Source organism: Prionailurus viverrinus, chromosome B2 (genome assembly GCF_022837055.1).
Source record: "Prionailurus viverrinus isolate Anna chromosome B2, UM_Priviv_1.0, whole genome shotgun sequence".
Classification (NCBI taxonomy): Eukaryota; Metazoa; Chordata; class Mammalia; order Carnivora; family Felidae; genus Prionailurus; species Prionailurus viverrinus.
The window spans coordinates 109,546,086-109,834,443 of record NC_062565.1 but is presented as its reverse complement, the minus strand read 5'-3'; the positions used below and the strand labels follow the sequence as shown (position 1 = coordinate 109,834,443).

General features: G+C 35.5%; 2 protein-coding genes across 4 annotated transcripts in view; one reads left to right on the top strand and one right to left on the bottom strand.

Annotated features, from left to right (window-relative positions):
* GJA1 (gap junction protein alpha 1) overlaps positions 1-10,284 on the bottom strand; it is a 13,183-nt gene extending 2,899 nt beyond the window's left edge. Inside the window, exons 1-2 of the mRNA XM_047860614.1 lie at positions 10,074-10,284; positions 1-25 (exon numbers count right to left, since the gene is read on the bottom strand). The exon at positions 1-25 is cut by the window's left edge and continues 2,899 nt beyond it. Coding sequence (XP_047716570.1) covers positions 1-9 — 9 coding nt within the window. The 5' untranslated portion in view covers positions 10-25; positions 10,074-10,284. The remainder of the gene's footprint in view (positions 26-10,073) is intronic.
* A 66,512-nt stretch (positions 10,285-76,796) lies between these two features.
* TBC1D32 (TBC1 domain family member 32) lies at positions 76,797-279,258 on the top strand. Of its 3 annotated transcripts, none has more exons than XM_047859833.1 (34): positions 76,797-77,070; positions 77,252-77,409; positions 86,802-86,963; positions 96,224-96,401; positions 110,296-110,364; positions 112,575-112,700; positions 115,510-115,588; positions 115,714-115,817; positions 115,910-115,971; positions 116,553-116,697; positions 120,028-120,087; positions 127,431-127,521; positions 130,974-131,114; positions 133,772-133,864; positions 136,030-136,172; positions 140,245-140,372; positions 144,831-145,032; positions 145,614-145,696; positions 149,801-149,939; positions 153,051-153,138; positions 155,058-155,176; positions 165,139-165,255; positions 178,244-178,332; positions 201,950-202,072; positions 203,371-203,479; positions 204,178-204,271; positions 225,720-225,845; positions 231,414-231,497; positions 248,125-248,194; positions 250,348-250,463; positions 251,212-251,366; positions 255,352-255,492; positions 266,037-266,225; positions 277,169-279,258. In XM_047859833.1, the coding sequence occupies exons 2-34, from the start codon at positions 77,255-77,257 to the stop codon at positions 277,286-277,288; spliced, it is 3,900 nt and encodes a 1,299-aa protein (XP_047715789.1). In that variant the 5' UTR covers positions 76,797-77,070; positions 77,252-77,254; the 3' UTR covers positions 277,289-279,258. The 3 variants fall into 3 exon arrangements, with proteins under 3 accessions (XP_047715789.1, XP_047715790.1, XP_047715791.1); XM_047859834.1 differs by having other exon boundaries at positions 76,797-77,075; XM_047859835.1 differs by lacking the exon at positions 112,575-112,700.
* Positions 279,259-288,358: the final 9,100 nt, after the last annotated feature.

Genomic DNA, 288,358 nt, shown 5'->3' with positions numbered 1-288,358 from the left:
GTCACCCATGTTGCCAGAGCACCACCTGAAAAGAAGCAGAAAGACAACTAAATGATCATAGACTGCAAATTATTAGTTAAAATGTATAACTGTTTTCAGTCAATAGTCAACATATTATTAAAGTTCTCATATCTTTCTAGCACACCCCTCCCGCCCCTGCCCCGCCAAAAAAGTGCAAACTCTTCCTGTCCCATTTTCCGCCTGCAAAGATGTCTCACAATTTTCTTGAAGTAAGGTAAGTCTTAGAAGCAACAGAGCCGATGTGCCTGGTAAACTGCAATCTTAACTGGCAAAGATGTTACTTGCTCAACCACTGCCCTACCATGTGACTTGAGAAACTGTCTATGCTAAGTGCCTCTGCTTATTTTATCCATCTGGTAAGTGACAATAGTTTTCGCCAGATAGGCTTGTATCTGGATGCATGCCTTAGCAAAATGCTGATGGATGGTATTCGAAAAGTATGGGTATTTAAGAACTGAAGTAAGAACACCCATGAACACATTTATACACAAGCTATTCCCAAACCTTAATGCTATTATACAGCATTTTATTCCTAACTACTCTGAAATGTTTCACCTTGCTATTTCAAGTGTAATTTGTGTATATTCTATATTACGGTCATTTATACTTCTGTTTCTTCTTAAGCAGTGATTTATGTGGTCCAAAAGTCTGTCTTCTTCCCAGAGAAAAGTATAGTGTACTAAAATACACCATTTTGACACACTGTCATTATATGCAGGGCACTTCTTTCAAAAAAGCAAAGAGTAAATAAATGCACATTACATTTCAAGTAAAAGTTCAATTTGTCTCACTCCTATTAGACCACTTTAAAGTGTTATCTCTAGCAAAAATGATTGGTTTTCATCTTTTGATTGCTGTAGACTTTCAAGTTCACTTACCAGGCTTTGGGTCCTCAGCCGATATACTAGATTTAACTTCCTATCAATAGCTAGGTATCTTAAGCCTAGCACTTCCCCATTGCTGGGGATGAGAAATAGATCCAACTCTGTAGAGATCTCAACATGGATCCCAAAAGTTATTTATATAATTCGATTGATACCTCTGTCAATAGCTCCTTCATTTAATTGATGGAAGTTGAGCTCTTAGGGGTATAGGAAATATTTAACTATTACTAGAGCCACAAGACGACTTATGATCCCAAGGCCAAGGATTTCTAGGGCACCACACTAGTTTTAAAATTATAATAAAGCTGGATTAAGGCTAGAAATGTTCTCATGCTTTCATACAGTTAAGACTGCAAGGGCTGAAAGCTGGGAAGAAATGAGTAACATTACACGTGGCAGGCATAGAGAATACAGTCTAATTTTCACCAGAGTAGTAACTGGAGAGTTACAAAAGTAAGAAGTGCTCAAAGATTATTTAATAATCAAAAACAAGCTAAGCAAAGTCTTTCCAGGAGCTTCATAATAAATTTTAAACAGTGTAACTGAAAGTAGGATTATATAGGCTTCTTAGAAATAGAAATATGTTCATTATCTGAATATAAAAGCTTCTCATTGGGGCGCCTGGGTGGCGCAGTCGGTTAAGCGGCCGACTTCAGCCAGGTCACGATCTTGTGGTCCGTGAGTTTGAGCCCCGCGTCAGGCTCTGGGCCGATGGCTCGGAGCCTGGAGCCTGTTTCCGATTCTGTGTCTCCCTCTCTCTCTGCCCCTCCCCCGTTCATGCTCTGTCTCTCTCTGTCCCAAAAATAAATAAACATTGAAAAAAATAAATAAATAAATAAATAAATAAAAAATAAAAGCTTCTCATCTGGAATTGAACTATGAGCCACTTTCTCCTTGTAGGAAGTTAATGAAATCCAAGGGAGTCGTCTTCCCCACCATGCAACATTACAGTGCCATTTAATGCCTATCCCTCCAAGGGAAGTGAAGAAATGAAATGGAAATCTGGCTTGGGATTTCCCAGATGGAACAGAGAAGAGATGGCAGATCTGTAAAATGAAACTATGTGCCAGCTATCTAAATCAGCAGTCGATGGGTATCTTTGATGGCAACCCAAAGAATGCTGAAGGAAGACGGGGAAGTGGGTAGGCAGATCACAGAAGTAATGCTTTTCCAAGGGTCATTAAAAAGGGGGCTTCCCTTCCACTTTTGGGAAGGGCCATTTTAGATTCTGAAGTGACACGTTAGACAGTGAAGCTGATGTATGGAAAGAGCAGTCAAAAAAGAACAAAAGGAAAACAAAAACAAAAAAACAAAGACTTATAAGGTTACAAAAAGAGTTAGAGTCCAGGGGAGGCTCAAAGTGATAGGAGTAATTTAGCTTTGATGGACAGTTTAATGGTGAGAGAACATAGAAAAAAAACCCTACAATTTAGCAGAAAATAGTACACTGGGAATGAAGAAGTACAGTCCATGAGGGTCAAACAAACAAAACAGAATTTTTGGAGCTATATCAGTAGATAGTTTCTATGTGATGATGTGTAAATTGGCCTTAATTCTGTTTGCAGAGAATTACAATATTTTGCCAGTGTCATCTGCTTTTGCTCAATACTCCAATTGCCGGGGGAAAAGGGGACCACAAAAACAATCAACTATAAAATGATAAACTGTCTGCAAACATCTCATCATACTCACCCAATGATGGAGCTCAAGACAAACTTAACATGTTTAGATATTACCAGGCACACTGAAAAGTTGTCATTTTGGTCAGTGCTTCATCATTATTCAAAGTAAAATATGATTATGTAGATGCTTGTGGAAATTAAGTACTAAGTTCCAGTACATATTATGGAAAATAAAATTCAACTTTCATGTAATTCTGAGATTCCCAAAAACAACCCCATAGTGCAACAGTATGTGAATTGGGTCACTGGGCAGTTCACTAGGTAATAGTTCTTTATTAATACACCAGCAACGTAACTGCAAAGTTGTCTTTTCTTTAAGCACCCACGCAGTTGTCATTTGCATTAATGAGTTTACTCTTTCATCTGAATAAGATGAATTATCCAATTGGACACCCAGTATCCTGTATCCTGTCATTACCACTCTCACAGAGACCATCAGGTAATGTTTAATGCGATGGCTTATAAGCTTGTGATTTTCAAGGAGAGGTAACAAAAATAGTTACTTTTTCCGGTAGTTGTTCACTTTGTTTTGAGTCAAAAGTTCTATCAACTAGTTGACCCTCCCCCATTAGTATTTTCATTTTTCCAAATCTTAGTTAAAAAATTAATATTTTTTTAATAAAGAATGGGCATAATTATGTTTACTGAATCCCTGGCATTGATTTACAGACTGTATACCTCATTCATATTTACCATCATAAGACAGGTATATTCCTTATGTGATATAGGAGAAAAACACAGGAGCTGAGTGTACTTCATGTATATTCATGCCTTCACCTCTAGGTTCCCAAGCTGGGACTTTATATGTAGAATAAGGTCTAGGTTAAGGAGTTAATGCAAAATTTTCATTAGAAGCAAATGCTTGACAGCAGCTGAATCATCCTTGTCTTCTGTGTACCATGTCAGGTCAGGTCACATTTTTTCCCGTTGCTCTTTATGGCCCTCTAGACTAGAGGCCAAAAGCCATGGGCATCCAAGCATGACCTCTCCAAGGACCCCCTGGACCCTCTGCAGTGGTTCCTGAACCACAATCATTTGGTAACATTTGTTGAAAATATACATTCCTGGCACTCACCAGCCTGACTTAATCTGATTGGGGGGTGAGGGGCAGGAGGGGAATGCAGGGAAATTAGTTTTTGGTTTTGGTTTTTGGTTGGGTTTTTTCGGTGTTTATTTTCTTTTTTAAAACATATGCACCAGGTGATTCTGAAGTTTCAGGCCAGGAGGCAAACAATGGTTCCTTGACATTTTTGCTGCTTATTCAAAATATTTAGGATTGGAGAAATGTTAGAAGAGCAGAAAGGAAAAGAAAATCTAAAAAGGCCAAAGGGGTGGTCCAGGATGAGGAGCAGAGGCTCTCTGGGCATCTGGGAACTGAGCTCCCCCTTCACTGAACCACCCTGCGTCACTCTACTTCCATCAGATGCTCCCCAAGAGCATAAAGATCCAAACACTTGATTCAAAATGAAAAGAAAGCTTCAATTTTAAATTACTTTTGAGTGTCCCTTTTGCCAGGCCCTTAAAAACAAATCACCATGCCAAAGCTGTAGTCAAGTCACTCCATGTCATTAATGCCCTAGTAATTGTTAGGAAAATTAGAAAATATTTTCATTTTGATTTTAGAGAATTTCACAAGTGACGGCTGTAATGAGTTTAGAGTAAGGACTTAAGTAAAGTTAAATAGGATTAAGAACTAAAGTGAGACTTGATATCGATCACCTTTCAGTGATTGAAAGTAAGCACTTAAAGGAAAAATAAAATCACACGGGCTAAAAATGTGTAAGAAAATGACTATCGAAGTGCCTGATAAAAATCATTTCATAGATTTATCTGGGGGAAAGGGTAATGCAGTGTGTGTGTTTAATATACTAAGACCAAAAAATTTTAAGCCGCTCAAGCTAAAATGTAAACGCTCCTGAGGTTTTAAACTTTTGTAAGAACCCCTGTCCCTTGCAGTAAACGTCCTTGACTGAGCTCAGTTGCGACCATTCCTCTACAGTCACAACAGCCAGATGTTCTTTGGTAATATTCATATCCACACATAATTAACATAACTCACATTCATACTGTCAGCAAATACTATAGGCTTTATCTTCCCCCAAAACCCAGACTGATGGAGTCTCCCCACCACTTAGCCTGATCTCAGCCATCATCACCTCCTCAGGTTTCAGGTCACTAGCCTAGTCACCCTGCTTGCCAAACTATTCTCCTCCAACAGCCAGCCAATCTTGAAAGAAAAACTAACAAGTTGATCTGCCTTGATCAGCTCTGCTCTGTCTATGCGGTTCACCTTGTCACATCTGTAGGTCTCAGTTCTGGTCTCACTTCATCAGCCAGCCCTCCAGTCCTGTCACTTCCTATTTCCCTTTGTCCTGTTTTTGTTTCTTTAATGGTCTTTAGCTCTACTTGACAGGTTTTATATGTATTTACCTGTCTGTTGTTTGTCTCTCTCCAGGACAAGGACTTATTACCGTCTGCTTTCTTCAATCAGAATGCAAGCTCCACAAGGGGGTTTGTTCACTGTGGTCTCCACAGTACCCAAAAAGGCACCAGGTTCCATTCACCAGTCTTGTTGTTTATTACCTCTTTGGGATTCTCTTACATATATCCCAAACTTCTGAAGTTTCAAACTAATTTTTTCTTTACATTAGTTGCATAGTATTTAAAAAAAAAAAAGTACTGTCAGCATCTCATATGCAGACATTAAATTTTCAAGTGATAATTGCTAAAACAGAAAACTGTCTGTTGAAACAATATGCTTCAAATGACTCCTGAGCAAGCAGTAAGGACTGATATAAGTAAAAATGTTCCTTAACAAAGAGCTTCTTGAATTTATTACACAGCACAGTAATTTGGGATTCTTGCAGAACTGCGTCAGGTATCAGAGATGTTTATTCAGTCTATTATGTTGTTACAGGTTAAGATATTAAACAACAAACTTGTGTTGTCATCCCCCTTCTGCTGTATTCTCACTCTGCACACTATGTGGTGAGAATAAATAACACCACAGTGCCGAGAATAAATAACACCATAGTGTCTTGCCCGTTTAAACTTGTTTTTACTTTAAGAATGACAAATCTTGAGGTAGGGCTGGGGCTCTGAAGGGGAAGAGCAGCAGCTGATATTAACCCTGGTTCACATAACACCTCTAAGTAGCTTGAGTCTATGCAGGCATTGAATGATTTGAATCCAGTACCATGGTAAATATTCCCAGTTCATTAAATAATACACAACCTTTGCTTCCTCCTATCTGCAGGATTAGCCTAACTCTGTAGTGTATCAAACCTATTCCATTTAAATACCTATTCTATTTAAAAAGAAGCATACCATTATATTTCCTCAGCTTTCATGTGAGCAGAGAACTGTGTAGTTTTGGGGGGACAGGGGCTACAAGACTTTCTTTCCTTGGTTCCCTCTTCACCACATAGTCAACCTACATCAGCCTCCATAGAACAATGAGATGAGATAGGGGTTGAGGGACTCCAAAGATAGTATGATACCTATCACATAGAGATACCCTCTCCCCCCCCCCCCCAGTTCAATGGCTACCACTCAACTCCCCCACTAACAGGAGTGCCTCATGGTCACTTTAGGGATGCCAGAAGAAAAACCTTAACCAAGTCAGAAGCTGCAAGCTGAAAGCCATGTTCTTCTACTGTGAGGTGACAGACAAAACAAAACACAACTTCTATAAGTTCTTGGTGTTCTCCTCCACTTACCTCCAAATTGACTATTTTTATTGAATAGCCTGGTTATTTTGTCATCACATAAATACACCATTAGGGTACTCACAAGTGTATTGATTAAGAACAGTCTGTTTTCTTCAGTAAGCACTGAATAAGATAACTCTTGCACTTGAAAGCTCATAGTAAGAGCTAATAAAGTTTAGCTAGTATTCTTTAAAAGATCTTTAGATATAGATATAGCTCATTTATTTTATCTTGGAGTATTTTTTTAGCAAAATAGCAGCTAGGAAATGATTAACATTTTCCTAATGGTAAACAATTAGTTTTTAAGATGCTCTTGTAATGATTACAATATTGCTATTTTAGCAATTCCCTACAGATCTAGAAGGAAGAATTTACCCTTTATCAGCTGTTAGGGAAAAAAAGAAAAAAATCATGAAGAACATCTCCTGTCTTTGTTTCTATTTGAGGGCATCTTCCTCAAATAATTAAAAGAGCCATATTCTATAGAATGTATCTAGCTCACAGAAGTTGCTTTAGAAAAACAAAACAAACAAAAAACCCCCATTCCATTTCTATATTACTCTGAATTTTAAACATTCCATAAAATCTGTATTTTCTAGAAATTACTTAGAAAGCTAGGGAAATTCGAATATGGACATTATGGAAAATTTTAAGGCTAAAGCCATTGATATACATATCTCACCATGGTTTGTGTTTTCATTTTGGCAAAAAATAATATGTACACACATAAATGGTGAATTTAGACAGGCAAAGTGAAAAATTTAGGTAGTTATCACAAGGATCCAAAAAACAAAACAAAACAAAACAAAACAAAACCCCACACAACCACCACCACAGAATTCACACAATTAACCTCCCATGAAGGAAAAAAACTCTGGGGATTTTTTTTAAACTGGACTTACCTATATTGAATATTGACCTTAATCATAAACACTAGATAACTACTTTTCCCTTCAGAGCTGAACTGGTATCTGTGGATAAGCTCCAACAATCTATTCAAACAACCTAGAATCTTGGAGGGAAGTCAGAACAGGAAAGGTGGAGTACGAGGTATTAATCACTGGTGACTTTCCTATCATTCTCTTCCCTCGGGTATCATATATAAAAGGCTCTGAGACTTCATACCAAGCTACACCTCTGGATATTATAAAAGGAAGGAATGCACTGTATCATGAGTTTCCATCCTTCTCTATGCAGGAATTGGAAACATCTAAGTAAGAAAACAACTTTCAATATCTGAAAACGCACCCGTTAAAAAGATGCTTGCTAGAGAGTATCTTTGGAACCTTGTTTCCCGGAGTCAGCAATGAAGGAATCACACGGGAAAGGCTGAGAAATCCAGTGGATGGGGCAGCTGTGGTGATAAATTCTAAAAGGCATTAGAAAAATGTGGAATCTGTTTAAAATGTGAAGAAAGTAGGAGCACAGCAGTACCACTGCATTTTCCACGCAAAGGACAGGTGACAGCTATACCCCTGACTTTGGGAAGTACAAAGCATCACATACATTGCCAGGACAGAATGTACTCCTGTTACTGGTATAATTTCCAGTCAATTCGGCCTACCTAGAAAAATTACACTTCCGAGTTATTTTCTAACCAGTTTATTTCATTATGTGAAATGGAATTAATGAGACTTCTGCATTAATACAGGCTTTTATTTTCAACAATCTTTGTACAGAAAGTAAAAATCAGGCTTCCTTAAGAAATATCTATTCTTCAAATTGCAACGGGGCACTTGGTGATCAAGTGTGCCCAATTTTCCGGGGGGGGGGGGAGATTAAGCATGTTTTTACTACTAACTTGGTTCGTGAAGCAAAAGAAATTAAACTCATTTCCAAATAAAACCAAATATATTTTACCAACAATTTATAGGTCTCCTCTTCCCACCCCCACTTAGCACTTGTAAAGAGAGATACACACTTGCCCCAGGGTGAGGGTTAGTGTGAGGCTGGTCAAGGGGAGATTATGATAAACTTTATCAGAAACGCTCAGTAAACATTTGGATGCCTAGGTGGATTTATGGGCAATCCGCTGCTCGGAACTCAAGGTTTGAGTTTCCGAATCCTGTACTGATTCGCCTCTGGACACGTCATTAGCTCTTTCCTCATTTCATTATCCTCCCCCCGCGCCCCCCCTTCCCATTCTTGGGAAGTTTCGAGAACTTGCAAGAGTTACAAGTGCAATATGAGCACGGTAATTCCCGAGGTACTCAGACTGCTTTACCAACGTTTACACAGTAGGACTCAGAAAAAAAGGGGAGGGGGGGAGAGGGAAGGGAAATTGGATTGACACGTTTAATTGAATTAATCGTTTGCTCTTCTTTTACCATTTGGCACGCAGTCCATCTGCCCCCGCTCTGCTCCCCCTCCCCTTCCTTTTCAGTGGCGGAACGAGGACCTGCGCTCGGTTTGGCTGGTAAGGATTTCAGGGAAATGTCTTAGCAAACCTCTCCAAACCCCGGAGCTCGGGCAGCGCAGGAGCCCGGAGCGAGCCCGACAGATGCTAAGATGGCAGAGGCGCCCCGCGCCACCCCCCCCCCCACCCCGCCCCTGGCCTCCGCAGAAGCTTTCATTTTTATTTGCTTTTCAGCATTCGCCGGTGCAAATACTTCAAACTGTAGGGTCGCACTAAGAATTTAAACTAATTACTTTGGCCTGTGAAGTGTGAACAAAATCCTTAGCAAGCACCAAAATGCATGGTTGCATTTCTGGATAACAGAATGTGTTACCAATAGAGCATTTAAGGAACTGAACCCTTCAAAATAACAAATCAACATAATCACTGCCTACTGGCAGCACCCAAGCTGCTCCAACCCAAAGTCGCTCCAGAGCTCTTAAGTCTGTTACAGGTTCGGACGGACGTAAGAGGGGCATGAGTCGGGGGGGGGGTGGGGGGGAGGGGGGAGAGGGCGGCTAGCTCCCTTAAGGCGATGTTTAAGAAATTTTATTTTATTTCATATTCTTTCTAGGAGTTTCAGTGTTAGGAGACGGTTTTGAAAATGCACCCTGGCATTCACTTTTTTCTAAAAGTTTCTTCCCTTCAAATGCTTTGTGAGTAACCACCCATTCAAGGGATTTCATCTGCTGAGTTGCCAACGTGGTCGAGTAAAAAAGGTGCTTCTCCTAGGGTCTCAAATCTTTCCAAAGTGGTTGCTAACATAAAGTAACTGTTTTAAAAACCTCAATATTACAACTCTGATTTTTATATCTTTTTGTTTACTGAGGAAAATTCTAGGAAGGGACCACGTGGAAGTCAAGTAACCGCAAGGTCTTAACAAAGCACTTTGTTAAGAAGTTTGCTTTGCAGGGCTATAGAACATCAATCAAGATTTACATATGAAAAAGCACATAGTGTAGAATTCTATAGCAAGCACGCTAAGCAAATTTGCACTTTGATTTTTGTGATGTTGTCAGTCAAATCCCCAACCCAGGCCAACCCCCCCCCCCCAAGTTACAAAGCACCTAGACTATTATCGACTCCAGAAAAAAGAAAAATTATACTCTAAAATGAAGAACCAAATATCCAGTAAACTAGTGCTTCATTCCAATTGGAAAAGTTTGAATCTTATTTTACCTGTTGCATTGTTAGGAACTTTTCAACAGTCAAGAAAATAAATACTGAACGCTCAGTTTTAAATTTAAAACTACAGACACATTTTCAAGTTCACCATTCCATTTACAGTACCATATCAAAGCTCCATTTAATAAATTTTCAAACTTTAGAAAACTTTTACTTAGAAAAAGAAACGAACAGGTAAAGTATTTTTTTAACTTACTCTTTCTCTTAAAAGAAGTAGGCACGCCAAGTGATTGAACTCCTTGGAGGATGAAGTAAAATGAAAAAGCAAGTTCAGGCACTCAGACCTGTCTATTTAAAGTTTAAAAGTCTGCTGCTGCTTGGTACTTTCTTCACTCCTTCCCCCTAATGAAAGAAAAGTGCTGATACCTCGTAAAAGCTTTTTTCTAATTGGAGCACAGAGCTTTTAAAAGTTTCAAGCCACTGACTCAACGAGGAGGAGGGGCTGAAGAAGGGGAGGGGCAGAGGAAAGGCGGGGAGGAGAGTGGAGGGGAGGCCGGTGAACGTGGAAGGGTTGGGGAGAAAAGGCACTGAGGAATAGCCAGGTTGAGATCAAGTTGTAGTTTAAATTTGCTGACGAGAAAAATGGAAGAGCATTAGAGGCGTGAATGTCACTACTTGTAGTTACTCTTTATAGATAGCAATTACTGGTTTTAGTTAGTGCTTGTTTCACCAAAAGTCCAGGGATAATAAAAAGTTCTCTATTTTATAATATTACAGTCTTTTCTCAAATTATATATATTGCATATTTTGTGTTGCAGTAAATAAAAATGGTGGAACAGAGTATAGCCAGTGCAGACTTGTTTCATATTGGCCAAGGTGTGTGAAGTTAAAGGTGGGTGTGAGTTATTTGATGATCTAATTCCTTTCCTCTTAAGTGGGGACAATTAACAAAGGAAATGGTGGGATGGGAGACAGACATTGCAAAAATGAATATACATGGTGGTATGCTCATCCTAAATCTACCTTCCAACCCCCCTCCCCCAACTGCTTTGAATTTTTTACTCTTTCCTTCAGTGTAGCAAACACTATATTTATAACTGTATTATATATAAAATATTTTAATTTTGAAATTGTGGTATCTTACCTGTATCAGATCTTTGAGGAACTGAAAATTTATAGTATCTCAGTCCCATTCATGGCAACACATTAAAAAATCAATATCTTCTGTAGTGAGATGTCAGGATTTTTTTTAATGAAGTATTCATATGATAAGTTGGCATTAAGTGGGTCCCCAAATTATTGACCCTCCTGGTGACCATCTCCCTCTCCTAAACGCACTGTAGAGTTTTCTGCCCAATGACAGTAAAGCTGTGCATATAATTTTTGTGTATGTGCACAGAACTTTTATGTGATTTTCCTCCACTTCCATGGCCTTCCCTCTTTGGCGCTCTGCATTAATGTTTATAATAACCTGAGTCATGTTGCCTCATTCTTAGAGTGGGTAGCTCTTTTGAGGACTCCCCAGATGCCATACCAGAGGGCTGCGGTAGGACAATTCCCCATAAACAGGCTTCAGTGATGCTCCTGAAGTTGGGCAGGGAAATCTCTTGGCCATTATTTTCTGGAAACAAAGCAAACTCATCCAGCCTTGATATTCCTTACTGTTTTCTCAGTAATACAAATACCAAGAAAAAGGAGATGAGAAATATTTCTTGACAGATACATTTCCCTAAATATACTTTCATTAAAATGATTAGAAAACACCTTTTGAAATATTGTAGTTTTAAGACACAATTTTACTCTCGTTTGTTGGGCTATACTATTTCCAAGTGTACATTTTCTTTAAGTTAAAGAAGGGAAATAAAGAAATTGAAATCTAACTTTCTTGTCTCCAAGGTCAGCAGCCCATGAATATGTTTTGGTTTTGTATTTATATTGTCCTTTCCTTTAAATGAGCCTAAGGTGTTGTCCTAACTAAAAATTATTTTATTCAATTCAGAACACATTCTGAATTCTATTATAAGAAAATCTGTTTTTCCTCTTGAAAAAAAGAAACCTATGCTTCATTTAGTTTACATAACTATGTGTTTTACCTTAGTGAAATTGTTTATCAAGTACAATTATTACTGAATTTGTCCATTTTATTTAAAAAATTTATTAAAATGCTAATTCAGAATTAGTTTCATGACAGAACAATTATGATTATTTTATAACAGGGTTTTTTAAATGAAAAATTGTGATCTTTTTCAATTATGTTTTGTTAGGCATATGAAAGAATATTGATGTCTAAGTATTCTGCTACCTTTTCTTCTTAGTCTATGCCTCTATGACCAACTTGAAATAAGACTAAAGAACTTCTTTATACAAAATTAAGTTATTCACGGATATCACTTGAACCATTTTCTAAGCCAAAAAGATTAGCTAAAGCATGAGCCAGTAATTAAATATTCTTTTAACATATGGAATATACTATATCTCTTATCTCTAAAATTATTTTCATGTGATCCTTCATAAAAGACACGCTATGTGATTTTCTCTTCTTTTGGAATAATTCTACCAAAATGTGATCCAATAAGTAATAATACTCAAAGGGCAATGTGTTACTATGGATGGCTTCCCTGTTAGAACACCAACAACGCAGTTTTCTCTCATGAACACCTACCAGCATCTCCAAATGCCTGGTAGTAACTCCTATTATACTTCGTACTCTAGCAGTGCTGATGAGTTACATTTTGAACCATAATGTACTTTTATACAGAATCTCACTTATCTGATCTTAGAATCTTGTCTCAATTGAAATGTTTTGTAAAAAATTGTGGGACAGGTTTTTTTAAAATATGTTTTTCTCAAATTCTCAGAAATATTAATGCCATTTCATTAATATAAACACTGACTTCCCAGCACCACATCTTCTGAGATTGCCAGGTCTTGTCTCTGCAGAAGAAATGGATGCAGTCTGATTTGCTAGTCAGGCAATACTGCTCTTAAGGGATGAGGGACAGTCATTTACAGTTCCTGTCATCTGCATGGCTTCTTTAGGCCCCACCATGGGCCAGGGCTTAGAGCCTACTTTATCCATGTTGCCCTGTGTGTTGAAAAATGCACATTATTGGCACAGTGGCAAGCAGACTCTTATTCAGAACTGTGAAAAGGATTTCTTAATACGGGAGCCAAATGTATTTTTGGATATTTACCTTTGTTCCTAAATACCAGTTTCTGAAATTTTAAGAGATGAATGGATTAGTTTTTAAGCACTTTCAATGCCTATCTCACATAAACTGTGGTGGATTACTCACTTCAATGAGTAGCATAAACATTCAAAAGTAATTGATGGCTGTAGATTGGAGACTAGTAAAGAGAATATGGTAATGGTAGGTGAGTGAGCTATAAGAAGTTGAACTAGGGTTCTAGGAGTAAGAAAGATAAAGGGAAATCAAATTATCAGAGCTTAATGACAGATTGAATGAGGAGAACAAGGGAAAGAAGGTATGGAAGCAGAGACTGGAGTTTTGATTGGGAAAATGTTGGTAACAAAAAGAAGTCTGGAGAAGGAACTGATTTGCTGAAAGAGATGTAATGATTTTGGCTTGGAATATTTTAGCATGAAGAAGTGAAACATCTAAGTAAAGATATCTCACTGGCAATTTAAAACATGGGCTAGGAGTTCAGGTTAAAATTGTTGTAAGATTTGGTTTTATACTCATAGAATTGATGTTTGAAACAACAGGTATACATGAGATTACCAAGAGATATGATTATTTGGGCTAAGTGCCAAAAAGCACACACACAGCCTGAGTGGATTTCCAAATAAATAGCTTAAAAAAAGAGGCAATGTAGAATCTGGGAAAGAGAAGGGTATTTAAAATGACCACAGGGGGTTATTTGTAAGGAAAATATCACTTGAGTACTGGGGAGGGTCTCAACTTTGAACAAAGGACAGTTATTCCTTTAAACCAACAGTGAATGCAGAACACGGAGGGAAAAAATATACACATTTTGAGGTGAAGAGTATGAGCATTAGGAAGCTGGGGGTTGAAGATAATTTTTCAAGGTGGTGAGGTTATCAGCTGACTCCAAATGAAGAGCAAATTGAGCAGAGTTGAAGTTTGCCATACCTCTGGGGGATTCTGAAGACAGCTGTAGATGAATAAAAAGATTATCTAAGACTGGGAGGGTCTAGGATGATTATGTATTGGAGTAAGATGGCATTGTTTTATCGCTTTCCTTTCTTTAGCATCAGAATAATCCCTTCTATGCACCAAATTTCCATTTTATCTAACATTTATTGGACAGTAAGGAAGTAGAAAAAGTTAATTTGAACCTCAATAGTATGCAAGTTCTACCTAAATTGGTAAAACCAGCCTTAAAATGTGCTTTTAATGTGACTGTTGATCAATCATGTTTCCTTTAGAGTAACGAAAATTTCCCAACATATTTGCTGACTTGAGCTAGAATCCGTTTTCAATAGTTAGAGTTCTGGGGTCTGACAATTGGCTTCATAACTCCAGAGAATTCACTTAGCCTAGACTTGCTTCCTATTTATTTAGCATTCTGTCATCCTTGAGAGAGATTTAAGGATCAAAGTTGGTCTCAACTTGGGTAAAATCTGAACTTATTCTGTCAGATAGCCCACACCTATCTTCAAGTGAATCTTACTGTGAGGCTACACACACAAAAAGATTTGTCAAGGGAAGAATTATTTTGTTTTGTTTTGTTGTTTAATGGGAAAGAGCCCCAGCCAGTAGATAAATATGTCTTTGGCTCCACCTTCTGTACAAAGTGAAAACGAACATCATCAGGAGTAACGTAAATTATTTAATACTTCCACTTAAAAAAAAAAATCACCTTTTTAAAAATTAAGCTTAATTTTATGATCATTTGTGAATGTTTATATTCCTTCAGCAAATATTTCCTATGTCTGAGGAACTATGCTAGTAAGGATGTTTTAGTTATGCATTGAAAACAAAAACAGTATTAGGTTGAATTCATTCAGCTTTATGGTTTGAGTTTTCTTTAACTGAATTTTGAAAAAAGAAGCAAATAATGCTTGGGTAAAAAATATTTATATTTTAAGGAACGTGTTCTGTTCCTCTACGTTCTACAGGGAGTTGCTATTTTTAAGCATCCTATTAATGGCACACCCACTTAAAAAAATTAATTACCAGGAGCAAAGCTAGAGGTTTTGTATCTGAAACTACTGATTTAGCACATATGCTACTTTACGTTAAGGAGACACAATAAAGCATTTGAACAGACTGACAATTGACTGCTCTAACAAACTTAAATCAGCTAAATATCATCTAACAAATGAGAAAATATATTTTAGGGCAAAGAAAATGAACATTATTTCATTAATTAAAAATCATTCATCAAAGTAGTTATCTCATCAACATAATCATTCACCATCGTTTTATATTTGGCATTGTACTAAATGCAATGGAATTTTGGAGAACAGAGAGAATATTTTATAAGTGCAGGTGATTCCTTTATATGAAAAATGTTTGCAAACAATCAAGAGCATAAACAAACACATAGTTATAATAACAATTAATGCCCAAAATTATTTGTATGTGTGTTGAGTTGATGCCAAAGGAAAGGAAAAGACTTAGCATTGCTTCAGAAGTCAGCTGAGATAAAAATTCCCAAATGAAAAATTTATATGCTTGGTTATAGCACCACTTACCAAAATCATTAAAATATCTTTCTGTTGTATGTTTAAGTGCACAGGGAAAGGTACCTATGGGCAGCTTTAGATAGTACATGTCCTTTATGGACACCACCAAATTTAATAGAGTCTTCATTTAGGATAGTATGAAACAACACAATTATCTATAAGAAATTATGCATGATAGTAACTATAAATTCTATATGTAGTAAAAATATTACAGCCCACAAAGCTCTAAGGATACAAAATTAAACAAAAGACCTTAAGACAGCCTCCAGTTTTCTTATTAATTAATTATTTGCTACTGGAAATGAATTGTACTTTAGTGTCAGATGGTTACTAACATAAAAACAAGGTCCAAAACTATTGTAGCAAATTTAATAAGTTTGCAAGGCTTAGGTGACTTTTTAAATTCTTGAAGATTCATGTAGTCACCTACAACAAAACACTAGAGGTCAGAGCCAGCCCAATATAAAGTCAGAATATTACCACCCAGTGAAGTATAGCTTAAAGACCTTCAAAACTCTTTCAGACCAAAATCATCTTCTCTACCCATTCACTCTGAAGGCTAGATTTTCCACCATTAAAGTTCTACCTGTGGATTAAGACATTAGAGTCCTTAAATAGGTGGCAAGGTACCTATGGGCAATTTAACAAAAATTAACTTACCATTGTGATATATGAAGAGAGCTTTAAATATCTGGGAATATAAATTTTTATGGAAATAAGCAGTCAAGAGATCTACAAACTGACCTAAACCAGTTTGGTTGTGCACAACTTCTGTGCTCTTTTTGGCATATGATTAGTGGCCATCACAAAAGATTGAGGTGTATTAAGGCTACTCTCCTGTGACATTAGTGCCAGATGAAAATAAAACAAGCTTTTAGACCAAGTTCAGCCTCAGGTTTACGTACTTATTTAATAAGCACTTATTAGTAAGCAGGCACTAAGCATTTTGTATAACTTGTTTAGTATTCTCCAGGAAGTCCCAACTCTCTTCTTTGTAGGTGCTGAGCCCACTACTTCACATGAAAAGAAGTGATGATATTTCAGAAACAGCATACATATTGTAATACAAAGACTTGGTAACCAGATATCTTCCAAACCAATGAATGGACACAGAACAAAGGGTCAAGTTACTGGTTTCTTAAATCCTGTTCATGCTAAATTACAGCCAATGTACAGATGTTGGATACCACTAATTTCCCCAAGGGGAGCCTATGTTTAGCATTCATTTGCGGATTAATAAACCACTAATTTCACTAGTGAAAATCTGTATCTGACATTTGGGATGCTAATTAACAAATGTCTCACGTATTTTAAGAACATGGATACAGCAGCACTTGTAGTTCTCTCTGAGGTCGGCTTTCTGATGTGTATTTGCCACCAAGACCCCTAGAACATGAATTCTTGATAATAAAATTCTTTCTTTCTTTCTTTCTTTCTTTCTTTCTTTCTTTCTTTCTTTCTTTTCACACATTTTTTTAAAGTCTATTTATTTTTGAGAGAGAGAAACACAAGCAGGGAGGGGCAGAGAGAAAGGGAGACACAGAATCCGAAGCAGGCTCTAGGCTCTGAGCTGTCAGCACAGAGCCCAATGCAGGGCTCGAACCCACAAACCGTGAGATCATGACCTGAGTCAAAGTGGGATGCTTATCCGACCGAGCCACCCAAGCACCCATGCTGATGTTTTAAAAAGTGAATTATAGACATCATAAAACAGGGAAACTATGCTTGCTTAGTTTATTATTTAGTATACTAGATTTAATATACTAGAATTTAGTATACTAGAAGATGGAGTTACCTTTTGGATGCCTGGTGGTAAGAGGGGAAGAGAAAGCCAGGAGTTCGAAGGAGATACCAGAAGAATTGGGGGGTATTAAGAACACATAGGGATATTTTAAAAATTTTACCCTTGAATGGTCCCATCTCAAGAAGTTACGAATTTACTCCTAAAAAAAGGCATGGATATTTTAAATACTTTTAGTTTAAAGTGTAATACTTCATAATACTTTATATTTCCTTCATAAGTAACTTGAATCTTATATCATGTAAAGTTCAGATTTATACATATTCAGTGGACTTTCATTCATGTTTCACACTGACCTTCTCCACTCCATACCCCTGCCATTTTCTTGACCCTGAATCACTCTTGTTGAAATACTTGTAGGCAGGTTGTTATCACCTGACTTCTGATCTTGAAAGCAGCAGAGGCAGCTGGTATTTTGATATTCTCTTGACAATCTTGTTTTATAAAATTTCCAGTCAAAATAGCAGATTTGATATGTTTGGAAGGTTCACATGACTTTTTAATCTATTAGAAATTCATGCGGTATTGGGTGGAATTCATTTCAGTAGACAATTTCCCTTCCATAATTTTAGTAGTTCTTTTATTTTCAATCTTGAATGAAACACTAATGGTTTTTAAATACTGAAATTCAAAATATTAAAATGTGGAGAATTAAAGAAATCAAGTTATGATTAATATAGGTAATAGAGTATTTTTTTTATTCTAAAGCATTAATAAAGACAATGGAGGTACTTCAGGAATATAAGTCTTGTTTCATGGATTTGTATATAAAGATTTCAGTAATTTCCTTGGCTTCTTTGAAATAGTTTAGCCAGTGGGGAAAATACTGCATAGTTTTGAATCAGACCTTTTGATTATACTCATCCATTAAAAGACAGCATATTATGTGTTTAGACTAAATTCTAAAATATAGCCAGCCTGAACAGACATTTTTAATGAATTGACCACTAAACCAGATAGGACATAAAATCAATCTTTATTTTAGATCTTAATTAGGTAATGAAAACTGCAATTTTGTATTCAGATTTAAGAAACAGTTATAGAAAGCCTATTATGTCTTTAGTATTTCTGTGTTTTTATCTACAGGCAATCCTGATAAGTCAGATTCATTTGGAGGGGCTTCCAATATCCTTAAATATGAAGATACGCTACAGCCAGATTATAAAATTCTTGGTACACTTTAATATTTAAATTAACTAGTTAATAATTTTAATATAAAACCTCATAAAGCTATACAACTTTACTATTCATATCACAAATTATAGGGTTTATTTAAAACAATATAAAGTTGCCTAATGGTCCACAATGTTTAAAGGTTTCAAATGTCAGTTTATCTAACCATATGTATAATCTTATTTAGAAATGATATCAAAATTCCACATTTGAGGCCCAGACCTAATAGCCCTTTTGATAATGGCCTTTATGTTTAGCTCCTACTCTATCCCCTGGGCTCTTAGTAAAAGGATCTGGATTCTAAGCTAGAAGTTGGAGCTCCTCCTTTGCCATTGACTTACTAGTCACTTTTGCCTTGGATAATTCCTTCTCTTTTCTATCAACTTTTTGATGTGTAACATATTTGCAGAAGAGGGAACTATCTTAAATGTGTCATCTAAAGGATTTTTGCATATCAGATGCATCTGTTTAACCTGCAATCCTACCAAGAAATGGAGAATTACATCAATATCATCCCCATAGCTTTCCTTGAAGTCCTTTTCTTTCATTACTTCTCCCATATGGGTAATACAATCAATATCAGTCTTTCTTATTTTTCCTCTTCTCTTTAATTAAATGGAATCTTAAGGAAATTGCTTTTTTGTTATCTGACTTCTTTTGGGTTCATCTATATTGTTGTAGACAGTTACAGATCATTCATTATTATTGGTCAGTAATATACTCTTGTATGAAATACCAAAATTTATTTTTTCTACCTTTAATGGATTTTTGGGCAATTTCCAATTTTTGGATTTTACAAATAAAAATCCTCTTAACATTCTAGTACATGTATTTTGAGTTTTATATCATTTTTTAGTGATTTGTAGGATCTCTTTATTGTATGAGTCCTTTGTCAATGAGTGTATTGTGAAAAACTTTTCTTCCTCTGTGTTGCCTGTTTACTCTGATTTTTTTTTGATAAAGAAAAATTTCTAGATTTAATATACTCTAAACCGTCAATTTTTTTCTTTACAATTTGGACCATTTGCATTCTTTTAAAGAAATATTTGCCTACTCCAACTAAAATCAAGAAAATATTCTCCCATGTTTCCTTCTAAATTTTATTGTTTAACTTTTCACCTTTAGATCTACAATACCTGTAAATTGACTTTGTGTATGGTATAAGGTAGGGCATCAAATTGCATTTTTGTTGATATACATATTAATTTATGTAGCATCATTTATTAAAAAGACCATCCTTTGGGGCACCTGGGTGGCTCAGATGGTTAAGTATCTGATTCTTGATTTCGGCTCATGTCATGATCTCATGGTTCATGACTTCAAGCCACACATTGAGCTCTGTGCTGACACCATGGAGCCTGCTTGGGTTTCTTTCTCTCTGCCCCTTCCCTGGGCATGCACTCTCTGTCCCTCTCTTAAAATAAATACATAAACATGAAAAAAAAAAGGCCATCTTTTTTCCTATTGTAGCAGTGTTCTGTCAGTTGTAAATCAGCTGACTGTATATGTCTGGATCTATTTCTGAAACTCTTCATTCTGTGCCATTGGTCAGTTTGTCTTTGTACCAATAACATGTTCTCTTAGTTACTATATTTTCATGAAAGGTCTTGATATATTGATAGAATAAGTACTGCAGCTTTGTTTTACTTTTTCAGATGGTGTTGGCTGTACTTGGCCCTGCATTTTCATGTTTTTAAAAAATTCATCTCAGTTTTCACATACGTGCAAAAATAAAAGATAAATAAGAACAAAAAACTTGGGATTTTTATTGGGTGGCATAGGGATGATTCTGTAGATTTTTATTTTTTATTTTGCCTTCATTTTCAAGGATATTTTTACTGGATAGAGAGTGTGGGGTTGACAGTTTTTTTCTTTAAGCACTATCATGCATTATGTTCCACTCTTTTCTAGCTACCTAGTATCTGAGAAGTGAGCTGTTACCTGGATTATTATTCATGTATATGTAAAGTGTCTTTTTTTTTTTTTTTGGCTGCTCACAGATTTGCTCTTTATCCTTGGTTTTCAATTGTGCAACTATTATAACTGAAAATTTCTGTCTTTCATCAAATTTGGGAGTTTGGAGCCATTACATCTTCAATTTATTTTATCATTTAAGAAAATGTTTATTTATTAGTTTTGAGAGAGAGAGCACAAGGAGGGGAGGGGCAGAGAGAGAGGGAGAGAGAAAATCCCAAGCAGGCTTTGTGCTGTCAGCACAGAGCCTGACGTGGAGCTGAAACTCATGAACCATGAGATCATGACCTGAACTGAAATCAAGGATCAGATGCTTAACTGATAGAGCTACCCAGGCATACCTTCAATTTAAAAAGGTGTTTTTTCTGCTACATTCTCATTCTCATGTCTGTTTTGGACCATGATGTATATAGAACTACATACTATCATCTAACAGGTCCTGAGGCTTTGTTCATGTTTTTTTCTTCCTATTTTCATACTGGATAATTTCTTTTGATCTATCTTCAAGTTCATTTGCTTTTTCTTTTGTCATCTCCATTCTGCTGAGTCCCCCCATTGATTATATATTATATATTATATATTATATATTATATATTATATATATATTTATATATATTTTTGCTTAAAATTTCCATTTGTTTTTTCTTTTATCATTTTTCTTTCTCTGCTGAGATTTTGTATCTTCTTATTCAATTGCAAATATATTTTGTTTTACTTCATTGAGGTTAGTTAAAATAGCCACTTTAAAACTTTTAATTTCTAGTACCAACACTTGGGACATCTCAGGGCTTCTCTTAGTTGATTTTTTTTCTATTGGCAGTGCATTCCATTTGTCTGGTTTTTCATGTCAGGTGATTTTAAATTATACCCTAGAAATGATAAATGTTAAGTTGTCGAGGTTCTGGATTCTGTTATTTTTCCCTGATGTCTGCTATTTCTTTTGTTTTAGCCAGCAATTATATTATTGGATATTTTTATAGGATAAAATTATTTTAGAGCTGAACTAGGACAGCTTTATGTTTATCTTCAGGACATCTGGAAGTCTGTCACCTAATCTTGGCCAAGAAAAGGTCAGTCGGCTAGCTAATGATTTATAATATGCTGTTTTAAGTTCAAAACTCCCCTGGAGGCACCCAAGATTGGCTTGTTTATTGATGAATTATACCTAGGATGACCAGTTAAACTTTTGGGCTTGGCTTTTATACCTAGAAGAACATAAAAGGGCCCACTGAAAATTTTTGGGCAAGTCTCCTAAAACCAAGACTTATCAGAGAAATCTTGGCCAATTCAATCCCAAGGTGAAACACATATTCATGTGACAGAGCGCTTGGAGGTTTCACACACCCTTAGTGCTTTTTTTTTTTTTTATGCTTTTTCTCCCCTCTTTTTCTTGTTGTACCATATCCTTTGCCTTCAATAACTGTTTTACATGAGTATGCTCTGTTGACTCTTGCAAATCCTTTCAATTATCTAACCTACTGTAATCCATGCAAAATTGAACTGCTAACTCTCTTTCTTGGGTGGCAGTATTTAATTACTATTGGCCAGGATGTTTCCACACAGGTGTGATTAAGGCATCAGTCAAAGATATGGGAAGGAAGAATTTGAGCAACCCCTTTCTGATTCTTTTCCTTCCAAAACCTACCTACTCTCTTCAATGGTCACAGTTTTCTGAGCTTCAGTTTTATGGTTTGCACACTATTTTCCTTCACAGTCCCAGTGCTTCCAGCACCATCTGCCCTTGGCTTCCTGCTGAAAGTCTGCAAAAAATGGAAACTCACTTCATGGGACTCCATTTTTCTTTCTTTTTTCTTTTTAATTTTTTTAATGTTTATTTATTTTTGACAGAGAGAGAGACAGAGCATGAGCGGGGGAGGAGCAGAGAGAGAGGGAGACACAGAATCTGAAGCAGGCTCCAGGCTCCGAGCTGTCAGCACAGAGCCCAACACAGGGTTCGAACTCACAGACCGCGAGATCATGACCAGAGCCGAAGTCGGACGCTCAACCGACTGAGCCACCCAGGCGCCCCCATTTTTCTAAACAAGTACATAGTTGATCTTACTCTGTTTACTCTCCAGTGCTTTAAGTGGCCGCTATTTGTATTAGGTCTAGATTTTATGATTGTTTTCTATAGAGGATTCAGGCTGACTTGATCTTACTCTGTCATTATTGGAAGCTGAACAACTCTCATGAGATTTTTTTAAACTATTGCTTTTTTTCCAAAAAATAAAAAAAAGTTGTTTTAAAATGAAAAAAAAAAACCACTATATTTTAGTTTGTTTGGTATACAAAATCTATTGCCAACCCTGTGAGCTAATAGAATGTTTAGAAACAGATTATTTATTCATCTTGAGAGAGAGAGAATCCCAAGCAGGATCCATGCTGGCAGTGCAGAGCCCAACACAGGGCGCAATCTCATGAGCCATGAGATCATGACCTGAGCTGAAATCAAGAGTCAGATGCCTAACCGACTGAGCCACCCAGGCACCCTAGAATAGGATGATTTAAAGGAGAGATTGTCTTATCCTGAGAATAATTATGAATCCATTTGGTCAGAAAAAATATTTTTACCAAAAAATAAAAGCTTCATCAATTGTCTGCTAATTGTTTTATGATTCACTATAGTCCTAGCATTATTGGTTAGTGACAAATAGATGTCAATGACATCTAGGAAAAAAAGGTTACTATACCTAATACATGGATATTATCCATCTTCCTTTTCACTATGTTAATATACTATCTCATTTAATCCAATGGGGTAGGTATTCCCTGTTTAACAGATGATCACACAGACATTCTGGGAAGTTAAGTAACCTGCCCAAAATCACTGTACTAAATGACAAGGCCTGGCCTATTCTAAGTCTGAGCTTTTAGTTACATATAATACATGACTAATTACTGTGAGTTAATTGGTATTTATAAGGATGTGTGTATGTATGTGTGTGTGTAAGTATGCTTTAAGTATATTTTTGGTAAGTGGTATTTCTGGCAGAGGGAAAAGAGCATTGCTGAAGGAAAGTACATTGGCAAATGCTAACTCTGTGAGTTTTTTGTGTATAATGGTATTAAGTTTATCAGGAAATTAGTAGGTATTTTATGAGAAATATAAACAAGTTTATATTAAACCATAATTATTCAATTTTCTTTTAGTATATTTAAAATAATTATCTCCTATCATTAGTACTTCTGTAAGCATAAATATATTTCATTGTATTGTAGGAAGACCTATAAAGCAGATTGGCAAACTATAAGCTACAGGCCAGATCCTGCCTACCATCTATTTTTGTAAGTAAAATTCTATCTTATGTTATTTAATTGGAATACAGCCATGATTATCTGTGTATTTATTGTCTATGGCTGCTTTTGAGCTATAACAGCAGAGGTGAGTAGTTGTAGCCAATACTGTATGACCCCAACCCTAAAATATTCATTCTCTGAGTCTAAATACAGACAATTTGCCAATCCCTACTCTTAAAGTATTCTTGAGATTTTATTTTTCTTTCTCTCCACCCTCCACCTTTCCATTTTATTAATAAGGTACTTGCAGTCCATAGAGGCCTAGTAAATAAATTAATTGCATATCTAGGACTAGAACCCAAATCTCCTATTTCTCAATTTGGCACTTTGAATTAAGCCTTTCTTTCTCTCTTTCTTCTTTCTTTCTTTCTTTCTTTCTTTCTTTCTTTCTTTCTTTCTTCCTTTTCATGTTTATCTTTTCATGTTCATCTTTTCTTTTTCTTCTCATGTTTATAGAAAGACATGGTTCTCTGATCTCAAGTGGATTTTATTCTGGTCTTTCTCTAAATCATTTCCTTCATGATGAATTAGGTTTATAAGCTAGGAAAGTATTTCCTTCAAGTTCACAAACACAGAATCAAATCACAGAACAACCTATTTTAAAAGGCTACATTTTTACACAAACGGTACATGATTTGGCAGGCTGATATTTAATCAATGTCAGTGGATAGAAACAGTTTGTTCACTTGCTACCTGCTTTTCTTAAGTTACCTAACCTTCATGTTTGTTGAAATTTTCAGATGTGTAATTGACCCCTGTAAAGGTGGTTGCAGCTTATCGTGCTTTCTGAAGCTCTAAGATTGATAGTAAAACATTTCATAAAGTTAACAGGCATGTACTTAAGAAGAAAGATACTGCTATAACAGGTGTCATTCTAATGTAGTATGTGCATGAATTTGTCCCTTATATTTCTGAAGTGTAAGGTTTTATTATTATTTTTTTTAATATTTTTATTATATTTTTAAAAATTTAAACCCAAGTTAGTTCTTTGTCCATTAGTCAGTCCATTTCCAAGTGCTGCTATAAACATTGGGGTTCATGTGCCCTTTCAAATCAACACTCCTGTATCCTTTGGTACACACCTAGGATAAATACCTAGTAGTGCAATTGCTGGGTCGTAAGGTGTTCTAGTTTTAATTTTTGAGGAACCTCCGTACTGTTTTCCAGAGTGGCTGCACCAGTTTGCATTCCCACCAACAGTGCAAAAGGGTTCCTCTTTCTCCACACCCTCGCCAACATGTTGCCTGAATTGTTAATTTTAGCCATTCAGACAGGTGTGAGGTACTATCTCCTTGTGGTTTTGATTTGTATTTCCCTGATGATGAGTGATGTTGAGCATCTTTTCATGTAGCTGTTGGCCGTCTTGATGTCTTCTTTGGAAAAGTGTCTATTCATGTCTTTTGCCCATTTCTTCACTGGGTTATTTGATTTTTGGGTGTTGAGTTTGATAAGTCCTATAGATTTTGGATACTAACGCTTTACCTGATATGTCATTTGCAAATATCTTTTCCCATTCTGTTTTAGTTTTGCTGATTGTTTCCTTCGCTGTGCAGAAACTTTTTATCTTAATGAGGTCCCAATGGTTCATTTTTGTTTTGTTTCTCTTGCCGCTGGAGACATGTCAAATAAGAAATTGCTGTGGCCGAGGTTGAAGAGGTTGTTGCCTGATTTCTCCTATAGGATTTTGATGGCTTCCTGTCTTACAATTAGGTCTTCCATCCATTTGAGTTTATTTTTGTGTATGATGTGATAAAGTGGTCCAGGTTCATTCTTATACATGTCGGCATCCAGTTTTCCCAACACCATTTGCTAAAGAGACTCTCTTTTTTCCATTGGATATTCTTTCCTGCTTTGTCAAAGATTAGTTGGCCATATATTTGTGAGTCCATTGCTATGTTCTCTATTCTGTTGTTATGCTAATACCATACTGTCTTGATGATTACAGCTTTGTAATACAGCTTGAAGTCTGGAATTGTGTTGCTTCCAGTTTTGTTCTTCTTTTTCAGCATTGCTTTGGCTATTTGGGGTTTGTTTTTTTTTTTTGGTTCCATACAAATTTTAGGATTGTTAGTTCTTTTTTTTTTTTAGTTTTTTTTTTTAACGTTTATTTATTTTTGAGACAGAGACAGACAGAGCATGAATGGGGGAAGGTCAGAGAGAGAGGGAGACACAGAATCCAAAACAGGCTCCAGGCTCTGAGCTGTCAGCACAGAGCCCGACATGGGGCTCAAACTCACGGGCCGCGAGATCATGACCTGAGCCGAAGTCGGACGCTCAACCGACTGAGCCACCCAGGCACCCCTAGGATTGTTAGTTCTAACTCTGTGAATAATGCTGGTATTATTTTGATAGAGATTGCATAAGGTTTTATTCTTAACATTGATTCCTTCTGAAAACCAAGTGAAGATTTGGAGAGGAGACTTTAAGCCTACAGTTTTATTTGTGAATATACGCTACTTCCCTCTTTAGGCACAGATCATGATAATGGGACAGCAGATGCTGCTGCACAATGAAAAGCATTTTACCGTTAAAATCTTTTCTAAGTATTATTCACAATGGCTTTTACCTATATCATTGGGACCCCTTTAACTTTAAACTCTAGAATAGTGGTGCCACATTTGCAGAATATGGTTTTAATTGGTGAACTTATTTTAAATGCAGATGATTGGGATCCACCAGAGGTATAATGAGTCTGAATCGCTGGGTGCTGGTAGTTGAACATATATATATGGTTTAAAATGTTTTTAATATATATATGTTTTTTTAACTTTTTATTTATCTATTTTGAGAGAGAGAGCAAGCATGTTGGGGAGAGGTAGAGAGAGAGAGGGAGAGAGAGAGAAAGGGATGTATATTTTTAAAAAGATCTGCAGGTTACTCTGGAGCACAGCAAAGACCCTCTGGTAATGAGAAAACTGTTTTCATCTGATGGTCTGGAAAACTGGGTTGTAATTTTTAAAAAAATCTTTAGTTTTGAGAGAGAGAGAGAGACAGAGTGCAAGCAGGGGAGGAACAGAGAGAGAAAGAAACACAGAATCCAGAGCAGGCTCCAGGCTCTAAGCTCTGAGCTGTCAGCACAGAGCCCGATGTGGGGCTTGAACTCATGAGCTGTGAGATCATGAGCTGAACCAAAGTCAGATGCTTAACCAACTGAGCCACCCAGGTGCCCTGCAGATAAAATGTTTAATATAGTGTCTGGTACATAAAACTCAGTAAAAGTTAATTCATTAGACGTATTATTATTATAATCATTATTACTACCGATACCAAAATGACTTAAAACTATAATTGAGTATAATAGACATACTATTTGCCCCTATGAAACCAAGAAAGAACTGACCTTGTTCATTTACTCATTTATTCATCCATTCATTACAATAAATAATCACTGCCGCCTGCCAAGATCCAGACACTGCACTGCCTTGCCCTGATAATACAATGTTGAATACTATGGGGTCTCTGACCTCAAGAGACATATATACCAGTGGAAGGTAAAGACCAAAAAATCAACTCAATAGTCCTATAGTTTTTCCTCTGAAGTACAATCACTTCAATAAGAAAACAAACTGACAATACTATGGGGCATCTCTAGGATCCTTTTCTTCCCTAGTGAAACACACAGTATATTGCTCATGCTCAAATACTCAACAAGGGAAAGAAATAATGGCTCTTTTCAACAATTTGCAGTGTCAAAATTTATATCCACCTTGTCAAAAGACTTAGTAGTCAAGCAATAAGCTGCTGCTTTTATTAAAAAAAAAAGGCCTAAGTACTTGGTAAAAAGCCATTTCATTCACTTCTACAAGGATGATAATTTCCACTAGATAGTTTTATCTCTCTTCTTGAGTAATATGGTATGTACATGTTAAAAAAGTTTGCATTTTTGTAGAACTTGTTGCTCTAAGAGTAGTTTAAATAAAAATGAACTAAGAGCATTCAGTTAAGCTCCCCTCTCTGATGGACTCACTGTCTTTGACATCTAGAGGAGGTTTTATAATCCTTGTTTTAAAGACTTAATAAAATTGGTGTTAATAGTCTTTTCATCATTTAAACTGTCTTCCCTTGAGAATTCCATTATTGCTCCTGATAAATTCCTTATAAGAGTATGGGGAATTAGAAAGGAGGATAGGAAATGTTTAGATGATCATGAATATACACAATATCAAAGTTTACTTTATTAGAGATAACACTAAGAATATTAAGAAAGAGGCATCTCTTGACATGCTAATTGTTCTATAAATTAAAACTTATGTTTTCTACTAGGTAAATTGAGAATACTGAGTGAACATGCTTGCTTTTCCTATCAGATCTCTCTTCTTCAAGTTCGAATTGGAGAAATTTCCTGGAAAATACATAGATCCTACATGCCTAAAAGTGAAGCAATAGATTAAAAAAATACTTGTAACATACATAGAAAATAAAAGTTAGAAAAACATAGCAAAAGACTAATTCAGATTACATAAAACAATATCAATAGCACTGATACATAAATAGGCAAAGTATATTAACAAACGAATCAAAATGGTGAATACATTAAAAAAAACTACCACCACTAGTAATAAGAAATATAGATTAAAACAAAATAGCATTTTCTCTATAAAATTGGCAGAGATTATAAAATAGCAATAGGAAACACTGATAACAGGGTGTGATGACACCACTATTCAATGCTACAATGTGTATAAATTACAATTTTTTGAAAGTAACTTAGCAATAAAGCATCAGTATTAAACATGTTATACTTTTTATTAGTCTGGTCTCTCAGGGTTGTAAGCTACCAAAACCCCCCACGCTACACCTGCTTAGGTCAAAAGGGAAATTATATCCTAGTTTCAGGATGGAGTCTGCTACTGAAGTGATGTTACTAGGAATCTCTAATCTCTTAAAATGAACCTCTGGCTTCTATCTTTCTTCCTTGTTAGCTTCATACCAAGGCAAGCTCTTTCCAATGGTCACTTGTATCACCCTGTTAGCAATCCCTAACTTCCACAGTAGTTCTTGGAAGAACACAAGACTGAGTCTCATCCGAGTTGGGTCTCACATTTGGTCCTGAGCCAGTGACTGCAGCCAGGAGAGTAAATGTCTTAATTCCCAGGTGTGGGTCCTGCACACACCTTACAGCTAGGGGTGGAGTTGGCTTTAACCCAAACTCCTGGGATATAGGGTGATTCTCCAAAGTAAGGTACTGTCACCAAAATGAAGGGAAATGAAGGCTGGTCAGAAAAATAGTTATTGTAGTACAGTTTCACCCTTTAATAACACTCCTGTGAATTAATGTTAAGAAATAATAGATGCAGATTTACATTTATTACAGCTTTAGTCATAAAGTTTCAACAAAAAAATAGAAAACAAGACAAAAAAAAAGCAATCCTATTGCCCAACAATAGGGGAATTGTAAATTAAGAAATACAAAATGTTTTAGGGAGTCATTAAAATTATATTTTCAAATGGTTTATTGTGCTTATGGGGAAAGGACATTTTATAATATAAAGCCATAAGGGCAGAATATAAGATAATGCATACAGTATGACCTCACTTTATAAAAAGCCCACAGGAAAAAAAAAACTTAGGAAAATCTATTAAAATACTAATTAGCTCTAAAAACTGTTGGAATTCACATATTCATAAAACAAATATTTTTGAAATGCTTATTTTATGTCAGGAATTTTATTCTGAATATTATTGTCTCTATAATTTTCATATTTTTACATATGTTACAATAAGCAACTGAGAGGCGCACTGCATTTAAATTGAAATTCTAATGACCTTACTTAAATCCTTATGATGTTCCAAATATTGTTCTATGGTGCTTCCAGGTACCCTGTCTCATTCAGTGTGTCTCTGATGAAATTGGTTGTCAGTTTTATTTGCTCCATGTGAGTATTGTTCTTCTGCCTAAGCCATAAATAAAATTTGTTGATTGACAAGAGTGATTCATTTGTTCATTCATCCAACCACCTGTGAATTGGTGGGATTAAAAAATAACCTCTAAAGGAATTTCCTAAAATTGAGAAGGTAAGAAAGCTTTTAAATTAGCATGGGTCAGTGAACAGGTTTTTTCAATGATTAGAATATGTTAATTATACTTTGCTTTATGTAAATGAAGAGCTAAATGAATGCCAGCAATTCTGTCCAAGCCATTGTGTGTGAAGAGGTTATGCTCATACACAGCAGAGTTCAACTTCCATCACAAAAATCGCTTACATAAATGGTCTTTCTGTACAATTTTGGAATTACTGAATCTTATTATTAATGTTTAAATATATTATTGGTGTTAAATACACTATAGATACGTTAACTATGTTCAGAGTTCATTTATTTTCTAGTCATTCATTTATGAATAACTTTTATTCATTCTGTTGGCTCAGGTGGGACCCTTCCGGAGAAAGGGTCTTCTGGCAAGAATTTGTGGCTGCCACCACCTGAAACTTCAGCTCACAGAAAAACATTATTGGGGGACGTAATGCCTCTAAGCCTCAGAGGAGACTGCTGTGGCCAACTTTCATGAGAAAAAAAAATGAAAAATGTAGGCAGAGGTTTCCAGAGCAAATTCTGCTAGGAAAGAATGCACAATGGCCTTTAAGGCCAGTGGAGGCAGTAATCTTGACTATATAAGGCTGACTAGGTCAGTTGTGAGGGTGCTGGCTAATAGTAAAGAGATCCAACAGAGACACATGAGAAATTTTTCTCGTTTTTATTGTAACTCCCTCCTTTTTTATTAGTATTTACTATTTTATTTATTATTAACTTGGAATGTTTATTTTATATCTGCTGGAATACTTCTTTTGGAATTAGATATATATTTTTATCATATATCACTCCTGGGCATGTACACAAAGGAAATATAAATAAAATATGATAATTAAAATATTCCTAAAACTTTTTCACATTCAGTGTCCAACTCTTTTGAGAGATTCAGAGTTACTGATAGAAAAGAATATTTAACATATCTGTACAGTTCAACAAATAATTAGATAATGACTCCCTATGTTAAGAGAATGTTATGAGCACCGAAGAAGCCCTGTGTACTCTCTCTTCCTTATTATAATCACTACAGTCTGTTTTAATGATAATCATTTCCTTGCTTTTCTTTATAGTTTTACCAACTGTATTTGCATCTGCAGCCCCCACCCCCCCCCCCCACCCTTCTGGTATCACCAAGGTCTCTGAATTAGACCTCAAGTACCTGGGACCCCATCCCTGTGAGTGATAAAGGGAGGGGGGCAATAACTGGTAGATGGTGTTGAATTAGGTCCCAGTGAGGTCAAAGCCATCCAGAGTTGCTGGGGGATTTATAGTACCTCTTAGGTCATTTATTTATGCAATAGGCTCTTCCTAGACTTGAGATCAAGAACTAGTCAGTCCATTCAATCTCCTGGTTAGGAGTCAGAACTGAATAGTGGAGTAGGCCACTGACCTGGCCTCTGATTGGGTTGCCATTGAAACCCCTGGAAGACTGTCTATAAAGGGTCACAAAACAAGCAGCTTTGTGCTGCGAAGGCCTGGAGTAGTGTTTGAGCAGGCTGGAGGAGAGGCACTGCACACTTCTTACTTTGGCCACCTAATGCAAAACAAGAAGGTGACAGATGGCTGCCTGTCTGTACCCAGAGCTTAGTGTGCCCAGATAACTTAATAATCATTATATCTGCCATTTATTGAATGTGAAACACCATTCTTAGTGATTTACACACAATAGTTCACTCCTCACTAAACCCTATAGGATAGGTACTATTAAACAGATGAAGGAACTTTTTTTTTTTTAAACAAATGAAGGAACTAAGGCTTTGAAAATTTACTTGTGGGGCGCCTGGGTGGCGCAGTCGGTTAAGCCTCCGACATCAGCCAGGTCACGATCTCGCGGTCTGTGCGTTCGAGCCCCATGTCAGGCTCTGGGCTGATGGCTCGGAGCCTGGAGCCTGTTTCTGATTCTGTGTCTCCCTCTCTCTCTGAGCCTCCCCCGTTCATGCTCTGTCTCTCTCTGTCCCAAAAATAAATAAGAAACGTTGAAAAAAAATTTTTTTTTTTTAAAAAGAGAAAATTTACTTGTGCAAGATCGCACAGCAAATGAGCTCAAATTCATTCTTAGGATCTCAAGGGTGGTTTCTAAAATGCTGAAGGAACACAGATGAATTACACTTGATAGTGGTAGGTTTTCATTTCTATCTTCATGAAAAGTGTGTAATTTTTACTCTGTATCTGAACAAATAAAATATCTTTCAAGATGACCTCCTGTATTTTCTGAAAGGCCCATGATGTTTCCAAAATATGTTTGTTTTTGGAGATTGAGGGGATGGGATAGACAGTCTGTTGAATACTGTACTTGGATTTCCACTACCACCCTCCTATTGGGGAATGGAGAATTCTATCCTTGCAGCTGCAGCATTTGCAATATTTACCACTAGAGGGAGGGATCAGACCATGGAGAGCAGCCACCAGTCTGCTAAGGACCTCCTTGGCCATTTCAGGCTCTTCACTGGCAGCTGGAAGTAGAATGAGCATGAAATTGGAGAGCCATTTGTTGATAAAAACAGATATCTCCTTGTTATCTGGAAGAGATGATTTCACAAACCCAGTAGAGAGAAGAGTCAACTTGTGGAGCCCTGAAGTGAAAAGGGCTAACATGCTTAGTATCTTAGATTTGAGGATCCCCAGTAGCACTCTAGATACCAGTAGCACTCTTCCCCCAAACTGTGACAATCAAAAGTGTTTCCAGAAATTTCCAAATGCCCCCAGGGACAAAATTGCCCCTGAATGAGAGAACCACTATCTTAGAAACTCAAAATGTCCTGAAGACTTGAGTTCTCAAAGATAGTAAAAGATCTGCCCTTCCTGGTGAGTGGAGAATCTGGGGCTCTTCTTGGTCTGGGGTTTCACAATTCAAGGCTATGAACAGAAAGGATAAGGCTAGTCCCAGTTCATAAAAGAAGTATGGACAAAGGAGAACATATCACAACACTAGGCAAAGTGGCTAAGGAAGCAAGAAATAGCTTGAAACTTTACAATTATAGGGACAAAAGAGTAAGAACTGAATCTAAAGGAATGAACTAAAGGTGATGTTAGCCCAGAAGGAATTATCACACTCAAGAAACAAAGCCTTCCCAATCAAAAAGAATGAAATCTTGCCATTTGCAACTACGTGGATGGAACTGGAGGGTATTATGCTAAGTGAAATTAGTCAGAGAAAGACAAAAATCATATGACTTCACTCATATGAGGACTTTAAGAGACAAAACAGATGAACATAAGGGAAGGAAAACAAAAATAATATAAAAACGGAGGGGAACAAAATAGAAGAGACTCATATATATGGAGAACAAACTGAGGGTTATGGGGGGGGTGGGGCTAAATGGGTAAGGGGCACTAAGGAATCTACTCCTGAAATCATTGTTGCACTATATGCTAACTAATTTGGATATAAATTAAAAAAAAAATAAAAAATAAAACAAGTTAACAAAAAAACCCAAAAAACGAAGCCTTCTACAAGAGGAGACCTTGCGTGAGATACCTGCGTGAGATACCTGCCTGGATAGGAAAGAGCTGTTAAGTTCTTGGACCCAGTTCATATGCTTGTCTCTCGAACCTCCTCTTGAAATATTTTCTGTCTCACTTGCTTGCTGGTATTCTTACCCCTTATTCAATCATGCCAGATACCTTGGAGTCATTCTTTGATTTAAATATTAATTTTCCTATCTATTAGAGACATCCGTGACCATAAGACCTAGGTCACATTGAGGGCTGTAGTAAACACTCTGCATATTCTAGCAGGCTGGCAGCAACTTCCTTACTTGCAAGAATGCTGACCACAAACAACCCCACAGAAATTGAATCAAGAGGAAAGAACCAAACTCATAATACACAACTTAGAGAGCACGTGAATTCAAGGCCCCATGTATTCTGGAATGCCAGATAGAGGCCCTGATACTGCCAAGAACTCTTTTTTGGCAAAAGTAATATCCATGGCTCCTGGGTCTTGACACCAAAAGGTCACTGGATCTTGGTTCTGGTAGGCTCAGGTCTATACTCTGGTGCACATAGTTCACCACCTAAGCTATCTGTTCACTTCTTCAGAGGTCTTTTGCAGAAAAGATGGTATATGGATCTATCCCACCAAGTAATGAACTCTTTTGTTAAAAGGTATAGTTTCTTATACTAAACCAATAAAACCATTAAGGGGTGTCTGGCTGGCTCAGTTGGTTAAGTGTCCCACTTCGGCTCTGGTCATGATCTCATTGTGAATTCCAGCCCCTGAAGCCTGCTTCAGATTCTGTATCTTCCTCTCTCTCTGCCCCTCTATTGCTTTTGTTCTCTCTCTTTCAAAAATAAATGAGCATTTAAAAATAAAAAAATAAAAACCACTAGACTGTTATATTCAAGAACACCTGACTCAAACACAGTTGCATTGTTTGCTGGAGTGGGCCATAGTAAACAGGACTCACTAAATGTTTAATAGTTGCACATATGAAGAAGTGAATGAATAAATGCATGGCTACACTCACAACTTAGAATATTCTAGTATTTAAATATTTCTGCAACAGTGAAAATAACATTTTTAGTACTTCTGCTCTGGGAAGCAAAGGGATTTTAATCAGAAAATGGTGTTGGTACCTGCCTAGATTCCTTTTCTCAGCTGAAACACCCCTCTTACAGGCACTCTGAGTATTAACTACTAACAACTCAAAGCTTTCCCTTTCTCTTTCCAGAGAATTGCCCCTAGGTGAAGTGGTAGCCAGGAACCAACAACCCTATCTTGGAGGCCAAGCCCTCCCAACCTTGGCCAATGACAAAGGAGTCCAAAGGTCAGCCCCTTTGCTTCAAGATGAGTCAAATATGCGGTGTAATTCATCTTCCAGAGCTTCTTTATGGGATCAGACTGAAACTGTTATTCCACATCCCTGCTGAGCTTTATTTTTCCCTGCCTTATTCCTCTGCCTTCACTTTACTTCTCCTGAGGACACTTCCCCAATAAGTCATATGAACAGGAATCTTCATCTCTGGCTCTTCTTCTATGGAACCTGAGCTAAGGCATTCATTGGTGGCATACCAAGACCGCATGCCAACACTGGTGCTTTCCCAAACTTTTCAGAAAAAAAAGGGATGGCACAGCATCCTAATCACATATAACTCTTCATTTGTTTCAGAGTCACTACCCTCATCTTACTTTAAACTTTCCTTTAAACTCAGTGTTATCAGTGTCAGTCCTTGGGTGAAAGTTGTATAATGGTAAGATGTCAGGATTGGTATTTGTAGAACGGTAGATTATTACAGCTGAAAATAAATTTGCTAGCTTGACTAGCTTCAGTTCTTTTACAAATGAGTTGATTGTGGCCCCAAGACATGATTTTCTTAAGGCGATACAGTTAGTGAGTAGCAAAGCGGGGACACAATCAGATTTCCAATCTCCCATTTTAGTACTTTCTCTAAAGCCCTCTTTTACATTTTTTAAAAATTGTTTTTAATGTTTGTTTATTTTTGAAAGAGAGACAGAGTGCAAATATGGGAAGGGCAGAGAGAAAGAGGGAGACACAGAATCCAAAGCAGGTTCCAGGCTCTGAGCTGTCAGCACAGAGCCCGACATGGAGCTCGAACTCATGAACCGCGAGATCATGACCTTAGTTAAAGTTGGATACTTAACCAACTGAGCCACCTACGTGCCCCCAACCCCCTCTACTTCTTGTTAGTCACTGTGCTCGCATGAGGGAATCTTATAAATTGGGTGCTATGCAGGCAGGTTGGAAGAAATGCCTTATGCTCTCAACATCCATGAAATATTATTTTAAATGGATGTTAACAATGTGACTGTAGGGTGACTACTATATAGGTCTTTATAGTTTTAATCTTCTATAAAAAATTTACTGAATTTTCTTGTTAGGGCTAAATAGTAAGGCAAGATTTCATCTTCAAGAAGTTTTGTGGGGGAGACTGTAGTAGTGCTACAAGCAAGCTGTGGAGCCAGAGGGAGGGACAGTGATTAATCTCATCTGGCAGAAGAAGGGAAAGTCTCCCATAGCAGATAACATCTGAGATGGTTTGTGAATTTTGATAGGCAAAGAGAAAAGGACACTACAGATAAAAACAATAGAATGTGCAGTAGCACAGGTAGGAAAGTTTGGACATGGAAAGCCTGCCGTTGTGGCTGAAGTAAGTTCTTCTTGGGAGGAGAGGCTAAGAGCTTAACCGTTCGGGATTACTGTGATGGCTCTGGGACGCCGTATGTTTTCTCTCCTAATTATAATGCCTCTCCACTCCTTCCCTCAGTTTTCACCTCCATAAATTATTTTATTTGTCTTCAGTTCTCATGGGGTATGGCACCATGATGAATGCTTCGTGGTATGTGCTTACATTAAATTAGAGAAGGGAGAGAGGAGTAGAAGCCTGCAGCTTTCATCTTTACCTCATTTCTTGGGCATTAATGAAGAGAAATAAGATACAAAATTGGGAGATAAAACAGTAGCTGCAATAAAAAGATTAAACTGTCAATCCCTTAACTAATCAAGAAAAGAAACGAACATTGAGCATCTATGATGACTGCTAAATTTGTTAAGCATTTTAGAATTGCCTAATTTAATTCCGACAAATTACTGCATCAGATCTATAGCTGTAATTATGTCAAGTATAACGATAAGAAACCTCAGGCATAGGAATTCAGTTACATGGCCAAGGTCACAAACTACCTTTACATGGAACGATTTGTCAGGATAGTTTCATCTGTGCTACAGGCTTCCCAGGAAGCAGCCAGAAGTACAGCACCTGAGAGCCAGGCACTGAAATCCTAGGGATTCCTTTTGTAAAAGAAATAATTGAGAAAATAAAAGAGAAAGAGAGGAAGGCAAGACAGAAAGAGTAATAGAGATAGGAAAGGGAGAAAAAAAAAGGGACAGTAAAGATAAATGCTTTAAAAACACAGAGTTGATTATAAATTATTATTCTCTCCATCAAGATACTTAAATATACAAACATCACATCTCTTGATATATAATGGGGAAAAAAATCCCAGGAATGATCACAACATTTAGTAATAATGAAAATCTCTTTTAAGGATTCACCATCTAATATGCTTTAAAACTATTCCCAATAAAATATCATTTACATTTCAAATCCATTAAAAAAACTTTTATTTTTCTTAAAAGAATATATTGAATTATTTTGAAATACTCTCATCCATATGTATAATAATGGTAAATAATTTATTTCTTAAAACATTAGTGTTTTCCCTGTGGATTAGCATTGCTAAATTAGACTTGGCTCTGGAATGCAATAGGAAATATTAGATTTCAGGAACTCAGAGGAAATTTTCTGCCCATGCATGGTGGATAAACACACATTATACTATTTACATATATTGTATTTCTTCTCTCTCCCACTTAAGAAAACAAAGCCTATAAATTGTATTTATACTGTTAGCAATGGAGTCTTTGTTTAGTGAACCTTATAGAGCATCAGGTGTTTTTCTCCTCGGGTCCTTAAACTGCAACTTAATTGTCCTGTGTCACATCTGTTCACATCAATCACATTACATTATTTTCTTTACAATGTGTTCTTCGAGGTGATATGATTGATGTGACTAAATGTGACAAATCAAAAAGGTCTGTTAGGCACTACAAAAAATTTCAAAATCTCAAGCCTGAAGGCCAAGGAATCTCAGTCTATGCATAATTTGGTATAGAGTTAAATTTGGAAGGGCAATACAGTTCATCGGATTAAGAGTTTTTGACAGTGATTCTTGACAAACTACTTTTTGATGATAAGGAAAAGTATGAATAATTTGCTAGGGCAGAGTCAAGGGTAAGGAGTCATTGCCTTGTTGTAAATCACATAAATCCAGGAATGAATCCATGTGGAAAAGGTTTTGCAGTTCGAAGACTCTGTTTTGAATCCCAGCTCCTCACGTTCCAGTTACGTGACCTTGGAGAAATCACTTTAATTCTCTGAACCACAGTTTCTCATCTGTATCATCTATCATAGAGAGTATCATGAGAATAACAGGAAAGAATGTATCTAACAGAAGGCTATAAATTACCAAGTATTATCTCAAGACTGCACAGTTTTGTTGAAGGTCTGCACTGAGTAGGAATCAAATTACTTCAAAACACAGAAAGAGTAACAGTTAAAAGTGGTTAGGTCTTTGATGCCCAGGAGCAACTTCTCATTGTAAAATGAAGGGAAGTGGTAGAGAGGGAGGGGGATGCCTTATGTTCAGAATCCTCATATACCATAATAACTACTTTTCTGTTTTGGCCATCCATACATTGAAGCAGTTGTCAACAGTCTGAGCAATCATTCTTGTTGAAAATATTCTCTTGTCAACCGATATATTCTTCACTTATATTTTCACCAGAGTTGTATTGTCATTATTAAACTTAAGCTGTGAAGGTAGTGTCACTATTAATACAACTCTCCAAGTGGGACTGTGGTTTGGATTTTTCTCCTTCCTACATTCCATTCTTGCCAAAAAACATCTGATCAGAACCTGTCATGACTTTGGGGTCCTCTTTGACTTGTTTTCATAGGTGGCCTGCTATAAAAACATAAAAATTTTTAAAGTTATCTGTAACTGAAATTTTTTAAAGGAAACTGTATCTGTAATTAACATCAAACACATGGTCCTGAGCAGGACCATGAGAAGAATAAAGAGCTGCATATTAACTAGAAGTTGGGGATGGGGAATGAAAGGTAGTGACAGTCAATGTAGGAATAAGAGCACTTGCTGAGAAATCAAGATACTTGTATTTGTCAAAGAGGGCCAGTTTGGGTTTTTTTTTTGTTGTTGTTGTTGTTGTTGTTTTACTAAGGTCAAGTATAGTTAAAATTGCCCTTCTTTGGGGGCACCTAAGTGGCTCAGTTGGTTAAGCGTCTGACTTTGGCTCTGGTGATGATCTTGTGGTGAGTTTGGTTTATGAGTTCGAGCTCTGTGTTGGGCTGTGCTGACAGCTCAGAGCCTGGAGGCTGCTTTGGATTGTGTGTGTGTGTGTGTGTATGTGTGTGTGTGTGTGTGTGTGTGTGTGTGTGTGTCTCTCTCTCTCTCTCTCTCTCTCTCTCTCTCTGCTCTATCCTGCTCATGCTCTGTCTCTCCTTCTCTCAAAAATAAACAAAAAAATTGTCCTTCTTTTTTTCAGCTTTAGCTTTGGCAAGGACATTTAAACTGTGTGTGCTTCATTCAGTCTTCTCGTGAATGACATCTTCACGTCTGCAGCTAAACTTCTGTATTGTGAGGTGGCAAATTGACTCCACTACAACTCAGATGTGCAAAGCAAAAGAGCTTTACGTCTCCTAGGTAGTGAGAAAAAAAAAACTATATAAACTAATTTTAACCCACATCAACTTGAAGCAGTAGGGTCCTATAATTTAATTTTCCTCTTCAAGTAATAGCCCAGTTCATCTTGCATTATTCAGGTTTTTTCAGGATTCCGCTTCTTGTTTAGGTTCCTTCCAAATAGCAGCTTTCTGGAGGGAAAAGGTGTTGTTGGACTTAGGACATTCAAAGAATTGAGGGAAACAGGCTCTCTTTGGCTTCAGCCTGGTCCTTAGGAGTGCACTGGCTGGTTTGTTTCACTTCTGGGCTGTGCCCACTGCTTAAATCCAGTGCTGACAATTATGGCAATGAGCTTATTTTCTCTTGATCCTTAACTTAGTGAGGACCTGGTGTTCTCTCCACATTGACTTTGTCCCAGCTTGGCACTCCTTAGTGCTGTCTAAACTTCTAAACTCCAGTCAGAGTGTTCTGTTCTTCAATCTCCAGCTCTGAGAGCCCTCATCCTTACACAGCAGCCACTCCTGACAAGCTCCCAGCTAGAATTCAGAGTTGCGGCCAAGTTTACTTGGCATGGTCTGCTTCTGGTTCTGAGAGGTGGGTCTCCTTTCAGAGTTCCAAAGATAGAGAAGAAACAGGTCTCCTGCATTTGAAATTTACCCAAGTTACTTGGCTTCTCTGGAAAAGAGATTAGAGAAGGTAGATAGATCAGGATGCACGTGTTTTGCTTCCCACATTTCCTCCCTCCCTCTTCTTTCTTTTCTACACCCCCCCCCACCCCCATACTGAAGGGGAAGGGCTTCCCTTTTACTTCTTCCATATCATATTCTCCTTCTACAACAAGACTGCAAGACATCCTAGCCATTATAGGTAGGAGAAAAAATTTTTCCTCTATGTGGGAGAAATCCTATGATCTGATCTATCAGATTGGAGGGTTTGGGTTATTAAATGTGCACCTAATATTTTTTCGATCAACATTCATTATTTGCATTATTTAGACCTTTAAATAAAGATGAGCTGAGTCATATAGTAAAATAAGAGCACCTTCCCTTTCCACAGAACTTGTTTTCTCTGCTAACAATTATTTTGCTTTATTGTTTTTCTTAGAGTTCTAGGTACTTCTTTGTAATTCAGCCATTTATCAGTCTAAGTTTCATCAGGAAAAAAAGAAACCACATTCGGTACAATAAAGGGAGTGGAATGCATGGGATTGGAATGCAGGCAGAAGCTGAGAAGCTAAAAGAGGGCAGTGAAGTAACTAAAAAAATTAGCAACAGCAGTAAGTTACTAGCACCTCTAGGCTAGAAAGAAAAAAAAAAGGTGGTATTGCTGTACCACAGGGTCTAAAGCCATGGCTTCCATGTCCAAGGAGATCTGGAACCAAAAAGGAAACATCAATATTGCTAAAGAAGCTGCCCAAAATAGAGAAGGAAGAAAATAAGTCATCTGATTTTTCTTTCTTTCCTTTCCTTTAAACTGTCACCAGTGGCTTCAGTCATAAGCTTGTTGCTATGGTCTGAATGTTCTTGTCCCTATACCATTCATATGTTAAAATCCTAGTTCTCTATGTGATGATATTAGCAGAGGGGGGTGCTTTGGAAAGTGGGTATGCCATGGGGCTGGAGACCTCATGAATGAAATTAATACCCTTATAAAAGAAGTCCAAGAGAGTTTCATTGTCTCTTCCGCCATGCGAAGATAGAGAAGTCTATGCCCCCGCCAAAGGGCCCTCATTGAACGATGCTATCACCCTGCTCTTGAAGTTCTAGCCCGCAGAACTGTGAGAAATAAATGTCTTCTGTTTATAAACCACGCAGTCTGTGTTATCTTGCTATTGCAGCCTGAATAGACTAAGACACATGGTAACATAGAGGCCTGGGAAAGAGAATCTTCAGGGGTCATCCCTCTTGAAATATGGAGTAAAGCAGGGGAATGGCACAGAATTCCTCAGAGAGCAAGCAGGACCAGGAGGGGCACAAACCAGTTTTCTAAAATTCCTCTCAGGATTTTCCGATGCACTGGAGGCTCTAGCCCCTTTGGGAAGCAATCTGTCTTGGAGGTTTCTGAAGTCTCTGACCAGCTCTAATTGGATTGGATATTGACTAGGCTTGGATCCCAGGTGATCCTGGGATCACCCTTCACCTGAGGATTCCCTTTGTCTCTCTCCTGAGCTGGATTTTCTATTTTACATAACCTCATCTTTGTCTTTCTAGGTTCATCTGTTCAATTGTTGAAATATATTTTCTAGTAGGTTCCTGAGAAATGGTACCCAGGAAGTAAATTTTGAGATCTTTTATGCTAGAAAATACCTAAATATCTTTATTTTATTCTCATTCTTGATAGTTTGACTATGTATGGTATTCTAGGTAACAATTCCATACGTAACACAATACGTACGTTCTAAGTGAAAATTAGAATTGGAATTAGAATTTTAGAATTAGAATTTTGAAGGCATTATTCCCTTGCCTTTTATCCTCCACTGGCTATTGAGAAGGCTGAAGCCATTATTTTTCTTGTGTGTGTGTGTGTGTGTGTGGTGTATGCTATTTTGATTCTTGAAACAAGTAATATGTGCATGGTCCAAAATTCAGAAGCAACAAAATGCTAACCAAGAAAATGAAAGAAGTCTTCAGCTACCCCTATGTTCACCTTAGTCTATGCTTTCTAACTGATTAAGTTCTTCTTTCCAGATTATTTCTTAACTCAGGCAGAAAACCCAGCAGGCAAAGCAATCCCTAATGAAACCAAAACTACTCCCTCAAGCAATAGGGACTGCCCTGAGACAGGAAGATCCCACATGATTGACCCCAAGACAATGATGGACTTGACCTTTACTGCCCAGTTGAATGAAACAGTAGACCTTTGTCCCACATTTTCCTCACACAAGTCTAGAAGTACTTGTGGCACTTCGGAGACAGACTTTGAGACGTTAGTCCTCTATCTTCCTGGTGTTGGCCCCACTGAAATAAATTCCTCTTTTGTTTCACTACCACTCATATTCTCTGCCTTTGGATTTTTGTCAGTGTCAAGTGGCCCAACCTAGTCTGTTTGGGACCCCTGGAGCTCCTGCACTCCTGTGACCTGGTTACAAAAAGTCTTTCTCACATTCCTTTCTCCCAGTCAACTGATTTTCCACCCTCAGAGTTGCAAGCACTATTACCAGCTTCTTATGATTTCCAACTTTTGAAGATATTCTATGTACATCTATATTTGGGCATCAATTCATCAACAGTAATTCATCATCATTCATCTTCATTTGCACAGATTGTGTGTGTATGTGTTTTAGACATTGCACTCTGCAGGAATCAGACATCTTTTGCTCTAATATAATGATTCATGTTAACCTAGGTCATTTATTCACTGACAGATCATTCAGTCTCTGTCATACATTATCAGCATTCTAGATCTTATCAACAAAAGCAATGGTTCCATTATTTTCAAAATGTTATCTGTTCACTGTGGAGAGAAGAGTTGATGCACAGACCTTCACATATTCTTGGTTTCATTCTTTTGAACATACTGTATGCCTTCTCTTTCTGGTACATCTTTACTCCCTTTCAGTATTACCTAGGAATTCTCTTCACTTTTCTTATTTGTTCTGTCTCATGTATTTTTATTGGTTTAATTCCTCTCATGATTTGAAATATATACAGTAAAACCTTGTTTTGTGAGCATAATTCATTCCAGAAACATGCTTGTAATCCAAAGCACTTGTCTATCAAAGAGAATTTCCTCATAAGAAATAATAGAAACTCAAAATAGTTTGTTCCACAACCCAAAAATAGTCATATAAAAATGATCACAATACTGTAATATAATACAAAATAATAAAGAAAATGCAAAATATAAAGAAAAATGAACAAATTAACTTGCACTTACCTTTGGAAACCTTCAGGGCTGGTGTGAGGGAGACAAGAGAGAGGAGGGTTATTGTGTAGGATGACTTTGACCATCATTAACGGAATCACTGCTATCTATTGGCTTAATGGAGTCTTTTTCTTTTTTTTTTTTTAATAAATATTTTTATTTATTTTTGAAGGAGAGAGAAACAGAGCATGAGTGGGGGAAGACCAGAGAGAGAGGGAGACACAGAATTGAAGCAAGCTCTAGGCTCTGAGCTGTCAGCACCGAGCCCTATGCGGGGCTCTAACTCATGAACTGTGAGATCATGACCTAAGCCAAAGTCAGGGGTAGCTTAACTTCCTGAGCCACCCAGGTGCCCCAGGTCTTTTTCTTTTCATGCAACTTTAACAAGGTACCTATCCAATGACCTAGAATGAAGCAAAACATTCCTAAGCTTACTTTCCTGTATGGAAAAGCAAAGGACTGTCCATAGGTGCTTTGAAGTGACAAAAACTACACTAGTGCCAGTTGTGGGCACCTTCCAGTGTTCTGAAAAATAACTGATTTCTGCCAAACACCTTTGCCTGAGATGGAGCATCTGAACATGGGAGACAATCACCCACAATCCCGCAGAGAGAGAGAGAGAGAGAGAGAGAGAGAGAACCATTGGCTCAATTGTGATCATGTGATGTTCAGTGTCATGTACTACTCGTATTGCAAAACATTGCACATTTATCAAGTTAAAACTTACTGGAGGGGCACCTGGGTGGCTCAGTCGTTTAACCTACCCCTGACTTCGGCTCAGGTCATGATCTCACAGTTCATGGTTCGAGCCCCGCACCGGGCTCTGTGCTGACAGCTCAGAGCCTGGAGCCTACTTCAGATTCTGTGTGTCTCTCTCTCTCTGCCCCTCACCTGCTCATGCTCTGTCTCTCTCTGTCTCAAAAATAAATAAAAACAGGGGCGCCTGGGTGGCTCAGTCGGTTGAGCGGCTGACTTAGGCTCAGGTCATGATCTCGAGGTCCGTGAGTTCGAGCCCCGCGTCAGGCTCTGTGCTGACAGCTCAGAGCCTGGAGCCTGTTTCCGATTCTGTGTCTCCCTCTCTCTCTGACCCTCCCCCGTTCGTGCTCTGTCTCTCTCTATCTCAAAAATAAATAAACATTAAAAAAAAATTAAAAAAAAATAAAAACATTTTAAAAAATTAAAAAAAAAACTTATTGGAAATGTTTGCTCATCTTGCAGAACACTTGCAGAGCAAGTTACTTGCAATCCCAGGTTTTACTGTATTCATATTCCTGTTTCTAGTACAGATCTTCTAAAACCCTTGGAATTTCCTGGGAAGAGAGCCATCAAGGTGTCCTTTGTTATGTTAATGAGATAATGTTTGGAAAGCTCTAAGGTGGCCCTGGTCGCCACTGGAGCCAACCATGTGATAAGAGAGCTGGAACTTTCAGCACCCCCTCCCCTGAACCTCCATCCCCACAAGGGGAGAGGATCTGAAGGTTGAATCAATCATCAATGGCCAATGATTTTGTCAATCATGCCTAGATAGTGAAGCCACTTAAAACTCCAAAGGACAGGGTTCAGAGAGCTTCTGGGTTGGTGAAGACATGTCAATGCAGGGAGAGTGGCATGCCCAGAAAGATCATGGAAGGTCCTTGCCCTTTCCCCATACCTCCTCCTATGCATCTCCACCTGGCTGTTCCAGAATTATGTCCTTTAAAAAAAAAGACAAAAACTGGTAATCTAGTAAGAAAAAATATTTCTCTGAGTTCTCTGAGCTGCTCTAGCAAATTAATCACACTCAAAGAGGGAGTCTTTGGAACCTCCATTCTATAGCCAGTTGGTCAGAAGCACAGGTGTAATTAGGACTTGTGATTGCAATGAAGTGAGGGTGAAAGGGCCTGCAGGAGGGTGACCTCACCTGAAGTGGGGCTTGTGCTCACCCAGTGTGGGACTTCAATTCGTGAACTCACATGAACTGTAAGATCGTGACCTGAGCTGAAGTCAGATGCTTAACAGACTGAGCCACCCATGCATCCCAATCTTTATCAATTTATTCTTTGTTTTACCTTCTAAGGATGGCTTCAATATTATTTTTTCAGTTCTTCTGATGAGTTTTTTAAAATAAATTTTACTGTCATATTTCTAATTCCCTGTCTGAATAGTTGTTTATAATATAGTCCTGTTCTGTGTCTGCAATATTATCTCTCTTCTCTCAAAGGAGATTTATAATAGTATTTTGGGAAAGGAGGGTTTTTTTTTTTTTTACCTCTGTTTGCTATAATTTTTTTTTTCCTGTTTGTTTTAAGTCTTTCCTATTAGAAGCCTTCCTATTAGAGGTTTTTTCCAGATCCTTGGTCAGGTAAATAAGAGCAGAGGATTGCAAAGCTGACTGGAAACTGAGCACATGTCTGGGGCTTATGAACTCTTAAGTCACTAAATGTTCAGAGATTTGTTGTAGGGACTGGACCTAAATAATTGTGGGAGGAGCTATAGTAGTGGACTATAAGGGGGTCCTGGAAATGAAGGACTGGTGGATCAGGGAAGTCACTAGCATGTTCTTCTTCAGGCACTGAGAAAAACAGAGAAGTTGGGATTTGTAGGGGAATCTAGGAAACCACACACATCCAGCCATCAGAGCGAGCCTACGACCAGGAACTCAAAAAAAGGTCTGTGGGAAACTATTACCTCTGGACTGTTTCTGTAGGTTTGCTGCCAGGTGTCTGGTAGTAAGCCTAGGAATGCTATTTGTTACCAGGGCCTACAGTTGAGAAGTGCTGGACATGGAGTTAAGGAAAGGAGAGACAAGCTGGAATTTATAGAGGATGGTTTTAGGCAACATGCTTGAGCAATAGAAACTTGAACAAGGCAAAAGGGCCCACAGAGACCAATGAGCTGCAAACAGGCTCATCAGCAACCCACCTTAAAACAGCCTTAGGTCCTACTGGCCAATTACAACCAGGCACAGTTCCTAAGATTACCAAAAAATGGAAAATTCCATATGTCTCCATACTCCTTCATTCTGTCCTCTGTGGTCCCTCACCACTGCCTCCTCATAGACAATCTCTCCTTTGCTGTTCTGCCAGCTGTTCCCTTGTGGTATATTCAGTAAACTTCTATATCTTTTGTTCTGCCTTGGATGAATTCTTACACAGCTCGTGCTGCTGGCTCCCACCAATTGGGATGCCCCACATTTGGTGGCCCCCTAGAGACCCGAGCACCTCACAGAACTGATCAGGAACTTTGTACTTTCTGGCATGATATTTAGCTGTGATTTTTCAGAGAGTAATGACCACTGCTTAACTTTCATCCTCAAATTTCATCCAAGTTTTTCTCCTGGCCAGTTCTAACTCAGAACCACACAGGGAAGGGGAAATGTAGTTTCCCAACTTAGCTAACCTGGCAATAGAACAACATAGCATAAGGACTGTGAGTTTAATTGTAGGATCTGTCTGAGAAGTTTGTTCTCTCTTTTGGGGCTGGTCCAGTTCTGAGAGAAGACTATTCATTTCTGGCAAAAAGGGTGACTTTCTAGGTGTCTGTGTCTGGTTGCTAAGGGGGTAGGAAGCTAAAGGAATGGCCTTAGCCTTGAGTGTGAAAGTATTTATGTAATATCTTTGTTTTGAGTATGCTTTTTCCTTCCTCAACACTGGTTTCCAAGTCTAGGGTCCTCTGTTTATTTCTTCAGAGAATATATCCCTAAGTTGTAGCTGGGATCATTTCTAGTGGTATCTGTGATTGCTGATCTGTGAGCTTTGAGGCAATTCTGTGACTTAAACCAGGTTCTTCTCTTGGCTCTTAGTTTCCCACACTGCTAGTTTAAGATTAATTTTTCTGAGGTCTGCTGAGTCATTTCCTACTTATCTATTTGCTTGCTATAACTTATAAAGTAATATAGCTATTAGCTTCGCATCTATTCTCCCTTTTGTGAGTTTATGCTTTTAAAAATTCTTTATTATCAGTTTAGTGTGGCTTAAAAAGGGAACAGAAATAGAATCATGTGTTCAGTGTGTCACTGACTAGGAGTTCACACAAATTTATTTTATCTATTCGGAATTAAAAGTGATTGGTTAAAAAAACTCATATTGTTCGTGGTGGGAGTATTCAGATAGAGAGAGAAAGTAGCTTGAGCACATATTCTGGATTTTGTTTCTCATTACCTACTCTACCTATGGAATAATAAAACAATCAGATCTGTGAGTTTACCAAGTCAAGAAGATGCATTGGAGGTCACTGTGTGTGTATGTGTGTGTGTGTGTGTGTGTGTGTGTGTGTTTTAAGTTATAGCAAAGCAGATTTTATTTTATCTTTTATTTTTTTTAATGTTTATTTATTTATTTTTTGAGAGAGAGAGAGAGAGAGAGAGAGAGAGAGCAAGCGGGGAGGGGCAGAGAGAGAGGTGAGAGAAATTTCAAGCAGACTCCACGCTTTCACCACAGAGCTTGATGTGGTGCTCAAACTCACAAACTGTGAGATCATGATCTGAACTGAAACCAAGAGTCAGACGCTTAACCAGCTGAACCACCCAGGCACCCCTCAGGCCACTGTTTGTATGAGAATCTCATTTATTTCCTTATTCAACATGTATGTTTTGAGCAACTATACTATTTTAGGCATTGTTTTAGGTGATGAGAATACAGCAATAACAAATAGGAAAAACTTTGCTCTTACCGAGTTTATATTCTAGTAGACAGAGATAGATAATAAGAAAAATAAGGTGACTGCTACAAAGAAAAATAAAATAGGTTAAGAGGACAGAGGAATGAGTTTTTGCTATTTTACATAGAGTGAACAGGGAAGGCCCCTCTGGGAAGTCACATTTGATCAGAAAGCTGAAGAAAGTAAGATAAGTGGGGAAAGAGACTTCCAGGCAGGTAGATCAGGGCTGTAGGACACCCGGATGTCAGATATTGGTCCAGAGTCTCTCAGATAAATTACATTGGCAAGGTTGTGATTGTTGGTGGGTTTGAGGGGAGAGGTTTCTTTTTTTTTTTAAATTTTTTTTTCTAACGTTTATTTATTTTTGAGACAGAGAGAGAGACAGAGCATGAATCGGGGAGGGTCAGAGAGAGAGGGAGACACAGAATGTGAAACAGGCTCCAGGCTCTGAGCTGTCAGCACAGAGCCCGACGCGGGGCTCAAACTCATGGACCGCGAGATCATGACATGAGCCAAAGTCGGATGCTTAACCTACTGAGCCACTCAGGCGCCCCAAGGGGAGAGGTTTCTTAATGGCATCACTTGTCAGTTCCTTCTTCAGTCACACCTATGCTTCAGAGGTGCAGGACTGTCCAGAGAGTTTAGGTGAGGAATTCATTCTTCTTAGTGTTAGGCAAGAGCTGAGGAAGGCAGCTCTTCAATGGCAGAAGAGATGGCCCATATCTCTTCAAGGCTTGGTGTAAAGTCCAGTATTTCAAGCAAAGTTGTGAATTCTCTTGAGGAAGGCTATGTTTCCAATGGCCTATGGGCCTGGAAGGAAATAAGCTGAACCCAGTAATCTTGGAAACAAGCACTGGGCTGATTTGTTCACCGTCCCTGTGTTTGAAAGAGACAAGACAGCAAAGGTGCCCTTTCTTCTGCCTCAGAAGAGAGCTAGCATTAAAACAAACAAAAAACCTGGCTTGTCAGAAAAGATGAAGAAACCAACAAACTGCTGTACCTTTTATTAATTGCTAGGTGTTGTTTTTTGTTTTTTGTTTTTTTTTTTTTTCTGTTTGAAGGAGCCTAACAGATGGCTGAACAGCTGAGGAGGATCAAATAAAGGGGAAGCAAAGGGGAAGTGCTAATTGTTAAGTAGATTCAGTGATCACAAAGGTGAAGACCAAGATAAAACCTGATGGCTCTCATTGGACTAAAAGTAATGGAAGAGGCAGAATGAACCTTTAAAAAGAAAGCAAATAAGGACAAAATGATAGGACACACACACAAAACTTTCTAGAGTTGTGAATCATATTTAAAAAAAAGTCTCACTAGGGGCGCCTGGGTGGCGCAGTCGGTTAAGCGTCCGACTTCAGCCAGGTCACGATCTCGCAGTCCTTGAGTTCGAGCCCCGCGTCAGGCTCTGGGCTAATGGCTCGGAGCCTGGAGCCTGTTTCGGATTCTGTGTCTCCCTCTCTCTCTGCCCCTCCCCCGTTCATGCTCTGTCTCTCTCTGTCCCAAAAAAAAAAAAAAAAAAAAAAAAAAAAAAGTTGAAAAAAAAAAGTCTCACTAGACTAACTGAAAACAAAAGAATGGTTCCTGCTGATAAATAAATTAGTAGTGGGTGGGGTGCCTGGGTGGGGTGGCTCAGTCAGTTAAGTGTCCGACTTCAGCTTAGGTCATGATCTCATGGCTCCCGGGTTTGAGCCCTGAGTCGGGCTCTGTGCTGACAGCTCAGAGCCTGGAGGTGCTCGGGCGTGCTCTCTCTCTCTCCAAATATAAATAAACATTAAAAAATTAGTAGTTTGAGAGATTAAGTAAAAAAAAAAAATAACACACACACAAAAAAAACCCCAAAAAACAAAAACACATAGAGAGATGGAAATCATGAGGATAAGAGAAAAGGCTTAGGGGACAGTTTCAAGAGTCAGAACAAAATAAAATTGGAGTTCCAGAGAGAGAGAAAGGAATAAGTGGAGAAGTAATAAACAGAAAATTAAATAAAAATTTTGTTTTTACTGATGAAAGACTACACTAGGCTGTGTTAAAAAGAGCATGGCATGATGATATTCTGCATTACAAGAACAAAGGAAGATCTTTCTAGAAAGAAAAAAGAGATTAACAACTAATATCAGGCTTCTGATGTGTAATATTAGAAACTAGCACACAGCACAGTAATGACAACAGTCTATTGAAAGGAAAAAAGTGCCATTGAAGAAGTCATTCTCCATTGCACCCGTGGCAACAAATGAAGGGCATTTTGAGCTGGTAAGGATTCAGAAAGCATACAGTTATATACCCTGTCTAACAAAAATACTTTAGGAAGTATTCTAACAAATGATAAATCACAAGAGAGCTTTCAAAATAGGAAAAGACAAAGAAAAAAATAAGGGGGGGAGTGATGAATCTTATATAGAGTTACAAATCTTAAGAAATTAGTAATATCGCTTAGGAATTTGTAATAAAATCATGAAGTAAGAACTTTTGAAACGTAAGAGACAAATGGTGAGAGAAACTCCAGTTATAGCCTGCAACCCAGAAGGCTAAATTAGAGAAAAATAAAATTGTGACTGGGGTAGGCTGGGTGGAAGAGTAAAATATGCTAAAGGTTTTATTCAGGGCAATGGCTAAACTGAGTGAATATAAATTAATTTAAAAGTTTTCATCTTGTTATGGAGGAAGTAGCCATGTAAGGTGAAAGAGATAACTGATATTTTATTTTAATGTAATAATAGAGAAACATAGTTTAATTATGCCTGTTAGGAATGGGAAGGTCAAAAACAGAACTGGTAAGTATAATAGACCTTATTAGTGAAGAAAGAAGAAAAAAGAGAATGAAAAGATAACTGCTCATGTCAGTGAAAGGAAAAGAAATTAGGGGGAAAATAAAGAGTAAACATGCCACAAAATAAGGCAAAGCAATAAAAAATGACCTGTGAAACTACTGACTTTCACGATTAAAAACCAGGGAATTGTCAGCTTGGGTGGAAAAAAAAAATCTAGCAAAACTTATTTCAAACAAAGAGAAGGGAAATTGTTTAAAACAAGGCCCCAGGCAAAATTATACCAGGCAAATAAAAACCAAAAGAAAGCAAATGTGGCAAAATTAAAACAAGAAAACAAGATCAAGTGAAAATTCTAGGCAAATGCATTAAAGTATGTAATGATAAAGCAAACAAAAACATATGCAATAAATAATATTATCAATGAAATATACAAAACAGAAACTAGAAATGACAAAAATATAATTTTTTGAATGAATTATTTGACAGAACTGGGTGCACATAAACTAATATAAATAAGAAGCTTTAGATTTATAGGTAGAAACTTATGCTCAACAGACTACACATTCTCATATCTACAATTGTAGATATTAATCATATACTTCATCAAAACAGAAAATGATGTATTTTTTAGGGGTGCCTGGGTGGTTTATTTGGTTAGGTGTCTGACTTCAGCTCAGGTCACAATCTTGGGGTTCGTTAGTTTGAGCCCCGCGTCAGGCTCTGTTCTGACAGCTCAGAGCATGAAGCCTGCTTTGGATTCTAGGTCTCTTTCTCTACCCCTCTCCTGCTCACGCTCTGTCTCTCTCAAAAATAAATAAACACTTAAAAAAAAAAACCCCAAAAAACACGTTAAATCAGAGAAGGCTGCCAGTGCTTGCAAAAGGACCATAAATTAAACTAGACACACACAGTGAGATGTGTACTTTTTTTCCTAATAAACTTCATTTTTTTTTTTTAGGAGAGTTTTAGATTTACAGGAAAATTGCAAAGTTAGTACAGACAATTGCCATGTACTTTTCACCCAGTTTTCCCTAATATCAACATCTTAAATTAGTATGGTACATTTATTATAATTAATGAACCAATATTGATACATTACCATTCACCAAAGTCTATACAAATACATAAAGTCTTCATTCAGATTTTCTGAGTTTTTACCAAATGTCCTTTAACTGTTTCAGGGTCTCATTCAGAATACCACATTGCATTTAGTTGTGAAGAGTATCGGTTAGGTATTTTGTAGGATGTCTCTCATTTTTTTTTTTTTTCCCTGATATTTTCTTACTAGTTAGACTAGCATTGTGGGCTTTGAGAGGAAGACTACAGGGGTAAAGTGCTGTTTTCATTGCCTCATATCAAGGGTATGTACTGTCAACATGACTTAAACTATTGATGTTAACGTTGATTGCCTGGCTGAGGTATTGTTTTTTAGGTTTCTTCACTGCAAAGTTAGTCTTTTTCTTCTTCCTTCCCATATTGTAATTTGTGGAAAGAAGTCACTGTCTATACATAACCCACACTTAAGGAGTAGGAGTTATGCTGTGTTTCCTCAAAAGTAGAGTATCTACATAAATTATTTATAATTCTTCCGTATGAGAGGTTTGTCTCTTCTCCATTTATTTATTCAATCATTAGTTTCTATTAGTATGGACTCATAGGCATTTATTTTATACGGACTTTTAATCCAATGCTGCTGTATATTGTTGCTTGTATTGTACCAGTTTTGTTCACTGGGAGCTCCTTCAGTTTGCTTCCATGTCTCTTTGACATATCCCCATCATTGTGAGTTGTTGCTTTATTTTGAGCACTTCCTTACTTTCTAACACTGCAAGATGATCTAGTTCATGTTGTGTATTTCCTGCACCAATCCCAGGGACAGCTCTTTATCCAAAGATCCCTCTTTTTTTCTTTTCTTTTTTTAACTGGAGAATGATCCCAGAAACCAGATCTACCTGCTAGATGTGCTCTCTGCTTTTGAAGCATTATTGCTTCTAGACCCCCTGAACTGATAGAGCAAGGAAATACATATGTATATACTAACCTGTGTATATACATACATATATCTATAAATATTTCTATATGTAACCATCTGAATCCATATTTAATTAAACCTGAATTCATACTGATGTCTCCAGCTTTAATCCTTTACCACATGGATCCTTCTAACCGCCTCTACTTGTTTATCTGTAAACCTCACTCCAATGGTGAGATACCTGGATCCCACTATCTGCCATCTTAGTTTTTCAATTCTAACACACATGGATAGCAGTATTAGAATTGCTAACCTACACTGCCGTGGAGAAAAAAAAATTATCAACTAAGTATTGTCCTTATGTACAGATTCTTTTGCCTTTAGTCTGATAGACTCCAGATAGTTCTAGAGTTATTAGGTCAGCACATTTTTGCCTGATCCTCTACACTTGCTTTTCAGTTTGTTAATTTTTGTTTATTTGTTTGTTTATCATATCTCAGATCTATACTATTTTTAAGTTATTTATTTATTTTGAGAGAGAGAGAGAGAGAGAGAGAGAGAGAGAGAGAGAGAATGGAAGGGGCAGAGAGAGAGGGAGAAAGAGAATCCCAAGCAGGCTCCATGCTCAGCACAGAGCCCAACAGGGCTCAAACTCATGAACCATGAGATCATGACCTGAGCTGACATCAAGAGTCATATGCTTAACCGACTGAGCCACCCAGGCGCCCCAGATCTATATTTGCATGGGGTCAACATTTGGAGAATTTTAGTCACCTGGTTTCTGTACAGTTCTAGGGCTTGTCAAAAATAGAGACACACCCATTTGGGGTTGGTCTGCTTGTTCAAACAGTTATATCACAAAGAGAAAAATAATAAAAAAGTCCTCAAAATACAGGCATCAGCCAAAAACTTTCATTGTTCCTTTATTCTATCTCAAACACAGTGATAAGCATATCGAGATATTGTTTGCACTGTTCCTGCCCTCTGCTTAAAGGTGGGATTCTTTGTTGTTGTTGTTGTTGTTTATTTATTTTGAGAGAGACAGAGAGCATGCACATACATGGGGGAGGGGCAGAGAGAGGGAGAGAGATGATTCCAAGCAGGCTCCCTGCTGTCAGTATAGAGCCCAACGTGGGGCTCAAAATCATGAACTGTGAGGTCATGAATTGAGCGGAAATTAAGAGTCAGACACTCAACTAACTGAGCCACCCAGGTGCCCCAGAGGTGGGATTCTTTAATTTTTCATGGTTTGGAGTTTTCAGAGATGGGAGTGAATAACAAATGGCTTGCTCAACACCTAGAGCAGAGCCTCTACCAGCAGGACTGGTTTAATGTCAGAAGGGGTAAAGGTGTTCTAATCCCTTTTATTACCTTCTCCAGGGAAGAAAACATATGCCTATGGTGAGACCTACTCATAATCCTCAGGCCTCATATGGGGCACTGAAGCCAAGCTCCTCCTTATCCTTCATAGAAACAGAAAAAACTGGACTGATGCCTCAATAAAGGTGCTTTGAGCTTAGGATTTACACATTGCCAGAAACTCTCTTCCCCAGCAGAGTTAGTGCCTTATTTACTAGGGAGGGGCCATGGAACTTGAGAGTTCTTTGAGTAAGAACAACAGAAAAAAGTCATAGTCCATTAATCTCACCTACTTCTCATGTGGAAGGAAAAAAATCATTACATGGTGGTGGCAGATATTTTGAGTTCCCCAAATGAGATTTTTTTGAAGGTGTCCCATAAGGCATTCATCTCTCCACTCTAAAAAGATCACTTACCAAAAAAATCCCACAAAATATTGTCAGAATCACAAACAGCTTTGTGGATGAACTCATACAAATGTTGAAAGTTCCTGGGTTTTAAATTCAACATTTGAGGAGTCCTCTGGAAGTGCTCAATAGGATAGTTGGGAAATCAGCCTAGTCTATCTAGGTGATTCTGGGAAGATTCTTTTAAAATGGTTACTAATGCTCTCACTAGTCTCAAAATAGTCCTGTAAATACCATATTTTGAAGTGAGTTAGATTGTTCCATGAGAAAGTAATTTTCTAGGCAATTCCCTATAGAAGTAGTAATTTTATTTCAACACCTACAGAGATAATCCTGGTAATGCCTCCGTACAAGACATCCCCAGGAGAATTATCATTTCAGATAATGAAGGAAAGATTACTCCATGTGTGACCTGTCAGGGTTGTTACCATGGTGATCATTGGATATATTTGTCCATATACTGACCCTATTAGTGCCCTCCTGGGACCATTTCCACGTTTCCGTGACACGCATTTCTCTTTAAGATGACAGTGAATTTTAACTGATTATCTGCACCTCTAAGGTTTACATCTATCAACCCTATTATGTCCCTAGAGCAACAATGAAGAAGTATAATATAACTTTTCTCAGGAAGCAACCCAGATTCAACAATAGGATTTGTGTTTATCAGTTTTGCCAAATATATATGGTGTGTGTTAAATAAATTACAATATATAATACATAGTTTATCTATCACCTTTCTTTGCAGACAGCTTCTATCCTTCTGTACCATACATGAGCAGACTCTAGTGTTCCTAGAAGTCCTCAGTCATATTTTCCCTTATAAATATGAAACAACCTGACACACTACTTTTTCTCTCACTTAAGAAAAACATGCAAAAAAAAAAAGTGACTTTGCTTTTCTTTTTCTTAAGTAAGTCACACCAAGATTTATGTGTGCATTAGTCAGTAGTGGTAACAATGGCAGTTCTATCCAGAAAGCCAGGTAGATGCGTGGATTAGGGTAGAACATAAGCAAAATACAGTACAAAGCACATAATTTATATTATTGAGAATAAGATTGTTTTGAAATTCATAGTGTGAAACTGATTTCCTTATGTATCCTTTGTTATTGATTATGAAAAGCCTTTATATTCCATTTTTTCCAATCTGAGTGATTACCAGTAATATGTTTTACAGTTTATAGATGAAATATAAACCTTGATTAAAGAGATAGTATAATACAGAGGTTAAGAAGGCAGGCTCTGGGAGTGCTTGGGTGGTTCAGTCAGTTGAGCGTCCGACTTCTGTTCAGGTCATGATCTCACAGTTCATGAGTTCAAGCCCCGCATTGGGCTCTGTGCTGACAGCTCAGGGCCTGGGGCCTGCTTCGGTTCTGTGTCTCCCTCTCTCTCTGCTCTCCCCTGCTCACACTCTGTCTCTCTCTCAAAAATAAATAAAGATTTTTAAAAATTAAAAAAAAAAGAAGGCAGGCTCTGGAACTAGAATGTGTTGTTGTTGTTTTAATTTTAGAGAAAGAGAAGCACAAGCAGGGGAGAGGGGCAGAGGGGGAGAGAGAGAGAGACAGAGAGAGAGAGAGAGAGAGAAAGAGAGAGAGAATCTTTTAAAAAAAATTTTTTTTTTCAACGTTTATTTATTTTTGGGACAGAGAGAGACAGAGCATGAACGGGGGAGGGGCAGAAAGAGAGGGAGACACAGAATCGGAAACAGGCTCCAGGCTCCGACCATCAGCCCAGAGCCCGACGCGGGGCTCGAACTCACGGACCGCGAGATCGTGACCTGGCTGAAGTCGGACGCTTAACCGACTACACCACCCAGGCGCCCCGAGAGAGAGAATCTTAATCAGGCTCCACGCTCAGTGCTCAGTGCAGAGCTTGATGCAGGGCTCAATCCCATGATCCAGGGATCATGACTTGAGTTGACATCAAGAATCGGACACTCAACCAACAGAACACTCAAATACCCAAAGATTGGTTTTGAATCCAGCCTTACTAACTACCAAATGGTGTTGTGTGACTCTAAGCATATTATTTATCTTTTCCTCTTTGGAAAAATAGGAATAGGAATAGGAATAGGAATAGGAATAGGAATAGGAATAGGAATAGGAATAGGAATAGGAATGGGAATAGGAATAGGAAATAGGAATAGGAAAACCTACTTCTACATCATAGAGTTGTAGTGAACATTTCAAATTAATTAATGATGTAAGCTGCTTGGAACAAAGCCTGGAACAGAGTAATCATTTAATAAATGTTAGTAATGCATTATTACAGATATATCATGCCATAATCAGTTTTAACTTGTGTGGTTTTAAAAATTACTCATGAACTATTTGGTACTTATAACTAAATAGGAGCTACAGAATATATAGGCTTCCTAATCATCTGGTTTAATGTGTTACAGCTCATAGCAAAACTTGGAAGAAATTGAAAAATAAGACTAATTTTCTTTGAAATTACAGATTGAGTATCTACCACTAGTGGAGCAGTAATGCATAATCTAAATTATAATCCATGTAAAGCTGGATCTGATAGCTCTCACTATGAAATCATCCTGAACATGGTATATATAGAAAACAAACATAGAAATAAAAATCATATTATGACATCCCTAAATATTTGGAAAGCAATTTAATTTACCAATGTCTTCTCCAAAGACATAAAAAAAAAACCTTTCAGTAATAATACACAACAGAATTTCTTTAAATCCTTTTTTTCCACTTATCTTTCTAGAGTCCTGCACCACATGTTAGAGCAGATTGCCCTAAATTGTAATCTTCAGAACTCCTCCAAATATCCCCTTAGAGTGATCGTTAACTTTCTTGCCCTCCTTTTCTTTATTTCTCCCTTTTCCATATTTTTCTTCTGTAATCAACTCTGTCATTTCCAACTGAAGCAATTTAACTAGCCCAAACTCCTTTCAATTCTTCCCTCACCTGGTACCCTGATCTGCACAAAAAAAACCCAAGAATTTAAGAGGCAAAGAGAATTATTCATAGTGGGCAAGGAAAGAAAGAGGATATGAAAGTATTTTAATATTTTTTTCTGCAAAAAATGGAGTTGTAAAACAGGAAAAAATTAGAAGTTATGATAATTAATATGGACATATATTTATGTAAATTTTTAGAAGTTATTTTCAACCATTGCTTGTGTTTACATTCACCTGGCAAGATAACCATGGAAAAGTAGCTATCAGCGCAAATCATTCTTCTTTAGACATATGGGAAGCTTTGTAAGACTGAAGTCTATTTTTAGAAAAAATAAAGATCAATTAATTTTAATTAAAAAGTAATAATTCATTACACCTTAAAGTAGTTACATATTAGTGGTGGTATAATTAGGCATGTGTTTTGGATAGTATCCTTTCTTTCCAAAAGTTAAAAATAATCATAAAATTCTGTTGCATCAGAATATTTAGCAGAGTTATCCTTTTTGAATCTTTGAATCACTTTTTGAATCTCTGGTCATTTTATTTATTTATTTTTATCATTATTTATTAAAAAAAGTTTACTTATTTTGACAGAGAGTGCACAAGCAGGGGAGAGGAGCAGAGGGAGAGAGAGAGAATCTTAAGCAGGCTCCACATAGTGCAGAGCCTGAGGCTGGGCTCAATCCCATGACCCTGGGATCATGACCTGAGCCAAAATTAAGAGTCAGATGGTCAACTAGCTGAGCGACCTGGGCACCCCAACCTCTGATCATTTTATATCTTATTTTGTTGAAACAAAAATGAGAGAATGGGGAACTTAAAGCATTGTCAAATGATTCTTTAAATTCAGTAAGGAAGAATTTCTGCTAATTTGAAACATTCTATCGAACAAGAAAGAAAAAAGGATGGTCAGAACAGCAACACTGAATAGTACTCAGTTCAATAAATCTTATTTATTTTCCAGTGTCTCTGATATAGCTTACTGCTGATATGTTCTTTCATCACGAGAAAGTAGAATCAGGAGTGGATAATTCGACAGAAGATGAAGTTATTACCAAGGGATAAAATGTTTGATTGCTTTATACTACTTACTGCCTAAATACGCCCCCAAATCAGCTTTTAGGTTAGAATAATTTTTCAAATATGTTACAGATGGTATAATAATTTGAAAAATAGTTTGAGGTTCAAATGAAGATAAACCAATAGTTGAAAATATGTTTCATGTAACAAGTCTAGGTATTTCATCCTAGGGATGAACTGATACTTAGTTTGGTTCATATTTACAAACAGCTTATTGAAGAATCAAGTACAGTCTCTCAGAGCATTGATTGGCTTGGATATTTAGAAGAAAGTTCTGATCTATGTTGTTATTCACAGGGAGGCATTTTCCTGAAATACATTGATCTTCTGAAATAAAACAGTACACAATCGCCAACAGACATATGAAAAGATGATTATCATCACTTATCAGGGAAATACAAATCAAAACTACGATGAGATATCACCTTAAACCTGTCAGAATGGCTAAAATCAACTGTACAAGAAACCATAGGTGTTGGCAAGGATGTGGAGAAAAAGTAAACCTCATGCACTGTTGGTGAGTATGCAAACTGGTACAGCCACTGTGGAAAACAGTATGGAGGTTCCTCAAAAAGTTAAAAAAAGAATTACTTTATGATCTACCAGTCATACTACTAGGTATTTACTGAAAGAATACAAGAGCACTAATTCAGAGGGATACATGCACCTATATGATTATAACAGCATTATTTACAATAGCCAAGATATGGAAGCAGCCAAGTGTCCATTTGACTGATGAATGGATAATGATAGCTATATATATGATGAAATATTACTCAACCATAAAAAAGAATGAAATCTTGCCATTTGCAATTATATGGATGGAGTTAGTATAATGCTAAGAGAAGTAAGTCAGAGAAACACAAATACCATATGATTTCACTCAAATGTGGGATTTGAGAAACAAAGAGGCAAAGGGAAAAAAATTAGAGAGAGACAACTCAAGAAACAGACTCAATTATAGAGAACAAACTGATGGTTACCAGAGGGGCGGAGTGTGGGTTAAATAGGTAATGAAGACAAAGGAATGCACTTGTCGTGATGAGCACTGGGTTAATTATGAAATTTTTGAATCACCATCTTGTACAGCTAATACAATATTAGCTGTACCTGAAGCTAATCTAGCACTGTATGTTTAACTAGAATTAAAATAAAAACTTAAAAATAATAAAGAATTACAAAATTAATAGTGACACTCTTTTGAACATTAACCTCATATCTGACTTTTGCTGCACATTATCACACTTTATTCAAAGCCTTAACAGCTAGGTATCAAAAAATATACATTTATCTTGCCTTTTTTTTGCTGTAGAAAATAGTTTAAAGTAGATCTAAGTGTTAGACCGTTGGGGAAAAATTAATCATTTAATTTTTCACTGCATAAACTTCTGTTTCCATCACAACTACATTTTAACAATTTTGCATAGTGAGTATAAGTAGTGCTTTAACTGTGAGAGGTTGGCCCAGAAAAAAATTAACGTTGTTGAGTGGGAAGACAAATTCTCGTTTAAGCACTATTATAAAATCCAAGTGATTTAGAGAAAATTCTGATCCCCTTAGCCTGGTTTTTTTTTTTTTTTTTCAACGTTTATTTATTTTTGGGACAGAGAGAGACAGAGCATGAATGAGGGAGGGGCAGAGAGAGAGGGAGACACAGAATCGGAAACAGGCTCCAGGCTCCGAGCCATCAGCCCAGAGCCCGACGTGGGGCTCGAACTCACAGACCGTGAGATCGTGACCTGGCTGAAGTCGGACGCTTAACCGACTGCGCCACCCAGGCGCCCCATGATCCCCTTAGCCTGGTTTTAAGATAATGTTAAGACTCATTCTGCAGGGTTATCCTTAATTCCTGTTACTGACATTTAGCAACTTCTGAAGACATGTGCAGAATATACTTTGTGCCACATTATGGCCCTTACCATAAAAGTGTACACAGGATACAAGTAAAAAATTTTCTATTGGCTGTTTTTTGTACCCATGTGAAATTATTCTTCAGTAATATTTAAGGCCAAGAGAAACAAAGAATTCAACATAAGGTAGAGAGAAGCAATTGCAAGTTCTCAATTGCCAAGATAAATTATGTGTTTTGTTTTTGCAGAAAATTAAATGGCAAGATATGGAGTAATGGGGGCAGGATGCTGGTCACCATTTACTGTTTACTCACAGGTTCCTGAGAGTGTCTGCCCTGTTTTGAACTATGCCATGAAGTAGTTGATGGCAGAGTACTTTCTTCACTGGGATTCTAATCCTCCTTTAGGTCTATCTAATGTGGTTGAAAAAGAAATAACAAACGTTAAAATTTTTACCATGAATAAGCACTACCTTGATATCAAAAAGTAGGACCAGACTTTTGGTAGACATAGGTTAACTAACAAGCAACAGAAGAACACATAAAATATGTTTTTCTTTTCCATTGGTTTACTAACTTGGAAGGTGAAATATTTCCATATGACTGGTTATTGGACAAAGTAGATAATTTTAAAGACTCTATCAAAGATATTATGAATTATTAACATTCTTCCCCAGCCTGTCTAGTTGAGAAAAACTAATGAAGTATTGGTTGAATAATTATGCAACATTAGGTAGAATCATTTGAGGGAACAAATTTTATTTCACTTTATGCTTGCTTTCTTTCTTAAAAAAAAACATTTAAAACTAGTGAGTTCAGGTATTTTTCTTTTAGTATTTTTTGGGGGGGTCTTGATTTTTCCGTAAGTGAATAACATTGTATTTTGTCTCTTAAAAGCTCCCTTTTCCATCCACATGCCATGTGTTTTAGATTTCTTGAATGCAAGAACTTACAATACCATGCAATCATTCTTTCTTTTATGTCTACTGCAGTCAATTGCAGTTATGGTGGGAATCAATGAACATCATTGTTGTGTCTATGTTTTGACATTTGAAATAAAGTGTAAACACACTTCAGAGAAAACTACACAGGAAGCCAGTACGACTTATTAAAGGTACTAAGATTTTGGATTCTATAACTATCTTTGTGGTATGTAAAATTTAAAAATGCTAGGTTTGTCACAGTTTTACTCAAACCACTTCCATGCACTTCCTACCACCTCTTCTCGGAGTTAAAAAAAAAAAAAGTTGAGGAAAAAAGACTCAGTGATGACATTTCATATTTTACTGCTAATTAAAATCTTTAGGGTTTATATATGTTTCTTTGCACAAGTGAAAATATTACTTTAGGCTTTTTATTAAATATATTTTGTTTGGATAAGCAAATCCATAAATATTATTGACTCAAGGAAGGTTAGTTAAAGTTGGCTGACTACCAAGAAACCTTGTAAGACAGCCCAGCCTTGGACAATTTACTGCAGTCTGACTTTCGGGTCTGACACAGTGTTTCAGGCTTTAAAATTTTTAATTTTTTTTTTTGTCAATGAGCCCAGTTGAAAAACTAGAAATTCATTCAAAGTGGATCAAGTAAAAATGTCATATATCTACAGGCTACAGGAGAATCTCCTGGAAAGAAATTCATGATGAAGCACCAAACCTGAAGAATGGCAAGTCAAGTATTTTTCTTTTCTTTCTTTTTTTCTTTTTTTTTTTTTGAGACAGAGAGAGACAGAGCATGAACGGGGGAGGGTCAGAGAGAGGGAGACATAGAATCTGAAATGCGCTCCAGGCTCTGAGCTGTCAGCACAGAGCCCGACGCGGGGCTTGAACTCACAGACCGTGAGATCATGACCTGAGCCGAAGTCGGACGCTCAACCAACTGAGCCACCCAGGTGCCCCAAGTATTTTTCTAGTTCTCTTTCTTTATCCGTACTTCCAGGTGTATATTTAAAAATTTTTCCTCTTTGTAGACATACCCTATCTATCTTCTCTCCTTCTCTCCTTGCTTATATTGTTGAAGTCAACTTATTAATTCTCAAAGAGAAATATAAGTCCCAAAGTCCAGTGCCTTGGTTTCTCCAGTAGGTAAACTTCAAGGTATAAAATAATTGGCAGATAGTTTGGTAAGCATGGAATCAGATTGGGTGACTAGGTATGTCTATATAACTTTCCAATAGTGGCCCCTTCTTTGAAATTGTATCCATCTCAGGGCTGTTGTTGAAGTGATGGACTTGGGTGGTCATATTTATATCATGTGATCCCATCATGGGTAGACAATCTGAATCTAGACCTAATCATTCAGTCTCAATGTTTAGAATTTGAACCAAGGGACACAGACCAAACATTGTTTTTGAAAATGTGCCTACTGGATTCTTCTTGTGAAGTCAGTGCCAGAACTGGCTCTTTGGAGAATCTGAGCAAACAGCAAGCAGAAGTCATAAGGGAAGAAGAGGAGAAATTAAGAACAATCTGCAAGGAGGAAAATGGAGCAAATACATAAATCTAAGTAGAGAGAAGGATCTTTGTGGTCCTACAGAGTAAAAAACTTATGCAGTAATGACCAGACTTTGAAAGCTGGCTTTGGGTCCTAAATTTGTTTGCTTGAAATTTCCCTGTTGCCTTTGTGTGTTTTCACTGGATCTACTTTTGGTGAATTTCTGTACTTGTAGCAAATATGTCATCCACATACACATATTTTTTATGTTTCAAAGTGAAACACATACATAATTTAAAAGCCAAATAGTAACACAGGGCTTCTAATGAAAAGTAGCAAGTAGACCACTGCTTCATTTCCTCCTCACTCCCAAACAACTTCTCTCCTGAATAAACCACTTTCAACTGTCAGCTTCTTTTAGAATTTACTTCTATATTCCTAAAACTTTTGTTCAAATTCCTATTTCTCATTCTATAAATTTTAGCATTATAAATGGATTTCCTACTGTGAAAGCAGGGGATTTAACTGCCTTTTACCAACTGCCATCCATTCATCTACCATATTTACATCATAATTTCTGGTGAAATCAACTTTCAGTTTTCACATTATTATGACTCTAGTTATGTATTATTACTGTGCACATATGGCTCACTTCTGAGACATTAATTGTGCAATAGTTACACTTCCTTTTGGAGTTAATAACTGCCTCATTTTGGGGAGGTTTGGACTTTTATATAACTGTCATTAATTTTTCCCCAAACTCTACAACAAAAATCCAAAAAAAGCTAAAAGAAACTTTTGACATAGTTTAAAAAATTAGGAAATCTGTCAGTTTCCTTCAGATCTCAGGAAAAGTCACTCTAAGTTTTCCCAACACCATTTTTTGGAGAGACTATTTTTTTCTCCATTGAGTATTCTTGGCTCCTTTGCCAAATATTAGTTGACTGTATCATAAGGGTTTATTTCCAGGCTCTTGATTCTGTTCCTCGGGTCTATATTGTCTATTTTTATGCTAGTACCATATTGTTTTGATTACTGTATGTCTGTAATATAATTTGAAATCAGGAAGTGTTATGCCTTCAGCTTTATTCATTCTTTTGTGACTGCTTTGGCTATTCTTTTGATCCACGAACATGGAGTATCTTTCCATTTGCTTGTGTCTTCAATTTTTTTTTCATCCAAGTCTTACAGTTTTCAGTGTACAGATTTTTTACTTGTTTGCTTAAACTTATCCCTAATTAATTGTTTTTGATGGTATTGTGAATGGGATTTTTTTCTTTATTGCTTTTTCAGATGTTTTATTGTTAGTGTATAAGAACACAACTAACTTCTATATATTGATTTTATAGCTTGCAACTTTACCGAATTTCTTCATTAGTTCTAACAGTCTACCAAAAGTGGAATCTTTAGAATTTTCTAGATATAAAAGATCATATCATCAGCAAACAAAGACAATTTTAATGCCTTTCCATTTTGAATGCCTTCAATTTCTTTTTCTTGTTTGATTGCTCCAGTTAGAACTTCCAGTAGTATGTTGAAGTAGAGTGGTGAGAGTAGGCATTGAAGTACAGTAGTGCAGGCTGGTGACAGAAGACAGGGCCTGATCTGGGCCCACAAGCAGTTGTCGGGACCCTGGCTATTGGAGTGCTCTCCCATGTCCATATAGTCTCCCTTGGGCATGTGCACTGCAGTGCTGTGTGCACTGTGTGCTAATGACAGGTATCAGGTTGGCAATGAACAAGTACACAGCTGGATGGACTAACCCCCAAAGCACATAAGGTGGTAGAAGTCAGCTGCAGGGGTCTAGGCCATCATCTTGTGGTAGGGCAGCTACAGAGGCCTGGGTTAGATGTCAGTGTGGTTTCCAGGCTCCAGTGGGGGGCTGGCATTAGTGAGTACAAATGCCTGTGGGACAAAAGCTAATGAAAACTGCAAAGGGTCCTCCATGGCAGCAGTGCTATTAGTTTCTTCAGTAGTGAAATCTGCTGTCTTAGTCTGCAGAGCAGGTCACTGCGAACCAGTGTCTTCCACTGTGTGGCTACTACTGGTAGCCCCTGCTTTTCTTTCTTGTGCCAGGCTGTGTCTATAGTTTCTATATGTCTCAGATTTTTGTGGGCCTGGGAGAGGGGAAGCCTAAACAGGACCTTCATGTGGTGCTCCCAGAGGCTAGGGAGGCTAGATGCTCACCCTCCTTTTCCTTTCCTGGTAAGGGGAACTCCTACTAGCTGGGAAATTTCCTCTTAGCCCTAAGCAATGCTAGCTTGGAGGATGGGATGACACTGGCAAAATGAGGCTGTCTTCTTTTTCTTCTAGGGTAGTTATTCCCAGTTTTTCTTTGTTTCACTATGTTGTTAAAGTGGACATCAGAACTTCCCCACAGCTGTTTTTGTTTATGGATATCTGTCTAATTGATCTCTTGGAAGATGGAGACTGGGGTCTCACTCCAGACTATCGGTCAGTTCTGCTATTCTGATATTTCTCTTTACTATTATCCAAATTATTTCCTCACTTCTCTTCTATGTTTATCAGTTCATTCATTCATTCATTGAACAAATATTCCAGAAAGCTATGTGCCAGGCTGTATTATGGGTACTGGAGACTTACATCAAGTCTCTTCTTCTATAGAGCTAAAGTTCTAGTGAGAGAAGCGTAACATAAGAAAAATGGAGTTGGATGTTAAACCGGACATTTCTATACAGGCACCAATGTAAAAGAGCTATGACATTCCAAGGAGGAGTACAAAAATCAATATTAAAGTTTTTAGAGGAGAGAATTGAAAAGTTTTTGCATGATCATTCACTGCTCAGGAAATAACCAGATTTTGTAAAAAGTGGAGAGAAATTTGTGAAAATGACTGTGAAAGAGTATTAAATTTATTATTTTAATATAAGGTAGCCAGTAAAAGATCTTTCTTTACTGATATCTATCTGTTTTATTGATATTTGGGCAGAGAGCTAAAAGGAAGTGAAAGAATCAGTTACATGAGTATTTGAAAGGAAGTGTATTCTAGCCAGGGGGAACCAAAACATAATGGCCTTAGATAAGAGACTGCTTAATGTATTTTAAGAATAGCACGAAAGAGGGGCGCCTGGGTGGCTCAGTCGGTTAAGCATCCGACTTCAGCTCAGGTCATGATCTCTCGGTCCGTGAGTTCGAGCCCTGTGTCGGGCTCTGTGCTGATGGCTTGGAGCCTGGAGCCTGGAGCCTGCTTCGGATTCTGTGTCTCCCTCCCTCTCTGACCCTCCCCCGTTCATTCTCTGTCTCTCTCTGTCTCAAAAATAAACGTTAAAAAAAATTAAAAAAAAAAAAAGAATAGCATGAAAGCCTGTAGGTATCAGAGTGACTAGGGGAGGATGGAGGCGAACAAGATGGAGATGAAATCAGAGAGGGAATTGATGATGTCGTGGCTTGGGATGGTGTCACTGGACGTGGTAAGAAGTGGACAGATTGTGGACTTGCTTGATAGTGGAGTTGGCAGCATTTCCTGATATCCTAACTATGGTACGTAACCAAATAAAGGAGTCAAGGATGATTTCAAAATTTTAGGCTGAGCAACTGAAAATGAGGGTGGGTCATTTACTCAGATGGGGGAGAGACTCAGGAAGTAAGAGAGGCAGAGCATCTTCAAATGTTGGATTTGGAAACGTTAAATTGTGAGAGTACACTTATCTACCTGGATGGAAATGTTCAATGGGCAGTTGTATATAAGAATCCATAGTTCAAGTGAAATGTCAGGGCTGGAGATAAAAGCTAGAGAGTCATCATAGTATACTTGGTATTTTAAAGTCATGGATCATTAAGTCTCTGTAGGTACAGATGCCTGAGTGTGGTGAGCTCTATCTTCTGACTCATTTCACTCTTCTTCTTCTTCTTCTTCTTTTTTTATTTTGCAATTTTTTTTTTTTTTTGAGAGAAAGAGAGACAGAGAGAGAGCGAGCATGAGTGGGGAAGGTGCAGAGGGAGGGAGACAAAGAATACGAAGCAGGCTCCAGGCTCTGTCAGCACACAGTCCAAAGCAGGGCTTGAACCCACAAACTGTGAGATCATGACCTGAGCCAAAGTTGGATGCTTAACCGGCTGAGCCACCCAGGTATCCCTAAAAGCTTTTATTTTTAAGTAATCTCTAGATCCAACATGGGGCTTGAACTCACAACCCCAAGATCAAGAGTCACACGCTCTACCGATTGAGCCAGCCAGGTGCCCCCTTCAATTAAACTTTTAATTAAGTTGATATTTTATCCCTAGCTATTTGACCCCTATGTGTACCTCTCAGTTCTGGTCTTGGATGGGAAAGGGGATTGCTATATATTGGGGTCCAAGTACCACTGACTTTTAAAAGGGCATTCTGTTTATAAAATGAAAGTATAAATATACATTAATAAAAATCAAATAGTATAGCGGGACTTATAACCAAAAGCAAGCCCTTCCGCCTCATTGCTGTGCCAAGTCCATTCCAGTTTCAACTTCTCAGAGGCAACCATATTCAAATGTTTGTTTTTAATTGTCCTGATAATTTTCTCATTGATTCAGTATAACACAACCATGCCATTATTTTACCAACTTATCAATGTTAGAGATAATACATTGGCTTCTTTCTTCTATTGTGCATCAGGATTTAGTGTACTTCTACTATTCCTGTACTAAAGTTTTGTTAGGTCTAGCATTATATATACTAATATCACAATAATGGTAGAGGAGATTTTCACTCATAATTGTCAAATAAGTGTGTATGTATTGCCTAGGACATAATATGCATTGCACATTTTAGACAATAAATATTGAGTGAATATATATATTTTAGGTTCAAACTTTTCCACTTAAAATGTCATCATTTCCCCTGTTATTAAACATTCACAGGACACTTTTTTTATTTTATTTTTTTAATGTTTTATTTATTTTTGAGAGAGAGACAGAGACACAGTGTGAGTGGGGGAGGAGCAGAGAGAGAGGGAGACACAGAATCCGAAGCAGGCTCCAGGCTCTGAGCTGTCAGCACAGAGCCCGATGCGGGGCTCGAACTCATGAACCACAAGATCGTGACCTGACCCGAAGTCCAACACTCAACTGACTGAGCCACCAAGGGGCCCCAGGACACATTTTTTTAAAATGGCTGACATTAATAACATATGGCTGCACCATAATTTATTTAACCTTCAGCATATTATGAAATATTTAGGGGTTTTTCCTATTTCTTAAGAACACAAATAACTTGTCTGTAAACATCCTTATAATAAAACCATCAACTACATCTCTGATTCTTGGAGTAGATTCCTAGAAATGGAATTACTGACTCAAAAGTTCTTGCTACTGGGTGCCTGGATAGCTCAGTCAGTTAAGCATCTGACTCTTGATTTGGCTCAGGTCATGATGTTACAGTCTTGAGATTGAGCCCTGTGTCCAGCTCCACACTGAGCATGGAGCCTGCTTGGGATTCTCTCTCTCCCTCTCACTCTGCCCCTCCCCTGCATGCATGCACATGCACACACATACACTCTCGTTATCTCTCTTTCTCAAAATAAATAAGTAAACATTTAAAAAAGGTTCTTAGTACATATTGCCAGTTTCGTTTCCAAGAAGATTTTGCCTTTTTATACTAATAAAAGAGATTACTGTAAAAGATTACCATAAAAGAGTAATCATCTCATTGCATATTACTAAATGCTAAATATGTGTAAGCTCTAAAACTATGCTAATTTTATAGATTTAAGATGGTTACCTTGTTTTAGCTCACAATTAAAAAAATTTTTTTAAGGTTTATATATTTTTGAGAGAGGGAAAGAGAGAGAGAGAGTGCTAGCAGAGGAAGGGCAGAGAGAGAGGGAGACACAGAATCTAAAGCAGTCTCCAGGCTCTGAGATGTCAGCACAGAGTCCCATGTGGGGCTCGAACTCACAAACTGTGAGATCATGACCTGAACCAAAGTCAGACACTTAGCCTACTGAGCCACCCAGCTTCCCCAAGCTCGCAGTTATTTTGATTGCCAGTGTTGCTGTAGATTTTTTTCTTATGTCCTATTACTCATTATTACATAGCATTTTAATTTCTTCAGTTTAATATTTTATTATATCACTAATTTGAATTTTTTAATATTCAGAGAAGTACTTTATAAATTACTTCTTGGTTGTAACATTATTGGCTATTCTTTACACTTTAAAAAATCTCAAAGGAAAGCAATATTAAGGATTAGCAATCTTATTAAAAGTTTACAGTAATGTAAAATTTAGCTGCATGGCTAGTTAATATTTATTTTGCATTTCATTATATACTGTGGGTCTTGGAATTTCAATAAAATTTTTTGTTATTAAAATTTGTGTAGGGGCGCCTGGGTGGCGCAGTCGGTTAAGCGTCCGACTTCAGCCAGGTCACGATCTTGCGGTCCGTGAGTTCGAGCCCCGCGTCGGGCTCTGGGCTGATGGCTCAGAGCCTGGAGCCTGTTTCTGATTCTGTTGTCTCCCTCTCTCTCTGCCCCTCCCCCGTTCATGCTCTGTCTCTCTCTGTCCCAAAAATAAATAAACGTTGAAAAAAAAAATTAAAAAAAAAAATTTGTGTAATAGTCATTGCATATTACTGCCATCTTGAGGTGAGATGGTTTTTATAAGTTAGAAACTGACAATGGTTATTGTACTAATGTATTTGATGCTTTATGATCAATGTTTTAGTCTTGATCTTTCTTTCCCATGGTTTCCCACTTACTTTTTGTCATTTGAAATATCATTTGTGATATGTGCATTTTGCGTAATTAAAAAAAAATCCCTGTAGCAACCTATGATTAGGAGAGGTAGGCAGAGAAGATAGCAAACTTTTCCATTGTATCTTTTTAATATTTATTTATTTATTTTGAGAGAGACAGAGTGAGCAGGAGAGGGGCAGAGAGTGAGCAGGAAAGGTGCAGAGAGAAAGGGGGAGAGAGAATCCCAAGCAAGCCCTGTGCTGACAGTGCAGAGCCTGACACAGGGCTCCATCTGAGGAACGGTGAGATCATGACCTGAGCCAAAATCAAGAGTCAGGCGCTTAACTGCTTAACTGACTGAGCCACCCAGGTGATCCTCCATGTATTACCAACAAAATACACATTTTAGCACTGATTGGTTCAGGCTGTGTCACCTGCTTATGTCTGTTTGGGGTTGAGAAAGGGAGCATCTTCCTCATGTGGCTTCAGGAATGAGAGACACATAAAGTGAATACAATGTTATACGTCAATAATATATCAACTTTAAAAAAGGATTAAAAAAATTTTTTTAATGTTTATTTATTTTTGAGAGAGAAAGCACAAGCGGGGTAGGGGCAGAGAGAGAGGGAGACACAGAATCTGAAGCAGGCTCCAGGCTCTGAGCTGTCAGCACAGAGCCCGACGTGGGGCTCGAACTCACAAACTGTGAGATCATGACCTGAGCCAAAGTCGGATGCTTAACCGACTGAGCCACCCAGGTGCCCCTGGATTTTGTTTTTTTTTTTTTAATGAGAGGCACAATCGGCTACTTCCTCCAAATTTGTGACAGGGTATAGGATTTTAGACAGTAAAAAAACAAAATGTATCAATTATATTATCTTTGCTAAAAAAATTTCAATGGAGCCATTATCTGTAGGATAAAGTTTTATTCTTGTGATATTCCATACAATCTTGGTCTCTAATAATCTAGATGACTGTATATTTTTGAGAATTAATTATACAAAGATTCCTCAAACTTGTTTCCCAAATAAGCACTGGTATACTTGGACTAATCAGAGAATGCATGAACCTTGAAATTAATTACTAGTTCAAGTTGGGTATCAAGTAATATCATTTTATAACTATTTGGGTTTGAGCTTTCAGTTATACTATACAAACACACCAATTAAGGATTGTTTGAATTGTTTAAAATAGTGTTTGGTATAACAAAAAGAACCTTAGAAATATGTAATAGCTTTCATTCTTATATAAAACTATAAATAGTACTATGTAGTAATAAGTTACATTTCATTTGGTTTTTAGTATTCTTTCTTTTAGGATTATACATTTATTTGAAAGAAATGCTTTTATTGACAGAACAGTATCAGTCAGAACTGACTGACCTTATTTTCATTATATTAGCTTAATATTTCTTGGTTTTAAACATGTCTATGAACATGAAATTATATGCTGAGCTCTAAAAACCAATAAAATCAAAGAATTATGAATACTCTATGAATGATATAATTCATTATTTGTTTAGCATACTCTAAAATAATTTTTATTTATTTATTTATTTATTTATTTATTTATTTATTTATTTATTTATTGAGACAGAGGGAGAAAGAACATAAGCAGGGGAGGGGCAGAGAGAGGGAGACACAAAATCCGAAGCAGGCTTCAGGCTCTGAGCTGTCAGCACAGAGCCTGACGCGGACTCGAACTCACAAACCGCAAGATCATGACCTGAGCCCAAGTCGGACACTTAACTGACTGAGCCGCGCAGGTGCCCCTAAAATAATTTTTAAAAGTAGGTAGTTACAGGTATGTAAGAAGATGAGACATCAATGTCAAAGGTGAAAGTTTATGACTTATAGGCAGAATCTGACTAGTTGAATAAGTACAAAAAATATTCAAGCAGTCAGTCAGTTGTGGAAGTTTAAACTGGGTTCTTGATCAGCAGTGTCCATGGCTGATCAACTTCTTTTCCAGAATATATGGTGTTATTTGCCACAATAGTGGGTACTGTAGATTGGCTTGATCATCTTCAAACCCACATTCCTACTGTGCCTTTCTATTCTATAAAAGCTGTTGCACTATTGATGACATTTTTAGACTCCTTTGCACCTTGTGTTCTGGATATGCATTAGGTTCGGCAATTAAGTGCACTTGCACCAATTGGAAGGTAAATGTTTTATGTCTTGTCTCGGTTATACATATGGTGGTAAACATGGTCTTAGAAATGTGAAATTTTCTGTAGTAGTATTTCATGATCTTATCTCCAGCTTCCTATGTGTTTGAAACAACTTCATTGGAGATGGTGGTCATATTTCAGTGCCCAGTAAATGGCTCTGGGATTAGATGGATATTTCTGCTGATTGCAGAGGCTTCCAGACTTACGTCTCCCATCCCTGAATTTGGCTGTCACTTTGTGTTCACAAATTCAATAGTTCCATGGTAGCTCAGAAGTAATATTTCTATTGCAGGCTCAGTTTTGTAGTGCTCTAAGAATTTCTGGAGTCTCAGATTAAAGTCTTCTCTTGCCTTTCTAGTATTTTTGTAAACTCCTAAATACCTGTGTTTCTTAAAATACCTAGAGTGGTTTTCTGTTTCCTGACCTGAATCATGACTGATTTATCCCTTTACTAAAAATGTATACAACTTGGAAAGTCAGGACAGTATTACCATAGCAATATGTGGCAGAGACTGCTAGCTATCGACCAACACCCATTCTCCTTTCTTCTCTTTGTAACTGAAGATCCTAGTTTTTCTTATCCAGGCCAAGACTTCATTTCTTAGCTTTGCCGCAGCTACCAGTGTTCATGTAACTGAATCTTGGCTAATGAGATGTAAATAGAAGTGATTTATGATACTTTCTGGTGATGCCCTTGCCCGTTTCTCTTCTCTACTGGCTGAGAAACAGGTGTGGTCATGAAGGTAGAGAGGCCACCTTGGGTCCAAAGATGAAAAATTCTTGCTGATGATGTCAAAGCTGCTCTACTAGCCTGGGAACTACTATATTTAGATAGCAACGTAAGAGGTAAATAAGCCTTTCTTTCTTCTTTCCTTCCTTCCTTCTTTCTTTCTTTCTTTCTTTCTTTCTTTCTTTCTTTCTTTCACTACTATATTTTTGCTCCCCCCCATTTCTTTACAGTGGCTTATATTGTAACCTAAATACAAGACATACGTGGACTTTGAAGTTTGAGGCCAAGTCTGAAAATGACTGCATGTTACTCTATTAACAGGTATGATTCCTATAAACATATGCCATATATTTATAGGAATGACTTAGAGTAATTCATCTACCAGTTTTTTTTTAAATTTTTATGTTTATTTTTGAGAGAAAGGGAGAGACAGAGTGTGAGCAGGGGAGGGGAAGAGAGAGAGGGAGACACAGAATCCGAAGCAGGCTCCAGGCTCTGAGCTGTCAGCACAGAACTCGACGCAGGGCTCAAACTCACGAACCGTGAGATCATGACCTGAGCCAAAGTCGGACACTTTACCGACTGAGCCACCCAAGTGCCCCACTCATCTACCATTCTTATATAAAAAGACTGCTGGCTGTGGGCTGGTAATATGCTCTTAAAACACAGAGTTGAGTAAAGTACTTAAAAGCTGTATTAAATCAAATCTTCAAAAGCAAAATTCAGTTATACTTGAGAGTGAATGTATTGTAACCTTGCTTTCAGAAGAGTGAGCTTCTTGTCTTGCTCACATACTGTTAAAAGAAGAATTGATAGACAGGATAGGGCCATAGCTCAGGAGCCAAATCAGAATATTCTTTAGGCCAAGTTAGGTGGGATCAGTACATGAACTTTGTATAAAGGGAAAAATAGATACCTTTACTAATTCAAATTCTTTATCCAGACATTGGAGAATATCCTCATTCTAAAACACTTACATTTTGGGTAAATGGCCAAATGCCATGTGAGACTTTTGGAAGAATTTTTCATCAGTAAGACTTTGGTTTTCATATCAAATGACAATATCCCTCTGGGGAAAAGCAAAGTCCACTCAGAAATGGGAAATCCCAGATATAGAGAAGGCTTTAATAATGATGTTAGAAGTTTACATTCTCATTTCACTCTGATTTATTGTCTGGAGGAAAAAAGAACCAATTTCAAGACTTAGAAAATTTGAAATGCTTTACTTTCTTATTAGACTATATAAGTTGAATATGACCAAGTTCTATGAAAATATTCAATTCAGAGCTGTGGAAATGGGCAACAATGATATTAATACTCTGTACTTCCCGAACACTGTCCTCAAATTGCAGGCCTCAGTTAGTCTTTTATCTTTTTGCAAGTCCATGAGTTCTAAGCACTTTCTATGCCCACAGTCTAGTTAAAGCACCTTCTATGCCCATAGTCTAGTTAAAGCAAACATATAAAAACCATGTTTTAGGTAATTAACATTGCTACTGTGGCCATGTATGTTTGGAACAACATCAGTGCCTTGGCAAAATTCCACAGGTACAAGGAAGACCAGCAGTTTATGCCATCATCAGAAACTCATTCTATTAGGAACAATATGTATTGGATAATGGGATAATATCTAATTGATCAAGTTAGGTTCTGTAGTAGATAGCATTCCTTTGGAAACAGACTCCAAGAATCTGAGATTTTTATGTAGTAGATTTATTAGTGTGTATTCTTGGAGACAATATCTGGTAGAAGTTTAGGAGGCAAAATTAGAAATAAGTTCAACTGTAATGCCCTCAGAACAGAGGCTTCAGAATCATCAGGAGTTTTGAGACTGGGATGCTTCAGAGTTGTTCCAATTGAGACAAAAAGGATGGCCCATTAGATACCACAGTGACCAGTCATCATACATGAGCCTTCCTCAGGTAGAGAGCATAACTTTGAGCATGACCACTTCCTTCTTCCAGGGCAATGCCTGAAGAGGGACTCAGATGTAAAATATTAGCAGTCAATGCTCCAAGGATATGAAGGAATAAATGCTTTGTCTTAAAGGGCTGTGCATCAAGGCATCCTGTAGAGTCTTAGGGAATTTTAATGCAGGTGGCTTTAAGAAAGATGGTCAGAAGCAATAGAAGCAGAGATGATAAAGAAAGAGACAAACTGAGTCATAAAAATGATAGGGTTATTATAGTATGGACAACAAGGTAATTAGTTTGCTACAACCGTTTTTTGATATCTTGAGAGGTTTTTGCATCTTTAACAATAACAAATGATATTTCAGTTCTTCATACATGCAAACTTTGCGGAAGCAATTGTGTTTTCTTTGTTCCTTAACAATCTGCAAAACCAAACCTAAAAAATAGATCTTAGGTATTCAATTTTGAAGTGCTTCCTATTCAAGGATATTTTATAAGGACACGTGCAGAAACCTCTGGAAAATATTAAAGGCTCTTGGAGAGATTAAGAATTTTGCTTAAAGTTCAAAATTTTATCTTCCATTGAACTAAATAATGTTTGTGAAGTGGCATGCTATGTCCCTAACATCTTTTTCTTAAGTTGTATTTTTGCTGACACAAATATAGCTTCAACAGCTTTCTTTTAGATAATATTCATCTGGTTTATATTTCCCCACCTTTTTGGTTCTAACTTTTCTGTTTTTAGGGTTTTGATAAATAGCATATAGTTGGTTATTTTAAAATCCAGTCTGACAGTTCCTATAAGAGAAGGGCTAAGTTTATTTAAATGTATCAGTATTTTGGACTTTTTCTATCATTTTTCTTTGTACATTTTAATTTTTCCTATTTTTCTTATGCTTCTGTTTACTTTCTTGACTTTTTTAAGTGATTGAGGCTTCTGCTTTTCTCTACTTATTTCATTTTTTCCTTCCATTTTTTGAATTTAAATTCTCTATTTCTAATTTTTTAATGGTTACATTTGAAATTTTACCATGCCCATATGACCAAGTTCAATATCTTAAACTCCATTTAGAAGAATATAAGGGCACCTGGGTGGCTCAGGTGGTTAAGTTTCCTTGGCTCAGGTCATGATCTCTTGGTTCATGAGTTTGAGCCGCATATCGGAGTCTCTGCTCTCAGCACGGAGCTTGCTTCAGATCCTCTGTCCCCTTTTTCTCTGCCCCTCCCTTGCTCTCTCTCTCTCTCTCTCTCTCTCTCTCTCTCTCAAAAATAAGTAAACATTAAAAGAAAGAAAAATATAAGAATTTCAGAATACTTCAACCTATCATTACACTTCCTACTTATACATGGTTGTTTACAGTATTTTAGGGCTATGAATTGATACATTCACAAATTAGAATATTATAGATTATTATTATTTTACACAGACAATATTTATTGAGATTTGCTTAAGTACATTACTATGCTCACTTGCTGTTTGGCTATCTTTCCTTCTTGCATCTCAGGTATTCTATTAAGGTTGTTTTTCTTTCTCCTAAGTTATATCCTTTGGAACAGTGGTTCTCAATCTGTGGTTCAAATCATCCCTGTTTCCCAAGAAGGCATTTTATAAATATGTGGAGACATTTTGTTATCACATGGTTAGATGGTACTTACTGGCATTTGTAGTGTGAGCCATGGATGTTGAACATCTGGAATTACACACAGGACAATCTCCCACACAAAAGAATTGCTCTGGTTCCTTATGACTTTCAATGATCCTGCTGGACATGCAAAGTAGATGAAAAAACTCTTGATATGTATTTGAGTGTAGGAACTAATTCCATTTATATAAAAATATTTGGCACAGTTTTAACACACTGAATTTTCTAGGAATGCAACAACTAAATAAAATAAAGCTATTATTTTTTTGCTCTGAATTTTAACAGTAATAGCTTACATTTCAGAAAAATCCCACCACTAATAGCTATGTTAATCTTGATGTTTGAGGTGCCACTACAACTCATCTGTGTTAATCTGAACATGGAGCTGGTTGCATTGCTGGTGATTCTACGAATGTGCGCACACATACACATGCACATATAATACTAGATAGCTTCACTGACAAATAGTTTGTTTACTCTGCTAGTATGTTTCTTTCCTAATGTAGTAGTGAGACAATCAAGATTAAGCATTCATTTTACTAAGAAACATGCTGTCAGAGTTGGCAAGGATATATCATACTTCTACTCTTGGAAGTAACAGCATAGACATCAAAGGAATCACTGATCCTGGCTAACATGTGAAGAATATTGGATGTTACCAGGAGAGTAAAATTTAAGCCAGATAAGGTAGAATTTATCTACATTAAACCACCCATCAATGGCTTGGGAATGACTATTCCATAGACACCAGGATCTGACTCTAAACTTTGCTGGGTTGGCTCCTTAGCTTGGACATGACCATGGTCTGAGGATTTATCTGGATTGGAAACTGGATGAAGGTCTATTATTATACACTGCATCTTCCCGCACAGTGATCCTCATATACACATCTCATGGTGTCACTATGGAATCCAACTGTGTCCTGCTACTTCCAAGATTAATCTCTCTCCTGTAAACGTGCCAAACATGACCCTTTCAATTGTGGCCGATTTGCTTCTGTAGCCTCTTCACCTCCTCTTTCCAGCCTACCAACTCGAGCACCTGAATGTTAATGCCTCTTTCTTCGCTTCTTTCCTTGCCTCTTCTATTGGGTAAAAAGGGGATTGGTTTCCACAACACCTACCTGGAGCATTTCTCTAACGTAACACTTAATCACACTTAACGGTGTAAACGTTGATTTTTTGGGGTGTGTCTGTCTGATTATGAGGGCATCTTCTCACAGTTCCTAGCAAGGTGCTTGGTTAAGGAGTAGGAGTCAACAGATGTTGGCTGTTAGAGAAAAACAACAGTGTAACATTTCAATACCATTCACGTAGTTAAAAACTTTTCAAGCTACTTTCAGTTTCACTTTTACTGAATTCTGACTCTTCGTTCTCCATTCCCTCCCTTCTACAAACACGTGGCGAGGGACAGCGAGCACACCTGAAACTTCCCATAGGTGCCGGGCACGTCTCCAAGGGGCACTCCCTCCCACTCAGGAAGTCACGTCAACGTGATGACGTCACACGTACCGCAGACGTCCCGCCGTCAGGCCCACCCATCAAAATCTTCCGGGCTGTCTTTTTTGCGGTTAGCGGTGACAACTTGAACTCTGTTCGTACGGAAGGCCGGCAACGACAAGTACATAAGGCGGGTCCTTGAGGACCCGTGCTTCCCCAAAGTAAGGTGACTTGTTTCCCGGAAAGACGCGCAGGCAGCCGAGGACCCACCCCCAAGCGCTTGCCGCGGTCTCCCGGGGAACGGCGTAGCGCACTGGCCTGGGTGGGCTGGGAGCGCGCGTGCGCAGTGTGCGGCATTGGCACCGACCTGGAGTAATGGGCGTGGGTGTTTGATTCTTGCAGAGGATGGCCCATTTCTCTGGCGAGGACGAGGTGGTGATGCAGACGATGCTGAGGCAGTTGTTCCAGAGCGTAAAAGAGAAGATCACGGGTGCCCCCTCTCTGGAGTGCGCCGAGGAAATCCTCTTACATCTGGAGGAAACTGATGAAAATTTTCACAAGTAAAATAGCTTTTGATGTCTTAAGCAAACAAACCAGCTGATCCAGAAAGGGTCAGTGTAGTTAAAGAATGTTCATTTGATTATTGTTGTTAACATAGCGCCCAAGTTTGAGGTTCATTTTTTTTTTTCGTTTATTTACACAAATATCGAATTTATGTATTCTTTATTCTTTACTTTCCAAAGCTTCTGTCTCCTTTGGGTTTCTGCTGCTGGCACAACCAACATATCCTAATTCTTCGTTTTTCCTCATGGGCAACACAGTAACAATAATTGAAAATTGTTCATGTTTTTCTAAGAGGAATTCTGTTATTTCAAAGGATTCTTGTCACTGTGCCTGTCACATTGGCTTAAAGCAATGAGTTCCCAAGATCTCTGTTCCTTGGCTGATCTGGTATTTCAGTGGCTGCCCCGATTCCCCATTCTGAGCACTGTAGGAATACTGACGTTAGATTGTTAACTTCCTATCGAATAGTTTAGGTTCCTATGAAGGGATAAGGCACATACTCAAATGTCTGTGATACATGTCAAAAATATAAGTGCTGTAGAAGAGCTACAGAGTACTCTGGGTTTGCGAGCAGTAGAAATAGTTTAATGAGAGAGGTACCACTTGAGATCAATCTTGAAGGTTACGTTTCTTTAGAGACCTTTTTTTTTGTTTTGTTTTGGTTCATTTAATTTAAATTAATCCTCTCCATTGAAACGTTTTCTTGCAGGAACCCAATTAATTATTATTGGTAGCAATATTTTAAATTCAGTGGTTGTATTTCATTTTGATCTCACAGAGATGTTTTAAAAAATTTTTTTTATGTTACCTTTACTGACTCTGAAATTCTATTTATCTGGAACTCGTACTCATTTCCTTTATGTGCATAATTGGGTTTTTGAGCCCTTTAATGTAAAAGTTTGTTTTTACTTGCAGTTTTATAGGGGGAGTATTTATAGTTTTCACCAGATTCTCAAGGGAGTTTTCAAAAGTAAGGAATTCTTGTTAATATAGTTACTGATTTCATTGGTATTTATGGTTATACATAAAGTTTCTTCGTATTTCCATGATTTTCTTGTTTATTTCTTAATTGAATCCACTACAAATAGCTGTTATTTGTGATCATATTTATTTTGGGAGACATTACAGAACAGCTTTTATTGGTTAACTATTGATTTATTGCTTAAACAATAGACTATGGAATAATTGCAATTTTCTCAAATTAAGGTTTAATTAATAATGTTTTATAAACTCATGTAATACAAGTTCACCTCACACAAATCCACATGAAGCATTAAGTTTGGGGTTTCATTTCTGGTTTTTATTTCACATACAAGCAGTTGTTTAAATACTTTGTAAATTATTATGTCAATTTTTGCTAGGATCATATTCTCGGCATTTGTGCATTTTGTCTAGATTTTCAAATTTATTGGGAAAAGTTTTTCATTAAAATCCTGTAGTTTTTAAATATTTTTAATATCTATAGCTATATATCCCCCTTTTTATTCTTCTCTTTGATTTGTGCCTTCCCTCTTCTGTTCTTCTAGGGGTTTCTTTTAGTCTTTTAAAAGAACCAGCTATTGGCTTTGTTCCTCCTTTGTATTATGTATATGTTTTATGGTTTTAAAGTTTCTGCTGTTTATTTCTTTTCTTGGAAAAATTTTTAAAACTTTTGTGATGAATGGTTAGCTCATTAGTATGCAGCTTTTTTTCTTTTTTTCTTTTTTCTTCAATGTAAATGTTTACCTGTATTGCTTTAGCTGCTTCAATTTTAGAATGCTTTTCAAGTTTAAGTTAGGTCATTGTTGTTCCTCTTAGTTTAATGACTGTTGTAATAAAGTAATTTGCTTTTCAGCAGTGCATTAGATTAAATGCCTGCTGATTACCATTCATACTTAATGTTCACTGTTTACTAAAGAGATTTACTTTTGGCCTACCTAAAAAAATCCAGACACTCTCAAATTATAACTAGTTTGTAGTTTTAAAAGTAAGATTTATAATCCTCAAAGTATTTTTTTTTTTTTTTTGCATCTATTTATTTATTTATTTATTTGAATTTACATCTAAGTTAGCGTATAGTGCAACAATGATTTCAGGAGTAGATTCCTTAATGCCCCTTACCCATTTAGCCCATCCCGCCTCTCACAAACCCTTTAGCAACCCTCTGTTTGTTCTCCATATAATCCTAAAAGTATTTTAAGTAGCTTGTAGTCTTAAAAGCATAGATGCTAAAAGTCACGTGTTAGCTGCATTAACCTGAGATCTGTGCCTTAGGAGGAAGGAACTCTTTATGTAGGAGAGAAAAAGAGGAGGACTTGCTTGTCTTTGGTATTTTCATAGACTCTTACAATTCAGTCGGATATTAAAGGTCAGTTAGTACAGTTATACTTGGTCTTTGTTTTCACTGACCTAACTCTCCTTGACATTGTACATTAAGTCACTTAGGTATGTATTGCTTCCAAAAGTGTTTCCTACTTGAGAATTATCTACCTTCCCTTCTCCACTATCAGAACATTGGTTTCTTAAATCCACCCAATGTTGTCCTGGTATTGACAAGGACAATTTTGTTAAAGAGACTTATGGGGGAACTGGTGTCTTTAGGCTATTGTATTTTTGTATGAAGATATTTAAGACAGTTGAGTCCATACATGATGGAATTTTAGGTACTATAAAAAATTAAAGTGGGAGAAATTGCAGTCACTTGGGGAAAACCATCATGTAGACAGTATAGCCCTATCTGGGGGTTTGCCCCAATGGTCAGCTTCCCTAAACTACTATCTCTGCTTTCTATAGCATCTTCTATTTTTCTACCTTAAACTATACAAATTCTTTAAAATATCCAAACTTTCCCTCTCTGTCTTTGAAAGTGGCAGCAAGGATTTGAGGGCTGTGGGAGGGGAGGAGAGGTAGGGATGAGGATATTGCCTTCATTATGTGTGCATGTGTTGTGTAGATTCCCAGAAACCAAACTGGCCCTGGTTTTCACTCTTGGCTACGCTAGAATCAGGTGGACCCCATGTAAAAAAATACTGATGCTTGGGCCTCATCATGAATGAATCAAAATTTCCTGAGCAGCTTGGCAGAGGGGGAGTGGTAGAGTCTGGGCTGTAGTGATTTTCAAAAAGCTCTCTAGGGTTGAGAATGTGCAGAATTGTAACGTGCAGCCAGGGTTGAGAACCACAGAGTTAGAGCATATTTACTTGCATTTACACAAGAATTGTGGTGTGTGTGTGTGTGTGTGTATGTGTATTTATTTTAGTAATTATCAACTGTGATGATTATAAGAGTCTCTAATGCAAATGCTCAGTTTTGTAACCCTCACATCCAGTATATTTTTGGTTTGATACAGAGGGAACACAGTAATAATTTGTTGATTTAGGTTTATTTTTTGTTTTATAGAAGAATGTACCACTGATTTTTTAAATCTGTGAAATCCATTTAAATGGTACCTTCAAGAAAACCTCTATTGTGTAAAGTGATATCCATGTATAGAGAAATGACTAAGAATTACATGCATGCTTCCATAATTAATGAATGCATTTCTAGTAATTGTTTATCATGACTCAGAAGCCTATTCTTTGACCTAAAAGTTTGTACGTGATGTAAAGCTTGTTCGTTCTATTGCATAGCCTTTAAAAAATTTTTTTTTAACATTTATTTATTTTTGAGAGACAGAGCACAAGCAGGGGAGGGGGCAGAGAGAGAGGGAGACACAGAATCCGAAGCAGGCTCCAGGCTCCGAGCTGTCAGCACAGAGCCCGACGTGGGGCTTGAACTCAAACTGTGAGATCATGACCTGAGCTGAAGTCAGACACTTAACCGACTGAGCCACCCAGGCGCCCCTCTATTACATAATCTTTTATATACTAATATGATATATAAAGTTAGGTTGGTTCTATAATAAATCTTTTGATTCTGAAATAAGAATTCCAAATATCAGCGTTATAATTCATAACTTACTCTAATAAAGTCTCTTTTTAAAACATACCAATACTGATAATTTTTTCTGTATATGGTTGAAAACTTTCTTGCTTATTTAAATAACTAAGAGAATGATGTCTTGAAACAAACTTGTACTAGTTTTTTTATGTTCTTATGTTGTAATAGTAATCTGTGTATCAGTGCATATTTTGGTATAGACATTTTGAACATGTCAGAAATTCATCATGAAAGAAATAATTAAGTTTTCTTGGAAAAATCTAGGTAATAAAGCTGGAGAACAAAATGGAAAAAAGTGAATGTTCTTTTACTCAACTGTAAATTTTCTGACATAAATGTAAAAAATTTCATATTTGCCAGTAGTAAAGCAAAGTGATGAGGTTCATTGCTGTCTATTTTACTTGAGCTGCTTCTGAAATGTAGTGAGGTGAACATATTTTTCCTTAGTAGCAAATGCCTGACTCAGGTTTTTAATGTCCTTCTTTGAGGAATATTTGGAAAAAGATACTTTGCATTCACTTGGTGATAGCGTCTTTGAAACCAAATGTTTATTTTTTCTCATTAAATTACTTTTATGGTAACATATAAGGTTAGTCAAACGTGTATAGTACATTTGGTTTGAAAAGTGTCAAAGTATAGCTATGTGTAATAGACAACAGTTTTTGCATTGGTATTATCATTATTGTTATATAGTGGGAACTGACATTTAGCAAGGTCATGTGTTTTGTCTAAGGTTACAAGATTGACCAGTGTAAGATTTAGAACTTAAGCCTGAAACAAAGGGATTTGTAGAGTTCTAAAGATAAAATTATTTATTAATTGTATAGATTATGTCTTTTAAAAAAGAAGAAACTTTGTTATTAGAAAATTTAAATTTTTTTAAATGTTTATTTATTTTTGAGAGAGAGCACACACAGGCTGGAGAGGGGGAGACAAAGGGGGACAGGGGACTTGAAGCAGGCTCTGTGCTGACAGCAGAGAGCCTGATGTGGGACTTGAACTCCTGAACTGAGATCATTACCTGAGCTAAAGTTGGACGCTTAATTGAGCCATCCAGGCACTCCCTAGAATATTTTAAAATGACCAAGAAAGAAATATTAATAGACTTCAGTTAAAATACGAATGAATGGAAGTTGTATTTATTGTAGTCCATGGCAAAGAGGTATTATTTCCATAATATTGTAGTCTTGGTCTTTCCTGTGCAATTAGAGTATATTAATCTGAAAATGTTAAAGGAGTTTGCTAAAACTAATTCTGAGAGGAAAGGACTTAAATTGTAGCAGAATTGCTTTAATTAAGCCTAGTAAGGATCTTCTAACGTAAGTTATTAAGTATGTAAATTTTTTTTTTGAGGGAAGTTTTACATTTCTTAAATAGAAATTTTAAACATAGAGATGATTCACCAGTATCTTTAGTGGTAAGGATTTTATGTTGTTTATAATACTTGTATGAATGGATGGTGAAAGGTCAAACTGGCATTCTGCAGGCCATATTGGGTCTATGGATGTGTTTCTTTGGCTTGGTTTTAAAAAATAGTAACATTTAAAAATTGGGAGATAGCACATAAGGTAGTTTTCTGGCTTCTATTAAAACATTGAAAAATCCACATCAGGCTGTAATAGTCCTAAATGGCAGTAAGTGGCTAAAGCCATGTGGAAGCTCTTCCTTTTAGCTGAGACACATCCTTTTATTTCACCACCACCTCTTCCTTTTCTCTCTTACACGTGGCTGGCTTTAGTTTACCTGTCTACCCCCAGTGACACTGAGTTTGTAATCCCTGTTATAAGTATGGGACCTTTCGAAAGTCTCTTGTGCATCCAGGGCTTTTGCTTTTATACAAAATATGAATATAGCTACACCAGAATAATTTCTAAAAATGATGCAATGGGTTGATTTAAAAAGCTGTGGTTATCATCAATCTTTTAGATTAGATGAAGACTTCATAAGAGCAACTGGATGGCACCAATACTATGAGATTACAGTGAAAACAACATAGTACTTAATTTTATGATTAAGTACATAATAATTAAATATATTAAGTGTTATAGTATCTCCCAGCCCATAGCAATAATAATTCTCTATCCTGGGCACTACTACAGAAGACTAGTATTCCTTGTAGGATTTTATGGGGTATTGCCATGAATTCAGATAGTAAAAGAACCAACACAAAATGAATTGTCACATGAGAATTTGAAGACTTGGATTTTTCTTACCCAGAGTAGAAAGGTCTACTTGCAGAAATGACTCTATTTACTAATTTAAGATTGGAAGTTTGAGAGTTTTCCAATAATCTTTGAGTTAGTAGAGCATCCAAAGGGCTATAGGCAGCCTGGTAGTGCTCCCATGATAGAAGGCCTTATCTTCCCTGGAGATTTTTTTTTTTTCTTCTTAAAAGAGCAATAACCCATTAGGTGATATTTAATTTGGGGGTTCTTGGGTTCATTTAATTTGGAAGATGAACCAAAACCTTGAAATATTTTGAATGGAGTCTTCTGGGAGATACTACTGTGGCCACAGATAAAAGTGATGTCGTTTAAAAAAAGTATGTGGTTATTCAAGTTCCCAAAGAGGAGGTTTAAACTTTTTCTCAGCATATTTGCTATATCATATAGATGGTGATAAATAGTGGGGAGGTTTTGTTTTGTTTTTGTTTTTGTTTTTGTTTTTGATGTGTCTTTTATTTTAGAGTGGTATTCTATTAACTTTCTTGAATACATTGTATTAATGGGCTTTCCTTGTATTTCCTCACTGCCTTAGTTATGAAAATATCATAACCTACTTGCTTACAGTTTGGGCTTTAAACAAAGCAAGCACAAAATTTATATTAGTTAAATATTCATTTCTCCTAATTGCTTGATTTGTGGCAGAGAAACGGGACTGATAAAACTAAGGAATAATTCATTTTTCTGTAGTAAATGTTGATGGTGAGATGTAGAATTCATCTTCAGAGAGGCCCTTCCTTTAGTTTCAGAGAATTAACTCCAGCTTGCCCCATGTTTTGTTTCCCACTGAGTGTCTTAGAGATGTGAAGTAAAACTGGTGTGTCTGATTAGCCTAGGGCAGGATTATGAGGAGGATCAAGATTGTTTTTAGGGACTGTTTATCTTTTTGCACCTTGTTCCACATTCAATTTTCTCTGGCTGGCTGTGAGCTCAGACTGATTGGGCTCAAGAGATTATTTATTCCTGGATACTTTTTCATTTACAAGGACATTTTATTTTTTTATTACTCTATTACTTTATTACTTTATACTCTATTTTTATTACTTTATACTCTATTTTTTTTTATTATTTATATACTCTATAGAGATTATAGAGTAATCTCTATACTCAATGTGGGGCTCAAACTAAAAATCCTGAGATCAAGAGTTGCATGGTCCACTGACTGAGACAGCCAGGCACCCCTACAAGGACATTTTCAAGACAGCAATGATACATTTATGGTATTGGAATTTCAGATATTCTGATTCTTTAGAGGGTTTGTGGTGGTGGAATAGTTGTGGTGGAGAACACATGTATTTTTTGCTTTTCAGATCACATCATGCACATCTGTCAACTTTAGTCTCAGAGCTAGTTGTGGAGGCAGTTTAGGGACTGTCAAATGTTAAAAAAATTAAGAATATCTTTAAAAGATTCTCTTGAAACCTTAATCTTTGAATTCTTGCTTATATAAGTCTTTACCATTTTGTATAGAATATGCAAATATTTGGCTTATAATTACAAATATACAAGCCAAAAAATAAGTTAGCATTTAAAATGGATGGGAAGTTATGCTTGTATACGGGAAGGTCTTCAAGTGATGTAAGGCAATGATGACTCCCCAGAAGAGGCAAAAACTTCAAAATTGCATGAATAATTATTAGAGGCTATTTTCTAGGACACGTGATTTAGTAAGTTTTGGATTTTGTTTTTCTTGGAGTATTTCTGAAACTTTGTGTTTGTCATTTTGCTCTAACACTGCAGGTCATTATGTTTACAAAATCACTTTGTTTATCTCTTCTGTTCTTAATAGCTATTTTCCTAAAGCTTAGAAGTTACTAGCTAAGGGCACTTGGGTGGCTCACTCGGTTAAGCATCTGATCTTGATTTTGGCTCAGGTCAAGATTTCACTGTTTGTGAGTTCAAGCCCCACATCTGGCTCTGCACTGGCAGTGCAGAGCCTGCGTGGGATTCTCTCTCTCTCTCTCTCTCTCTCTCTCTCTGCCCCTCCCACACTCTGCACTATCTCTCTCTCTCTCTCTCTCTCTGCCCCTCCCACACTCTGCACTCTCTCTCTCTCTCTCTCCCTCCTCTCTCAAAATAAGTAAATAAACTTAAGAAAAAGAAAAGTTACTAGCTAAACGTTGAATATAAATATTAAACATTTAAAAGTAATTTCAATGAATAACTTAAACTTTTAAGTAAATTTTATTTTTAAGTTTAATATGCCAATTATTATTTTGAGAAAATAAAATGTAATAGATTTACCTCTCTAAAGGGAAGAAATGTAAATAATACAAAAATTAGTAAAAATATGAGTATTACATTTATTTATTTTCCTTTCCAGTTTCAGTTGAACACTATAGAACCTCTTATTTTATTTCTTAAATAGTTTTGGAATTTTTGCATCTTTGGGAGAGTGTGGGGTTGTGGGAATGATACTGGTTTTGGAGTAAGGTTGACCTGAATTACTAGTTGGTGAATTTGATAAGGCTTTTTAACTTTTCAGTCTGTGTCCTCATCTATTTACCTATCTCATGTGGTAAATAAAGCAATATTAATAAAGTGCTTAGCGCAGTGTCTAACACATGGTAGTCACTTAAAAGTCCCTCCTTGCTTATATGCAAATCAACATGTTTGATGGTTTGTGGAGAAAACTGAGTGTGGCCTCATGTAAGTGGAGATGCAGTAATTAAGGGGCTTGATTAATTAGGTATTTAAATGCCAAGCCAAGGAAGTTGTATTTGGAAAATAGCCAATAATTAGTCTTAAATACAAGAAATATTTATTGGGTATGAGTGAAATGACTCTAACTCAGAAATAATGAAATCCATGACTTTTGAGGACCAAGATGACTACAGTGTTCAGGATAAATATGAGAGGGAAGAGGGTGAAAGAAGACAAGCAAGAAGACTGCTGTAGTAATGTCTGCGTGAGGTGATGTGCTTTTGCACTGATCAATAGAAATGGAAAGAAAAAAAAAAAGAGGAAGTGATGAAGCCAAGGGATGTGTAGGAAATGTTAACAAGTGTCTATGAGTAGGTGGATTGATAGAGTGAGTGGGCATGGCGTGTGGAAAATGCCAATGTCCCAGAAAAAAACCACATAATTCTAGATTGGCTTGATGATTTGGGATGAAAAATTTAATCCTGGTTCAAGGTAAGAAATCTGAGTATTTCATGAATCTTTCTCTGCTAACATTTTCTTCTGGATATGCTTAATAAGAGAGTTCATGATATTGACTGCATTTGTTTTTAAAAATTTTTTTTTAGCTATGAATTTGTGAAATATCTTAGACAGCACATATATAACACTTTGGGGTCCATGATTGAAGAAGAAATGGAAAAATGGATGTCTAATCAGAATCAGGATGAAGAATCTGGCTATGACACAGTTGTACAGCATGTTACTAAAAGAACTCAGGAATCTAAAGAGTGAGTATGTTCACAATAATACTTGAAAGCAATTTTCTCTCAGCAGGGCATTTTGAAAGCACCCCTAACCCATGTCCTTCATAGCAGCTAGGATGATGCTTTAAAACAATCAGTCAGATCCTGCCACTTGAGTCCACTCAGCATTCTGTGAAGGCTTCTCATCTCATTCAAAGTAAAATTCAGAGTGTAGCCCAGAAGCCCCAAACATGAGCCTTCTGTTCCCTCTCCTTCCTCATTTCTTACCATATTCCCTCTCACACTGCTCCAGCCACCCTGGTCTTGTTCTTTCTCAAATAGCTAAGCAAAGCCCTCCCTTAGGGGGATGGTTTACATTAGGGCTTAGTCTTAGTGTTGTACATTCTGTGGAATTGTACAATTTATAACAACATGTATCCACAATTATAGGATTACGCACAGTAATTTCACCGCCCTACAATCCTCTATGCTCTGCCTATTCATTCTTCCCCCTCCAAATCCCTGGCAACCACTGATCGTTTTATTGTCTGCACAGTTTTGCCTTTTCCAGAATATAATATAGTTGGAAACATATATTATTTAGCCTTTCAGATTGGCTTCTTTTGCTTAATAATATGCATTTAAGTTTCCTCCATGTCTTTTCATGGCTTGATAGCTTATTCATATCTAGCACTAAGTAATACTCCCATTGTCTGGATGTATCAGACACCTTGGTTGCTTCCAGATTTTGGCAATTATGAATACAGCTACAGTAAACATTGTGTGCAGGTTTTTGTGTGGGCATATGTTTTCAACTCCTTTGGTAAATACCAAGGAACATGATTGCTGGTCATGTGGTAAGTATGTATAGTTTTGTAAGAAACTATAAAATTGTCTTCCAAAGTGGTTGTACCCTTTTGTATTCCCCCAACGTTGTATGAGGTTTCTTGTTGCTTTACTTACCAGCATTTGATATCCATGTTCCAGATTTTGGGTGTTATAATAGTAGTTATCTAATAGTAGTGTAGTAATATCTCATTGTTTTAGTTTGTGTTTCCCTGATGACATAAGATGTGGAGTATCTTTTCATATACTTATTTTGTCATCTATATATCTTCTTTGGTGAAATGTCTGTTAAGATCTTTGGCCCATTTTTTAATCAGATTGTTATCTTATTGTTGAGTTTTAAGAGGTGTGTGTGTGTGTGTGTGTGTGTGTGTGTGTGTGTGTACTTTAGATAATAGTCCTTTATCAGTAAGTTGTTTGCAAGTATTTCCTCCAAGTCTGTAGCTTGTCTTTGCATTATCTTGACAGTGTCTTTTGCAGAGCAGATATTAATTTTCATTTTAATTAAGTATAGCTTATCAGTTACCTATTTCATGGATCATGCCTTTGGTGTCATGTCTAAAATGCCATCACCAAACCTAGGGTCATTGAGACTTCCTTCTATGTTATCTTCTAAGAACTTCATAGTTTTGTGTTTTACATTTAAGTCTGTGATCCATTATGAGTTAATTTTTATGAAGGGTGTAAGGCACATATCTAGATTGATTTTTTGGTGTGTGGGTGTCCAGTTGTTCCGGCACCATTTGTTAAAAAGACTATTTTTGTTTTATTTTATTGCTTTTGCTCCTTTGTCAAAGATCAGTTGATTATATTTAAGGGTACTTCTGGGCTCTTACTCTGTTCCACATATTTACTTTTCTTTTGTGAATACTGCACTATATGATTACTTAGGTTTATAGTTTCAAAGTCAAGTCTTGAAGTTGAGTAGTGTTAGTTCTCCATCTTCATTCTTCTCCTTCAGTATTGTGCTAGCTGTTCTGTTTTTTCTTTTTTTTGCCTCTTTGTATAAGCTTTAGAATCAGTTTGTTTATATTCACTAAATAACTTCCTGGGATTTTGATTGGGATTGCATTGGATTTATAGATGAAGTTGAGAAGAATTTACATCCTGACAATATTGTATTGTCTTAATCTATGAACATGGACTATTTCTCAGTTTATTTAGTTCTTCTTTGATTTCTTTCAATTGAAACTTATAGGTTTATTTATACTGATCTTATATATATTTTGTTGGGTTTATACCGAAGTGTTTCATTTTTGGGGTACTAATGTAAATAGTATGTTTTAAATTCCCAATTCTACTTGTTCATTGATGGTATACAGAGAAGTGATTGATTTTTGCATATTAAATTTGTACGCTGCAACTTTGTTATAATTGTTTATTGATTCTAGGAATTTTATTGTCAGTTTTTCCAGGTTTTCTGCATAGATGATCATGGCATCTACAAACACTGTTTTATTTCTTCCTTTCCAATCTTGCTTCCTTTTTACTTTTCTTGTCTTATTTCATTAGCTAGGACTTCCCATAGGATGTTGAAAAGCAGTGGTGGGAGGGAATATCCTTGGCTTGTTTCTAATTCTCCTTTACTTTTTAGGTCTCAGTTCCATGTCTCCTTACCAGAGAGGCCTTCCCTGATCTCTCTATATAAAACAATGGTCTTTCCCTTTTACTTTTTCTCTTTCTTACCTTGCTTTTTTTTTCTTCTTAACTTTTTGTCACTGATTAATATGGGATAATATATGTATTTGCTTATTTTATGCTCATTTTCATTGTCTCCCCACTAGAATGTAAACTCTCAAAAAGTAGATACTTTTATTTTTTCTATTTCTGTGTCCATAATGCCTTGAAAATGCCCAGCAAATGTTAGGTATATAATAGGTATTTGTTGGATGAATTAATGATATTGTTTCTTGCCATTATAATCAATTTTATGTTATTGATGTTTGACATAATTCTGACTTTAGCAGTAAATTATTTTTTCTTTTCCCTTATTATATATCACATGCATTTAATAAGTAACTACTGTATGTTAGGTTTTAAATCTTGGGGCTATACTGTTAAATAAGATGCCTCCTACCCCCAAATAATCCATAGTGTTTTTAGGAGTCTAACATTAGACTGACAAATAAATTTGAAATAGGTAATTTCAATACAGGATGGTAAGTGCCATGATATATGCAAAAGATCACATGGAAATATGGAGGAAGAGGATGTTAGTTAGAATATACTAAACAGTTATCACAAATAGACACCAAAATGCAGTGGCTCAAAGAAAGCAATTTTTTTTCCCTCTTATATAACAGTTCAGAAGTACATGAATGCAGCAAAGGTAGGTGGATTTTCTGAATGACTTTATCCAGGGACCCCAGGTTCTTTCTGTTCTATTGTTCCATCATATCTGGGATAGGAGCTAGTCAACTTTTTCTGTAAAAGGCTGTATAATAAATATTTTAGGCTTTGCAAGCTGTTGTAGTAATAATACAACCATAGACACTATGTAAATAAGAGTGTGTGTATGTTCTAATAAAACTTTACAAAAACAAGTGGTAGGTTAGTTTAGGTCCAGAATATGTATTTTACCAATCTCTGTTCTTGAATATTGCCTTCATCTGCATAGTTGGAGCAGCCACACTAACTCCACAACAGGATTTCAGCCTGGACAAGAGAAGGGAGGGTAGAAAGCAAGATTCTTTATTTACTCACTTTCTACTGGCTAAAACATGGTCATGTGCCCAACTTACCTATAACAGAGACTGGGAAGTTTAATACCTAACTGATAACCATGTGCCCACAGTGAAAACTTGAGAGAGGAGTTTTAAACTAATACTACGTGGAAGAGGGGGAGGACAGATACTAGAGACAAACCCTTGAATAAAGGGTCATGCAGCATGGCTGGACAGTAGTCATGGAAAAACTAAAAAAAAGTACGTTAGTCACTTATGAGCTCAGTTTTTGTTAAATCAATTTTAACTCCATAAAACTTTAAGATATCAGTGCTAGAAAATACCTTGGGAATTATTTGTTCTAAGGTCCTTAACTTACAGGCCCAGAGAGGCAAATTCAGTGATTTGCTTAGAGAGGTACAGTTGTTTGATATTGGAGGCCAGTGTAGAACCTGTCTTTCTCTCACTTCCTTTTTAGGACCACTTTTTGGTATATGTTGCCCTGTAAGAATTCATATATATTTTTTTCTAGTTTTTTTTGTTTTTTTTTTTTTTTCGGTTACTTGTGTTATTGACTCCCTGCTAATCTATTATAGGTTCCTTAGGGTAGGATTTGTGTGGTATATACATGTCTGACCTTCAGCCCTAATGGTCTCCATGTGTATTGTTCCTTGCTTGCCTGCCTTTCTGGTCTGACAGAGAATGAGAACCATATAGTTTCTGTTCGATTTGGTGTTTTAAAAACCATGCCTTTTCGGGTGCCTGGGTGGCTCACTTGGTTAAGAGCCCAACTCTTGATTTCAGCTCAGGTCATGATCTCGTGGTTTGTGAGTTCGAGTCCTGATTCAGCCATAGAGCTGAGAGTAAAGAGCCTGCTTGGGATTCTGTCTCTCTCTCACTCTGCTCCACTCCCATTCCCGAACATGCTCGCTGTCTCTCTCTCTCTCTTTCTCTTTCTCTGTCTCAAAATAAATAAACTTTAAAAAACAAAACCAAAAACAACCCCTCCCCCTCCCCCACCCCAAAGAAATGGCTTTTTGACTAAAAAGGTCGTGAGGCTCAACGTTGGCCAGGTGAATGGAAACCTTAAATGGAAGCCAAATGGATACCAAAGACATTAAGGAGGCACTCTGGGTTCTTGAGAAGGGGGCAGCATGACAAAATGTCTAACTCTCAAAGTACAATTTAATATAGAGTAGTAACTGGGATGATATAAAGGCATTAGGGAGGCACTCTGGGTTCTTGAGTAGTGGGTAGCATGACAAAATGCCTAACTCTTACTCAAAGTGCAATTTAATACAGAGCAGTCACTGAGATGAAAGATGGTTTAGGGTTTCCTTCTCATGTGTAAGCTCAGCTACTTGGATATTCCACATTTTAGTATTTCAATCCTTGGCATATGATTGACAATTTGAAGGTCTGTTTTTTTTCTTTACCCCTAGCATGAAATGTGACACAACAGAAGACTTTAGGGCTATGAAGGGCAGCACAGACAAATAGTTTTCTGGTTTTCCTTTAAAAAAATTTTTTTTAAAGTTTTATTTATTTAAGTAATCTCTACACCAATGTGGGGCCCATCCCCAAGATTAAGAGTTGGATGCTCTTCTGACTGGGCCAGCCAGGTACCCCTTCTAGTTTCTCTGTAATTCATACTTGTTGTAGCTCTGTTCTTTAGCTTTTAATTCTTAGGGTAACTAGTGTATTAGGTAATATTAAAAATTGCCTTCTGAAGCTAGATGGCAATGATTTTTTTTATTGTAATAAAAATTGTATGGAATTTTTATACATAGTAAAATCTTTTAAATTTGGATCCCACAAATTTATTTTTGGTAACGCTTTGGACATATGACATTTGCTTTGTTAATTGTTGTCTCTGGGCTTGGTTGTATGTGATGTGTCTAGGAGCTGTTGGCAATCTGGTTTCTCTCCATGCTGGGCCTTACTTCCTATTGCAGTTTGAAGGCAGATATGGAAGCTTAGAATGTGGCTCATCTTTACAGTATTACAAAAACTGTATTACGTACTTGAGCTTATGTTACCTATTGTATTTTAAAGCATTAAATACGATTTATTTTTAAATAGTTAAACTCTTTATGACATTGGACAGGACCTCTTTCTCTTTGTGACAACTGATTATATTATCTAAACAAATCTGTTATTGAACAAAGCAACAGTGTATGTCTATCAATAAATTAATAAAGTTCAAAGCACTAAGATATATTAAGTAAAAGCCATTCAGATCAAGGTTTCCTAATTCTTGATTTGCAGAAAAACAAACACTAGAGTCATCTTCATTTTTGAATAATATAATTTCTAATAATCTATTTCTGTTAGTGCTATAAAACTTATTCTAAAAGGAGTATTAAAATATTTTATTAGAGAATGAAAGAATTTTCATATTAAAAGCAAAGTTTTATATGGGACTATTAGGAAATTATTTTTTTATCTCTGGGTAAGTCATTTAATTTTCTTGTGTTTTAGTTCATCCATGTGTAAAAATTAAAACAATAATCATTACCTCATAAAGATGTTAAATATCTTAATGAATGTTTGTCTTCTGCTTTGTGAACCATAGATGAAAGATTTTCAGTTGTGCAGAGTATTTCTTTCTTTCTTTCTTTCTTTCTTTCTTTCCTCCTTTTTTTCCTTCCTTCCTTCCTTCCTTCCTTCTTCTCTTTTCTTTTCTTTCTTGTGTATTTGTGTGTGTGTGTGAGAGATTCTTCAGAAATTACCTAGGACTAATGATTAGTCAACAATACTTTTATTAACAGCATTTTTACTGTAATAATTACAGATTATTTTCTTAAACATTTTGATATTTATTTATTTTTATTTGAGAGAGAGCACAAACGGGAGAGGGTGGGGGGGAGAGAGAATATTAAGCAGGCTCCATGCTTAGTGCAGAGCCCTACGCAGGGCTCAGTCCTACGACCCTGGGATCATGATCTGAGCTGAAAACCAAGAGTCAGACAGTCAACCAACTGAGCCACCCAGGTTCCTTGATATTTATTTTTTATTTATTTATTTTTTTAAATTTTTTTTTTTCAACGTTTATTTATTTTTGGGACAGAGAGAGACAGAGCATGAACGGGGGAGGGGCAGAGAGAGAGGGAGACACAGAATCGGAAACAGGCTCCAGGCTCTGAGCCGTCAGCCCAGAGCCCGACGCGGGGCTCGAACTCACGAACCGCGAGATCGTGACCTGGCTGAAGTCGGACGCTTAACCGACTGCGCCACCCAGGCGCCCGATATTTACTTTTTAAATAGAGTTTTACAGAATAAAGAATTCATTTGTAGGGTCTATCATCGGTTCCTCATATATGTAAGAACTACTCACCATGTAAAATTTGCAGGGTTAATTGATGTGGTTTTTATTCATTACCTCTTAGAACTTTTTCTTATTTTGACTTCTTGGAGTATTGAATGAGGCTTCTTAATAGTGTTCATAGTCCATCCTGTGTTTGTTTTTCTTTGGCTTTTTCAAAACGGCAGTGGCTACTATTTAAGTATATAGTTCATTTGATATTTAGGGTCTGGCTCCCTAGCTTTTTTGTTTGTTTTTGATGTTTAAATTTTAAGAATTATTATTCTTGGGGTGCCTGGCTGGCTCAGTTGGTAGAGCATGTGATTCTAGTTCTTGGTTGTGAGTTCGAGCCCCATGTTGGTGGAGAGATTACTTAAAATTTTTAAAAAGAATAAAAAGAATTATTCTTATATTTTTCTCTGGACAGTTTGCTGATACTTCTTGCAGAAGAATTCATGTTGGTATTTTCAAACAGGTCTGGAGGAAACATGTCTAAAATGAAACTGAAAGATTTTCTGTGGATTTTACTTACTTACCCTTAATCTTACCTTATACATCATTGAGATTTTACTTTTATATGTCTTCATTAAATTACCATATTGTAATTTTTAAGGGGACAGGACTTCTCTTGTTTACATGGCTATACCTAACTGCAAAGGAGTCTGGGGACTGTAGTTTAGACTTGTGTCCAGCTATAATCCACTTACTGTGGAAGAAGAGAGCAGCTTTTGATGGATAGGTCTTGATTGCTCCCAGGGCATTGTTATGTTTCTCTATTTCTTGCTGCTGAGAATGTGTAGAGGAGAAAGCTGGAGCCTCTTCTCTGTTATCCTATAGCTACTTTGCCAATTAGTCTAATGAGTGTCTTAGGATTCTTTCTTGCTCTTTGTATCCTCTTACCTCAAACTTGGATCTTCTCTGGACTCTTTCTTACCTCTGTAACAGTTCTCTTCTGTACATGTTTTCTTCCTATATTGTTTCTAATTATTACCATCTAATTTAATATTTTTGTGTTTTCTCACAGTTTCTGGTGCTTTGAAAATCTATACATCTATAACTATGTATTATATTAAATTTGCTTCTAGTTATATATTACATAAATTATGTTGCTAAATCATTAAATGTATGAAAATATATTTTAAGTTATGTATAGAATTATGTATGTTTAATAATATGTAATTTGTATCATATAATTAGATCGTAAAACTCCTTTAAACTTTAAAATCTTAGTCTTCTATACAAATCCCCCAGCATGGTTTTATCCTTTAATATGAGAATAACTCACCTATTCTTCCTTTGATTTGTGGAGTTACAATGACCCATATACCAGAAATATAAAGAAAGAGGAAGTTTCTGTGCCTATTTTCCTCAAGTATTTTCATTATTAAATGATAAATGATAAACATATGTATCATACTTTGTATTTACAAAGAACTTTCAGATACATACTCTTATGTTTTGTTACAGCTAAGTGAAATAGGTCAGCTAGATTGTATTCTTTTTGTCACATTTGATAACTGAGGAAAATGAAATTTACCTGGGATGACAAATCTGGTATGTAAAGTCATCAGGATTGTAATCCAGGTTTGCTGATTCCAAATTTAGTATTGTATTCACTATGTTTACTTAAATATTTATGGATTTTTTGTTTTAAATGTAGAAATTTCAATGGTCCAGGTCACATATTCCTCATTTGTAAAATAAAGGGTGAGATTAGATTTTTTTTTTTTTTTTTATAGTTTCATCTAGCTCTAAAATTCTATTTCTAGGGTTTTGGGCATCTCAATCTAATATTAATGTGGATGCTTGAGAGTTTGCACTTAATAAGTAGAGAAATTTATTTATAAGTTCTTTCTGAGATTTTCAGACCCATGGAGCTAAAAGGGATTTAGAAGCCATCCATTTCAAACTCTTACCTATTTCAGGAATCCCTTTTTTAACATTACTGACAGTGGGTTTTTTAGTCTCTGTTTTGAAGGACCCACTGATAGCTTAACTCTTATTTAGGTCTCAATGGTGGCTATAGGTGCCTATAGATATAAAGTATAGGCAGGGAAAAGGGAAGGAAAGAAAATAGAGGAAGGGAGGAAAATAGAGAAAGAGGTAGAAATAAAACAAGGAATAAAAGTGACATGTAAAATAGACTGTTTTGATAGTATGATAATAACAGTTGACTGTTGCTAATTACTGGTATCCGTACCATTGGAACATCTTGCCTTAGATTCTGTTAATTTTACTACCTTGGTCCATGTAATCAGATGAAGAAACCTGGGGAATAACACATGTTTTATATTTCCTATTAATTTTTATTTCTGTTGTATGAATTGTTGTGCCATTTGTTCCTTAAGAAAAACTGACTTGCATTTTTTTTTCTTTAAAATTGTGCTTTTAAAGGGACTTTACAGAAAAAATAATAAGATAGTTTAATTGAGCTGAGCGCTTTAATTTGTGCTAATAGTCTTTTTCTTACCAAGACTGCTTTGAATTTAAAGATACAAAGAAATGATGCATTCCCTGAAGAACATCATGATGGTAGTGGTGGAATCTATGATTAACAAGTTTGAAGAAGATGAGGTACGGAGTCAAGAGAGTCAGAAAAAAATCCAGAAGGAGAAGAGCAACAGTTACTGCACAGACAATTGCTCTGATAGTGATTCATCTTTCAATCAGGTATGTTGTTTTGTTTTGCATTTATGTCTTGAAATGATTATTTATTTATTTATTTATTTAATGTTTATTTTTGAGAGAGACAGAGACAGAATGCGAGTGGGTTAGGGACAGAGAGAGGGAGACACAGAATCCGAAGTGGGCTCCAGGCTCTGAGCTATCAGCACAGAGCCCGATGCGGGGCTCCAACTCATGAGCTGTGAGATCATGACCTGAGCTGAAGTCGGATGCTCAACCGACTGAGCCACCCAGGTGCCCCTTGAAATGATATTTGATAATCAGTAGCTTCAATACATTTTTTGTTAGCTAGATTTTTTTCTGCTTTCCAGTTTTAAGATTTATCTAATCTTAAATAATCTTAAAAATCTTAAAAATCTTAAAAATATATTTATCTAACCTTAAAGATTTAGTACATGAAATAACATCTTCTAGAATTATATGTTCAGTGATTGATTACATTATATCTAAGACAAATCTTAATGAGGTATGGAAATAAACTAATTGATTTTGGATTAAAAAAATAACACTTGAAAGATCTGCTTAAGGTTTAAACAAAACATCTTATTCCCAATGGATTTTTATTAATCAAAGTTTAACTACATTATAGATAAGATACAGAGATAAAACATTTCCCTTATCTTCTGAGATGAAAGTTGCTCTAAATTGTTAGTTTTAAAACATGAGCTTCTTTTTGGCATCAAGAGATTTGAGGTTTTACATTTTCTCTTTCCAGGTTATTGGAATCCTTGTCACTTGGCTAGAGCAAAGCTAGCAGAAAGGCCACTGGTTAGACTAGACCTAATAGAAGACAAAGGAAACTAGTTAGAATAAAGCCTTATGAACTTATAAAACCATGAACTTCCCCACAAAAACTTTCAGGCCAGATAGAGTCGGTCTGACCTTTCTCTGAATCCTACCTGATATTTCTAATGAAACATTTTCACCTAATTAGTGCTAATGTTGGGATATAGCTATAACAGATCCTAATAACTATATGCCAAAAAGGGATTTGGGGAGTTGGGGTGAAATGTGAAAAAGTATGTATATTGGTCACAGTTGAGACTGCACTTATGAAGGAAAAATGTTTGGAAGTAGTTAAGGCAGAACTTAAAAGTTGCTCTGCTAAGGAGAGATTGTGCTAAGTTTTGAATTTTACAAGTCAAGTTTGTTTTCTTTACTTTTAAAGATTTTTAATTAATTAGTTTTTTAAGTTTATTTACTTATTTTTGAGACAGAGAGAGCACAAGTTGGGGAGAGGCAGAGAGAGAGGGGGACACAGAATTCGAAGCAGGCCCCAGGCTCTGACCTGTCAGTGCACCACAGCCTGATGCACAAGGCTCAAACCCACGAACTGTGAGATCATGACCTGAGCCAATGTCGGACGTTTAATGGACTGAGCCACCCAGGTGCCCCTCGAGTTTGTTTTCTTGATATGATGGAGGAAATGGCAAAGATTATGAATTTTCTTCACATTGTAGCCCTTAATATTTCCTTGTTGACGGACTCTTTGGAAGAAACTGGGTTATAGGGATTTTAGTTTTGTTTTATTTCAGTAGGTTTATGGAACTGCTTCTTCAGATCAAGGACTTTCTGGAATTAAAAAGCATAGGGAAACCCAACTTTAGGACTCTGGGGGCTCACAGGATCATACTTTCTTACTGATTTGATGAACCATCTGTTTACATTGGAATTGAACAATGAAAGAAAAATAAAATGGAATATCTTTAATTTGTTCTAAGAAGTCCAGGTGTTCAGACTAAATTATTTCCAGTCCTAGAATCGTAGGTTTTTGAAGCAATTCAAAGCTTTGGTAGAAATGGGGTCATACTTTCTAAAGATGTTCTTGTTTTTTATTTTGTTCAGGTTTTATTCTGGGGAACAAATCAGACTTTAAGTTTATATGGCTTCTTTTGGGATGTCCACAGGGTATAACTGCATTTTCAAGTGTTTGCCCCATGAGTATGACTTTATTTCAGAAAGCTCTAATTGAGTTGAAAGTGAACTGTGTCCACCAACAAGGCATGGGATCCCTGGACTTTTGGAAAAAAGATACGAATGCCACAACTACCCTGACAGCTCTTTTAGTTTGGCAGAACTCTAGGAGATGTGTGGGTATGCTTTTGCTTAATGAAAGGAGACTCTCTTACGTGTAAATTACTAAAGAGAGGCTGAATTAATATGTTCAGGGTTGAAAAGGTGTCCGAAGATATATCAGTCATTCATTCCAATAAATACTGATGTTGGTAATAATGCTTTCCAAATTGATAAATTATTTGCTCTGGACTTAGAAAAATCTGAATTGTTCTGTGAATAACATTGAGTAAACAATTCTGATGCTGCTGTTGGTTTTTTGTTTGTTTTTTCATTTGATAATTTCATTTTATTTTTTTTTAACTTACATCCAAATTAGTTAACATATAGTGCAACAATGATTTCAGGAGTAGATTCCTTAGTGCCCCTTACCCATTTAGCCCATCCCCCCTCCCACATCCCCTCCAGTAACCCTCAGTTTGTTCTCCATATTTATAAGTCTCTTCTGTTTTGTCCCCCTCCCTGTTTTTATATTATTTTTGTTTCCCTTGCTTTATGGTCATCTGTTTTGTCTCTTAAAGTTTTCATGTGAATGAAGTCATATGATATTTGTCTTTCTCTGACTAATTTCACTTAGCATAATACCCTCCAGTTCCATCCACATAGTTGCAAATGTCAAGATTTCATTCTTTTTGATTGCTGAGTAATACCCCATTGTGTGTGTGTGTGTGTGTGTGTGTGTGTGTGTGTGTGTGTATATATATATATATATATATATATATATATATATATATACACACCACATCTTTTTATCCATTCACCCATCGATGGACATTTGGGCTCTTTCCATACTTTGGCTATTGTTGATAGTGCTGCTATAAACATGGGGGTGCATGTGTCCCTTTGAAACAGCACACCTGTATCCCTCGGATAGATGCCTAGTAGTGCAATTGCTGGGTCGTAGGGTAGTTCTATTTTTAGTTTTTTGAGGAACCTCTGTACTATTTTCCAGAGTGGCTGCACAAGCTTGCATTCCCATGCTGTTTTGATACTAGTAGAAAATTTCTAGTTTGCGAACAGAGTAGGCTTTATTTCATTGTTATTATTTTTAAAATTGCAGCCTGGTTATATATGGATTTCTGACCTATTATTGAAAATCTTTGGACATGGTTGGCCTTGGACACTATTAATGTGTGTTTGAGAATGTTAAAAAATAGAGAGATTGGTTTTTATTATAATTTTGAATAGAGCACTGAAAAGATTTGGTATTGTGATTAAACCTTGAAAAAAGTAAGGTAATGAAAACCTTGAAAGAAGCAAGGTAATGTTGGGAAGATAGAAATAATAATACTAGCTGTCTGTTATTGAGATTTCTGCCATATATTGGTCCCTGTACTTGACTTTGTCTTTACTATAGGTATTACTAGTCAACTTTACAGGAAAAAAAGGCAAGGTTATAGGTAAGTAATTTGCCCAAACTCATATTGCTAGTTAGGAGTGAACTGTGAATTTAAGCCTGGTTTCTTACCCTCTAAAGTCTTTGTTCCATGCTTATACTACCTGGAGACTGCTTGAGTTCAAATCTTGGTTCCACCACTTACTAGCTGTGTGACCCTGGACAAATGTCTTAACTTCCCTGTGCCATAGTGTTTCTCATTTGTAAAATGGGAACGATAATACCACTTAACCTCATATGGTTGTTGAGACTGTTAACAGAGTTAATGTGTATCAAGTCCTTAGAACTGTTGCTGCTGCTCTATATATGTTAGCTTTCATGTCTTAAAGGATGTGCTGAAGTGGATGCCATTCAGAGACGTACTAAAATAGACAGTGTCTCAGCTGTGGTCCTGTATGGTTTCTAATTGAGCTTTTCTGGGTCATTTTCTACAGCTGGGAAGGAAGAGGATTACCTCTAATATACATTAAGCTTTTAAAAGTCATGTCCTTTTCTATTGCAGTTGTTTTGTTTTCTTCTTTCTTAACCATATTCAGTGTGGTACAGCACAGGCATTTTGCTGTTTTATAGTGTGCAAACTATTTAATTATGTTCCAAAGGAACCCCAAGGTGTACACTGTGTGGAGGGGGTGAGTTTAGGATAGGATTAACCTGTTGCCCTTGCATAATGTGAACCTATTTAAGGCATTTACTGTTTATTTGCTTTCAAGACAGGCTATGTTTGAAACCCATCCTTGGTATCTATGGTAGGCAGTTTAAAGGACCCCTTGAAGATATCCATGTCTGAATCCCCCAAACCTGGGAATATATTAGCTTACATGGCCCAAGGGTCTTTGTTAATGTGATTAAATTAAGGATCTTCAGCTGGGAAGACTATCCTCATCAAGGAGAGTCAAATATAATCAATCACAGCCATCTGTATAGGAGAGCCTCAGGAGGGTCAGAGTCAGGGAAGGTACTGTGTGGGTTGAAATAGACGCTGGAGTGAGGCGGTTGTTGGCTTTGAGGATAGAAGGAAGCCTATGAGCTAAGGAAAACTGCAGGCAATCTTTAGAGGCTGGAAAAGGTAAGGAAATGAATTCTGCCCCAGAGCCTCCAGAAGCAACACAACCCTGCTGATGTGTTTTAGATTTGTGACCTCCAGAACTGTAAGATAATAAATGCATTGTTCTTTTGAGTCCCTAAGATTATGGTAATTTTTAAAGCGGCAATAGGAAACTACTGTATTAGGGCCTCTATCCCTGCTAGTTCACCTGTCTTCACCTCTCACACAAAGGCCAGGGCTGGTCTTTCCTGTTTTTTAATTCATAGAAAAGGAGATACTATTCCTTCAACTTTGTGCTTGAACCACCTCCTGGGAACAGTCTGAACTCCGTCTTGTGCTAGGCTTTGAATTTTTCCAGTAAGATTTTTTGTGTAGCTTTTTCCCTTTACTGGGTGGATGGTCTCTCTTCTGTCTTTGAGAGTATTTGCTTTCAAGGACCCTAATGTATGTTTTATCCGGACTTCTCAAACCTTAGGGTATTTTGAGTTCAACCCATTTTCTGGCCTCTCCTAAAGTCTTCAAAGCTTTTACAGTGCTCTTTTTGGTGAGGAATTCTGCTTTTGAGGATTTCATGCTATGGAGTCTTGTAAGACTCCTCTTTTTCAGCAACATCAGCCAGAGAACAGGAGGAAATACACAGCCCAAACTGCACTTCACAAGTTCTTCCATCTCTAGTTACCCTCAATTCATAAGATTTTGATTATTCTTGTTTTATAAGCAGAAAAAGATAGGAGCCTAAAGTCTTAGAAGCAGAAATGAAAGGGAAAGGTAGCTGAAACTAGAGAACAGGAAGATGGTAGCATTGATAATGCAGCTGCTTCATTTCAGGCTGGAGGCAGGTGGATTGCTGGGGAGGTTTGGGTAGGTGCAGGTGTGAACTTGCTTGCTTGCCTAATAGTTATCTCTTGAGACAGTCTGACACCAGAAAAACTAATTTCTTTGATTAGCAGTGCTAAGTATCTTCTTGATGAATATCTAAAGTTTCTTTATACTTTAAAATATTAATAGATTTTTGTTATTACCTCTCCATGGCAGCACTTTTAAAGTGAAAGCTGTTTTTGTTAAACCATAAGACATAGGAAATTAAGGTACATTTTTCATTTGAAAATGTTTAAAAAAATTTTTTTTTTACGTTTATTTATTTTTGAGACAGAGACAGAGCATGAACGGGGGAGGGGCAGAGAGAGAGGGAGACACAGAATCGGAAACAGGCTCCAGGCTCTGAGCCATCAGCCCAGAGCCCGACGCGGGGCTCGAACTCACGGACTGCAAGATCGTGACCTGAGCTGAAGTTGGACGCTTAACCGACTGCGCCACCCAGGCGCCCCTTGAAAATGTTTTTAAAGCATTGCTTTTGTTTTGAATTAGTAACTTTGTTCCGTATTTAAGGCATAATGAAAGGCAGGCGCATAATTTAAAAAGTTTTAGAAGCACTAAAATTTGAAAAAGCTATTCTATAGGAAACTAAGTCATTCTGAATCTTGGAGACAAACCAGTCTGAAATAAAGTTTTGCTCTGCCATTGATGAATTGTGAACCTTGGTTTCTTCTCTCGGTGCCTCGGTTTTCTTATCTGTCACAGTGGAGATAGTAATAGAACCTACCTTATAGGTTGCTTTATGGACTTAATGTATGTAAAGCATTTTCAACACAACCTGGCATAAGAACTAAATGTTTGCTGTTGTCCTATTTATCATCATTGGGTGATTTTTAAAATTAAATATAGAGAAATTGTGCATTTAGACATATTAAAGCCTGAAATATCATTAGGTTTGATAGTTATATATTTCTTATTTCCAATAGTTATATTGTTCAGACCACAGTAATGTTGTCTGTCTTTGCTTGTATTTTAATGGTTTATACAGTTTACAAGCCAAACATTTGGAGACTTCTAGGGTACATTAATTTTGAGGGTAGTTTGATTTTATTTAAGTGTAGTCATTGAATAATGTGAATATTCTTTAGTGTATGTTGTAATTAATTATGATAACTGTTACCAAAAAAATTACAGAATGATTAATTTTTGCAATCTTTAGTAAATTTCAATTGAAAGAAATCTATCCCAATCTTATTTTAGCATATAAATACCTTTAATTAGGATCTATATGATTATACAGAGGACCAAGTCTTAGATTATCAATCTTATTTCTTGCTCTTTCTCCTTAGAATGTGCTAGAAATGATTTGTGTAGCTTATGCTTTAACATATGTAAATATGTTGGGGAAGAAACTTCCTATAGGAAGTACCTATATTGATATTGCCAACAGATATGTTGCTCTACAAATCAAGTGGGCCGATACTAGTCACCCCAGGAATTTTCAATCTAAGAAATATCTGGAACAGCTGAAAAATCTTAACAAATTGGTATTAATGGGACACACTATCTAATTTGCTCTAGTTAACAAAGTTATTAGTTGGTTGCTATCACAATTGATGTTCATTCACTGATGCACAATAACACGCAGCTACCTTAAAAAAACAAAAGGGTAACCGTTAAGGCAAATATTAGGCTCATTCTGATGCCCGGTGTAAAAAAAGTTTTCATTGCTTAAATAACATTTTTAAAGAGTAGTATATACTATGTTTTTTTTTCTTTTTTTCCAAAAATTTTTAAATGTTTATTTTTGAGAGAGACAGAGACAGAGTGCAAGCAGGGAAGGACAGAGAGAGAGAGGGAGACACAGATCTGGAGCAGGTTCCAGTCTCTGAGCTGTCAGCACAGAGCCGGACTTGGGGCTTGAACCCACAAACTGCGAGATCATGACCTGAGCTGAAGTTGGATGCTTAACTGACTGAGCCACCTAGGTGCCCCAGTATGTACTATATTTAAGATAATTAACAGAATTCATAATTAAGTGATAAAGGGGTAGTAAATAGATTGATGAGGCAGCTCCAATCAAATAACTATTAAAGGCTATGCTTTTTTTTCTTTTTTAAAAAAGATTTTATTTTTTTGTTTTATTTCTTTTTAAATTTATTTATTTTGAGAAAGAAAGGGGATGAGGGAGAGAATGAGTGGGAGAGGGGCAGAGAGGGGAGAGAAATGATCCTAAGCAGGCTTCGAGCTGTTAGTACTGAGCCCGACTTAGGGCTCAAACTCATGAATCATGAGATCATGACCTGTGCTGAATCAAAGAGCCAGATGCTTAACCAGTTAAGCCACCCAGGTGCCCCAAGATTTTGTTATTTTTAAGCAATCTCTACACTCAATGCGGGGCTTGAACCCACAACCCCAAGATCGAGAGTTGCACACTCCACCCTTTGAGTCAGCCAGGTGCCCCAAGTCTGTGCTTTTTAAATTTGTATTATCACCTGGGAGAAAAGGCAAGTATGGTAGAATTGAGGGACTTCAGCCCAACAAATATGTATTGAGCATATACTTTGTGTAATATTTTGTAATAGGCACTGCAAAAGTGAAAAGATTAATTATATACACATTATGTCTTCAAGGAGCTTACTTGAGATGAAGAGGATATGTACACAAATAACAGAGTTGTAAGGTAGAAATAATGTGTCTAAGAAATCTAAAGAAGAATCCTTGTAACTAAGAATCAGAGCAATAGAGGAAAGTATGTTAGACAAGGGAATGAACAAAAGCTCTCAATCAACAAAGAATGGCATATTGGGGAACCTGTAGTTTATGTGAAGAGTTTGAACAAAGAGTTTGTGAGGAGTAAATGGAAAGGGTAAGTTAAGGCCAAATTATGGAGCAAGGATTAGATGTTAATTATTGCCCCTAGCTATAAAATTCAAGTGCCTGGTACATAATAGATATCTGAAACATAGTAGATGCCAAATAAATATTTAAGGAATAAATGAATGTATTCAAAGTATAAACTGGATTGTTTTTTAAGTAAAAGGAAATCATTTTAAGTTTCTGAACAGAAAAATGTGTTCGGGAGATTTACTTGAGTTATGTGCAGAAGGGCATGAGTGGGTAAGAAAGCTGAAGAAGGCCTGAACTGAGGAGGCTTTGTAGGAATAAATAGTGACTGATGTGAGAATTACAGACATAGGATCATTAAACTTGGGCAGGAGGGTAGTGCAGAGTGGGTATAGAGTCAAAAGTCTAGCTATGATTTCAAGCCAAAGTGGCTACAAGACCATGGGGTGTCATAAACCACACCTGGGATTAGAAAGGAGGTTTCGGTGTGGAGAAGAATATGGAAGTTCACTTTTATTTATTTTTAAAGATTTTGTTTTTTTTTATATGAAATTTATTGACAAATTGGTTTCCATACAACACCCAGTGCTCATCCCAAAAGGTGCCCTCCTCAATACCCATCACCCACCTTCTCCTCCCTCCCACCCTCCATCAACCCTCAGTTTGTTCTCAGTTTTTAACAGTCTCTTATGCTTTGGCTCTCTCCCATTCTAACCTCTTTTTTTTTTTTTCCTTCCCCTCCCCCATGGGTTCCTGTTAAGTTTCTCAGGATCCACATAAGAGTGAAACCATATGGTATCTGTCTTTCTGTGTATGGCTTATTTCACTTAGCATCACACTCTCCAGTTCCATCCACGTTGCTACAAAAGGCCATATTTCATTTTTTCTCATTGCCACGTAATATTCCATTGTGTATATAAACCACAATTTCTTTATCCATTCATCAGTTGATGGACATTTAGGCTCTTTCCATAATTTGGCTATTGTTGAGAGTGCTGCTATGAACATTGGGGTACAAGTGGCCCTATGCATCAGTACTCCTGTATCCCTTGGATAAATTCCTAGCAGTGCTATTGCTGGGTCATAGGGTAGGTCTATTTTCAATTTTCTGAGGAACCTCCACACTGCTTTCCAGAGCGGCTGCACCAATTTGCATTCCCACCAACAGTGCAAGAGGGTTCCCGTTTCTCCACATCCTCTCCAGCATCTATAGTCTCCTGATTTGTTCATTTTGGCCACTCTGACTGGCGTGAGGTGATACCTGAGTGTGGTTTTGATTTGTATTTCCCTGATAAGGAGCGACGCTGAACATCTTTTCATGTGCCTGTTGGCCATCCGGATGTCTTCTTTAGAGAAGTGTCTATTCATGTTTTCTGCCCATTTCTTCACTGGGTTATTTGTTTTTCGGGTGTGGAGTTTGGTGAGCTCTTTATAGATTTTGGATACTAGCCCTTTGTCCGATATGTCATTTGCGAATATCTTTTCCCATTCCGTTGGTTGCCTTTTAGTTTTGTTGGTTGTTTCCTTTGCTGTGCACAAGCTTTTTATCTTCATAAGGTCCCAGTAATTCACTTTTGCTTTTAATTCCCTTGCCTTTGGGGATGTGTCGAGGAAGAGATTGCTACGGCTGAGGTCAGAGAGGTCTTTTCCTGCTTTCTCCTCTAAGGTTTTGATGGTTTCCTGTCTCACATTTAGGTCCTTTATCCATTTTGAGTTTATTTTTGTGAATGGTGTGAGAAAGTGGTCTAGTTTCAACCTTCTGCATGTTGCTGTCCAGTTCTCCCAGCACCATTTGTTAAAGAGGCTGTCTTTTTTCCATTGGATGTTCTTTCCTGCTTTGTCAAAGATGAGTTGGCCATACGTTTGTGGGTCTAGTTCTGGAGTTTCTATTCTATTCCATTGGTCTATGTGTCTGTTTTTGTGCCACATTTTTAAAGATTTTGAATTTCAAGTACCAGTAAGGTATCTCAGTGGTGTAACAAGTGTTGAAAATGCAGGATTCAAGAAAAGTTGGGGATAACACAGTATGAGTCATCTCTGTTTAATTCCTATGGAAGCCACCTAAAATAGGCGAGACCCTAGGAAACACAGTTTCAGAGGGCCAGGAGAAACCAAAAGGTGGGTCATACAAGAAGGTGCCAAACTACAATGCACTGGGCAGGAACTTGCGGGGGTGGGGGTGGGGTGAATTTCAAGGTGGAAGTGATGGTAACTAGCTGTAATGAAGGCTAGAGGGAATTTAAGGAGGGGGGTGAATTTCAAGGTGGAAGTGATGGTAATTAGCTGCAATGAAGGCTAGAGGGAAGTCTATCATGAGGGCTAAGAAAAGATCTTTTAATTTGGCTAACTCACCACAGAATAATATTGGGGGAAACAGGAGGTAATTTGAGGGATCATCATGTTGATTAGCCTTAATCATTTTGTTAAATAAAAGGCAAAACCATTTTCAGAGAGTAAGGGTTGCTTGTTTGGAGTATTGCACAGAAGATTAGAAAGAAAGGCTTTGTCATGGAGAGCATTTAAGTAAATGAATTTTGTTAAGGTCTATGTAATTACCCTTTTTGACTGCTACTTTGACATAATATTGGTTGCTTCCCCAAATATGAACTCACTGTAGTTGAGAATGTTCAAAAAATGTCTGGCTCCCCATTTATCAGGGTTGTTGTAGAGCATGCCTCTATATTGAAAAAGAGACTAGATTAGAATGGGAATCTATGGAAATCAATGAAATATATCTTTAGATTTTTTGGTCTTGAATAGGTAGTTGGAAGGTAGAGTCAGTTATTTTATATTTTTTCATAGAAAATTTCCTGAGAGGGGCGCCTGGGAGACTCCGTGGTTAAGCATCTGACTTCGGTCACGATCTCACAGTTTGTATGTTTGAGCGCCACATCAGGTTCTGTGTGGACAGCTCAGAGCCTGGGGCCTGCTTTGGATTCTGTGTCTCCCACTCTCTCTGCCCCTTCCCTGCTTGTGCTCTGTCTCTCAAAAATAAATAAACATTAAAAATTTTCCAAAAAAAATTTCTTGAGAAACAGGAAATTTACTTCACAGTTAAAAATTTTATAACAATAAAGCAAAAGACTTTACAATTTTCCCATTTAATTCTTACAGTGATGCTGGGAGGTAGATGTGAAAAATGAGGATCCAGAGTCATATAACTCCAGAGTCATATAACTAGTTTGAGCTGGGATTTGAAACTTCATCTATCCAATTAAGATTCATGTCCTTGAAACTGTAGTTCTTTTTAGTAAGCTGGACAGCATTTTAGACATAGATAATGATCTGGTAAATGTCATGATGGAAGTAGACAGAAGAAATAAAGTTTATAAGAGAGGCAAAAGGGCTAGGTAAAGGGGGGGGGGAGTTTTTCTAGCAATAGAGTAGAATGAGTGTATATACACATATACTTTACATACATTTTATACACTTATATGCATGTGTATATATACTGCTGAAAGTACATATATGCATTATGTATCACAAATGCATATTAGTACTTACGCTTATATATATATATACTATTTTAGATATTCTATGTTATCTTTTTTTCATTTCAAGACTGCTACATTCATGTACTTATGTTTGTCATTGGTAATTATTCATAAATTTTAGTATTTTAATTGTAATACAAAAATTCAAAGTTAAAGATTTAATATATAGTGCTTTTAAAAAGTAACATGTATCAGAGTTCTTCACAGTTGAACTATATACTTTTAGAAAGGAAGAAAACTCAGCAAAACCTGAGACTCTTTAAGAAATGAAGTATTGGTCTGTTATGTTTTTTTTTTTTTTTATAAAGTGGTTATGAACCCTGTATTGTTAGGGACCATGTAGCATTGTGGGAAGACTCACTTTGGAGTCATTTATGTATTAAACTAATGTATATTGAGGGCCTATGAGGCACTGATTCAGGTATTGGGGATGCTATAGTGAAAAAAGACCAAATTCTAAGTCATAATAGGGCAGACATGAAGAATTCTGGAGGAAGAGTGTTGCCCAGCAGGAGGAATGGCAATGGCAAAGGTTCTTAGGCTAAAGTGAGCATGGATGGCATCTTCCAGAAATGGAGAAAAAAGGCCAGTGAGACTGAAGCCTGACTGGCAGAGGGAAAAATTGTATGACCGTGTATTAAAGAATCAGGGGCCCAGATCATGTAAGTAAATTCCCTATATTCTGAATAATGTGAGAGGTCTTTAGTTGTGAGGTTGAAGTAAGGGAAATTAATGGATTTGATTTATAACTTTGAAAAGCTCCATCTGACTGTTGCTGGAGAATGGATGGTGGTGTGGTGTAGGATGGGATGAGTCAAAGCAAGGAGACTGGTTAGGATGAACTGAAGTGGTCTAGGCTAGAGTCGATGGTGCTTTGGTTTAAGGTTTTGGCAGGGAAGTGGTGTGGGGTAGTTGGAGTTAAGGTTTGTGAAACTTGGGGATTATCTTCTGGAACTTAATAATATTGGATATAGGAAGTGACAAAGTGAAGAGCCAAGATTGATTCCTATTTTTAACATAATTTTTTTTTAATTGTATAGAAAGAGCCTGGGCATGAGTTGGGGAGAGGGGCAGAGGGAGACAGAGGGAAAGAGAGAGAATCTTAAGCAGGCTCCACACTAAGTATAGAGCCCTATGTGGGGCATGATCCCACGGCTCTGGGATCATGACCTGAGCCAAAATCAAGAGTCGGATGCTCAACCCACTGAGCCACCCAGGTGCCCCGACTCCTAGTTTTGATCTAAGTACAAAATCTGGATGGGTGGTAACGTCATTTAGGAGGATGGAGAAGTTTCAGGAAGGAGCAGGTTTGGAATAAAATATTCTGTCTTGGACATGTTAAGTTTGAGATGCCTATTAGACATTCAAGTGGAAATGTTGAAAGGATAATTATATATAACTTTGGAGATGAAGTAACTGATAAAAATTTGAGTCATCATGATGTACTTAACTGGAAGAGAAAGAGTATAGATAGCAAAAATGTGGATGGGAATCTGAGTTCTGATAACTTTGTGACTTGGAAAAGTTATTCAACCTTGGTTTTCATATTTCTCCTGTTTCAGTCACTGTGAATTTATATCATATAGGGCTTGTTACATAAAAGATAATAAATGACAGCTATTATTTTAATGGCAGTTTTATTTTTAGATGATTATTTTAGGTATTAGTCATATTTAAACTGCCTTCATCAAGAAAAAGACCCTTTCCTTTTCCAACATAGCTTATGGTCTATTATAAACTTTTTTCTAGATGGAGACTTTTACCTCGGGAAGTTTTCACCAAAAAGGAGGCCTGGAGAAAGGCTTAAGAAAAGTATAGGAAAGCAAAGGAACCAAAATATTCAAGCAGCATTGTAGCTATGCCTAGGGTACTAGCAGTGCCTTCTTGTTTTATCTTACTGTTTCATTCATTTCACATTTCTGGGCACAAAACATCTTGGCTTTACATCTTTTGAATCTTATGTTCTACACATTGAAGTTGCTCAGCAAATAATAATTTTCAGATATGTGTAGTACACTGTTCTCCTGAGACATTCAGTTCCCATTTAAATGCCTTGGGAAACAAATTCCAAGTTTTCTGCCAAGTCAGAATGGATCACCCCCTTTTCTTGCTCAGAATGCATTTTGTGCTTGGAGTTATATTAAAAAATAATTTATAGCAGCACTTCTAAAAGTCTACTAAATGAATGCTTTGTCAATTGTGTTACAGAGTTACAAATTTTGTCAAGGAAAATTACAATTGATTTTAGACCAGTTGGAGCCTGGGCAACCTAAAGAGGTAAGTTTAAAGGGTAGCTATCAAGTTTAGTCAGTTATATAATATATATAATATATTCAGTCTCAGACTGTTTCTCTTGAGGATAGCCGTTTATTATCATGATGCTCCTAGACTGATAACCCTGCTAGACTTTCCAGTCTTGAAATAAGAAGTCACAGAGTAAGGGAGGCTCTCAGAATTTTCATGGTTTGTAGGAGGAAATTTTTACATCTAGTTTCAGTTTTGAAGGGATAAAGTTATAAGTGGTTGTCCCCCAAATTGTTCTTTCACTGTTGCTTTGTGTGTAATATTTTAGTGATTTCTTTGAGGAAAAACTATCTTCATTTAATGTTCCTTCTACTTCTAGAAAATGTGAGCAACTTTCACACGTGTTCATTGATTAGAAAAAGGATTTTAATGTTTAGTTTTTGAGAGAGAGAGGGAGACTGAAAGTGGGGGAGGGGCAGGGAGAGGGAGAGACTGAATTGGAAGCAAGCTCTAGGCTCTGAGCTGTCAGCACAGAGCCCTACATGGGGCTCAAACCCACGGACCGTGAGATCATGACCTGAGCCGAAGTCGGACACTCAACCAACTGAGCCACCCAGGCGCCCTGGAAAAGGGATTTTAAAGAAGCAGTTCTATTGAGTTGTGCCTGTTTATATTTTAAGACTATATAAATTACTATTTATCAAGTATTATTTTGTTAAGTCAGTATGAAATAGAAAATAGTCAACTTTTCATATTAAACTAAATGAATAGTTAGGATTTACTCCCACTGATTTTTTTTTTTTAATCACATAATAATTTTTAGCATTTCACCTTCTGGTTTATTTTCTAGATTCCTAGTAAATGTTTCAAAAGATACTAGAAATGAGTCTCGACTTTTCTATAACATCTTATTGTCTTCAGTTTAAGTGGATTACTTGGAAATTTATACTTGTTCAGAAACATTTATTATGCTTCTGCTAGTAGTAAGTTCTTTAAAAAAATTTTTTTTAAATGTTTGTGTATTTTTGACAGAGAGAGAGACAGAACATGAGCAGGGGAGGGGCAGAGTGAGAGGAAGACACAGAATCCAAAGCAGGCTCCAGGCTCCGAGCTGTCAGCACGGAGCCTGACGCAGGGCTCGAACTCACAGACCATGAGATCATGACCTGAGCCGAAGTCGGATGCTCAACCGACTGAGTCACCCAGGTGCCCCTAGTAGTAAATTCTTAATGGGATTTTGTCCTAAAAATTAACTGAAAAGGAGAAATTAAAGTTTCTGAAATCATTCCTAAGTCCCCCAATCCCTATTACAAATACAGTTGTATTTAGGAGTTCTTTCATATGAATATATAGACACTTTTAAGTGCGTGTATATTCTGTCTTTTTCACGTAAAACTTGATACCCTGATTTAAAGGGTCTGGTTTCCTAAGCTTGGCCCCTACTTCTCCCTCCTGCCCCTCCCTCTTCCCCTTTTTTAAACCACTAGATTTCACTTATTTCAGCAGGGGAAAGAACCAGATTTTGAGGAATGGGTTGGAATCAGTGAGTTTTTATTCACTAATTGGAGAGTGGTGGGGCAGAAGCCATGTTCCATTTCTGATTGGAGAAGGGCTATTTTCCACTGTTGTCCTTTGGGTCATACTGTTTTGAAGGAACTCTGATTCATTTTTCAGAAGAATGATTAAGAAGTAAGCTTTTTGTGACAATACAGAAATTCAGTTTTACATCACATTGCTTTCTATCTCAGTGGTTTGAAGGTCGGAAAATGTGGTATAGCATCAAAAACTAGTCCAAATTCTTTTGTGAGAATTGTTCCTATATTCTGGAATGGGGATGCTTCACTAGGGGCATATTAGGCTATTTTTAAATTAAGGCCCCCAAATTATAGGACCACCTATGGGTGTCTAGTAAGGGAAGTCTGTGGAACAAGGCCATTGGAAAACCTTGCCCTGATGATTCAGATTCGGCCACCATTCTTCATTCAGTTAGATATAGGACCTAGAATCTCACACAGTTATGTTTTAATTTTTGCTTTATGTAAAATTAACAATCTATTTTTTTTCTGTTTAACACTTAGTTTAAAAAAATCAGTTCTCAAAATTGTTTTGTAAAGAACCTTTGATTTTCAGTAGTTGGCTCTTTAAAACAAGTATCTAGATAAGACTGCTTTTCGATGTTTAATATTTGGAGTATTGGTAGTGTTCCAGTGGCTGGGTATTAATAAAAGTCTTTTAAATTATAGGTGAGATATGAAGCCTTGCAAATGTTATGTTCAGCTCCGCCATCTGATGTACTGAATTGTGAAAATTGGACCACTCTCTGTGAAAAACTGACAATGTCTCTTTCAGATCCTGATCCTGTGTTTAGTGTAAGGAAATGCTTATAGAAACATATGCATTTTTAAAGTTTATTTATATTGAGAGAGAAAGAGTGCGAGTGTGTGCAAGTGGGAGAGGTGCAGCAAGAGAGAGGGAGGGAGAGAATCCCAAGCAGCCTCTGCACTGGCAGTTCCATGTGGGCCTGAACTCACAAATCACAGAGATCATGACCTGAGCCAAAGTTAGGCACTTAACTGACTAAGCCACCTATCTGGGTGCTCCCTATAGAAATATCTTTTAAAATTTGTTTTCCCACCATTCTGTAAGCAAATGGAATTATTATTTTAATAGTAGCTCTAATACTCATAGAATTTCAATTCCAGCTTTTGAGTTGTGAAGATTTTCTTTAAAGCATTGACTTAACTCTTTTATGATTAGAATGATCACTGTCACATTTCACTGCCAAATAATAATATAGGTACCTTGTGCATTTTGTTTTATCTTAGAAAGGGATATCCAATTTGTGTCTTGTTTTGGAGTTAAGAAAAATATTTTAAAAGATTATTTAAATCATTTTTGAGAGAATTGATGACATATGAAAATTTGCATTTAAAATGATCAGAATTTATTCTAACTGAATCATAAGCATTTTTCTTATGGATTTAAGTGTTTATTTAGAGATTGCTTAATTGCTTAAAAAGAAAAGAAAACTAAAGCCAAGTTTAGAAGACAATTGAGATGAATCATAAAGCAAATATAGAAAATTCCAAAAATTATAAAATTATGAAGTCAGAGAAATGATTGAATGTAAAAAATTCTCCTATAACTTCTCAGGAATGCTATTACATGAGTAAGATCATATTAAAAAGTATAGTTCTATTGGTAATATCGATAATGTGACTTAAAAAATTCTGCTAGGGGCACCTGGCTGGCTAAGTCAGTACAGCATGCAACTCTTGATCTTGGGGTGGTAAGTTCGAGGCCCACATTGGGTGTAGAGATTACTTAAAAAAATAATAAAATCTTAAAAAATCCGGCTATATCCCGTATCACATTTAAATGCAAAGTAGGTTTAGAGGGTCTTTTTCTTAATTGATGTATCAGTGAAGAAAAATTTTGCTTTAAAATTATTATGGTGTTTTGTACAAAATTAAAGATATTAGCATGAGGGTTAAAATGTACTAGCTGTTCAACAGATACATATTGATTACCAACAATGTGCAGCATTCTAATCTAGATGTTGGAAACACACTGACCAAGACATTAGTCTCCGCCTTCATAGAACTTACATTCTACTAGAGGAGTGGGACAGTAAGCAGTTATTAAAAAAAAAAAAAAAGCTCAATACGTTTATCTGTTGAAAATCATACTCTTCCATCAATGAAGATATAATTATACTGATAAACAGGAGTGGTTTGGAAACAGACGTGGTTTGTTGATTTTTATAAGGGGGGAAAATGTGTTCCAATTACCTAATACCCAGATGTAGTTCAGCTTTACTGACACTAGATGATGCAGACTTCTGTAAAAACTCAATGATCCAAGAACTTCGGAAGGGAAAAAGACTTTTCAGGGTCACTTTTAACATTTCAAGGCTTTCTAAAAGGAAATGAAGTTGTTAATTTCTGTGTATTTTTTTCTTAACAAAGAATAGTGGTCAGGCAAATTTCCTTTAATTATTTAAAAAATTACATAATAATTTTTATAAACCATGAATATCCTAATGGGTCAATATAAGTGGTTTTGTTTAGCTATTACAGATTATTCACAAGAGTGTTGTCGATACTTAAAATTGGAAGAAGTTGTTATAGAGGGGAGATGGTAATAGAACCAGTCATTTTGGAGTAGAAAGTAAGGCATGGCATTCTTTTCATTTTGAATTTATGCTTGATCCAAACTCTTGATTGGATTCTTTGATTCTGTTTCTTCATTTCCTACTCTATAAAGGACTCTTCCATGTAATTTAGTGAAGCCTATAGTGTTTTAAAAGTGTGACAGATACTTATCAGTTGCTGCAATTATAAAAATAAACTTTCCAAAGTATTTAATATCCTGTGTTCAGTAGGAATTCCTTTGGGTTATTAGAGACTTTAGTCATTTGGGTAACTTTTTTTAAAAAAAGTAAATTATCCTAACATTTGATATAGGCAAGGTCATTCCCCCCCATCCCTCTCACCCCCAGACTAGAACACTTGAGGAAATTTTATGTTTTTATGTAATGGGACATTGAATTTCACTGTTAGGATTAATTTCATCACAGTATTAAAGTTGGCATAATTAAAATGATAGCTATTATTTTAAAGTACCTACTAGGGCCAAGTACTTTTCTAGCTACATCTATTATCATTTAATTCATTTACCTTGTGCTCGCTTCGGCAGCACATATACTAATTCATTTACCTTGTGATAATTTCTACTTTGAGTTCTAATAATGTATATTTTGAAAATGTGTTAAATAATACTTTTCTTGGAGATAGGCAAAATATCGGAGTCCTAAATGTCTAATTACTGAAACTACCCATGTAAGCAATTAAAAAAAAAAACAAACCAGCAAATGTTGGATTTGGAAAGGAGAATGGTTGTTGTTGTGATTGTTGTTGTTGTTGTTTTTAACCACTTAGTACTCCTGCTGTTGTCTGAACATTGTACCTTACTCTATCAAACCTCACTCTTTCTCCATCCATGTATTTTACTTTTTACTGACCAACATAAGATTGTGCTTTTACTTAAAGGTACATTCCTACTCAGATTTCTGAAAGGTTTTTATTTATTTTCTAAGTTTTTCACTGTGTGAAAAGTGTTTTTTTCATCTCCATTCTATTATAAGAATCTCTGATACAAATCTTTTCATTTTCATAGGACCGGATTTTAAAATTCTATGCACAGACATTTACTCTTTCACCATTACATATGACCAAGGAAATTTATACAAGCTTAGGTATGTTTATTAGATTTTTTAAAAGGCATTTTCCTTTATTTGTGCTTAATAAAGTGGATAGGAAATAACTTTTCAGAAAACACTGCAAATGAATGATGTAATATATTTTTAATTTTTCTTTTCAGCTAAATATTTGAAGTTATACTTTCTTTCTAGAGAAAATCATATTCCTACTCTGTCAACTGGTATAGATATAAGTAATCCTAATGTGATCTGCTTACTTAAAAAGGTATTCACTTGCTATATGCTTTTATTTTTGTTTAAATAGTTCTATATTTAAGAATTCTAATTTTTTGAGAATTGTTACATACTGCTTTTCAGGTTCGTCTTCTAAATGAATATCAGAAAGAGGCTCCATCTTTCTGGATTCGTCACCCAGAAAAGTAAGTCCCCTAATTTATGTCAATATGAAATATAGGAGTGTTTCTGTCCCTTGTGCATTACAAGGAGAAAGAATAGAGACAGTTTTAATTGACTTATGTAATTGGGGAGGGATTAATAAAGTTTAGCTTTTCATATTTTGTGCTTAGCTATATGAATGGCTCTTTGCAAATACCATTTTACACCATTTATTTATTACAAAAAATCTGAATGAGGATGTTGTAGCCTTGTTTCCAATTCTTTTATTATTAGTCTTTGCTACTTTGGAAAAGTTCCTTAAATGGTCTTTAAAGTTTTTCCTTTCAGTTCTAAAAGTTTTAATAAGGTTGTAAGAGCCAACTGTTGAGTCTAAAAAGGAAAGTTAAGTTTGGAGAGCCAGTGTTGAAGTAGAAACAAAAGTTTTTTTAAAAAACAGGAAAAAAAATTGGGTGTGAATCCCATTTGCTAAAACATAAAAAAAAGTTTTTTTTCTAAAAATTTTCACCTTATTATTCCATAAATAGAAAATAAATCACTCTGTGTGTGTGTGTGTGTAATAGCATTTGTTTTTTTTTCTAAAACTGTTTTATTCCCAAACTTTAAGGTATATGGAAGAGATTGTGGAGAATACTTTGTCCTTATTATCCGTTAAACATGATCAGGGCCATCTTGTCTCACAAAAGATTTTGGATCCAATCTACTTTTTTGCATTGGTTGATACCAAAGCTGTGTGGTTCAAAAAGTGGATGGTAAGGAAAAATGGAATATTTGTCTACTTTTTAGTGCATTGCTGTATTGTGTCAAAGAATAGCATTCCAGTTTTTACTATTTATAAGAGTTCTAATCACTTTTACATGTTAACTCACTTAACTCTTACAACAATTTGTGAGATATATGCTATTACTACCCCATTTTACAGATGTGGCAACTGAAGTATGGAGAAGTGATTTAAGATTGTTTACCTAGTAAGTGACAGAGCCAAAATAGGATTTTAAATGATAATTCATTTGACTCTGTTAACCTGAATGACCTATCTAAAATCTGTTCTTTTTTTAGTCTAAAAACTTCAGATTTTTTTTTTTTAATTTTTTTTTTTCAACGTTTATTTATTTTTGGGACAGAGAGAGACAGAGCATGAACGGGGGAGGGGCAGAGAGAGAGGGAGACACAGAATCGGAAACAGGCTCCAGGTTCTGAGCCATCAGCCCAGAGCCCGACGCGGGGCTCGAACTCACGGACCGTGAGATCGTGACCTGGCTGAAGTCGGACGCTTAGCCGACTGCGCCACCCAGGCGCCCCAAAAAACTTCAGATTTTTTAAGCAGATGTGGTAGAACATGAGTTCAGTGTTCATTTTTCTCTGACTTAGGATATTTTCAGACATACCTGCTTTCATTTGCTTCCTCCTGAACCTGCAATTTGGAGAATGTTTAATGCCTGAATGCTGGTGATTTCCAGTGGAGCTCATCACTATTCTGGAACTGAAATTAATTTTAAAGATCCTTATACTGTTACCTCCCTCATCTGCTATGGAATGACTTGTCTGTCTGGCAGTAGCTGCAGCAGTGTTGGCTTATTATTCTCACATCTTTGTCCCTCTAAGTTTGTCTGCCAGGCATTATGTATTTGTTGCTGTGGCGAAGGGAAAGGGATGGGCCCGTGACTTGCCATGACGAGGAGCAACATGTTTATTTACTGCTCCATACAATTTGCACATTACTTAGTTGATGGCTAATTTTTATTTTTGTTTTGCCTTTTGTTATGTAAACTGTATAATGCAATTAACCCAAACAGTTCTGTCTAGAGCTTAGCCCTTACCTGGCTTATAAAGTATGTGTTTGATAAGTGTTTGCTCAATTTAATTAACTTGAACCCTTTATGCCTTACATCTGACACTTTATTCTTAATTTTTAGTTATCAAATTATACCTTTATTATAGAAAGTATACAAAATATGTAAAAGCACATATTGAATTTCTACAACACAGGGATAACTATTAAGATTTTGGTTTATGTAGTTACATTATATACACTTTTAAATTTATTGGTTTAGATCTTTAACGAATCTTATTCTGTTAATACATTTTTTCACTTAACATATTTTATTGTCAGTACTTGATTCTCAAGAGTATGCAGCAGATCACAGAAACACTAACCAACAGAAAATTATATATATGTAAAAAAATTAGCTCCTGTGTTCTAGTATTAATGAAAATTCATTACATTATCCTACACTCAGCTAAGTCAGAGGTTGGCAGACTTTCTAAAGGGACAGACAATAAATTTTTGGTTTTGTGGACTGTACTGTCCCTGCACCTATTCAATTCTGTTGTAACCCCAAAGCATCCTTAGACAATATATAAATGAATGGATGTAACTATTCCAATAAAACTTTATGTACCAAATCAGGTGGCAGCTGAACTTGGCCTGGGAATGTAGTGTAGTGACTCTGGTCTAAGGGATGCACTATGAGAATTTCTTTTCAGAACATAGTCAAAAGTAGGAGTGCTGATTCATAGGGGCACATGTACCCCAATGTTTATAGCAGTGCTTTCAACAATAGCCAAATTATGGAAAGAGCCCAAATGTCCATCAACTAATGAGTGGATAGAAAAGATTTGGTTTATATATATGATGGAATACTACTTGGCAATGAGAAAAAATGAAATCCTGTCATTTGCAACAACGTGGATGGAACTGGATAGTATTAAGCTAAGTGAAATAATTCAGTCAGAGAAAGATGCTTTCACTCATGTGGAACTTGAGAAACTTAACAGAAGACAGTGGGGGAAGGGAAGGGGAAAAATAATTTCAAACAGAGAGGGAGGCGAATCCTAAGAGACTCTTGGATGTGGAGAACAAACTGAGGGTTGATTGTGGGGGTGGGGGAGGGAGGAAATGGGTGATGTGCATTGATGAGGACACTTGTTGGGATGAGCACTGGGTGTTGTACGTAAGGGATGAATCACAGGAATCTAACCCCAAAACCGAGAGCACACTGTATACACTGTATGTTAGCTAACTTGACAATAAATTTTTAAAAAGTTGAACCATTGGTTAACCTTTCTCTTTTATTTTTTATTTTTTTTTTCAACGTTTATTTATTTTTGGGACAGAGAGAGACAGAGCATGAGCCGGGGAGGGGCAGAGAGAGAGGGAGACACAGAATCGGAAACAGGCTCCAGGCTCTGAGCCATCAGCCCAGAGCCCGACGCGGGGCTCGAACTCACGGACCGCGAGACCGTGACCTGGCTGAAGTCGGACGCTTAACCGACTGCGCCACCCAGGCGCCCCAACCTTTCTCTTTTAAAGTTAAAAAATAAAAAGATAAATTGTTTTTGAAAACATTTTAAATCACTAGGGTTAAAACACACAGGGTTTTTATTAACCCTCAATTAACCATACCCATTTAATTAAACTCTGTTTCCCAGAATCCTGATAGTTTTTTACCAAGTATAACATGGTTTAATATTTTTTAGTAAGTAAAATAAAGAAGCTACATTGAAAACAAATGATATTTAATGTAATTTAATATCATTTATAGTCTCCCCTTTGTGGAAAGCATAAAAAGTATGTTTTAATCCCACTATATTTAGTTCTAAGGAGATAATTATTTTTTTGGCACTTTGAATTATTTAAAATACATGATTGGCAGAAAGTGATTAAGATACTATTGCTTCAGAGCATTTCAAGCTTGGCAAATTTTTGCATATGTAGATAGTACAATATCCTTCATTGTGATGGTTGTGATCTTCCTTACCCCGGCTTTTGTGTCTTTCCTTTCCTTCTGATATGTGTGTTGATAATGGTTTTAAAGTAACAACATAGAAACTGGTTGCAGTTGAGGGATAGAATATTTTTCTACTTGTCTGTCAATAAATGATCTACGGTTCTTTTCATATCATTTGCATTCTGGTAATTGCTATGCTCATAATCCATTGTACATAGAAAAACCTATTTTGTACTGATTACAATAATTTCAAACTGTTATTGGTAATTCATGTTATTGGAAATGATTCGGGAAAAACAGACTTTGAGTGGTATAGCTTGAATATTAAATATCATTTTCTCCTAATTTTAGCATGCATATTATAGCAGAACTGCAGTACTAAGACTTCTTGAAAAGAAATATAAATCTTTGGTAAGTCTGTTTCTGTCCTTATGTTGAGAAATAATATCACAAAAAGATACATGATGTAATAAGTTGAATGTGCAAAGTTGATTGATAATTTATCTTGGATGATGAAATCATCCCCCCCCTTTTTATAAATGTTTGTTTATTACGAGAGAGAGTATGCATGTGTGTGTGAGCTGGGGAGGGCCAGAGACAGAGGGAGAGAGAATCCCAAGCAGGCTCCATGCTGTCTGTGCATAGCGTGACATGGGGCTCGAACCCATGAACCATGAGATCATGACCTGAGCTGAAATCAAGAGTTGGATGCTTAGCCGAATGAGCCACCCTGGCACCCTGAAACAATTCCTCTTTTATGTGATTTTTTTTAAACTACCATTTTGTGATATATAAAAGGATAAAAGTATAGAATTGAGTAATAGTCAGGATAACATTTAGGAAATACATAATTACGTAGTAAATTGGGATGCTAACAAGCAAGTTGAAACAAGCCCTATTTTTAAGTATTGTGACTTAATTCAGGTCAGGTATTTGTAGGGGAGTTCTATAAAATATACCCATGCTCTGGACTGAAAGTTGTATTAAAAACTCAGAATGATACGTGCTTTTGCATTTACAAAAATTAATTCAAGTTACATCAAATAAAAACTAAAACTATAAAATATATTAGCAAAATGTTCCACATTTATTGCTATCAGTGGAATAATGTGTAAAGACTTTGAAAATAAATCAAGTCTAATAACAAACATGAAATGTGAAATTTACTAAAATACTTTAAAAGTTCTAATAGGACTTTGAAATGATAAATATGATTTATGTAGTTAGAATCTTGAGTTTAAAAGTCAGGAGAAGGGAAATGGTCCTAGAGTTGTGAATTTCTGGGTGAATGCAGTAGAGCATAAAATGAAAAAAGAAAACTTGTTTTGTGTTTGAGAATCAAGAGAATTGAGTTTCAGAAGGGAGAGAGAGGGATGTTGAATAGAACAGGAGTTTATTTGTAGAGGTAATAAGTGTTTAAAAATGTTTAATGACTTGAAATAAAATCCTTCCACATCTCCTTTCCCTCCCATTCCCATTTTAAATGAAAATTTGTTGCCATATGAACACAAACTGATCTTGTTAAAATAGAGAAAGGGAGAAAACCCAATGATTCCCCTCTCCCTATAACTCATTGTTGCTGTCATAGGGGCTTGGGTGGAAGTATTGCAAATGTTTCTTATAGATTAACTTTGCAAATAAGGAACAGATTTTTAAGAGTTAATTATACCATAATCAAATTTTAGCGCAGTCGGTTAAGCGTCCGACTTCAGCCAGGTCACGATCTTGCGGTCCGGGAGTTCGAGCCCCGCGTCAGGTTCTGGGCTGATGGCTCAGAGCCTGGAGCCTGTTTCCGATTCTGTGTCTCCTTCTCTCTCTGCCCCTCCCCCGTTCATGCTCTGTCTCTCTCTGTCCCAAAAATAAATAAACGTTGAAAAAAAAAAAATTTAAAAAAAAGAGTTAATTATACCATAATCAATTTTTAGTCTGAAAATAGTTACTTTATTATAAACAACTTATGTATTTTATCAACTGAATCAAGTATTTCTTGTACATAATTGGTCAGACTTGCATGAGATTCTGATTTAAACCTCATATTCTCTTAAAAACTTTCCTGAACCTACAAAATATGTAAAGACTGTGTGTGTGTGTGTGTGTGTGTGTGTGTGTAAGTTTTAAAGCAAACATGGCCCAACTTTTGAAAGGAAACCTTGGAGAAAATGGATACAAGATCCATCTCCACTTTTCAAAATTGAGGATCAGATTTTGGACGTCTACAGTGGAAACTTTAAGACCACTCCATGCATTTTCCTTTTGCTTTGTAAGAGTTCCTTGCGTGAGGACTTGAGTCACAGCAGCCTGCTTAGCACGATGTCCTGCTAAAGCATTTCCTTTAGCTTCTCCTCTGTGCACTCTGATAACATTTTCTACAACAGTGGAATATCTGCATTGTCCAGTAGAGTGGCCACTAGATATATGTGGCTACTGAAAACTTGGAATGAATTTCAGGAACCTGAGAAGCTGGGTATTTTTAACTTTCATTGTAATTTAGAACTAATACATGGTTAGAGGCCACTTGATGTAATTCTATCCTATTCTATATTTATGACGTTTATGAAATTTTAAGTAGGTAGTGTTAGACAACACAATTTATGTATGTGCTGTTGATTTTTAAGAGCTGAGAAAATTGAGAACTTTATTTCCATAGCATTGTAAAGTCACGAACTAGTTGAAAAACATTTGGTCTATCAGCACAAATATTTAATCTTTTATTTTTAATATCTTCATTCTTTGTCCAGTCTACCCTGAAGTGCATAGCTTTTGAAATGGCTTTATATAGTGTATTTCCTTTTTTTCTTGCTCTCTCAAAGTCATTTAAAAAATATTGACAGGTTATTTAAATTCTCCCTGGGTTTTTCATGTACCCTGTTTTTTAACCTCCCTCCATCTTATGGTTTAGCAATTAAGGCTGGTATGTGTTTGATAGTACAGGAGAATAAGTATCAAATAAAATCCTGAATTTTACAGCAAATTTTTGTTTTCCTGGGGTTTAGGAAAATCATGCTTTATACCCTCAATTTGACTCTTAAGACTATTGTTTAAATTTTCCTACTATAAATTTGCTTTCTGCTTCAGTTTAAAGGGGATATTATATAATGTGGTTGTTTTCTCTCCTGAGCATGTGCCTTTTTTTGTTTTGTTACCTTTTTCTAAATAATAAAAGGTGCAATATTTAAGAAGCAAGGGGAAAGGGGAAGGAACAGAAGTGGGTGGTGAAGATAAAGCTGGGTAGGGATGGGTGCTGGGAGGATGGATTTCTGAAGGTTTGAATGGAAGCGAACTAAATAGCCTTTTTGAAAGACCATCTTGGAGATTATATTTTGAGTTATCAGCTGAGGAAACTGACTAGGTTTTGCTCTTTTGTCTCCTATTTTAGAGCTGCTCTGAAGTATTTATTTTGTCATGTCAGAAATTACTCATACTGGTATTGTTGTAAGTCATTTTTGGTTGTTCCTGTTTACCAGGGTCTGTGTAAGAGCTAGGATTGTAAGAATAAGTTCATCCAGGAAGTAGGAGTTCTATCAGAAGGAGGTTGAAGCTTAAATTTAGACAAACATGAAACACACTTTTGCCCAAAAGTTTATGAATGATGTCTCAGGTTCTGATAAAGCAGAAGCTAGTGAGAACTATATATGACCAGTTACATGAATTGACAAGTTGGAGTATCCTTTTGAAATTTTTGTAGGATTCCCAAGGCAATTTGACTAGTTGCTTTTGCATGAATTTGTTGCTGGTAGCCAGGAATCTCAGGGCTGGCTTGGATTTGATTCACTGGATTAGAGACTTCTTAGACTATCCCTCCTTCTGTTCTCTATGGAACAGTCTTTTGTATATTCAGTAGATGCAGGATAAACCAAAATAAAACAGGAGTTAAGACTGTGCAAATAACAAAAGTAAAGCAAACACAGAAGAATAAGCTGGTTAATAGCATAAATATTTACCAAATGGTGCCCCTGCAAAACAAAAGCTACTTTCTATAAAGACTTATGTCATAAATCTTAAGATAACAAATAATTTAGCAATGAATACTCAATAAAGCAAGTCTGAGCTCAGATTGTTGAGGCCAACTCACATAGTCATAGATCTGAAGAACTATCAGAGTTTGGGACTCGGGGGGGCCCAGTGAACATTCTTTATCTGGGGATCCCGTAGAATGCCACCAAGTGTGAGCCTTCAAGGTAATCTGCCTGGAAGCGCTAGAATTGTCAAGGATTAAGACTGCTGTTGAATATCTGAAATAACACATAAAGCCAAATTTATTGCTTAAGTTAGGCAAAGCAGATTTTTAATCTTCCAAGGTTTTGGGGAAAGCTTAGAACTCAGAAATTGGTAGACTTTCAGAGGTGAGAGTAGTTCATACCAGCAGTGGAAGGATGGCAGCTCAGGTGAGATTGTTGCTGACTGACTGGCTTCTACAAACATATTTCGTGGAGTGTTTTTCTTGTTATTAGCTCATTTTGCAGCAGCAAGGGGCTAACACTGATGGGTTGGATTTCAGAAATATATTTTTCAGATGTGTTGACATGTATTGATTTACAAGATTTTAAACTTGTTATTCCAGATACCTGTTATCATGGGTTATATAGATTTGTCATCAATTTGCTAAATAAATTTAAATTCGGTTATGAGGTTTATTATTTGTGGAACAATCAGCTTTTTACTAGGATTATGTGGAAATTTTTGTTCTTAATGAGTAGGTGTTATCCTGGAAAAGAGAAGGGGTGTGGTTAAGGTTGTGGCAGGAAAATATGTCAGGGCGGCAGAATAGCATGTTTAAAGGTTTAGGCTTAGGAAAACACAAAGCACATTTAGAAACTCTACTTACTTTGTGACTGGACACAGGAAATTTCCTGAAAGTTGGTTCTCTGAATGCTAATTTAAGTAATGATGTTGTTTGAAAATCGCTTGGATATTTTAAATTGGGACTGTGACAGTTGATGTACTCATGCCTGGGGCAGTGTGTAATTCCATAAAAATAGACCTATTTAAGGGAAATCTTTAGTCGTTTTCCTTTTAGAAGTACAAGTGTTGAGTTTGTTGTAAATGTTTGTTCACAGTGTTTCAGTTTTAACTGTGTTGATTTAGTGAGGTTTTGAGTGCATTTGCTTTTGATTAATTGGTCATTGGTCATATGTTGAATTGACTTTTGGTGACTTTTACAGAGGTAGATGTATTTCTGTGTTTGTGCATGTGTGTATGGCTGGGATGGAGGTATCCAAGAAGAATGAAACTAATGTCTGATCTTAGTTTTTCTATATAATATGTCAAATTTAGGAGATTGGCTTTTATATTAGAGGCTTTTATATTAGAGCCACTGATAGGTTAAGTACTCAAGTGACATTATATTAGGGCTTTGGAAAATTTTGAAAATGGGTTGAAGGTGCTAGATGAAGATAGAGAAATGTTGAAGCAAAAAGACGAAGAGGATTCATCCAAGCAAAAGATGAACGAAACATGAGTTTAGGCTGTGGCAGCATGAATTGGGTTAAATATATGGACTCGGGAGTACTATTGTTTTTATTTTTATTTTTTATTTTTTTTTACATTTATTTTTGAGAGAGAGGGAGAAGAAGGAGGAAGAGGAGGAGGGGAGGAAGAGGGGCAGGAAGAGGAGAAAGAAGGGCATAAAGAGGAGGAAGAGGGGCAGAAAGAGGAGGAAGAGGGGCAGAAAGAGGGAGACAAAAGAATCCCAAGCAAGCTACATGCTGTGAGCCCAGAGCCCGATGCAGGGCTCAAACTCAGGAACCATGAGATCGTGACCCGAGCTGAAATCAAGAGTCAGATGCTTAACTGACTGAGCCACCAGGCACCCCAAGTACTGTTATTTTTAGAATATAGGGTTTAGAGGACTTGGTTTTTAAAATAGGGGATGGGTAAGGACTTCATTGAGTGATTAATATCATTCATTGAGAGAAGTAACACAGGAGGAGGAAAATAGGAAGAATTTGGGGAAAGGTAAAACTTTAGATTTTATACAAGTTTGAGATCGAGATTTTTAAGAGGCAGTTTCATTTTGATCTGGATCTCTAAAGTTTGATTTAGATAAGACAGATATCAGAGGAGGTCCGCAAGACCACCCCTCAGATTTGATGATTTGCTGGAGGACTAGTAGGACTCAACGTATAGTTGTACTCTCAGCTATGATTGTAACAGAAAAAGTATGCAAAGAAATTGACATAGGGAAAAGGAGCTTTGGGTGAAGTCTGGAGGATACCAACCTTAAGCTTCTAAGAGTTTTTGCTCTGTCCCCCACAGTGGAGTCCTGATGTGACTCCACTTAATTCCTCCAGCATCATTATAATAGCTCATGTGAAATGTCCTCCAAAGACACTCATTAAAGACTCTGCCCCAACCCCTTTTTTTTAAATTGGGGATTGATCATGTAGGTATCTTTTGCCTAGCATATACCAGGATTTCAGACTCCCAGAAGGAAAGCAGGTGTTGAGCATAAATCTCATTGTTTGTACACACTATTTAGGTACAGAGAGCCTTTCTTATCAGTTCTTGGAATTTCCTCTTAAGATAACCTCCCAGATGGAGTCAGGGTCCAACTTTGCAAGCAGGCATTTCTTACAATGGAAGTCCTGCCATATTAACTCCTTTCTGTATAAAACTGAGGCCATACAAATGAGACTGGGAAATCCATCAATTCATTGACACCACAACTATGAACTTGCCTCTGTCCACACAATCTTCATCTTTTTTCCCATTGAAAACTTAATCCTTCCTTCCCGTTAGGTTCTGTCTGCTTGTCTCTTAGATACTTTTTTTTCTATCCACTCTCCTCTGTCTCTCCTGTGTAGTCAAACTCTTCTTCTCTGCTGGCTTCTTCCAATAACATCTAAGCATGATCATACCCTTCTAACTTGAAAAAGAATTCAGTGTTGACTCTAATTTGTACACCAAAGGTTGCTGTATTTTTTTTATTCCTTCTTTACAGCCAGCCTTCCTGAAAATGAAAGTTATACTAACTGCCTATACTTTGTTGGTTCTTTTTTTTTTTTTTCCATTACAGGTTGGCTTATTCCCCAAAATCTCATGAAACTGATCTTTTCAGGGTCATCAACAATCTCTTTATTGCCAGTGTAACGATTATTACTCCTTATCTCATGGTGGCCTCCATTTTGAGAACTAGAATGAGAGGACATGTACTGGAAGTGGGTACATCCAGGGGAAAGGGGAGGGGATTTGAAAAAGTTTATGTGGGGAGAATGGGAGAAGGAGGTAGAATGGAGACTCCTAGGAGAATGACTGGGTACAGTACAGGCTGGAAATCATTTTCTGTTGTCATTGTTCTTTGAATTATAAGATTTTTCTTTATCAGTTTTCATCAGTGCTGGTATCCGAGATGGAAGTGAAGGCTTGATCTAGTTCATATTTTGCTGGTGTGATAGGAAGACAAGTCTCAAAGGCAATACCTGTAAGGGGTATTGGCAAGAGCGTTCTTAAAGTCATGGTCACAGAACTTTTGCATCTCTCACTATGAAGTATGTAACTATCTTTGTCCATTTACACTGACATTATAGCAATATTGTTGGTCTTCAAGAATTTTTGGTGTTTTCCGGAATGATGCCATACTTAAAATGTACGTGGGGAAGTTGAGCTTCTGTGGACTGGAAAAGTATTATTTTAAATACTTTTGTTAAATATTTTTCTCAGCATATTTTTATAACCTTGATTAACTTTTTTTTTTTTTTACTACTTGAAATTGGGGGCTACAAATTTCTAGAATTAATAAGTTATTATTTTATTAGATAACTACAGCAGTTCAGCAGTGTGTTCAGTACTTTGAGTTGTGTGAGGCCATGAAAATCGATGAGATTTTGGGTCATTCAAAGCATTGTGGTAAGTATTGTTTTTTTCTGTTACATACTTTTAAAAATGACCTCTTAGCTTAGTAGCTTAGTAACTTATTTTTAATGGTTAATAGCATAGTAAATTAGACCACTTCTGCTAATATAAAATATTTTCACAAATTTAAAAACTACATCACAATGATAATTTTAATTTCCAATGTGGAGCTGTTCTCGATGTTCTTCTTACATCTGAAGTTCTTCAACTAATACTAGAGTATATGTCCTAGTCTGTTACACTGCAATAATATACTGCTTATTCTTTCCTCTGGTATAGTAGTAATTTATTTGTCCTTATGCATTTTAGGAGGAGGAACATTTCTGTAAAATATTGTTTTATTATTAGATAACCCACCCTGTGATTCCTCTCTGCTTATCCTCTGTCCGAGCTATAAAATACCCTAGATGTGTATTATGCTAAGCAAAATTAGAGAAAGACCAACATTATAAGACTTCACTCATATGAGGACTTTAAGACACAGAACAGATGAACATAAAGGAAGGGAAGCAAAAATAATAGAAAAATTGGGAAGGGGACAAAATATAAGAGACTCTTAAATATGGAGAACAGAGGGTTACTGGAGGGGTTGTTGGGGGGGGGGGATGGGCTAAATGGGTAAGAGGCATTAAGGAATCTACTCCTGAAATCATTGTTGCATTAAATGCTAACTAATTTGGATGTAAATTACAAAAATAAAAATGATTTAAAAAGTTAAAATACCCTAGATGTTTCATAATCTGGCCTTAATTGCTCTATTGAATCTCATCTCAGGAATAAAGTGAATATTCTTTTATAGTCAGATTTTTCTGCATACCAATGTCTATACACTTCTGTTAATCTTTTGTCATTCTCTTATGTCGCTTCTCTAAGCAAATAGTACTCTGAGAATATGAAGATCTTATTTTTTTATCTTCAGGTAAATTCTATAACTCAAGCAAGAAAAAAATGGTCAAAGACCTGTAATTAGTGGGTTTCAAAAACTAGCATTTTGTACTAGAGGAGGAAGTACAGGAGCTAGAATTTATTCTTTAAGAAAAGGAAAAAGATATAAACCTCTCTCCTTTTAAATTTATGTATTTAAAAAATTTCTTGGTATTAAAATACTCTAGGGCTTTTTTTTTTCTCTCCCTACTATCTACCAGGACATCATGAATTTACTCTCTTCCCTATCTAGTGAAGACCTGGGATGCTTCATGTCCCACCCGCTCCCACCATTTCTTTCAAAATCCTTGCTCTTTCTCTGAGTTTCTTGTCTGCAGTTGCTTGTCTTTAGATCAGTTCTGTCTTTCATCTTCTTTGGTCTTCAGGAAATTGAGCAGACAGCATTAGTGATATAATTAGTGCACATACATACTTTTCTAACCATAGCTATTATGTTTATTGCATCCTCTTAGATTTTCTTTCTGTAGTGTCCATAATAGTTATTGCAAGCTTTCGCCAGTTTTAGCATGGGCCCTGCTCTGTTCTGGCCTACTTTTCTCTCAAGAGGAGACCTTGCATCCCACTTCACTAAGAAAAGCAGAACTTTACAGAGATGAATTCCCCAGATGTCCTTCTTCTAAGCCTACAATGCATGTTTGTATGTCCTTATCAATATTCCCTTTCTTTGGGCTGCACTGAAGAAGTATTCTTTTCCAGATTGATCTTTGTTCTTGATTTTGTTCCTCTCTGATGTTCTTTGGGGTTTTGTTCCTGTTTTAGAAAGGGGACATTGCGTGTTATTGTGTCTCCCTTTTTGTTGGTACCTTCCCCTGCATGCTCTGAACCTGCTTATGTATCTTTCAAATAGAAACCTGAACCAGTTCACCTGTATCTTACTTCCCTGCTTCCCTGCAGAGAAAATTCTTCTACGTATCCTAAATATATCCAGGCCCCATTTCTTTACCTCCTATTTACTTTTCAACCATTCTTTCTTATATTTTCTCATCGTTGTGAGGAATCATAATTTCACTGGAAAGCCTCTTTTTTTTTGGTACGTTTGTACCCACAAGGGTTTTGCCCTTTACTTTTTTTTTTTTTTTTAATGTTTATTCACTTTTGAGAGAGAGCGAGGGAGGAACAGAGAGAGAGGGAGACAGAATCCAAAGCAGGCTCCAGGCTCTGAGCTGTCAGCACAGAGCCCAACATGGGGCTCGAATCTACGAACCTTGAGTTCATGACTTGAGCCAAAGTCGGACGCTTAACCAACTGAGCCACCCAGGCGCTCTGAGCACTCGCCCTTTGCTCTTGTTTTCCTCCTCTTAGTCTACCTGTTCTCTCTTGGGGGATCATGGTTTCAAGTACTACATATGTATATGATGACCCTGATATTTCAGTCCACCACTTTTCTGAATTTCAAATTCATACGCTTATATCATACTTAGAATATCTCTGGGTGCTCCATGGGCACTTTAATGTTAAAATGTCAAGGACTAAAATCACTTTCTTCTGTATCTTTACTGGTTTCTCCCTCTTTTCCCCTTTAGAATTACTTAAATAGAATAAAAATTCACTGTCTACACAGATGTTGAGTTAGTAACTTGAGGATTTTGTTATTTCACAGTCCACATGTAGTTCTGTCTAAGGCCTGCCTATTGATTTAATTTTCTATACATTTATCTTTCTGCTCTTCTCCATTTTTGTTGTTGATGCTTTTGCTCATGATGTTTTTAGTTTTATTTCACGCCTTTACCTTCTTCCATCTATCTTTTATGCTATCATCAGGGTTAGTTTTTCACATGCATATTTGATTACTTTCATGCTTACAACCCTTTAATATCATTTCAGTTGCCTCTATAATAAAACCCATATTCCTTCTGCAGCTTAGTCCTCTGTGATCTGCCCCTGCTACCAGCTAGCCTCTTGTCTCTGCCACTTGTTCTCCTCAAGCTCTGGTCATACCAGACTATTTGCCATACTCTGAATTGGAAGCCCAGTTTCATGTTTCTTACTGTTCTTTGACATCAGATAGTTTGAGGTCTTATGTAAAACACATACTGAGGAGATCTTGAATGTGTGGATGGATGAATGAATGAATGATATATTTTAGGTGTATATATTTTACAGATTCTAATTATATTTACTAACATGGTTATAAATAGTCTTCATAGTATTAACTTTTAATTGGTAGAATTTAAACAGTGATATTTTCTAATGACTTTCTCCCTTTCTTATTTTTGAAGTTCCTCTTGATAACAGGTGATAACTCTGACAATCCCATGCTATTTTGGAATGAACACTGTATGCATGTTACACTTTCCTGAGCTTAAATTTGTGATGAATGCTTTTCCTCAGAGATTTAGGTGTTATAGGATCTTAGGAAAGATAATTAACTTTTTTTTTTTTTATACCATCAGAGTCTTCATTATAGACTGCAACCCTGTTTAATGTTCAGAAGGGAATGAAGATAGGTACTATCTAAAAAATACATTAAAATAAATGTATTTGTTTGCTTCTCTTTTAAGGGAACAAACAGAAAACCTTCTACTACTCAGGACAAGAATTACAATATATTTATTTCATTCACTCACTGTGCCTTTTAGGAAGATTATTGATCTATACACAAGGCAGACGGCTATTTCCTATAAAGCTGAAGAATAGAAAAGGTATGTACAATTAGGAGAAACAAATATGTTTAGCTGGTAAGGTGGTTGAGCTATGAATTACTGAACTTTGGGGATTTTGCATGGTGTCTTCTAGGGTGTGTAGCAACATGGCTTTTAGTCTATTGATGGCTTGTACACCTTTAAGTGTTATAATTCCTTTTTTCAGTATGTGCTTTTCCTTACATTATAGTTTTTTCTATTAATTCAGCCTTTATTGCTTCCCTTATTTCCCCCTGTCTTTCAAAATCCTAGATGTACTGAACAATCCAGATCTGGATTCAGAACTAGAAGACCTCATTTAAATTATAGTTCTCTTATAAACTGGCTGTGACCTTTGGGGAAAATCATATAACCATTGTTTTTTTACTCTATAAAAATGGAATAATATCAGTGATGCTGAGCTCATACAATTTTTGTGATGGTCAGAGATGAGTTTTCAGAATACTGTATTTGTGTTTTTGTTTTATTTTAGAGACAGTGAGTAAGCATGAGCACAAGTTGGGGAGAGGAGAGGAGCAGGGAGGGAGGGAATATCCCAAGCAGGCTCCATGCTCAGCACAGAGCCCAATGCAGGGCTCGATCCCACCACCTGGGGAATCAAGACCTGAGCTGAAACCAAGAGTCAGGCACTCAACTGACTGAGCCACCCAGGCACTTCCACAATACTGTTCTATAAACTGCAAAGCCCTGTACCTTTTGATATATTACTATGTTACCCTAAGCCCTATTTTTAAAGTTTTCTCCATCACCTTCAGCACATGCTATTATTTTGCCTCCTTTAAAACTTTATACTAGGCATATAGTCGAGAGATCAGCAAACTTTTTCTATAATGTGCCAGATAGTAAGTATTTTTGGTTTTGTGAGCCACATACTGTCTTTGTTGAATATCCTGTATATTTGTTTATACACTTGCTCATTTGTGCAAAATAATGATCACAGCATGCCTGAGACTCTATCCTTAGGAAGGCCTTCTTGCAAGGTTTCACTCTAGCTGGCATGTGGGAACTTGGATTTCTCACTGTTCCCAGAACTGTTAAGAGTGGTCCACTGTGCCTACGTAAACGCTTTGTACACGTAGTATAGTTCATGCTGAATATTTGCTTTCATTCTGGGAGTCTGGAATCCTGGTATGTGCTACGCAGAAGGAGCTTACGTCATCAGCCCCCGTGGAAAGCTTGGGCACTGAGTCCCTAGGGAGCTTCTTGGTAGCCAGCATTTCACATGTGTTGTCACAGTTTGTTGTTGGAATAATTAAGTGTCTTTTGTGTGACTCCACTGGGAGAAGACCCTTGTATGTTTGCACCTGGTTTGTTTTGGACTTCACCTCATGCATTTTTGCTTTGTATCCTTTTGTTGTGATAAATTGTAGCTGGCAGTACAACTATATATTGAGTCCTCCTAGCAAATCACTGAATCTGGGCATGGTTTGGGGATCCTTGACACACTTTACGTACCTTGAAAAGTGTAAAACAAAACAAAACATTTTTAGCTTGCAAGCCTTATAAAATTAGGCCATAAATGCTATTGTTTGCCAATTCTGTTACGGAGTATCTTCACTTTGAACACTTCTGTACTGTTCTCTAGTTGTTTTACTTAAGTTTTTCTCCTTGGTTATGCTGGCTGTGAGCTCCTTGACAGAAACTGTTTTATGTACTTGTATATTCTGTGGACGTGTAACTCGAGGCATAAATGAGCACTTAGAGAATGGACTTTGAAGATAAGAGCTGCCATTTTTATGGGTTATTATTGAACTTTACAGAAATAGATTAGTAAACAATCTGTGATGTTATTGTAGGTATTTAACTGAAGTTTATATTTCTGTCATCTATAATTTAGCACTTTATGTTGACTTTTAACATCGACTTTTTGGCCTATCAAATGTCACAGGCCATCTCAAAATTCAGTTTTGAGAGCTCTATTCTACTGTATTAGTGTATGTCAGCATTTAAGTTTTATGTGTGTGTTCACTAGAATCTTTAGGTAATGATTCTGCATCAGGGCTTGGTGAATTACAGCCCATGGGCCAAGTCTGGTACTGTTTTGTACCATGGCTCATGAGCTAAGAATGGTTTCTATATTCTTACAAGAATATTTTGTGACCTGTGAAATAAAATTAAAATTTTGATGCAAAGTCTTATTTGAAAATTACCATAATTGTTCATTTGCAGATTATCTGTGGCTACTTTAGTGCTACAACATCAGAATTTCATATTTGTAACAGAACCAGAAACACTTTGGCCACTAAGCCTAAAATATTTACTAGAAAAAGTTTGACACCTGTTTCACAGTTCTGTATAGATAAGTTGGCTGGACTAACACATTAAGCTGAATTTTATCATTCCTAATAAATTCATAGTCCTGATCAGATTGATAGATCTTCCTGTGGTAGGTTTATATTAAGTGACTGGTCCAACATCAATGGTAAAACTTCACATAGCACCTACTGTATTATTTTCCTTGCCATCTTTTAACTTGCCATTAGACAAAACAGATTAGGCAGTTTGTTTTTCTGGAGTCTTCTGTCTTGGGTTCTAGCCCGCTTCTCACTGATTTTACCACAATCTCTGAAAATTCAGGAGGATGGGAAACTCAGTTAAATTTTTTTAAGTTGTAAATATATACTAGAAAATAATCTTTTTCTTTTTCCTTTTTGAAGATTTAGTATCCCTTACAGATCTTGTGGTTTTGTTTACCCAACTTATCTATTACTCACCAAGTTGTCCAAAGATGACATCTGCTGCACATCTAGGTAATTCTGCTTCTATTTTAAATAGAGTATAGAAATATCTAAAAATACTTAATATTCTGTTGTCTAGATGTTTTGAGTGACTGACCTAGTTTGGTAAAGAGGTTTCCTAAGATGCAGTATTATATATAACAAATCGCATTGATCCTGGAGTAAACCATGAAATCTAATTTTGTTTATTGATGTTTTAAGATATTCCTAATTTATTTCCTTCTTATGTAGAATCAATTTTGCTGAGAATTTTAATGTCATTCTTAAGAAATGCTATTAAAGGAAGTTTGATTGATAGGTACTAATGTGTTCTTCTTTGCTGTTTTCTGTCCTTTATACTTTTCTGATGTTCAGCCTGCTTGTTTTAGGTCACATTTAAAACTTCAGATCTTCTCTTATTAAAGAATAGAGCAAAAACAAAAATTTCATTTTTCAATAAAATGACTCTTAGGGGCACCTGGGTGGCTCAGTCGGTTAAGCGTCCGACTTCAACTCAGATCACGATCTCACGGTCCGTGAGTTCGAGCCCCGCGTCGGGCTCTGGGCTGACGGCTCAGAGCCTAGAGCCTGCTTCGGATTCTGTGTCTCCCTCTCTCTCTGCCCCTCCCCCGTTCATGCTCTGTCTCTCTCGGTGTCAAAAATAAATAAACGTTAAAAAAAATTAAAAAAAAATAAATAAAATGACTCTTAGTCAATGTTCTAAGCCTGGAAGTTACCGTAGAAATGCTGGCAAAATTCTGAGTTCAAGTTAATCAAAGGGAAAACAAATTTTGGCCATATATGTTAGTGCTAAATGCAGCTACCAATTAATTAGTATGTTTCATTTATGCAGTTATACCAGCTTATTAGTCTTAACAGTGGCTCTCAAACTTCTTTCTGCCTTTATAGCATTTCCGTGTTACAAAGATGTAGCTTGGGTCCCCCTGGACTTTTTTTTTCTATTTTTTGTCTTAGTTATGCATGTCTACAGTGCCTAGCACAATGTCTGACACATAGTAGGCACTGGTAAGTAGATAAAAGAATGAATGAATGAGTAAATGGCTGTATGCTCATCAATAATATTGCAAACAGGGTCTGGAACTGATTGAAAAAGATCACTTTTCATTTCTTTTTGTCAAGTGTTGACTTGAAGTCTTAGTGTGTTCAGGGAGTAAAGAATATTGTAACATAAATTAAGAATTTTGGTGTTACTTTTAATATTCTGTCTTAAAACCTTATGCCATTAACTTTTGGTTCCTTACTTTCTTGTAAAACAGTATTTTGTGAGTATATTAGGTCAAATAACCTGAAAATATATAGATTTATGAAACCAAAAAATATCATACTCACTTTAGTGACTATTCCATTTGTTAGGTTTATATATATTTGTGTTTTTTTGTACATATTTTATTTTATTTTTTAAATTTTTTTTTTCAACGTTTATTTATTTTTGGGACAGAGAGAGACAGAGCATGAATGGGGGAGGGGCAGAGAGAGAGGGAGACACAGAATCGGAAACAGGCTCCAGGCTCTGAGCCATCAGCCCAGAGCCTGATGTGGGGCTCGAACTCCCGGACCGCGAGATCGTGACCTGGCTGAAGTCGGACGCTTAACCGACTGTGCCACCCAGGCGCCCCTTTGTACATATTTTAAAGGAGAATCTTTACAGTGCTCATTCATTTCACTGGTTTTATGGTAATATATATAAGTAGTAGTATATTAGTATTTGAGGAATTTTCTCCCCTTTTTGCATTTTTGGTGATTATGTTTTACTCTAATTTTCTACCAGGATGAACACTTGAATGCATATTTTAAGAAAAAGAAAAAGTGAATACAAGTAAATGTTTGCTGGGAGGAGAAAAGTTGTAAATTTGTTTCATACCACGTCCTTACTGTTAAGCAGTGATTTAATGTCAAATAGCAGATGATCTTCCGTTGTTTCTCAGAATTCAGATTTGTCATTCACTTCTTTAAAATTAACTTGAGGATATATTAAGCTAATTCATCTTCCCTTAGGTTTCAGGTTATGATTTGGCAATACATCATCCTTTGGGCATTGAGTTGGGTAATTGTTTGCTTTTAACTATTTAACTTTGATGTCGATCTTTTTGGAACAGCAATGGCTAACTCATAAATAAACTATATTAAGTTCTTAATGTTTAAAGTTCTAATTTCTAAGAGAACTATTATTTTATCAGATAATTACTCTCCTGCAAGTATGGTGACTGAAGTTCTTCAGATACTCTGTGATCAGAAAGAATGTGCAATTGAATGCTTGTATAACAACACTGTGGTTGAGGCACTTCTTCAGCCTATTCATAACTTAATGAAAGGAACTAAGGTTGGTATTTACTAAAAAGGGTCTCTTAAATGGGTATTAGGGAATATTCAGTGGGACTTTATTTCTAAATTTCATGTATTTGAAATATTTATTATATCATCTTTCCCTATATGCTTTTATGCTGACATAAATTTTTATTTACTATTAAATCATAGTTTACATAGTCAGTTGATTTATTCATTATTGACAGTGTAGGGGGGAAATACATATAACATCTTAATTTTTTTTCTAGTCAGGCCTAGATCTGATTATAAGGATTGAGAGAAGTTATTAAGCTATTTGTCTTGTAAAATTAGTAAATCTCGTGAATGTTTTGTTTTGATAGTAATTTTATAGCCTTTAGATTATTTTTCTGAAGAGTCAGCTCTGTTTTATATGAAGAAATAATATTTTAGAAAAAAAAATGCATGTTCAGAACTGGGATGTTCATATCTCTTTACATTTTGTATGGACTGTTTCTTTACGTTATATAATTTAATCCTTACAACTGAGGCTGAAAGAAGTAAATTACTCAAGGTCAGAGTAATTTTAAATTTACACATTTAACAGGTGGCAGCATTGGTATCACTACCAATACTGCTATATGTCCACTTCTGTGATTTAAGTTTTGGGAAGAATGACTTAAATCTTAATAGGCTAAAGGTTTTGCCCTTCTAGGTCTGTGTTTTGTAGTATTTTTACTGTTTTCATCTCCTTTGCCCACCCCTCAGTGGCTGGGAACTGTTTACCCATCTATGTATTCATTCTTCATTGCTCATTCAGAAAACATTAAACACTTATGTGAATGTGATACAAAGTATGGGATTCTAGGAAATTAAGGGGATAGAATTTTGATTTTTATGGTCAGCCTTAGGAAGATAAATAGAGAACAACCAGTAGAATTCCTACTAAAGTTTAATGTATATAATATAATAATGTAATAAATAATAGCAATAGTAATATGAAATATAAACCATGTACCAGAGCTGAGAAATGTGCTTTGGATTTTTTGTTTGTCTTTGCTTTCATATATCTTTAACTTTTTATTTTCCTTTGGCTTCTTTCCTTTCCCTATAAATATGCCTGAATCTGTTTCATAGTTGGGATGAGAAAAGCTCTTGATCATCAGTGCACGTCTTTAGCTACCACCTAATATCTGGTCTCTTTAACAATAGCTTTTAATTATGTTGGACTGCCATTGTTGTCCTGGCTCCCTCTATTCCATCATGTTTCCAAACATCGTATTATGATCTTACCTCCACTACATCATTGATGCTACTTCGATTGCAGTTGCTCATAACTTCTTAAACCTGTAACTAATTACTGACCACTTTTCAGACTGTTATTTACCTATTATTATTACCTATTATTATTATTATTATTATTACCTGTTATTATTAACACAGTAGACCACTTCTAGAATTGTTGACCTGGCTTTCCTAAAGTCCTATATATTACTCTTATCCCTGTCTTTCTAATGATTCCTTCTCTGTCACCTCTGAGGGCTCCCCTTCTAGGTCTCTGCTGTCTTCAGTGAGTCAGATTCTGGTTCACTTTCTTTTCTCTCAGTACACTTTTCCTAGGTGATTTCCTCCAATTCTGATGATTAGATGCATAGTTAACTTTTTTTTTCTTTTAAAAAGGTTTATTTTTGAGAAAGAGCATATGCATGTGAGCAGGGGAGGGGCAAAGAGGGAAGGAGAGAGAGAATCCCAATCAGGCTCCATGCTGACAACGTGGAGCCCAACGTGGGGCTCTATTTCACAAACCTTGAGATCATGACCTGAGCTGAAATTAGGAGTCAGAAGCTTAACTGACTGAGCCACCCTGGAGCCCCTGTTAACTTCTAAATTTAGATCTCTTCAGCTCCAGATTTGTCTTTAGATGCCTGTTGAGCACCTTTTTTGAATTATTCCATGTGAAAATCAAACTCGCATTTTAAAAAAATTAGTTTTTGGCTTGTCACTTCTTTTCTCTCTCTCTCTCTCTCTCTTTTGTTGTTCTTGCTCAGCTTTTTTAAGCTTCCTTGCATTTCCCTGCGTGGTAAGTAGGACTGCTATATATCTAGACTCCTTCCTCATTTTTTTCATTCCATTGGTAATTAAGCCCTAAAGACTTGTTTTCCTACATATCTCTAAAATCCATGTATGTCTTTTAATCCCTGCTGCTACTGATTTTGTTTAAGCTCTGATAATTCCTTGCTTGGAATACTGAAATAATTTTCTAATTTTTTTCCCAGTCTTTCACCTTTCTAGCCTGTCCTCTGTATTGCCACTAAGACTGTCACAGTGTTTTCCTGCTTGTTCCTTGCTAGATACATTTCAAACTGTCTAACTAGACATTAGTCAAGTTTTCTGTTGTATGCTACCTATTTTTTCCCATGTATTTTAGTTATAAGAGATTATTTGCATTTTTTGAACAAGGTTTCAATATTTCCCTGTGTTTGTATCCTTTCCCCTTGCCCTGGAAAGTAGTGGTCTAGGTGAAAAATTCCTTTCTTCAGACCATAGTTTATTTTTTTTTTCCTCCTAAAACTTCTAGTTCTCCCTGGAAAGGCTTTCTTTCTCTTATATTCTCATGTTATGTACTTCTGTACTTACATTGGAATTATTCTTGAGAGTAAGAAACAGCCCTCTGGCACATGGTAGACATTCTGTATTTAACATTAAAACATTCAGCATCACTCATTGAGCCACTACTGTATCACTGGCTTGTTCTAGGTGTTTGAAATATAGAAGAGATTAAGACCTATACCTTTCTTTGAAGGAGCATACTCTAATAGGAAAGACAAACTGTTAAAATACTGAATGAGGAGCAGAAGGTTTAAGAAGGTGTATGTAAGGGGGGGGTGCCTGACTGATTCAATAAGTAGAGTTCAGGGTTGTAAATTTGAGCCCCATGTTGGGTAGACAGATTACTTAAAAAAAAATTTTTTTTTTCTTTAAAAGAAGGTGTACGGGTGCCTGGGTGGCGCAGTCGGTTAAGTGTCCGACTTCAGCCAGGTCACGATCTCGCGGTCTGTGAGTTCGAGCCCCGCGTCAGGCTCTGGGCTGATGGCTCAGAGCCTGGAGCCTGTTTCCGATTCTGTGTCTCCCTCTCTCTCTGCCCCTCCCCCGTTCATGCTCTGTCTCTCTCTGTCCCAAAAATGAATAAACGTTGAAAAAAAAAATTAAAAAAAAAAAAAGGTGTAAAGTATTCCAGGCAGAGAAGTTGTTTTAAGAAAGATACTTAATATGAAAGTAAGAGATAGTATAATAATGCCTAATATAATTATGAAATATTCAGGTGAATATACCTGACTCCTTAGTTAAGCTAACTCACTGAATTTATTAGGATATGTTGGTTGCAATGTTTAGATACTCAGATTTCTTATAGAGAATATGTGTATTGGCAGCTGTGCAGGTACAGACAAGTAGGTCAGCCCCAGAGAGAACAGAATTTTAGTAGACTTAGACTTCCAGATGGACTCCAGCATTAATATGACTCTAGTATTTGCCTTGTACTAATTTGCAAAGATATTTTTAGTATTTCTATTTACAATTAAAAGTGAAGAAATATGATTGGTTCAGGCCATGTTTTCCTCATTAGATGACATCATTCACTATTGGCCATCCCATGAATTGCTTGTCCTTACTCAGACCTATAATTTATGACCTAGCCAATTGCAGGAAGGGGTGATGTTCCTTAGAAATGATGGCAGTTTGTTAGAAACCATATATAAAAAAATTAGTTTGGATATTCAGGAATCCAGTGAGTGGGAAGTAAAGAGCAAAGTGGAAATCGAGGAGCTACTGCATCTGTCAAATAGAATTATATATAAAACTGTAATGGGAACAGCAGGTCCCTCAGCTGTGTTCATAAACAATAACTGGTTCGGGTAAAAAGCCTGTATATATTTGTCTTATCAACTGTGCTAAGTGAATATAATCTAATGACACATTTAATTCAGACATAATTCACAACCAAACAATCATTAACTCTCTTTTTGTTGTGGTAATATAACTTTGTTAGACTACACTACCCCCCTTGAGTTTTAGTTTGTGATGTATTAACATGTCATAAAATTATGATTTGTTATCTTTTTAATGTACAGACTGCTCCAAATTGCTCTGAAACCGCTTTAATTCACATAGCTGATATATTGGCAAGAATAGCGTCTATAGAAGAAGGACTTACCTTACTTCTTTATGGAGAAAATATGAACTCTTCTGGAGAAAAAAGGTACATGTCTATGCTTTAAATTTGTGGAATTTTTAGCATATTGTCTCAATCTAATTCAAAGTTTCCAAAAGGTTATGCAATGTGTAATAATGAAAATCGGGTAACTATTCTAGATAGTTAGATTCTGACGAGCCACTAACAACATAGTAGATGATCTCCAGATTCTAGTAGTAACCAGGATTGTGGACTATACAAGCAGAGTAAGCCTGATGTCAATAACTTCAAAATAAGAATAGGAGGATTCATTCCATATGGGATGTTTTTGCTCCTTGTACTCTTTCAGACTTCTAAGACCACCCATGATTGATTCCAGTCAAACCACACAAAAGTGCACAATGGAAAAAGCTACCCTCGCTCAGTTCCATCTCTGGCTTAACCAATGGTATTTTGCTATGCTTTTAGACCTTCTCTGACTTATAATGATGTATAAAACGTACATTCATAACTAGAATTTTTTTTTCTCTTCATAAAAATGTCATATACGTTATTCAGTTTTCCTATGTATAACCATGAGCATCTTCCTAGATGATGAATGAAACACTGTTTTTGATAGCTCCATGGTACTTTTTTAAAAAGTAAGTTTATTTATTTGAGAGAGAGTGAGGGAGGGGCAGAGAGAGGAGGAGAGAGAGCTCTCCCATGCCAGCTCTTTATGGCCAGCACAGAGGCTGACATGGGCTCAATCTCATGAACTGTGAGATCATGACCTGAGCTGAAATAAAGAGCTGGATGCCCAACTGACTGAGCCATCCAGGTGCCCCTGGGTGAACTTCTTTTTAAGTTGACTTTCAGGCATTTCTTCTGTTTTCAGTCTCACTTCTGTCTCCAACTCCAGAGATGCTTGGTTCCAACAATTTGAGTTTTTTGAGAGGTTTGATGAAATAAATTGTGTTCTGTTTTCTGTATTGTGGCTGATCATTCAGCTTTTCCAGGTCCTGAATTACTTCTTGTTTTTTTTCACATTCTAGAGTATAAAAAATTGTTACTATCACATCCTTTCTTTTCTTCTTGACAGCTATAAAAGCCTTCTGAAAATTCTGTTTATTTTGCATTTTAGTATTTTAAATGGGTGCAGATGTGAGTGTATGTGTTCAATCTGCCATACTCAACTGGAAGTATTTTTCTATATAGATAACAATTCTTTTGTAAAATGAGAAAGACTAACCTTTTGTCACGAGTTCTAAAGTTTCTTTTTATTGTCCATCACTTCCCTATTTCAGTTTTTTTGTTTTGATTTTTGTCTTTTTTTGCTATATAGACATTTAATTATATAATTAGTTTTTTCCCAGTCATTAGGATTTCTACATTTTTTTTAAAGTTTTCCTTAATTGACGTTAAACAGGTAAGACATAAAATGTCCATTTCTTCTGACTCCCCATTGTTCAGTGGTTGTTTCTGATATTATTATTTATATTGGCCAAAGACTGGAATCGTCTCAAATGTCCAGTAACAAGAGACTGGTTGATTAAATTATGTTTGCACAAAGGAACACTTAGCTCTGCAGTGGGAACATGGAATTTTTTATGTATTGCTGTGGAGTTGTCTTCAGAATATGTTAAGTGAACAGACAAAACAAAAGAATGTTTATAGAATGCTACCTTTTATATGAATAGAATATGAATAAACAAAAACATATTTGTTGATATTTTTCAAAAGGAGCGATGAAAGGGTAAACTGAAAAGTAATAGTTTTCGAGGAAGGGAGAAAAGCATGTGGATGGGGAGGTAGAAAGGTAAGACATGTACCTTGATTGGACCTAGATTTGACTTTGGAATCATGTATCTGATTTATCTGCTAAATGTAAAAGTTAAAAAGAAGAGTTCAAATTTTGAAGAAATTAAAACAAATGGAAATAAGTGCATTTAACTACCAATCAAGTTAGTTACCTACCCATGCAAAAAATTACGTCAAAGTGACCTGATTTGAACATTTCTAGTGGGATATATAGGGTTAAAAAATAATCACAAAAATAATCTTAATCTGCCTTTAATATATTCTGAAACTATTATGCCCATATTCTAAATAAAGCAAATAAGTAATTAGCATCATAAGAAACTAGAATTTCAACAAAAATATATTAAATTTATATTTATAAAATAACATATATTAATTTAATGTATATTAAATTAAAATTAAATTTATATTTAAATTTATATATAAAATTATCTATAAAATTAAATTTATATTTAAATTTATATATAAAATTATATATAAAATTAAATTTATGTAAATATAAAATATATTAATTGAAATTTACATTCATAATGGAAATAAATATTTCTCTTAAATTATTCTTTAAAAAAATTTTTTTTGATATTTACTTAATTTTGAGAGAAAGAGGGAGACAGTGTGTGAGCAGGGGAGGGGCAGAGAGAGAGGGAGACAGAGTCAGAAGCAGGCTCCAGCCTCTGAGCTGTCAGCCCAGAGCTCAACGTGGGGCTTGAACCCATGACCTGTGAGATCATGACCTGAGCCGAAGTTGGATGCTCAACTGACTGAGCCACCCAGTCACCCCATAAATTATACTTTTCTTAGCACTGACAGGCTAGAAGTAATGATAACCCCTTAGCAGACTGTGGTCTCTAAATATCTAACCCCCCCACCCCCCACCCCCCAAAAAGGAGGAAGGGATCCTTGAAGGTAGTTGTTTCTGGGTTGGGTTGGGAAATGTGCAAGGTGATCCTGGGATATCTTACCATTCTAGAAAGTAAGGAAATTATCTAAGACTAAAGATGTTGTGTCAAAAGTACCCCAAGCTACCAGAAGGGGCCTCCTACTGATTGAAGATGGATAATTTAAGAATTAAAAAAATAGTTACTTCAATGGTTAACATACATAAAGCATACAAACATAGTTTTAAAAAACATACTAAAATTAAAGAAAACCTCGTCAATTACCCATTGAAGTTGTGAGGACACCAACCCATTTTGTAAATTGATTAAAAAAATTCAAACATGTTTTTTTATTCTTTCTTGTACCAATTGTATTTTAATATAACTATTAAGTTACTGAAGATAAAATTCTTCATAGAAAGCTTTTAGTTAATAAATGCAAGATAATTAGAAATCACCATTTGGTAATTCCTAATGAAATAGTTCATTTAGGAAATTATCCTGAATTGATGCTAAAACCATTAGGTGAATGGCTTGATGAGAGGAGGACTTCCTACTGGAGAGCTCAGGCTCCTACCATCTGACCGGTTGATTTTTAGCACCACCAAAATTAGGACAATATGTGTCTCATGATGCAGTCGGAGGTACACAGTAGCAACCACCTATAAAGTTATTTTTTCCGAGAAAAAAAGAAATTGAACCTTAAGCCTCTAGATACAATTATCAACTTATGGAAATTATGGGGAAGTAGAGGAACACATTAAATGACACCATGATGAAGCAGTTATCCAAATAATAGTATGGATAGGAAAAATAACTTCATTTCTCCAAATCATTGGCATAGGTAAAAAAAAAGAGAGAGAAAGAGGGAGCCTAAATAATACAATAACCTCATGCACTGCATGAAACTTGTTTGAATTTTGATTTATACAAATCTGTTATAAGGACAACCTTACGACAATTAGGAAAATCTTGATATGGGTGGACTATCAGATAGATTAAAGAATCATAGTTTGGTGGGGTATTGGCACATAACATAGAAACCTTTATCAGTTAAAGATGTACACTAAGTAAAATGATGTCTGGGATGTAGCATATAATATTTCAGTAGAGGTGGGCAGAGGGGGAGGTCAGGATATATAAAACAAGACTGGCACAATGTTGGTAACTGTTGAAGATGTATGGAGGGGTACATGGAAGGCCCTATCCTAAAGCTAGAAAGACTAAACGTGTGCTGCTGTGGAGCCAGATATCCTGGGTTTGAGGCCTGGCTCCACCTCTGACAAGCCTTGTGGTATTGTTCAAGTTATTTAATTCCTGTAAGCCTTAACTTTATTTGCTTATCTGTTTAAAAAATGAAGAGTATAGTTTATAGGGTTATTGTGAGGATTAAATGGCTTAATACATTTGAAATATTTAGAACAGTACTTGGCATATTAAACATTTACTATGTTTTCCTTATCTGTTATTACTATTAATGTGTCTGAGATTCTGAAATACAGGGGCTACATCCGATTAATGGCAGGGGAACTCAGGATTTTATTTTCACTATAATCAAGTGAAGTTCTATATGGCCCGGGACCCATGGTGTCTATAACCTGTTAAGTGTATAGTTTTGCTTTTTCCTATCTGTATGTTCTTTCCTTCTAGTCTCCTGAAACTGCTAATTATTAGACACCTATCTGTACATAGGTGGGAACAGGAATATTGACATGTCCAAGAAAAGCTAGAGGACTAAATGGGAAGCCAAGCAAATGCAAAGTTTATGATACAATTTGACTTTTTTGGTAGTACTTGATGAGGTGATGATTTATAACCTTGTAATAACTTTAGTATCATGTTTTAGTTCTACAGGTGCTCATATAATTGCCCAGTTTTCGAAAAAACTTCTTGATGAAGACATTTCTATTTTTTCTGGTTCGGAAATGTTGCCTGTGGTTAAAGGAGCTTTTATTTCTGTGTGTCGTCAAATATATGGTACATGTGAAGGCTTACAGGTGTTAATTCCTTATAGTTTGCATGAGTCTATAGCAAAAGCATGGAAGAAGGTAAGAATTTTTAAGCTTTTCCTCCCCCCTGAAAATCTTTACTTCAAATATAGTCACTATAGTATTATCATAATGCAGTTAAAATCTTTTACTGGCACAAATATGCCTTCTTTAGTATCACAGTACTTTAGGGAACAGAATGCTTTTTAATTTGGTACAGGATACCTGTACCTCATCTCCCACTAAGACAAAGTTCTAGGACCTAACTACATTTCAAAGTCTTTTCTTGCAGGAGAGCCTTTAGATAAATTATCTTTGCATAAACTGACATCCTTTAGAAGTTGTTTCTGAGCAATTTTTATAGACAGCTGGGGTTTTGTTATGGAGATACATACATAACATTATGGAGATAATGTTGCAAGAGTCAAATGTAGTATGTATCAGTGGACTAACAAGCCTTTTTTCCTCACATTTATATGCTTCATTTATAAAATATTTTACATAACATTTAATTAAAAGCCAAATAGCTTAAAATTTGAAGGTGATTTAATTTTAGTTACATTAAGGATCAACTATAAAAACGTATCATGAGATCTTACAAGTAATCAATAAATAATGTAAATTAATCTGTTATATTTTAGACAAGTTTGCAATCAGAAAGAACTCCTACTCCAGTAAAGTGCTTGGAATCTGTTTCTTCAGTAAGCCAGGAATCCCAAAACCTGTAAGCACAATTGAATAAACTAATCCGTTTTTCTACATTTGCTGAAATAATTAAAAAATGAGAATATAATTAAACATGGTAGCAAAAATATACCTGAAACTAATATTACACTATGTGTTAATTAACTGGAATGTAATAAAAACTAGAAAAAAAAAGGACTTTATAGGAAGGTGACCATATACATATAGGATTGAGGAAAATTATACCTACGGGGAACTTTTGGAGATACTTGTACCTTACATCTAGCAATATTTATTATACTTGCTTCATCCTGTCTTTACCATTTTGGGTTAAGAAACTGGATCTGTTATGATGTTTCCAGAAAATATAGAGAATTATCAAATACTAAATTTTGGAAAGCTAACTAGGGAGTTCCATAGGAATAAGGTGATTTCGAATGCCAGCAAAGTCTATTTATATTTAAATTATGATTTTTCAGAATGTGTGGGAATGCATTTTAATTACGTTTTGGCCTAAGGAAATTATTTAATTCAATATTTATACTAATTTTTAATTTAGATATCTCCATGTATCTTCACAAATACCAATAGGACATGGAGTCAAATTAGTGATGGGAAAAAAAATTTTTTAATTAGTATCTGATGACTAATATACCTGCATTCTCTTCTTAGTTGTTGGCATGCTCTAAACAGATAATAGAACTTTAAGGGATATTCTTAAGAAAAAATTAAAAATCAACATTTTTTTTGGATAGGCATAGTTTTAACTAAAGAAGTCTAACAAAAAGCCTTTTTTTAATTTCCTTAACAATGTAATTGTTCAACAAATAGCTAATTTCCTAAATATTAGCTATAATTTTTTTCTGATTGTTGTCATAAGCTTAATTGCCATTTTTTTGTGTGTGGAGAGAAAAACATTTCTGCAGTTTTGAGGTAGTTTTTAGATGTTTTCTTTGAGGTCTCCTCTGATTTCTCATCTTCCTTTGATTCATTCAGCCATGTGCTAGACCAAGGGCTTGGACTTCTGAGGATACCTATATCTTAAGAGCTTATTGTGTAGGGTAGAATACAAATAAATACAATGTGGCAATATGGTATACTAAATTTATATGATGGGGTCATGAAGGGTTTATTGGGAGGCAACTGGTGAGGGAAATCCTTTTGGAAGAAGTTGTTAAAGTAAGTTAAAGAGAATAGATACTAACCTGACTAAAAAGGGGCAAAATGTTATTTCAGATGGAAGAAATAGTATGGTCAAATAGGCTAAGAAGAGGGAACGTAATTAATAGTCAATACATTTTACTCTCAGTAATATTTTTAGATTCTGAAGTTAGAGTGTGAAAGAGCTAATAAATTATATGCCACGCTTCTTTCCTGAGCTGTCAACCAAGTAATAGAGATAAAGAAGTCAAACAGATCAAAACATTGAATATATACAGGCTTCCTAAGAGCTCAAGAATTTGATTTACCCTTCTGTCACAATGGTTAGTGGACAGTCATAGGCTTCCCTCTGAGGCAGAGCTTAACAAAGAACAGACTGAACTACACAGTAGAACAGAGCAGAATGTGTGCTTCCTACAGGAAGCTACCTAGCTGGATCACACAGTAGACTGGGAGAGAGGCATTACTTAGCCAGGTGTGCTTAGGACATTCTCCAGATCTCCTGAGTCCCTTCTTCCATGGAGACTAAGTGATTAGGTGGTAAGAGGCAAGCAATGTTAAAATGGGGAATGTGTGCTCAATGTAGAAACTTGATTCTGGAGGAAAAGGAGGTTCCTACAGTATATGATTCTAATGTCTTAGAAATAAGATTTAATAGACTTTTTGATAATAGAGAGTCAGAACTGTTGATTTTATTTTTGTCAGCAAAATTAAATTACCTCATAGAATTGAATGTATTTTGTTCTTTTGTGTTAATTGAAAAGTTGGAGATAGACATTATTTGTTCCTTCGTAGTTTGCTAAAATTGGAGTGTAAAACCATGTGGACCAGTTAATTAGACTGTTCTAGTGTCAGTACATAGATTCCTGATAATGTTTCTTTTATTTTATTTAATTCCAGTATAATTAATATACAGTGAGTGTTAAGTTAGTTTTACGTGTACAGTATAGTGATCCCACAATTCCGTATTATTACTCAGTGCTCATCATAAGCACACTCTTAAACTCGTCACCTATTTAGCCTGTCCCCCCATGTTCCTACCCTCTGGTAACCATCTGTTTGTTCTCTGTAGTTAAGAGTCTTTTTTGGTTTGTCTCTTTTTTGTCTTTGTTCATTTGTTTTGTTTCTTAAATTCCACATATGGGTGAAATTGTGTGGTATTTGTTTTTTCCAGCTGACATATTTCACTTAACATCATACTTTGTAGATCCATCCATGTGGTTTCCAGTGGCAAGATTTCATTGTCTTTTATGGCTGAGTACTATTCCATTGTGTGTGTGTGTGTGTGTGTGTGTGTGTGTGTGTGTATCACTTTATCTGTTCATCTGTTGATGGACATTTTGCTTCCATGTTTGGCTATTGTAAATAATGCTGCAGTTAACATAGGGGTGCATATCTTTTCATATTAGTGTTTCTGTGTTCTTTGTTAAATACCCAGTAGTGGAATCTTTCATTTTAGCCATTCTCACAGGTGTGAAGTGATATTTCATTGTGGTTTTGATTTGCATTTCCCTGATGAGTGATGTTGAATGTCTTTTCATGTGTTGGTTGGCCATCTGTATGTCTTTGATGAAATGTCTGTTCATGTTTTCTGTTCATTTTTTAACTGGAATATTTGTTTTTTTGGTGCTGTATACATTCTTTATATATTTTGGATACTAAACCTTTATCAGAAATATCCTTTGCAAATATCTCCTCCCATTCTTTATACCTTTCTTGAATCAGTGAATAAATAACACTTCTACTCTTAGACACTAGTTTCTAAATAATGACACCAACAGTAAGATTGATATGATAAAGGTAAAATTAACAGTAAGTTGGTAAAATTCTTATTTTTGAACCTCTGACAGACTAATGTTAGGTATTTTGAGCTTATACTTTCTGACAAGCATATTTTGGAGATTCCCCTCCATTTTTCTATTTATAGATGCATACAATACTGCAGAGAAGATTAGAAACATTTATATAGTCATCATAGGGGATTGATGTCTTTTAAATTTAGGCTTTGGATTGTAATCCCAACTGAAATTTCTACCATGCTATTTTGGTTGATAGTAGGGAGTGCAGTGATTGCAAACTATGTGGGATCATTGTTAGTGTGACCATAGAGAAGAATATAATTAGAGGGAAAACAAGGTGCCCAATCTGCCCCAACCAATCATCAAGAGTTAGAAAACTTGAGGGTGAAGTAAGGGGGGGTGTCTTTGATCTGTAAAACTCTGCCCATGATCCAAAGAAATAAACACCTGAAACTCAATATCCGTGAAAGTGTCTAACCCTCTATAATATCTAACCATTCAAAGAAACAAGTTCTCATAAGCTAACAAAACTGTATTTTTTGCCATTGCCCTTATCTCAATACCAACAAACACATTCAGTAGCTTGATTTTCCATTTCAAACCATATCTTCTCTATAAGTGAAAGAAAATTAAATGTTAAGATCTTGGCAGAAAAGATAAAATTATGCCAGTTTTCTGTAATTTTTCAAAATTATGGGATGTACTCTCTAAGTTTTTCGCCTCTGTTAATTTTTTTGGAGGGGTGGGAGTCAAGGTAGACTTTAAAATGCAATTTCTTTTTGGGGCACCTGGGTGGCTGAGTTGGTTAGGCATCTGACTTTGGCTCGGGTCATTATCTTCCAGTTCACTAGTTCGAGCCCCATGTTGGGCTCTATGCTGACAGCTCAGAGCCTGGATCCTGCTTCAGGTTCTGTGTCTCCCTCTCTCTATGCCCCTCCCTCACATTCACTCTCTTTCAAAAATAAACAAACATTAAAAAAATTTATAATTTCTTTAATGGCTAATACAATAAAAATCATTATTATCAAGGAAAGCATACTTTTTTTAATCTGTTTTTTTAAAAATATTGAATACTTAGTCCTCAATATGTACTCTTTAAGTTTATCAACAATGTTAAGCTGAAATATTTTCTTTTAGTTTTGAGTATAATAAAGAAATGCATACCTTTATTTTGCTTGTTTCAGTATGGCTTGGGAAGAGAATTTGTTAGATGATTTACTAAATTTTGCTGCCACTCCCAAAGGACTACTATTTCTTCAAAGAACAGGTGCCATCAATGAATGTCTGACATTTATGTTCAACCGATACGCAAAAAAATTACAGGTATGAATTACCATCTGCTAGAGGCAAAAAGAATTTTTCTTGCTGTAAAAGCTATTGAGAACATCATTCTGTCTTCTCTGAGTGAAGAGGTTATTAAACCTCAATTAAAAAGCCATATAGCATTGTAATATTTAACTTGATATTATTTCAGGAAAGCATTAGAATTGATGTTGGTATCTATGGATATGTTTACAGGATGGGAAACAACCAGATGGAATTGAAAAATATAGTTAACCATCCAGATGTGTTATAAATATAACAAACATCTGGTTGTACTAAAGCTGGGTGGAATTTCAGGAGGAGGAAATTCACTATTGGGTCTAAATGTACACGTTAGTAAGAATTTGGTCCTCACATTAAAAAGAAAAATATTTGTAGATTAATTTTTAGATACTGTTAAATAAAATGTACAGTATAATTTAGCCCTTTCTCTTAAGTCCATTAAGGTGTATTCAGCTTTTTGCTGTGATGGTGTAAACATTCCTGAACTTTTGGGCTTTTTAGGATTATATGTATGCTTTTAAAAGTGTCTTCTTTGTCTCTCACAGCTGTTGTATATTGATGTTACTAGGTTACCAGGTTGTAAATACGATTTTATTTGTTCTTCAGTTCTAATTCCCTGCTTTTGTTTAAGTCTATAAAAACAAAAAAGAGTTTTTGCCTGTGAAGGTAAGTAGTTTTTGAGAGACGGTCCTGACCATTCCTCACAAATAAAACCTATGAGCATTAGTTCATCAGTTTCACATAAGGTTTATATGAGCAGATGTGTTTTTAATTATTATTTAAATGGGCCTCAAGTATAGAGAACTTATTTACATGCCTCAGTTTATGGCATACTGCTGTCATTTGTCCATGCAAGATGTTGTCTTAATTAATTTTATTCCCTGTCATTTCTGGTTCACAGTTCCATTTCACCCTGTGTGTATTCCTCTACCCCAGACTTCCATGCTAATGTTTTTAATATGTGTAATATCCTGGGATATGTATATATCTTGTAGAATGTTGTCTTAGTCCATTTGGGCTGTTAAAATACCATAGACTGGGTAGTTTATAAACAGAAATTTACTGCTCAGTTCTGGAGGCTGGAAGTCCATGATCAGGATGCCAATGTGGTCAGAGAAGGGCCCTCTCTGGTCACAGATGCCTCATTGTATCCTCACATGGATACGGGCTCGGGAGCTCTCTGGGATCTTTTTTATAACAGCACTAATCCCATTCATGAGTTCTCTCCACCTTATGACCAAATCAAGGTCCCATTTACTATCTCACCTTTGGAGGTTAGGATTTTAACGTACGAAATTTGGAGGTGACACAAACATTCAGACTATAGTAAATCCTGAAGTTTCTCAGGATTTTTAAGTTTACATATATGGCCATTTTAATTTGAATTTCTCTGTTGGTGAGTTTGAATCACCTTGTGTACTAGTTAGCCATTTGTTTTGTTTTTTTACATTTTTGAAAATATTGAAGCAATTCAAAGACACTTTTCTTATCAGATGCTTGAGACTGTGCATACACAACTATTGCTATTGTGATAATACAACTAGGAATAGATGTCTCTGTTTTAACATTTATGAATATAAAAAAAAAAAACCCTAGTCTTTGTACCACACTGGTTGTTATAATAGAAGACACTGTTCCCTGAACCTCAGTAACTTACAACCTTGTAATATAATACAATAGTTTAATGGTGCTTTATGCTATTCAAGAAATTTTTTGAAAATTTAAATTCTCCATTATCTTGTAAGAAAGCCACTAGGCCATTTCCTTAATTTTGCTGAAGAGAAAGTAGAGACCCAGGCTTGTTAACTGATCTGCATATGCTCTCACATCTACTTACAGCAGTAAGACTCGAACTCAAATTTGTGTTTCATGAAAGCTGAGTCTTAGTAAAGCATCTCTAACTTCTATGAAGTTTTTCTTTGCCTCTTCCTTTTCAGTACTTAGTGTGAATCTAGGAAGCCCCTGTGGCTGCTGATATCTAAGTCAGCAGGGTCAATGGGGTTGATTGATCAGTAAGGTATTTATTTAGTTATTATGGAAGGAGAGTGGGAAAAAAAATAGCCATTCATATTTTTGTACCTCTCTGTCATCTGACTACAAAACTAATGTATGGCAGGTTCAAGGAAAGTGGAAAATATGAGTAATAAAAATGGAAAAGGAAGGCAAACAAATGGAGACATGAGTAGAAAATCCAATCTAATTCTTTCCCATGGGCTTTTAGTTCCCTGTCTACTCTTTTTTTTTTTTTTTTTTTTTTTTGCCTTCAAGACTGAATGCACAGTTTATATCTTAAAAATTTGATTAAAACAGGTCCTTTTTTAAAAAATCAATTCTTTTAATGAAATGTTGAAAAAATACAAATTGTGAATGGTTAACTTTGTTTAGATATCAACAATTTTATTAGCCAACCTGGTCTTAGCTAAGATCTAAGTAGGAACACTGTTTATTTTCTGTTATTTCCGTATTGTTTTCTGCCAGGAGTGATCCTTGTGTACTTTACCAGGAATACATGTATAGTACTCTTTGTGACATGCAAATTGTCCAGTGTTTTCTACAACACTATTTATAAACTTGTATGTTAATGATCAGTATTCTTTGTGTGTTTAATATATATATAATTACTTTAGGGGAAAAAAATCACATTTCCTCTAAAAATGATTGCCATTAAGAAGATATTATTTTTTTAAGTTTTTTTTTTTAAATTAAGAGTATAGTTTGGCTGACAGTCATTACAGATTTATATGCGAGGAAATTTATTATTGAGGGACTGACCTAAGGAATAAAATAATAGCATTTAAATTTGGAAGGAATGTTAATCTTCATCATGGTCAAAGTCCTTTGTTTTAACCTAGAGAGGGAAGTGACTTGTTCAAAGCAAAACGCTACTTAATTTTACAGCTGGGACCAGAACCTCTATCTGAAATGAGAACCCCCAAAATATTAACTCATTGACAGGGTGTCTGAGTTTGTTTTGCTGCTCATTATGTTTACTTAAAAGAATGTCTAGTATTCTAACAAGAAGAATCAGTAACCTACATGTAACATATAAATAAAATATTAGCATTTTATGTTTTCCTTCTTTTCATTGTTCCTTATTCATTTTGTTAGATCAGCAGGCATAAAAAGTTTGGCTACGGAGTTTTGGTTACACAAGTGTCATCAACAGCAGCAGGTGCAGTGGCACTACAAAGTTCAGGTAGGTTTTTTCTTTTAATCAGAATGTTAATAATTTTAAATAAAATGAGCAAGCCAATAGAAAATTTAACTGGCATGATCAGCTCTCAGGATATTTACTCTATAAAGTTCTTTTTCGCAGGTTTGGCCTTAGGTAAGGGAAAGTTACATGGTTTCCTTTATCTTTTCTCTTCCATGAAATTGCAATGGGATTTTTTTTCCCTTGAAGTATATATACACAGCCTTGTTCTCTTATCCTCAGAACAATGGAACATAATGAATTAAACTGAGAAGTACTTGATGCTTAAGCAATTGTCTTCATCTTATAAATCCTCTTTCAGTAAAGTTGAATCTTACAAGATTTTTTTCCCTCTTAAATCTTACATGATTTCTTAATGCTCAGTTTTAGTGGCCTGTATATGCATCAAAATATACACAACCACAATAATTATCATACACACATACTATTTCCTTATTCTTCTTCTTTCTCTTTTGCCCTTGAAAGCTTAGTTTTCACCACTTTTACCACTGTATTTGCAGTCAGCATGTATTATCTACAATGGATTGAATTTTTAAGAGTTTAAACATTGGGAATTTAATATACCTTAAGGCTATCTGAACCCTAGACCAGAGAGACAAGACATAACTTCTAATAGAGATGTTATGGTTATATTTTTCAAAGTTTAGTGTTGATGAACTAGAACATCACTGACCATAATTGGTCCTTTCCTTAAGTGAAAATATTTTACTATAATATATCTTAAAAACTTTTCGGCTAAGCTAATTTGGAGTACTTGTATTATGAAACGTGCTTCTTGGAAGAAGTTGTCCTAAACTGAACGACTTATTTTTTCTTCTACTTAGTGTAAAATCTAACATATTGCTATACTCAGGGGCATATTAATGGAAGCATTTGGAGGTACAATCTCAGATTTCCCTGTTGGTCAAGTCATTAAGCTTCTGAGCCCAATACTGTCAAGCTTCCCGTGAGAGGATTAATTGCAATAATTTTACAGGACAAAGGAAGGAAGATTAACATTGCTTGAATTCCTATGATCTCTTAGGGTACTATGTTAGGAACTTCATATGTATTGTCCCATTTATACTTCATGGCAACCCTCGAGTATAGCACTGTTTCAGTTTTCCAACAGGGGACCTGATGCTCTAAGAAGTTGAACAAATCTAAGGACACGACTACTAAGCCTGCATATTTGTGATTTGATCCCTGATATTCTTGATTTCAGAGCTTTTTTTTTTTTTTCCTGTTATACCAGAGGAACCTTTCTGTTCTAATGTTATTATGAATTTACTGATTTTATGATTAGGTGTTCTGTTTTACACTTTTTTAAAATGTAATTTGATTCTTCATAAAATAATAATCAGCCTTAATAATCACTTTCATTTAGATATATAGTACCTGATTCAGAATTTAGACTGTATTGAGCCAAAATTGTTGAAATGAAGAATTGTGTTAAGCATAGGAATTATAAAAACAGTTATATTAGAATAAGGAACACACTTAAACTCTTTTAAGTGCCTATCCTGCCTCCTGATACACAACATACACATATACATACAAACACATACCACCTTTCAGCTGCCTTTCTCACTCGAAGAGTAAAGGGTAAACCTTATTTTTCAGAAAAGCATGGTGAGACGTTATTGGCCAAGTGATAAATCCAGAGACTCAAAATTCAGTTCTTTAGGGAAATGGTCTCTCAGAATTTAGTCATTATATAGTTTTAGGATAATGAGGTATCATATAGGTATAATTAACAACAGGAGATATAATTTCTACTAAGTTTAAAGGTTATTTCTTACAGAAGATGTAAGTATGTGTCTTTTGTCAGAGAGAACCAATCTTGTCAGAGGGATAATTATATCTTTCTTCCATAATTCCAAGAAATTGCATACTGTAAATATGTATATAATTCTTCTCAGGGTTTATTAATGCACTTATAACTGAATTATGGACCAATCTGGAATGTGGAAGAGATGATGTTAGAGTAACCCATCCCAGATCTACTCCAGTGGATCCTATTGACCGGAGCTGTCAAAAGGTAAGAAATGATTTGAGTATCTCTCTCAGAAATTACTTCATCTAGACTTTATCTATATTCGGTTACAGTCACCAGCTTCTCCAGTTTCTCTTCTTCTTTTTTTCATTTCTAATTTTTGTTTTCAAAATAAGTGGCTAGAACTACCAGTGTTCCATGGGAGTTATATTTTTCAAGGATGTTTTCACAATATTTTTACTGTCATTTTTCTCTTAATAAAGAGTGATATATACCAGACATGCTATGAAAAAACAAACTCTCTCAAAAAACCCTGAAACAAACCAATCGACCAAAGCCAAAAAAAGATAAGTAAGCTTTTGCCCTTTGGTTTAAATCTAATAGAAAATTTTCAGGATTATTTGAAGCAGGGGTGGGTGAAGAAAAGATGCTATCCTTTAGAGAAATGTGCCAAAAAAGAAATTCTGAAGCACCTATACAATGTTCTATTACAATTCAGTGGCTTTTATATAGTTGACATGTTTGCGAATTTCACTGAAGTTATTCGATGATTCCTGTCTTTGACTTTATGGGAGCCTGGGAAAGTTTCAGTGGATGTCATAAAATAATCTTCAAAAATTAAGTTCTACTTTCTATAATGGTAGGCTAGTTTTTTCCGGTAGAAACATAAACTCAGGAAAAATGGCTTAAAAAATCAACTAGTTAAAAGTACTGGAATGGCTAAATAGAGGGGAGAAGATGGAGGTGAGTCACTATGTAGATGAAAAGATTGATACTGTTTGATTTTCTGGATTTAACAGACTTTTGCTTGAGGGCAGGTACCAGTTGGTGCTCCACAGATAGAAATCCATACTCTAACAAGTTTGAAAAAGCAGAAGAGAAGGTTTAGCAGAAGAGAAGCAGAAGAGAAGCTGGAAAATGGAAGGAGGTCTCTGGAAAGTAGAGAAGTACCTAGGGGGCACCTAAACTCTGTGTTCATACAGTCCAGATGTTAAGACTGTCTCCTGAATTTGGACTTCACTGATATCAGATAATCTTACCACAGAGGTTAGAGTTTAGACTTTGAATTTTCCATGTTAACTGCTAAATTAAAATCAGCATTGGGGAATATACCTTTCATAGTATATTGGATATCATCCATAATTACTAGACATATGAAGAATAAGAGAAATGTGATTCTTACCCAGAAAAAGGCATCTAGTAGAAGATTAGGAATGATGATTAAACTGAAATTATTTATCAAGGACTTTGAAGAAGTTGTTATAAGTAGCATGTAAAGGAAAATATGCTTGTAATAAATGAACAAATTGGAAATTATAATAGAGAAATAGAAGCTATATAAAAGAACCAGATAGAAATTCTAGATCTGGGGTGCCTGGGTGGCTCAGTCAGTTAAGCATCTGATTCTTGGTTTCAGCTTAGGTCATGATCTCATGGTTTTGTGAGTTCTAGCCCCGGTTTAGGCCCTGTACTGGCAGCTCAGAGCCTGCTTGAGATATTCTCTCTCTCTCTCTCTCTCTCTCTCTCTCTCTCTCTCTCTCCCTCTCTCTCTCCCTCTCTCTCTCCCTCTCTCTCTCCCTCTCTCTCCCTCTCTCTCCCTCTCTCTCCCTCTCTTTCCCTCTCTTTCTCCCTCTCTCTCTCCCTCTTCCTCCCCCTTCCCCTCCCCCTCCCTCCCTCTCTCTCTCCTCCTCCCCAACCCATGCTGTCTTTGTCTCTCTCAAAATAAATAAAAACTTAAATTCTAGAAGTAAATACCTTTTATTTGAAGTAATTTTTGTGAGATCTCATCTAAAAATTTAATATGGTTGGTGTATCAAATGGAGGAGAAGGAAAGTGGGATAGAAAAATATTTGAACAAAAGCTGAATTTCTAAACATCTTAAAAAATGTAAACTTAAAGATCAAGAAACTTAGCGAATCTCAAGGAAGAATATGCAAAGAATGAAAATACAATGGAAACCACAGCAAGGCCCACTTATAGACATACAAACTGCTGAAAACTAAAGAGAAAGAGAAAATCTTGAAAGAAGCCATAGAAAATCATACATACAGGGAACAACAAAAAAGTTTGCGGGTGTCTCATTGCAAACTGTGGAGGCCAGAAGATAATAGAATATCTTTGATGAAAGGGGAAAGCCCAGTCAACCTAGAATTCTATATCCAGCAAAATGATTCAAGGTTAAAAGTGAAATAAACTTTTAAAGGCTAAGAAAGTATTTTACAGCAGACCTGTGTTTTATTTAACACTAAAGGAATTTCTTCAGGTTGAAGGACAAGGATACCAGTTGGGTATTTGAATTTTCACATTAAAAAGAAATTGCAAGCGGGTGAGTGAGTATAAAAGCCTGTTGTTTTTCTTTTAATTTCTTGTTAGTACATAGGACTCTTTAAAAGAAAACAATGCCATATATAGTGGGATTTATTTTATACTTAGAGGTAACATATATGACAGCTCTACCACATGGGGTAAGCAAATGGTATAATGGTATGTGAATCTATGTGACTTTAAGGTTCTTAAATTTTACATGAAGTGGAACACATTAATTTTTAATACCTAGAAAATATTTATATTTCAAATTTAAGGTTGGGATTTGATTCAACTTATTGTACTTTGAAATAGAAATGTCAGTATAAACTAATGGTTAATTTCTGTAAAAAAAAAATTGTATACTCTTATAAACTATGAACTGAAAGATCTAGAAATAGCTCCTAGCAAACAAACATCCTTAGTGCTTAGCTTGTAGTTACAAATATTATTCCCTAAGGATTCTGCTTTGTTTTGGGGTTTAATTTTACTGTCTTTTAAATTATAGAAAACATTAATATGCCCTCAGTTTATAATGAGGTACACTAAACTTATTTTCAGTCGAGTCACTTCTTACCTTTCTATAGCTGTGTTTTGGAGTATGATAGACAATAACACCATGTGGCTATGTAAACCTACTTAAAACTAAAATGAAAAATTCAGTCCCTCAAATACATTAATCTAATCTTAGATGTTCAGTAGCCACATGTAGCTAGTGACTGTTGCCCATTTCAAATTATATAACATTTTCATCACCACAGAAAGAAAGATCTACTGGATAGCACTGACTAGAAAAACCATTAAATAATATGCAAAAAGATATAGCCAAAATAAAATTCTAAAACAAACAGAAAACAAACCCCAAAGGGCAGAGATGGAAGAATAGGGGAACAGAAAGGGATGAGGAAAAAGAAAACAAATAGGAAAATAGTAGCCCTAATCAATAAGTGCATTACATGTGAGTGACTAAATAATTAAAATGCAAAGATTTTCAGAATAGGTAGAGACAGCAAACATTTGGGTCTTAAGAAATTTCCTACAAAGAAAAAGATACCGGTAAGTTGACAATCAATGAATAGAAAAAGAGAGGAAAAACTATACATTAGAAGACTGAAATAGCCATATTTAATGTCAGAGATAAAGAAAATGAAGTAATACCAGATTAAGAAACATTTGATTATAATGTAGATATAACATTCATAAGTTATGATCCTAAAAATAAGATACAAAACACATGAAGTATTAAAATAACTTAAGGAATGTTTGTTCTTCCTTCCATGAGCATGGAATGTTTTTCCATTTTTTTGTGTGTGTCCTCTTCAATATCTTTCATATGTGTTCGACAGTTTTTGGAATACTTACCTCTTTAGATTTATTGCTTCGTTATTGGTGCACAGAAATGCAACAGATATCTGCACGTTGATTTTATATCCTGCGACTTTGCTGAATTCATGCATTAGTTCTAGCAAGGTTTTGGTGGAGTCTTTCAGGTTTTCTACATAGAGTATCATGTCATCTGCAAATAGTGACAGTTTGTCTTCCTTGCTGATTTGTATACCCTTTATTTCTTTTTGTTTTCTGATTACCGAGGCTAAGATTTCTAGTACTATATTAAATAGTAATGTTGGGAGTGGGTATCCTTGTCTTGTTCCTATTGTAGGGGAAAGGCTCTCAGTTTTTCCCCATTGAGGATGATATTAGCTGTGGTTCTTTTGTATATGGCCTTTATGATGTTGAGGTATGTTACATTATCCCTACTTTATTGAGGTATGTTCTATCTATCCCTACTTTGATGAGGGTTTTTTTTTAATCAAGAATGGATGCTGTATTTTGTCAAATATATTTATTATGTCAAAATTTTTCTGCATCTATTGAGAGGATCATATGGTTCTTTTATCCTTTTATTAATGTGGTGTATCATGTTGATTGATTTGTGACTATTGAACCAACCCTGCAGCCCAGTAATAAATCCCACTTGGTCATGGGGAATAGTTCTTTTAATGTACTGTTGAATTTGATTTGCTAGTATCTTGTTGAGAATTTTTGCATCCATGTTCATCAGGGATATAGTGGCCTGTAGTTCTTTTTTGTGGGGCCTTTGGTTTTGGAATCAAGGTAATGCCTGGAAGGAGTTTGGATGGAGCTAGAATGTATTACGCTAAGCGAAATAAGTCAGAGAAGGACAAGTATCATATGATTTCACTCATTTGTGGAATTTAAGAAACAAAATAGATGAACGTATGGGAATGGGCGGGGAAAGAGAAGAAAGGGAAACAAACCACAAGAGACTCTTAATAATAGAGAACAAACTGAAGGTTGATGGAGGGGGGTGGGTGGTGGGTATTAAGGAGGGCACTTGTCATGAGCACTGGGTGTTGTATGTAAGTGATGAATCACTGAATTCTACTTCTGAAACCAAAATTGCATTGCATATTAACTAATATAAAAAATAAAATTAAAAAAATAACAAGGAAGAAATAGATCCACAGTAACAGTTGAAGATTTTAACATTCCTCTTTTAGTGATTGATGTAACAGATCTTTCAGTTTGTTGATAGGTACATGGTATGAATATCACTAATTATCAACTGATCTAATTGTTCTTTATAGAATATTATATTCAGTGACTGCAGGGCACCTATTCTTTTCAAGGGCACTTCGCATTCTTACCAAGAGACTTGCTGGGCTAGAGTGCAAGTCTACATAAGTTTAAAATGATTGGAATAATATTGAGTATGATCTGTGGCCACAGTAAACTTAAGAATCTTGAGCTAGAAGCTATAAAAACCCAAATCCAAATATTTGGAAGTGCACCTCTAAATAATACACAGCTCAAAAAAGTCAGAAGGAAAATTTGGAAATATTTTAAACTAGAAAATAATAAAATATAAAATTTGTGAATGTAGCTGAAGTGGTGCTAAGAAGGATATTGAACTGTAATAATATTTACAGTAGAAAGAAATACCTAAAATGAATAAATCAAGGTTTTACTCTAAGAAACTAGAAAAGGAGTAAAGTATACCCAAAGCACATTGGAAAAAAAGAAATAATAAACATTTGAGCAGAAATCAATGAAACAGAAAAAAGACAAACAAGAAAAGTAACAAAGCCAAAAGTTGGTTCTTGGAAATGATTATTAAAAATAAACCCCTGGCTAGACTGATCAAAAAAATGAGAGACCGAAAATTGATCAAGAATGAAAGAAGAGTTTCACTAAAGACCCCACAGTTATTAAGGAATAGATAAAAGAACATTGTGATCAGCTTTATGCTATGAATTAAACAATTAAGATAAAATTGGCAAACTTCTTAAATATGCTTACCAAAAGTGACCCAGTATAAAATAAAAAAATCTGAATAGCTATGTATCTGTTAAAGAAATTGAATTCATTATCAAAAAACTTTCCATAGAGAGAACCACATGGTTTTACTGGTGAATTCTATGGAACTCTTACAGGAGAAAGAACACCAATCTTACACAAACTTTTTCAGAAAACAGAGGTGGAAGAATCAGTTTCTAACTTATGTGATGAGGCCAGCATAACATTGATATGAATGAGACAAACTGTTAATATATATATATGTATATATAATTTTTATGTATAAATAAATATGTATAAAAATCACAAATATTTAATATTAAATTAATAATTATAATTAATATATTACAGTAAATTGATAAAATATTATCGAATTGTGTACTAATATATAAAAAGTATCATTTTTATGATCTAGTGGAGTTTATCCCAAGCAACAGAAAGTTGGTTTCTCATTCTAAAATTGGACTTTAATTCACTATATTAACAGAATAAGGAATTTTCCTACAATGATTTCACTAGACGTGGATACATCATTTGACAAAATTTAATGCCCATTTATGAAAAAACTCAGCAGATTTAATTACATCTTATAAATTGTGTCTTTCAAAAACATGAATCTTACATGTAATGGTGAAATATTGGACCTAAAATCAGTTCACTCTTATTTAACATTGCAGGTCTTAGGACAATAAGGCCAGAAAAAAAAAAAAAAATAGAAGGCATACAGACTAGAAGGAAAGATGTAAAACTATTTGAAAATGATTTGATTCTCTCATTTCAAAAAACTTGCTGTTATTGATTTCTCTGTTAGACACCTAAAAAATACATTTTTGGTTTAATGAGTATAATTGATATCTGTCATTCTTAGAACCCCAAATCTTAATTGCTTTTCCTCCAGTATTGTCTGCCCTCAGAACCATTTTCCTTCATAGCTTTCTATCTGTAAGGTAAAATGCAATTCCCATTACTTTTCTGGAAAAACTTTGTTCTTTTTCCTAGAGGATGAAGGTAGAGCTCATCAACATAGCACATCTCCTCCTGCCTACCTGCCTGCTACTTTGCAGTCCTAGCTCTCATCTCCCTTCTCTGTGCTGTATAGTGTCCTCTTCCCAATGTCCTTCCATCCCTCTCAGTAGTATAGCACCATCAGATCATTTAGAGAGCCATTTTAAATGATCTAATAGTATATTTGTCCTGTATTACACTGTGAGCCCTTGAGGGCAGGGGCCATTTCTTTATTCATTCATATTTTTATTGGTAGTATGTGGCATAATTGCTCATAAGCAGCTAGTGTTAAAATATTTTGAATTAATAAGTAAATAGATGATCATTATCAACCTGAAAGAGTTTTAATTCATTAAAAAAGTATTTGATCTTGGGTAATTTTTTTTTAAGTTTATTTATTTTGAGAGAGACAGAGCACAAGCAGGGGAGGGGCAGAGAGCATCCCAAGCACGTTCTGCTGTGCCAGCTGTGGAGCCTGATGTTGGGCTCAAACCTACAGACCATGAGATCATTACCTGAGCCAAACCAAGAGTCGGATGTTTAACTGACTGAGCCACCCAGGCACCCATGATCTTGGATTTTAAAATGCTTTAGTCTCAGGATGCCTGGGTGGCTCAGTTGGATGGATGTACAACTCTTTGATTTTAGCTCAGGTCAAGATCTCATGGTCTCTGTGTGGACAATACAGTCTGCTTGGGACTCTCTCTCTCCCTGTCTCTCTTCCCCTCTGTTGCGCTCAAAATAAACAAACATTAAAATGCTATAGTTTCAAAATATATCAAATATTTGACCTTCCCTTTGTTTCCGTACTGTTATTTTACAAAACCTCATTTTCTTCAAGACTTTGAAATAAAATGTTTTGTGCTAACAAATTTTAGGATAATTAATGTCTGATATTAGCAATATTGTAATGATGTTTCTGTGGGTACTCATGATTATGTTATAAATATTTTCTTGAGTTCTACAAGTACTTATTAAACCATCACAATTTTAAAGATGCTTATGTCTTTTAAAAATGCTCATTGTATGAAAAATGCATTTTTCTCCAGAGACAAGCTGCTGAAATCTTCTCAAGTTTCTTTTAAATTGTTTAGCTTGTTTTGTTCAAATATAATTACTGAATTGTTTTTACCTGAAGTTCTATATAAAACCTTATCAGAAGTTTTCATGATTCTGTGTGGTCCACATTATTTTATTTCTTAGATGTAGGTAGGGAAGTTTTCATGTTTACCCATGGAATTCTTCATGTGCAAAGAATACAAAAACTCTCAATATAGTATTGATATGTAATCTGTAAAGACCATGTGCCTTTTTGGACAATGTCAAATGTCCATAATAAATGTCGAAATTGGCACTTAAGAGTTTCTTGAAAAAAAATAAGTTTCTTATATCTGTCATTGTTATAATAGATGGGAAGGACTCATTTAGGGCACCTAGGTGGCTCAGTCAGTTAAGCGTCCAACTTGGCTCAGGTCGTGATCTCATGATTCGTGAGTTTAAGCCCCACATTGGGCTCTTTGCTCTCAGCACAGAGCCCACTCCAGATCCTCTGTCTCCCTCTCTCTCTCTCTCTCTCTCTCTCTCTCTCTCTCTCTGCCCCTCCCCGCTCACACACAAACACACACACACTCACTCACTCTCTCTCTCTCTCTTTCAAGAATAAATAAACATTGAAAAAAATAATAAGACTCATTTATAACTAAATATTGGATTAATATTCAGGACACATAAATTATTTACATGCTTAAATCATAAAGCATTTTCTGTTTATTTTTTAGCTTATGTTTTTTATAAATTAAATGAATAATAAAAATATATGAAGTCTGTCTATCTTAATCACCTTTGTAGTCAACACCTTGGTGATTAGTAAATTTTTCCTAGGTGGTTTCATAGGTGGCCATGAACTCTCTAGTTTTCCTGCCATTTATTTTACTTATAATTGATAGATATATTCCTTAAACATCCTTTCCTTGATGCTAGTTTTTTCCCTCTATAGTGATCACTTCTTGCATAGTGTTCCTTAGATAAGCATTCAGTAAATGGTAACCAGTTTATTAAATTTAGTTATTCTACTTTATGATCACTATATTGCTATCCAAATGATACCAGCTTTAAATAATGAATGTGTGGATTATGTTCTTCTTAGAAATGGTTAGAAATTCCATCTTCATTTTATGGAATATTCATGGTAAAAAATGGAAGCTTTTTTTAAAAAAAAATTTTTTTTTCAAAGTTTATTTATTTTTGGGACAGAGAGAGACAGAGCATGAACGGGGGAGGGGCAGAGAGAGAGGGAGACACAGAATCGGAAACAGGCTCCAGGCTCTGAGCCATCAGCCCAGAGCCTGACGCGGGGCTCGAACTCATGGACCGCGAGATCGTGACCTGGCTGAAGTTGGACGCCCAACCGACTGCGCCACCCAGGCGCCCCTAAAATGGAAGCTTTTAAAGAGCTCATTTTTCATTCTACAACACTATTTGTTAAAACTCACTGTGTTAAATGTAGTCACTATAACCACTGTTATTTGTAAGGAATATTGCATTTAATATAAGGGTGGAGGAGGGGATAAAGGAGACTCTACCTTCCAAGTCCTCAAACAAGAACTATGTAGCAATGGTGACCTTGTTAAATAGTGTCTGAAGATTATACTAGGTTTTTAATGAGTAACCTAACCATGAAAGTAAGAAAATGGCGATTAGTTCTGCTACCAACTCTCTGGTTGCATGTCTTTGGCCAAGTCACTTAACTTCTCTGGTCCTTAAGTTTTTCATCTATTAAATGAGAGATTAACTGTTCTTTAAAAATTTCTCATGTTCTGATTATAGTGAAAATTCTTAATTTGATTCTCAAATTTTCTGAATCTAGAAAAAAGTTTTTAAAATGGCAAGGAGAAAACTTAATAGTTACAAAAAGTAAATTAATACAATACAAATGAAACAAGAATTGGCAGAATACAAGGCTTCTAGATGTGAATAGAGCCTGGAGCCTGCTTCAGATTCTGTGTCTCCTTCTCTCTCTCTGCCCCTCCCCCACTCGTGCTCATTCTCTCTCTCTCTCTCTCTCTCTCTCTCTCTCTCTCTCTCTCAATAAACATTAAAAAAAAAACTTTTCAAGAGATACAAGACATTTTGTAACCTTTTCCAACTCTTGTATATTCTGTTACTATTGCTATGTGTTATCAGCACATAGATTATTGCTGATGTTAACTGTTTGGTACTTAACATGCATATAATTCACATTTATGTGGATTAATTAGGCTTATTAAAAAAATTAACCCTCACAGTTATAGTCCTATAAAACTATGTTTATGACTCTTTTATGGATGTGGTTGAAAAAATGAAGTGTTTAAATGACTGTGTTTTCTCTCTTCTCTGCCTAGTGTTTTCTAGGACTGGTGAACTTGTTACCTTATCCTGCTGTTTATGAGCTGGTAGGCAATCGAGAGCTTCCTAATAAAGCAGAATATTCTCTTCGTGAAGTCCCAACATGTGTTACTGTAAGTCATTTTCTTTTAGTCTTTACCTTTTATAAATGAGATTTGTAGTACAATGCAGTTTGATAGAAAAAAAGGAATGTTACTGGGGCACCTGGGTGGCTCAGTCTGTTGTGTCCGACTTCAGCTCAGGTCATGATCTCACTGTTCGTGGGTTCGAGCCCTGTTGGGCTGTGTGTTGACAGCTCAGAGCCTGGAGGCTGCTTCAGATTCTGTGTCTCCCTGTCTCTCTGCCCCTCCCCCACTCATGCTCTGTCTCTCCCTCTCTCTCAAAGATAAATAAACATAAAAAAGTTAAAAAAGAAGGAACATTATTTAATGGCATTTAAAGGCTGATTTGATTTACCCATGGAATGTTAGCTCTGAATTATCTCTGCATGGAATTTTTGATCCAGGTCGCCCAAAAGTTACAGTACCTATTGGAATACAAAGTTAATGCTCCCCAACCAGGAAAGAAACTTGGCATAAATAGAAATATGTATGGTTTATATTATTAGTCACACTAGTATTGCTTCCTCATTGGTTAGGGTAATTAGGATTAAATTATATCCAAGGGGTCCAATACATTTTTTGCTTATATTTTAATGAACTACATAATACTACCCCATGAGGGCAGTATATACATATTTATTTGAGACTTTTTTCATATTCATACTCCCAAATGGGTAACTTTTCTTAATCATTTAGAGATATTTAATTCCTCATCTTTGGGTAAGTTTATAAATTAAATACACAAAATAATGTATATTCGTGTATTCATGAAGACTTAATTAACACTCAAATTCTATTAATCTTATTTTGTGGACACTTTGTCATGTGTGTTATTGTTTTTTCTATAGTTTTGCCCATTTGAACACTTTTAACCCTAAACATTTTCTTTTTTCTTTAATTTTTTTTAATGTTTATTTTTGAGAGAGAGAGTGAGACAGAGCATGAGTGGGGAGGGGCAGAGAAAGAGGGAGACAAAGAATCTGAAGCAGGCTCCAGGCTCTGAGCTGTCTTCACAAAGCCCAACATGGGGCTCGAACTCATGAACCGCAAGATCGTGACCTGAGCTGAAGTTGGATACTCACCTGACTGACTGAGCTACCCAGGCGCCCCTAAACATTTTCATTTTTTAAAACTTTCTGTACTCTTGGAGTTTTTTGATAATTTTATGAACAAAATATAAAGATAGGTACTTCTGTTGTTGAGTTTTTAATTTATATTTTCCTTGAAGTGTTTCAATTTTATCTTGTGCTTACTTATATCTCGGCACTTCTTAAGTAGTTTTACAATGAGCAATATAGGTGTTTTGTCTTCCTTACTACACCGTGAGTGCCTGGGAGCAAGTAGGATATCGTAGTCCTTCTTATCATCTATCTAGCACATAGATGTCCAGTGAATATTTTTTTTTAACTATTCATAAAATTATTGCCTTTGTTGAAATCAATTAGGGGAAACAAATGCATATTAGTTGCATATTTAATCTAGAACAAATGGCTTGTATGTTCTCAAGTTTCATTGATATCTATAGTGTGTATTCAAAGATTATCTTTACACTTAGGGAAGGTTTTGTCTTTTAGTCTCAAAACACTTAACTGCAAATAGTTTTGTTATTCTACTTCTCCAAATGGATATTACATTTTAACCATGTAGAAGAATAGCTACTTCTCATCATTTAAACGTGTTTAAACTCTCCTATTAAAAACAAAGAACATCTCCCTTGACCTGTGTCTTCTTAAAGCTACTATCCTATGGTTTTCTTCTCCTTCCTTCCTCCCCTCCCCCCAAAAAAAAAACGAACCTCCTAAAAAAATTAACTATACTTGAAGTCTCTACTTCTTTCTCTTCTGTCAACTCTGGAAAGCACTATAATCTGGCATCTTGTTCAACTACTTAACTGAAACTGTTCTGCCAAAAGTCAGAATAAATACAGAAGTTCTTAATCCACTGAAACCTCTTCCTTCCTTTAACTTAATTTACCACCTGGCAGCTTTCAGCACAGTTGATCCACTGTTCTGTGTTGCTCTCTCCTATGACTGTGGCACTTCTTCTGTTTCTCTTCCAGCTTCTATGGTCTTATCTATAGAGTCTCCTTTGTGGAGACTTCCTTTGTATTCTCTTTCTCTGCCTTCTGTCCTCCAGATTGATCTTCTCCAATACTGTGGCTTTTAGTTGTTTACTGACAGCTCTCTGACCTATATCGCTCACCTCGCTGTCAGATCTATACTCAGATTTCTGCCAGATAATGAACATCTGAAAACTCATGGGCATCTTAGTATTACCACTTCTATAACTGAATATATTTTTTTTCTATCCTAAATCAATTTCATTTCCAATTTTCCTATCTCAGCATATGGCACCATCTTCACAGTGATTGAACTAGAAACTTGGAAGTCATTGTTGACTTCATTCTATATATGTAATTAATCACCATTTATATAGATTGTTTCCTTCCTAATGACTAGATCTTGTTTACTTTTTTCTATTCATGTTAAGACCACCTTAGCTCAGACCCTCATTTCCTTTTTTTTTTTTTTTTTTTTTTTATTCTCAAGTTAGCTAACATACAGTGTAGTCTTGGCTTCAGGAGTAGATTCCTGTGATTCATCACTTACATACAATGTCCAGTGCTCATCCCAACAAGTGTCCTCCTCAATGCCTATTACCCATTTTTCCTACCCTACCCCTAGCTCTCCACCCCCATCAAACCTCAGTTTGTTCTCTGGATTTAAGAGTCTTTTAGGGTTTGCCTCCCTCTGTTATCTTATTTTTCCTTCCCTTCCCCTATGGTCATCTGTTAAGTTTCTCAAATTCCACATATGAGTGAAATCATATGATATCTGTCTATCTCTGACTGCCTTATTTCACTTAGCATAATACCCTCCAGTTCCATTCACATCATTGCAAGTGGCAAGATTTCATTCTTTTTCGTTGCCGAGCAGTTTTCCATTGTATATACAAACCACATCTTTATCCATTCATCAGTTGATGGACGTTTGGGCTCTTACCATAATTTGGCTATTGTTGATAGTCTGGCTATAAACATTGGGGTGCATGTGCCCCTTCAAATCAGCACTCTGTATCCTTTGGATAAATTCCTACTAGTGCAATTGCTTGGTTGTAGGGTAGTTCTAGTTTTAATTTTTTAAGGAACCTCCATAGTATTTTCCAGAATGGCTGTACCAGTTTGCTTTCCCACCAACAGTGCAAAAGTTTTCCACTTTCTTCACATCCTCACCAACATTTGTTGTTTCCTGAGTTGTTGATTTTAGCTACTCTGACTGGTGTGAGGTGGTATCTCATTGTGGTTTTGATCTGTATTTCCCTGATGATGAGTGATGTTGAGCATTTTTTCATGTGTCTGTTAGCCATCTGGATGTCTTCTTTGGAGAAATGTCTATTCATGTCTTTTGCCCATGTCTTCACTGGATTATTTGTTATTCAGCTGTAAAGTTTGGTTAAGTTCTTTATAGATTTTTGATACTAACCCTTTATCTGATATGTCATTGGCAAATATCTTTTCCCATTCCGTTGGTTGCCTTTTAGTTTTGTTGATTATTTTCTTTGCAGTGCAGAAGATTTTCATCTTGATGAGGTCTCAAGAGTTCATCTTTGCTTTTATTTCCCTTGCTGCGGCCAAGGTCAAAGAGGTTGCTGCCTATTTTCTCCTGTAGGATTTTGATAGTTTTCTGTCTCACATTTAGGTCTTTCATCCATTTTGTATATATTTTTGTGTATGTTGTAAGAAAGTTCAAACCCTCATTTCTTGTCTAGATTACTTCAGTGTGATCCTGGTTTTTTCCCTCTTGTCTCAACCTGTAAATTATCCTCATGCTAATTTATTTTCAAAGTGATCCTTTAGAAATGAAAACTGGATGCAGTAATTCTATTTAAAATCTTTGCTGATTTCCCTTTACCTCCATGTGTAGTTATATTCCTTTGCATGACATACAGTTTCTCCTTGTTTCTCAAAGCCTTCTTTTTTCTCTTGTCACCTTCCACTCTCTGACCTCCAGGATCTTTAGACAGTTTCTTCCTTTCTCTGGAATCTGGAAGCTATATAACCTTGCCTTTTGACTAGATAGTATCTCCTCATTTTTCCTGCTTTACTCTTTCTGTGAAGTCTTCTCATATGTCACATTATTTTATAATTATTTTTGCATTTGTTTCCCCTTATAGTTCCATGAGAAGAGGAACTATATTTTGTCTTTTGCCCTGAAAGTCCAGCAAGTTGGTTGTTTTGTTTTTCTTTTGCTACTGTGAGCATGGTAGGTTCTCAGTAACTTCACTGTTTAATTAATGATTTATTGACTCTTAATGAGTTTGGCTCTTCTTAGGCTTTATTTAAAATAATTTAAATTCAGTATCTGTCTCATTGGGAGTTCCATGGCATGAACCTTAGGAAGTTAAACTGAGGAGGTGTGTGTGTGTGTGTGTGTGTGTATTTGCACATGGGCTTTCTTTTGTGGACACTTTCAAACTTAAAAAAAAAATGGTATAATGAACTCCCATATACTCAACACTAAACTGCGGCTTTTGTCACCATTCTGTCAGTGTCTCTATTTGTCTCCAGTTTCCTTTACTCCTGCATTTTGCTTGTTTGTTTGTTTTTTTTCCTGGACAATTATAAAGCATATTTTGGGCATAATGTCATTGTATCTGTAAATAAGTAAGTATGCATCTCTAATAAGGACCTCTGAGTTTTTTGTTTTGTTTTTGCTTTTTTTTTTAATTACTGCCTTGTAAACCCTTGTGGCTTTAGTCATATCCAAGATGTTAGCTATAATTCCTTAATATTATCTAATAAGTTTTCTATATAAGTTTCCTTTTTATCGAAGATGTCTTTTTTTTTCTTTTTATGGTTGGCCAAGTCATGATCCAAACAAAATATATAAATTGTATTTAGTTATTATGTCTTTTAAGTCTTTATTCTAAAACTGTTCTGTGTCCATGCCCTTGATTTATTGGAAAAACTGGTTATTTGTCCTGGGTTGCATTGATTCACTATTTCACCAGGAGATATGAAATGGTGATTCTAGTTCTGCCATTCTTTGTGTATTTAACTGGAATTGTTTAATAAAGGAAAACCTAAAAAAGTTTCTTATAAGAATATCAGATTAAATGCTTGACTATTTAGATATTCTCAGAGTAGTGAATTGGTGCTCTAGTAATCTCCAAAAAGGGTGTTTTATTATTATTTCCATATAATAATTACCATAATATATACCATATATATATATGTATGTTTCAATCCAGTGAAGTCATTATTGCTTTTTTTTTTTTTTCAGTTTATTTATTTACTTGGAGAAAGAGAGAGAGAGTGAGAGAGAAAGTAAGCAGGAGAGGTAGAAAGAGCAGGAGAGAGAGAATCCCAAGTAGGAGATTCCCGAAACAGGGCTGGAACCCACAAACTATGAAATCATGATCTGAGCTGAAATCAAGAGTCAGACGCTAAACTGACTGAGCTACTCAGGTGCCCCAGTCATCTTGCTTTTGATACTCAAGATGTTCCTTTGACTGCTGAGTCCTTTTGACTTGTACTTATTCCTGTTTGATATATTTCTTTCTCATATAAGATGCTCCAGGCTCATTGTATACATTTTCTAGCTCAGACCTGGAATCCACCATCTTCAAAGAGTTGTTGTTTTTTTTTTTTTTTTATTAGGAATTGCTAGTTAGAAGCTGTAGCTTGGAAACTAGAAATATTCATTGTTTAGGGTTGTCATTATTTCTAGTCCTTTTGGGGGATAGCTGAGGAGAATAAGTATTTTGTTTTTTAAGTTTATTTATTTTGAGAGAAAGAGAGCACACAAGCAGGGGAGGGGTAGAGAGAGAAGGAGAGAGAGAATCTCAAGCAGGCTCCATGCTGTCAGCACAGAGCCTGATACTGGGCTCGATCTCACGAACCATGATATCATGACTTGAGCTGAAATCAAGAGCTGGATGCTTAACTGACTGAGCTACCCAGGTACCCCAGTATTTATTATTTTTTTAGAAGAGAAATTCATCCAGAACCTATATTAATATTTTTTCATATATTTTTCTTTTACCAAAAAGCTTGGTTACTAATAACATGAACAAAACTACTTACTTGTTTTATTGTACAATGTACATATAATAGTTATAAGATTAGTGCATACATATTGACATTTCATTTCAGTTAATTTTGTCCTTAGAATATATGCCACCAAGGTTTTACAATCAAAATAAATCAAAATAAATGCCTGGTTATGCCACTAACTTGATAGATTTGTTTTAGAATGTTTTAAATTGAGAGGTGGTTTTATCTTTTGCCTTAATTTTGTCTTTTCAATTATTACATGATTAATGTTCTTTTAAAGTTTGTGATTCCAATATATAACAAGGTATATTTATAGAAAGTGCTTATGTATGAATCCCCTTTGTTCTTTCTCCCCATGTGTTTGATCTTCACTATATAGCCACTAGTTCTGTGTAACTATTTAAATTTATATTAATTACAACTCAATAAAGCTAGAAACTTTTTTCCTTTCGTTTCTATCAACACTTCAGGTTTTCAAGTGCCCACTAGCCGTAGATGGCCAATGCCTACCACATTGGGTAGCACAGAGAGAGAACATTTCCATCATTGCAGAAAGTAGTATTTTATAGCACTGCCTTATAGCTAACACGTTTTGTTGGTTTTTGGTTTATCCTTCAACTGTTACATTAAAAAAGAATATATTTTATTCCCGTTCAGACTTAAGCAAAAGATAGTATGCTATAAACAATGTTTCTTTTAATTCTTTGTCTTTTAGATTACTATATAGAAGTATATAGAGCTCTTCCCTTACCCTTTTTAACAAATGCATAGTACAGTGGTGTATGGATGTGCTGGGGTTTATACATCCAGTCATCTACTGGTGGTCACTTGGGTTCTTTAAGTTTTTGTCATTATAAGTTATGCCTCAATTAATAGCTTGGCTTATATTTATTATATTTACCAGTATGCCTATGTATATATATATATTTTCGTTGCTGCATAACAAATCGCTACCAACTTGGCACATTAAAACTACCCATTTATGAGCTCATGGTTTTGCATGTCAGAAGTCTAGCACTGTGTGCCTGGGTTTTCTGCTGAGAGTATTATAAACCTGAAATCAAGGTGTTGGCCAGATTAAGTGCTCATCTGGAGGCCCTGGGAGAAAAATTCAATTCCAAATTAATTCTGGGGAGAGGGAAGTTTCTTAGGTTTTAGGACTGAAGTGTCTGGTTTCCTGCTGGCACTTGGAGCGCCAGGTATTGTTCCTGGAGCTTTGTACTGTGGCCCCCTTCCTATTTCAACTATGAACAACCTCCCTGGTGGGAAATTCCTCTCCTGCTTTGAGTCTCTTTGACTTTGTTTTCTGTGACCAGCCTGAGAAAATTCTTTGCTTGTAAATGGCTCCTGTGATAATATCAGGGCCACTCTGTTAATCTTTTTTTTTTTTTTTTTTTTTTTTTTTGAGAGAGAATGCATGAGCGGTAGAGGGAGAGAGAGAAAATCTTAAGCAGGCTTCACTGAGCCCAACTCAAGCCTTGATCTCACAACCCTGACCTGAGCTGAAATTGAGTTGGATGCTTAACTGACTGAGCCACCTAGGTGCCCTGATAATCTCCTATTTTAAAATCAATTAAGGACTTCTGCAAAAATCTCTTCACAGCAATACATGCGTTAGGTTTAAGAATCTTGGGGCCGTCTTAAATTCTGCCTATTTTAGTATCATTGGGCTAGATTTCTAGAAGTGGGATCATTGGGTTGAAAGGTAAGTTCATTTGTAATTTTGGTATGTATCACTAGATTTCCATCCATAGAGAATAATCCTCTGCTTTCCCATCAATGAGATACTGTAGTGACTGTTTTCTAGCAGCTTCATTAAGAAGTTTATATGATCAGACATTCAGATATTTGTCTGACAAGAGGAAAGTATTAGTATATGTTTTTCTCATGAACAGAACATTTTTTCATATGCTTAATGGCCATTGACTTCTTCTCATTGGTCTTTCAATTTGTTTTTACTATTTTCCTATTTGTGTTCTCTTTCTTAGTTTTAAGGAATTCATTATATTTTGGGGATGTTAGGCCTTAACTTCTCACGATTTCATATCAATTATCTACCAAAATTCTAGGCCCTACAAACAACTTTCAAGTTGTACTTTAGTAAATTAAAGGTCAATGACACAAAATACTCTTTCCCTCTAACACATACAATCTTTGATTGCTTTTCAGTTCCTGTCACTTAATTTGCAGTTAAATAAATGATGTATTAGGTGGGACCCCTTTGGTTATTGAGAAACTCAGTTTGAATTAGTTTTAGCAGAAGAGGAAATTTATTGACTCACAATTTTCCAGATCTAAACAATATCTGCAGCTTGTGTGGTTGCAAGGTGAGAGATAGCTGGGAAACAAAGATCCCAGTACAAGTGACAGGAGTAATCCATATTAGCTAATTATAGTTCCCTTAACATAACTGAGGAGTGTAAACAATGAATTAACTGAAGGAAGAACTTGCTAATTGTCGGAGCTGACTAAAGTGGGGTGGACTGCCTTGGGATTCTGTGAGTTCCTCATCCTGAGTTGTTCTTGGTGGAAGTAATGTAAATCGGATCCAAGGACCTTTGGATGGTTGTAGTACATGATCTTTCAGCTCTTTTTTCCATGATAAGAATATGTTTGCAGTACTTGGCATAATGCTTGGCACAGAGTAGATGTGCAGTATATGCTAAATAAAATACTTGTGGACTTCATTATGCCACAGTACAAAAAACAAAACAAAACACAGGGACAAGTAGAAATAGAACTTTGAATGTAGTCAGGTCCACATCTGTCTGTCTATGTCCACTTGCCCTGTTACCGCCCACTATCTTGGTTTTATTGAAAGCTGTACATAGTGTAGTGGTTAAAAGATTGCATTCTGAAGCCAGACTGCCTGGATTAGATTACCAGTTCTGCCTCTTATAAGCCATGTCACTTCAGACAAGATAAATTTTAGTTTTCTGTTAAAAGAGGGCAGTAAACATTCCTATCCCAAGGTTGTTGTGAGAATTAAATGAAATATAAAAGTTTAAATCACTGCTTGGCATATAAAAAAACGCTATGTAATTGTCTGCTGTAATTATCGTTAGTGCTTTCTTCTCCAGATGGTGTTCTCTGTTGGAGAGTACATGGGACTACCTGTCACTCTGTGCTGACATCTTCACCATCTCCCCTTGTCCTTGTTTCCTAAGGCTGCCATAACAAATTCCACACACTGTGTGGCTGAAAACAACAGAAATTTATTCTGTTACAGTTAGAGTCCAGGTGTTATAGGGCCACATTCCCTCCAAAGACTCCAGGGGGAGAATCCTTCTCTGCCTCTTCCAGCTTCTGGTTCCAGGCATTTCATGTCTTATTACCACATAACTCCAGTTTCTGCCTCCATCTTCACAGGGATTTCTCCTTTCTCTGCCTTAAATTTCCCTGTCTTTTTCTTACAGGGATGTTTTTAACAGTCTTAAGGCCTATTTGGGTTAATCTAGGATGATTTTAGAATTGTTAATTATTTCTGAAAACACTTTTTCCAAATAGGGAACAGTCATAAGTTATTCCTTGTTTTTCTACTCTTGGATTAGGATATGGATGTATCGTTTGTTGGAGTCACAGTTTAGCTCAGTATGACACCAAACAGGAGAGTGGCCTTTTCCTCTACCTCGCTGCTATAGATTGAATGTATACTCCCAAAATTTGTGTTTTGAAACTTAATCCCCAATGTGATATTTGGAAGTGGGCCTTTCGGAGGTGATTAGTGCCTTTAAAAAAAAAAAAAGACTCCAGGGAAATTGCTCATCCCTTCTGCCATGTGAGGGCAAAGTGAAAAGAGGACTGTGAACTAGAAAGTCGATCCTTGCCAGGAAAAAAAATCTTCTGGTGCCTTGATTTTTGGACTTCTCAGCATCCAGAACTATAAGAAGTAAAATTTCTGTTGTTTATAAACCACCCAGCCTATGGTACTCTGTTATAGTAGCCAGAATGTACTGAGACCTGTCTGATTTGAAAAATCCCAAGGAAGAACCTTACAGGTTGAGTTTTGTTGATGGATGTGCCTGGGCTAACCAGTCACAAGCCACTTCTAATGGTGCAGGTGCAGAAATACTGACATTTTGATCGACCTACCCCACACCTTTTTTTTTTAAATTTTATATAGAGAAAGCAGGGGAAGAGCAGAGGAGAGCAGAGAGAATCTTAAGCAGTCTCCATGCTCAGTGCAGAGCCAGATGCAGGGCTTGATCCCATAACCCTGGGATCATGACTGACTGAGCCACCCGGGTGCCCCCTCCTCTTCTTTCACTTATCTCTTTCTGAAGTAAAAAGGGTCAGATAACACAAACATGGCCATTGGGACACATGTAAACAGCGGGCAAACATGTATGTATTTATGTGAATGGATATTCCTTTGTTTTTCTACTCTTGGTCTCAGTTTGTCCTATTGAACTTATTCTCCAGCTGGACAGTATCCTTTAAAGAGTTTCAGACTTGTTTTCCTTTTTCTTTTTTTCTTTTTCTTCTTCTTTTTTTCTTCTTTGTGTGTGTGTGTGTGTGTGTGTGTGTGTGTGTGTGTGTGTGTGAGTGTGAGTATGAGAGAGAGAGAGAGAGAGTCCAAAGTGTTACTTGCATTGGCTCTTTGTTGGGAAGCTGCCGCTTGATTTAGAAAACTGATTGCCTTATTGACACACGTTGCAGAGCTTAGAAACTGAAGTTCTCCATAAGGCAGGCTTCTCAGGAGTTTAATTTTCTTCCCTAAGTGGTGATCCATCAATGTAATCCTCTTTAAAGAACAAATTATTTACCGTAACATTTGTTCTCTGAAAATGCATTATCGTTGATAGATCACTGCAATCTACTCTTCCATTAGCTTGCTGATAATACATTCTCTATCTCTTTTATTCTTAAAATATCTAGTACTTAAGATTTGAAACTACAACTTTATATAGAGTCCCGGAGTATCACTGGCTGTCAAAGTCTTAGTGAGCTTAGTGTTCAGATGATTGGACAAATTTCAGTCACCTATGCTAGTATCCTACTAATGAAGAGAAATCAATAGTAATCCTTCCAGAAGCTTCTATGCATAGAACAGACTGGCAGATTCTCTTCTCTTAGGTAAGAGAAAGCCAGTGATACGTAATTCTAAATTAATCTGTGAAGACTATAATAAAAACAGTGATAATCATTTCTTAAATTATTTTAAACAGTAAAAATATAGGAACACATAGCAAACAAGTTTCTCCATAGGTACACTACAGAGACTACTTAATAGTATCCAGGTGGCTGAGAAGTCAAGGAGAACTCCATGGCTCCATCACTGTAGCTAAACAAGACTGTCAGAGAAGAAATTAGGAAAAAGGAGAGAGTGGGCAAATTATTGAAAATCTGAATATGAAGCTGGGAATATGAATGAGTTACTTAGCTCATGTTCTGTCATGTTTGAAACCAGGAACGCCCAACTAAGAAGCAGACAAAATCACAGATTTTTAAGATAGTAATCTTTTTATTCTTGTTAGGCAGCTGATTTAATATTTGCTGATTGTAAACTCTTGTGCTAGTATTTACACATTTTTACTAGATATCTGTAGAATGGTAATAAATGCATTCCTGAGTGTTATGTATAAACCTTTACTGTACAAGTTGACACTAAATCCAGTTTTTACTCTGTTTCAATTAGTATTTTTCAAATGTTATTTTCAGAGATTCATTACTTCCTCATCCTTGCAAAGTCATTTCCATGCCTCTTATTTGATGTTAGGACATTTGCACTATCATCCACATAGACCTCAGTCAATATTGCATCACTTTACTCCCTAGCAAAACCTTCCTTTTATCTTACTGGTCGTGGAAATGTCTTCAGTTTGAACATACTGGAGGGTGGCAAGTTTCTTGGTCAGGAAAATGAACAATGAGAGAGACAAGTACTTATTTATGAATACATTTTTTTTAATGTTTTTTTTTTTAATTTATTTTTGTGAGAGAGACACAAAGCATGAGCATGGGAAGGGCAGAAAGAGAAGGAGACACAGAATCCGAAGCAGGCTCCAGGCTCTGAGCTGTCCGCACAAAGCCCGACACGGGGCTGAAACCCACGAACTGGGAGATCATGACCTGAGCCAAAGTCAGACACTTAACTGACTGAATCACCCAGGTGCCCCTATGAATACATTTCTTAGGCCTAAACCCAAAGATCTACACAAAGCAGAGCATTATAAAAAGAAAGACTTTTAGGGAGTGCTCAAAACTGTGCACATTGTAGGCTTACATTGTCAGTGCTTGAGATGGCGGGTGGCACCTGGCTCATCTGATTCTCTCAGCACTTGCATCGTGATTTTAAGCCTGTCTATACATCGTAACAACTTGGGAATCTTTTAAAAGGATATGAATGCCAGAATCTTAACTCCCAAGGATAGTGACTTGCTGGGGTAGAGCCTGGGCATTATTTATATATGTATATTTATATATAATTTTTTTTTTACAGTTCTCTAAGTGCTTCCAATGTTCAACGAGGGTTGGAAACCACTGATTTACACGTGGAGAGACTATCAACAAAATCTCAGATAGCTACTAGATAAAACTAGCAGCCCACTGTTCATGCTTCACATGAAATCTTGTAGATTTCATATTTGGTTTTCAGACTAGTTTACATTTTCAGCAGTGTAATCAGTATTTAGCTGGCTGCATAAGTTGCTCACAGATTAGCAGAATGGGGTATAAACTAGTGATTCTCCACTTTGGGTAAACATTAGATGACTCATTTCGAGAACTTTGACAGATCTTAATGTCTAGACACACCCAGACCAATTAATTCAGAATCTCTAGAGGTGAGACTTGGGCATTTAATAACTTTTTTTTTTTCTACCTAGGTGATCAAATGTAAAGCCAAGTTTGAGAACCAAAGATCTAAATAAATATTTGTTGATTTGTTTTTTTTTTTTAAATGACTTGTCCAGCATATTCTCACTCCAAGTGTTTCTTTTTCAGGATATTATAGATAGACTTATACTTTTGAATTCAGAAGCGAAGATTCGTTCTTTATTCAACTATGAACAGTCACACATCTTTGGTCTAAGGTAAGGTGCTAAATTTTACCTGAGATACATTTTCTTTTCTTCTTTTTTTTAAATTTGTTTTTATTTGGTGAAATAGAGAGTGCAAGCATGAGAGAGGGAGGGAGGGGCAGAGAGAGAAAGAGAGAAAGAATCCCAAGCAGGCTCTACACTGTCAGCACAGAGCCTGATGCGGGGCTTGATCACAAACAGATCTGAGCCAAAACTAAGGGTGGGACACTTAACTGACTGAGCCACCCTGACGCCCCTTGAGATATATTTTCTATCTTGCAGAACAGTCAAGCATATATTCTATATACTTCCAAAAAATATTTAAAATAAGCTAATTTTAAGGATGTCTAAAAGTAATTTGTAACGTCATAGATAAAATAAATACAGCTATTAGGTTTTTATATTATGGCTTTTGGCTATGTTTAGGTTCTGTGTTATTACCATGTCTTTTGTTCAATTTACGTTACAAACACCTCTTTAAAAAGAGGCATTTTGCAGACTTTTCAGTTTACTCAGGGGTCAACTGGGGCTTCCCTGGGATTGTATTTGATGGCATTCCTTCCATAATAGAGACTTGAAAAGAAGCTTGAAAATACATGATTTATCTTGAGGCTCAAATTTTGCTCCTTGATGTTAACCATTACTCCTTAACTTCAGTTTCCCGAGGTTTAAATCTTTCTGGTACACGTTTTGGTCATATATAGACCTTTAATTTGTTTTCCTATCTATAAATTGCCACTTTTAAAAACAGCTTTATTTAAGGCATTTTCTATTTTCAGAGGTTTGTGATTTTTTTTTCCCCTTTCTACTAGCAAAGTCACTTTTTTAGACAACAGGGAGGGATCAGTGAGAATGATCTACCTAAGAAATAAAGCAATTAGAATTTTCTAAAATTAGAATTTCTGATGGTAGTGTGTGTGTATATATATACATGTATATAATATAATACATACTCAAATTGTTTTTTTTTACCATTAATAGCTGTGCTTCATTTTTGGACTTTTTAGTTTAAAGAAGGTAGAAAAAACTGTAACTATTATAGTTCTTTGAATGGTGTGTCCTTCATCTCAAGATGTATTTTCACATTAAATTTTAACTTTTCATGTATAGTATCAGATATAACATATAGCAAGCAGTGATGAAGAATACTAAGAAAAATCTATTCAGTAGAACCTCCTTTTGCATTGCAGGTGTATTTCTGAGTTTTGTAATTATAGAATATAGATTCTGGCCTCTTGTTACTGATACAGTGAGTGAATGTTTTCTTTCCTGTTTTTTTTTTTTATGTATAAAGAATAGTATTTTTCTCTAGAGTTCTTGTTTAAAAACAAAATGATTTTTAAGTCCTGTAAAAAGCAATCCAAGAAGTAACATGCTCCTGGGAATAAAATGTTAATTTGCATAGTGTGTGTTTTCTTCAAATGGAGTACAATAACCAAATGGAGTCATTTTGTTCTACATGAGAAACTTTGTCATCGCATTGTTGATCGTGTACTAGAGTTTTGTAGCGTGGTGGTTAGGTTAGCAACATGGCCTCTGGAGTCAGACTGTCTGCTCTTTGCTAGTTGTGTGAGGTAGGATCTCAGTTACCCATCAGTAAAATGAAGGAAAATTATATTCTTTTCCTCAGAGAGTTATTACGATAATTACATAAGAAAAATTAAAAGGACTTACTACAGTTCTTGGCATGTAGCAAGCACTACAAAAATGTTAGTAGTGAATGTAGTAGCAGTAGTACTTCAAGTGTGTCCTTACTTGTGCTTGTTTTCTAGGAGTTTTGTGTTTTATTGGGAGGTTAATTTTGTCTTCATGTTTTCAGTAGCCCAGTAGTCTACATGCTGCCAAGTAATTTACTGTTTACAACATCAGCATTAAGACAAAGAAAATGACCAAATCACTTTTCTGAGGAAAATGTTGTATTTTATTTTTTGTGCTTGTTAACAGTTCTTCGACAATATATTTGTTTCATTGTATTTCAGAGTTCATCCTCCTTATATTTGGTTGTATTTTTTTGACATTTTTTTAATGTTTATTTTTGAGAGAGAGAGAGAGAGAGAGAGAGAACATGAGTGGGGGAGGGACAGAGTGAGAGAGGGGCACAGAATCCAAAGCAGACTCCAGGCTCTGAGCGTTCAGCACAGAGCCCTATGCGAGACTCAACTCACAAGCCATGATCATGACCTGAACCGACTGAGCTACCTAGGCGCCCCTATTTGGTTATATTTTTAAGTCCTACTTTTGAAGTTACATAATTTCTTCTACTAATTTCAGTTTAGCGTTGGTCAGTGTGATTCAATAGTGATAATTTAGATAATAGCTTTGTACTATATAAATCTCATGTTTCTGTGTGTTTTTTGGATTCTTACCTGTATCATTTTCTTTACTTTCTACGGTGATTTTGTTTCCAGTTGTACAACTTTATTGTACTATTCCCTTTAATAGATCATCTCATTAACATATTTGCCTTCTACCTTTAGCGTTGCTTGTTCCATTCATCTTTCCCCTCTGAAAAAGAGTAAGTTTCATACACTTTCTGTAGGTGTGCCACAGCACTTAGATGAGGCTAATATATGGCTTAGTGGCACATGGATTTTCACTTTTCAGTAGCATCACATTCAATGTAAATTTCTGAATTTTTATTTGCCAAGATCCTACAAATCTTATGTTTTAAATGACTACTATATGAGAAGGCTGCTCCTTTGATTAACCCTCCTCCTTTCTTTGTTTCCACTTCTAGCCTATCCTTTTCTAATTTTGGTATCTGGGTGCAGACATGCCTTCACATGCTTCATCTTATAATGAAACACACTCAAAAAGAAATTTCCCTTGACCTCACATCTGTGAAGTCACTGTCCTGTTTCTCTTTCTCTCACCATATAGCAAGACATCTGTGTAAACTGTCCCCACTTGATTACCTCTCTTTACTCCTCAGCCCACTTAGATTTGACATTGACTCTGTAACTCTGTCAGAATTGCACATCTTTCTCAAGTTGCTTGTAGCTTCTATGCTGATGAATGTAATGGATTTTTCTCTTTTGAATTATCTTATAACTATCAGCATTTGATATAGTGGACCATTTCTTTCTGTGTGTAAGTTCTCTTTGCTTCTGTGACACTCCTATGGCTGCTCTTTTTTCTCTTCTGCATTCTGTAAGCATCACTGAAATTTGCAATACTCAGGACTTTGTTGTGGGTGCAATTTTTCTTCTTTGTTCTGCCCCGAGTTCATCTACTTATATACAGTATCCACCTACCTATGTCGGTAGGTGCTCCACAATTTATAGGCCTAGTCTAAACCATTATTTGGAGCTATCAGACTCAAATATACAACTCTTTTAACATCTCAATTCATACATTTCTCAGATGTTAGTAACTTAACATTTCTAAGACTGAACTCTTGGGTCTCCTCCCACAAAAACAAACAAAACAAAATAAATCTCCTGTTTCCATCTCATTAAGTGGCCCACCCGTCTATTCAGTTGCTCACTCTTGAAAGTCATCTTCACTGTTTTCCTTTGCTTTTTCAAACAATGATTTATCTTTATTATAGAGAAATTAACTGATTCAGGAGACTAAATTATAATAAAGTGAAATTCTTCCTAACTCTGAAAGCAACATTATTTTTAAAAATTTTAATTCCAGTGGAGGTAACATATAGTATTATATTAGTTTCAGGTGTACAATATAGCGATTCAGCAATTCCATACATTACTCTGTTCATTCATACATTACTTTTAATCCTCCTGCAGCTATCTGAAAGTAGCATTGAGGAAAATTATTCTAGACATCTTTCTGTGCATGTACAGACAGAAGAATAGATATATGGAGATATCTTTTATAAAAATAGAATCATAATATAGTTTCCATTTTAAATTCTAACTGAATTTTATAGAAAAGAAAAACTAGTGAGACAGAAGAAATTGCTGAATTTCAAATAACTGATTTTTCACTCCAGGGGTTGTTATTTCCCCAGAGATTCCTCTGAGGTTAAGGAGAAGAGATGATGTAAAACTTTTCAAGTGGTTTGAACATTATATTTCACTTTTAGACAGTATTGATTGACTCTCGCCTATGAACTAGGAGGACAGTAATGCTCTCATTGGCCTCCCACCTCCCCTGTCTCCACCTGTTAGGAGGATGTTCTTCTCCTGCCATTTTCTAACCTGCCTTTCTGAGTCAGCGACCTTATTTTCTTCTCTACCCAGTAGGGAGAGGAAACTAACCTAGGTTTCTTGGTGTAGTGACATGAGATATGCAGTACTATTTTAATATGACTGCAGATTAATATTTATAATTAGTTAGTTTACTCTTCTCCACTTCATTTACTCAGTCAATATTTATTGAGTGCTTATTATGCTCTATGCTAGATGTAGGGGATGTAATGAGTAAATAAGATGTGGTGCTCATTCTTTTTAACTTTACCACCTAATGAGGAATCAGATATTGAGATAATTAAGCAAAATGTGAGGTAATTAATGCAGAAAAGAAACACATCCTTATAAAGCTCCCCACCTTCCCATTTTAAATATCTGGCAGTTCCAGACTCCTTTATGTGGCTTTCAGGGAGCTCCATAATGTATCTATACCTTTCCTATGTACATTATTTTCCAACTTTCCTCATAATGCTGAGTAGGTTAGACTTCTTATCTCCCTCAAGCCCAGTGTATTGGCTGTATACCTATTTTTCTGCGTCTTGAATATTGCTTTCATTTTTGTTGTCTTATAAAATTTTGACTCCTCCTTCAAGGCAGAGCTTGCTTTATGAATCATTTCCTCTATGGCTTCCTATAGTACACTTTCATCTTGTCTTTTTTCTGCACGTTCTTTGCCTTTATGGTAATTCTCACAAATTTATTTCTCCCCCTGACTAAAACTTAAACTTCCTGAGGGAATATTTTCTTTGACTTTCATGTCCACCACATAGGTAGGTACTTTTTGGTTATTTCATGACATTTATTTGCTAAATCTGTTTGGGGGGGGGTATTTAAGAAAGCTGTACATTTATTGAAAATTTTGGGTGCAAATTATTTTCTTGAACATTGTTTTTTATGTACAATTAAGGCACCTTGGAGTTCTTATCGTCTATAATTTATTTTTCCAGAGTTGAGGCTTAGTTGAGGTTATAATTGACATATATTAGTTTCAGGTTATAACATGCTTCGTTATTTGTATGTGTTGTGAAATGGTCACCACATAAGTCTCGTTAAAACTTATCGCCATACATAGTTATGGAATTATTTTTCTTGTGATTACAACTTTCAAGATTTACTCTTAGCAACTTTTAAGTATGCGGTTCTGTATTAACTGTAATCACCATGCTATACATTACATCTCCATGGCTTATTTTATAACTGAAAGTTTGTTTTTGACTCTCTTTATATATTTCCCCCCACTTCCCGCTCCCCACCTCTGGCAATTACCAGTTGGTTCTCTGTATTTGAGTTTGGTTGTTTTGGGATTCCACATGTAAGTGAGAACATACAGTATTTCTTTTCTCTGTCTGACTTATTTCACTTAGTGTAATTCCCTCAAATTTCATCCATGTTGTTGCAGATGGTAAGATTTCATTTTCTTATGACTAATATTCTATTGCATATATACTACATTTTCTTCAGCCATTTGTCCATTGGTAGCCCTTTAGGTTGTTTGCATATCTTGGCTATTGTACATAATCCTGCAATGAATATGGGGGTGCATAAATATAAAATTAGTGTTTTTGTTTTCAGATAAATACCCAGAAATGGAATTGTTAGATTATAAGGTAGTTCTATTTTAAAATTATCTAGGAACCTCCATACTGTTTTCCCAAGTAGTTGGACCTGTTTACATTCCCCCCAACAATTCAGCCATTCTGACAGGTGTCAGCCATTCTTAACCGTCTTGACTTAGAGGAATGTTATGCTCATGCCTAAAATATTTTATTTTATTATAAAAACTGTATCTCATGGAGAAAGAATTATATCATTCAGTGTCAATAGTTTTCTCTATATGAAACCCCAAGTTAAGTTTTAATTAGGCGATAGAATTGCACATTTTTAACAACTAAATCTTATATAGTAATTCTTCATTAAGTATACACATTAAAATTTAATATGGTTAAAGAGATGTTAATATAGTTCTCCTAAAACTTATTCCTCCTTTATTTGAAACTCTAATGTGGCCTATTGTTAGTTTTCTTTAAAAAAAGCAAAAGAAAAAAATAACCAAACTGAGAAATCTGTATTTATAGAACAGACTTTAAAATTTATCACTTGCTGTTTGTTATTTTACATTTATCCCCCGACAGTAAATTGTATACGCAGTACAACAGTTTTATGCATGATCATCTTCTATGACAAAAAAAATCTGACCTATAAGATGACATGAAGACAAAAAAAAATAGTTTTAAGTTTAGAACCAGTGTGGTTATTTTAACAGACATAGACAAGTGTTAATAGTCTATCACAACAAATCACAAAATTATTTATTCCCCGTGACCCAGATGCTAACTAGCTTTAAATCTGATTGACATTACTAATAAGTAATTTTAGAATTATCTCTTGCAATCTTTACTTAATATCATAAATTAGAATGTAATATGACTACAAAACGATCCACATTTTGGATTTTGTATACACATGTACTTGCACACATACAGTATTTAGTTTTAGGTTTATTTGAAGAAAACTGATAATCTATTAGAATTAAAGACCTCCATAATGGATTCAAATTCTTATTTAATCAAAGAATTCCCATTTGTATAGAATAACTAGAAAATAATGAAAACAAAACCATACTTGTTAGTCTTCCTCTTAGAGATAATTACCATTAACCTCTCATGCCAATATTTTTCATTTTTTAGCTGGATATGTTTTTTGTAAATAGCTTTATTGTTTTAATACAATAAAGCCTTTTTTACTTAATTTTAAATTATTTCATACCTTTAAATGTTCATATATGCACAATTTTAAAAGATTGAATAATCTAATACATCAATGAGTTCCAATTTTCTCTGTTTAGACATGTAGGTTATTTTTTAAAAATTATACGTTTTTATAAGTATCTCTATGCCCATAATTATCTTTACAACAAATCCTTCAAAATAGACTTGCTATGTTAAAGAGTAGGCACATATTCGAATCCTCTGTACTTCTATCTTCCCTCTTTTCATGACTCCTTTTACTTTATCTCTCTGTGCCATTTTATATTCCACCCACTAGCGACACTTTTTCCTATCATTTACTTGTTGATTCAGAAAATATTTATTGAATTCCTAGTGAGTGCTGTACTGCTATGAATGGTCTTTCTTGGGAATTCTGTAACTTTGTTCTCTTTTTATTTCTGGATTCCTTTTTGTCCTTTGTATTTGATGATTCTTTTTCCTCTTCCTCTAGTTACCTTTTCAGTTGGATTCTCTTCTAGTATGTCTTCAGTACTTTTACCTCTTTTTCCGTTCGGTGGCTTCAACAATCCGTTCTGTACTGACTATAGCCCTATATCTATGTATCAATCTTGAAGCTTTCCCTTCATGGTATATCCGATTTTATTGAACATTTGGCTCTGCATATCTGCAAGGTCAGCAAACTCGGTAAATCCAAAAACTATATTCTGAACTTTACAGAAGTCCAAACCAACCTCTAGCTTCAGGGGATCCCAGAGCATTTTCTGAAACAGATATGAATTTGGTACTCAGAGCGAGTGAGTAGGATCTCTACAGCCTCAGCTTACCTAGTTTTATTGGCAGACTGACTCTAACTCCCCCTTTCTCCTCTCCAGATATGGTTGTATACACATCAGAAACTTTAATCTCCAGATTTGGAGGTATGGTTGTGTGTATAATCCATGTCCCTTTCTTGGTTTTGATCAACAGGCAGGGAATTGGACATTACATTTCTGCTAGCTAGTTTTTATGTGCTGATCAGAAGGAGATCTTTTGTGTTGGATTTTTGTACTGTTTGTGCTTATCTTGACCAATGCATTTGATTACAGAGTTAATGACTTATGGAATTTATCATGATGCATACATGCAAGTATTCAGAATGTTGGTAGAAATGAAATGTGTTGATTGAATGTATTCAAGGAAGAAATAATAGGGAAAAAGTGGCAGGGTAGAGAGAAAAGGCTTATGACTTCAGGCATGAGGTAAACAAAGAACATGTTTCGAATTTCTTCAAGCAGAGATGGTAGCTAAGGCTAAACTTCACAGAACTATCTAGGTATGCTGGACAAGTGCTCACCTGCTCACATTTATGATATATTTGAAAGTAACTTACAAAGTATGTGGTAATTAAGAACAGAGAATTATTCGTGTGGTCAGATTTGATTTCGGTTATTAGCAGACACCTGGGGGATCTGCCATATTCAAGATAAATTCCAAAACAAGTGAAGGGATTAGTCCCAAATTTCAGATATTGCTTTATTCCTTCAAATAGTTCAAATAAACATTCACATTAAAGAAACACCAATTTTTCACTTCCAGAAATGGACTAAAATTCAGAGATGGCTGGATTTTTAAAATAAATTTTTATATCCCATGTATTAGAGACACATTCTTCTAAACTTATAAATATTATAATGTTACTTTTGGTATCACCTTGCTTCAAGTGCCACAATCTCTTTAAATTCTAAAAATCAGAAAAAAATTTAAAATTTTAAAAACTAAAATTTTTTTGTAACTTATTTTCCGTCTGCACCTAATCTTATCTGAAATTATGTGAGACTCTCTAGTCTTTATTTAGCCTGCCTAATTTGAGTATCAGTCTTTTGCTGAAAAAGTATTAATATGCTTGATTATGAAGTGTTATTCCAGATTCTGTGTATAATGTATTTTGTTGCTAAATCCATAAAAATTCTAGATTCTTGGCCCTAAGATTTATAGATAAGGAATTATAGACCTTTACATCATGAACTTGCAGTTTTCGAATCACATATGGGTAGGGGAAGGAGGTAGGGGTGAAGACAAAGAGAAATATATATTGTGTGTGATATTTCAAAATACAGTTTTGCAGGGATATAAAATGCCCATTTCTACACTAGATTGGGAGGCTTCTTTGCATCTGAGATGAAACAATGTATCTTGTTGATAGTTGGGCCTAAGATTCAGCTTCAGAGCTCTTAGCATCCTGGCTCACATAGGGTATAGTGGGCTATCCTCAGGTCAGGATTGACAAGGAACCTCACAGAAGGCTTACAGCAGGTTAGTGTGAGCTGATGCACATCATTCCTGACCACACTGATAACAAGAACAATCTGGCCAGAGACGAGTCTTTTTATTATAACTAGGTTATGCTAGTTATATTTATTAGTGAAGATTCACAGATATATTGATGTCTCTTGGACAGCATCTATACTTGATGCATCTGTGTATAGTGTTGTAGTGATAAATTGGATGTCTGTAAATTATTTGGCTTAATAGAATCAAACATGTTAACACTTTTTTTTACCAATGCATAAAAAGCCCTTAGTATGCTTATATTTTATAATGTGTATAAAATATATAACTATTATAAAACTTATAGGACCAATTAAAATTAATATTATCAATATGCATATAAGAATACATTGTTATCTATTGAATGCAGTGACCAATTCAATTTTTTTTTTTTAGCTTTTTAAGTTTATTTTGAGCAAGAAAATGAGAAATAGTACACACGTGCTAGCAGGGAAGAGGTAGAGAGGGAGGGAGGGAGGAAGAGAGGGAGAGAGAGAATATCCCAATATCTATACTGGCAGCACAGAGCCCAGTGTGGGGCTCAAACTCACAAACCATGAGATCATGACCTGAGCTGAAATCAAGAGTTGGACACTTAACTGACCAAGCCACTCACGTGCTCCAATTTGATTCTTAATGTTTAGCACAAAATCTTGCAAATCTTAGGAGTCTGGTGACCTGGTTGATAATCCTTGCTCTTAAATTCTGAGTATACTTTGTATACTTTGATTTTTTTTCTCCCTCCCTTCAGAAGATTCTAGTTTTGAGGTCCATAATGCAAGCTTTCTATTGTTAAGCCTGAATCCTTTGCCCAGGACGAATTTTGTTTCAGGTTTTTATGTAAGCAAGCTAAACTCATTTGTGTTGTCAAATTGGCATTTAAGTCTTTTTTTCATAACTTCTTTACCCACAACATTTTTCTGTATGAAAAAATTAAATCATAGGGACTTTCATTACATTAGAGATAAAATTTGATAAGGTAAAAAGATCTGAAAAAAAATAATTTAGAGGTTAGAACACAAATGTATTTGTATTTGTTTTTGTTTTATCTATTTGAACAAAAGGAAAGGGCTGAGTAAAGGTCCAGATTTTGTGTGGCTTAAAGTTTACTTTACCCTTCCAGCACAGAATCTGTATTTATCTTCTTTGGCAAAGCAGCTGAAGAAGATATTTGTTCATGGTCTATGTGACATCTACCAAATATTTTTAATTTATTTTTATTAAAGTAATAAAGATATATTGTTTAAAAAGCCAAATAGGATGGGAAATCATTTAAGAATGAAGAGTAATCCTCTGCCCATTCTTCTCTACACCCAAGTCCCTGTCTTCAGAGGCTGCCACCTTCAATTCCTTGAATTGGTATTTTTGGTATTCACCTCCAGATATTTTTTTAAAAAAATGTTTGTTTACTTATTTTGAGAGAGAATCCCAAGCAGGCTTTGTGGTGTCAGCGCGAGCCCAATGTGGAACTCGATCCCATGAACTGTGAGTCAAGTGTTGGACACTTAGCCAACTGAGCCACCCAGGTGCCCATCACCTCCAGATTTTTAAGTAACATATTTATATTATGTTTTGATTTTTAAATTTTAGATTTTATCTTGTCATTAGAGATTTTAGAAGCTTAGGATTTAGATGTCCTCTGCTTTCCCTCTCCCTGCTGTGTAGTTTTATCACAAACTTGATTAAGTCGCTATTAAAAGATGACATTTTTACATCTATATAAATATTTCTTTGCGAGCCAAGTAGTATACTATGACTATATTTCACTTTTCCTAGTATTTTATTTCTCCTGAAGTTAATAATTGCATGGTTTCATTTGCTTCATTTTTTACATATCTACTAATATATCCCTAGACTATCATTAAAAAGATACTGCTGCCACTGCATAGCATAGCAGTTAAGTAGGGCTCATTATGTCCTCGGTACTGATATTGGCTTCACATTTAAACACTTAATTTCGGGGCGCCTGGGTGGCGCAGTCGGTTAAGCGTCCGACTTCAGCCAGGTCACGGTCTCGCGGTCCGTGAGTTGGAGCCCCGCGTCAGGCTCTGGGCTGATGGCTCAGAGCCTGGAGCCTGTTTCCGATTCTGTGTCTCCCTCTCTCTCTGCCCCTCCCCCGTTCATGCTCTGTCTCTCTCTGTCCCAAAAATAAATAAACGTTGAAAAAAAAAATTAAAAAAAAAACAAAACACACTTAATTTCATAACAACCCTGTGAAGTAGGTACCCTTGTCTCCTACAAATGACTCCACTGAGCTATAGAAAAGTGAAGCCATTTGCTTAAGGTGACACAGCTAGTAATTAGTGAAGCTGGTATTTGAACCCAGATAGTCTTGTTCCAGAGAATGTAATACCTGACCCATACGTTGCACTGCTTTAAAACGTAAATGCCAAGATGCCTTAATATCATTCTTTCCAATTATGTTTTTAAAGTCTCAAGGCTTTCATGTTCTTGAGGGCAGGAGCCATTTCCTATTCATAGTTTTGAAAACATATAATAAGCTAAAGTATACATACTTTACAGGCATAGATACAGGTAATATATTAGCTTTTTTCCTTGTATCACATCTCTTTCTTTAATTTTGTCCTGGAGGATCTTTTGACCCTATGTGTCAGTCTTCTGGGATTTCCCTTCATCATTCTGGGAATTGCTTTTGTCTCTTTTCTGAGTTAGATCCTCTTTTACCTAGGATCAAATTTCTTATTTCTTGGTTTACTTCTTCTTTCTGATGGAGGTGCTTTCTTAGTAAGAAATGATGGTTTGGAAGTTTTTCAAGACTTCTAAGGGATGGAAACTTTCATAATATAATGGGGAGTTACAAAACATAATATAACTTGGGGAGTTACTTTTTCTTTAATATAGAAGGAGATATGGCTTTAGATACTGATTTATAAACTTATGGAACATACCTAATGGTTGTGCTGGATGGTCAGGGACTCAGAGAAAATTAAAAAAAAAAAATTGAAGGATTGGTTTAAGAAGTTTGGTAGAAGAGGTGTATAAATGGTCTTCTGAGATTATACCCAGACTGAGATAATATTTTTGACTCATGTTAATGACCTTGAAGGGGATCTCTCCTTCTGTAAAGGAGGAAAAATAATCCTTTTGTTGATAGGTCAGTCTCTTTCCTTGGCTACCCTAGTGCTTACTCAAATGGCCTATGAACCCAGTGGCCATGATGGCAGAGGCTAAGGATTATGTTCATCAAATGAGAATATTTATTTAACAAATAAAACATGGATTGACTCCAAAATTATAGGAGCCCTTGTGTAAATCTTATATTTCCCCTTGCCAGAAACTTGGTGTAATATCTCATCAGCCATTAAGACTTCGACCAACATTTAATCTGCTGGACTAAAGGCTCACATGGTACATTTTCTTGATTTGGAGTATCCTGGGTTTTAGATCTTATTCTAGCCTTTAGGTCACACAAAGTTGGTAGTTAAGGGTTACTTGATAAGTAGTTCAGAGCAGCACATCCATAGGTATTGCTTCCAGAATTCAAAAAGGCTAAAATTGTGCATAATGTTACTTTCTTGGTAGTAAATAGTATAAGATTTAGTAATACACATGTGATATCTTGACATTCTAGGCCACTGGTACTGAAACCTCCTTGAGATGGCAAACCTCTCAATTTATATGGATCTATCATTCTCTGCCACACTTATTTTCCACTAAAATGTCTAGAGTACCAGCTACTTCTTCCCTCCGAGGCAGGTCTGTTTAACATTGTATCAGTAGAGTAGTTTTTCATGATAACCTGAGGGATGGTAGGACAATCAAAGGGATCTTGGACTAAGTTTTGATGAAATTATACAGTTACATTACTACTGTCCATGTCAGTGAAAGCAGACTGCTTCTGGTGTTAACATTGGCCAAATCAGCATCAAATCATTTGTATAGGGTTTGTTAATTGACTGTTGTAAAGAGACTTTATCTTGATGTCTTTTGTTACATATAAAGAACAAACACTAAGGCTTAGGGAAACACAAGAACATTGGGCAGATTGAGCAGTGCTTCCAATTTCTGATGTATATGGGAAGGTTGTTGCACAGGCTCACAGCCAGTGTTTAGTATTTCAGAGAGTTTTGATATCAACAATAAAAACATGGTTGGCTTTCCACTGTTATGAAAAGACTGGGAAAACCCTGAGACTCTCCATCAATATTTTTTTGTTTTTTTCCCCCAAATACAGTGTATGAATTGTGGCCATTTTATTTGAGTAATGTATTTTAGAGATGTCTATTTCTTCACAGAAAATTTAATTCACTTGTTAGATCTTCTCTTGTGACAATATGATTTCTCTGGATTATTTGTCTAGAGATGATGCTTATGTGTGTAGCATTAAATGTCTAATAGAGATAAGGATTTAGCCTTCAGTAGCTGAGAAACCTGGATTATGGGATGTCAGGTTATTGGATGTCATCAAAACCTGGCTCAAATGAGGCAATAGAGTTGGCTCACTATCACCACAGGCATCCAAATGCTTTCAGAGTTAAAGGTGCCTGGATCCCTCCCCACTTTAGTCATTTGTCATGCCTCCAAAAGCTTTGCTGTGGACAAACTCTTTTGTATCTTCACCACCTTCAAATAGCAGCCCCATATCCCCTAGGGTGCTAGACTGTTTGGGCTCATGGGAGCCATAAGACTATAATAGCATGGGTAAAATTGTTTAGCATTGCATGAAATCAGGGTTAAAAGAATAGCTAAGATCTTTGACTACTGTCTGTCTTATGATGTATGGAAAGTTATTTCAATAAAAATAACCTAAAAATGCCTAACCTAAGAAGGGTTGAGTCTGGGGTAGGTAGAGTCCATCTACTTCTCACTGTATGCTGAGAGAGACGGATGTGTATATAAATACACACACTGTTCTGCAATTTGCCTGTATAACTTACTGTTGATATTTTTACATAAACCTACTTTAAATTATTTAAATATTTTTTCTCTGTTCATAAAAAAAACTGAAAATATGCCACTAAATTTTTATCCAGTTTACCTATAAATTTGAATTTACCTTGGCTAATTGTTGACTTTCTTCGGAATACTTCTGGACATAACCAGCTTGTTTTATATGTGAAATAAACAGATTATTTTTTTTTATAACTCAGGAAATTGGGGTTGGGGCCAACAAAAAATTAAACTTGACAGTTTGTTGTTTATAAACCTACTCATATTTACATCTTGAGACATGTTTTTATGGTCATTTTTGTAGGTTAGTGGATATAAAATAATTTGTACACTTCTATTCACTTTGTAAACCTACCCTTAATATGAAGATTAGGCTAAAATAAAAAGTCTTAGGCTTTTCTTCCCACGTTTAGTCTGACTGCTAGTTCATATACATATGCTGGTATAATTAATAAGCCATTAAGATCTGTTTATTAGATGATTACATAATTGAGTAGTAAATGGTATTAGTTGCTATTGAGTCTTACAACAATCTTTGTGCATAATTATTACAGTTTGCATTTCTTATTAGTGTTCTGGATTTGTTTATTTGTTCCATACATGTTTATACTTCTTATGGATGTAATGACTTTTCTCATTACCCACCTAGCATAACACTTAAAAGTTTTACAAAATATTAAAATATAAATATTGCATAAAATATAAACCTATAACTTAACAAATTATTGTAAAATAAATATCCACATAATTCCCATTGAGTAAACAAAGAGAAGTTATTAGCACTATTCATTTTGTTTGATCCTGAGTCCCTCCATTCCCCCTAATGGTAACCAATATTCTGACTTTTATGGCTAAATTTACTTTGTTGGTTTACTTTATATTTTTTTCTACATAGGCAAGTATTCCTAAACAATATATTTTAATTTTGCTGCTTTTGGAACTTTATATTAATGGTAGCATAAACTGTATATTCTATCATGTCTGACCTTTTCTGTGTAGCATTGTTTCTGAGATTAATGTTGCATGTATTTCAGTTAATTTATTTTCATTGCTGCATAATCCATTGCATGAATATATTGTGTTTTGTTTATATATTATGCTATTGGTGGACATTTGGGTTATTTCCAGTTTTCCACTTTGGGCTATTATAAACAACTCTATTACACGTGAAATGTCAGCCACATATTTATTTGTATACATGCATGCATAATTTTTCATTGTTTTGCAAAACAGGTATCTGGATATGTAAAGGTCTGTTTCTGAATTTGTGATTCTGTTCAATTGAATTTTTGTTCATCTTGTACAAGTATCACAGTGTTTTAATTAGTATAGCTTTGTAATAAATTATAATAACTGATAGAGCAATTCTGTCCACTTTATTCTTTTTCAAAAAATATCTTGGCTACTTTTAGTTTTATTTTCTTTCTTTTTATAGTCAGTCTGTCACACAAAGCAGCTCATTGTGATTTTAATTATCATTGGAGTGAATCTATAGATCAATAATTAGTTAATTGACATCTTTATAATATTGAGTTTTCCAGTCTGTCAACATGGTATATATCTCTATTTAGTTTAAGTGTTCTTTAATTAGTCTCATTAAAATGTATTCTTTCCAAAGAGGTCTTCTATATCTTTTGTGAATTTAATATCTGTAGTCTAATGTTATGTTCCCCAGTATGTCCTATAGTATGTGACAGTATCAGTCTGTGGTAAAGAACATGGACTCTGGAACACATTGCCAGAGTGATCTTAGGCAAGACTTTTAACCTCTCTGTGCTTTTGTTTCCTCATATGTGGAATGGAGTCAGTGATAAACTTCCTCACAGAGTTGTGAGACTAAATATGTTATACCTCTCCCAAATTTAGAAGATGGTAAGCATCTGATAAAGAGTCTATTAGATTTAATGTATTTATAAATTATTCATTCATTTCATAATTCTGTTAAATTTTAGGTTATTAGTGGAAGCGTTTTGTTGAACTCTTACAAAAAGCTTAAATTTTTGTTAAATTATTGCATAATTTACATTTAAACTAACTTCATAACTGAATTGAATACACATCTGTATAATATTTAATTTGTAATCTAGATAGTTACTGTGTCTAAAATTGTTCACGTTCTTTAGCTCTCTGCATATATGGGTCCTGTGCATTTCTTATTGGTATCTTTTATGTTCTACTTTTTTTTTTTTTTTTGGCTATTGTTAACACAATTTTCTTTTACATGGTAATGTTTTAATTGGTTATTACTGGTAAGTTATATGTAAATTATTTTTAGTTTTTTTGTTACTGGTCACCCTACATAATTCTCATATTCATATACCTCGTATATTCACACACATACACACATAATTTTTTTCCTTTTGTTTTTATTTTTTTGTTTTTTTTTGGTTTTTTTGTTTTTTTGTTTTTTTGTTTTTTGAGAGGGAAAGAGTGGAGTGAGCAAGAGGCAGAGAGAGAGAATCTCAGGAGGGGCAGAAAGAGAGAGCCTCTTGTTTCTAGTTGTTTTTGATATATCAACCAAATGGTACATCATACTTTTAGTTGGTTAGATATAAATCTTGGGAGTTTTTTTCTATTTGTCTATAATGTATTACCACAAACTCTGTGGCTTGAAACTACACACATTCATTATCCCAGTTTCTGTCTAGGTACTAGGATACCTAGCTGGGTCCTCTGTCCACAGTCTCATAATCAAGGTGTCAGCTGGGTCTGTGTCTCATGTGAGCTCAATTAGGGAAGATTCTGTTTCCAAACTCACACAGATTGTCGGTGGAATTTAGTTTCTCTTGGTCTTAGGACCGAGGGCCTTGTTTTCTTGCTTTCTAGAGGCTTCTGCAGGTTGTCCTTCAAAGGCTGTCTTCAACTCCTGGAGGCTACATGGTGGTACGTGGTTTTCCCCAGCATGGCTGCTTGCTTCTTCAAAGCCAGCTGAGGAGAGAGACTCCAACAAGAAAGGGATAGAGTCTTACATAATATAATCATATAATCACATCTGTTCTCTCACCTTTAACACTCTCTGATTAGAGGCCAGTCATTGGTCCTGCCTACACTCAAGGGGATCACTCCAGGGCATGAGTACCAGGAAGGTGGGGATCTTGGGGACCACTCCAAGAGTCTGTTCATCCCAGAGCTATTCTTCTGATCAATAGATTCTTTACTGAAAAAACCCTGTTTTAAGCCACTATCTTATCTAAATTATTGCTGTAGTTTTTTTTAAACTGGTATATCTGTGTCACTGCCTAATTTCAGCCTATTTTGTATACAACCAGAGTGATCCCATTAAAACACAAATCAGATCATGTCAATTCTTTACTCACAGGGTTTCTTTCTCTTATCAGGATGAAACCTTACTACACTGTTCTCAAAAGAAAAATTTGGAGCTCTTAACAATGGTCTTGCAGAGTCCTATATGATCTGGATGCCTAGTATTTATTAATTTGACCTCATCTCCTTATACTTCTCTCTTGTTTATTCCACTTCAGCTATATTGACCACCTCATTCTTGAACCATGCCAGACATGCGCTCACCTTAGGTCGTTTGCTCAAGCTGTACGTTTTGCCTGGAACCCTCTTCCTCCAGATAGCTCCATGGCTTGCTTCCTCATTTCTTACAGGTCTTTACTGAAGTGTTTCACCTTCTTGGTGAGGTCTTTCCTAACCACCTTGTTTAAAATCGCGTATAGTTATCCATCCCTATCACCCGCTTATTAAATCTCTTTGTTCACTTATCGCTTTAGTTATATCCGTGCTGTGTTTTGTTTAACTTTTTATTTTGTTTATTGTCTTCCCCTCATGTAACATTTGCTTTCCATAAGGACTGGGAGTTTTGTGCACTTGTGTTCAGTGATGTATCCTGGGCACTTCAAATAACAAGTTGGCACTTAGGTATTCAACCACTGTTTCTTAAAATTAAGTAAATTGAATTTTATGTCATGGAGGAGTGGTTTCCAAATAAACAGTTTTATTGTCTTCTTTCAGATGGTTTTATCATTTTTTTTTTTTTACATTTGGCTTAAACTCCTAGAACAATGTTAAATAATATTAGGCAATTTTGCCTTCCTCATGACCTTAATGGGAATGCATTTCCTGTTTATGCTTTTAGCTCTTGCACTGAGATAAATCTGTTTTTTAAATCAAATTAAAGAAGTAACCTTTCTTTAATTTACTTAGAATTTTTTGGAGGGCAGGGAATAGAGAGTGGATGTTGAATCTTAAGTAGCTTTTAAGCATCTGGTTATATGGTTCTTTTCTATTACATATTGATGTTATGAATTACATCAGGAGATGTTTTAATATTAAACTGTCCTTTTCTTCCTGGAATGAACTGTACTTGGTCATAGTATGCTATTGTTTTAATTTATTGCTGGGCCAAATTTGCTAAGCTTTACATTATTGCTAGTACTTGTAAGACCTTAAAAAGGATACATCACTTGTTAAAGTTTCTATTTACTCATTCTGTACTGAGGAGAATTCTGTCTGGTGTGTATTTGCTTTCAGAGTTGCTCTAGTTCACCATGGATCATCTCGTTGTACATCCAGATCCTATGGACCCCTTCTTTCAAACATAAACCAGAGGACATTGAGGGTCAGTTTCATTTCCTGTTCACTGATTAGTAGCTGAGAGAAAGCGTAAAGGTCTCTGTGTCGCCCTCCACCTTCATAACTTAAAGCCTTATAACTTAGTTGATCCTTCCAATTTTTTAACAAAATATATAGAGATATCCTTGATATCTCTTTCTTCTCCACATATTCAGTCCATCAGGAAATTCTCTCTTCTCTTGATGTAATTATAAATTCCTTTACATAATTGAGTCTGTATCTGGATTTTCTTTTTTTTAATTCACATGTCATTACTGCACTTTTAAAATTTCTACAGCTTTGTAATGTGTTCTGATGTTAGACCTCTTCCTAGTGTTATTCCATTGTTCTGCTGGCATTGAATGTTGCTGTGGAAAGTCTGAGACCAGTTTGACTGTCTACACAACACCCGGCCTCACACCCACACGCCTTCTTACAGTGACTTGATCTTTTTTCCTGGATACCCCAATGGTTCTTTGTCTATAAATCTAATAGCTTTACTAGACTCTGTCACCCTGTTGACTTCTCTGGTTCAGTTTGCCCTGGGACATGTTTTATACTTATATTCTTAGATTCATGGCTTCTTTTGTCTCAGAAAGAATCTCTTGACTAATATCTTTAAAGATGTGTTCTGCCAGGTTCTCTTTTCTTATCACGAAATTGATCATTTAAACTCTTTATTTCTATTATATTTTCCACACTCTTAAGTCTTCCTGTGTGTGTTTCTTCTGTTTCCAATTGTGCTTTAATTTTTATAAGTTTTATTCTTTTTCTTTTCTCAGCTTTGCTAGTTTGTATTTTAAATTCTGTGGGGTTTTTTGTTTTGTTTTGTTCTTTTTGTTTTTTGTTTGTTTTGCTGTTTCTTTCCTGTGCTTGTACAGCTCTACTTTGTGCACAGAGTTTATTGGAGACCATTGCTTTTATTAAAGTTTTTTTATATTAAGAGGTAATTGACCTATAACACTTTAAAATTGAGATATAACTGACATTATATAAGTTGTACAATGTATTCTGATACATTTATACAACTTAATTCATGGAAAATCATTTGGTCATAGTTTTCAAGTCTTTAATGCCTAGAGGCTTAAATGCCTCTGTGTGTGTGTGTGTGTGTGTGTGTGTGTGTGTGTATTTGTATGTGTCATCTGTTCATCCTGTTATTTTCCTCTTCTTTCTTGGAGCATCTTTGTGTATATCTTATGGTATTTCTTTTTGGAGAGATGTGAATTATTTCATTATCAGCTGTTTGTAGGAGGCTCATGTTGATGAGAAAGCAGGGTCATGTTTCTAGTTAGCTAGGCCTAAGTTTTGGGTGTGTGTGTTTGTCCCTTTTTTGTGTTGTCCCCACCCATCTTAATATGCAGGTAGTTAGTTTTGTTATTAATAATTATCACTATAACCAATAATTAATCATTGATTTGTCTGACTCCTTGTTCTACCTTCCTCCTTCTAAGAAACATAATAGGACCAGGGATACTCCTGCTGCTTGTTGCTGTCTTGTGTATTCCTTTTCCACTGTTGCAAACAGAGGATAAGGTTTTTCCTCTATGTTATATGCCTCAATTATGAGAAATTTGTTTTTACTCAGGAATTCTTTTGTTTGTGTGTGGGAGGGGGATTACTTTGCGGTGTTTTTCATGTCATGGTCAGCCATGACTTTTTTTTCTCAGTTTCTTTCTCTCCCTTAGCAGTATTTGTTCAGTTTTGGCTGCCCTTGACTGTCCTTCAAATTATTTTGTGGCTAAAATTTTGATGTTCAGTTCTTTTCTTCCCCTCCCTTAATCCTTGAAGTTATTTCTAGGATGAGACAGGGGAAATGCTAATTAACACTATAATCTTCAAGTAGAACTCTGAAAAGGCTTTTGTTTTGGTTTCATTGCATTTTATCAAGCAAAAAAGGTTTTTACTTTTATAAACTAAACATGGACCATTTCTCTAAATGGCATTCAAATGCTTTTCTGTTGTTATTCAAGTGATACCAGTGTATACAATGCTTTGTGCCTCTCCTTTTTCACTTAACATACCTTGGGGACAGTTCTTCCGCTAAACATATATAGCAGCTCTGTTCTAATACCTGCATAGTATATCACCATAAAATCTATTCCAAACATTCAAACTTCATGTTTTTAATGAACACTTAAAATTTTTTATTTGCACTTATGACCACAACTCTGAAGTAAATGTTCTTAGGAGTATGGTTTTATGCTTATGTTTGAAAATATCTCCAAGATAAATCAAGAAATGTGTAATTAGAAGGTTTCTTCTTGGGTGACCTCAAATGCCACCTTTCAGAGAAATTGTCCCTAACCACTCAATTACCATAGCCACCTGGTATTGCCTTCACATTATCCTTTTTATATACTTTTTTATCATAGAATTTTTAAAACTATAGAAAGCAGAATGAGCAATAGTATAATGAGAGTTCCGTGTACCCATTACTCATCTTTACCAATTATCAGTTATTTTCCAATCTGGTTTTATTTCTCTCCCATTCCCATACATATTTTTTTTCTTCAGTATCGTATTTTTTTTAAATGTCTGTTTATTTTTGAGACAGAACACAAGCATGGGAGGAGCAGAGAGAGAGAGGGAGACACAGAATCCGAAGCAGGCTCCAGGCTTTGAGCTGTCAGCACAGAGCCTGATGTGAGGCTGGAACCCACGAACTGTGAGATCAGACCTGAGCGGAAGTTGGCCGCTTAACCGACTGAGCCAACCAGGCGCCCCTTTCTTCAGTACTTAAAAATTTTTTTTTAATGTGTATATGTTTTTAAGAGACAGAGGGGTGTTGCATCCACACGACTCCTGAAACATAATGCTACGGGCACCAGTGACAGTCGCAACAAAGTTTATTACAATGAGAGGCAAGGCTGACCGATCGGGACCAACACTCTTGATAAGAGTGTGGCCCCGAACAGCCGGGGTACAGAGTTTTTAAAGCCCATCACATCGTTTTATCATTACCTGGGAACAGAACAGAGAAACAGTTCCCAGATGAGTTAGAAACAGTTATCAAATGAGGTGATTATTTTAGACTTTCTACCGCTAAGTTGCAACCAGTGGATCTCCTTGACCTTGTCTCTGATGCTCTTTTTTTGAGCTTTTGTTTCCTTCATTGGTAAAGCCTGATTCACAAGAGTATGAACTATGATTTACAAGAGTAAAAGCAAGGCTGTTATCTTTTGACCCTCAGTGTCAGAACAAAGTTGTTATCTTTCAGGCTAACTAAGCGTTAGCCCTACACTACAATTTAACCCTTACAGGGGGACACAGAACAAACGGGAGAGGGGCAGAAAGAGAGGGAGACACAGAATCTGAAGTAGGCTCCAGACTCTGAACTGTCAACACAGAGCTCTACGCAGGGCTGGAACCCACAAACCATGAGATCATGACCTGAGCCAAAGGCAGATGCTTAACTGACTGGACTGAGCCACCCAGGTGCCCCTTTTCTTGAAGTACTTTAAAGCAAATTCCAGATACGCCATTTTACTTATGAACAATTCATTATGTGTCTCTAACATATAAAGTCTGTTTATATATATAAAAAAAAGCATTACTACTTTGTCACTGTTACATCTAACAAAATCAGCACCATTTCCCTGATCTCATCTAGTACCTAACCCATATTTTCCCATGAGACTACAAATGCACTTTATAGTTTTTGTCTGAATCACAATCAGAACAAAGTCTTCACATTTGCTTGATATTTTGCTTTTAATTTTTAAGTTACCTTATCACTTTTTTATATCCTTTTTTCCTGAAGAAATAATATATAATAATGTGTGGGATTCTCTAAATTCTGGATTTGGTTGCTGTTTCCTTCTTGTGGTCATCTTTTAACATTTCTCTGATTTTTATATTTCCTGTAAACTGACAGTGTAATAATTGTTGGTTAGTTTCAGGTTCATTCAGTTTTCTCAGCAAGAATATTTCATAGATTGTGCAGTGTATGTCCTCTTGTGTCACAGTAGGAGCCACATGATTTCCACTTTAGCAGTGTTGAGAGACAAGTGGAAATCATTTGTATTTAGAGATAGATCAGTATGATACGGTGTTCTCAGCTTTATCTGAGAATTATAAAATTAGCCATTGACACTTCACCCTAATGAACATTTCCTGGTAGCAAAATGATTATGTCATTCCTTATGTAATTAGTTGCTAAATAAAAAGTGGTGACAATTTGTAGTTTTTATGGATTTACTAATGTTCCCTATCTACTTTTTTTTCAACGTTTATTTATTTTTGGGACAGAGAGAGACAGAGCATGAACGGGGGAGGGGCAGAGAGAGAGGGAGACACAGAATCGGAAACAGGCTCCAGGCTCTGAGCCATCAGCCCAGAGCCCGACGCGGGGCTCGAACTCACGGACCGCGAGATCGTGACCTGGCTGAAGTCGGACGCTTAACCGACTGCGCCACCCAGGCGCCCCTCTACTTTTTTAATTAGTAGTTGAAAACTTACTATTCCTAGATTTATTTATTTTTTTTAACGTTTATTTATTTTTGAGACAGAGAGAGACAGAGCATGAACAGGGGAGGGGCAGAGAGAGAGGGAGACACAGAACTGGAAGCAGGCTCCAGGCTCTGGGCCATCAGCCCAGAGCCGGACGCGGGGCTCCAACTCACGGACTGTGAGATCGTGACCTGAGCTGAAGTTGGACACTTAACCGACTGAGCCACCCAGGCGCCCCAATTCCTAGATTTAGATAATTTTAAAAAACTAGAAAGAAATTGTCTATGGTCTTTAAATAATATTCCAATGAGAAAAACTTTTGTAGTCGATTACTAATCAAAATGATTACAAATGTTTTTGAAGTAACTATGTGATCTTTCTTATAAAATTTGTATTCCCATGTGTAGATGTTACTTTGAGATACCTACCAAGAAAGTAGTTTCTAAACTTATAAGATCTATTTTATAAAATCTGCTTTTATTGTTCCTTTTTATATAGGTTATTAGGTGTGGTATGCTGTGATCTAGACACTCTTCTCCTATTGGAGGCTCAGTATCAAGTATCTGAAGTGTTACTGAATGCTCAAGAAGAAAATATCTTAGAGAACTCTGAAAGCCACAGGTAAAAACAAACAACACCCCCTGCTCAAGCCCTGTTAAGACATATTAACAATAGTTTTCTTTACAGATGCTCTGTTAAGATGTAATTTTGTGTATATAGTTTAATGTTTTTCCACTGTCTGAATTCAGTAGATTTAAATAAGAGTAAAAAGCAATTAAAACAGAAACATCACCATCAGAAAGATAGTGATAGATGTTCGTGGGGAAGTCTTGAATAGTACTGCTTTCTAAGTTGTTGTTTAGTTTAGGTTTTTTTTGTTTTTTTTAAGACTAACTTTATTAATGGTTCGGTGAAGTTCTATCACCTTTAAATTCAGTGTGCATGTGTAAGATGACCCAATAAACAAAATGTTTGATTTCATGTCCTTTGTAGAGTTACTCTTTACTCCATTCTCTGAATTATGTTAGTTCATAGTCATAAATTCTGGTTATTGCAAAATGAGGTTATGGTAATATTTTGATGACCTTTTTCTATTATATTTGTCATTGCCTCAATTTGGCTGACATTTATTGAATACATATTCAATAGCTGGTATTGTTTTCTGTTTGTTTATTTATTTATTTAAATTTATTTTGAGAGAGAGAGAGTGTGAGAGAGAATGCAGGAGGGATGGAGAGAGAAGGTGAGAGTGGGAATCCCAAGGAGGCTCCGCACTGTCAGAAGTGCCCATTGTGGGGCTCAAACTCACAAACTATGAGATCATTACCTGAACCAAGACCCAGAGACGACCACTTAGCTGACTGAGCCGCCCAGGTGCCCCTCATGTCTGTGATTTAAAAAAAAAATGTGCTTCCATTCTAGCTGGGTTTTGGGAAATTATAGAAGACCAGGCACATTACTGGATTCTCTAGATTTGGTAGAAAAGGATGATATTAACAGCTGCAGGAAGTGTGGAATCTGCTCAAAAGCAACATTTAGATTTTGAGTTTAAGTCACTGGGTTCTAGTAAGGGAACCCTAATTAAAATGTGATAGAATCATGGAAATAATGTAGACCTTAATTCCATTTCTTTAAATGCAGTAACATTTGACAAGAAAATATTTTATTAATAACATTTATTTCATTGTATCAGTTATATCTCCACCAATTCTTTGCTTTATGACAAAGCTATAAGATAAAGTGAATTTAAGCTCTTTTTAAGCACTAATTGTTAATAATCCATTTTCCAGACTTTTCTATAGAAAATTTTCTTTTTACATTCCACTGATTTGATATTAGAATTAAATCATATTTGATTAAGAAAACGAAATTGGTAGAAAAAAAAAACCAGAAAACAAAATTGGTATTTTTTTTTTCAGGGATTTTATAATTGATGGCTTATCTGTAGAGAGAAATCATGTTCTTGTTAGAATAAATTTGATTGGTGGGCCTATGGAACGAATTCTGCCACCAAGGGTACTACAGAAGGTGAGTGGGATAAAGAGGAATTTTGATTACTAGAAAAACTTTAGCATACAAATAAACACTTTGAAATGAAACCAATATTCATGACAAGGGGTGGTCGTTAGAGCTAGTTTGTATTGTTTCATTAAAAGTTGTCATTTTCCTGTGTCTATGACATTAGATTCAATGTCTTTTTCATGATACCTAATTTTTATTAGATGAATATGTGTTTAGTACTTAATTAGCAATATTGAGTACCTCTCCGTCCATCAGTATTCATAGACTTTGGCTTTCTCTTGAAGGTTTTGTTTGTTTGTTTAAGTACGTTTTTGTTTTGTCAATCTGGGAAAAAGAGAGAAATGATTGACAACACGATAGAGTTTTGTTTTTTGTGTTTGTTTCCGATTTCAGTATAGGAAATACAGGTTTCTTTTGAAGACTGTAATTTTCCTTTCATGGAAAAAAATACACTAAAGCCATCATTATCGGTCCCGGTTGCTAGAACAAGTTACCATATGTTTGTCTTTAGTGCTTGTGTAAATGTCATTTCTACTACATTTAATTTTAGTTAATATCCTTTAGAGAATAGAGTTGTAATTAGCAAACACCTTTTGATTAGTTAGGCTACAACTCTAGTATATGTGAAACAAAAGCCAGTTTCAAAAAGCCTTAAGCTTCAGTATTTAATATTACTTCCTAAAGTTATCTGTCTTCTTGTTTAGGGTGATGATCCGTATCCTTGGCCAATGTTTTCATCATATCCTTTACCAAACTGCTACCTGTCAGAAGTTACAAAAAATGCTGATCTAAAACAAGGTACAATGTTTACAATCTAATATCACATTATTTTAGTGCTTTTGTGGTTATAATTTAAAAAAAGGTAAAGTATTATTATAGGAGATTAATAACAGCTTTTCATTGAGCTTGTATATATGGATCCACTTATGCCTATTTCTTTGTAAATTTCTTACTAAATTATCAGTATGATACTGAATAATTCTTAACAGAATGTTTTTTTATTAAAAAAAGAGAATTATGAAAAAAAATAAAAAAAAGAGAATTATGGTTTTTGATAAATTCTAGATGCATAGAACTTTATTTAGCACAGCAATATTTTTTGGTATCTGTGTGTCATACATAAGTTCTGTGTCGTCAAGACTTGAAATATAAATATAATATAAATTATATAAATTTAATAAAAGTTCAAGTATTTACCTTAGAGGAATTCATGAATTTTTAGAGAATACATTCAAGTAATTAGATAATTGTGTGGTATATAGTGTGATAGGAACTAAATAGACAAATGTGTAGCCTACTAGGATAACATAAATGCCAAATACCCTTCCAAAGAAAATTAGTGTTTAAAGCAAGATGTGAAATAGGTGTTTTGGGGGTAAAACAAGAAGTAGTTTAAAGGATGTGTAAGATTTGGCAAGAGAGGCCGGAGGACAACTGGTAAGCCAAATTCAACCATAAGGTCAGTGTAGCTCAAGAGCTTATGGGGAGAGCAATGAAAATTCACTTTTAAACTAGAGAATTCTAAGATGAGATATGAATATATATGATTAAACAATTAATTTGAGATGTTAAAGTTTATATCCGTGCTATCACCTTTAATACCATTAGAGTTGCATTGGAAAAAAACAGCATTATGTATAAGATTAACATAAGGTAAGATTTTATGGAGTGATTGTTGAAAAAATGTTTTTCTGTGTGAGACTTCATTTGCCTTTTATTTTTCTCTGCATTTACTTGCTTTAAAACAATTAATAGAAGCCATCAATTGATATGCATTGTTATGTCTCTATCCAATGTTTGAGATATACATTATATATCTCACAATTGGGTAGAGACAAAAATTTGTGTGTGTGTGTGTGTGTGTGTGTGTGTGTGTGTGTGTGTGTGTGTGTTTTCTATCTACTGGGAAGTTAGGGAAAGAGAACACGAGGGAGCTTTTTAAAGTTTTTAGTATTTGTCTTTATAATGCACTTTCAAAATTCCGCCTTTGTTTTCCTCTTTTTTGTGCTACATCATCTACTGCTTTCAGAGATGTGTGAGTGATATAAGTTATTTTTCAAGAAGAAACTCTTGAGAGAGTACCATTTTTGAACACTTTTCCCACTTTTTGAGTCCCATCTTTCAGTGAACCCAAACCTTTCTCAGTCTGTTACTCTCATGCTTTCCTATTGTACTTTCAGTCTTTTCCATCACTTATTTGCCCCCTCATTTCTGTAATCTACATGATCCATTCTTGGTGCCTCAACCCTTTTCCTGATTTTTTTCCTTGTTATGATAAAGCATTGTTATCTTTGCTAAGTTTCGCTTAGAAACAAATATTAATTTTTGGAGCAACAAATTCAGTCATTATCAGTTTATTATGTGACTGTCATGTTTGATAATTTGGTTCTTCAAAATAGTTTGATTTAAAAAATGTGCCTTATGGGGCACCTAGGTGGCTCAGTTGGTTGAGCATCCAACTCTTGGTTTCAGCTCAGGTCATGATCTCATGGTTCGTGGGTTCGAGCCTGGTGTTAGGCTCTGGGCTGACAGCACAGAGCTGCTTGGTATTCTGTCCCTCTCTCTCTCCTGCATGTGCGTGCTCTCCATCTCTCTCAAAATAAGTAAACTTAAAAAAAAAATAAAACCTAAATAAAATGTGCCTTATGTTTTTAAACAGAATGAGGCAGACAGAAATTAAAAAAAAAAAAAAAAGATTAAATGGACACTTCCCTGAAAAGATAGATCATCAATTCCTAGGAATTGGTGCTCAGAGGAATAAAATTTTACTCCCTGCTCTTCTTTTGTGAGTGATTTAGAAAAGGGAGTCATGACAGAATCTGTGTCTAGCCCAGAAGATAACTGCAGATGGTTATTAACCTTAAGTGGGCCCATCATACTTCCAGGCAGTCATACATTGTGTCCCCAGGTCTATACTCTCCTGGATGACCATTTTAAAATCTCTCTCATCAAACCTTCCTCACCTCATCCTCATCCATCCTGTCAGATGATAATTTTGTTTTTAAGGTTACTGAGGAAATAGAAATAGAAAAAAGCTTCCATGTGCTCCTGATATACACCAACTCACTTAGCTGCATCTATATCAGTTTAGGTTTTCCATTACTATGAATAAACTGCCAGTTTGCTTATTACAAAGTACGTCTTCCCCATGTCTTGCACTACATTCCATCCTCTTCTCAAAGATACTGTTTCTAACAGGTCTCCCTTTTCCTTTATTGCTGTTGTTTTGGGTGTTGGGATGGCTCTCCAATGTAGATTTTTCATGAGCCAACAAGCATGCTGTTAATTCTGCCATATTTAAAATATCTTTTTTTGAATGCACTTTTCCATTTCTTTTTACTGCAGATTTCTTTGAAGGAGTTGTCTAATCTTGTTACTCCATTAACTCTTTTCATTCTCTCTTGAACCCACTTGAACTCACAAAGCTAACCAGGCTTTAACCCCTACCATTCCACCATGATTAAATCTACTGCGTAGATCAGTCTGCATCCTACTAGACCTAGCATTATTACTCAACATATTCGCTCCCTCCCTTTCTTTTGAAACTCTTTCTTTACTTGGCTTCTAGAAAATACCTGATTGGATTTTCCTCCCATGTTTCTGGCAAATTCTTTTGTCTCTCTCTCTCTCTCTTTTTTTTTTTTTTTTCATCTTTCACTTCTCTCTAACCTCTAAATTTAGGAGTGCCCCAGGGCTCAGTTCTTACTTGCCTATTTTTCTAGCTATACCTACTCTTGGTAAGATCTCATCTCATGAATAAAATACTGTCCAGTATGCTGATGGCTATCAGATTTATATCTTTAACCCCTATCTCTGCCCTGTGAACTCTGCATTCATATGTAACTGCCTACTAGACACCTCTGCTGGGAAGGTTAATAATCACATCAAACCTAACAAGTCTGAGATAAACTTCTGATACTCCCTCAAAGTCTGTTCCTTTGGTTTTCTTACTCATTTCAGAAATGGCAACTTTGTGCTTCTAATTCTGTAGGCAGTAAACCTGAAGGCATTCTTTGACTTCTTTTTGTCTTCATACCCACATCTAATCTGTCAGCAAATGGTCTTGACTCTGGGTATCTGAAATCACTTTCACTCATGCACTACAACCCTCATTTCTCACCTGTCTTATTGCGGTAACCTGCTAAGTATTCAATGTGTTCTCAATACAGTGGCCAGAATACTGCTATTGAAATGTGGATTGCATTACATTACTCCTCTAATTGAAACCCTGTCAGTGCTCTGTTTTAGTGTTGTACCATTTTAAATCTCTTTACTTAATTCTGTATTTCCCTACCATAATGGATGACAGCTTCTATGGTCTTTCTGTTTATCCCTAAGACACAAGGTTTGACTAAGACATTATTCATTATTAATGGCAGTAACTAATACCTCCTCCTAGTAATAGTGATCCTGGTTTTTGTTAAGCAGGAACAAATGATGTAGGCACCAGTGGATAGCCTAGGATATACATCACAGGGATATCTCTGTGAACTCAATGAGAAAAATGGAGCCAAGTGCATTTCTGACAGGTATAAAGCTAAATTGAAAGTAATGTTTCTGGTCAAAAACAGTTCAATAAATTAAACATTGTACAATTTTAAATATGTTTAAGCTTATAACACTTCAAGACAGCTATTTTGCAGGCAAGAGTTCTTACACTTCCCATTTTGCTTTTTTGATTTGAAAGTAATGATTTATTTATTCTGATAGGTGTTGTTTTAGTTGTCATTAACACTGCAAAATTTTGGGATAGCATTTCATTGTTGTGGGGGAAAAAATCACTTCGGTTGTGTGCACATGGTGACATCCTCTCATTTGTCTCCCAGCTTCTAGATTTATCCTCCTTGCTACAGTTAGCATCTCCTCATCTGTTAAATTGCTTCTTGTTAGCTCATTGGCATTAGTGTTAGCTCTTAGATAATTTATCTTCATCTGTAAATAAGAATCTTTAGACATCATATGGTTCAGTTATTTTTCATCGTGCATGTTTTTAGGGTCATAATACTAAAATGTAAAAGACCTTTAAAAGCTAGGGATTAATATTATCTATGTGTATATATATATATATATGTACAGTACATATACATAAGCATGCACATGATATATGTACACATATGTGCATGTGTGTGTATACCACATATATGTAAACATATACAAATAATCTTACACAAAAGAATTCTCTTCCATGTAGTAGAAATAACTTGGAATATCATCACTCTGTCACCTGAGAGTTTAGACAAATAGGAAGAAGTTTGTTAGTGTAGTTACTTACTATTACCTGTGCAGAAGAAAAAAAAAAGGAGAGGGTTGGAGTTAAGATGGCTGAGAAGTAGGGGGACTCTGGGCTTTCCTCATCCCTCTGCGGAGGACTGACCAGTGGGAAAGAGCAGCCAAAACACAACAGCAGAGTGTACACAGCATACACCAAAAATACTTCCTGAAGTGCCAGGCCCTGGGCAGTGCATGACCCCTTTTTAATATAGCAGCACTCTTGGGTACAGGAAACACACCAAGCTTTTAAAACATACAAACAACAGAAACTTAGCCAAAATGATAAGATAGAGGAACTCTCCCCAAAAGAAGGTTTAAGAAGGAATCAAAGCTAGGGACTTGGCTCAAAACAGATATAAGCAATATATCTGAACAAGAATTTAGAACAACATTCATAACAGTAATAGCTGGGCTTGAAAAAAAACATAGAAGACACGAGGGAAACCCTTGCTGCAGAGATCAAAGACCTAAAAACTAGTCAGGCTGAAATAAACAGTGCTATAACTGAGATGCAGTACTGACTGGATACAGTGACAATAAGGATTTAAAAAGCAGAGGAGAGAATAGGTGATGTAGAAGATAAAATTATGGAAAATAATGAAGCTGAAAAAAAGGGAGATATAATTATTAGATCAGGGGAAACTTGGAGAACTTAGTGATTCCATAAAATAAAATAATATTCATATCATAGGAGCCCCATAAGAAGAAGAGTGGGGAAAAAGGGGCAGAAGGTTTATTTGAACAATTTATAGCTGAGAACTTCCCTAATCTGGGGAAGGAAACAAGCATTCAAGTCCAAGAGACACAGAGAACGCTCCTCAAACAACAAAAACAGCTCAGCACCATGACATAGCAGAGTGAAACTTACAAAATACAAAGATAAAGAGAGAACCTGAAAGAAGCTAAAGACAAAAGGTCCTTAACCTAAGGATAGATACATAATGTTAGCAGAAGACCAGTCCACTGAAATTTGGCAGGCCAGAAGGGAGCAGCAGGAAACATTTAATATGTTGAATGGGAAAAATGTGTAGCCAAGAATTCTTTATCCAGCAAAGCTGTCATTCAGAATAGGAGAGAGAAAGAGTTTCCCAGACAAACAAAAACTAAAGGAATTTGTGACCACTAAACTGGCCCTTACAAGAAATTTTAAGGGGGACACTCTGAGTGCAGGAAAAAAAAAAAAGAGCAAAGCAACTAAGACTACAAAGGAACAGAGAACACCACCAGAGACAGCAGCTCTACAGGTAACACAATGGCACTAAATCCATATCTCAATAATCACTCTGAATATAAATGGACTAACTGCTCTAATCAAAAGACATAGGATATCAGAATAGATAAAATGAGATCCATCTATATGCTATGCACAAAAGACTCATTTAGACCCAAAGACACCTGCATTGAAAGTGAGGGGATGGAGAACCATCAGTCATGCTAAAGGATGTCAAAAGATAACTGGAGTAGCCATACTTCTATCACTAATTAGATTTTAAAATAAAGACTGTAACAAGAGATGAATGAAGAAGAGCATTATATAATAATTAAGGGGTCCAACCATCAAGATTTAACAATTGTATATATTTGTGCCCCCAACTTGATGGGATCCAAATATATAAATCAATTAGTCACAAACATAAAGAAACTCATATAATAGTAGGCTGCTTCAGCACCCCACTTACAGCAATGGACAGATCATCTAAGCAGAAAATCAACAAGGAAACAATAGGTTTGAATGACACACTGGATTGGTCGGACTTAACATATATTTAGAACATTTCATCCTGAAGTAGCAGAATACACTTTCTTGAGTGTACATAGAACATCCTCCAGAATAGATCATATACTGAGTCACAAATCAGCCCTCAACAGGTACAAGAAAATGGAGATCATACCTTTCATATTTTCAGATCATAACAGTATGAAACTTGAAATCAACCACATGAAATTTGCAAAGTCCTCAAATACATGGAGATTAAAGAACATACTACTAAAGAATGAACAGGTCAACCAGGAAATTAAAGAAGTTTAAAAAAATGGAAGCAAATGAAAACATGACAGTCCAAACCCTTTGGGATATAGCAAAGGCAGTCATAAGTGGAAAGTACATTGCAATTCAGGCCTATCTCAAGAAGGAAGAAAGGTCCCAAATACACAGGCTAACCTTACATCTAAAGGAGCTAGAAAAAGAGAAGCAAATGAAGCCCAAAGTCAGCAGAAGAAGGGAAATTCTAAAGATTAGAGCAGAAATAAACAATATACAAACAAAAAACAGAACATATCAATGAAGCTAAAAGCTGTTTTTTTGAAGGAATAAACAAAATTGGTAAACCCCTAGCCAGACTTATCAAAAAGAAAAGAGAGATGACCTAAATATATAAAATCATGAATGAAAGAGATTACAACCAATACCACAGAAATACAATTATTAGAGAATACTATGAAAAATTATATGCCAATAAAATGGACAAGTTCCTAGACACTAACACTGTCAAAACTCAAACAGTAAGAAATACAAAATTTGAACAGGCCCATAACTAGCAAAGGAATTGATTTAGTTATTAAAAATCTCCTAACACAGAAGAGTCCTGGACCAGATGGCTCTCCAGGGGAAATCTACCAGATATTTAATAGAAGATATATAATATCTATTCTTCTCAAGCTGTTCCAAAAAATAGAAATGGAAGGAAAGCTTCCAGGCTCATTCTGTGAAGCCAGCATTACCTTGATACCAAAGCCAGAGAAAAACCCCACCAGAAAGGAGAATTTATAGTCCAATATCCCTGATGAACTTGGATGAAAAAATTCTCAACAAGATACTAACAAATCAAATTCAACAGTACATTAAAACAATTATTCACCATGATCAAGTGGGATTTACTCCTGGCTGCAGGGCTGGTTCAATATTTGGAAATCAATTAACGTGATACACAACATTAATAAAAAAGGATAAAAGAACCATATGACCCTCTTAATAGATGCAGAAAAAGCATTTGACAAAATACAGCATCATTTCTTGATAAAAACCTTCATGAAGGAAGGGAGAGAAGGAACATACCTCAACATCATAAAGGCCATATACAAGAGACCCACAGCTGATATCCTCCTCAATGGGAGCTTTCCCCTAAGGTCAGGAACGCGACAGAGATGTCCACTCTCACTCTGTTGTTTAATATAGTACTGGAAGTCCTAGTCAATTGGTCAGAAAGAAGACTTTCAGTCTTTCCAATTGACAGGATACTCTGCATGGAAAACCCAAAAGACTCTACCAAAAAACTGCTAGAACTGATACATGAATTGGCAAAGTTGCAGGATATAAAATCAACGTACAGAAATCAGTTGCATTTCTGTACACCAAAGATGAAGCAGCAGAAAGTGAAATCAAGGAATTGATTCCATTTATAATTGTACCCCAAACTCTAAGATATCTAGGAATAAACCTAATCAAAGAGGTAAAAGATTTGTATAGGAAACTATAGAAAGCATATGAAAAAACTGAAGAAAATATAAAGAAATGGAGAAACAGCCCATGCTCACGGATTGGAAGAACAAATATTGTTAAAATATCTATATATCCAAAGCAGTCTATACATTCAGTGCAATTCCTATCAAAATAACACCAGAATTCTTCCCAGAGCTAAGACAAACAATTCTAAAATTTGTGTGGAACTACAAAAGACCCCAGATAGCCAAAGTAATGTTGAAAAAGCAAACCAAAGTTGGAGGCATTACAATTCTTAACTGGAAACTGTATTACAAAGCTGCAATCATTAAGAAAAAAAACAAAAACAAAAACAAAGCTGCAATCAAGACAGTGCACAGAAACAGACATGTAAGTCAATGGAACAGAAGAGCAGTCAGAAATGGACCCACAAATGTATGGCCAACTAATCTTTGACAAAGTAGGAAAGAGTATCCAATAGAAAAAAGACAGTCTCTTCAGCAAATGGTGCTGGGAAAACTGGACAGCGACATAGAGAAGAATGAAACAGGACCACTTTCTTATACCATACACAAAAATAAATTCAAAGTGGATGAAAGACCTAAATTGAGTCAGGAAACTACCAGAATCCTACAGAAGAATACAGGCAGCGACCTCTTTGACCTAGGTTGCAGCAACTTCTTACTAGACATGTCTCTGGAGGCAAGGGAAACAAAAGCAAAACGAACTATTGGGACCTCATCAAGATAAAAAGCTTCTGCACAACAGAGGAAACAACAAAACTAAAAGGCAATCCATGGAATGGGAAAAGATAAAATGATATATCGGATAAAGGATTAGTAATTCAAAACCTATAAAGACCTTCTCAAACTCAACACCTGAAAAACAAATAATCCAATGAAGAAATTGGCAGAAGACATGTTTCCTAAGAAAACATCCAGATGGCTAACAGACACATGAAAAGATGCTCAACATCACTTATCATCAGAGAAATACACATCAGAAACACAATTAGATACCACCTCACACCTCTCCAAATAAAATGAACAACCCAGGAAACAATAGATGTTATCAAGGATGTGAAGAAAGGGGAATACTTTAGCACTATTGGTGGGAATGCAAACTGGTGCAACCATTCTGGAGAACAGTGTGGAGGTTCCTCAAAAAAATTAATACTAGAACTATCCTATCACCTAACAATTGTAGGTTTTTAGCGAAAGGATACAAAAATGTGATTCAAAAGGGCACATGCATCCCAATGTTTATCATAACACTATCAACAATAGCTGAAATATGGAAACAACCCAAATGTCCATCGACTGATGAATGGATAAAGATGTGGTGTATATATGTGTGTGTGTGTGTGTGTGTGTGTGTGTACACAATGGAATATTACTTGGTTATCAAGAAGAATGAAATCTTGCCATTTCAACAACATGGATATATGTATATATATGTGTATATATATATATATATGTATGTATATATATATGTATATGTATATACACACACACACAATGGAATATTACTTGGTGATCAAGAAGAATGAAATCTTGCCATTCACAACAATGTGGATGGAACTAGAGTGTATTATGCTAAGCAAAATAAGTCAGAGAAAGACAAACATATGATTTCATTCATATGTGAAATTTGGGAAACAACAGATGAACATAGGGAAAGGGAAGGAAAAATAAGAAAACAGAGAGGGAGGCAAACCTTAAGAGACTCTTAAATACAGAGAAAAAATACTGAGTGTTTCTGGAGGGGAGGTAGGTGGGGATGGGCTAAATGTGTGATGGGTGTTAAGGAGAACACTTGTTGTGGTGAGCACTGGGTGTTAAGTAAGTGATGAATCACTGGGTTCTACTCCTGAAACCGGTACTACACTCTATGTTAACTAACTTGAATTCAAATTAAAAAATAATAAATGAAAAAAAAAAAGTGGGGGGAGTGGGAGAAAGGAGAGTACTGGTTAGTGTATCAAGAGACTGGAGATTGACTCATAATGTCCTTTCCATGTGGAACAGATCATAAGATAAAACAGATTGTTTTTTAAGCTAAACTTAGACCTCCTACAAGTTATTGTTATACCCCTAGGTGGCTAGTCTTCTCTACTACATTCCATTTTGGTGTGTTCAGGATGGGACTTCTTTCTCTAAAGAGAAGTGAAATTCAGTACGTTCATACTGAGAAATAGAAATGGCTTGAGGGATTGGATAAAATACTCTCGTTATCGGAAGCATTAGACATCTGAATGTGAGGACTTTGCTGTTCTTCCCTTTCTAGCATCCTATATTCATTTTTAAATTACTTTTATAATGTTTATTCAGGCTGAATTGTAAAATAATCAGCAATCTGGGTTCTATCTGTATTCTGTATACCTACTGTGGAATGCCTGTCTTTATCAGGAAACCATTTGTATATATATTCACTCAGTTGGGGTTGGTGTCTTCAAAGTAGAGAGTAAGTTTTTTGTGTGTGTCATTGCTTATATGTTTCTAGTACTCCTGACAGGGCCAACACAGTGGTAGAAGCCAGCACTAATTTACAGGGCCACTGACATCAGGGCCATGTGGCATTGATTGCTTCTCTTTGACCTTAGAAATTTGGTTGGCTACTCATTGAAAGCCTCAAATATTAGTAACTCCTAATTTAAGTGAACTTCTGAGTGGTCCTAGGAAGTCCTCCGTAGTCATTCTTACCCATATAATCCCTCCAGAGGCCCTTCCTTAAAACAAACCAAAATACGAAGTTGACTTCCTTTGAGCTTTCTAAGTACACAGAGTATCAACTAATGTGAGCCAGCTCTATAAACAAATGTGTCACTTTCCCATTGTTTTCCTTTCTCTTGCTCTTTCAGTCATCTCATGGCCTTTATCTCTATAGTAATTATCCTACATACTCTACATAAGCATGCGGGTCTTGTTTTGTTTTGTTTTGTTAAAAACAGCTTTCAGAATGTAATTAACATGCTATACAATTCATCCACTGAAAGTGTATAGTTCAGTAGTTTTTAGTATATTAGTAGATATGTACAACCATCACCACAAACAACTTTAGAACGTTTTTGCCACCTGAAGAAGAAACCCAGTACCCGTCTTCCCCCACTTCCCTCTCTCAGCCCTAAGCAACCACTAATGTCCTTTATGTCTCTAGAGATATCTTAATTTGTGCTTTTCATATGAATGGAATAGTGTGGTATGCAGTATTCTGTGACTGACTTCTTTCCTTAGCATAATGTCTCCAAGGTTCATCTAGAAGGTTCATCATGTAGTATGGATAAGTACTCTGTTCCTTTTTATGATTAATACTCCATTATGTGGATATACCACAATTTGTTTATATATTTATCTGGTGATAGACACTTGGATTGTTTCTACCTTTTAAAAATTTGTTTAAATTTTTTTAATTTTTACTTTTTTTTAGAGAGCATGTGCAAGCAGTGGGGAGGGGCACGAGGGGGAGAGAGAGAGAGAGAGAGAGAGAGAGAGAGAGAGAGAATGAATCCCAAGCAGGATCCCCACTCAGCATGGAGTCCAACTCGGGGCTCAATTCCATGACCCTGGGTTCATAACCTGAACTGAAATCAAGTGATGCTCAACCTACTGAACCACCCAGGCTTCCTGTTCCCACCTTTTGGCTATTATAAATAAATAATGCTGCTGTAAACATTCACGTACAAGTTTCTGCATGAACATACATATTTTTTCTCTAGAATATATACCTAGAAATTGAATTGCTGAGTTTTATGGTAATTCTGTGTTTAATAGTTTGAGGAACCTTCACTGTTTTCTAAAGCAGCTTTGCCATTTTACCTTTTCATCAACAGTGTTATGAGAGTTCTCATTTCTCCACATCATCATCATCATATGTTGTGATCTGGCCATCCAGTAGGATGTGAAGTGCTATTTCATTGTGGTTTTGATTTGCATTCCCCTGAAGACTGATATTCCTGGGAGAAATGACTATTCACATCCTTTGCCTATTTTTTAATTATTTATCTTTTTATTACTGAGTTGTAAAGGTTCTTTATGTATTCTAGATATAAATTCCTTATCAGATAAGTGGTTTGGGAACTTCTTTCACATCTTAGACTACGTCAGGTTTATGCCTCTAGCCTTTGCTGTTGATGTTCCCTTTTCCTGGAGTACTGACTCCTCCTCTCACACAGTTCGGTCTAAACTTTTTATGCTTAGTCTGGATGTTACTTCTTCAGAGAAGTTATCTCCACCTTATCTAAAATATACTTCCTCCCTTACATCTCTCTGCCTCCCAGTGGATTTCTCTTACCACACTATACCTTACTTTGAGCTGTGTATTTTGTTCACTGCTCCGTACAGTGTAATTTCTGTAAGACAAAAATGCTGTCTGCCTTAGGTGGTAGACAATAATAAACGTATATTTAATGAATGGATGAATTAACATTGAATTTTTTCTCCTTTTATTTTTTCCATCATCAGACCCTATCTTCCAAATCTTTGTCAGTGGACATTGGGAATTCCTTTCAGGCTAATCTGAAGTAAATTTAGAAATTTTTCTCATACCTAGAATAATCTCTGATGGGACTCATTTTTTAGAGCATCAACAGCTTTGCAGTTAGAAAGTACTTTGAGCTAGACTTCTGTATATATCATTCATGAGGTAGACACCTTTATTATAGTTGTTTTATCATTTACAAAGTGGTAGTTTATGGTTTTATAGCACATAAAAGCTATATATATTGTTGGCATTCATTTCATTTTTTTCCAAAATTGAAAAAAATAACCAAAAAAAATACACAGCCTTTATTCTGTGATTACTTCAAATTTAATCTCTTTGTAGCTTCAATAGCTTAACTTTACTGCTTCCTCTGCTGCATTTTTACTTATCTGATAGGAAATTGATTTTCTGCCTGGCACAACATTCTCTTTCAGATACTATATAAAAGAGTAAGTTCCATGGTGATAATCATTCCCTTTAATGGAATACATCACATAATGTTAAAATCTTTATGGTCTGATTGTTCAGATATTTTTAGATGGCATTATTCATATATGAGAAAACCGATCATTTTAAATAATATGTGAGATATAATCTCTTTCTAATATCTTCCCCCACCCCAACATGAAGTAGTTTTTCCTTCTTCAATTAATGAGGAAAGGAGGGAGGATATCATACAAAATTGAAGTGAATTCCAGTTAGAACTTGCTTTTCAGTTTGTAAATTTTCAGCTCTGAATGAATTCAGTATAAAATATATGTTGATCATTAGGTTCTATGTATTCATCAAATGTCTGTGAGGACTATATTCTGTTCTTAAGTGAGAAACATGAATCTAAGCCACTGTATTAAATGTATATTATTTGCATAGGTTTGGTACTTTATAAAAGCATAAATGAAAATGCAAACCATTGGCAGTGTATTACTAATATGTTGGGGAATTGAAAGGCTTTTTGATGGGTGTTATATATAAATTTATCTTGAACATTTTGTAATTGCAGACTACTGCTTATAAAATACTTATTGTAGTGTATTTTCTTCAATATAAAGAAACAAATGTTAATAAAGCTTGTGAATTAGAGGTGTTAACTGAAGAACAAGGGTACCATATTCTCTGTCTCTGGAGCTAGACATTGTGCAGTAAATGAATAATAAAGTTCGTGGGTTTTGTAGTTTCATTCTTATGATGCCAGCATATTTTATCCTAGCTCTCAAGACATGCTTGTATTTTAGATCATTCACATTAAAAGACATTGAAATTTATAAATTTACAAATACTGTAATTTGGTCGTTGGAACAATGTTCTTATTTCAACAAGATGGTTCTCATTAATCTTTATTGATTTTGTTTAATAAATTTTCATGTCCTTATTGAGTTTAATTCTTTATCCACTGATGCTTCTTTTTGCTGACACTTTGATTATTTCTGTCTTTTCAGACATTAAGTCCATGCCTGTGTCCCTGATTAATTATTTTCATGTCTTTTTAAATTTACAAATGGGATAACAATCCATTATACAATCCTAATAGTATAGATCAAAACTGGAATACTACCTACATCGTATGTAGAAAAACACTTTTTTTATGCAGTTTTTTTGCATGTTTATTTTTGGGAGAGAGGGAGAGACAGAGTGTGAGTGGGGTAGGAGTGGAGAGAAGGGGAGACACGGAATCTGAGGCAGCTCCAGGGTCTGAGCTGTCAGCACAGAGCCTGACTGCAAGGCTTGAAATCATGAACCACAAGATCATGGCCTGAACTGAGGTTGGACGCTCAACTGACTGAGCCACACAGGCACCCCAGAAATAAGCTTTTTAAGAGAAAAAAAAAAGAAGAATGAGATGAAATATAATGGCAACTATATTTTAATAAAAGAATGAAAATTACCTAATTAACAAGTTGAGTAGACCAGATTGCCTTCATTGCTAGTCTGATAAATTCAGTAAGATTTAGGATTACCATTCCTCCTCCAGTCAACTAAAAACATAACCCCATAGGAAAAACTGTGACAGTACTTTGAAAATATTATGATGCTACATGAAATATAATGCAGCATAATGATGGATATTGTTATGATATTAAATGCTTTTTGTATTATGTCTTGCACATACAGTCTATATTTTTTGTGATGAATTATCAACTACTAATTTAGGCCTATGTCAGATCAGACATTTTCTTAGTCTTTTTTCTTACTCTTTCTAACCTGTAATTAAGATATATTTTCTGCAGATAAAAGTAAATAGCTTATTTGGCATTCTGCTGAGGAGACTGGGAGTATGAGATTATGGTTTCCTTTCAATGCAGCAAATCTTGAGCTGCAGCTGTTGAGATACTTAGCTTAAAAATCAGAATAAATATTTTCTTTTGAATAATAAAACTTCTTATTTTCATGTACCTGTTACTTCATGTTTGAAACAAACATCTGTGGCAACCAGGGGAGACAGATCACCTGCTAGTTTAGGTACAGGTGATAAGGGAAAACTAAGTCCCCATTTTTTAAAAATATGACCCATTTCTTTTATGGTAAATGATTATCACATATTTAAAAAAAAGAAAAGTGGTATGATAATTCCACAATGAGGAATAATCTGTATAAAATATGGATGTCATGTGTTAAAAGCCCATTTAGTTCAAATAGAGTAAAAATGTGTAATGAATTTAGATACTCCCAAATTTAGAGATATACAGAAAACTAATACAGAGAATTTAAGCATCTTTGTTCTCCAAGATGGCTCCAAAGTTTTCCCTTGATTATTATAATAAGAGTAAACTGAAAGGACTATGTTAAACTACATGGAAGAAGATAGAGATGTGGAAAGCAAATATTACACAAATAAGGTTTAAGATAATACAAAGGTGACTATCTGAATTAAGCCTAGGAATCTATTGGTAGTTTATGAAATCTTCCATTTATTTTGTTTCTTTTGTACAATCTGTTAAAATAATCTGTATAAAGTGGGCATTCACAATTACATCTTGGAAAGAATTACTAAAAGTTTCTGTGTAAATAGCAGGTTTTCTCTGTATTTATACTGAAATTATATTTTTCCTCCCTTTGAAACTGAGGTTCTTTTTATGTTGTCCATAATAGTCTTATAATCAATATAATATTTCTATATAATAATCTTTTGAGGAAAATGATATAATATCTTCGAGAATGAAAAGATTATGCTCACCATAACAAAGAATTTCAGAGTTCAGATATGGAATATTGTCAGCTGTGATTGGTGAACATTAAACTTGATTTTTTTTTCTCTTTTCCTCGATGGTAGTAAGGAATTAGTTTAAAATAGATTTTTTAACTTTCTCTTCCAATTTTTCATTGTCTGTAAATCATAGTCTGAAGGAGCAAAGAGAAGAAGAGCATAAACTCATTAGACACACCAAACCTTTCTTTGGAAATCAAAACAGTAGTTTATTATGGGAACTTCATAGCTAGATGTGTAATTAATGTACTGGAACTAAATTATGGTATTTTAATTTCTCTAAAAATAATATTGTAGGGTTAGAAATATATAAAAACATTTTATATAAAAATGTGCATTAAGGGAATTTTATATTTAGTGTATAGAATATAAACCTTGATTCCTCATGGGGAAGTAGGATATTTTTTTTCTCATTTAACCCTAAGAAGTAAATATTCATTTCATTATAGGAGACTGGATTGTACCCAGAAAAGAGCCAGAATCTCATAAGATGTAATGAGGATTTTAAAAATCTATATACTTGAAAACACTTCAATATTGTGATTAGGGTTCTTGCAAGTGAATCATTTTATACATGCCCATACATTTACTTTTTTTTTTTAATGTTTATTTTTGAGAGAGACAGACAGACACTGGGTGTGAGTGGGAGAGGGGCAGAGAGAGACACACACACACAGACTCCAAAGCAGGCTCTGAGCTGTCAGCATAGAGCTCAATGCGGGGCTTGCACTCAGAAACTGCCCAATTATGGCCTGAGCTGAAGTCAGGCACTTAACTAACTGAGCCACCTAGGCACCTCTATACATTCTCATATACTTAATTAAGGTTTATTACTTTTTTTTTTTTTTTCTGGTCAAGGTATTTTATTTTTCATAAAAAATATAATTGTACAGTGCTCTTCAGAGAAAGAAAAATTCCCTCACTGCCCGCAAAGATCATGTAATTTTGTAATAATCTTCCTCTTTTTAAAAACTATGTAATTGATAATATGCACATGCTTTCTTATGAAATATTGAGTTCTAATACAGACTTTATATCAAATTAGGAACTATAATTGCTCATATTTTAGTGAAACTAATATGCTTAGAAGATTTTACTCACTGACACTTTCAATTATATCAACATTTACATACATGTATGTAAATATACTCAATTTTTTTATATATACAACGAATGCATCTGTTTTTTTCTTTTGAGAGAGAGCATGCGTGTGTGTGTGTGCGCGCATACACGGGGGAGGGGCAGAGGGAGAGGAAAAGAGAGACTCTCAAGCAGGCCCCATGCTCAGCACAGAGCCCAACACCGGGCTCTGTCCTACAGCTCTGGGATGATGATCTGAGCTGAAATCTAGAGTTGGCTGCTCAACTGACTGAACCAACTAGGCACCCCAGAATGCATCCATTTTAAGAATAGTTTGAATTTTGACATACTTTTGCACACATAATCACCACCATAATCAAATATGTAACATTTTCATGACCCTGCAAAAGTTCCCTTTGTCCCTTGCAGTCATCTTCTCTCTACTCCCAGTCTCAGGCAACTACTGATTTCCCCCCCACTACTGTAGATTAGGATTTCTCATCCTCAGCACTCTTAATATTTGGGGGTGGGTAACTGCTTATTACCAGAGGGTGCGGTCCTATGCATTGTAGGATTTTTAGCAGCATCCCTGGTCTACCCACTAGATGCCAGTAGAACTGTCTCTGTATTCCCCACTGTACAATCAGTGACAATCAGAAATGTCTCTAAAGACTGCTGAAATACCTCCCTGAGAACAAAACGCAGTCCATTTGAGAAGAGCTACCAAGGATTAGTTTTCCTATAACTAGTGGTTCATACAAATAGAATTATATAGGATACTTTTGCGCCTAATTTTTTTCAGCATAGTAGTTTTGAGATTCATCCAGTTTGTTACATGTACCATATGCTGTCTGTTTTTACTAAGTGGAATTCCAGTACTGATAAACTACAATTGGTTTAAATTGTAGCAAAGCTTTTGATTTTGTTCATATTTTCTTTAACTACTTAAAAATAGCTACTTTAAAATCTTTGCTAATCATATCACTTTAGTTCTTTGATCTGTTAGTTGATTTAGCTACTGTTTTGAGCCACATTTTTCCCTTTTCTCATGTTAGTGATTTATTTTTTATTGGATATGAGATGTTATTGATATCACACTGTTGAATGCGGGATTTTGGTTTTCTTTAAACATTTTTTGGAGTGCTGTCAAGTTACAGATCAGTTTGATCTTTTCAAGTCTTTGATTTTTTGATTAGGGTGAGTGTAGAATTGCCTTTATTGCTAACTTAATACTATTACTAACTACCTGGTAGTTAAGGACTCTTCACCCTGGAACTTGGACATCTGGTAGCAACCATGTATGCTCTGGGAATTGTTCATTTTCCAAGTTTCCAACTGTCTTTTGCCCAACTTTGTGGGGTTTCACTCTTCATTTGCAGAGCTGAGTATTTTGCAATCAGCTTGACAAAGATTTACACAGATCTCTCTAGTTTTTGGCTCTGCTCTTTTCAGTACTATAATCTATAAATTTTAGTCTCCTCAGTCTGTCTCTGCAATTTGACTTCTGTCTCTTCAACTTTGGAAGACCTCCATGGCATCCCCCTTGCTGCATAGTGATCTTGGAATTGCCTTCAAGAAGAAAGCCCAGGTGTAAAGCTGACCACATTTTGTTTGTTTGTTTGTTTAAATTTAAAAAAATGTATAAAGCTCATCACATTAGTTTCCCTTTTCTCCGGCAAAACAGTCCTCTACAGCCTATTGGCCAATGTTTGAAAACAGTTGTTTATTATATTTTATTTTTCATGTTGTTTACAGCAGGACAGCAGGTCTATTCCCAGTACCTATATCATGACCAGAGACAAACTCTGGGTTTAATTCTTTTGTGTTATTATAAACATAGGAATTTTTGGACAACACCAGATTCATATTTGCTCTACTCACATAATCACTAATTTAGAGTTATTGTATTCCTTATACTACCGTTCCTATGATTTATTTCCTCTTGCCTCATTCTCCATGTCCAAGAGCCTTTGCTTATGTAACACCTTTGGCCTCTCTCTGGACTTCCCACTTTACTCTGCACAAAAATAGGAAGAGTGGTAGGCGAACTTGGGAGAGGGTTGGAAAATCTTGAATTATCCTTCTTGTGTAGGCTGTACATTCAAGTTAGCCTGTCTTTAGGTTGTATTGACACCTTTTAATTAGGGGAGGCCTTTTTGTCAATCATTGTCTGTGACTGAATAGGTTAGTTCATTGTGAGGGAGACATTTGGAAGTCCTTGTGGCAGCACACCCAGGTAATGGTGCCTATGTTAGCGGTTTTGGTCCTAACAGATTTCTTTTTTTTTTTTTAATTTTTTTTAATGTTTCCTTATTTTTAATATGAAATTTATTGTCAAATTGGTTTCCATACAACACCCAGTGCTCATCCCAACAGGTGCCCTCTTCAATAACCATTACCCACCCTCCCCTCTGACAGCCCAAATTCCAATTTCCAGGTAAACTGGACCCTTTAGCCCTTCCGCTGACTGGTAGATCCATATGCATACCACATCTGCTGCTTCAGCACTGTTTACAGTTATGGTGCCTTGTGCTTTTTTTCTTAGAATGAGATGATGAAAAGTGAAACAGAATAGCAAATGTGAAGGAATGGACAGAGGGAGGGAAGAGGGAAAGAATTATATAGGATTGTTAAATAGCAGGTAATTTATGAAAGAGCTATGTGGGCATCTTCTACTTGAAGGAGATAGTAGTTAGAAGACAGATTACACAAGGATGGAAAAGACCTAGAGGAGGAAAGAGAGATGAAAAACTGCATTTGTCTTTGCAGTCATGTGCCACTAGTGATTCCTATTAGACTCTAGGTAGTTTGTTCTTGGGAAATAAGTTATGTAGATACTCTAAATGGAAACTACAAAAACTTATTTTAATGCTGTGTTGCATTAAGTATTTTACCTAAGTCATGTTAAGATACATTTAACATTATAACGTTGTTATTAGTAACATAATTTTCAACAAAATTATCAGCTTTGGTATTTCTTGAGTTTAGGTTAAAGGTTTTGAGAGTTTTTATTTGAAAGAATCATTTTTACTTTGATTTAATCACTTTAATTTTTCTCTAGTTATTGTTTCTGATTGAGGCTATTTATGAAATGTTACAGCATTATTTTGGTCTTAATATTCAAAGAGAATATTTATACTAAGTATCTGAATTACACATTCTTTGAACAAACAATTCTTTCTAGCTCATGTGTATATTTGTGTGAGTATGCATATCTTTGGTATGTTTACTTGTATACTCATATGTTTGTATAAAAGAATATGTAGCTTTGATATGCAAAGGCTTTTTTTGTGACCTACATGCCAAATAAGGACATATTTACATAAATTATGATTTATATATTTAATTATATTATTTTAGATTTCATAACCATGGGAGCTGTGTGATATATATATCTGCTTTTTTAGGACTAAATAAAGCCAATTTAGATCATAGGAATGATATGTCTTAATTGCAGTATTATACACACACACACACACACACACACACACACATATATACAGGCATACAAACATATGGTTTATGTCATGTGGTATTCATGAAGGCAAGTGACTTTGTCTTGATTGTTGTAGCCAAGATACATACATATTTTGTATGTAGGAGCTCCATACATATTTATTGAATATATTTTTACAAATATTGAATGAAAAAAATAGAACAGTTTGGTATGGTAGGATGATTAAGTTTTTAAAGCTATAAGAATAAGGACCTGTTTTATTATAATTTTATTTTATTTTATTTTTGAAAAGAAGAGTTGATTGAAACTATCTCTGGTATTAGATTGACCACTGTTATTTCCCGGTGGAATTTATCACCCCAGATAGAGCTTAGGCAGATGTACTTGTGCTGGTAGTGTTCCCAGACACATCTTTGGGCAGGAGCAGTCAGGCCTTTGACCCTTTATTTTCAAAAGGTGGTTTTTTCCTTTTTGATCCCAAAAATCTCTTTCAAAGAAAGTTAAAAGGTATGAGTTCATGTGACTACCTATTCCCCCATGATCTTCTAGAAAATAACATTTTTGCTTCTTTTTTCTTTCCCTTGAATCTTTGCCTACATATATGTGGGAAGATATTATATATGTTTGTTTGAATAAATATTTGTATATCCTTTTCTTAGGGACGCCAAAGTCCTTATTTAATATATTATTAATAGATGTTTTCTAATGCTAAATCTCATAAGAATGAAATTAAAGTGGAAGATGGAAAAATCTCATGGGAATAAAACTAAATTTAACATGGAAAAGTAAAATTAGATGAAAGTTCCCATGTATTCATGAAATTGCTTAGAAAGAAGTTATATTTTGGCGTCATCCATTTTCAGTATAATTTTTTGCAAGAAGTGGAAATAAATGATTGACTAGAAATTTTTCTATGCTTATGTTTTCTTTTTGCTTTTAAAGGAATTAATAAAATTGTATATCAATGTGCATGAAATAAGAGTATAATGTTTATGTCCATATATGTAATAATCTTACATTTATTACATCTGTTATTTGATGTCTATTCAAATACTCAGTAATGAGTCATTTTCATATAAGAAAAAGAATATTCAAGCATTATGGTTATAAGTCAGTCCATTTTGTGAGCTTTTAAATTTTTTCTGGGCATTTAATAAGTATAAATAGCAACTGATCGTATAAGATGTAATTACAGAAAAGGTTTTCTTTTGAAAGCCATATACTATACTTTTTCTGGAATTTGTAACTATTTACATATTTAACATTAATACTTATTTTTCAGTGTTTCTCATCATAATATAGCTATGTTTCTTATTAGACAATGATCTTGGCAAACTTTTATTATGCTTCAAAATGTCTGATAAACAAACTGAGTGGATAGAAAACTGCCGAAAACAGTTTTGCAAAATGATGAAGGCCAAACCTGATATAATCAGTGGAACTGGTGAGTACGTTGTTTAATTTTTGTGGGTTTTTTTGTATGAAAATTATATTAATGGAAGTTGTGTTTCCTGTGGATTAGTACTGGCATGTCTAGAATACATAATACTCATTCCAGAAGTCCATTAACTTCTGAGAAACTTATGATCCTTGAAAACAAAAATTAAGATCTGAGATGCAAGGAAGCTGGAGGCCAGAAAGAACATGGAGGAAGATGCCCACCGACCCTTACTCCCTAATACCAGTAAAATTGTAGGCAGCACATAAACTATCAAAAAAATTAAAATCTGAGAGACAACAAAACTTTTTTTAAAACTAAGAGGTCTTGGTAACCAAATTGAATACTGATCTGACTTTACCTAGGTAATAATTTGCTTGGTTTCACCAGCTTTCCCCTGAATTTACCATACTGCTACATTTTTGGAAACTTGATTGACTTTTTTATTGATACATATTTTAAAACTGCCACATCCAGCCAAATAAATGTAGTTATTCTTAAGGAAATTGGAATTTTATTTTGAGGTGATGGCTACGTTTCCTAAACTAGCAAATAATTTGTTTTTTTTTTTTAATTTTTTTTAACGTTTATTTATTTTTGAGACAGAGACAGAGCATGAACAGGGGAGGAGCAGAGAGAGAGGGGGACACAGAATCTGAAACAGGCTCCAGGCTCTGAGCTGTCAGCACAGAGCCCAACGTGGGGCTTGAACTCACGACTGTGAGATCATGACCGGAGCCGAAGTCGGACGCTTCACCGACCAAGCCACCCAGGCGCCCCGCAAATAATTTGTTTTATATTCACATAGTTACTTGTGCATTTGTTTTCTAAAAATCATCATTATTAAATGAACATTATTTTGAATAAAAGTCTAAGGAAAAGGTTCTAATGTAAACATATGATAGATTTTTTTTTTGTAAACTATAAAATTTTCCACTTTATTAGCCATGCTTTATGGTTTTCATATTTGTATCATTTGTTATAAAATTAAAGTGGGAAAAATATATTTTGTTGTTGGAGAAATTACATTTTCAGAGACAAGTGGTATATATTTGTGGGCACCTCAGAGGTGAATTCTCTGAATTTTCTTTTTGCCTAGTATATCCTAGAAAGAGTGATTAAGAAGGCCATCAAGTCATAGGATCAAAAGGCGGGGTCAATAAAAGCATACTCTCTTTAACCAAAAGGAGCAGGAGAGAGGTAGCCTATCAAGATACTTTTTATAGAAAATGACCACTTTAATCCAACCATAGAATCCACCATAGAGAATCCTGCTAGCAAGACTTGGGCATAGCCTGTACTTCCATCCTTACCTGGCAGTAATGGGGCACCCTTGCTGCTCCTTGCTAGGATTGTATCAGAGGAGACTCAGGTAGAAAGTTCAGGATTTTTACCATCACTCAGTAGTAACAGGGCCACCACCCCTCCTTCCCTCCCTTCCACACATGTTTTTTTGTCTCACGCATGCAAATTTAAAATTAGAAAGTATCAACAAAGAAATAAAGAAAATCCAAAAGGACATTTTAGAAATGAAAATACTATAACCAAAATAAAAAGCTAAATGGATTGGTCAACAATAAATTGGAAAGGACAGAAGGAAGGATTGGTAAACTTGAAGGTATTAACAGAGAGGAAATAGACTGAAAAACAAAAAAAAATTAACAGAGTCCCAGAGACTTATGGAACCATAACAAAAGATCTAACATGTCATTGGAGACCTAGAAAGAGGACTACAAATGTATTTGAAGAAATATAGTTAAAAACTTTCCAAATTTTCAAGAAACCTAAACTTGAGGATTCAAGAACCACAACCAGGGTAAACCCAAAGAAACTCACACCAAGACACAATATAGTCAAACTTTTAAAAACTAAAGACAAGGGGCACCTGGGTGGCTCAGTCGGTAAAGCATCTGACTTTGGCTCAGGTCATGATCTCGTGGTCCGTGAGTTCAAGCCCCATGTCGGGCTCTGTGCTGACAGCCTGGAGCCTGTTTTGGATTTTGTGTCTCCCTCTCTATCTGCCCCTCCCCCTTTCATGCTCTGTCTCTGTCTCAAAAATAAACGTTAAAATAAATTTAAAAAATAAAAACTAAAGACAAAAAGAATCTTGAAAGCAGAGAAGGGAAGAAACATCTTTTTTAAAATTTTTTTTCAACGTTTGTTTATTTTTGAAAGATAGAGACAGAGCATGAGCAGGGGAGGGGCAGAGAGAGAGATGGAGACACAGAATCCAAAGCAAGTTCCAGGCTCTGAGTCGTCAGCACAGAGCTGGACGCGGGGCTCGAACTCATGAATGATGAAATCATGACCTGAGATGAAATCAGACACTTAACCAACTGAGCCACCCAGGCGCCCTGGAAGAAACAACATCTTACCTACAGGGGAAAATCAATACTGTTGATTTCTCACCAGAAAAGATGGAGGACAGAGGGAGTAGTGTGACATTCAAGCACTGAAAATAGTCTTCAGGAATACAAAATCAAGACATTTTCAGATGAAGAATTTGTCAAAGCAGACCTATTCTAAATGAAGGGATAAAGGAAGTTATCTCTGTACTGTCCTCACAACTTTCTGAATCTATAATTATATAAAGTAAATTTTCTTTAAAAATATAGAGGAAAGAATGAATATAAGCTACTTGAGAACATTGAAAAGGCAAGTACCACGTGTAGATTAGTTTTTAGTATTATTCCATGACTATAGCCTATCTCTCAAAATATTTGCAAGTGCCTAGTGCTGTTCATGAGGGTTGCTGGGCAAAATTAATATACTGTATTGGAACCAGTAGAAATCCAGAACCTTCTTCAGATAGTTTGGTAATGCCATTTTTGCATATGATGTCTAGAATTACTTTATCTAAAAGCTCTCAATGTATGGATCTAATAGCATAATTTTGCATTTCAAGATCAGTACTTCCCAGAAAATAGTGTGCTTTTAGTCTGCAATTAGTCTGGTGGCTATTAAGTTTCAAATCATATTGTGTTTACCTCCCTCACAGATGTGATAAAGAATTTTCCCAGTTCATGGAGTTTGTTTAGGTGTCTGTGTGATGGCTAACCCTGATTTGGGGCATAGGATTCAAAGAATTGTTTAGCAGTATGCTGTGACTTTTCTCATTAATTCAAACATTTTACCTGGGTGCATAACACATAGCAAACATATCATTGTGCTAAAATGAGAATGATTATAATTTTAAATGGATATTTCCACTTTAAAACTAACTTTTTATATAACCTTTGCTACTCATGTGTATCTCACCTCTTATTTGTATCATTGAATTCAGAATGATCGTTTCTAAAATTCATCAAGATACTCTTAAAAAATTATAATCTCAAGAGACAATATTAAGTGACATAAACACATGGAAGTTGAAAGCTCTCACCTAAGGGCTATTATTTATGTATAGATTCATAGATAAAAAACTTTGAAAGATTTTTCTGTGAGTGAGAGAATTTATCCTTCTGCCTGTGAAGATAGAACCCTTAAACAACTAGAAGTTCAAATAATTGTCAATACTGGTGCCCTTTCTGATCCTCAACAATTATATTCTCATACTTTTTAATACTTACTTTAATTTGAAATCATAATATGAGTAGAATTCAGTAAATTTTGTTTTTACCTTAAGGCATTAAAATATTGTGATACATGACTTATCAGAGCTACAGTTATTGGAAAGCACATGTTATTCCTATTTGATTTACATTTTTCACATGTTGAACACTAATTTTCTTTGTGACTTATGTGCTTAAAATGTACTTGGATATGAAAAAGAGACCAGTTGATTAATATAAATCAGAGTCAATATCCTGAATGTAATACATAGTTTAAAAGGTGACTTGGGGCACCTGGGTGGCTCAGTTGGTTGAGCAACTGACTTCGGCTCTGGTCATTATCTCACAGCTCGTGAGCTCGAGCCCCATGTCAGGGCTCTGTGCTGACAGCTCGTAGCCTGGAGCATGCCTCAGATTCTGTGTCTCCCTCTCTTTCTGCCCCTAACCCACTTGCATTCTGTCTCTGTCTCTCTCAAAAATATATAAACATTAAAAAAAATTTTTTTAAAGGTGACTTAAACTTGCTTGCTAAATATACATGTATAAGCATGTAAGTTGCTTTAAAGATACATTTCTTTCCAGCAAAATAATTCTGGATTCTATATTAAGTATAATTCAACTGGTTATATACATTTTGAGGATAATAAATTCAAACACAGTGGCATATCTATGTGGCATTGTCAGAGAAAAGCTAACTTTTTTTTTTGCTCAGTTCTGTACTGTTCCACTAGTAGAAAGGCATTTCTTCCTATTTTTTTTAATTTTTTTTAACGTTTTATTTATTTTTGAGACAGAGAGAGACAGAGCATGAACGGGGAGGGTCAGAGAGAGGGAGACACAGAATCTGAAACAGGCTCCAGGCTCTGAGCTGTCAGCACAGAGCCCGACACGGGGCTTGAAGTCACGGACCGTGAGATCATGACCTGAGCTGAAGTCGGCCGCTCAACCGACTGAGCCACCCAGGTGCCCCTCTTCCTGTTTTTTTAAATATGAACTTTATTTTTTAGAGCAACTTTAGATTCACAGCAAAATTCAGCAGAAAGTACAGAATTCCCATATACATTCTATGCCTGCATATATGCACAACTTTCCCCACTATAAATATCTCACATCAGAGTGATACCCCTGTTACAATCAATGAACCTACATTGACACATCATTGTCTCCCAAAGTACATAGTTTATAGTAGGGTTCATTCCTAGTGTTTGTACATCCTATGAATTTTTTTTAGTGTTTATTTTTTGAGAGAGAGAAAGCACACACATGTGAGTGGGGGAGGGGTGAGGGAGGGGGACAGAAGATCTGAAGTGGGCTCTGTACTGAAAGCAATGAACCTAATGCGAGGCTCAAACTCATGAACCATGAGATCATGACCTGAGTCGAAGTCAGATGCTTAAACAACTGAGCCACCCAGGTGCCATGTACATTTTATGAATTTTAACAAATGTATAATGGGGGAGATTTATCATACAGAAGAGTATCATTGCCCTAAAATTCCTGTTTTCTGCCAGTGCATCTTACCCTTTGCCCAGTTGCTGGCAAGCTTACTTTTGATCCAGTTGTCTTGAACATATATAAAGTTGCAAAGTGTCTAAAACACCTAACATGTCCTGGTTTTGAAAGAGGAGAACTGTCCCTTGACTGTGGTCCTGGAGTTCAGATATTTTTTTTTTTTTGTATGTGTGAATAATGATAAGATATTATAGCCTAATTAGTGATGATTTTCTTTCTGTATTGAAATCATTTAGCAAGTTCTGAAGTAATCCGTAGAGAATCTAAAGATAACATGATTCTTTTCCAGTTTTACATTGAATAGGTTCTCAGTGAAGCAATTAAAATTTAATTTACATTGGAAACATTGTTATGAATATTAAAGTGGTATGTGTTTTGAATTGGACCCCCTTAAGAGTGTAACTGTGAAGAAGTTCAGATGACTTTTATCTACTAGTCTGTGACTTTAGAGATGTATTATCATGTATATTCTTAACCTTTAATATCCTAATTATTCTCTTGTTTATTGCAGCTTTACCAGAATTGCTTGAAAAATTTGTGCTTCATCTCTCTGAAAGCCCATCTGAATGTTACTTCCCCTCAGTGGAATATACAGGTACGTTTTAAACATCTTGAATTTTGAAAAGTACTTAATTATCTAAAAAATAGATAATATTTCATAGAGCTAATTAGATTAAAAATATGCACAAACTTGCATCTTAAAAATCTCTCACTTGGTGTTATGGATAATCTAGATATCTTTCACTCTCTTTGCAAATGTGTGAGTTTTCTTATAACTTTCTAACTCCTTTCTGAGCTCTTTTTTTTCCTATCTACCCATCAAAAGTTATTTTCCTTTAAGGCAGTGTCTTCTCTTCTGATTCTATTCACTGTCCTCTAGTGATCTCATTTGTTTGTATGATTTTACCTACTTTATATATTGATAACTTCTGATTCACATCCTCCATTCAAAGATCAACTATAAGCTTCATTGTGGTATTCCCAGCTACTTGATAGGTAAATATCACCTAGAGGTGCTATGGAAGCCCTCAAACTTGAAATGTCCAACAGGGCCCTCACCTCATCAGACCTTATTGATATGTACTCTTTTTCTACATTGTCTATTTTGGTGGGCAGTACTACTGTCCACCTAAACCAGAAACTGAGTAAATCCACATTTTATGTGGATTTAAGTCCACATTTTCTTCCCAATTACCAAACCATGTTAATTCTGTGTTCTTAATAGATCTCAAGTGTATCTACTTAATTGATTTCTTTGTTCAGGCCACCATTACTTCTTGCCTCGAGTATTACAACAGCCTCTTTTCCTGGTGTTGCTGATTAGAATCTGATTTCTCTTCAAAGGTATTCTTTGTGCTGCTCTCAGAGTGATCTTTGAAGTGTGAATCTGAACCATTCATTCCTGTATTCCCTGGAAGATCACCATTGACCATTGCATAAAGTCTAAGCTTCTTATCATAAAACCTAAGGCCTTATGTTATCCTTCCCTTTTCTTCCTCTCCAGCATCATGTCTTTCTCTCCTTGCCTTTTATTTATTTTTCAGGAACCCTAAACTATTAGTACGGCCAACTTCTCCTTCCCCCACCCAAATACACACTCATTTATTAAATGGATATCGTTCTCTAGTATTTAGTAGAATTTTTCTAAGCATTTAAGCACAGCAGGAAACAAAAGCAGGAGAAAATCTTGCTTTTTGGTGGGAGCACAGACAATAAAGAAATAAATGTTTCAGTATATCAAATAGTATGATAGCGAATGAGAAATACACAGCAGGGAAGAGGGCTACAGAGTGCTATTTGGGCACGAAGGTTACATTATTAAATCATGTTCAGACTAGCAGAAGTTGGGAGCAAGATAAGTAGATATTTTCAGGGGAGGAGAATTCCAGCTAGTGACCAGGAAGGAGACATGAGTGTCTGAACACAAGTACAGGAGAAGCATTGTAGGTATTGAAGGCAGACAGGAAGGATGATAGAGGGCTTTTGAAAGTCACTGTTGCATCTTGAACATAGGAACACATCCTCAGATTTACACAAAAATCACTATGGTGGCTGTGTTGAGAAAAGACTGAAGGGAGGATAAAGGACTAAAGCAGGAAGATGGATTAGGAGGCTATTGAGAAGATGCAGGTGAAAAATGGTAATGGTCTGGATGAGGATGTCAGTGGGAGATAGAAATATTTGGATCCTGGGTATATTTTGATTAGAGAGCCAACAGAATTGAGTAACAGATTGACTATGGAATGTAAGAGAAAGGAAGGAATTAAAGACTCTAAGTTATTGATCCAAACCACTGGAAGGATGAGATTATCATACACTGATATGGGGGAGAAATAGGTTTGAGAGAGGGGGTGAAGAGCTTGATTTTATGTTATGTTTTGAATGCTTGTTATACATTTAAATAGATAATGTTTTTTACACTGGATTGGATATTTGAATCTAGCATTTAGGGGAAAAATGTGAGCTGGAAATATAAATTGCTAAATCATCAGCTTCATATACAAAGCCAATATGCATCTCTGTCATATCTTTCTCACATTCTGACTTAATGTCTAATTCTTCATGTGACAGTAAACTCCTATAGGGTAGTTTCCATATCTTATCTATCATATCTTCTGCAACTAGAATGGCAGTATTAAGAAATATTTGACAAATAAAAGAATGGCTAAAAGAATGAAGGAGGGGGGCTTCATAAATTATGTCAATCAGTTTGTCTTAATTTTAGTAGGCAATAGATTAAATCGTTTGAGATTTCTGAGCAGAAGCCTTACTTGATTCATCTGTACTTTAGGAAGATTATTTTAGTGACTGTGTAAAGGATGAAGTAGAGTGAAATCTGCCAAAGGTGAATATCCAGAATGGGAGGGTTGGTAAACAAAGAGATAGTGAACATAGCAGAGATGTAGCAAAGACTCATGATTAATAGATAATCAAGAGATATTGCTCCTCTTCCTCATTACGGTGGCATGACTCCTCTGTTTGCTGGAGAAATTATCATTTAAATATTTATTCAAGGGGCGCCTGGGTGGCGCAGTCGGTTAAGCGTCCGACTTCAGCCAGGTCACGATCTCGCGGTCCGTGAGTTCGAGCCCCGCGTCAGGCTCTGGGCTGATGGCTCGGAGCCTGGAGCCTGTTTCCGATTCTGTGTCTCCCTCTCTCTCTGCCCCTCCCCCGTTCATGCTCTGTCTCTCTCTGTCCCAAAAATAAATAAACGTTGAAAAAAAAATTAAAAAAAATAAATATTTATTCAAGTTAGACACTGTACATCATATTTACTTAAAAATATTTACTTCCAGTCTGGGCCAGCCTATCCCTCTGACTCTATTACCACTATCAAAGACCTCCCGTGCATTCATGTCACTGAACCTTTGTTCTGCCTCTTCCTCCTGAATGAGCTTTCCTCTCCCCGTGACACCCATAGGATAATGTCCAATTCAACTGTAAAGTTGCAGGTACTATGTTCCCTTCCCTCTTACTAAGTAGATGTTCCTCCTCTTTGCTCATTATTATATTCACTTTAAACTACTATTTTGATATTTGTTGTATGTGGCTAGTTTCAATTATCCCATTAGGTCTCAAACTCCTTTGTATCTTTAATATAGTATTTGATATATTTTTATTAAAATGGATACATATACTGTAACATAATTATCTGTATTCACACAAATACATCTGTATAACAATTCTAAATATATTGGTAATTGCATATACACATATGAACATACACCTAATTATTTACACAGTAAACTTTAATGCAGGTTTGGCAAAGGGGTGAAATAGAACATAAGAAAATGAGAACAAAGAAATGAGAGGAAAATATAAGGTAGTATTAAACAGAAATTTAGGTAGATGAAGGGAATTGATACATATTGAGCACCTCTTATGAGCTAAGTAGTATGTTGAGGTACTTGATGTGTGTTCTTTATTCAACCCTATGAATAACTACACTTTGCAGTAGGCATAATCATCACATTTAAAATCAGGCAATTGAAGTACAGAGGAAAGAAAACAAATTGTGAAGAGAATTTTGCAGAAGACCATTTGTGAAGAAAATGATAACTTTATGAATAAGCCTGGAAATGTATGTGAAAACATACAGGGATTAATGGTCACGTCTGTGACTAAGAGAGGAAACAAGAAATGGTAATTATGGAGATTTGCGTGGCCATTCCCTAGTCTTCAGTATAATCTCCAATTTCTGCAGCTATCCTTGGCACATTGTTGGGTCACATTTTCTGTAGATATGTTTTATAAATCATCTAATACTTAACAAGACTAATTGCTCAATATGTACACATTCATTGCCCCGTATTAAATTTCTCAATTATGCTGAGGGAGAATTCAGATGGCTTTTTTGGATGTATGATCGAGGCAGATAAACTCCAAATGTGAATTTAAATTCTTTAAAGGCTCCTGCTGAACAGCTGTCCACTGGAGTTTTAGAGTACAGCCAAAAATAAGGTAGCTTCTTATTTATTGATTGTACAGTATATATTATGATAGGGTAAGCTTATTGCTAACATCATTTTCTTCCCATAGCTTTAGATATCCTTACCCTTTATCATTTATTGTTTTGACTAGTGAATCAATGGTTTCCTATTATAAAATTTCACTCTATTTACTTTAAATAAATAAAAACCATGTTTTTATATAAAAGATGTTTCAAAGCAAATGCTGGATAGATATATTCATTGGTTTTTTTCATGTTTCTTGAAATGAGAAATTGTCTTTTTAAAAATGACAGCTTGCTTAAACCCTAAGGTAGCTGAAATTAGAATAACACAATCATCCATCTGTTGTTAGTTCCCTCAGGATTTCAATCCATTATAAAATTTGCAAATCTGGAAAAATCAGATTAGTTTAGCCGTTTATCCCCTTAAAGAAAAAGGAATGAACAAATTTCTGCACAATTGTAGTTTGTACATCTATATAGGTATCTTTCCAAATCTTAAGTGATGTCAATTTTTTCTTGGTTTAATTCCCTGGAATGAGTTGGGGATTTTTTTTTCCTACTGTAATTGCTTCTTTAAATGAGAAATATTCCTTTAAAGGTAGTAATTATTTTTAATGTTAGGACTTTACTCTTTATGCTTTTAATCAAAAAGTTGGAAAGAAGTCAGAAAATATTGCATTGTTTCACCTTTTGACTATTAAAATCCTTTTAACCTTAATATATATAAACACATTTTCTACTTTCTTTGGACATTCAGCAAATATGCTCTTTTCTATCTTACATTTAGGGAGCATGTTTGTGAGTACACTTGATAATTGCAAGGAAATATATAACATGGATTACATTGTCCTCAAAAGAGGGGAAATAGTAATACAATCATGAATTAAGTAAATTGCAGCATTTAGTAACAGAAAATAAAGAAAACTGGTATTTTCCAGCTCACTATTTTATTTCAGGCAATGTGCCTTTAATTATGGTATTTAAATTGGGTTATTTTCAAATGAGGGGTTTTGTTTTAAGTGCCACAGGTTTTCAGTGGAAAGAGTGATCAGAGTTGACTAGTGCCATCATGGAGGATAAGAGGAAGAAGTGATAATGGAGCAAAAAGAGTGGCATCAGTGTGGCCTGCTGGGCTATTACAGCTGAAAAAACTAGAAAGGGAGACTTGCAGGAAAGGGTCATTGCATAGAGACCTGGAAAGAAAATTCCTTTTTTTCCCCCAAATAATGCTGATTATACGAATTAGGAGACTGAGACTCACAATAGCTTGGCCACAAGAAGTTGAATTTTATGTCAGTAAGAATTGAATAAAATGGATAGTTACAACCACATGTTAAAAGAGAAGCAACAGAGTCTGCAGACTGTCTCTGGGGAAGGAAGGAGGTAGGAGAGAGTATACCGATTGGTTGACTCCTTTGGATGGTGAGAGTTCTTTGACTTTATAACAAATACAGCAGGGCTTTCAGAAGAACCTGTAAACAACAAAGCGGTAACTGCTTCTCTAACCATAGAAATGTACTCCAGTGGAGAAGTTCTTTACTCTTCTAAAAATTAATTTTTTCCACAATATTAGCCAAGTGCCAGGTGGAATAGATTTCATATCTTCTACTACTGCTCTGTGTGCTAGCTTGCAAACCAAAAACAGAACATAATTCATTACCAGAGTGAGCAATTTCAGTCATTATTAAGCCAATTTTTCCAACTCTTTTTGTTCTGAGACCATTGTATTTACAGTTAAATTGATTGGTTATTTCAAATAGTTAATACTGTGACTGAATTGACATTAAGTAGGGCAACTATGATGCTATAGGTGTCATTGGTTGATTTTTTATCAGCAACATGTTTTTCATAGTGACTCCAGGGAGTAGGAACTATATCGTCCATTTGTTACTTAATTTCAATATACAGAAAATATTTTTAAATCCATATCCATTTTCATCTCTACCTTGCTCCATTTGATATAAAGTATAATTTCTTGTTCATTCATTTATTCATTTTTCTACTCATTCACTCAGTGTTTATTAAGCATCTATTATGTATCTCACACATAGATGCGCATGTTTCAATAAGTCATTGGTTACCAGTGATACATCAGAATCCCCTGAAGACATATATTTTTATCATTGAATTTTATTTTACCCCATCAATTTTGTTTTATTTCTGAGGATTTTAATTATTGCTTCATAAATTGTATTTAGTCCAGGTTGCATATAACAAAAGATTATTTCAATGAACTTTTGTAGTCCCAAGATCCATTTCTGTTTGTCAAGTTGTCATATATCAAACAAATTTAAAATTGAAGTGGCTCTGTAAATAAATTATTTAGTAAATAGTTAACTATTTTCTGACTTCTTTATTCCTGTTTTGAAACTTTATTTTTTTCAATGGGGTTTTATTCACACTAATGTCACCTATGTGTATTTAATATTACTGTTTTCGTTTATTGGGTTTTTTTTTTTAAATGTGTATGTATCTTGAGAGAGAGAGAGAGAGAGAGCCAGAGAGCATGCACACATATGTGCGAGTAGGGGGTGAGGCAGAGAGAGAGAGAGGGGAGAGAGAATATCCCAAGCAGGCTCCATGGTTAGGATGGAGCTGATGTAGGTCCTGAGCTCACGAACCATGAGATCATGACCTGAGCCAAAATCAAGATTCAGACGCTTAACTGATTGAACCATCAAGGCGCTCTATTATTAGTGTTTTCTTAGAATGGGTATTTGATGTTTGTTTTGGTATGTTTAATACCCTCCCCCATATTCTCATTTAAAAGCCTCTTTGATTATTTAACTACTACATTCTTAAAATGAAATTTGTGTGGTGGACTATTCCTGTCCAATTTTAACTGTAGCTAAACTTCACCTTTTTTCCTTTAAATGTTGATCTCAAGTTCGGTGCACAAGGAATAAGCTGTAGTGGTCTTTAAAAATACAAATGACTGGACATTCACTCTCAGCAATCTCCTTCAGTAGTCTGGAGTGGAGTCTGTTTATCTTTACTTTTAAAAGGCTCAGAGAAATTTGATGAACAGCCATAATTGGGAACAATTATCTGTTGAAATGTGCAGAATTCAGTTTTTACTCAATATACAGCATCATAAACTTTTAGAAAAGGCATAGATCGGGGAAATTATTTACACAATCCCAGAAGAGGTAAAAGGACTCCTCAGGCAGACAGCTAGATCACTCTGGAAGTACGCTTTCCTTATATGGTGAAGAACTAAGAACCCGAACCTCATATAACATGGAGTATCATAGTCCTTTTGGGTAACTCACTCACCTTGATCCTTAACTATTCCATTCTTCACTGATACAGATGTCAGCATCTTCTGCTAGAAGTTACCCTGATGTACAGAATTCGATAGCATCAGGAATGCTCCTTATTAGTACCCTTAGCTCACTGTACACTCCCCCTACACTTAAGATATTTAGCTGTATTATACTTTTCAAAAGAGAGACATTAGTATTATAAGCACACAGATCTATACGTAGATGAAGATAAATATTTCTCATGTTTAGTCCGATTTTATATGTGCTAGAATTCTAAGCATTATTGTCTAAGTAAAAATTGTTCTGGTAATAGTTTATAAAAATAAATCTTGTATATAAGTACAGATAAGTGGAATTCATAGAGAGAAGTATGTTCAATGTTATGAAAAATTCCCAAACCATTTTCCAGAATAGTTGTACCATGTTACACTCTAACCAACAGTGTATGACAGTTCCAATTGCTCTTTATTCTTACCAACACTCGGTATTTTCAGTCTTAAATTTTAGCTATTTTAGTAGGTGTGCAGTAGTATCTCCATGTGGTTTTAATTTACATTTTCCTGATGATTAATGGTGTTGGATACATCTCTTCTTTTGAGATGTCTATCCAAGTATTTTGTTTCCTATCCACCTCAACATTTTTATATGGGTTTCATGACTTCTTATGTTTGAGTTATAGGTGGTGGTTATAGATTATGGATATGATCCTTTATCTAATTTATACTGCAGGTATTTTCTTCCATTGTGTAGCCTGTTTAGTTATTTCCTTAATGGTGTCTTTTGATGAATGAAAGTCCACCTTTAAGAAGCAGAAAGAGAAATCAAGGAATTGATCCAATGTACAACTGCACCAAAACCCATAAGATACCTAGGAGTAAACCCAACCAAAGAAGTGAAAGATCTGTACTCTGAAAACTATAGAACACTTATGAAAGAAATTGAAGATGACACAGAAATGGAAAAACATTCCATGCTCATGGATTGGAACAACAAACATTGCTAAATTGTCTATACTGCCCAGAGCAATCCACACATTTAATGGAATCCCTACCAATAAGACCAGAATTTTTCACAGAGCTAGAATAAACAATCCTAAAATTTGTATGGAACCACAAAGACCCTGAATAGCCAAAGCAATCTTGAAAAACAAATGCAAAGCTGGGGGCATCAGACTTCAAACTGTATTACAAAGCTGTAGTCATCAAGATAGTATGGTACTCACACAAAAACAGACACATAGATCAATGTAACAGAATAGAAAGCCCAGAAATGGACCCACAACTATATGGGCAGCTAATTTTTGACAAAGTGGGATATAATATCCAATGGGAAAAAGACAGTTACTTCAACAAATGGTTTTGGGACAACTGGAGAGCAACATGCAGAAGAATGAAACTGGACCACTTTCTTTCACCATATACAATAATAAATACAAAATTGATGAAAGACCTAAATGTGAGATAGGAAACCATCAAAATCATAGAGGAGAACACCGGCAGCAACTTTTTACTAGACATGTCTCCAGAGGCAAGGGAAACAAAAGCAAATGCAAACTATTAGAACTTCATCAAGATAAAAAGCTTCTGCACAGCGAAGGAACAATCACCAAACTAAAAGGCAACCTACAGAATGGGAGAAGATATTTGCAAATGAGACATGTGATAAAGGGTTAGTATTCAAAATCTATAAAGAATTTATCAAACTCAGCACCCCAAAAATAAATATTTCAGTTAAGAAATGGCAGAAGACATGAACATTTTTCCAAAGAAAACATCCAGATGGCTAACAGACACATGAAAAGATGCTCAATATCACTGATCATCAGGGAAATCTGTATCAACCATGATGAGATACCACTTTGCATCTGTCAGAATGGTTAAAATTAATAACTTGGGGGAAACAACAGATGCAAACCATAAGAGACTTAACTATAGAGAACAAACAGGGTGGATGGAGGGGAGATAGGTGGAGAATAAGTTAAATGGTATTCGGTATTAAGGAGGGTACTTGTGTTGAGCACTGTGTGTTCTGTGTAAGTGATGAATCACTAAGTTTTACTCCTGAAGCCAATATTACACTATATGTTAACTAACAAGAATTTAAATAAAAATTTGAAAAATAAAGTCAAATTCTGATGAAGTCCAACTTACCCATTTTTCTTCTGTGGGCAGTACTTTCAGGGTTCTGTTCAGAAAATCTTTGTTTACATTAAGGCCATAAAGATAGTCTTCTATACTTCATAGGTTAAAACTTTATAGTTTTAACTGCAGGTTTATAATCTGTTTTGAGTTATTCATTATGTGGTATGAGGTAAGAGTTTACACCTTTTTCCCCCTGATATCTAGTTCCCACACAATTAATTGAAAAGCTTTTTACCTCGTTGAATTATTTTGTACATTTTGTCAAGACTTAATTAAGTGTATAAGTAGGAGTATACAATTTGCTTGTTCCTATTCTTAGGGGAAAGGATGGATTTGATAGATTTTTGAATGTTAAACTAACTTTGCATTTTTCAGATGAACTCTTCTTAATCATGATACTTTATTCTTTTAATATATTGCTGAATTTGGCTAATATTTTTAAAATATTTTTTTCTATTTATATTCATGTGCAATATTAGTCATTACTTTTCTTTAATGTCTTTGCATCTTTTGGGGTCATGGTTATGCTGTGCTTGTAAGTATGCAAGATTGTTACTAATTTATTTATTTGATACAATTAACTAGTTAAGTGACACCATATGGGTCTGAGTTTGCTTTATGGTATGCTTTTTAAATATTGATTCAATTTGGCACAAAAACAGACACATAGACCAATGGAATAGAATAGAAACCCCAGAACTAGACCCACAAACGTATGGCCAACTCATCTTTGACAAAGCAGGAAAGAACATCCAATGGAAAAAAGACAGCCTCTTTAACAAATGGTGCTGGGAGAACTGGACAGCAACATGCAGAAGGTTGAAACTAGACCACTTTCTCACACCATTCACAAAAATAAACTCAAAATGGATAAAGGACCTAAATGTGAGACAGGAAACCATCAAAACCTTAGAGGAGAAAGCAGGAAAAGACCTCTCTGACCTCAGCCGTAGCAATCTCTTCCTCGACACATCCCCAAAGGCAAGGGAATTAAAAGCAAAAGTGAATTACTGGGACCTTATGAAGATAAAAAGCTTCTGCACAGCCAAGGAAACAACCAACAAAACTAAAAGGCAACCAACAGAATGGGAAAAGATATTCGCAAATGACATATCGGACAAAGGGCTAGTATCCAAAATCTATAAAGAGCTCACCAAACTCCACACCCGAAAAACAAATAACCCAGTGAAGAAATGGGCAGAAAACATGAATAGACACTTCTCTAAAGAAGACATCCGGATGGCCAACAGGCACATGAAAAGATGTTCAACGTCGCTCCTTATCAGGGAAATACAAATCAAAACCACACTCAGGTATCACCTCACGCCAGTCAAAGTGGCCAAAATGAACAAATCAGGAGACTATAGATGCTGGAGAGGATGTGGAGAAACGGGAACCCTCTTGCACTGTTGGTGGGAATGCAAATTGGTGCAGCCGCTCTGGAAAGCAGTGTGGAGGTTCCTCAGAAAATTAAAAATAGACCTACCCTATGACCCAGCAATAGCACTGCTAGGAATTTATCCAAGGGATACAGGAGTACTGATGCATAGGGCCACTTGTACCCCAATGTTCATAGCAGCACTCTCAACAATAGCCAAATTATGGAAAGAGCCTAAATGTCCATCAACTGATGAATGGATAAAGAAATTGTGGTTTATATACACAATGGAATATTATGTGGCAATGAGAAAAAATGAAATATGGCCTTTTGTAGCAACATGGATGGAACTGGAGAGTGTGATGCTAAGTGAAATAAGCCATACAGAGAAAGACAGATACCATATGGTTTCACTCTTATGTGGATCCTGAGAAACTTCACAGGAACCCATGGGGGAGGGGAAGGAAAAAAAAAAAAGAGGTTAGAATGGGAGAGAGCCAAAGCATAAGAGACTGTTAAAAACTGAGAACAAACTGAGGGTTGATGGAGGGTGGGAGGGAGGAGAGGGTGGGTGATGGGTATTGAGGAGGGCACCTTTTGGGATGAGCACTGGGTGTTGTATGGAAACCAATTTGTCAATAAATTTCATAAAAATAAATAAATAAATAAATAAATAAATAAATAAATAAATAAACATTAAAAAAATAAATAAATATTGATTCAATTTCATTAATTAATGTAAGACTCTTCACAGATTTGCTGTCTTCTTGGGTGTGTAAGATCTATGGTGATATTTTCTCTTTTATTCTTGATAATGATAATTTGTGTTTTCTCTCTTTTTTTCTTTATAAGCCGTGTAGAGTTTTGTCAATATTATTGATCTTTTCAAAGAACTAAAATTTGGTTTTATTGATATACTCTGTACTTCTTTATTTTCTCTTTCATTGGTTTGTATTATATTTTATTCCTTCTTTCTACTGACTTTGGGTTTAATTTCCACCTCTTTTTCTAGCTTCTGTGATAGAAGTTTATATCACTGACTTTAAACCTTTATTCTTTTCTAATATAAGTAGATAGAGCTATAAAATTTCCCCTAAGCAGTGCTTTAGTTGCCTCCCAATGCATGTTTAGATAGGTCTTAATTATCATTACATTGAAAATATTTTCTAATTTAGCTTGCTAGTTCTTCTTTGACCTCAATTTCCAGTGTTTTGCTTAACTTTCAAGTGTTGGGAGATTTTCCAGATATCTTTTCGTTATTGGTTTCTATTTTAGTTCTTTTGTATTTAGAGAATATTCTCTGTATAATTTAATTTATTTCTAATTTATTGAAACTTTTTATGGCCTAATAAATGTTCTGTCTTAGTAAATGTTCCATTGACAAATGAAAAGGATGTATATTTTGGAGCTGATGGTTGTAGTGTTTTATAAATAACCAAAAAGGACAATTTAGTTCTGTCATGCTGTTCAGATTTTCTAGATAATTTCTAAATTTTTGTCTGTTTTTGGTACCAAATACTGATACAGTAGTGTTGAGCTGTCTCTTTATTATTTTATGTTTATCTGTTTGTCCCTTTAATTATTTAGTTTTTGCTTCATGTATTGTAAAGCTTTCCAATTTGGTAAATACATACTTAGTAATGCTTTTTCTTCTTGATATACTGATCATGCTATTCTTTAAAAAAAAGTATCTTGGGGCGCCTGGGTGGCGCAGTCGGTTGAGCGTCCGACTTCAGCCAGGTCACGATCTCGCGGTCCGGGAGTTCGAGCCCCGCGTCAGGCTCTGGGCTGATGGCTCAGAGCCTGTAGCCTGTTTCTGATTCTGTGTCTCCCTCTCTCTCTGCCCCTCCCCCATTCATGCTCTGTCTCTCTCTGTCCCAAAAATAAATAAACGTTGAAAAAAAAAATTAAAAAAAAAAATAAAAAAAAAATAAAAAAAAGTATCTTATCTCTAATACTCTTTGTCCTAGAGTGTATTTTGTCTGGCAATAATGTAGACATTCAGCTTTCTTACGATTAGTATTGGTAGGATATGTTTTCCCATTCTTTATCATGTCTTTCAGTTTAAGGGCATCCTAAAACATATAGCATATAGTTTTATCTTGCTTTCTGTTTTTAATTCAGTCTGAGAATTTCTGCCATTGATTGTTTTTAGTCCATTTACATGATTATCGATATTTTAAACTTCTATATATAATTTTGATAATTTTTGTCTACCCTGAATTAATATTATGTTATTCACATAAGAACCTTACAAAAAGCATATTTCCATTTGTCATTCCTGTGTGCTATATTCTCCATGCATTTTACTTTTACACATTATTTTTCCCTTGAGTCAATTATTTTTAACTGAATTAAGAAACGAGCAAAATTATTTTATATTTACCCATATATTTACATTATCTTGTACTCTTGTACGTGTGTGTATCTATGTATTCATAGTATCATTTCAGCCTGAAGAACTTTACTATTTCATTTTGTTTTGTTTTTGAGTATAGTTTGCACACAATGTTACATTAATTCTAGGTGTACAACATAGTGATTTGATTGTTTATACGTTATGTTTTGTTCATTATAAGTGTAGCTACTGTCTGTCCCCATACATTGCAATTACAGTATCATCACCTGTATTTCTTACACTGTGGCTTTTATCCCCATGATTTATTCATTCCATAACTGGATGCTTATATCTCCCACTCCCCTTCACCCATTTTGCCTAACACTTCAACACCCTCTCTTCTGGCAAGCACCGTTTGTTTTCTGTATTTATAAGACTGATTCTGTTGTTTGTTCTTTTTTCTTTTTTCTTTTTTTCTTTTTTTGATTCCACATATGAGTGAAATCATATGGTATTTGTTTTAGTCTGACTTATTTCACTTAGCATAATACCCTCTAGGTCCATCCATGTTGTCACCTGTGGCATGATCTCATCCTTTTTTATGGCTGTGTAATCTTCCTGTGTGTGTGTGTGTGTGTGTGTGTGTGTGTGTGTGTACGTGCATGTGTATGTACGTATGTACAGATATACACCACATCTTCCTTAGTCATACATCTGTTGATGGACACTTAGGTTGCTTCCATATTTTGCCTACTGTAAATAATGCTGCAATAAACGGAGGTACAGGTATCTTTTTGAATTAATGTTTTAATTTTCTTTGGGTAAATACCCAATAGTGGAATTACTGGATCATATGATATGTCTATTTTTAATTTTGGGGGGGGTAGTCCTCTCTACTGTTTTCTACCATAGCTACAAATTTATATTCCCAACAATAGTGTACAAAGGTTCCTTTTGTCCACATTTTTGCTGACACTTCTTTCTTGTCTTTTAGCTATTCTGATAGGCCTGAGGTGATAGCTCACCTTTCATATTTGTCCAAGAATGTTCAGAGCTCTTTATTCATGAAAATTAAAATCTGAAAAAAGAAACACGTGTGTCCCAAAATAAAAATAAATTTCAGGATATACATTGAATAAACAAATTTCAGCATTTTATATAATGGAATACTACTTGTAATTAAAAAAAAACTTGGTAACATGCAACAGTATGGAATGAATCTCAAAACACTGTGTTAAGTGAAATAAAAACAAACATAAAAGGGTATATACTTGTGAATCCATTTATATGATGTTCTAAGTAGAGCTACACCAACAGTGAAAGAGATCAGAATAGTAGCTAGTTTAGGGAAGAAGGATATGCAGGAATTGGCTGGAAGGGAGCATGAGGAACTTCTAGGTGAGGGAAATTTTCTACATCTTAGAGGGATGTCGGTTATACAGCTTGTATGCATTTGTCAAAACTAATTAAAGTATATACTTAATTATATTTCTTTGAATATAAGGTATACCTAAAGAAAATTTGATAGCTTACTAATAAAAAAAAATCAATCTTATAATCTCCCATTTTGATAGTTGATTGGAGGTAGGTCTATTTCATGGTTCTAAAAATATATAAAACCAAAATATTTATTTTACTGAAACTTCTTGAATTTTGTAAAGTCAGCCAGTGTCACCAACACTACAGCACTAAAGTTTTATGTTATTTAAACTTGGGAAACTGAAATACAATTGCTAATAAAATGTAGGATCACCAGGAGTTAGATTCAGGTACTGACACAGAAAGAACATCCTGGTCACTGTCCAAATGAATTTAACCTGATTATATTGTAGGGGACATTAAAAATGATGCTTAAATTATGGCTGGTTTCTTTTTAAATGCCATTGATAATACTAAGAACTTAAAATTATGGTGAACATGATGAATGATGAGTAATAGTTTTAAAAATTGACCATTTTGTGAGAGTGAGAATAATTTGTGACATATATGTTTTTGGCGTCAAGTAATGAAAACTCATTTTTTTTTTCTGTCTAAGAGAAGGAGGCAGAATTATTGGCTTATACAAATGGGGCAGAGCTGTCCTTAGCAATCTGTATATCTAGAATGCACATCTATTAGTAAAGTTAGAGTTATAAATAGGGAGGAATTCTAAGATACATAAAAAGTAGCTTAACTGCTATCATTATAGGCAAAATATAACAATACTGCTAAGATTGTGTTCTGATCTAAATAAGAAAAACTCAGGTGTAGCTTGTCAAGAAATTAACAGAGCACATTTTATCTTTTTTTTTTTTTTTTTTAAAGAAAATTGCCACTCTACATAGGTGATAAACCCCTCTGGTTTGGCTAGGACTATGAGGGCATGAGACTTACAGTGCTAAAACCACTCTAGTCCTAGGCAAACTAGGAGATGCTTCTAGATGTACCTTACCTCTAAGAGTGTTAAAAGATGAATTATTGCTGGTCCAATGAGTAGATGTTTGATAACAGTGATGTTTAATTTGTTTCTCCTCCTTATGTCTGTAGATCTCAAGCCTAACCATATTTTAAGGTTCAGTTTAAATGCCGCTTCTTCCTAATCTCTCTCTCTGAATTCACATAACTCTCTATCTGTACCATTCTTGTTCCACTTAGTACTTTAAAACATTTTTATCAGAGTTATCTATATATGAATTTTATCTCTGACACTACGTGGGAAGTTCTTTTAGGGCATGATGTATGATTTATCTTGTAGCCCCCACAGCTTCTAGCATGGTAATGCAAGTTACTTTATCCAAAAGGGTGTATTAAAAGGAGTGAATGAGTCTGCAAGTTAAGTAGATTATATTGATAGGATGAGATGCACCAGTGTGTAATGGGAGGAAAAAAAAATCACCGATATGAGTATGAGAAACCCAGATTTTAGTTCTCTTTGCCACTTGATAACTATGTGATTTTGGACAGTTCCCTTAATATTGTGTGTCTGTCTGTATGCATGCTACAGTTTCTTCAGCCAAAAACTGAAAGTTTCAACTAGACCCCTTAGTGCTACCTAGTGATGCTTTTGAGCATTCACTGTTAGCTTGGTAATCCAATGTTCTCCAGAACTAAATTTTCAGTCTCTCCCGTAGTCCAGACAGCCCCTTCACTTTTGGTAGATCACAACTCCTCCATCACAAAGAAAATGCACCTGCTGGAAGAACCTTGTTCACTCCACCCTCATATATTGTTATACATTATAAGTAGTAACTGATTATTCCTTCTTGACTTAAATCTTTAAGAGGTAAACAGCCATACTTATACATATTTGTAATTCAAAATCTTATATATGCAGTGCTTGATTATAGTACAATATCCTAGATCATTTTTGGGTTAACACCTTTTGTGTTCTGAGATTCGAGTAAAAATAGGTTGCTTTAAAACTACAATTAGTTGTTTGATTTTAATATGCTTTTAAATGATTTTTATAGGAGAAAAGTTATTTGTAAAGTTTCTTATTAATTTCTTTGAAAATATAACTGACAGCTCTTAAAAGAACAAATTCATCAGTGTTTTCAAAATTCACATTAAAATATGTAAAAATATTACTTTCATCAATTTGCAATTAAACTGTGATTATTATGCAGACTTTTATACATTTTTATAACCCAGTTTTCTTTGTGTTTAGCTACTGATGCAAATGTGAAGAACGAAAGTCTTTCATCTGTGCAGCAGCTTGGCATTAAAATGACTGTCAGGTATATTACAGGGAAATATCTCCCTTGCTCATTTCTAGAATTTGTTTTATCTACCTGATATGTGCTTAATAGTATTTAACAACCAACTATTTTGTGTACTTTAAATGCAGAGTCTATCATTCAGAAAATAATAACTTTGTTTTGAGGATATTGGCATATGATTAAATTACCTCTGCCAGTACATCATTTATGGTTCATTATCACTTCAGAGGCTAATTACAGTATATTTAAGCCTCTATGACTCCTGGCTTTTACCAAAAAAAAAAAAGAATATTGTAAAAATCAGCACTTTGGTAGCGCAATCATGCCATTTTCTAAAATATGGTAGTTTTTTTTTTAGGTTTATTTGAGAGCGAGCGAGAGAGAGAGAGAAACAGTGTGAGTGGGGGAGGGGCAGAGAAAGGAAGAGACAAAATCCCAAGCAGACTTTGTGCTGCCAGTGCAGAGCCCAACGTGGGGCTTGAACTCACGAAAACAGTGAGACCATGACCTGAGCCAAAACTAAGAGTCAGACACTTAACTGACTGAGCCACCCAGGTGCCCCTAAAATATGGTAGATTTTAATTGTTAAACTATGGTGATGAGTACAAAAGTACCTTAAGGATAGACACAGAAGTTAAAAATGAATAAGCCAATTATAGTAGTTTGAATTTTTAGTACTCAAATTGTAATTTTCAAAAGAAACTAAATGGCAGACTGGGAATTAAGGACTAAGTCTTCTCTCTTGCTTATTAAATGGAGATCTTGACAGTTCCCTCCTACTTCAGTGGGTAATCTTTAGAATCAAATATAAAAAGGATGCATGTGGAAGCTTTTAAAAAGAATGTTTTCATAAATACGTAACATAATGAAATTATAATGAAATGTATTAAAGTAATTTTAGCTCATCCATCTGTATCACATAAAGCATATAATTCATTGTTTTGTGGCCCTCTATCTGCTTTTTATTTTGTAATGTCCAGTTTCTATTCTGAAATGGAATCTATAGATAATATAAGCAGGCTAGTCATATTTTTTTTTTTAATTCAGTACAATGTCTTATTGGTAAGAAGTGAATGGAAAATGCTTTGTAATGAAATGTTTGTACACACCTGCAGTATATGACATAGCTGTCAACCAAATAGTCATTGTAACTTTGGCACCTGTAAATAGAGACTGACAGTATTTTGGTGCTTCAAATACCTCTAGTAGAGTTTTGCCACTGGCAAAGTAACTTTCCAGAATGGTGAACAAGTTTTAGGCTTGAAATGAAAGTACTTCCTTTCTCTGATGTGCACATGGTTACATTCGGTTTATAATAAAAAATATAGAAAAAAACATCTTATGATTTTATATAATACAGAATTGGTTTCAGATAATTACAAATAGCTTCTTCATCCATGCAAGTAACAGCCAGGCCATTTGCAAGTTGTTGTGCAGGACTGCCCCATGTTTAACCTCCCGGCCACCACTCACCAAGTACCAGTAGTGCCCCCATTCACTATGCAATCAGAAACACCCCCGTGAATTTCCAAAGTGGCCCCAGGACAAAGTACCCTCCCCTCAGAACCACTGGACTAGACGAAATCTAAAATTGCTTCCAGTGTTAACATTCTGTCAGTCTAAGCTGTCAACATTACATGTTCTAGATTAAGTTCAGGAAAAAAATGCTTGCATTCTTTTCATCTAAGTATCTACATTCTGTTCTCTCACTACTGTTTTATTTTCCTTTAACGTTTTATTTTATTTTTGGGACAGAGAGAGACAGAGCATGAACGGGGGAGGGGCAGAGAGAGAGGGAGACACAGAATCGGAAACAGGCTCCAGGCTCTGAGCCATCAGCCCAGAGCCCGACGCGGGGCTTGAACTCAGGGACCGCGAGATCGTGACCTGGCTGAAGTCGGACGCTTAACCGACTGCGCCACCCAGGCGCCCCTGTTTTATTTTCCTTTAAAATGTCAGCATTTACCAGATATAATAATCTAATTCAAATATCATTATCTAATCCAAAAATAATTATCAGGAACATACACTGAGTGTTAAGCTTTACTAAGTTCTGTATAGCATACTTATGCTATCAAGAAGAGGACTGCTCTTGATAGGTTTTAAAAAGTGAATTTACAATGCAGACCTGACATTTTTCAGTTTTTATGTTTTGTGGGTTTTTAATATAGGTATGGCAAGTTCCTCAACCTGTTGAAAGACAGTGCAGAAAATGATCTTACGTTGGTTTTAAAGCACTGTGAGAGATTCCTGAAACAGCAGCAAGTACCCATAAAATCTTCTCTTCGTATCCTTTTTTGAGTGGATTCACAGTAGTTGAACTTTATGTATTTTTCATAATTCTTTGATAGGGGACCTTAACACATTTATAGTAAAATAATACTTTAACCTATATTACTGATTTGTTATCATGTACCTTTATACTATTCTGTATTTTAAATATGTATTTTATTAGATTGGGTATTAACTACTAAATTCAGTCTTCTTCATTGAATCTTAAGCTGAGTAAAGTTATTAGGCTGTATTTTCAGATACATACAAGAAAGTTTTAAAAATAGGTTTAGTGTATCTAGAAAAGCATATTCCAGACTTAGTAAATCTAGAATAGTAATCGAACATACATTAATTTTGCCTGAATTGGTTATTTTTCAAAAATAGGTTTGACCGGAAGGGAGAAAAAAAGTGTACAAACCATTTGCATTACTGAATTCTAAATATTTGTGGGTTTTTTATACTTGATTATGCTAGTAATTTAGCAGATAACCTAAACCAGAGAAAGAGAGGGTACTATTTAATGATTTGAACAAATGTTGCCACAGGGCAGATAGTTATTTCTCCATTTGCTAGTGCCATTGGCCTCCACTGAACATGTAAGTAAACAGTACATTAGCTTGTAAATTGGTTGAAGATAAAATGAGGGCTAAGTATCAATACCTCTTTCCTGACAGGGATCCTGGAAATGAATATTAATGGAGTTCTCATATTTCATCTTTTAAGATAAAATATTGTAAAAGTTCCTTAATTGTGCTTTTCAGTCTGCCTGCAGGGGAGTTATGCTGGCCATGACTGGTTTGTATCTTCTTTGTTCATGATAATGTGCGGGGACAAAGAGAAAACATTCAGATTTCTTCAGCAGTTCTCCAGGCTTCTGACCTCTGCTTTCCTTTGGTTGCCAAGACTACATATTTCTGTAAGACTTTTTAGTCTATTTTGAAAGGAGTGTGTGAAATTTTAAGGCAAATCCCATTTAAATTCGTTGGGATCTTGTTTGTAGAGAGCTCTGTAATAATTTATGTTCGTTTTCTACCTGAATGCTTTTTGACTGATTCTCTTTGAAGCTACAGATTTGACATTTTCTCAGATACTTGATGTCTTACCTAATGGTAACTGCATGAAAGATTAGTGATACTAGATGGATGATTAAATTTTAAACTTATGATTTAGTAAATTATAAAAAATATATATGTAATAAGAACTATTGAATGGATTTTTTACTATTGCTTTGTTAGAAAGAATCAGTTAAATTATGGTATAAGAAAATAAGTCAAAATTATCAGTGTATTCCATCAAGAGGAAAAAACTATACATTTTGTAAATCTGTGATGAGTTTTGATTGAGGGTATTATAGTGTATTTTAAAGGATTTTACTAGCTTCATGAGATCTTGGAGTTTAGAGGTAAGAGTGTTCCTAAATTTACCAATATTTCTGTATTTTATTTTACTTACTGCCATTAAGATCTCCAACTTGAGGAAACTATCTAGTATATAAGATAGGCTAATACTTCACAAACCGTTTTTATGACATAGAGCATGTGGACAATGCAATCACATGGCACCCAAGGATAAGGGAGCTGGAAAGTATGTGGAGTTAAATAAAAGCACATATTATGTGTTTTTACAGTATATATTTGTGATAAGGAAAATAAAAGCAAAACATCAAGGAGGAATACATTATAAATATTGAAATTTAAAAATTTTATGCTTGAAATAGCTATATGAAATTCCTGAATAAGAATGTTTAGCTCTAGTTTTTCAGCATAATGAGAAGTTTGCTTACATGAGTAGGCGGAAGCAAATGGCAAAAGAGTATGTACTGGTTTTTCTCTATGAAACTATTTTCCTTCTGTTAACCAGAATTTGAGTTTTAAAAACCTTAGATATTCCACAAGCACCCCAATGTTTATGGCAGCATTATCGACAATAGCCAAATTATGAAAAGAGCCCAAATGTTTATTGACTGATGGAAGATGTGGTTCTATCTGTTTGTCTGTCTGTCTGTCTGTCTGTCTGTCTATCTATCTATCTATCTATCTATCTATCTATAATGGCATATTACTCAGCCATCTAAAAGAATAACATCTTGCCATTTGCAACAATGTGGATGGACCCAAAATGTATTATGCTAAGCTAAATAAGTCAATCAGATAAAAATAATTACCATATGATTTCACTCATATGTGGAATTTAAGAAAAAAACATAGGGGAGGGGGAAAAAGGAGGGAAGTAAACTATAAGAGACTTCTTTTTTTTTTTTTTTTTTTTTTTTTTTTTTTTAAATTTTTTTTTTTTTTCAACGTTTATTTATTTTTGGGACAGAGAGAGACAGAGCATGAACGGGGGAGGGGCAGAGAGAGAGGGAGTCACAGAATCGGAAACAGGCTCCAGGCTCTGAGCCATCAGCCCAGAGCCCGACGCGGGGCTCGAACTCACGGACCGCGAGATCGTGACCTGGCTGAAGTCGGACGCTTAACCGACTGCGCCACCCAGGCGCCCCAAGAGACTTCTAAGTCTAGAGAACAAACTGAGGGCTGATGGAGGGAGGTGGGTGGGGGAGGGGCTAAATGGGTGATGGGTATTAAGGAGGGCACTTGTGATGAGCACTGGGTGTTGTATGTAAGTGATGAATCACTAAATTCTATTCCTGAAACCAATATTACACTATATGTTAGCTAAATAGAATTTAAATAAAAACTTTAAAAAAATTCCACTCTTACGTTTACAAATGAGAAATCTTTTGATAATGAGTAATGGAATTTGAATCTAATCATACATTTTCATGTCAAATATTTGAAAATGATTCCTGCATTCCCCTAGTCTTAATTATTCTAGTTTAGTGTTTAGATCGTGACACTGTTAAATATCACCAGTCAACTTTTTTTAATCATAATTTTATAAAGTTGCATTTTTGTTTTGAATCTATAAAGTATTTTGTAACACATTATTTTTAACATAACAGTGATATTGTGCTCTAATAGCATTTATTTCCATAAAACTGAAATCAGGCAGGACTCTAAAACATACCAACTCCAGATACATTGTTTTCAATGCAACATAGAAAAGATACTATAGGGGCCCCTAGGTGCCTCAGTTGGTTAAGCGTCTGACTTCATCCGACTTCGGCTCCAGTCATGATCTCATGGTTCATGAGTTCCAGCCCCACTTCAGGCTCTGTGCTGACAGCTCAGAGATGCTGGAGATTCTGTGACTCCCTCTCTCTCTGCCCCTCCCCCGCTCTCTCAAAATAAACAAATTAAAATTAAAAAAAAAATACTGTATAAGAATGATTTTTATGCATACATTTCTTACACTACTATTATGCATATATTCAGAAAATGATTACCTATGCTTGCATTGAAAATTATATGTGTAAGTTGATATTTTGCTATTTATTAGATTCATTAATTCTACTATACAAATAGTCATTAATAAAACACATATATTTCATAAAAGAAGGTAAGTTAAAGGATACTAATTCTCAGTTTATATTATTTTTAACTACTCAAAAGAGATAATTTCTTTACTAGACATTCATCTGAAGTTGACTCTGAGATGTCCACTTAATATGCTATAATATGTCTCCAGTAATCAGTATATAAAATTAATGTTTTCTTGTGTACTGTGAGGTATCTCTAAGAACCTCTCATATTTCTACGTATGTATTCCTATAAATATATATTTATGCAATGTGAAATGGTAAATTGTAATTTATGCTGATGACACTGATAAACCACCTCACTGGTATCAGAAGTTTTAGTATAACTCAAACCTAAATCCTTAAAAGCACTTTAGCAATAAAGTTTGAAAGAAACCCTTATCTTAACTTGTATGTAATTGTTATACGTAAGTTTCATTTGTTTTAATTTAAAAGGATTTTCTTTTATTACAGTTACCCAGTAAAGCTAAGAACATAAAAATGCCTTTCAGGAAGTTTCTTAATTATATATTCTTCAGAACTAATTAGAATATAAGTTTTTAGTATAAGTTTATAGCATATACTTGGTAGTCTAACAGTTTTTCTTGACACAAAATGATATCTCCAAGTTTATTCTTTGTTTAAAAAATGCTGTGGTTAGATACTGAATTTGTGATAACAATCATTGAAATATTATAGAGCATTCATGATGGCATAAATTTTACTTAAGAGACATATTAAAAAAATAACTAACTTCATGAAGAAATAGCCAAAAATGCAAGTTTGTAAATGTGTGTGTGTATATCCACACATATATAAATGGACATATAAGTAAATGTAAAATATAAAATATATAAATTATGTAATATGTAATTATTATAGAAATTTTTACATACATACATATAAGGTAGTTGGCCCAAAAACTTTGATGATATTGCATTATACCTTGTTCTGTTTTAGAGATAAATTTCTTACGGAATTCCCAATTTCAGTTATTAGTAACTCAAGCTCAGATTTGGGTTATATAGCATTATCTTAGAAAAAGGAGGCTATGCAAATATTCCTAAGAGCAGACAAACTAAAATTTTTTAATGTTATAGAATTACTGGCCAAAGCCAAGGATAGCAAGCATATTGAAATACATTCACTCTTAAAATATAAAGCTTTATTACTCGTGTACTCATACATTTATTCTTTCATGCAACATTCATCCCCTTCATTCCACAAGGCATTGAATTACAGTATTAACTTCATTGCTTTGTCTTGGAAAGTATATCACATTGCCGTTATTGAGATTTATTCTTTCTACAGTGTTTAACATTCTGAATTTTTAACTTGCATAATTATAATCTTTGCAGTAACTACTTATGCCACCATATAAATTTTGAAGTAGCCACTCAAAGCAAGAGATTTAAGTAAGTTGGTTATATTATTTTAAATTAGTCGCATATTCATTAATTCTCAATGTCTCTTTTTTATGCAGAGGTACCTACCTGCTGACACTATAGAATCTGGCATCCATCCGATATACTTTTGCAGCACTCATTATATTGAAATGCTCCTGAAGGTGGAGGTGCCACTTGTGTTTTCAGCTTTTCACATGTCTGGTTTTGCACCATCCCAGGTAATCCATAGGAAAGAATGTTTCTTCAAATCCCAGATCTCACGGTCTTAAAAGAAAATTAAATTCTCACCAAATATAGGAAATACACTTAAATTAATAAGATCACTTTTGTAAGTATTCATACCTTTATGTTTAAATATCTACACTGACTTTTTCCCCCTAGGTCTGTTATAATACATAGTTTTCTTTATAGTAGATCCCTAGCATTCAGATTTTGAATAGCTATTCAAGGACATAGACATTCTGGAAGTCTATGACATGTAGGCTTTTAAATGTAGATAATATCTACTTCATAAGGCTAATCTAAGGATTAAGTAAGGTAACTAAGGGTAAGAATTCTTAACACTGGGTGTCTGCTATTAGAGATACTGTATCTTCTTTAAATTTTTTTTAAATTTTATTTGAATCCAAAAAAGCTAACATATAGTGTAGTAATGGTTTCAGGAATAGAATTTAGTGACTCCTCACTTACATATAACACATAGTGCTCATCCCAACAAGTGCCCATCTTAATGCCCATCACTCCACCCAGCACCCTGCCAGCAACCCTCATTTCTCTGTATTTAAGAGTCTCATATGTTTTGTCTCCATCTCTATTTTTACCTTATTTTTGCTTCCCTTCCCCTGTGTTCATCTGTTTTGTTTCTTAAATTCTACATATGAGTGAAATCATATGATATTTATCTTTCTCTGACTTATTTCACTTAGCATAATACATTCTAGTTCCATCCATTTTGTTGCAAATGGCAAGATTTCATTCTTTTTAATTGCTGGGTAATATTCCATTGCACATATATACCACATCTTCTTCATTCATCAATCAGTTGCTATTTGGGGCCTTTCCATAATTTGGCTATTGTTGATAGTGTTGCTATAAACAGTGGGATGCATGTGCCTTTTTGAATCGGCATTTTTATATCCTTTGGATAAATTCTTAGTAGTGCAATTGCCGGGTTATAGGGTAGTACAATTTTTTAATTTTTTAAGGAACCTCCATACTGTTTTCCAGAGTGGCTGCATCAGTTTGCATTCACACCAGCAGTGCAAAAGTGTTCCCCTTTCTCCACATCCTTGCCAACACCTTGTTTCATGAGTTGTTCATTTTAGTCATTCTGACAGGTGTGAGGTGATACCTCATTGTGGTTTTGATTTGTATTTCCCTGATGATGAGTGATGTTGAGCACCTATTCATGTGTCTGTTAGCCATCTGGATGTCTTCTTTAGGAAAAGTGTCTGTTCATGTCTTTTGCCCATTTCTTCACTCCTGCTCATTTGTTTCTTAGGTGCTGAGTTTGATAAGTTCTTTATAGATTTTGGATGACAACCCTTTATCTGATATGTCATTTGCAAGAGATACTGGATCTTAACAAAAAGCACAGCTTTCTGTTTCTGCTCTTGGGAGCTGGGAAGATTTAATGATTTTTCTAGGGCCTAGAATTGTGCTTGTGGTCACACACAGTAGTCACAGATATCTCCCTCCTGTGCATAGGCAGTCCCTCCTTGGTGGAGGGGTGGATTGTTTCTCTACTGTTCTAATCAGGCTAAAACTTAACGTTTTAGAGCTTAAACCTTTTTCACTTTTAGAATTACATCTTTAGGTGAGAGTTCCAGAAGGTAGAAATACTTAACTATAAGGTGTGAACACATTTAAGACTCTTGACACATGCTATCAATTTGCTTTGATTTTACTCTTCTAACACAAATGAAGAAAGTATCTGTTCTTCAGGTCTGGGTATTTGGCTTTTTCAAAACTAATGGAGAAATTAATAGGTGACATTCTCTTTTTAAAATTTTGTGGGTTTTTTGAACATTAGCAAGATTGACTATAATTCCATAGCTTTGTTAATAGTTGAAACTTCTTAATTGCCCACCTGTCTTAGCATGTTTCTTATTGATTTGTATATTCTTAAAAAGTAACTCCACTATCCACATCTCTTCAATTCATGTTATGTATTTTATTTACTATTGTAATTTATTACTTATTTACTATTAGTGTTTTTGTTTATTTACTATTATATTATTTATTACATTTTACTTACTCCTACCTTATATTGTGTCTTAATACTTGGTAAGAATAAACCTATAATACTCCCTAACTCCCCCCTAAAAAAGCTAATTTAACTATTTCTGTTTATTCCTTTATGTGCCCTCTAAAGTGACTTTTCCTAGTTTGAATTGACCTTTTGGAACTGGATAAAATTTAGATAGCTATTATGTTCACTTTTCTCAAAGTAATTTATAGTTTATGTCCTTACTTACTCATACTGTTATGAGTATGTACTCATACTACTTACTCATACTTACTTACTCATACTTCCTATCTAGAAACATAGTAAATTTTTCTATTTATTTTCTTTGTATTATATTTTACTGAAGCTGCATATATTTTTTCCATATAGGTATAGTATATTTCATATTACAGACATTTCTAATTAGAGTAGCTTGAAATCTTTTTTTAATTTTATTTTGTGATTACTGTTAATAATTAGGAAAGACATTAAATTTTCTATAATTGTTAGGTTGTACATTTTTTTCTAGATTTGTGTTAATTTTTTATTTCTGCTTCATTTTAAATTAAATTCTATAATTTTTCCAGAAAATTCTATATAGTTGCTTCCTTGTTTTAGACTTTAACAATTATTAGGAAAACCTCCAGTATTTCACCATTAAGAGAATTATTTCCTGTCATACTATGGAAGAATCCTTCTACTTTATGTAAAATATTGAATTTTATTTCTTTTATTCAAATAAAAATGTTCCTTTAGGGTTCCTATAGGGTTAAGATTATCTTGATTTTGGGGTTTATGTGACCTATTGGTAGATTTCTTAGTAGTAGACCCTTCTTGAATTCCCTTGGATTTGTCTTGGCAATCTTTTCTTCCTAATTAGACAGTATAGTTCTCGGCAATATGCCTTTATACTTATTTTGAAGAGCCTTTATGTCATGTAATTACATTTACTTGTATGTGGTTACTATGCCTCTTGAGTTTTAAATTTTCTGAAGTTAATAGGTCTAAATATAATGAGGAATTACATGTTGTGGAAAGGAATATTCTTTCTTGGCCATGGTGCTCTTACCCAGCATGTACATAAAACACTTTTCAGAAATTTAAATCCTAAAATGTTTAATTCTGGTTGGAAGTAGATACTTAAATATTTACTATAAGCTCAGTAATCTATTCTTTCTACTCTTCTAAAAATCCAAGCTAGGGAACAAAATGTTCCTGAGAAGTCTTTTGCCATTCTAGTCTTGATTAATATACTGTATATTGTCTAATACCTCCATTCATTTATTAGTTCCTAACATATATCCTCTAATTTTAAAATGTATTGCCACAAACAGTGGGAAAAACGTGCAATACCTTAGGCCTCACCGTATCAATTTGGCACCTTTTTTTTTTTTAATTTTTTTTCAACGTTTATTTATTTTTGGGGGGACAGAGAGAGACAGAGCATGAACGGGGGCGGGGCAGAGAGAGAAGGAGACACAGAATCGGAAACAGCCTCTAGGCTCTGAGCCATCAGCCCAGAGCCTGACGCGGGGCTCGAACTCCCGGACCGCGAGATCGTGACCTGGCTGAAGTCGGACGCTTAACCGACTGCGCCACCCAGGCGCCCCAATTTGGCACCTTTTTATCATTTTGGTATTTCTTTATCGATTTAAAATTGCATAAATATAGCAGATTTATCTAATAAAAATTTCTAAGCAGTAATGTTATGTTTCTTAAGTTATCTAATGTAAAATTCCTTTTTAATGACTCCCTATGTAAGCAAATCATTTTGTGCCTTAAGTATATATCATTGCTTTGTTGATATAACTTGCCATTTTATTGCTAATTATAAAATATGAAACAACTTTTAAGTAATGAGTAGGTATAGGTGCTTAAGTAATCGTTTGGATATAGATTTTGTATTGCAAAGCTTATTCATTTTGATGTAATTAGGAGCAGTGCTTTTTGAAGTTGTGTATTTACAGACACTAAGGGATTGGTTGATTAATGAAGGATTTGTGAGCAGGTTGCTAAATAAAATACACATATCTCTAGAGTAAAAATACACGTTCGACTAGAATACAAAAAAAAATAAAGTAGTTAGAAATATATGTTGATTAGAGTTTAAGAGTAACTGAGATTGGAAAATAGAAATTCAAATATATAGTCTTCCATTTTTAATGAACAGAAAATCACGTTTTGATTAGCGTTTTGAACAATTTTATGCTTTGGTAAAACACTTTTCATTATTGGACCTTATTTAACTTCCCTAGCTTAAGAAGTACCACATATCTTTAGTGATTTATCTCTTATAATTTCGTGGGGTCTTATTCTGCATATCATTATTATATTGTACTGTGTCAGCAAGTAGGCTAACATGGATAATCCTCTGAATATACTCTAGAAAAACATTTTGGTTGTTCTCATTTACTGTTTTTTTCTTCTCCTCTCATCATGAAGACTGGATTAAAGAAAACTATTCTAACATTTCATACTTTGTGACATAGTGTTTTTTGAAAATGAAAATTACACAAATGCAAATCAGAATGTTTCTTGTTAATAGTCATATTCATAAATATATATATCCCCAGACTCTCTCTCCTCATGTTGCCAAGGTTGCCACGTGAAATAGTACCTTCTTTCTCCCTGTGCCACATCTTAATATGTCAAGGACTTATCCTTTATGTCTGTCCAAATGGAAACTTTTTTTGCTGAACTATCAGTAGATATGAATTTGTGTACTATTTCTATGCTTCTAGTAGAAATCTATGTCTTGCCTTGTGGAATAGTTCTTTATGTCCTTTACCTCTTTAATAGTTGAAGTTCCTTAAAGGCATGCGTACCTGACTTACCTTCCAGTTCTTTGAGTGTCTGACACAGTATCTCGCTTACAAGTACAACAAAAATAGTATGTGTATAACAACTCTTTGCAGTGTAAAAGGTATATTTCCAGATCTCATCTCATTTAAAATTTTGACTGCTTCATGTGATGGAGAAATTCAGGATCAATGAAGTCAGTGAATTGATTTAGTGAGGTTACCATGATAGCAAAGACTTCACTTGGAACCACATCTTTTGCTTTTGAAATTAGTTTTGTTTCTTATTTTGCTAATATTCTTTCTATGGTGTGGGCAAATAAAATGAGTCCAGAAGAGTTGTTAAAAATATTGTCTTTGAATCATAAAACTTGGTCATTCAGTTCATACCTATTCTGGCTTAATCAGGTATCCACAAATAATTGCTCTAGCCAAACTTTTTTTTTTTAATTCTTATGGAATGTTTTGAAGATTGTTTTTCAAATCTAGATACAAGTGAGAATAATATACCTTGGATAAAATAATTATGTTTATCTAATGTCCTTTAGCAGTTTAAGTATGGTTGAAGAGCAAAATTTTCTAGGAAGGCTGTGATACATTTTGATGTGTATCGTACTTTCCTCGAAGCCTAAAACACATTTAAATGTTTTAAAGTATAATTAGGTTTAAGGAACATTGGTCTATAATAAAAAACAAACCTAATTAGTTTGTTTCCTTTTCTTTGTACACCATTTCATGAACTACTAATACTTTTCGGTGAATTTAAGATCTCAGTTGCTTAGATTTGAAAATACAGTATATGTTTGTACTTATAAGACGGAATTTGGCAGTATCTAGCAAAATCACATATGTATGTATTTTCCCTTTAACCCAACAATCTCATTTATAGAAATCTATCCCAGAGATATTCTGACAAAAATTTGAAAATACATACAGGTGTTTGTTACAGCACTGATTATAGTATCAGAAGACTAGAAACAATGCAGATATAGAGGCTTGGTTGAAAAATTATGGCTTATTCATGGTGGAATACCATGCCATTGTAAAAATGAGAAATCCTTCTGTATATTGTGGTGGAATGATATACAGGATCCTTTGGTTAAGTGATAAGAAGGTGAAGAGAAAGTGTTTAGTATGTTACCATTTATGTAAGAAAGAGTGGGATACAAATGCATGTGCTTATATTAAAAACATGAAAGATTGTACCTTTTTTTAATGATTGCTTATAGGGATAGAGAAGGAATGAGATCAAGAAATGAATAAACCTTTTGTATTTTTGCCTTAGAATCACTTAAATATTTTATATGATATAAATGTATATAACCAACAAAATAAACATATTCTGTCCCTGAGAATATGAAGTCAAACTGAATAAAATGAACCCACCAGAACCCATTTGATGGTATAAACTCATGAGAATCACTTTAAATACAATAATTTGACAGTATGTGTCAAGTGATATGTTGTCTAAAGGCAAAGAACAGTAGTAATACTGTTTGAAGTAATCATATTGCTCATGGTAGTGCTGGTATTCTATGATTATTTTTGTCTTGTGTGATAAAAACAAAAATGGGTGGCATTGGTAACTGAGATTTTCTGTGTGTTTTAAAGCAAACACAGATATAATATATAGCAACTTATGTGTTTTCTCTTAGAAAGTTTAAAGAAGGGGAACCTACATGTAGGAGGAGATGGACAAAAGAGACTTATCAATCACTAAAAATTTTGAAGCTGTGATGGTTCTGGTTCATGTATTGCTTTTTTTATTTTATGTATATTGGGAAAATTCCACACTAAAAATGTCTTAGGAATTTGTCATTCTGCTTGGACGCACTCTTTCCTTTATCCTTTTAGAATTCTAGTTCATCAGCTGATTTGCAAACCTTTTCATCCTATAAAGATAGAGAAGTTATTAGCTTAAGGACTGAATACTGTGACTCATTGCTCACTCTTCCAGAGGAATACTATTTTAGCATTGTATTACAGTTTAATAATTCTGAATCATCTTGTACACAGATAGCAAATATAATTTCTGCCAAATGAAGAGGGACATATATTGAAAAAGAGTACATCTCCCCTTTGAGTGTAAGCTCCATGAGAACAGGGAGTAAATGTCTCTTTTTTGGTTAAAAATTATAATGCTTATTTGTATATTAGGTACTTGATAAATATTAAATGAATAATAAACATCTGTACCTTTGTTATAGAATCACATTTAAATAGCACTTTATATACTTTCAAAGTGTTTTCAGTTATAATCTTTTTCCCTCTTCTAAATTTCCCATGTGTAGAAAAAGATAGGCATTATCTCTGTTTAATGGAAGAAAAGTAGACAATGTACGGAAAACAATAGTTAAATGTATGTAAATACCAGAAAATTGAACTGCATTAATAACTATGTATGATAACTAATTGCAGATTCTGGGGTGACTTTCTTTTAACTAATAATGAAGAGTATCTCCCTATATATATTTTAACTTCAGATATATTTGAACCATATAGAGTTGTGAGGTTTTAAGATCAAAATGAGTTGAGGATCAGCAGTTTCACACCGTCCATCCAGTAGAACACTAAGGCTACTGAGAAAAGACGGACAAATACCCCTGGCTGCAGGGTTCATTTGTACTAGTTTCGACTCTTTGTTTCTCCTTAACTCATCTGGAGATTCATTTTTATTAACACAGCATGGCCAAAAGTTTCTTGGCATTAATAGCTATAGCATAGAACAGAGACAGAACCCTGGCAGCAGGACACTAAGGGAATTAAAAGTATTACTTCTAGTCAAAGAACCACTGACTGCTTCAACCTGTCTAGTTAAGTAAGAGTAGGAGATACTTTCTCCCCAGTTCAGTAGAGCCATACTATGTGGGCAATGGAAGTTTGGTAATGAACTCTGCATGCCAAGCTACCCTCCAGGTCAAGATCTGAGGGGAAAATCCTATCAGTGATAAGACTAAAGTTGAGACAAAAGGAAATTAAATATATTCTGCCAGTTCATAAATATCGAATATTCATACGCAGAATTCAATATTGAGTTATTCATAGGCTCTGTGAATAGATTTTGGAGCATAATAGAAGAAGCACATAATATTTATAAAGCAAAATCTTATACCTGAGAATGGAATTACAATTAAAAAACAGAAAAAATACTTGGGGATTTAGGGGCGCCTGGGTGGCTCAGTTGGTTGGGTGTCCGACTTCAGCTCAGGTCATGTCTCATGGTTTGTGTGTTCAAGCCCCACATCGGGCTCTATGCTGACAGCTCAGAGCCTGGAACCTGCTTCGGATTCTGTGTCTCCTTCTCTCTCTGCCCCTCCCCTGCTCGTGCGCTCGCTTGCTCTCTCTGTCTCTCTCTCCCTCTCTCACTCTCCCTCTCTCAAAAATGAATAAACATTAAAAAAAAATGCTTGGGATCTATAGTCAGTATTATCAATAATAGGAAATATGAGTGGAAAATGAAATGAAAAGATACGCCCATAATATCTGAAATTAAGATGTCAATGGTTGACATAAGGAAATAGGCATATGGAAATAAGGCATATGGAAAACAAAAATTCAATAATACCATCTGGTATGGTATTACCCAACCCTGAAATTCATAAGTTGAAATCTTTACCACCACTACCCTCAGAATGACGTATTTGGAGATAGGATTTTTAAAGGGGTAATTACATGAAAATTAGGTACATTAGGGTAGGCCCCACCCAATTTGTCCACTGTCCTTTGAAGAGGAAATTTGGACACAGATACCCAGAGGGAAGACCATATGAAAACATAGAAGACTGCCATCTCTAACCCAAGGAGAGAGATGTAGCCCTGCCAACCCTTTGATCCTAGACTTCAGAACTGTGAGAAGAGACCTTTCTGTTATTTAAGTCACCTGGTCTGTGACACTTTATATTATGGCAGCCTGAGCAGACTAATACACCATGTTAAAGGCACTTAAGGTAGAATCAACCACTCCTCGAAATTGTATCAGATCTAAAAAGTTTTAGAAACTATTCAAGAATATATTTTTTTTTTAATTTTTTTTTCAACGTTTATTTATTTTTGGGACAGAGAGAGACAAAGCATGAACGGCGGAGGGGCAGAGAGAGAGGGAGACACAGAATTGGAAACAGGCTCCAGGCTCTGAGCCATCAGCCCAGAGCCTGACGCGGGGCTCGAACTCACGGACCGCGAGATCGTGACCTGGCTGAAGTCGGACGCTTAACCGACTGCGCCACCCAGGCGCTCCAAGAATATATTTTTAAAAGGACAAAACAGTAGAACAAAGGAAAATTTGTGTATCTTTGTTTTTTACATCTATGATAAATTGAGAGAAGCCATTATATTTGTTGCCATTCCCTGCTCCCCACCTCCAAAATGAAAAGTAGGTTCAATAAAGGAAATTTTCCCTCAATGGTAATTTGTAGACCATAAATGAAAATTAAAATATTGGAAAGTATCTTAGTTTCCTAGGACTATAGTATTAAAATAGCATAAACTGGTGGCTTAAAACAACATAAGTTTATTGACTCACAGTTTTGGAGGCCAGCAGTCCAGAATAAAAGTGTTAACAGGGTACCTGGGTGGCTCAGTCGGGGAATTAGTCTGACTCTCCTGATTTTGGCTCAGGTCATGATCTCAAGGTTCCCAAGATCAAGTCCCATGTCAGGCTCTATGCTGACAGCATGGGGTTTGTTTGGGATTCTCTCTGTTCCTCTTTCTTTCTCTCTCAAGGTAAATAAACTTGAAAGAAAAAAATTGTTAACAAGACTGTGTGCCCTCTGAAGGCCCTAGGGAAAGAACTGTTTGATGCCTCTCTCCTAATTTCTGGTAACCTCAGATGGTTTTTGGCTTGTAAATGCATCACTCCAATCCTCTTGTCTTCGTAGGACATTCCCCATGTGTGCCTTTTCATCTTCCCTCTATGTCTATTTCTGTGTTCAAATTTTCCCTTTCTAACTGATACCAGTCATACTGGAATAGGGCTCACCCTAGTGACCTCATTTTATCTCAGTTACCTCTGTAAAAATCTGTTTCCAAATAATGTTTCCAAATCCAAGGATTTGGACATGCTTTTAGGGGAAAGACACAATTCCACCCATTGTTATTGTGTTTTTTTTTAAACTTTTCTATTTTAAAGGGGTATTTTCTATTTTCTTCCACAATGGGCATGTATACATTTTGTAATCCAAATTATCTGAATGTTATTCAAGAAGATAAATGATTTTTGTAAAAGTCTCACTTCTAAGTTATTTTCCACATTAGCTCCCAGTTTTTATGTTATATAATCCTGTTTGATTTAAATTACTTTCTGATTCAGCAAGAGTCCATTCGCATTAATGTAACATTTAGCAATCTGTCATCTGCATAATTATACATCTGTGATTATTAGGTAGGGTAGAAAAAAACTCCCATCTCTGAATTAAAATGGTCTCTTAGCATTGTTATCTGTAGAGAGCAGACTGATGTTGTGGTTAAGAGGACTATATTGAATAAAGAAGGCATTTAGCAATAGGTATGTGAGCAGTGTGGACACCGTCAGTGACCTCCTAAGTCCTGGGTCCCTAGGCCATGAACGTTTTCTCACACATTAAGCAAATAGATGAAGCATCCCTGTGTGCAGGATATCTTTCTATTTTGATCGGATGCCAAGCTCTTCATTGCTTTTGCATGAATTAGTGGTTATTGCTTTTTTAAAAAAAAGTATGGTTTTATAAGCTTTCTAATGAACTGACTTCTTTTTTTCTAGATATGCCTACAGTGGATAACTCAGTGTTTTTGGAATTATTTAGATTGGATAGAAATCTGCCATTATATCGCTACTTGTGTTTTCCTTGGTCCTGATTACCAAGTGTATATCTGTATAGCTATATTCAAACACTTACAACAAGACATTCTGCAGCACACTCAGACTCAAGATCTGCAGGTTTTCCTAAAAGTAAGTAACTTCAGGGGGAACATGGTGGTTGAGTTCACAGCTAACTTTAATTTGATTCTTAATATCAGATATTTTTCTAGACAGTCATCTAAAAACAACCTTAAGCGGGGCAGCTGGGTAGCTCCGTTGGTTAAGCATCTGACTCTTGGTTTCAGTTCAGGTCATGATCTCACAGTCTGTGAGTTCAAGCCCCACGTGTGGAACCCACTTGGGATTCTCTCTTTCCCTCTCTCTATGCCCCTCACCCACTCACTCTCTCTGTCTCTCAAAATAATTGAATAAACTTAAAATAAAACAACCTTTAGAGTAGGTACTATTATTCTCATTTTAGAGTTGAGGAAACTGAGGGACCAACTTAAGTAAGCTGCCCAAGATTACACGGTAAGAAGCAGTGGGACTGAGATGTGAAGTAGCTAAGCTACTGGGATTCAAAACTTGGCCTTTAGCCAGCGTGCTACTCCACACACTGTTTTTTGTTATATTCCTTCTACCTTATTTGGTCACTAAAAGTTCAAGCTACTATGTCAATACAGAGGTTTGAAACATTTTAAAAGCATTTCATGTAATTTCCTATACCTTCATATTCTATATTTTTTAAACTTTCACCTATTTTTATAAAATGTTTCCATGAAAGATTATTCCATCATAACATTCTTTTTAAACAGTCACTACCTTACATAAGTTAATGTTTTAAATACAATATAGTTGCTCAGTTTGTTTCTCACAGTAATATGACTTTTGAAGCTCTGGACTTTAGGAAACACATGTTCAATAAATACATCCCTGTGTGCAGTTCTTCATGGGAATCCAACTGTATTCATTTTAAGTTAAAATCTTTCCTTGAATTTGAAGTATGCTTCCCTCCCCATGCTACCTTCACCTTCCCACAAAGCACACATACACATGCACACACCCAGACCTGCATTAGTCCTTTGCTAGGTTTTCTCTGGGTCAACAAATAATCTTTATGTTAATTAATTCTTTAATTATTCTTTGTCATTTTTCTTTACCACTAGATCTTGTCAGAGCTATTTTCCATTTAATAATGATTTTCTGTAAATAAATGTCATCAATTATTCAAAGTTGCCAAACTATCAGGCATTTCTATTTCATAGAGATACTGAATTCAGAAGGTCACAGACTTTCTATATGTATCACTAGAATTATGATCTTAGGAACATTTTTAATGAAAAAATATACCAAGATAGTGGTTGTACATGTAAAATGAAAACTTAGGTAGAAAAAGAAAAAAAGTTATCTGCAACAGGTAATTTGGAGGACAGGAATGGTTAAACAAATGGGAATTATGCTGAGGACAAAAATGTGGGTTCCTATTTAGTAAGGGACACTTTCGTCACTGCCATGGTCAATTCATAGGAATCTCAGAGTCTGAAGTTTTCCTAAGGGCTTATATTTGAATATCCTCTAACCTGTAACTCTATAACCTCTTATCCCACTTTGGTATCTCTTATAGCTGAAATTATTTTATATATATTTTTGTCAGTCTTTCTCAGTATAATGTACATATTCCACAAGGACAGTGATTTTGTCCATCTTGTTTACGAATGTATTTTCAATGCCTTGAACAGTACCTGGCACATAGTAGGTGCCCAGTAAATATCTGTTGACAGAATAAACAAATAAAAAATATAAAGGGAAAGATGAACTTAGTTTTGTTCACATTTAATAACAAACATTACTGAATTCTTTGATTGCTGGTGGTGATTATTGCAGTTTCATGTCTGTTGAGTTCTCTACTACTTGATAATGCTGTCAGTTTAAAGAATTTTTAAATGAGGGGAGAAAGGTTACTACTCAAGTCCTGTTTAAATTACTAAAATTTTAATTGAATTGGTTTAAATCCAAACTAATAACATGTTGGCAAAGAATTAATTTTAGCACTTGTCCCGGAACTAACCGTACTTCTTGCTCTGCTGTTAGCAGTCATCTGAGGGATTAGGAGAAATATCTTTCTGATATTGTGGCTTCACTTTATTTTTTGTTTCCAGCAAGTAAATCTCAAGTTCACTGATCTCTTTTGGTGAGCAGTTATTTTTCTTGTGTGATAAATTCCAGTGTGGTTTATTTAAATATGCATTTACATACCCTGTTACTCTATTAAGCCCTGTTATGGTCTGTTGTTTCCAATGTATATAAATACATACAGACTATTTTCTACTTATTCACATATTAACCAATAATGAAACTTTGGTTAATAAAGTGATTTAATTTTCCCTTCCTTGGAAGACAACCCAAGTCAAAAATAGTTCTATGATTCAAAAATTCTCATTTAAGTAGAAGTTAAAGGATTAAACCTGGGGAATTATGTTTTATTATACTTTCTAATCTAGAAATCTCAGACTTGTGCAAAGGGTGGAAAAAAAACTTAATAATTCTCCACATATACCACAGCCATAATAATATTCTTATATAGATTACATGCTATTTCTTGACTGTACATATTTTTAAATGATTGCTTTGGAAGAGGTGAAGTAGAACAGAGGACTTACTTTTTAGGGTATTTGGTGGGTTTATTTTTATTTTTTTTTTATTTTTGAAGAATGGGTCCATACTTCTTTTATAATAAAACTACTTTTTAAAAGGAGGATATTGAATCATTGTATAAAAATAGATAAAACAAGCATCCATTGTAAACAATGTTCAAATAATCAGACCCAATTGAATGTTTCAAAAATTTTGAAAAACCACAAACGTGTTTTCAACTATTATTAGTTATCCTGAAAACTTCAGGTACTAGATGGTTCCAGAAGATTGAAAATATGCAATTTTTTCCTGGTTAATTATTGACAGAAAGTGACATGATAGAAGCATCGCTTTAGGAATAATCATGATCTGTCTGAAGCAGATAGTGGTGAGACAATATGAACCCATTTGTATTAATTTGGTTTAGGCTCTAGATCTTAAATTAAGTAATTGAGAGTCTAGATTCATTGCCTACTTTTCTGATCGCCCACTGAGCAATTCTTCATGATCAGTGTATTAAAAAGATGACTTGGAATTTCTTAGACCAGGTGGTGAGCATGAATAGTCAGGCCTGATTTACTTAAAAAACAAAACCAAAGAATAAAATAAAAAACCCAAACACTTTATTTTTCCTTTTTTGACTAAACCACTAAATGATTAATGAATGGCATGAATATAAGTTGTTATTAGCAAGGTATTTTCTGAGTTTTTCACAACATCTTTGTAGACACAACAAGTATGTAGGTTGATAATAGAGCAGCGTTATTATATATTATGTATAATAAGTGCATTATCCCCACACTGTGGCAATTGATAGATCATTACTGACCTAAAAAGCAACTTCTGAAGGTATGCTGAAGAGCTTAGTTCTTGGACTTAGGGTCTTAAATGTTTTTATCTGTGACAGATAAAGGTTCAGGAAATCTGTAGGCACCACACTTACTAGAAAGAAAACATCACCCAGAAAGATAAGTATAGTGCTCTCAAATATCCCAGTGAGCTTGGAAGTGTAAAGTTTTGTTTGTTTGTTTGTTTAAGTGGAGTCATCTCTCTCACTCACGCAAGCAAGCCGGTTTAGAAAGAGTTTAATAGTAGTTTAGAAGACTCACTGTTTCAGCCAACTGGCTATATTGCATTTCTCTCTAGCTTGATAATAGGCTGGCAGTGATCTTGGTTTAGTTTGTGAATTCAATTGAATTCGACTTGGGGAAAACTTCACTGAAATGCCAGGCTGGGAAAAGATTGCCTTCCAGTGAAAATCAGGCTGTGAAGGCTCAAAATACTTAATTAGAATGCTTCAACTAAATCCTGCATGTTCTGGCAAAATCAATTTATAATTATGAAAAAATCAGATTAATTTCAATCCAATCAGTAAATTGTCAAGAGGAATTTTGTTTTTGTTGTTCTTGCAGCTGTTACCAGATCATGTTGACAGGGTAAGGAATGGAGATCAGACTGAGAAACATCACATGAATTGCTAAGCTTTTAACAGACAAAAGTATACATGGTACTAAAAATAATTCACCATCTGAGGGAATAGATAAAACATGTTCAGTTTTATGTCAACAGTGGTTTGCAGATATGTGTTTTTCGTTGTTCTTAAATCACTCGAGTCTGACCGCGTTCAAATTCTGGCTCTGTCACTCTGTAAGCTTGGGCACGTTGCTTAACCTCTTTGTGCCACGGTTTTCTCATCCGTATAATTAACTGTGAAATAATACCTATTACATGGAGTAATTAGATGATATCTGTAAAATACTTCTAGAACATTGCCACATAGCAAGTGCTTTTAAAAAAAAGTTAGCAGTTATTTGAATTTCTACATCCCTGTCTCATCCTTCTCCTATTCTTTTTTTTTCTTTTTCTTTTCCTGAGAGAGAGAGTGCACAAGTGAGTGTGAGTGGGGGAGGCACAGAGAGAGAATCTTAAGCAGGCCCTACAGCCAGCATGATGTACAATGCCGGGGCTCTATCTCAGGGTCATGAGATCATGACCTGAGCCAAGTTAAAGAGCCACCCCAAGACCTGAGCCAAGTTGCTTAGCCAACTGAGCCACCCAGGCACCCCTGTTGCTCTTATTAACGGAAGAAAAAGATGTATAGAGAACAAAGGAAATAGGCCTTTTTCCTGAGTCTACAGTTAGAATATATATTTTGCTCCCATTTTTTCTCTTCTCTAGGCACTTAGACATCTTAGTATATCATAGATTACCTGGCATGTACTTCAGAGCTATGTCAGGAACATTCTCTTACATTGTATCTGGTCAAGGCCTAATCTCTCATTTACCCAGCCAAGATAGGATCATCTCTCTAGTCATCACATATCCCCATGTACCCCTCAGCTGAAAAAAAAATTTAATGTTTATTTATTTATTTATTTTAGAGAGAGAGAGAGTGCAAGTAGGGAAGGGGCAGTAGGAGAGGGAGACAGAGAATCCAGAGCAGGCTTGGTACTGTCAGCATAGAGCCTGACGCGGGGCTTGAAGTCACGAACTGTGAGATCATGACCTGAGCCAAAGTTGGAAGCTTAACCGACTGAGGCAACCAAGTGCCCCTGAGTTAAAACTTTTAAGAATCACACACTATAGTGAATATTTAAGAGCCTCATTCTGTCCAGAACCACACATGCTATATACACTTCCCTGATCCTGAGGATCATTAGTATGTTTATTGAAACTGACACATCTAGACTCTTCCCCAGGCCTACCAAAACAATTTTCACAACAGGACTGAGTTGTCACGTTTTAGTATAAAACCTCAAATAGCTTGAAACTTCTAGGATATGTAAAAATGTCACCTTTGAAACTTGAATCAGGATGCCAAAACCAGAGATTCAGAAGTTTTGGGGCTTTGGGGCTTAGGAATTTCTAATTGTACCAAGCACCCCAGGAGAAGCATACTAGAAAAAAAAAGCATTACTTGCAGATTGGTTATTTTTCTACCACTTTAACCGAGAAAGAAGCTCCTTTTTCACGATAGGTCAAACACAACACACAAGAAGCCATCTCTAGCAAAGGTAGAAGTGGAACTAAGTTCACAAAACCCCTTCTCACATGTGACTCTTACAATATAATTCGATGCTTCTTACTTCTTACTTAGTAAGATGTAAGTAAGTACACTTGATGTTTTTGTACTTTGTATCTATTTACCACCCTGAAAGGCCTTATCTTTGATTCAGATTCCAAATTTACAGGGCTTGCAGTAGCTCTAAAAACATTTCTGCTGGAAATTATTTTTGGAAACCTTTGCTGGTACAAGTAATGTTTGAAAGGATAGGTATAGCTTGATTTCCATAATAGGCATATTCCTGAGAAGTTACAAGACTGTAATATAATATCATAAGTGGATTGTTCCCTTATGTTTTTTATCAAGGGGTTGAAAACACTGGAGTACTACTTGGCAGTGAGAAAGAATGAAATCTAGCCTTTTGTAGCAACGTAGATAGAACTGGATGGAGAGTGTTATGCTAAGTGAAATAAGTCATACAGAGAAAGACAGATACCATATGTTTTCACTCTTATGTGGATCCTGAAAACTTAACAGAAGACCATGGGGGAGGGGAATGAAAAAAAAAGTTAGGGAGAGAGCCAAACCATAAGAGACTCTTAAAAACTGAGAATAAACTGAGGGTTGATGGGGGTGGGGTGGGAGGAAGAGGAGGGTGGGTGATGGGCGTTGAGGAGGGCACCTGTTGGGATGAGCACTGGGTGTTATATGGAAACCAATCTGACAATAAATTTCATATTAAAAAAGAAAAAGAAAAACAGACTGGAGTCAATAATCATTGATGCTTCACATTATAGATTTGCAGTGCAATCAAGAAAATCTATCTTAGCCATTTTAGAGACCATCAGTTAACAAAAATGTTCTTATTATGACCACCATTAACACCTTGAGTGCTTATTGAATGCCAGGCACTAGGGCTCATTGACTTATTCAACTATTGTACAAGAGCTGTGTCCCAGGCATTATAGTCACAAAACAGGTCATATCCCTACCCACATTGACCTTACAGTCTACTGGTAGATATTTAAATAAATATATAATATTTTAGGTATTGATAAATCTTAATTTAAGGAACTTAAACATGGTAAGGGAAGTCAGAGGTGCTATTGTATAAAGAGTCCAGAAAAGCCTACTCTGAGAGCAGAAACAGAGACTTGAATGAGGCAAGGAAAAGGAACTTCTGGACAAAATTCTTCTAAATGGGAAAAAAGGCAAGGGCAGAAGCTTGGAGAAATGAGTTTGGTCCACTTAGAAAGTGTTGAGATACTACCGTGGCTAGAACAAGGTGAGGTAGTTAGAGAGGCGTCAGGACCCAGATCATACAAGGTTTTATAGTTCATGATAAAGAGTTCATGTGCTACATTTACACATGAGAAATTGAAGGTTAAAGTGTCAGTAACTTCCCCAGGTGTATATATCTAGTAACTACTACAGGGGAGTTTGAACCATTTTTTTGCTCTGAATCGAAATCTTGTGCTCTTTCTAGTATATCAAGTTGTCTCTCATTGACTAATCTGGTTACCTTTTTAAAAAACTTTAAATTCAGTGGACCTTCTAATTAAATGTTCTCATTAGTAAAAGAAAACGGAGTTCTATATGCAAATGAGAGGCAAGCTGTGGATATGCCATATCATGTAATATTGAATGCACATGAAACACTGTGGTTTAGAATAGTAATTTTTAATGCTTTTTGATGATTCAACATTTGAAACCCAGAAATAAGAGAGATAATCATTGAAGGCATACTGGTTGAAAAGCCATTAGGTACAAAAAAGAAAATGCAATATGCTCAAAATGAACTTCTAACCAATATGTAAACCACTTCAGAAGTAACCTAATTAAAAAAATGCTTTTCTTGAAGAAGTAGTGCATTGTTTATATAAAAAAGCATAGTGTTGCCAGATATAATTACATATGTCTACCTATTTAAAGAATTAGGGAATTCAGGGGTGCCTGGCCAGCTGGGTTAGTAGAACATGTGACTTTTGATCTTGGGGTCATGAATTTAAGCCCCATGTTGGAGATAGAGATTACAAAAAAAAAAGAATAAGGAAATTCATATTTTTATACAGAGTCCCATGTACTTAAGTCCATAAACAAAATGATAAAGCAGTATTCTGAAGAAATGGTCTGTTATAGTTTGAATGATAAACTGGCAGTCTAGATGGTTGTAATTGCAAAGTAATCCAGTAAAAAGGTCATTAGAGAACATTTAGAATAAAATGAAAAATATACCACTCTGAACACAGAAAGTAGATTTGGAGATTCTGAAGATTTTATTCAGAGTTATAAATTGGGAATTTTAAATAATGAACTACATAATTTAAAAACATTCTTTTAAAATGAATATTTGATTTTTCTTTTATAAAATATGACCTTGATATAAGAATTATTTGCCATTTTTTGCTTCAAGTTTTTATTTAAATTCCAGTTAGTTTACAGTATAATATTAGTTTCAAGAATAGAATTTAGTGATTCATCACGAGGCCTTTCCATAATACCCATGACCCATTTAGCCCACTCCCCCTACCTTCTTTCCAACAACCCTGTTTGTTCTCTGTAGTTCAGAGTCTGTTTAATGGTTTGCCTCCCTCTTTCTCCCCCTCTATGCTCATCGGTTTTATTTATTAAATTTCATATATGAGTGAAATCGTATGTTATTTGTCTTTCTCTGACTTATTTTACTTAGCATAATACTCTCTAGTTCCATCCATGTTGTTGCAAATGGTAAGACTTCATTCTTTTTGATAGCTGAGTAATATTCTAGTGTGTGTGTGTGTGTGTGTGTGTGTGTGTGTGTGTGTGTGTGTGTATACCATATCTTCTTTATCCATTCATCCATCAGTGGACATTTGGGTTTTTTCCATGATTTGGCTATTGTTGATAATGCTGCTATAAACATTGGGGTGTATGCGTCCCCTTGAATAAGTATTGTTGCATCCCTTGGTAAATACCTAGTAGTGCATTGCTGGGTCATAGGGTAGTTCTATTTTCAACTTTTTTTTTTAAGTTTATTTTGAGAGAAAGTGCACTTGCACACACAAGCAGGAAGAGAGCAGAGAGGGAGAGAGAGCGAAAATTCCAAACAGGCTCTGCACTGTCAGCACAGTGCCTGACATGGGGCTCAAACTCAGGAACTGTGAGATTGTGACCTGAGCCAAAATCAAGAGTCAGGCTCCTAACTTCTGAGGTACCCAGATGCCCCTCTATTTTTAAATTTTTGAAGAACCTTCATACTGTTTTCCAGAGTGGCTGCACCAGTTTGCATTAAAGGTGTCTCTTCAATGTAGTTATCAGGATATTTTCTCTTTATTTTAAAATTATTGTCCACAATTGAAACCATAATTTAGAAAACATTCTAAGGAAAAAATATATTTAAAACAGTGATAGCTATGGTTCTCCATAGGTAGTTTTTATTTATAAATTAAGTGAAACAATAATTAAAAGATGTTCAGTATATTTTGCTTAGGTTTGCCCAGAAAACAATTATTAGAGCTATTGTTCAAATGCTTTCATCCTCTATTGTGATTTAGTTGATGAACAATAGACATTCTTTTAAAAATCATGACTATACACTAAAGCAATTTTTCTGGCATGAGGCCTTTATCTGGTAAGATTAACACATTACTATAATTTCTCACCAGCTGAGATACAGTTTTAGTGAGGAGTTGATCAGTACCAAATCACACATAATTTGAATGAAGAGAATGGATAAATCCATAAATAGTTCTGTGACTACAACAGTAACTATTTAAAGTGAATTCTAGAACAGTAAGAATGGCCTTACTTCAATCCTATTTTCCCCAAAGAACAAAGTGAAATATTTTTTTATAGAGAAATCACAAAAACCTAGTGTTTCTGCTATTCATAAGATGAACATCTTCCCTTTGAGTTGCTTATACATAAAACTGGAGACAATATACACCTCAGCTGTTAATGTTTTAGGACAGGGACCTGCAGACATCTTTGTGTCTTCAAGATATGACCAAGAACTTTACATACAATGAGAATGAATGAGTTAATGAAGAAATAAGAGAATAGATAACATTACAGTTATTTGTGTTAATTGAATAGAGTTCAGATTTTTACGTTGGAAGGTATTAACTCTAGCCTTAATGGTGTAAAGCTTTGCATACAACTTAACATCATTTAGTTCTTTTATATATAACATCAGACGTGTGGGGGCACCTGGGTGGCACATTGGATGATGGAGCAGCTGACTTCGGCTCAGGTCATGATCTCACGGTTCATGAGTTTGAGCCCTGCGTCGGGCTTGCTGCTTTCAGCCTGTCAGCACAGAGCCCGATTTGGATCCTCTGTACCCCTCCCTCTCCCTGCCCTTCCCCAGCTCATTCACTCTTTCTCTGTCTCTCAAAAAATAAATAAAACATTTAAAAAAAAAGATATAACACCAGACTTGTAGATAAGTAATACATTTTTTAATGTACCAGCTATTCCTCCAGATTGCCCATATTTTAGGTGATGCATGGTAAAATTAGTATAACTTCTCCCAAGTTATTTGTAAGCTGTGAACTATTACTTAGGAGTGAGCAGTGACATCTGAGGGAGGCCTTTACAAGCATTCTTATTGAAAATTGCATATGTGATGTTTTTCTAGGTGTTATACATTCATGTGTCTCATCTGTAAACTGTCTATAACACAATTTCTGGTATATGATCATATCTCTTACTCGTTTTAAATTGCTTTTGGTTTTTGTTAGTAACTTTTACCTTTAAACTGTAATGTATAGGAAGGCATGAATTGTCTAGTTTTTAAAATAATCTCCAAAATTCTGAACATGATACTTATTACATTGAATCAGGTATGATTTTTCTTCAGAATTTTTGTTTTATTTTCAAGGGTAGGTACTGCACAGCTAGTATTTGGAAATGCTAAAAGAAATAGACACAATTCTCTAAAAGTCTCTAAGATTCTAAATTAATATTCATATTGTTTTAATTTATTCTTGAGTGCCTCATTTGGGACACTAACCATTAAATTCAGAATTAGCATAGACATGCATAGTACCAACATTATGAGTTACAGACTATTGAAGGTTTTATGAACCTTCATAGCTGTAGAACAAGATATTTCTTACGACATTATAGTATCCTTTTATAAGCTTTAGAGTCTTTACTAACTAAAAATGTGAACAATCATTCTGTAATTGAAACTATCCAAAATACTGGGAAGATTTCATTAACTAAGAGTTTATCTTATATTTTCTTAGCTGTAAAGCATATTTGGTTTTAAACACAGACAACCTTGTTTCATAGGGACATGATTTCTTGCTATCACATACATACACAGCCTACTACATAGAAAGCAATTACAGTTTACTAGCAACATAAAACCCTGTCTGTAGCTTTAAAAAAAGTCAACTATTTAAATTCATTAACTTAGAATGTGTTTCTTTACGCATGAGAATTAACTTCTCTCTGTATTTTTTGACAGGAAGAAGCACTGCATGGGTTTCGAGTGAGTGATTACTTTGAATACATGGAGATTTTGGAACAAAACTACCGACCAGTGGTACTGAGGGACATGCGCAATGTTAGAGTGCAGAGCACATAGATGGTGGCACAGACAGTTGAATGCCACATTTTATTTCTGTTTAAAGGAAACAATCGTTTTTTGTGTCTATAACAGCATATGCTTTGTGAATATGTATATTGTGAATCAATGCTGAGACTTTTTGAATATAATAATATATTCAAGTAGATATAGCTCAATTTGTCACATGAAGTAAATTCTTTTTTGTAAGTTTTTTGTTTTGCAAGGTGATTTTAGAGTCAGATCTAATTTACTTCTAGTTCTTTGTATTTAAAAGCTAGTCCCAACCTACATCTCTTCCTTCACCAGAAGATTAAAATATTTTTTCCAATGAGTTTTAAATGAAGTGGCAATATTGTAAATAATTGTTTGACTAGCCAGAGAGAGAGTCCATAGAAACAAGGAAGACAGTTGTTTTCTTGATATATTGTCTTCACATATAAAGGAAAAATAGACAAAGCCACAACTATTTATTTAACATGTGGGGGAAATAAATGATATTTATCATGGCAAATGCTAAGAAAACTATTGTCCTCAGACATAACTGTGTTTCTAGGAATTGCTTGTGATACCTATATCAAGTTATAATTTTTCATGTGAGATGTCTCTACATGGTTCATTTAAAAGATAGATTGGTTATTTCATACTGATAAGCATTTGTTACGCATTTTTTTAGTGATAAATTTTATTTGTACTGAACATAACATTAAGGAGAATAATTTCTAAATTATTTTCAATGACTAACACAATGCTTTATTTAAATGGAAGGCTTTGCTCCAATGAGATTATTAATACAATATGGAAAGGTCTATTTTCCTCTAATTGTCACATTTATTATATGAAAGAATACACAAAAGTATTTTTCAGTTAGCGATTTTAACAAGTTTTTTTTTAAATTATAGGTAGTAGTCATTTTGTTTGCATTGCTTATATTTAAATATAAATCAAGCGTTAAGACTATTCTCAAGCTTTTTTTTTAAACCGAAAATGGCTCATCCACAAACTCATTTTTTCTTTTGTATCATGAAACAACTGGCACTGTACAGTTTTCAGTTTTGTGATATTTAGGATATTGCATTATCAACCTTCCAGAACTAGGTTTTATGCTGTAAATGCTAACAATAGCTGCTCGGTAATGGTGTTCCTAAAGGGCATTGAAAAAGTTGAGAAAAGAAAATTGAACAAGTTAATTTGACATATTACTCCCTTTAGCTGTGGTTGATAGGAGTAAAGTAAGAGAGTTCTAGGTTACCCAAAATACCAAGCTTTGTCTGCTTTCAAAGTTAATTTTGAAAAACTGTTTCACAGAATGCTTATGGTTTCACAAAATGTTTATGGTTTCATTTCTACCCACTCTGTTCCTGAGTTACTGATACTAAGAAATTGCAGCTTTATTTCTTTTTTAAAAATTCTTACATGGTAATTAGAAATACAAATGGAGAAGGAACTATGACTTAGTTTTATAATATTCATTGGTGATTTTGATTGGAAACTGAAGATCTTGATAATTACAGTTACATTTTAGAAAGGTGAACTCAGTTCCAACTGGAAAGCTTTTGTTTTCATTTGTTAAAGAAATGTCTTATGAACAATGACCTACCAATTCAGTGAAATAAAATGTAAAATATGTTAGTATGTGTAGCTACCATTGTAAATTATTTTTGTACCTATTAGTTTAACAATATTCTTTAGAATAGAAATAAATACTGCCCTACCTTGTCCCTTTTTAATTATTTAAAGTATAAGTCCTTAGGACAAACTTTATTTCTCCTTTGTGAACAGGTACCTTGTACACTTACAGGATTCATTTTAAGAAACTATATTTTATCATACAATGAAAACAAATTTGTGAAAAATGTAAGTGCTCATATATAAATCTTTGAATATCTGTTTCCAACATTTCATCTCTGTAGTTATGCCTCCTTATGATACACAGGCATCTGAGGAATCTGTGATGGTAAAATAAATCTCAGAAATTAATCTAAACTTAACAAAATTCTACCCAAATTTGTGATTATTAAATTGTGGGTTCTAGTTTGATTTTCCAGTTCCAAGATATTAAAGAAATTCCTTCGGTTATTCATTGAATACACATGTTGAGGGTTGCAAGTATAATAAATATTTTTAATTTTTTTTTTAACATTTGTTTTTGAGAGAGAGAGAGAGAGAGACCGTGAGCAGGGGAGCAGCAAAGAGACAAGGAGAAACAGAATCTGAAGCAGGCCCTAGGCTCCAAGCTGTCAGCACAGAGCCCAACGCAGGGCTCAAACTCAAGAATCATGAGATCAAGACTTGAGCCGAAGTCAGATGCTTAACTGATTGAGACACCCAGGTGCCCCAATGAAATATTTGTAATATTCAGGATAGGGTAAATGAACTAACAGCACCTCTACTCAGAGTCCACAGTCTTTACGGAGAGATGAATAATTTTAAACTGAAAATGCACTTTTAAAGATAAGTAAGAAATGACCTCTGGATTTGGTGACTTTGATAAGCAGTTTTGATGGAGTAGTGAGGTTTGTTTGGAGTGGGTTTAAATGATGCTGAGAGGAAAGACTGGAGACTGGTCCTTCCAGGAACACTGCTGAGCAGGGAAAGAGAATATGGAGGAGGCCGGGGGTCAAAAGACTTTTTTAAGATGGGAAATGGAAGCATTTTTATATGTGGGTGGAAATGATGCAGTAGAAAAAGAAAAACATGCTGAATTTCTCATAGGAATAAAAACTGCAACAGCCATTTGGAAATTTGGGGGTTTTGTTTTCTTTTTCTTTTTTAAATGACGTTAAGCACACACTTAACTCTGTGACTCAGCAATATTCCTTTTGGGTATTCCTCCAAAGAAAAGGTGTGTCCATACAAAGGCATGCATGAATAATATAGCTTTTATTCATCTTAGTCCCAAACTGGAAACAACTCACACCTCCACTGGTGAATAAATAAGTGTAGTTCATTCCATAAAATGGAACACAACTCAGCCTTGAAGAGTATCCACCTACTGATGCACACAAAAGGTTACATGTAGGATTCCGTGTGCATGAAATGGTAGAAAAGGCATCTCTATAGTGACAGGATGTTAGTGGTTTCCAGAAGGCCAAGGCTGGGGGTGGGTAGGAAGAAAGGGGATTTTCTGCATAGAGCAGAGGGGCCTCTATGTCATGATTGTAGTGATAGCTACATGACTATATTTTTAAAAGTACTTCGAAATTTATGAATTTTATTATAAATTTCATGTCAATAAATCTGCTTTTCAAAAGATAAATACTGCAGGGGTGCCTGGGTGGCTCCATCGGTTAAGCATCCAGCTTTGGCTCAGGTCATGATTTCACAGTCTGTGAGTTAGAGCCTCGTGTCGGGCTCTGTGCTGACAGCTCAGAGCCTGGAGTATGCTTCAGATTCTGTGTCTCCCTCTCTCTGCCCGTCCACTGCTGTCTCTCTCTCAAAAATAAATAAATATTAAAAAAAAATACTGCAGAGAGAAATTGACAAATCCATTTTAATGGAAGAGTTTCAACATTAGCAACTATAGGTTACTTGTGGATGCCTTAAAGAAGCTGAGGAAGATCCTTTCTATTCCTATTTTACTGAGAGTTACAGGAATAGAATTTTGTTAGAAAATAATTTTATCAAATATTTTATATGAAAGTAATCTTTGAGTTTCCCCCTTTTTTGGTCTGTTGATATGGTAACTTGCCAATATTTTCTAATGTTAAACCAACCTTGCATTCCTAAGATCAACTCTACTTGGTCATAATATTTTATCATTTTTATGTATTGTCAGATTTCATTTGCTAAAATTTTATTAGGAATTTTTATGTCTGTGTTCTTAAGGGACATTGGTCTATAGTTTTTGTCTTCTGATTTTGCTATCATCGTAATACTAGCTTCATAAAATGAGAAGTGTTCATCTATTTTCTAGTAGCTTGTATATAGACAATATTATATTTTCTCCTTCAGTGTTTGGTAGAACTTCCCAGGGAAGCCTGAAATTTTCTTTGTGATAGGAGTTTTTACAAAATGTTTAATTTCTCTAATAGGTACATAGCTCTTCAAAATATCTATTCTTTTTAAATGTTTATTTATTTATTTATTTATTTATTTATTTATGAAATTTATTGACAAATTGGTTTCCATACAACACCCAGTGCTCATCCCAAAAGGTGCCCTCCTCAATACCCATCACCCACCCTCTCCTCCCTCCCACCCCTCATCAACCCTCAGTTTGTTCTCAGTTTTTAAGAGTCTCTTATGCTTTGGCTCTCTCCCATTCTAACCTCTTTTTTTTTTTTCCTTCCCCTTCCCCATGGGCTCCTGTTAAGTTTCTCAGGATCCACATAAGAGTGAAACCATATGGTATCTGTCTTTCTCTGTATGGCTTATTTCACTTAGCATCACACTCTCCAGTTCCATCCACGTTGCTACAAAAGGCCATATTTCATTTTTTCTCATTGCCACGTAATATTCCATTGTGTATATAAACCACAATTTCTTTATCCATTCATCAGTGGATGGACATTTAGGCTCTTTCCATAATTTGGCTATTGTTGAGAGTGCTGCTATGAACATTGGGGTACAAGTGGCCCTATGCATCAGTACTCCTGTATCCCTTGGATAAATTCCTAGCAGTGCTATTTCTGGGTCATAGGGTAGGTCTATTTTTAATTTTCTGAGGAACCTCCACACTGCTTTCCAGAGCGGCTGCACCAATTTGCATTCCCACCAACAGTGCAAGAGGGTTCCCGTTTCTCCACATCCTCTCCAGCATCTATAGTCTCCTGATTTGTTCATTTTGGCCACTCTGACTGGCGTGAGGTGATACCTGAGTGTGGTTTTGATTTGTATTTCCCTGACAAGGAGCGACGCTGAACATCTTTTCATGTGCCTGTGGGCCATCCGGATGTCTTCTTTAGAGAAGTGTCTATTCATGTTTTCTGCCCATTTCTTCACTGGGTTATTTGTTTTTCGGGTGTGGAGTTTGGTGAGCTCTTTATAGATTTTGGATACTAGCCCTTTGTCCGATATGTCATTTGCGAATATCTTTTCCCATTCCGTTGGTTGCCTTTTAGTTTTGTTGGTTGTTTCCTTGGCTGTGCAGAAGCTTTTTATCTTCATAAGGTCCCAGTAATTCACTTTTGCTTTTAATTCCCTTGCCTTTGGGGATGTGTCGAGGAAGAGATTGCTACGGCTGAGGTCAGAGAGGTCTTTTCCTGCTTTCTCCTCTAAGGTTTTGATGGTATCCTGTCTCACATTTAGGTCCTTTATCCATTTTGAGTTTATTTTTGTGAATGGTGTGAGAAAGTGGTCTAGTTTCAACCTTCTGCATGTTGCTGTCCAGTTCTCCCAGCACCATTTGTTAAAGAGGCTGTCTTTTTTCCATTGGATGTTCTTTCCTGCTTTGTCAAAGATGAGTTGGCCATACGTTTGTGGGTCTAGTTCTGGGGTTTCTATTCTATTCCATTGGTCTATGTGTCTGTTTTTGTGCCATAAATGTTTATTTATTTTGAGAGAGAGAGAACATATGCATGAGCAGGTGAGGAGCAGAGAAAGAGGGAGAGAGAGAATCCCAAGCAGGCTCTGCACTGTCAGCACATATGCAGCACATCTGAGCATGTGACCCTAGGATCATGACATGAGCCAAAATCAAGAGTCGGAAACTCAACCAGCTGAGCCACCCAGACGCCCCTACATCACTTTGTCTTTAGTATAAGAACCTTACTACAATCAATAAACCACAAAACTTTACTGAGTCACTCTAATCCAAAGCATTTCTCTTAAATTATAAAAGATTTCTTAACCATCCTCTTGTAAATAATTACATAGTCTTACATGCTATTTCTTATTATTTTGAATTATTTTCTCTCTGATTATTTAATGCCAGCATATCATTCAACAAATGTATCAGTAGTAAACACTTTTGTTTGGCAATGTTATCTCCCCAAAATTAAGTTTGTTTCAAAAAGGGGCAAAGGTTAATTCTCTCTCAGAAATTCTGGCCTAGTGTTAGGCACAAGAGCAGAATATCAGATTATTTGCTGAATGAAATATCATAGTTGTTTTGAATTACCACAATGATAGAGAAGGAACATATTTTGAAACCTTAGACCACATTTCCCCCTCAGTTCTTTTAATAGGTAAAGCAGGGAGGAAATAACTTATATTCTTGGTACAAATATTTTTTCTACTTACTGTTTGCTATGGAATGTATTTTTAATGAAAATAATAGTTTACTAAATTCTATTTAGCAATGATTATAACTAAAACGTGTAAGTTTTCCTTCTCTGTGTGTGAATGCATGTGTGTGTATCATTGCATACTGGTATTATTTTGGCTATAATATGCATCTGATAGGCTTGTGTGACATAGTCTAGAAATCTAACCATTATTTGGAAATATCTTTTTTAAATATACCATGTATGCTTTTATTTATAAAAACTGACAGGTAAATTTGGTGTTTAGATCTGTATAGTCTGTCTTTCTAAAAACCATCAGATAGTCATATGTCCTAAATGATGTAGTTATGATGGCAGAAGACTTGAACATCTTATATGTCAGGATGTCTCCTAGCACAATGATGCTGAATATTTCTAAATTATTCTTGTTAAAACTATCCTCACTATTTCTTTATTATATATGATGGTTTAGACATGGGCCAAAAAACTATACCCTCTTTCTGTTAAAGTTTTACTGGAACACTGCTCATTTTTTTTTGTGTATTGTCTATTGCTTTTTTACAGTGGTAGAGTTGAATAGCTGTGACAGTATGTGTGGTTCACAAAACTTAAAATATTTATTATCTAGCCCTTTATAGGAAATTTTTGCCAACTCTGGCTTAGAGTACTAATTACATATATGAGTCCAAATCCACTTTGGAGTAAACTATCTAGATATACAGAAGATGCTAGAGGACATCTAATCCAAAACCTTTAATTCACCAATGAAGCTATGACTCAAAGTAGAGAGGGGATCCCTAGATTATATAGAGGAGAAATATAATGCAGTGGATAAAATTGAGAACTCAGCAGGCACACTGTCTGAATTTAGATCCTGGCTCTGTTATCAAGTTATTTAATTCCTCTGTACTTCACTTTACTTCTTGGTAAAATGAGCATAATAGTAGTAGCTATGTCATAGGATTATGATCTAATGCATGTTTTTAACAACTCCTTAGCAAGACTTCAATAAATTATATCTATTATTATTTGTTCTTGTTCGGCTAACTGGTGATTGCATAGTGTGGAACCTAGCCATTGTGACTTCCAAGTTCAGACCTCTTTCAACTGCATTATTCATTCATTCATTCATTCATTCATTCATTTATTCAGTCACTCAGTATATCTTTATTAAATTCCTACTGTGGATCAGACACTCAGGTGTGGTTATAATTTCTCTTTGATTCAGACTTTTCCAAGAGTAACAGATTATATTTTCCTATTTTATGGTTTCCTTACTGGTTATAAAATTACAGAAAAATCCTGTACAATCCAATATTAGACATATTTTTGTAGTTTATTCAGTTTCCTCATTTTTCCTTCCTGTTTTGACAGGTGAACTTTTTCATACTTTAGATTTTGTGATATAGACAGATCAATGTATAATAGGTTAGCAATATATTTTTGAATTGTTTTACATTCTCCAGTGATAAATAAAAGGTTCTATTTGACAAAATTTCACCAACATGTTCTTTGTAGCAAAATTGACTTACCTACTTGTTTTTTTTCAGCAGAATATTAAGAGTTATTACTTAAGTAAATACATTGGCACCTACTTATCTAATGAGTTTAATCAGGGTCAGGGCAGTTAGCCTCACATAAACCTTGAATTTTCAGCACTAGCAATATTTTAGCCTTTAAAATCAGTTAACTTCCTTGGCATGTTTCCCACTCCATATTCTACTGTTGGCAATAGGCCACCATGAATTGCTAAGCACCATGGAAATAATTGGACTGTCATGTTTGCTAATAGAGTGCATTTGAGATACATTGGGGGAGACAGTTATTAAAATGTTGGCTGTTAAAATCTTATCTAATCCAGGGTTTAGATGGCTTTGATCTGCTATGAGAATAAGTATCATTTGTTCTTTGTTAAATAACACATTTATATTTAGCCTTTTCTTAAAATGCTAAAGTTCATCTTTTTAAAAACATCTCTAAAATCCCTTCTCTCACAACATCAAATATAATTAACTACAGTTTCATTAGAAATCATCAGATAATGGAAATCAAAATGCTTTGCTTTTTTGGTTAAATGATCTCCATGTTATGTCAACATAACTGCCTACATTTTCTTTTAACTTTCGTAAGAGCATATTTTTCAAATTAATATTTTGCTTACTATCATGAAATTATTTTGGCCTGAAAAAAGTATTAGAATGGATTATGGGCACAGCAGAGACTGGTTAATGTTCAACAATGTTTCCTCTTCCTTGGCTAAGTATATTTCAGGGCATTTAATCAGCTTAACTAATGATAAGTGAGCAGGCCAAGGCATAAAGTAGTAGATGTGCCTTACCAATGAGCTTTCTGTTCTCTTTTCTGGTGTCCCTGGAGCCTGGATGCTTGAATTTGTGAAAAGCAAAACCTCCCTACCAACCCACACTGGACTGTGAGCTGAGGAAGAAATCAGTCTTGCATTACATGACTGAAATCATGTGGCTGCTTATTACCATATATAGCATTAAGTACCCTGGGAAGTTTCCCCATTTCTGTCCCCCTTTCTGAATAATTTTTGATGTGCCTCGATAGGCATGTTCCTAATTTCATAGTGTTTTATTATATCTCATATTGAGAATCTAAGTATATTGTCTAGCACTAATACAATTAAGAGATTTTATCATGCACTTAATTGATATGTTTAGCAATTAGTAACACTGTTGGACACAATAGGTATCATTTGACTAGCAGATATGTGTACTATCAAGGAAAGCTTGTTTCTGTAGATGAAGACCAGGACATCTGAAGATACCCATTAGGGTACCAATCTCATCAGTGAGCTCAAATTTGATCACAGTTATATATTTTGTATATTATTCTATATGATAATTTTTAGCATATATAACCTAATTCTACCTTAAATTTTGACACTTAGAGTGATCTGTACATTGGAAAGTATTCCCAAGCTATTGTATACAATAAACATAAAACTGCTGACTAGAAAATTAATAGAAATGAGCAAAGGCACTTGAATGTTCAAGTTGAAAGGAAGACAACACTAACACACACACACATAGGTAAGATTAGATTAAATTTCTGGCTTATTTAGCCAAGGATGTAAAATATTAGCAGAAGCAAAGAGGCCATTTTGAACAGGAGCAGATGGCTGCATATTTAGCATAGGTGCAAGGTTCTCCTGGCCCCTAAGTCAATAACAAGGGAAGCTTATCTTCCAGGGAATCTGCAGTGTGGTGTATGATTCAAAAAAAGATCAATTTTTTTTGTTACCATTATTTTATTCTTGAAACTCATCATTCAGAAAGAGCATGCTCAAACTATTCATGTTCCCCTGGTTAAAGAAATGTTTACAGACTTTGGTTCTGCTGGTCCTTGACCAAATAAATGTCCATCTTAAGGCTACATCCCCACCTTGAGGAAGAAAGGTGAACCAGGGCTCAGACACTTGAGCAGTATCTCAGCCTTGGGCTCATTAGAATTTCAGAAACCCCAATTCTCTTGAAAGAGCTAAGTGCAGAAAACAAAAACAAAACAAACAAACAAAAAACAAACATAGAGGAAATAGAAGTCACTGAGTACAGTTCTAGCTGCGTACACAGAATACACCTAATATTATCATTGAAAGAATAACTCCAAGGAAAATTATCAAAAATACTGTCTACTTTTATATAGTGATTATTGTTTATAAAGTACTTGTATGCACATTTCATCTTTGCAACAACTGTACCACCCAAATATAATCTCTTAACCTCTCTCTATATATAGATATATATATAATTTATCAATTATATATATAATTCATAAATGTCAATATTTAAACTCATAAACATGCTGCACATAGAAATCATATTTATTTGCCTAATATCTATATATGATCACTTGATAGTGAAAAAAATTTTAAGCTGGTAACAAGTATTTAAGAGTCTATTCTGTTAAGACACCAAATATGAGAATTTCTACCCTCAAAGAGCTTATGATAGAGTGATAAAACTTATACAAGAAAAGATGAGCATACAAGTACATATTTTGTAAACGTGAACAGTTTTGAGAGCGATTGTGATAGTAAAGTTCAGAGGAAGGACATATTACCTTGAGCTGAGTGACCATAGAGAAAGCAGGATTTTCATCCAGAACAATAGGAATAAAGCAAAACAGCAGCAGGAGCAGCAAAGGACATATTGAGAATAGCCTGAGCAGACTAAGACTATAAGAAACAATGAATGAGGGGCCCTGGGTGGCTTAGTCAGTTAAGTGTCTGACTCTTGATTCGGCTCAGGTCAGGATCTCACGGTTCATGAGTTCAAGCCCCGTGCTGTCAGCACAGAGCGTCCTTGGGATTCTGCTTCTCCCTCTTTCTCTGCCCCTCCCCTGCTCATGCATGCTCTCTCTAAATAAATAATAAATAAATATTAATAAGAAGCAATGAAGGAGTCTTAGTAAAACCTTGTGGCTAGCGTGGAGGTTTTGTTTAAGGGAAAATACTGGAAGATAAACTTGACTGGCCAAACAACTCACATTTTCTCCTGCAGGTTATGAGTAGTACTGAAGAATTTTCAACAGAAGAGGAACATGATCTACTAATTAATCTTGAAACTTAAAACAAATATCTTTGAATATTCTGGTAACTAATTTAAGTCTAACTTGCTTTATTTCAAATTCTCTTTAAAGACTTTAAAGAATTTCTAGCTTAGCAATCACCTTTTATTCAACAAATTTTATTAAATATATTAATACATTATGCCTGAAATGCTATGCTGAAAACAATTTCTTTAAAATCATATTTTTCTATTCTTTCTTCTATAATTTACCATATATCTTATAGTTATTTACCAATTGGTACTATCTCTAGAACTTTTAAAGCTGTGATTTATGCTAATAATGGGCATCCTTGAAAATGACTTAGAGCAGGATTTTTTTTATTTCTCCT

Bases quoted from the DNA above. Each gene is read 5' to 3' on its own strand.
- TBC1D32 (XM_047859833.1), top strand. From the start codon at position 77,255: ATGGCCCATTTCTCTGGCGAGGACGAGGTGGTGATGCAGACGATGCTG. The intron at 96,402-110,295 runs GTATGTTGTTTT...ATTGTGTTACAG, and splicing joins GTGATTCATCTTTCAATCAG to AGTTACAAATTTTGTCAAGG. The intron at 255,493-266,036 runs GTAATCCATAGG...CTTTTTTTCTAG, and splicing joins CTGGTTTTGCACCATCCCAG to ATATGCCTACAGTGGATAAC.